Below are 232,915 nucleotides of genomic sequence, written 5' to 3'. Positions count from 1 at the left end.
GTCAATTGAGTGAAATACCAATGAAATTATACTATTCCTCATTTTGCTGGTAGTTATGTTACATTGTGTTATGTTAGTTTTTGAGTTAAATTGATAGTATACATCATAAGCAAGTAGTAATCAAATTGATGTAAGTTATATGAGGATAGGGTATTTTCAAAGAAAAGGTTAAATTAATGCTTTTCTGAAAATATTATTGGTATTTGTTTATGTTGGTGGTTGTTTGCTTGTGACGATCACGGATTGAAGCTCATAGTTTAGTAGCTCACTGCTTATGTTATATTAATATTATAAAGTATGACTGCTCGTCAACCGATTTAAATGTTCAGTTTACTGGCATGAAATTAAAAATGACAAAGTGGATCAGAGAATCATTGATGCCTCTCATCCTATGAATGACACAAGTGTTTGTATAATTAGCTGAAGTTGCCTGGCAACTAAGTCCCCTGACCCCTCTGCCTTGTCTTGTGTACCCTGACTGATTAGCCCTCAAGTGTGTAGAAATCATATGCAACTGTTCACTCAGCCATACAGTGTAGTATGTTCTTTCTAACTATGGCATTTGCATAATACTGCTATACAACTGTTTATCAAAAATCAACCGCACAGACAGAAGGGCAGAGGACGGGCCTATATACTCATGTTGATCTACATGCACAAGGGATTTCACCCTGATTTCATCATTACTGTCTAGTCAGACAGAGGGGAGAGGCTCAGCTGAATTAATAATCTCTCTCTCTCGCTCTCTCTCACACATGCACACACACATACGCATACACACAATGTCAAAACTTGATGTTTTGGTTGCATTTGCATAAGAATAACATTATTCTCTGTTGCCATGATTCTCTCCAGCCCAGTATTGACGCTTTTCCGACTGGGACCATTTTTCATACCACAATTAGGTCACCCAGAGTTATTCGCTCCCCTTGTGTAAATCTATGCGATGTTTTGATATGGTGCCGGTGTTCAGCCAGATGGGCTGCGAGTTCCACTGAGCTCAAGGACAGTTTGGGGAGTGACTCAGTCAGCAGAGTGCCAGAGCCAGCCAACCCACACTGTGAATTCACCAGTAACGGGAATAGTGGGGCCTGTTGGGAGCATGGTTTGTTGGATAGAGTTTCCTCTGCTGTTTAAACACACAGAAATATTCAGATGTGATTGAAACTGTACACTACAATAGACTTTTGGCAATTAAGCAATTTAACCCGATAGAGTCAAAGTATGTTTCCTGTTACAACAACCTCAATATCACATATAGGAACATATTTTTGAATGATCTACAAATCTATGCATCCTGTGAATAAGTCATGGTGAACTTTGTGTTGGAGTGGGGCTCCTGCCAATGGATCGTATGGGGGAGGGGATGGGAAGGGAGGAGATGTGTGTGTGTGTGGTGGTGCTGAGGGTGGTGAGGGTGGGGGGTAGGAGAACACAGGCTGCTGGTGCATGCTCCACATTCCTCAGGTGTTGTCAGCATAGCTTGCTCAGTAATTACCTCTCTGTGAAAACATGCACAAAGACACACTTTACTAGCAAACCGAGAGGCTGCGACCGAGAGAAGCCGTTGTGGGAGATGTCAGACAGATGGGCGTACATACAGCCATTGACATTATCGTCACAATATCACAATATGACTTGGACTAGTTAAATTTCCTGAAAAAAATGAATGCACCACTGTGAAATTTGTTGAAAAAAATACACACAGTGCAAAGGCGCAGTGTGCTGCATACATGCAGTACAGCCACAGATGCAGAGCATGGCTGTGTGAAAGTCATGGGCTTGATTTATGCGGCAATCCATCTTCTCTCAAGGATGTGGGCAGGCTGGGTAATGACGGTAGCCAAGCTGACTACAGCATGTAGTTCTAGTGGCGTGATAGGGATGTACAGTTGCTCAGATGGTGGTCAGCCTTACCACCAACACACCCACACACAATTCTTTCTAACTTTGCATATAGCAGTGCATTCTTGTGATCCTCCCCTCACATACTGCTTTTCCTCATTTCAATATATATATCCTCATTTCAGCTGTCATCACGTTCATCATCGACACCACCGTGAAAGCAACACTGTCTTTGTCACAGGAGAAGCAGGTTCTCCCTGTCTGGGAAAGTAGAGCTTCTGTAAGCCTCCCTTCTCTCTCTCTCTCTCCCTCCACTCCCTCCTCTGCCCTGCTCTGTCTCCTTGGCTGGCTTGCTAAGGCTGGGGGATTGTGTGCAGATGTGCCTGGAGAGAGGCCAGCCCCTCTGCCCTGGGAGAACATGTGGTCTGGGAGTGTTTACACTGGCACTCTTTCAAACTGTCTCCCACACAGCATGCTGGCGTCTGTCTCTCCTAGATGACAATACTCAACCCTCCTCCCACAAAGGGGGCATTCTCAGGTTGAGGTGAGACCAATTATCATGTTGATTTACTGTGTTGACTGACAGCGAAGACACCAATGTTAAGTAAATTCACTGACTTGACAAAATCCTGTTTTCCAGTGAGCCTGCACAAGGGCATTAATGAAATACATCGAGTGATACTTTGGTTGCAAATAAACGTTCATAATACTGCCCCCATTAATTCTCTTTTCCCCTCAAGCTTTGTGTATTTGTGTTTATGTGCAGCTTCAGGCCGAGGCGTGAGGATGTGCTTGGATTCAGGAGATACCCAGACACTTCAGGCATGTTTTTCACAGATTCTCCACATACCTCACATTCTCTTCTATGATTCTGGTCCCGGATAAACATCTGTAGGCTGAAAAACCCTGGAAGGCATGCTTATTCATAACGCCAGTGCCAATGAGGTTACGCTCAATATTTGTAGCGCGAAATACACATCTGTTGTTTTTAGTACCCATGATTAAATGGCATTCAGTGGGGAAAGAAGAAGTGGTACAACTGTGTAGCGCCATAGACTTGTAAAAAGAGTCATCTACGAGCCACTTGGGCTGTCAATAAAAAATGGCTATGCCAGCAGCAAAGATCCTCTGATGTTTTCTTTTCAACCAAGTGACTCTTTGATCACCATGTTGTTTCAGTGCTTTTTCAGAGAGGGAGGAGTCATGTAAGATTTATTAAATGTTGCATCCAACATATTGGTTTTCTTTTTCTGTTAGTGAAATGTTGGTTATGATCTGAATAGTGGCTTTCAGTAAGCCAAGTATTCAGCGCCCCCTGCAGGTTTAGAGGGTTTACAAGAATACCCAACCTTTCAAATATACTATATGTTCACAATTATGAAAAGTGATCTTACTAAGGTTACATACTGTATGTTCACAACTATAAACAGAATCTTGTTAAGGTTACATCTGCCTTTGGAGCCCTTTTTTTCCATAAGGTAACTTAACACAAATCTATCTCTTTTTTTTATTTATAAAAGATGACTACATTTGTTAATAATTTCCGCTGTCCACCTACCCACATTCCTGTTGGTGCCAGTTTCCCTCTTCAACATCTGAGATTATTCACTAGGCAAAACGATTCCTCTTTGATGTCACTTATCTTTTTATATCCAGATGTAGGGATCCCTATGGATAATGTGTTTTTATCCTTGAAATAGCAAACCCACATAGAAAACGGATAAGGTGAACCTTGACATACATAAAACCCCTCTCCATATATTTAGAAACATTTTTGGCTTTATTACTCACTAAAAGCCAGGGTTATTGGGCCAACAGAGTGGGGATATACTGTAGACAGGCTCTTTATCTGAATTCCAGACGGATTAAAGTCTCTTTTGCCCCTAGCCTTGGCAACCAAGCAAAATCATTTCCTATTTTTATGGCAAAGTATTATCTTTGACTGAAGCTTGGAAGATGAATTAAAGCAACTCTTTGGTACGGCCTCACTGAGCCAAACTCATACAGCCATATCCATTTCACAACAATCATATCCATTTCTCATCTTCATGTACCACTAGAGGGCATGATGTAGTGAGGAATGCAGGAGTTGGAGGGCTTCCACGGCATCCACACACACACACATACAGCTCTCATTGAACTGTCTCACTCGGTGCCTTTTCCCTTTGAGTTTGAAGCTGTCAACATCGTGCAGTTAGAGGCAGATATCTGAATGGGCGAGGGTGAGTCAGGCGCTGCTGAAACGGTTGGATTAGCAAAAGTGTCTTAGATTAGGTTATATTTTAGTCTACATGCAACAAAGGCCAGAAGTTACTAGAACATGCTTTATAGGAATTTCTTTCCAAAATGAGGCTATGACCCATTTGAAATAAAGTGAGACATAGTCCAAATGATTGGACAGCAAAAATTAAAACAAATTAGAACACTTTTGACGTATAATAGGCCTATATAATGTCAGTCCTCGATTGACAAAATGATAACATTTTTACCGTTTGGATCCTCTGTATTGTAGAGATACTGAGAGATGAACTGCAGGTAGCTTATTGATTTTTCCACCAACAACAACGCACAGCTGAAGAAGAATTCAAATAACTGTTGTCAGGGAAGGCAGGTAGCCTATACCAGGCCTAATATTCATCAACTGAAAACAGCGTGTTAAAGTTGTAAATCTGTTTGCAAGGTTATCATTACTTGTCATCGCTTAGACCTTCATAGCCAGAAAAACCCAATCCAGTATTGTTAATAAATATTGAGCCAACATGGCTGCTCCAGGGCGCCAGTTGCATCCAAGGAGGTTCTATATTAACTGGAGGCTGAACGGAAAAATGGCCGCCCATTCATTTGAACGTAAGCTGCTCACCCAGCGCATACGCCAAAAAAGTTTTTTTCTTCCTGGTTTACTTCCGTGATGTGCGGCCCACGGAACTTGCGCAGTAGTGTCTGCTTACGTATTCCCGCCAGAAGTAGCGGGCCCACGAGCGAGCCCAGTCGCGCTCTCGTAATCAAGTGAGCAGGTCGGGAGCGAGCAATATAGAACCTCCTTGGAGCGAGCAGGTGCAGGTGGAGCGTGGGAACGGACAGTTTGGTGGGGGAGGGGCGGCTGAGAGAGCAGAGAGAGAAGGAATCTCCTAAAGTTCATATTCGTCTGCCCCTCAATACTTAATGTTCATTCAGCTTCAACATGTAGATCTAATTTAGTTTAAATAACCTATTCAATTTTTGTAAGAGGATTTAGAAAATTATATACAAGATGGAGTTGTTATCTTCGACTCAAACAGGCATCCAATCCAATCGAAAATACATTACATTCTGACATTTAAATGCAGCTTCAGTTCCTTGCTATTTTAGTTACTTAGCAGAACTAGGTAATGAAAATCACGAGTTGGCCCTGTAAGTTATCCTTGTACAAACATTTACAGCACTTTGCCGTGGTAGTTTGACAAGATGTCATCATACAGTTAGTTTATCTGTCAAAACTAAATGTGGACCTGGTTCACAGCAGCCACAAACACTTCTGTTTAGAAACACAGTGTAACTCTGACTGGCAGCTGGACTCACAGTCACTACCATGCAGCAGGTTCACCACACAGCACCATACAATACTGTCATGAAACTGAATTAGAAATCACGTGCAGGGCAAGTTATTTAAAATCGTTTATTTAAAAAAAAATTAAAATAACATAACGTTAATTCACAACGAAATACAAAAGTGATGAATAGCATGTAATGTCAGACTAGCTGGGTTCGTCCGACAGACTGTGGAGTACATGTCAAGTAGGCTAAAAACAAGGCTAACAGTTAGCTTGCTGTCTACATCTCCATGTCATGAACAAGCACAGAAAACACACCTAATCCCAAACCTCAGTTTTCGGTGATCAGTTGTTATCTGTATATATTAAATACCGGTGGGCTACTGATGTAATATACTTAATATCTTAATAAAAGCGAAGCCGGACTGTAGGAACACAGCTGACAGACGGAGCAGCAGAGGAAGCAGGACGCTCGTCCCCGATGCAGAGCTCAGAGGCGCGTGCTTAGCTCGTACCCTGGGGTGACGTCACACACAAAAAACAGCCTTTTAAACGGCTCTGAGTGATTTAAAAAAAAATCGGCCTTCATGATTAAAAAATACATAATTGAAAGAGTGTTTTAAGGTCTTGTGTGGTGTTGTAGGTATCTTCTGAACAGTTTTAGAGGACTGTCTTTTACAATGGCCGTCTATGGGAAAAACGCTTTTTGGGCCGCAGGTGAATTTTAGGCTGCAGTACCACCGTTGGCCACCATGTCAAATTGGCTGCAAGGCTTAGACCTGCCGCCTGGGGGCTGGTTGCATCCCCTGCCTCTCTCCCCACCACCATGATTGAAGGCAGAGCTATGGCCGAAAAGCGCATGAAATACGAGAAAAGGAGGTGTGGTGACGCATGCGCACAGAGCGTTCGCCGCGTAGTTCTCCCGTTTTTGAGGACTCGAGCTGGTGACGTCACGGGCCAGTCCACAGCGCTGGGGCTTCAGAGATTCACCATCCACTCATGTAACCACAAGCAAAGGAGGCATTGGCGCTCCGAGGGAAAACGCTTTTACTTTTTAATTTTTTTTTAGTTTGGCATGGAATAATTTGAACAGCGCCGTTAGTTCCTAGCAGTGGACGGATTCTGGTGGCATGGTGTGGTGAAATCTAAACCTCAGTATAGAGATATAGGGGTTACACTGTGCATCATGTTTGAATGCCGATAATCAATTAGAAATATACATGACTGTGCAGCTGCACTGCCTATAGCCTCGCCAGGCTGTAGCGAGTCTCTTTTTGTTAGAGAAGCCCCATCCAAAGCGTTCAGTGTGCGGGACTGAGGGTGCAACTGAACGGACAATCGCACCGGGCCATTTGAGGGGTTCGGATGAGGTGGTTGATCGGTTTGTTTGGTTTTAGAAATTTAGCCAACTTTTCCTGTATTCCTTTCTAACAGCAGTGCCATCGGGCATTGCTCAGGAGATGGCGATGAGGTTGTTCTACCTGGGATTTATACTCTGCTGGGAGATCGTATCTCCTGCCGGAGCAATCGAAGGTAAGACCCTGTTATGTTATCTTGCATTGTGATAGTAAGGGAGCATGACCACTTTCTGCAAAGCATCTGTGTACAGGCCTACATTCACCAGAGTTGGAGCCAGCACAGCGAATAGGTTGTCTCCATAACACAGTATGCCAGACCAGGCTTCTCTGAGGGAGAGATCGATCGCGAAAAAAGCCTTTAATCTGAGAAAGTGCCGCACAAACAAGCACTGCGCTGATTATTTTAGCCTAAAATGTGTCTGCGTGTCCACAATGCTCATTTTTGACCAGACAGAATAGGCCTGCGAGGATGGCAGGCAGTGGGCTTATTCACACTTGGAATATTCAGCAGGTAAAAAGGCAATCGCAACATTTGAATTAACGGCCCATTTCCACAAAAAGACATCATCTCCAACTGACTGCGACAAAACGGCAATATCCCCGCTCTGTTATCCAAGAAAAACCCAATTCCCCATGTATATTTTGTGTATGGCCACAGTTCGATGCTGAGCACACCATTCAAACGAAATAGCCTCCTGGTTTTGTTCAAAAAATCTGAGCAGCAAGCTTAAGTTTCGGATCAAACCTGTGGAAGCCACTGGTCGGATCAGTTTTCGTGTTTGTTTTGAGTTACTTTGCGCATATGGAAACAACAGTTGTGTTGCTTGTGAAGGTAGTCTTAATGGCGCGGCTTGTCCCGACGTGCAGCGTCGGTAGCTGAAAATCAGAATTTATCAAACGGGCCCCAGTGACAGCCAGGTAGCCTACTGTCTGATAAGGAAATGAATTGATAGTCGTGCAATTACCCTCTTAAGTGTCAGACGCAAATGGGGCTCCTTAATCCCTGATAATAATAATGAGATATTCTAAAGAGCATCCTTCCTCCTCTATGCTGACCTGTTGAGCGAATAGCTTGCTTTTTTCCCTTTTTTTTTGAACACTTGGCGAGAATGACGAAAATACTAAATAACAAATTAATTAGCAATTTTTGTCACAAGCTTGATTTACCATATTCTTTTAAGGTTGTACTTAAATGAACACCATTTTCAATTGGGTTTGCTTATAATGGATAAACTCAACCACCATGCTCTTTTGTAAGCCTACAGTACATTTTGAATTGTACATATTGTCATAGTTCTGGACTAAAAAAAAAATCCAAAAGGTTTGTGATGTGTCACAGACTCATGAAGTCATGCCTTAGTGTGGATGTCCTCTGTCCTCCAGTTGTTGCCTTGGCTCTTTGGATAGATACAGTATTTGGAGCAGAAATCTGACAGTTCCTTCCACACTCACAATCCATGTTTGCTTTTGAGCCAAAGTGAAAAGTAACACATTAATACCGTCATTGAGCCAGCTGACATTATCAGTGCTTTTTTTTTTTTAAAAATCTTTCTTTTTTTTGTTATTTTCCCTGTCTGGTTCGAAAGACTTTGCGGTATCTGAGCTTCCCAGAATTTGATGTAGGCTATTCGGAGTGAAAGGAATAGCTGAGGTTACAGGAGTCAGCAAGCTCCTCCCACCTCCTCCATAAGTATGTAACATCTGGACACAGGAAGACCATTAATCCAACGTGGATGTGACTGCAGGGGGGAGGGACCAGCTGAAGGGGTGGGGGTGGGTGGGTGGGTGAAACTAAATAAACTTCACCAACTGAGAATCAGTTCTGGAGGCTCTCCCTGAGATTGACACATGGGGTTACATCATGGATAACCACTGGTGGAAATGATATGTGTCTTATGTCATGGCTGAGTGTTGATCCGCCAGCTCTCCAATGGCTGCACTGGTCTAAAAGGGTGGAAATGGTCAAGTGAGCGGACTCAAACCCCAAGGTCAGCTGCTTGAGCTGGATTTGTCTGGATCACCGCTGGGCCACAGCATGAACTTGGGATTGAGAAAGGATTGGAGAGAGACCAAGGTCAGAATACCGTACCATGCTCCAGGAAAATCCATAGTAGATAGTTTAGCCCTTTATTTCTACTGATCTTTGGTATTGGTTTATGTTTATTATTTCGGCACTTAAAGATGTGATCCTTTAGACTGACAAAATCCAGTACCATGACCTGATACCCATCAAGTATCCAGTTGTGATGACATTTGACAATCAGTGCATCCAGGATAATATGAGGGAATATGAATAAACATATGAAGAGCTTCATTCCAAATTAGGTAGGCCTATTCACAATTTGAAATCATGCTTGCTTGCTCCTAACGAATGATTGGTGGCATGAAATTAAAGAAGATTATGGGTTACTATTGAAGTTATAAGTCATGTTAAGACCTTTGCTGACAAAATAGCTGTATTTTTTTAGGATAGAATTATCTGTGTTTTTCAAATATTGACTGAATTTCAGACCCCTTAAGTGAAAGCTTTTATATTTAAATACAGCAAAATAAGAAGTTTAATATTAGCACATCCATACTGCATTACCTTATGACCACTGAGCTGACATACAGGACCACAACAGTCTTTAGAAGCAGCAGAATCCTGTCGGTGAAATGCGGAGATGTGGGTCAGAGGCTAAAGAGGTTGAATTCCTGAGGAGCCTTCACTCTGTTTGCCTGACCTTTTAATGGGGACCTGGCTTTACCTTTTCCTCAGAACTGTCACTGGAAACATCTGCTGGAAAAATTCAGCATCCTTCATACAAATTCAACAGATAATAGAACTTGGATTGCTCCCCCCCAGCTTTCCCACTTGGGGGAAAGGTTATTGTAGTACTGCACTGCTGAAGCTGTCTGCTGTCGACTGCACTCCATCAGGTGACACAGATCTTCCCCCTAAAATGGTTCTCTACAATGAGTTTTCTGACATGGAAAAAAAACCTAAGATAAACATGAATAAAATATTTGGAATGAAATATAGCTGAAATGTCCTACTTTTTATGCAGTGGGTTACAGACATGTCTCATTTTTCAGAAGCATTCTTTGGCTTCAGAGTGAAATTTTAGTGCAAGCTTCTGGACCGCTGTTTTGCATTTTGGTCTTAACCTATAGGGAAAAAAAGATGTAAGATGATAATAGCAGGCAGTGGGATTCTTGATCGCAGATGCAGAAGATCCCGTTTTTCACCCTCCCTCTTCCTGCACTGCATTGTAGATTCAAGTCTGACTAGAAGCTAAAACCAGATTAACATAAATGTCTTCTGTGTTGTTCCGCACATATGAAGGCGTAAGACCACAGATGAAAGAGTGTTTGTTGATTGTGAATAGCAGGGGTGTACTGTAATTGGTGTTTTCTGCTAGCTACATCACTATTTACCCTATTTAGCTCCTAAGACCCAAAAAGGAGTGGATTGGCTTATTGAACAAAATAGGGAGTGTGGGTGTGTGTTAATGCAGCGCTGTAAGATGCCTTGGCTTTCTGCAGGTGATAAAATCTGTGGTTCTTTCTCTCTCTCTGGTAGAATGATGGCTGCCTAAATCATTTCCTGCCAGTTATATGATGTTGGCTCGTTCAACTTGAGTTTGTTTGAGCGTGCTACACATGAAAGCATAAACCCCAAACACATCTTCATCTTGGGACATGGAGAATAGATCTGTTTTCCATGCATTTCATAGGAAGAGTAAACAGAGTTGTTCAAATGTTGCAACGGGTTGCAACGTTTGCCTGACACCTGGCACAGCTGTGTGAATACTGGCTTTGTGACTTCTGTTTTACTTCTACATCACTGATGGTGAACTCCTCACCTGATGCCTCAGGCTGACCACCAAGCCTGTCAGGTCTCTAGTGACTTTCAGCTGCTTTTCCTCGTGTGTCAGTCTCGGTTCCACCACCGGCTCACGCTCGCCTGTACCTCAGATGTTGCCAGGCTGGCTTTGTGCTTGACTGGAGAATCGATTGAACACAAGGCCCCTTGGTGGCTTTCACACCTGGCCAGACGAGAGGATCTGATGTATGGAGATAAGATTCCAATTTCATGGACTGCTGCCATGTGTCAAACCTGTCAGCTTTTATCAAATCCACAGTCATTGCCCTCAGTCATTGGAAGGCGGCTTTACATGTAACACACACATTTATTCACTCATGTCAGTAACTGTTTCATGGCAAACATATGGGCAGAATTCAGTGTACAGTATATCCCTCTAAATCTGCTGATGTCACGAAGAGACTGTAGGATTTTTATTAGGTCCTTGTTGAATTGTGCATGTCTGAAATGCCACTGATAGTTATCTAAGTTATCTAGTCCATCTGAGGTCCATTTAGTAAAATGAGTCCGACACAACATTGCGTGACAAACACTGTTCAAAAAGACACACCAATGGATGCAGTCTTGAATAATCATTCAAAATGATCAGTCAACACATAAATCTAACCAACTAAGTTAACTTTATTTTTTAGCTAATTTCAGTTGTCATGTGTAAACTTCAGTAATACTCAAAACCACATTATAACCTGCTACCCTAAACTCATCTTGCATGTTGGTTAACTTTAAAACAACTCAAAACCAACACAAAATAAAACCAATTGAAATGATTGACATACGCTCATGCGATATAGGACATTTTGTGGTCAGCGGAAAAAAGCGTCTAAGTAAATTTAAACAATCCTTGCCAGTGTACAAAACTTATAGTAGGCCTACCTCATCAAATGCAGCATCATGAAATAAGATGGCCCCATCCTGCAAAACTTGGACTACCACCGTAATTACAATCTGCATACAATAAATAACTCCTCACCTAGGTAAATGTTGATACAACAAAATAATACGTACACATACAGTTATTAAAAACGTAATTAGTAAGATTAGTAACTACTAAAGCACACTTTATCGTCACATCTACACACTTTTTATGGAACTTATTTACAATAATTCCATTTTAATAAATGACATTATCATGACATTTTGTTGTTCTCTAGTATGCCCAAAGTATCAGTCTCATCACTCAACAGTCATGATGTTATCCAACATCTTTCTACCCAAAACCCGTTGTTGTCTCAGTAAGTGGTGTTGTGTTGCTGAAAGATTAGAGGTGTTGTCTGTATCCATGACTGTCACAGAAAATCACATACACTTGTTACATTGTTTGTCAAGACGCTTACCGTTGGCAAACATGTAACTAGCTCTAAGCTAGTTGTCACTTGTTAAAAATGAAATATCTCACATTTAGGGCTGGGTATCGTTTACAAAATTAGGATACCAGTACAAATACCAGTACCCTTAAAGTGATACCGATACCAATAGAGTACTTCATTCGATACCTTTTTTTTAACATTTTGGTGGCATCTCGGCATGCTGAACTTCCAACTCCGTCACATACACCGCGCTCGACTTCACCATCACAGACTGTATGGGTTGTAGCTGCTGCGGTAGTGGGCCAATCACATGTCGCATTAAATCGAAGAACGCTTGCGGTGATTGGCTGCGAGCAAAACCATACAAATAATAATCGAATGCAGGTATCGTTTGACTGGAGAAGTTTCAATACTACTTGGTACTGGGTTATTTCGGTCGATACCTTAAAGGTATCGAGTACCGATACCCAGCCCTATCTACTTATATTTGAACATGACATATCTTTAATCTATTTGTAGCCTAAACCCTGAGTGTGAAGTTCCTCCTCCAATTCCTGTAAACCCTGAGTTTGAAGTTCCTCCTTCAGTTACTGTATAAAAAGTCCTTACTGCATGTGACCAGTCACCAGTTGGATGTACTCTGTGCTTCTCTTCAACAATACTATCAAGACTGAAGGGTGTGTGTAGTGTTTGACTTGAACTGTGGTTGCCAAGCTAAGATAAGACTCAAGTAACCTCAGAGAGAGAATTCCCTTTCCATTATGAAATTCTGCTATTTGTGGGGAAATTGTTAAAACATTGTTGAGAAAAGTACTTTATGTATTCTCATTTAATATACAAAACTGCTCATCAGTGTTACTATAAGCAAGCGGTAAATCATCCTGATGAGAATGCACTGCTGGGACTCTAGTGTCCGCTGCCTTATTAGACGGTCTAAAGAACATTCATGTGAAGTAAGACCTTTTGTGTTTCACAAAGTGAAGATCTAGGGCTTCACCACTGAACAAAGAGGTCATCTGTTAAGATGTGAAGTGGATGACAACTCATTTGTGCATTGTTTATGATTCATTCCTGGCAATTATTGAGCCACACACATTCCTCCCTCCTGCCTCTTTTAGAGTGAACCTAATGAGGGATTCATAGAGATCCACTCTCATTAAATCATATAAACATTTCATCCTTCAACTAAAATAAATCGTCTTGTTTAGTGGCATACTGTATTCATACCTTATTCTTACAGTTTTAGTTATTTTCTGTGAGCTTCAGAGGATAGAAGCAAGCCAGAGAGGATTTACAGCCATCTCAGTTTGCAATGAATGCCTCAATTTATGTGGTCCAGCCTTCATTTTGTGGCTCCCATATTCTGTTTTCATAACAGCTGAATCTGGGTTGACTTTTCCTCTATGGGTGCACAGAGCTGTGCTATGCTGAGACTGCAGAGTGGGTGTAGAGGAACTCTCCTTAGTCAGTCCATGAGCGTATTTACATTTATCTTTCTGTCCATCAATCTCACTTGCTCAATCTGCTTCTTTCTGTGTCTTTATTGTGTCCGTGGTTGCGGCCTGTGACGTCCTGCAGAGCCTCATCGGGTTACCTCCGAGGTCAACGCTGCACCCCTTTGTTGTGCCGTGACACAAAAAGGCTTTTGGGGCATGAGGGAGGCTACTAACACAAAGTTCAACTGTTGTTTATGCATGTTCAACCTCTTTGAAAATGACTGTTGAGGATTATAACTTGAATAGCCTATGGATATTGTGTGTGCACAGTAAGCCGGTTAAGTGCGCCAGTACTGGGCAGTGGCTTGGCTTGCACAAAGCTAAGTGGTTGTTTCCATTGGATGGGCACTGCACAGTGCTGCCATTGAAGAAGTTGATTCAACGGCCACAGCAGTGGCCAGGCCAGGACGCAGCATTGGACATTGGCTTATATTGTGCATGTCAAGTGTTTAGCTACTGTTTTTGATGTTTGAGCTTATGACACTCTTTTCCACTCTCGCATATGGGAATACTTTGGGCTTTCTACCCTGTTATACTCTAGAATTCCCCTTTTCACATCTAAAGTGCTCTGACTCTGTGGTTCAAAAAAAGTCCTTCCGTCTGAATAATTAATGCACCACAAAAATCCAGGAATAACAACGAGTTCCTCTGCCCTCATTCTCTTCCCCGTGGTCCTTGTTTGGTTTTAATTGTTACTTACAAAGCACGGATTCTTGCTTTGAAATCTCGCTAAACTGAGCACAGAGAAATCACTTCAAACTTGACCTCAGGGGTCTAATTACATACTGTGGTCGGTTTGCTTTTTTTCAGTGGATGAAACACTCTGGAAGACCCGAGTTCCACAATGGAGGACCGGGCAGGGGAGAAGTGATGGGTGATGAGAAACAGCCCTGGTTTTACTCTCGAGCAATAGTTCTTTCCACCTTCCTGTCACCCTGTCGTACACACCAAGACCCAGAGTCCCATTTATTTATTCAAGTCATTTCAGATTCCCATTTGTACTCTTATCTTTTAACAGCATTTAATAGAATCCATGCTCTATCGCTCGGCCTGGAAATTATTCACGAGGGGATGGGATTGGTTGAACACTACGATGAGCTCAGTGTTAGAGGCATGCTTGTGAAACAAAAGTAGTTTTCACATTTCAATTTGCTTGGCGAACATTTCAGCTGAGTCAATGTTCTATATGGACAGTCATTTTCGTTGTGGCGTGTTATGTTAAACAAAGGCAAACTTGTAACATGGAATAGTTATGACAGCCAAATAGAGATGCTCTTTGTGTAGGTAAAACCCTTTAAATCGGGGGCAGCATGAAGTCGCTGTTCTCGTACACTTTGCGTATATATCAATGCCAGTCCCCCCGGCACAGGGAAACAAACATTTCCAAACCAAAGCCATTACGTTTCTTCAAAATCTAGCTGCTCTTCTTTAAAAGAGTGTCTTTTTGAGGCGAAGCTATACACATGAAATCAATTAGAAGGTGCTGGAATGTGCTGCGTGGGTCTGGAGTTGATTTGTAGAGCAGCGATGGCCATATTGAGAGAGACAGTTTGGGGGGAAAAGTGGGTCAGTGTTGTGTCCCAGCTGGTGATGGTGTCTGGAGGCCTCCATCACTTGGCTGCTGATGAAGAATTGGTGACACAACACCACTCACTCACCATCCCATCCTGTCCCATCCCACAGGGTTTCCGTGGGCCTTGAAGATTCTTGAATGTTTACGGATTGGATAAAAATAAAATAAGGGCATATATGTTTTTTGAAAAAGAACGGATGACTTTGAAAGTACTTTTTCATTAGCTGCTCGGAGGTGCCGCGCTGTGTGTGTGCGTTTGTTCGTTCGTGTGTAATGCTTTTTGTAATGCACAGTGCTTAGGGGAATTACAGTATGCACTGTTTATGCGGCACAGAGTCCCAGAGCCCTGCATGAGGGAAATGCAGTGTGCGCTCGTAAACCAGGCAGTACGGTAGGAGTCTAACAAGAATCAGTGCTGCAGGCTGCTGCACTGTGCATCCACATACCACGAAGTAGCTTTGTGATTTCAACGCATGAATTAAATATTTTGTTCAGTGATACTGTTACAGCAACACTGTGCTACCACAGCAATTTGATGTTAACAAGTGGAGTTTTTAAAGTCAGTGTCGTGTCACTCACTCCAGTCATGCATACCCAAGATAACAAGAACACTTCTTAAAATATAGCAATCAGATTAATCAATATGTGTCAGCTCTCTAGTCCTCTCTCCATCTTGGCATCAACACTTAACACCCCGAGGAATACGCTATGATGGCTGTTTTCGTTGATATAGCAGCAGTGTTCAGTTAGAAAATTAATGATTTCACCTTGATTTCTTGACTTAACAAGATCATGACTAAAAAATGAGGCCTCTGCGATATCTAATTTTGACCAATGTCATGTCTTACCCCAAAACACGGCTTTTTTAAATCCTTGAATTTCACAAAACAAAACCTTGCAAGTCCTTGCATTTGATGTCCAGGTGAGTGTGGGAACCCTGATCCCACGTCTCATGGACAAATATTCTGGACTTTTTTTTATTTTTTTTTTGACAGAGGGCCGGCCTGCAAGCATTCCTCAGGTTCCAGTTGCCTCAGCATTCATATTTAATGCCTTTACACTATCACTCTCCCCTAAAGGTATTTTAAATGAAATACTCTGCCAGTACTACATGCAGCAACTTCATCAAAGAGTGACAGGAACAGGCGTTTTGATGTTGCTGAAAATCCCTGCGGAAGAGAGCCGGCTTAAAAACATCCTCAGTGTTTTCTACAAGTGAAGTAAAGATTCGGGGAGATGGGGTTCGGAAATAAAACCACGGCTTCCTGTGGAGCCTTTATAGGTTTTCATCACTGATTAATGGGGAAAAATTTGAAACTCTTGAGGGTTTGAACTAAGACCATGGAAGTTAGTTTCAGGTTCTGATCTCATCTTCATCACTAATTAGATGTGTTTTTTGCTCTAATAGATACCCAAAGGATGGTTGTTTATCTCAGGATATCTCAAAGTGGAGAAGGCAGTTTTTCACATTCGAGTCCTCCGATAAACCTCACTGATCTTTCTTTTAAAAAGTTGATCATAAGCAACAGAAGGTGACGTTATTCCATTTTAAAAACGCAGTATTCTTGCTGTTTTGTGGATGAAAAGATTTGAAATGTGGAGGGATTCCTGCCGTTTAGTCATAGCAGTGTGATCAAGTTGCTATTCAGCTTCTGCGGGAAGTACTTAAGTTGGAATGGCAGTACCAGGAGGGAACTCTGTTGGAGACGAAGACATTGGGCTCATAGGGGTTGTAAGTAGAATTTGTACCCTGATTTAATGGGATTGGTGTGTGCTGCTGGGCCTATCCCAGGAGACCAAATAAAGGCCTTCTTCATTCCCTTTTGTAGGTGAAAGGACTCAAATGGTTAACATCCCAGCCTGATTTGGACCCTCCAAAAATTGTCAGCATTTTGGCAGTAGCTTTGGAAAAAAAGCAACTTTGCAGACTGAATTAACAATTCACATCTCTGTTTGAGATATTTCAGTGGGCTTTGAAAGGGGACTGCTGAGGGGGGAAGGTTGCCAGTCCTTCCCCCAACCTCCAACCCCTCCTCAGCCACAACCTCCAATTAGGCTCAGAGGTTCTCCCCTCTGCGGTCACTCCATGCTGGTGTGTAAAGCGATGATAAAATTAGAACCCACAATGTTTTATTTCCAGTTTTATGCCCACTCATAGGGAACAACTGGCTCAACGCAGCCGCTTCACACAGGGACCAGAGAGACCAAGGGAATGCCCACACATAGCAGCCTGTTGCAGGTTTCAATACTTTCACTCATTTCAGCTCGTGGGTAGGTCAATGTGTGGCTGTTGGTGTGGCTGTGTTAGTTGTTTAGGCAGATTAAATGGCAACATACAAGCACAAGCAAATCCAGTGTGTTTACCGCCATACAAAATGTACCAGGACATTGGTAAGCTGAAAGGAAGCAAAACTAACAAGTTGGCCTCAGGCCATGGCTAGCCTCCCTCTCATTCCTTCACTCCCAGGGATTGGGTGTGTGCATGTCATCTAAATTGATTCAGTCACTGGCCTCTATCCATTCTTCTGCAGCTCCCTCTCTCTCCCTCATGTCTCTAATTTTACCCCCTGCCAGGGCCTTGCGAAGTTTAATATGGACTCTCCACTTTGGTGTCTCACGCTCTTGTACCAAACTGTGTTCAAACATTACCTTTTTGAATTGGCTGAATTCGCTTTGTAAGGCTCGCCCGTGCCATTGTGTGAAGAGAGGGACTGAGCAGTAGCTCTGCATTTTAAAATCCTGCTCTCTGTCTCTTAATCTCCTCAAATATCAAGGTGTTGTTAGTATAATAGGAATGCTGTGATCTGATCTCGGCAACCCTTCAGCTTCTAATTGTATTTATAAAAACATGACACTCAGGAGTCATAGTGTTTGACTCACCCATACACTTTGACTGTCAGACGAAAAGGCTAGGGTCTAAATCCCTTAGTCTGACACTTTACAGGAACGTGACCGCAATGATACACTAGCCTCATGCTCTCTTGTGATTTCAGTCACATCCCAGCCCCCTTGCGGTGCTCACCCTCCCTTCCCCCAAACACCTCTCTGCCTGCCAAGTACGGAGGGAGGCAAGTCATCCAGGGCAAGAGAGGGCTCAGTCCCTGCAGAGAATCACAATGAGACCTTCGGCGCTGTCCTTTCCAGAACATTGCTGCACACTAGTACAGTAACAACAACCTCCTGGCTGAAAGAGCCCATATGGTCTTTTTCACAAAACGTTTAACCACTGGTTTAAAAGGAAACGGTTCCCTTATATTTATTTGGCAACCCACCTTCATTCTCCCTTATGCTGAGAGAGAGTGTTTTCATACAGTATCTTATGACACAAGAATTTAATAATTGCTTTGCGGTTTGTACTACAATTTTAATTATTTTCAGTTTAATTTTAATTGGGCTATTTTAGAGCAAGATTATGTTATTAACAATCTTGAAATTGTACCCTCCGTTTACCATTGCATACTAATTCTTTTAGTATTTTTCAGCAAATTGTTCACAAACTTAAGACAGTTTTTTCAAGAAGTAACAAACTCACTGTTGGCAGAAGTTGTAGATAGAAGTCCATTTGTCCAGCGTTTCTCTGACTGTGAGTGTGTTTCTCTGAGTTAAAGCATGTCGGCAGTGCCAGACAGCCAATGGGTCATGAGCGTTACTGTGGTGCTGCTTCCCTGTGGTACACCTCAACAATCTCTGCTGACTTACTGCCCAGAACTACCAAGCCCGGCAGTTTCCCATGGGTCAGACAGTGATTGAATGCCCAGTTATGTCTTTGCCCTGACACATGAAAGGGCTTCTGTGGTAAAATTTGAAAAAACACCTTCAGAGTAATAAAAAGCAGAAAGGGTTGAGATGTCTGTAAGAAGAGAGGAAACAACAAACAAACTGAAGTTAAAGAGGCCACTGTTGGTAGTAAACTTGTAGCGGAATTTTTTTTCAGAACAGGCTGCCCCTGGGGCCTTTTGATACAAAAACATCGTTGTGAACTTGGGTTGACCCTTGCATGTTGCTTTGCCCTGCTGGGCTAAAATTTATCCTCCTTTGAGCTGGAAAATTCCAGTCCAGATCCTGGATAGTACAGACTGGTTGCTGAAAAGTCTTTAAAAAAAAAAAAAAAAGTAGTTGTGTAATGTATGAGCTAATAGTCACTTCTGTTCACTGCTGTATTTTAGATGCGGCGTTAAAGAGCTGCTTTCCTTTTGAATGGTATTTGTGCGTCAAAAGCAGTTCCAGTCACAATAGCTTTTCTTGATGACACATCATCTTTCATCTGCTTTTTTCAGCTCCCAAGACCTGCAGCCCTAAGCAGTTTGTATGTAAGGACCAGGTGACCTGTATCTCCAAAGGCTGGCGCTGCGATGGGGAGAAGGACTGTCCAGATGGCTCAGACGAGTCACCAGATATCTGTAAGTATGCCTGAAATAAAACTTGCTCTCAGCAGGCTCATGTCCTCGAGTCGCCTGTTCTTTTCAAGCTGTTGCTTTGGGGCGATGGGGGTTAGAACTGTTTTTACCAAACTTCCTTTCCCTCAGATTGCTGTTTTTGCATTTCAGCTTTCTTTTTAAGACTGAATGTTTTTTTTTCTTGTTTTCTTTTTCGTCTTTATCTCTCTATCTCTTTATTCTTGATATTGATGCGGTATGTGATACCCTCAGACTCACTGTTCAGTTTGGCTTTAAAGAGACAATGGCACAATGTTCAGACAGTTTAATTTGGGCCTGAGTAAGTGGTTAGGTTATGCCCTTTCTCTGAAGGACACAGGCTCACACTGTGTGCCGTGGCTGCTCTGCTGAATTATAGCTCTAATTATGCAGCCATGTTTAGTCTGGATGTTCAGGGATGTGTCTGCTCTTGTCTGAACTCTTGTGGGATCTCTGCAGTCCCTGAGAGGCTTGTCCCAGCCGCTCACATCTGCCAACCTCCTCCATCCTGCCATAGCATCCAAAAACTCTCCCTGGTAAAAGCCTTTTTGCTCCGTTTATGTGGAGGCGCTAATGGCGATTTTAGTGTCTGCATGTGCCACACCTTACATCTGTCATGCCACAAGCATTCTCACAATAGTCTGGCACGCAGAGACAAGCAGCTGACACCCGACATTAAGGGTCTTGTTATTGCGGGTGAAAACACCATTAAGTATTAGCACATGGGACCAGGGATTTGGTATGTGTGAAATAGCTGAGGGTAACACATTTTGTTAGGATGCTGTGTTCATAGACACATAAAACATTAACTGTAGGTGTTGAAATGGAGAAAGTTACATTTATTTGGATTCCTCTCCCACAGACGGGTCAAGCATTCTCCTCTACGCTCACAGTGTTTTGCTGGATCCCTTTTCTCTGTACAGATATCCAATCTTTGAAATGATTTGGTCTGAGGGTGAACTGTCAAACTTTTTCTGGTTCAGAGCTAAAATGTGTTGTTTGAAGATAAACCAAAAAAAGGCAGTTGAATGGCAAAGTTCTCTCCTCTGTTTACTCCCTCACTCTCCTGTGTGTTGACTTCTATTTATGAGTTTACACAAATTTTAAGAGGTTTACTGCTAAATTTACTCTTTATTTGTAAATTGTGCTGTACAAATAACTAAAACAAATTGAGAAATTATCAGTAGAGGAAAAACATTTATCACTTTTTGTTAAGTAAATATTAAATGATAGTAATCACAGATCAGTGGAGAAAATTCACGTAAGTGTGACATACATAATTCAAGCTGTGGCTACTCAATTTCTGCCTTTTTTCTACGAAGCAATTGAACTGAGTGAAATTTCCATAGCACTTATGTAATTTGGCGACACAGACAATGGTGTGATTCATCTTGTCCAAGAAAACTGCATGGAGAGCAGTGTTTCACCAGAACATCAAGATCTGTTCTGCTCAATTACCCGCTTCCCATGGGCTGTACTCTGGCTGTCGCTTTACCTTTAGTTAAGGCGCCGCACCATTCATGTAAGCTTTCGAGGCAATCATAATAAATATCTGTTACTGCAATTTATGCACTTTTACTCTGTATAGCACAATATGTATGCAGTCTAACAAGCTCAGTCAAAGGCGAGGTGCCTTTTAAGTATCACAATGAAAGACAGAGCAGACTGTGATTTTATCCACAGTCCTTTAGTTGATCCGTCCATTAAATGTGAGTAGTGTTTGGAATGGAGGGCTGGAGATAAAGCTACAGACTGAATGGGCCCGAGCCAGAAATGGATGAGAGAGACAGGGGAGTTTGGAGTTTGGAGGAGTATCCGTCTGAAGGTTATTAAAAACCCCGCTCTGACTCGGAGGAATGGAAAACCCTGCGTCTTTTTATCCTTGCTTTTCCATTCAGGGTGTTAAGCAGTTTGCAGGTCATCAGCCGCAGCTTCTCCCCTGCTGGAGAGCAACAGCATGAGAGGCAGTCTGACCAGCGGGCTATAAACAAGGCTGCTTACAACAGGCTTGGTATGGAGATAGCAGATAATAAAGCAGGCCAAACCACTGAAATCTGGATCAGTTGAAGAATTTCTTATAAACCTATACATTTACTGCCCTGTGTTGATGTATTTATTTTTATTTTGAGAGTTCAAGGATGTGTTTGTTTGCCGGTCTGTTTTATCACCTGCGAAGGTTGAAAGTCGGCCACTTAGCCCGCAGTCCTTCTTTCTGTTTCGATTCTGGTGTCTTAAAGTCAGAGGATACAAACAAAATTCCCTGCTCTCTAGAGTTTTGTTTAGACATGCCCCCTGACCACAGTCTAGTTGTGTGTGTTAATGTTGATGGGAATCAGAGTGGTGCATGCTACTATAATTACAACATTATCTCCAGTTCAAGTTAATTACTAACCAGGGGCTTGGGCTCCAAAGTATGCTCAGCCAGATTTCACAAGGCAAAGACATTTTCCTCTTATTTTCTCTTCCTTTCTTCTCCTACATTCTTCCTCTTCCTCCCCTGGCTGTTGGCTGTGACTCTACCTCAGTGCAGGATCGTCCTGCAGTCTGGCCCTCCTGTAAATCAGAGATTGTGACAGTGCAGGCAGCCAACATGGAGCTTAGTTATTTCTTTAAGTAGGTCAATATATCATTTTAAAAGGGCACTTGTTGTGAAGAGTAAAAAATAAAAATAAACAGGAACTCACCCTTCCCACTTGTCTGCACCATGCCACTCATCTTCAACCTCAGGTCTTATGATGAAAGCCACAACCACACAACAACTAGTTAGCAAACGCGGATTTGACTACAATCCTGCTTCATTTAGGTAAATGCCACCTGTTTACTTTATGATTGTCATAAATTCACCTGCTGTCAGAGAGGTGAGTGTCGTAAATGTGTGTGGCTTTGTCTAGTGAGGATCTTTGCTTTGATCCACACCGTTGGTACCTATGCAGGAAGAAAGTGTACTCTTCAGTATCGTGCTGTCTGGAGGTCTAATTGCCTGTCGTTCCCAAACCATTCATCTGGGCTGTAATTATGTGGAGGAGGTAAAGACAGACTTCTGCCACAGTAGTGAGGCTGTAACATGGAATCACATGAGGCTCTGACACACAGTAGTTGCGGTGGCTGTTGATGCCAGGGGTCGTTGTTGCATGTTGTCATTCCCTCAGCCTTGTAAGGCCTGGGGGGTTGTTTATTGGAGGGGTATTGAAGCAGAGCGACGGGGAGGTGCATGCATGTACTGTATGTCTTCTCATGGGTCTGCATGAGTTGTCATCATAAATGATGAGGTGAGGGCCGGGCAGCTTGCCAGCTGTAGGGCCATCGTGCTCCTCAGACCCCCGGTGTGCTCCTCCCTCCCAGAGCCCCTACACACTCAGATAGCCATCAGCAGGCTGTCTGTACAGGCCCCTGTCTGCAGGTGTGACCCTGTCACCCTCTCCCAGGGCCTGCACCGGCTCCCTTCGCTGCATGTCTTCAATTGGTTTCAGACTAGCTATTTCACCTCAATTACACACAGGCTCAGGGCTCAGGAAGTGGCTGACACGTGCCCCCAGGACAGGAGTTTGGGCCCTGTATAGCCCAATTTCCCTCGATGGTGGTGTTCCGTGCAATACTGCCGCTTTTTAATATTCTTGCAGGTAGTTGTGGCATGTTGTTAAAGCATTATCTCCATCTTGCAGAGAGAAAGCAGCGAGGGGGTGGAAGTTTGAGTTGTTCAGGATATCCGAGTGCGGCAGAGGTCTGCTTCTCCCTCAGAAGTTGAGCAGACTTTACATAACAGGAGACCAACAGTGCACAGGAAATAGAGAATCACTCAGCATTCCACATAGGGTTGATGAAGTGTGGGCTAGATGTGTAATTAAAGCTCCTTGGTTGTTGTTTTTGTGTGCTGTGTGCTGTGTTTATGTACCATCCTGTTGGGCTTGTGTTTGTGTGTGCGGCTCCCTATGGAGGGACTTTTTTTTTCCAGAAAAATGAAGGTTTTATCCATAACAGGTTAGTACCAAAAAGCAAAAGTAAATCCACAGAGACATTTGCACTGTAAGCTTGCCTGTCTGTCAGCACTATTTCTGCTGTTTTGCACCAGCACCACATCAGCAAAACCCAGTGTCTTTATTTTCTTTCTTTTCAGCTCTTCGTTTCTCTGCTTATTAGATATGGGAAGATGGAAAGAATGTAATGAAGTCATGACATTTTACAACAATCACGGGGCAAAAGTTTGGCAGATAGTTCTGACAGTAGTTCACTCAAAAGTCTCCCACCTCTTAGGTCTTTTAGGTGTTTTTTATACTTTATAATTTGAGCAACCATAACATCTAATTTTACACCATTCTGATGACTGTTTTGTTTTCGTGATGCTGCTTTTAGAATAAAATGTGCTGTGTCACAATTTTAATTCCATTTCACAGCTCCGTTTGAAGACTTTTTGTAAATCACTGAATCCCTGTATGTATCCCAAGTCTGTATGCAATTATGATTCTTGCATGAGCCATATTCATTGTGGTTGAGCCAGCGAATGGGAACAGATGTTTGAATAAGCCCTAGCATGTAAGCACTTTCTCCGTCATGAGAGGCGCTTACCATGAAGGAATCCCTTTCATGATCCAGAACCTTATGCAACAATTGGCTGTCCCTAATTCTCTGTTAAACTTTTTGCCCCTGATTTAGCATGTAAATGTCCACAGGAGGGCATCCAGGCAGGGGGTGAAATGCATCTGAATCATGTAAATGGTCTGCCTTTCTATTCCCATGCTATGTTAACCACTTCCATTCAGGGGGAGAAAATGAGCCGATAACTCGACACAATTAACACTTGCAAATGACCAGCCACTCCCTGCACTCGTGCTGTCAAGTTATCGTTATTGAAGTTGTCTCCATAAACACTTAGTACACACACAGACACAGGAATCAGTCCTGTTCACTGTTTCCTTTTTCTGTTTTTCAGTTTTAACACACCATTTGCTGGAAAGTAATATTGAGGGGATATACCATGGAATGCTGTCTTGTAATGAAACACAGGGACCCATGCCTGAAGAGGCTAAAAGTTTTTAATGTAACAGTGGCCAAATCTGGACACCCTTGACCAATTCCAGACATACACTCTTTACAAAAAACGTATGATACTTATAATATAATATAACTTATAATATGTATGATTTCACATCACGTCGCACTTTTAGCAGAAAAATCTTGCGCTAAAAGACTGGAAACCGCATCAAAGAGATTGCGTCTGGATTTGTCCGCTGTTAGAGCTGTGTTAGTGGTGTCGTGATACTGTGGTGTTATTACATCCCGACACGCAGCCACACCGTGCCCCTTGGCCCACACACACACACACTGGCCCTTGGCGGTGGATGCTGCGGCCTGGGGCCGGGCTGGGAGGGAGGTCTGACGGGAAGATTGAGTTATCATCTCCGTGCAGCTGCCTGAGGCGGCCATGGGCCACACAACAAGGTTATCTGTCCATCTCCTGCCCTTGAGCCCCCGCTGGAGGCCGGCCAGCCCGGCCCTTTGTCTGGCTCGTCTGACTGTCACGCCTCGGCAGCCTCTCCAAGACGACCAGGAAGAGCAGACTGCAGAGGCGGTGGGATGGAGGGATAGAGGGATGGAGAAGAAGGGATGATCCTAGAGAAAAGGCTTTGTATAGGAGAAAATGAGCAGATTAGCATTTAGGCTGAAGAAGAAAATGGAAATGGCTTTGTAAAGCTCTGATCCTTTTTATAGAAACAGCCTTTTACAGTAAAGTTGGAGGGAGTCCTTTCATAGCCCATAATCTGAGCCATTTAGCTGTACTCATAGGGGCACCAGGCAGGGGCAGGAGGGCCTGCAGGGGCAGTGGTTGACACACTGCTTCCACAGAGGAAGGAGCAAAGCCCTGTAAATCCCTCTGGTCTGCGGCCCTGAGCCCTCCTCAGCCTCACCGGCCTATCAACAGACAGGGAACACAGGGCTTTCTCACGCCACACAGGCACCACTTCCCTCTCTCTACTGTCTCCTCCTCACCCTCCCTCCTTCTCTCCCTCTTTCTTTCTTCTGTCCTTCTGTCTTCCTCTCTATCTCTCAAAGCAGCCAGAGTAGTTAGATATAGCTTGCCACCTCTGTTCCCTCTTCCTCAAATCTCATCTCCAGTCTTTCCTCTTGTGTAATTGCCTCACTGTTGTTTTTTTCTGCCTTGCAGATGGCGACTTTGTTGGTTTTCGCTGGCTGTCTCTTTTTATGGTACTTTGTAAAAACTTTCTCTGCTGCATTTTATACAAAGTGACAGTTTTATTGTATTTGAAGCCGGAGTAAAACTCTCATTGTATTTCTCTGTGGCAATAAATTCAACAGACTGAAATGTTTGTGGCAAGCAGGTACACAGATTTAACAGATTTATATATTAATGTTTTGCTGGAAGAATTCAGCTTACCAGTGTCCTAAAATTGATCTCTATAGTGTGTCCAACTTGTGTCAAGAAACAATGGTTCTTTTAATAGTGTTAGGTTTTCAGAATATTCCACATCTTCAATACATGGTAATATTGATGTTTTTGGACCATGGACAATTATTATTTTTATTCATATCTCGTAAGCCTGTTGGGGAACATTAGTACATCTGGCCTTCTCCCAGTGAGAGTACTATGTACTGTAAGTCCTCTGCCCTGAGTGTCTCAATAGGGTTTAACAGGGCCATGTGTTTGTCCTGTGTGCTGCTGTACAGTGTGTGGAGAGTCAGTCAGTGGGCAGGCCTGCCTGTCACCCTGCACAACATATTCATTCGAGCTGACAGCAGACTGTATGGGAGTCAGTCAGGGGCTGCCATGGAACCCAAAGAGTGGGAATAAAAGCAGGCTTTTATGCCAAGGACAAAAGATCGACAGGGAATCCAAATTTAAGGTCATTACATAACTACGGGAACTGAGGGATCGGGGGTGGAGGTCCAGAGGTTGAAGTGGCAGAGGCAAGCACACAGTGGGGGAGACCCTCTTTGACGTCATGGCTCGGACGCCTAGCACCAGTCAGCAAAGCTTGAGCCATATGCAAGGTATGACTGTCCTCTGCACTCAGGGAATTATTTGAAGGTGACACAGGTAGTGATGCATTACTTAAACCTACACAGCGCTCAGGGGATGTGTTTAAATATTGTCTTTGCACAAAGTCGTATTCCACTCCAGAGACTACATGCTGCAACGAGGGCTTTAATAAAGCTGAACATAACTCCTGTGCTATGACTCATAGTTTATATTGTTTTAATCAAGATGAATCGCCTTTGCTAGCAGTCATTCCTTTGTTAAGATGTGATTCAGGTAGGAGAATAGGGTTGGATATACAAAGAGAATTCACTGAGACAGATCTCAGACACCAGACCGGAGAAAGGTCTTAGCAATTTAGATCCCTGAGGATACGCTCCCCTCCATTTAATATCAGTGTTAGCTGATCACAGTTTATTGCAGTAATGTCATTATCCTCGCTCTGCTCTCTAATAGGTACGAGGGATGTAATTTTCCCCATTTCCATGTGTGATGCGCTCTGCACTGCCAAGCTTCGTACATTGTTCTCACTCGCTGTTCTTTGTCTCAAAGGCTGCCTGACTCACTCATCAAAACTGCTATCCCTAAATGAAGAATATGTGGAACACGATTAATTGTCATAGAATAATTTTCTGTGATATTCATATCCCTCCACTCCTATAGCAAATTATATAGCATGATAATAGCAATGATAATTTATGGCAAGTGATAGCTATTTTCATTCAAGCTGCATTCCAAAGCTATGTTATGCTTGTTGCCAAGATTAAATATCAGAGATTTATTTACTTCACACTTATTTCATTTCTCATCAGTGCCTTAATTATGGTGCAATTGCCTGAATTCAATTGAGAGAGGAAATCGTTTCAGAAAGCCACCTGCAAATCAAATTCAGAACAGTATTTCCTTTACATTTGTTTTGATGCAGTGGTCCACAGCTGTAATATGAATCTTACTTGATAAACTTATAAACTTGTCTATGTTTTATAGCACTTTCAAAATACAATTACAAAGCCTTTTTACAAAGGAGTAAAAAACAAAAAGATAAAATCAACAGCAAAAGCAATGAAAGCAAGGTATGGGGAGATATGATCTTGTCTTTTTGTTCCAGAATCTTAGCTGCTGCATTTTGTGTAAGTTGAGACGAGACAAGAGTTTCTTGTTACTGGCTTTACATTGGCAGACAGAGCACCTAATTCATGGTGAATCAATTTAACGGAGTTGGGTGGGCGGAAAAGGACTATTTCTGATTTGGTCTAATTTAGTTATAGCTTCTGCAACATCCAACACTTAATATCTTCAAAGCTGTTTGAGAGTGGCTCAACCATTAGTGTCAGTTTTATAGGAAGATATATAACTGTGTGTCATCCGCATAACAATGGATATTGTCTTGTTTGCAAATAGTAGGTCCAAATGGAAGCATGTAAATGGAGAATAAAATGAGGCCCACATAGTCTGCTGAGGGTGAGGATGAGTTGCCTGTATTGACTGAAAATGCAGTGAGAGATTTAAAACAATTAAAATGGAACATTTCCTGGAATCTCAGTCTCGATGCTATGAAGTGCACTAAAACCATAATGGAATTTCTCAAAGATATTATTTTGACTCATGAAAGATATCCATTGTGTTGAGACAACTTTTTGTAAAACCTTGGAAACAAAGGGCAGTTTGGAGATGAGCCTGTGCAGACGACAAGGGGTTAAGACTAGGCATCTTAAGAAGAGATTTAACCACTGAATGTTTAAAACTAAAAGGAAAAATGTGGCCAAAGATCATTTCAAGTAATCTATATTCTATCAGTTCTTCTATCTAGAATTTCCCCAAAGTGATATCTTATCTTATTAAATTCCTTCACTGACTTCAGATTCCCCTTTAAGAAACTCTGTCGGAGCAACATCTAGGGACAGGAGGGGGACTTCATGCAAGACATTATATCCTAGTAAATTTGCCCCGATAGCTAGAAAAATGTAAATGAAATGAAAATGTCTGGCCTTATTGCTCATGCTGCCAAAAAAAGGGTGCAGTTGCAGTGCAATTGTCCATATAGCATGATTTAAAAAAAATAAAATAAAAATCCAGCTAAGAGCCATGCTTCAACTACAACAACTTGGAACTTATCCTGGAATGGGCCTAGGAGCAACCACCCCCTACAGCTGAAAATCAAATCTAGATAGAAAACTGATAGAATATAGATTGCTTGAAAAGCTGGTCGATTTCATCATCAACATGTTTACAGATAATGTAGACTTTGAATGTGTCTAGTGTATAGATAGTGGAAGCTCTCCTGTATTCTTTTCTTCCCTTGGCTTGGCACGGTAATACTCTGGTTCCACTGACAGATGAGGAAGGAAATGACTACTGCCAGTATGAGGGGAGCTTATTATAATACACTGCCAACAACTTCCCAAACTGGAACAGGGAGCGCAGGGTCCACCGCCATTGTCCCTGTTGCAAAGTTATTTAATCCTCCATATTGTCCTTTCTATTTAGTTTTCTGCTGCTGTTCCCTATTCAGCCCTTGCCAAGGTATTACTGTGTTGTGGAAGTCATACAATTCTTTCCTTCTATTGTTGGTATTGCTGGCAGTTGTTAGTGTGTTTCCAACGACCTATACTGCTGCTACCTGTCCACTGGAGAGGTAGCAGAAGAGGGTGTTGTGTTTGTGAAGGAGGGTAGAATTTAGGTTGTTGCCCCGCCAATTACCCAGAGGCTGCAGTGAGTGGGCACCCAGCACCCAGGGTAGTGTAACAGGACACACAGCCCTCTGTCTGTCTGTCTGTTTTCCTGTCTGTTTATCTGTCTGTCTGCCCCCCCCCCCCCAACATATGCACACAGGCATGCAGGGGTGATAGATATCACTGAGATGACTTTCACTATGACTGTTATCTCTTTTCTATTGAGAGAAAACTGTTGACAAACACTAAATCCTTTGGCAGGGGTACATTTCCAGCACGCAAGTCGGTTTATTCCTTGTGCTGCAGTTTATGTAGAAATCCCCGGGTCGGCAGTTTATTGAATGTAAAGCAGGGTGGCTTAGAGGCCCGGGCTGTAGGAGGTCTGCTAATATACTAGCATCCCCCGGATGGGAGAACTGCTCTCCTTCTTTCTAAGCCAGATGTATTAGAAAATAATTCTCTATTGGAATGTGGCACATTTTCTACATAGACTGCTGCTGTGGGCATGGAGCGCTCATGATGGAAGCTTTTGTCGCTGCAAGGCACTTGTTTTAGCTGTGTTACATTTTATATTCTGTCTGCGATGGCTAATCTGTTGGATGGATGGAGGGGATTCAGAGGGAATACTTGTAGGTTTTCTTCAGGGAATGTAGAGACATGCAGAGAAATGTACTGCCTCATATGGTTCTTGGTGCATATGCTCTATTTTGATTTTTAAAATGGCGTGTCTTATAAGAATTTTTTTGTCCTGGTCCTGCATTTTTACTTTTATCTAAGACTTACTAACCCTCCACATCTGGCCTCAACTGGCTTTGCATGACAAAAAGCCATAACATAGGCTATATTTCATTTGCTTTTAATGGAATCAAATCCTTGCAAAATATTCCAGCTAATGTTTGAGTCTCTAACTCTAGGAATGAGGAAGAAAGGAGGGTCAAATGAACAGCAGTTTAATTCAGAAACGGTAGGGTAGAAAGACTTTGTGTGTATGTGAGGTTGTGACAGTGGCTTCTCGTTCACGTGCACGTTCAGATACTGTCTTTGCCCTACCTTTGCCAACTTTGTACATAAGCCCCAGAACTCTACAGATCGTTTCCTGTGCAGGAGGTGAACTTTATTTTCTCTCCTTCTAGTGTTTTTCTAAAATGGGTCAGCAGATGTTAGAGAGAGAAAAGGAGAGAGAGGAGGAGGAAGAAGAAAAACAGCCAAAGCAAACTGTTTGCTTTGCAGTGTGGGCTGAGAAGAGAGATAGAGAGAGAAGGAGTGGGAGAAAGTGAGGGAAAGAGACTGCATCTCTGTTCTGTTTTGACATTGGTGAGATATTGGTGAGAAATCTGCTTTTTCTGGACCAGAGGAGACAACATTCTGTCCTTTGTCATCCATGACATCTTTGTTGTCTATGGTTACTTTTGTAATTTTTCTAATCTTTTTCCAACGTTATATGCCAAATGATCATGTTTTCAGACAATATTTCAAAATGTTACTTTGTCATACTACAGATAGTGAAGGCGTAGCGAGCATAAGTATGCATGCTTGTGCATAATATTTGTCTCTGTGTCTCTGACACATGCAGGGAACCTTATAAGTCTGGCCAATGCTGAAAAGCCTTACCTATCCAGAACCCTTTAGCTCCCTGCAGTCCACTACATTTCCCAGCCAGCTGAGAGGCTGAAGGGCTCTCTGGGTCAGTCCCTGGATTGGACAAAGGGAATTGAAACACCAAAAGGCATCTTTATCAACGCTGTCAGCCTGCTGCTGATCCCTTATCACTGGGAAGGGCTGGCTTCTGCCATGGCTGGCTAGATAACACCAAGACAGCACCTCTCCACAGCAGTCTGAGAGACAGAGAGGGGAAGAGAAAGTGAGAAGATTAGATTGAAAGTGTTTAATGCTCCTCTCTGCCCTTAATGATGTTTTCTTCTTTTGATCTTCGCAGAGCTCTTTCCAAATCTACCATTATCTGTGGGATATAGGCACAGCATGAGGCTTGTAGCCTCACCCATAGCCACAGGCTGTCTGTATACGGGAAAGTCTCCCTTCTTAGGCTTTGTTTTGAATGGCTTGATTAAGCCTTAATCAATGCAGATACACTGAATTTGGATGTAGGGGGGCACAACAAGCTTTTAAATTCCCAAAAAGCAACTTAGCTTGCATTGAACAGGTCCATTTCACTCTTGCATACAGGTTATTTGTTTGAAGTTGTCTCTATACAAAGGAGGCTTTATACTGCTGTGTTTAACAGGTCATTTCCTCAAATGTGTTTTACTTGTGTTGCAGGTCTACACAACAGAGTGAACCAGTGTCCCGTCAACGAGCATGGTTGCCTGGACCTGGATGTGTGTATCCCCATGAGCAAGCTGTGTGACGGAGTCCCTGACTGCTCTGATGGCTGGGATGAGGGGCCTCACTGCAGAGGTAATAAACACACATATACACACACACACACACACACACACACATATTTCCTAACTTCCATTTTCTCCACAACACATTCACAACTGATAGCATCGTCATTTTCGCCATCTCTTCGGTCACATGGAGACGGAGGGTTGCCCTTTGTCGTGGGTCAAAAATGACCAGCCAGCCACTATTCTGTAAAAAAACCTGCCATCTCTTTGTTTTCCCATCCAAAACTGTAATCTCTATCCAATAATCTCCTCTATTAGGCCCTTTAATGAGCTGGCCTGCGTTGGCCTGTGCTATCACAATGGCATTCCTCTTTCTGGGGAAAAAGTCATTAATTTATCAATCAGCCTGGCTATGAGGCCATTTCTCCCGTCCCTGTGGGAATGATGAGCATTCAGCCCTGATGCAGCCAAAGAAGAATCCCATCAAATCCTCTACTATTAATTAGAGACGATAGAGGAACGAGAGATGGAGCATATTGGGTCCATAGTGTCTGTCTTTGTTGCAGCAGACAAAAGAGCAAAACCACTGGCTGCCTATAGAGGATCGGCTCAGCATTCAGCAAGACAGTACCCCGATATAGCTGTCCGAAGCTCTGCCTGCTTATAGCTGGACTAACTTGTGTTGGGATTTGCTCATGTCCCACGTGCGTCCCTTTCTGTTCTGTTATACACTGTCTGCTTTGTGTTTGTCTCTCCATTGCGCTAGTTGTCAGAGAAGTGATGTGTTGTCCTATTCAGTATCAATTCTATCCCTTTCCTGGAATATGGTATTTGTTGTATTGCATCAGTTGACCAAATATTAACAATAAACAATAAAGTCTCCAAGGACCAAAGTCCTGGAACATGGTTTGGTCTGCCAAGTTCTCAAACAATGGCTGTAATCTCCTACACAAATTGCCATCATTGAGTTATCAGTTTTAAAAGTTTCAGTGAATCATACTGAACATTTAAAAAGTGGTAAGGATGGTCCAGAAGGGCTGGAGGACAGTTGGGCGGATGAAACGGACAGTTGCACAGAGTGGGTGAGAGTGTTAGTATCCCACACACTGGTCATCGCTGCTAGACATGCCTTTACACAACACAGTGATGATGTCATCCAGTCATAACACGCACTGCCTGTCCCCAAGTACACAAGTCCAGCTGTCCTCAGGAAGTTAAAACTCACACACACACACACACATGCATCCACTCGTGAGCGCACACAAACATACACACCCCCACACTCACACTCTTTGCAAATACACACCCAAACACACCCATACCTACACATACAAACACAGCAGCAGTGTGCCCAGAACGTTCTGCTTCGCTGTTTGTGAGCCCCCCATTTCATGGAAAAGCCTGGCCTTTCACAAGCATCCTAGTGTTTGCTTGTACAAACTGCTGGGTTGTGCAAGTATATCTCTGCGCTGACGTCTGAAAGCACACTTTGTCATTTGGTGTGTCCAAGTAATTCTGCCAAAGTTGTTGACGAGAGGTTCGAAAGGGGAGCGCAGTTTGGTAGTTTAGGCAGGAATTTTATCTCACTATAATATGTTTCCTCAGCATTTTCATGGTGTGCGGCAAGGCTTGGGAGGAGGTGTAGTGGTTTGTGTATAGGAATGATAGCAAGGGACTGACCTGGTGGACACTGTGCTACTGGGATGGGTGGTGAATGAATGGGCTCTCAGCAGGCCCTTGCTTATCACAGCAGAGACACTCACACAGTAAAACGCAGTAAAAGACAGAAAGCTGACTTGAGGCCAAGAATGTTCTCTCAGATATAGCATTTAATCTGGCACCTGATTTATATTTCTGGACTGTTCACGGCATATATGTATCAAAAACATGCAGATATTTCTACAACGTTCAGAACCTTCTTTAATTAACTAGGCACGCTGCCCAAGGACACATGCTTACACAGCACAGGCCTGTGGGAGCGATTGCAAAAGAATGGAGGCTTAAACAAATACTCATGTTCACATCTGGGAGGAACTGGGCCTTAGTGCCTTGCTCAAGAGCAGGTCAAAGGCAGAGTTTTTTCCAAGCTGCTTTGGTTCCAGTGACCCTGCAGTCACTTACTTCAGATCCCTGCTATCCTTTGGTCAAACAGAAAATATAGTTACGGTCTTAGAAAAGGCCTATTTATCTAATTATAGCCTTTATAGACAATCGGCAGTTATGTTGTTTTTCTGTTATATGGGGGAAAGTTGAGTCTATTCATTGATCTCTGGGTCTGCGTTTGTTCTTTCTCTGTCGTTTCGTGGATGAAGGGGCCTCTCTAGGGGGCAAGGCCCTACCTCCTCCCCTCAGAAGTGACTGATTGATAGGGAAGAGAGAAAATGGGGTCATGGCAGCACTCTTGAGAGCTCATCCCTTTTCCTCCCTGCCTCAAAGAGAGCCCTGATTATTGCACTGCCCTGATGCTATTGTTTATGCATGCAGTGGGGCTTTCATTGTCCTTCATGTCTCACTAACTGTAGAATGAGAGTTCTCATAGCCGACAGACACTCCACATTTTCATCTTTTCATACATGGGTCTTAACCTAAATGAGTTTATTGGCTGCAATTAGGTTGTATCGCATGACAAGACCTGTTTTATTGCCAGTCCTCTGGCATCTTTGTCTGTATTCAGAGACAGTACAATGTTGTAAACTATCACATATTACCTGACTCATGATTGGCTGCTGAGTGAGGAAGATCACAGCGTTGAGCCCCTTAGACCCTGTTTACACTTGGTTTTAAAATGCGTCTTGGGCGATAGGATCACAAGTGGACAGCGCTAAATACAAGTGTAAACGACCACCGAGACGCATTGTGATCCAATCACCCAAACCACTTGCCGAGGTGGTCTGGGACGCATTTGATCACATATCTTTTGTAGTGTAAACACTAATGCGTCCTGATGCTTCCCCGATAAGGATGTAACAGGAAAATACGTCATCACCGCAGTAATGTAATGCAGGCAGTAACGAAATCTTAACACAAGTGGTCAGCTGGACACCTTGGAGACGCATGATAAACACAGGTGTAAACGGCGATGTGTCTCGGCTGTTCACTTGTGATCCGATCGCCCAAGACGCATTTTAAAACCAAGCGTAAACAGGGTCGTAGGCAGACTCTGCTGTCACATGTGTTTAAGAATGCTTTGTTCCAGTGTGTGTGCACTTTGTGTGTGTGCTTCTTTTGTGTCTGTATTTGTACATTTGTGTTTGAGTATGTGTGTGTGTGAGTGTAGATCTGGGCTGCTGGGGCAGCATGCTGCCATTGTTTGGGACCATGATAACCCCTGTTTGCTCATTACTCAGGCTGCTGCCCTGCTTGTGTTTGCATACGGTTACTTTGCCCCCTTTGACTACGCAGCCTGCAAACAACTGCCTATGAATACACTGTTGCTTAGCCTCACTGCCTACCTCTCTCCCATATACACACACACACACACACACACACACACAAGCACACCATTATCTCCATAAAGTCTGATTTACCATCCCCAACCATGCTCACTATATCCAATTCATTTAGCAATGCAGCATTTTCCAACAAGTGCTATATATATTTGATGGAGTGTCCCAAGAAACCAAATCATCACACAGCAATTTCACAGAATGGTGCAGCTGAATTGTTTTAGGCACTGCCCAATTTTGTGAGAGTGGTGATATGTTAAACTTGGATGAGAAGAGCATTGTGGGAGTTGTGGTCCGGTGTAGATAATAAGCACAGATGAGGTAATATCATGGAGCCCCATAAGAAAATAGTAGGCTCCGGGTGCAGGTAGAAGACGGGGGCATGTGCAGACTTGTCCCAGACAGTGGGAGCAAAAGGCTAGGAATGTCACAGGAGTTACCTCACTCTAAAGTGACACGCACAGGAACAGTCTGTTTTACCATACAGATCATATTTGGTGCACTTTTGGCTTTGTTTATCACCACTAGAAGTGGTAAATGGAGAGAGGCTTTAATGATTTATTTAATAAGCACGGTGATGGAGTCTTAAACAAGCCAATTGATGGATAGATAAGCTGATGTCTTAGAGAAGTGGTGCTTGTTTGTCGTGACTGTTTTGTTTTGTAACTACAGCCATGACTCCCAACATCAACCTGTCCCTTTCTTGCTCACCCTGCGTCACCCTGTTACACCCTGTGTGTCAGCATTTAGATGACAATGTCAACGTTTCCTATATTTCCTCATGGACTGGCTTTGGAGGGAGTCCAAGAACACTCATTCACTTCTTCTCCTTCTTTTTTCTCTGTCTCAATCGCTCCTTCTCACGTTCTGTGTTTTTCTCATTGTCTCCCATTGTATGCCTTACAGTTCACACTCCTCTCCCCTTTCCCCTCCTTTTTGTGTGTATGTTTAGTCGTGTGTATGTTGGCATCGCCCTCAATCATCTGCCACTCCAGAACACAATGGGCATCTTTCCTCCAGCAGTAGCCTAACAACCTCATCCTCTCACTCCCTGACGTCCTTTGGACAGATGTAGATTAGTGAAATTGAGGGTTGCCATCCATGCAGTAACAGGATCAATGGCTTTAGCATGCTTGTTGAGCACTCAAGGCCTCCTGTGTGTCACTGTGTGATTTGTTTGCTTCGTTCATTAACCCCTCGTTAAAAGTCTGACATGCTGCTGTTGTTGTGCGCTTGGTGCTGCGACTGTCCAAACATGCCATATCCTTAAGCCATTTCTGCACTTGTTACCTCCTCTCCCTCCCCTCTCTTCTCTCCTCTCTCTTCCCCTCTTCTGCTCCTTTTTCTGTTCCTTTGTTCTCATTTTCCATCTCATCTCCTCTCCTCTCCTCTCTCCTCTTCTTTCCCTGGTTTAACTATTAATGCTATCTGATGTTAGAACAAGCAAAAGGATTTACACACACAACTCCCTCCCCTCACCCAAAGTGTTACTTTTTTTTAAAACTCTTACAAAGGAAAAATACAGTATTTTTTAGAATAGGCCGTGAAGTGAATTAAAATAGCCCCCAAGCAGTATTTTCTTTCTGGTACCCTCCTAATGAATTTTGGGAACTGGAGGTAGAAGCTCAAGTATAGCAACAAATTACCCTGGAGCGATAGAGGTACACTTTTGGGGATAGTGTAGCACCCTAGTATGGTTTGGCACAGTGGCTTGGCTTGGTGAATGGATTCGATATGGGCCACAGTGTTTGCCGGGGGCTCTTCCTCTCAGTGGGGCCACAACAAAAGGGCCATTGTGGCCCAGAGTGCCACAGGCTTTATATAACAAGGGCCCTTCACTGGTCCAATCTCCGCTGTGCCATAGCATCACTAGCTCTGTGCAGTGTGTGCCTGTCCATTCACCGTTCGCTGTTGGGCACTGAGGTAAATTTCAGAATGATAATCCAGCGTTTGATCATTCTAGAGGTGTTGCCTCTTTTCTCTGTCAACTAATTTGCAATTTCATTATGTCTGTGTGTTTGCAAAACCCTCGGTTAATGATTGAATGGGGATGCTTCACAACAGGCGCTATTAAGTTTTGAGTAAAGTTCACCTCCTGGTCTATGTGTGTGTGACTCTCTTGGCATCTGTTTATTGGCACGATGCTGGAGATTCCTGCTGTGGCTACTGGGGTCCTTCTGTCCGGGGGTCAGAGGGCAGCCTGGTGGTGGCACACTGTAGGACTGCAGCATGAGAATACATGTCTGTCACTAGAGCCGCAACGATGAATCGATGAATCGATTAGTTGTCAACTATTAAATTAATCGCCAACTATTTTGATAATCCATTAATCGGTTTGAGTAATTTTTTAAGAAAAATTAGTCAAAATTCTCTGATTCCAGCTTCTTAAAGGTGAATATTTTCTGGTTTCTTTACTCCTCTATGACAGTAAACTGAATATCTTTGGGTTGTGGACAAAACAAGACATTTGAGGACGTCATCTTGGGCTTTGGCACTGATCGACATTTTTCACCATTTTCTGACATTTTATAGACCAAACAACTAATCGTTTAATCGAGAAAATAATCAACAGATTAATCGACAATGAAAATAATTGTTAGTTGCAAACCTATCTGTCACCTCGACCTGCATCAATGTGTACTGTGTGCAGAAACCTTAAGTCAGAGATAAGAGTGGGCAGATGTGGTGAGGTGAAATCGGTCTTATGCGTCTGTGTCTGCCTCTCTGTGTGAGAGAGAGAGAGACAGATACAGACAGACAGACAGACAGAGAAAGAATGTTGGAAAGCATTAATGAGAGTGAAAGAGTGCTGATCAGGAAAATAATTGTCCTGCTGCCCTCACGTACCATAAGTTGATCTCTGTTGTTTTCATGCACTGGCTTATTAGACTATGGGTCAGGATCCAATGTGGGTCACAGGCCTGTTCCTGGTGGATGCTCACATGATGTGAGTAGCAAAATATTTCATAAGCCTGGGTTCCAGGGTAGGACAAAATTTCTCATTTGGGCTTTGGAACTGGAAAAACCCCTCTGACATATACTGTATATACGTGTATATATACTGTAGCTGGCTTCCTTGCTGGTTCACTCGGCCCACTTTTTTGCGGTATCTGGTGTAAGCCACTGTCTGCTAACATTCATTCCAAAAGCGCAGGGGGCATCATCGCCTCCATCTGCGACAGACATCTCGCCCCATTTATCTCCTAGCACACACACACACACACACACAGACACACACACACACGTGCATACACACGCACAGCTACGGAGAGCATGATGAGGGGATGCGGGGCAGTGAGAGAGAGAGTGTGGATGCCCCTCTTTCATTCCCTGCCAAAAGGCTGTGTCCTTGACTTCCCTCTGGGGGGGATAGAAGAGGCCCTCTATCCAGCGCCGCATTCAAATCGCCTCATTTGTCACTGGGGGACTGGCGCACCCAAACACACATGCACATATGTACACATGCCTGCGCACACACACAAACACATACTCACAGACATGCACACTCCCAGTGGAGATCAGATAGGATATGACAGTATGGCTCTGTGAAGATAGTGCTGGGATTAAGATAACTATCAGAAAGCTGATCTGCAAACAAACCCGTTCACCAGTGAGTGAAGGAAGCAATTGCTTAAACAGAGCTTCCTTTAGCCTCCGTTATTTTCCAGGGTTTCCTGCCCTCTAAATCAAGGGCTCTGAAGACCTAGGAGCTACCGATAGGGATGTGTGTCCCCGTCTAAGTGTTAGCTTTTATACCCAGACTGTGTTTAATGTTATTCTCTCTATGTCTCTCTTTCTCTGGTGTAGAACTGGCGCCAGGCTGTGCCTCCCATGGCTGCCAGTACAACTGCTCTGTGACACATGACGGGCCTAAGTGCTACTGCAGCAGTGGCTACGAGGTCGCTCCAGATGGAAAGACATGTAAAGGTGAGTGGGTGACTTGGCAATGTTAGTCTAGCTAGGCCGAGGTAAAGCTAAACTGTTACTTCTCATTACACTGAGATACTGACCGGCGGAATGTCGGCCGGCCGGTTGGAATTTAAGAAGGACAGTATGCAGGGAAGATAAGAAATTTTCATCAAGCCTCTGTAGCTTCTAGGTAGCAGATAAATGTGTGTTTGTGTTCCTGTGTTCAGAATGATTGAAAGCACTGCTATTTGTTTACCCAGTGCTGAAGAAGTTCTGCATGAAAGTATACCCATGCAGGATGTTCCCCGCGGATTGCAGATTTAGTCACTGCCTGTTTCTGGTTAGTCACTGTTGCGTCTTCCTGGCAGATTTCAATGAGTGCAGTGTGTACGGGACGTGCAGTCAGACGTGCACCAACACTGACGGCTCCTACACCTGCAGCTGTGTGGAGGGCTACCTGCTGCAGCCAGACAACCGCTCCTGCAAGGCCAAAAATGGTGAGAATGCACACAGACATACATACACACACGTAAACACAAAGCGAGCAATAAAGACCAAGGTTACCTTACCTTGCAGTTCTCTAACAATTGTGTTTAATTTGATTTGTTTCACGGTTTGAGATGGTACCCTGCTGTATTATATTAGAACAATCACGTCTGCATGGTGTGACACCCTGCTAATGGTGTTACAAGCTTGTTTAAGAGATGTGTCACAAGCTATACAGGGAATGTGTGACCTTCATCCCTCCTCTGCCTCCTTACCTCCTTCCTTCCTTTTCCTCTCTTTCTCCTCCCTCTCTCTCTCTCTCTTTCTCTCTCCATCCCATCTTGCACTCATCACCCTCTCCTCCCCTCTCTCTCTTCTTAATGTCCTTATCTCCTTTCTCTCATCCCCTTTCTCTCTCATTTTGTCCTCTTTCTCCCTCGCTTCCTTCCTCCTCTTCCACTCCCCCTTTCCACTCTTTCCTCACCAGACCCGGTGGATCGGCTGCCCATGCTGCTGATCGCGAACCTCCATGACATCCGCTGCACCTCCCTGAGCGGCTCCGCGTCCCGGCTGCCCTCCATCTCCACCAAGCAGACCATGGCGATGGACTTCGTCTACGCCCAGGAGATGGTCTGCTGGATCGATGTGGGCGACACCCCCGCCGCCACCCAGCTGAAGTGCGCCAGCATCCCCGACCTCAAGAGCGTCACTGATGTCCGCACCATCAACATCTCCCTCAGCCTGCACCGTGAGTAGCACATCATGGACTCATTGTGTAGAATGGGGGTAGATTTGACTGAAACAGTAGTGAATAGGCTTTTTGTTTCATACTCTATTTTTGGCTGACACAGTATTCATTCAAAAATGCTTTCAAGCTGACTGGGAGCGTGGCAGGTTTAGCTATAGAAAAGGCCTAATGGAACAGAAATGAATGCCTTGCTCAAGGGCACAGCTACAACACCCAAGTAATCATTTCTAGTTGTCAGCTCACACTGTGCCAAATTTGCAAGATGTGAAGCAATACCGCCTTGTCTCAGAAACCTGCTCATACCAGCATTAAAGTGCCATGTAGAAACGCTGAGTCCAGCTTTATTTTTCAAAAGGTTCTTCTTTAAAGAACACGAGTTCCCTGACACACCACTAAATCATCCCATAGAGGCAGCGTGTGTGTAGCTGACTTACAGTGATATTATACATACAAGGCTGCCAGCGTGGTCACAGGCATTAGTTTGCACATTGCTTGACAGGCAAACAGTAGCCTACTGTGTAGTTTGATTTACGTACTGACTGTGCATGGGGCCATTCACAGGCCTGGAATTGTGTTTTTCCTCTTCTTTTGTTTGATGCATTACAATATCATCTGTTGTGTCCCATCTCCCATCATTGATTTACAATGCGACAACAGTTGGCGATAGATTTTCCGAAAAAGGTCCTCTCTGTCTCCATGTATATTCTGGAATGGTGTTGTAAGAGATGGGGTGTGTGTGTGTGTGTGTGTGTGTGTGTGTGTGTCTGTGTCTGTGTCTGTGTCTGTGTGTGTGTGTGTATAGGGTAGTACAGCATGCACCCCGACTGATAAACAGTGACAAGTGAAATGTCTGGCCTGTGGACTTAATGTCTTCATAGCCATAGGCACTGCAGTAACTCACAGACTCTCATCTCTTGGCCAACACATGCACACACACACACATATACACACACACTCCAACAAACACACACAACTCGTGAACACTTCCCTCAGAGGGACTCATATAATGTAGACATGATTTATCACTGATTACGAGCCTGACAAGGTTTGTTTTTGTTTGTCTGGCTGACAGAGCTATTACTCTGTAAAAAAGGGGGAGGGCAGAAATGTAGACAAAACATAAAAGCATGTGGGGGTGTGTGGGTGTGCGCGTATGCGTGCATGTGCACGTGCGTGTGTGAAGCGTTCCCTTGAGAATTAGCCCCAGGCGTGGAAAGGCAGACGCGAAGAAAACAAGTGGTGAAGCTGGGTGTGTAGACCCAGAATGTGAGAATGCGCGCAAAACCTGCGACATGATTACATGCGTCTCGGCTCACATCCACTTCAAACGAGGCTTGTGTAACGACTGTCACTGCCGACACTTTAGGCAGATCAGAGGCTGGGCGGCTCGGTGAACCCCGGCGTTCGGAAAATGGGGTTTTTCCCAGTCGATTCGCCGCGCTCTCATAAGTGGTCCTTATCCCACCTCGCCCTCATTGTGTTACTTAAGGCGGCTTGCCGGTGCGTCTTTTTGATTCTTGATTGATGCTCTCTGTTAAGTGGTGTGGGGGGTAAATGAGGGAGAGAGGGAAGGAAAAGGGAAGGTGGGGGAGACAGAAAGGGAGAGGGAACAAGAGAGAGAGAATGAAGCAAGCGAGAGGAGGGTATGAGAAAATGAGAGGGAGAGAAGTAAGGTAGTGATTTGCTGTACCTTGGAGGTGTGAGTGTGTGTGTTTCTGTGAGTGGTCATGCAGATGGTATTTACATTCCTCTCTTGGGTTATGTCAGCCTGAACAATCCCTACATTCCTCTGTCCGTCTCAGGTCCTGTCCAGTCAGGTCACTTCAGCATGCTCATAGCTGAGGCCCAGACACACACACACACACACTGACCCACATACCTTTGTGTAATGTACCCATTACTTAGTGACATATTACCTTTTATGAATCCACTGTGAGATTTTTCACCTCCTCGTTTCTGCGAAACTTTAACTGTAAAACATATAAACTTATAACATCTAAACAATGGATATTTGCACTTATGTACATGGTTTTATGTCTATATGGTCTCCCATCTGTACACCAGATAATATGAATAGCTGGCAATGCACTTTTGCACATGTGCTTCAATCTGTAAATCTGCCGTTAAGAGGCTGTATCTTAATTTATTTGCTGTATTATTACGTTCAGTTTTTGTAATTACTTGTTGTATTATCGTCATTAATCTGTACTTGCCTTATTCTACATCCTCTGCTGCTGCGACGACCCCACTTTTTAAAAAATGATTATTAAAGTTTTATCTAATTTAATATAGGTATTCCAAAGTTCAATTGGAATAAGGCCAAAAGATGCCAGGTAATCAGGTGAATGAGTTTGAATATTGAATTTAGTAGATGGCTTGGCACTGATCACAATGTGCCGGGCGTGGACAGCAGCAAGCACAGCATCAAAATGAACTAGGTTTGACACATATCTATAGATCAGTGGTTCTCAATATGGGGTCCGGGGACCAGCAGGGTTCCTTGAGGGGGTTCCAGGGGGTCCCCAGCAAATTGATAAATTTTTAAACTTCACCATTATTTTGTTTACAAGAAGTTAATACAATTAGAGAATGTAGAGATTTGGGTTCGAGAGACAAAATCTCATCGAATGGGGGTCCGTGGCCCTAATGTGTACTACATTAGGGGTCCATGATATGAAAAAGGTTGAGAATCACTGGTGTAGATGGTCCTCTGTGCTGTGACATATGGGCCAGTCAGGGCTGTCGGTGGCTTTAGGCTGTCCCAAGTAACACAGGGGAGCAGCCAGACAGGCAGGAGGCACTCCTCGTACTTTTGGCTGTGACTCAACATCTTTCCATGTTACATCCGTCTTGGCTGTCAGCTGCGATAAAAGAACAAAAGCTCTGCTTTAATTTCGTGGACCTCAGCTGAGTCGGGAGGCCATTCCCTGCATATGTGGTTTCCCATGTGGTCTTGAAAATGTTGCGCTATTAGTTAGGAAGCTCAACCAGTGTGAACTCTGCGTCTGTCTCAATTAACCCATTTGCCATCCCTCTGCTTGAAGGTGTGCACTTTGATAAACTCTTTCATGACAAAAATTCTAATCTTATAATTGGTGTCAACGTCAGCTCTTAGGTCAATCCTTATCAGTGTGTTTCATAGCAGGCGGGGCTCAGGTGCGCTCCTGGAAGTATGGTGGGCAGACCCGGGGATGGCCTTAGGTGGATGTGGATGGGGCTGTGGGGGGCGGGGTGTTTGGGGCAGGGCTCACACACACACAGGGTGATTTATAGCTTCTGGGAGCCTGAGACAGCGGGGCAGATGAGTAGACGAGGGCTCCAGATGTGGCTCGCTCTATGTGTGATTCTCTGACTAGAAAGATAAAAGGGGGAGCAGAGCGACCCGTCCCGTCCTCTCCACCACCCTCCGAGCGGAACTCCACAGCAGGGACCAGCACTCCTCCACACGTCCCTCTGTCCGTCTTTCACCCCTCCTCCCCTTTCTCCCTCTTCACCGTCCCATCCCTTTGTTCCTAAGCCATCTTTTCCTTTTCAGAATAAGTCAATGCATGGGAAGTCTTTGTAAATATACATCAAGATGCAATGAAAAACCCTAGTTCGCAGCAAAAAAAAATCCTTTTTTCTGCTGGGAACTACAGGTTTTTGACTGAATATTGATGTATATTTACAAAGACTGCACATGCACTGACTTATTTGGACTCAGCTGTCACCTATATTCAAAGAGTGCCTGTCCTTTCTACTTATGGACCCAATGCAGTGCTCCTTACCTTCTGTTTTTGTCCATCTTTTCCTTTTACTGTGTTTTGTTTTGTCATGAGTGGGATCGTGTCACGGTGCCCGTGTCGTCAGGATTTCCTATCCAGACAGCCAATCACCTTTCTGAATCCCGTCCTGCATATGAGGCACTGGCAAGTGGATTGTCTGAAGGGATTTATAGCCTTTTAAGTAGGGGTTATATGTTAGGTCCCTATGGAAAGTCATAATCGCTGAGCTCCGAAACTATGCTGTTGAGAGGTCACAGAGGTCTTTGTGCAGATTATTGGGATCTTCTAGGCACTGGGAGGATTATAGCAGGGGCATGATGACGCTTCAGATCTGCTTAGCTCTGAAATATTAGCGCTGACATGCAAATAGAGGAAATAACATTGAAGTGCAGATTCTGTGGTGCTACTCTAGAGTCAAAGAGCTAAATGGGTTGTAGCCCTGTACCTAAATAGCTATGCTCCTTGCACAGGAACAAAGTTTGTTTGTTTGTGTGTGTGTGTGTGTGTGTGCATGCACATGTGTGTTGCCAGTAAGACCCCCTCAGTGTGTGAAATGTTTCCTCAGAGAGAGTAGTGTGTAGTAGGTGGTAGGTGTTAAGGGCAGGAAGTGGCAGGGGTTCTGAGACCAGGAGGGGAAGGGGGGTTGGACGACGGGGGGTTGGACGACGAGAAAGGGGTGGGTTCATTCGGTTTTCCCAGCAAACTTTCCACTTACGAGAAACTGAATGAGTGGGAGAGAGAGTCAACAGACACACAGACTGGCTCTCTGCACAGGGGCTCCACTAGTTGTAGGGTTGCACAACCCAATAGTCACTGGGTTGCACAACTGGCCCTCTGCTCTATATCTGAGGCTAATCAATGCCTTGTGCGGCCTCGCTTCCAGCTGGAAGTCTTTAGAGGAGGGCTACGGTTTAGAAGTGATACCAATGGGAGTATCAGTATTCGTAGCTCCATGACCAACTTTCCCCGTCGTCAGAATCTTGGTTCTGATGTTTGTGAAACAGCTTGGACTCTTGGACTTGCTCTCCTGGGCATGTTTTTTATTAGTTCTTGTATTTACAGTTACCTCCCTCTGAATATGAGATGGCCAAAGCCGCTGCTGATTGTCAATGATTGATTTTGCTGCTTGGAGTCGCACCAGAAGTTTTAACGTTGTGAAATAAATTTGGTTTGTTTTATTTCTTTTTTTCTCTCTGCCTCTCAATTTCTCTGTCAGCTCTATCAGTGTCTCTCCCCCTCTCTCTTTCCTTCCCTCTCACACACTCCACTAGCCCTTCCCCCACAGCTGCCCCCCTCTTTCCTCAGCTCTGCTTGTATTGTAGCAGCAAAGCATCAGTTCCATGTGGGGCAGGCCTTTTGAAGCTCTGTGGATGTTGGGTTTTTTTTTTTTTTGGGGGGGGGGGGGGGGGGGGGGGGGGGGATACATTGGGCCCAGATGTCTGCATGCTCTGTTGGGGAACTTGCTCTGGCTCTGTCTCTGAACAGCATGGTTGCCATTGTTGGGGCCTCCAGCCCAGAGGCTTCCTTTATGAATGGTCAGACCCTGCAATCCAGAGCGCCGGGACAGGCTGACTGCAGCAATCACTGGCTCACTTAGGATGGCGGGTGGGGGCCCGAGGGAGCCGAGCAAGTGCGCATCCCAACATCAAAGTTGTCCCGTGGATTAACTGGAGAGGCAACTGTGGTGATATGAGTGGCTTTGATAATGTAGGTGTGTTTGTGTGTGTGTTGTGTGTGTGTGTGTGTGTGTATACAGTGTCCCGCTTTGAAAGGAAGCGCGGTGGCAGCTGTTAAAACACAAGGCAGTATGGGAGGCAGTGCGTCTTCAGGCTCCCTCCCTGCCCACAGCTGGGTCTCCTGCACCCACTATCAGATAGACCGCAATTGTCGAGGAACACAAGGGCAGTCGGAGTGAATCCTCCACACAGTCTCCAGTGGTAACAGCCTCAGTGATTCAAACCACTAATGCTCGGGGTATATCCGGAATAAAGGTCCTCATTTTCAAGGGTTCCTCTTTCCATCTCCTTCAAGTTGGCTTAGTAAGCAGCAGAGTTGCAAAATTTCAGTGTGGAGTTGCAACAATAGTTTGTGTCCTCATGAGCGATATTCAGATAGATTCCTAAAATGCCGAAGCCTCACATATCCTGTTCTTCTGCTGCCCAGGATTAAAAAAACACAAGCTGAAAGTATCTCAAAGTGTTAATTGTGAAATGAATATGTATTGTATCTCTTCAAATATATTGTGTAAAGTTAAACTCAGAGTCATGCCACATATCCAGAGATTTCATGAAAAGGTTATCTGTATTGAATGTCTCTGAGAATAGCCAATTTGGTGGGTTTATTCAATTATTACCTTATTGCTGTTCTTTCTTGAAGGGCAGTGCAATGGGCCATCCCTGTTTTATAGAAATTGACATTGTATCATCCTAATCTGTTTTGGGCTATTCCATTCAAAGTCGGCACATCTTTGTCCCTTTTGTACAAAGTCTTGATTTAGTATGTCCAGTGAGTGAGTGAAGCATACTTTAGTAGTTTTACAATATACCCTCAGACTTGCCCCTGCTGGGTAGTAAAGTGTTAATGTCGGTGTCTCGCTCCCCAGTGGGAGGCCAATACGCTCTGTTCTCGGTCAACTCCGCTGATGGGAGTTCAGCTCCGAGAGTGCAGGCCAGGCCGTCACCTCTCTCTCTCTATCTGTCACTCTTTCTGTTTCTCTCTCTCCTTCATGCCCTGGTCGTCTTAATCAAAGACTAGTGGGATGCCGGGAATGGACAGCCTGCTAGACCCGCTAGAGCAGCAACAGGACACAAGCTCAATTAATCCAGTGTTATTTTTTTAGCTCGAGAGAGTGGGGACTGGAGTGGACAGTATTCTTTTTTTTCGGGAAAGAAAGTAGATAGAGATATCATACCATAACATGAGAGAAGTATACTGGTATGGGTACATGATATCTGTACTGTAAGTGTACTGTATCCCCACAATGCTTACTTAACTCTCCTCTCCTCTTCTCCTCTCCTCTCCTCGCCTCTCAGATGTGGAACAGATGGCTATCGACTGGCTGACCGGAAACTTCTACTTTGTGGATGACGTGGACGACCGGGTGTTTGTCTGCAACAAGAATGGCCAAACATGTGTGACCCTGCTGGACCAGGAGCTGTACAACCCTAAAGGCATCGCCCTGGACCCAGCCATGGGGTCAGTGTCCTGCCTTCCACCCTTCATGACCCCACACTGCCCTCTATACTGTTATTTGGCAACGTCCTAGAGGAAAATTCCGTCTATGATCAGACAATGTGCTGACTAAGCAGCCGGTCAGCGATCGAAGCACTTCCTCCAGATGGAAAGACAGACAGATACTTGCGTGCTATGTACAGCCGTGCAAACGCATGCAGACACGCACGTAGACACACGTGCACATACGCACACAAAGTATGATCACTCAGTTCCCTGATACTGACAAAACAACAGCTTGCATCTTATAATGTTCCTTTTTCCAAAGGATCACTTCTCCATTTTTCGTTTAATGTTCGGGAAATGTGTGTCCATGTGTCATCCATGAGAGGTGACTATAGTCTGCTCTTAGTGGAATAAAGTTGAGAAATACTGTAATATTTAAGTTGAGTATCAATATGGATGTACAGTCATCCAGTCCCTTGGGTCCTATCTTTTCTTCTTAGCAGATTGCATCACTCCTTCTCTCCTGTCCACCTTAACATCCATCTTGTTTTCTCCGCCTCTCTCGCTACAGCAAAGTGTTCTTCACAGACTACGGCTCCACGCCCAGGGTGGAGCGCTGTGACATGGACGGTCAGAACCGCACCAAGCTGGTGGACAGTAAGATCGTGTTCCCCCACGGTATTACCTTGGACCTGGTCAACCGGCTGGTGTACTGGGCCGACGCCTACCTGGACTACATAGAGGTGGTGGACTACGAGGGCAAGAACCGACACACCATCATCCAGGGCCTGCTGGTGAGGATGGAAGGAGGGATGGATGGATGGCTAGATGGATGAACACAGAAACACCAATGCACACAAACACACACACACATACACCTAATGATACATACTCCTGTTTGTTCAGCTTACTTTAAAGATTTGAGCTCTTGGGCCCCTCCCAAACAGCAATAAACCCAGCGTCCCCTTTGACTTCCCAGTCTTCCCTGCCATAACGCAGAACATCTGTTATTCAAATCTGTCTCATCACTGATTTACTCTCATCATATTTTGAGACTGTACTGTTCTTTTTTTTTTTTTGTTCCAGTTGTCCTCCTGTACATCTAGGCAAAAAGAGTCGGTCCCTCCAGGGGGATAAGTCCTTTTTATTGCCTTGATTGATATTACTTAAAGAGTGTGTGATGTTCCTGGCTAGTGCCTCTCTAAACATATTAGTCTGGCCTTAGCGAAGCTTGGCTCAGGCTTATAGTGGAGTAATGATCTTAATGAAATCAGGACTGCAGTGGTGCGGGGGGTGGGGTGGGTGGGTGTGTGGGGGAGGGGGGGGTTAATATGATCCCAGCCCATACATCTTTCTGACAGTAGAGGAGAGTTCCACAGAACAGACCCTTATAAAACTAAAGCCTCTCTCTGTTTAACAGCAGATGGGAAGTTGAGCCACCATGCCGCCCTGTGCCAAGTTTACACAAACATGCTCTCTCTCTTTCTTTCTCCATCTCTCTCTCTCTCTCTCTCTCTCTCTTTCTCTCTCTCTCTCTCTATCTCTCTCTGTCTGTCTCTCTCTCTCTCTTTCTCTCTCTCTCTCTCTGTGTCTGTCTGTCTTTCTCTCCCTCTCAGTTGTTCAGAGATTTCTTCACATTTTTAGGACCTATCAGAATCTGTTTTATGCTGATTAATGGTTTGGGAGGAAAGGTCCAACGTGCAGATTTTGCCAAGCAGCATGCAAGATAGAAATGTGTACACAAACAATATTATACAAGCCATTAGTCATCCGCTATGAGCTGTTTTATTAATAACGTCAGTTCTCAGAGTATTACTTACTTTGATTAAACTCAACACAACTTTCAAACTTTGCTCCTGTGTTGTTTCTGTGCCCTTCAGATTGAGCATCTATATGGCTTGACTGTATTTGAGAACTACCTGTATGCCACCAACTCCGACGAAGGCAACCTCAACCCCAAGACCAGCGTGATCCGAGTTAACCGCTTCAACAGCTCGGACTTCCAGGTGGTGGCGCGGGTGGACCGGGGCGCCGCCCTGCACGTGTACCACCAGCGCCGCCAACCTCCAGGTACACACCCAGGACGGGCACAGCCTGGCACCAACCAGCACCGACTGGAAAAAGTCCATTTGATATGGGTTATAGCCATACCCGCTGGTTCCAAGCTCAGCAACTCACTCATTTATTCACTCACTTTTAGAGCTGAATCAAGAAAAAAAATTGAAATCGCAATATGAACTTCTGCATTTTCCAAATCGCAGAGGCTGCAATTAATTGCTTAAGAGAGAGAGGTGTCCAAAATGGATTTCTAAATAAGGTATTTTAGGGCTCTGGGTAATTTTTGGTCCATAAATCAAGTACAATATTGGTGAAAACCTTTCATCATACTCAAACTCAGTAAATCCTGCACACTGACATCTATTTTTATTAACAAAATCCCTTTCTTTAAACAATTTATAAGTTCTAAAGAATTTATGACAAGAAAAACGTGTGATGATATGAATCACAGATTAAATCACAATTGAAATAATCTGTCAAATAATTGCAGTTTGATTTTTTTGTCAATATCTTTCAGCCCTACTCACTTTGCACCAATTTCACTGGTTCCTCCCTTGTGTGCTTCGTCTCATCCATGTCCATTGATACCATTCAGGACAATTCTGATTTATCTGCGGTATGCCGTTGTGTAACTGTGTCACATTGTTTTCGTGCCCCTCTCTCCTCACCCAGTGCGCAGCCATGCATGCGCCCTGGACCAGTTTGGGAAGGCTGGAGGCTGCTCTGACATCTGTCTGCTGGGCAACAGCCACAAGACTCGTACCTGCCGCTGCCGCTCTGGATTCAGCCTAGGCAGCGATGGCAAATCCTGCAAGAGTGAGTATGGTAGATGAGGGCTGGACTAGATATGACAAAGACGAGCCCTTACTCTTATTTCAGCAATGTATTGATGATTGTGATGTGATGATGGTGACAGTGATGATAAAAAGTGACACTGATGCAATGAGGATTTCTTTTCCCTCGGCAGAACCGGACCATGAGTTGTTCTTGGTGTATGGTAAGGGTCGTCCTGGAATCATCAGGGGCATGGACATGAACGCCAAGGTGCCTGATGAGTACATGATTCCCATTGAGAACCTGATGAACCCCCGAGCTCTGGATTTCCACGCTGCCAGCGAATTCATCTACTTTGCTGATGCTACCAGCTACATCATTGGCCGACAGAAGATAGACGGCACAGAGAGAGACACTATACTGAAGGAAGGTAAGGATGGAATGATAGGTTTGCATAGGATAGCAGACGCAAGGGTTACTCTATAACCACATCCTGGCTATTTCTGTCTGAAAAGAATTCAGTAAAGTTATTCATCCATCAAGCCATCCATCCTCCAAAACGTTTTTTAATCTCTCCTCTCTTCCTTGTCCCAGGTATCCACACAGTAGAGGGTATAGCGGTGGACTGGATGGGAGGTAATCTGTACTGGACAGACGATGGCCCTAAGAAGACTATCAGTGTGGCCAGGCTGGAGAAGGCCTCTCAGACCCGCAAGACGCTCATCGAGGGCAAGATGACTCACCCCCGTGCCATTGTAGTGGACCCCCAGCATGGGTGAGACACTGGGGGGGACAGGCAGTGCATCAAACCATCATTTGAGAAATGACCAGCATTAGTGGTGTATTTTTCCCAGTCATTCATTCAGTCCTTTAGACAAGTCATTTGGACTACTATATTACAGCCCAGAGATAAACCATTAACACTAATAGCTACTATAGATCAAGATAGGCTTTTGCTTTTAGAAGAGTTTGTGCAAATATTGATATTTTAATCTATGATATTCTCTTAGAAAGTTATTGGTTATTTAGTATTAATATTGATAATGTTTGGGTGCTGCGGAGTGCAGCCTGTATGATGGGAGAAGAGAGTTTGTGTTCAAATGTCACTTTTACTTGTGTACTTGCACTGTAGATTTTTGTTATACTCAGCTATGTTGGTGTGTTGGTATGTCTTTGTGTGTATATCTATAGGAGTTTTCAAAGCATTTTTGGGTATTCCTTCCTCTATTTTGTTGTGAGACGTTCTATCAAACAGCATCAGAAGTCAAAGCCACTTCTTCTCATAAGCCTTTTGAATGTGATGACATCTCTGTCCCTCTCTTCCAGATGGATGTACTGGACAGACTGGGAAGAGGATCCCACGGAGAGCAACAGAGGGAAGATCAAGAAAGCTTGGATGGACGGTTCCCACCACCAAGTGTTCCTGACCAGCAAGACGGTGCTGTGGCCTAACGGCTTGAGTCTGGACATTCCCCAGGGAATCCTCTACTGGGTGGATGCTTACTACGACCGTATAGAGATGGTTTACCTCAACACCACTGCGCGTAAGGTTGGTAGTGAATATATTTAGGGGGAATATATTTAGGGAGTAGTATATTCACAGTTGGTGAAGGATATACCACTCCAAATTATTCTGATTTAAAAAAAAAAAAAAAAAAAAAAGGTCAATCCCAACGTTTGAGCTATAACTTTAGATTTTCATAGTTTCTTGCAATTTAAGTATCTTTGGTTTACTGGGACACAGGTGACACTGAGGTAATGTTTTGAGACCTGACCCCTCTCACTGAGTGTGCTGTTTCCTGATTGGTGGCCAGATGGTGTATGAGGGACCGGAACTTAACCACGCCTTTGGCTTGTGCCATTACAAACAATTTCTGTTCTGGAATGAGTACCGCGGCGGCAGCATCTACAAACTGGACCAGGCCACCAAGACGGTCACCTTGCTCCGCAACGAGAGGCCACCCATCTTTGAGATCAGGGTGTATGATGCACACCAGCAGCAAGGTATGTCTTCTCATTTATTCTCACCTCACGACAAGTATCAGTATATGATAAGTATATTAAATATCCTGTGTTTTGCCCTTCCAAGTGTTTGATCAGCTGTTGAACTACCTGTCTCCTCGGTTTGTCTTTGTTTTCTAGGTTCCAATGCGTGCCGAGTCAACAACGGTGGCTGCAGCAGTCTGTGCCTTGCTATTCCCGACGGCAGGTCCTGTGGCTGCGCTGACGACCAAATCCTGGACGTCGATAATGTCACCTGCAAAGGTACTTAGCAGCGTCACCAGTAGAAGGGTTCACCAAAGATCGATCTGGGAAGTTATGGAAAATTCATTACTCAGCAGGAGCTGAGTCCGTTGAAGAATACTGGACTGCACTTTCCATTTGAATTCTACACTCACCATCTTTGCCAAATCTGGGGAAAACTTTCAAAGAACCTCCACCAATATTGTCGTAACTACAAAAGATACCAAAGCTGACCTACGCACCACAAAGCTTTGTTGTGTTTTGCCGTTCAGCCCGTTTCTCAATAACCCCTCTGTTTCTCCTCCTGCCCCGGCTCTCCTCTCCAGCCAACCCCTCCTACGTGCCCCCGCCTCAGTGCCAGCCTGGGGAGTTTGCCTGTAAGAACAACCGCTGCATCCAAGAGCGCTGGAAGTGCGACGGGGACAACGACTGTCTGGACAACAGTGACGAGGCCCCCGAGCTCTGCCGTGAGTGTGCCACGTCATCACCATGGTTACGCAGCAACACATAGATAAACAAATTCTGTTTAAGAGCGCAAGCTAACAAGAGCCGACAGAGCGCTAACTGTAGTTTCCAAGATTGTCTCTTTCCATGCGGTGTAATGTGGCTATAATTTCACTGGCCAGCTTTCTCTTCATCAGGAGATAGTGAACACCAGGGACTCGTTTTTGTCTTGAATGTTCTTCCCTTTTTTATACTTGATTTGATGTGACATTTTTAGAGGATGCCAGAGTCATTTGGCCGGCTAAATGGTACAATATCAAATACAGAAGAGCATTAGAAAACCAATTATCGTAGTGTTTTGTTAGCTCAGTGGGCTAAGACACATGGCATGTACTCACAATGTGGTACGTTCCAATTCGGCCCATTTGTCGCAGGTTATCCTCTATCTGCCACAGCTTTTCTCTCTCACTGTATTTTCTAATACTTAGAAAACAAGAAACGACATAAACAGGTCTTGGAAAAAGAGGTGATGGTGTTTGCTTGGTGTTTCTCTCCCCAGACCAGCACACCTGCCCTACTGACCGATTCAAATGCCAGAACAACCGCTGCATCCCCCTGCGCTGGCTGTGTGACGGGGACAATGACTGTGGCAATGATGAGGATGAATCCAACACCACCTGCTCTGGTATGAAAAAAGTTTTTTGTCGCTTAGGGCCTAGAGAGTGAGCATTTCAGTCTTCACTGCTGTTTGTTTGTTTGTCTGTCTGTCTGTCTGACAGTAGGATATCTCAAAAACCAATAAACACACTTCTTTGAAATTTTGTGGACAGATAGGCCTTGGGCCAAGGAACAATTGATTTGATTTTGGTCGTGATCCAGATCTGGCATTTCCACTGTTAGATGATAAACATTTTTTAGCCATAACTATGAAACTAGCAGAGATGGAGACTTGATTCCAAATCCTAAGGGTAAGTTTGCAGGGTCAGTCGATTTAACATAAAATTTAAGTAATAGGAATGATGTCATTGGGTGTAACAGCAAGTTGGAGATTTGTTCAGTGTTCAGTGCCTTCTAGTTACTGATAATATGACTTCAGAGAGAGCATGCAGGTTGAGAGAGGAGAGGACCAAGGGTTATGAACACTGAGGATGAACTAAACACTGAGGAACGTCAGACTAATAAACCTGTGAACAGGTGGACAAGTTGGGATCTGTTAGTTATGAGCGAAACCAGTTAAGATCAGTACTGTGGATGTCAACAAGATTTTGCAAACAGTCCAGGAGGATGCATTGATCAACAGTATCAAAGGCTGCAGTTGAATCAGTGAGACTGGGTTGAGAGCACTGGTCCTTGGATAATAGCATTTGTTACTTTTATTAAAGCTGCTGTACTGAGGCCTGAAGCCAAATTGAAGGAGGCTATAGATAATGTTTGAATTAATAGAGATAAAGTGAGTGCACTGCTTTGTGAGCTACAACTATTTTTTTAGCATTAGAGGAAGGAAGATTGTAAATTCATCTGTAATTTGTCAGACCTTTAAGGACGAGGCTGGGCTTCTTTAATAGCAGTGTATTTACTGCTAGTTTGAATGAGTCAGGAGTAAGGCAGGACGTTTTACAACACTAAACCTTCTTAGTCCTGCTCCCCCCATCAGCCCGCACATGCCCGCCCAACCAGTTTCACTGTGCCAGTGGCCGCTGCATCCCCATCTCCTGGACCTGTGACCTAGATGATGACTGCGGTGACCGCTCTGATGAACCAGACTCCTGTGGTGGGTCTTTACTTTACTTTCCATTGTTGCTTTTGTTTGAATGGCACATGGTTTGGTTTTGAAATGACAAATGTTAGTGTGTTCATCTTATTTTAAGCCTCCTCTCTTGCCTCCTTCCCCAGCCTACCCAACCTGCTTCCCTCTGACCCAGTTCACCTGCGCCAATGGCCGCTGCATCAACGTCAACTGGCGCTGTGACAATGGTGAGTGACGCCGTCTGAGGCTTCCTTCTCCTTCCATGAAGCTGTGTTTGAATGCAAAGTAAAACAGCAAAATCACCTGTGTGTGTGTGTGTGTGTCTTCCCATGTTCAGACAACGACTGTGGGGATAACAGTGACGAGGCAGGCTGCAGCCATTCCTGCTCCAGTGTCCAGTTCAAGTGTAACAGTGGCCGCTGCATCCCAGAATACTGGACCTGTGACGGCGACAATGACTGTGGAGACTACAGCGACGAGACCCACGCCAACTGCACCAACCAGGGTGAGGAACAATACTGTGCCAACCAGCCTGAAATGGCACTGTCATAGGCTTTATATTGCTAAGGCGTTGTCTCCCCTCCCCCAATGCTTGTGTAGACAAAGATTGTGTTTGTGCCGTGTCTTAAATTACAGCTCTATAAAAGGAAGACAGTTGACACTAGACAGTATATTTGCCGTTGCTTTATATTTTTGCCAGTTGTACCTGAGTCTCGCTGTCATCACATTATGTGTGTATTGTATTTCACAATGTTTATATGTTGCTGTTTGGAGTTGTCGAGAGGTTGTCAAAACGCAGACTGGCGCTACTTCCTCCCAGCCCTGTTTTCTTCTGCTCTGCATGCCTCTGCCTGCCCTCTAACTTCCAGTTATCATTTAAAACACATCCTCTGTGTTGCTGTGCTACAGGACATGTTTATGCTTTGTGGTTAGATGAGATTTGAGCCTGTTTTAAACACAGCCACACACAACAATGAATTTCTTCCTTAGGCTTGTGCAAATGGGACAGATGTTTTGACACTGCTGCAGTGATATGAATGTTCATGTTGAGAGGTAAAAATAGCTGCTGGCCTATGATGGGCTGCTGTGGGAGGTTCACAGTTGTGTTGGTTAACCGTGACAGAGACAGAGTTTGGCCACAGCTGTGCCAGAGGTCAGGTCAGGATCCTCTTCGACCGCTCTTTCCTGTCTCCCATATGTCACTCTTTCTTCTGCTTTTTTTTTTTTTTTAGCTTTATTTTGGGCATTTCTGCTTCATTAGTCACAGTAGAGAGAGGGACAAGAAAGAGAAGAGGGGATGACATGCAGCAAAGGGCACAGGCCGGATTCAACCCATGTCACTGCAGATTAAGGACTTAGCCTTAATGGTACGCGCTCCACCGGTTGAGCCACTGGGGCGCCCCACTCTTTCTTCTGCTTTTGATTAGGTCTCAAAGAGGTTTGCATTGCTTTGCAGTTGGCCTGTCTTCCTTGAAATGGGAGAAGTGTGTATAAAAATTTAGAAACATATCAACTCGTGTATACTGTGTGTGTTCTGATGGTGTACGTACTGCTTGGTCCAGGCAGATTCTCAGCCCATGCCTGGCGAGTCCCAGCACACAACTCTGGACCCAGCATGACCTGTTGGTCTAATGAGCGATCTGTGCTGTGTGTGTGTGTGTGTGTGTGTGTGTGTGTGTGTGTGTGTGTGTGTGTGTGTGTGTGTTTGTGGGCACACTGGGCTTCCGTCTGGAAGTCATTAGCTGTGGAAAAAAAGCAATACTATTGCCTTACCCTCCCACATATTGTATTGTAAATGTCCCAGGCCCATTTCCTGCTTCAGCCATGCCAAGTGCTGACTTTGCCATGAAGGGATGACAGGTCGTTATACCACATCCTCAGCGGTGCCTTTAATCTGCCTGTGACATTAGTCAATGAGCTGTGTGGACATCAGAACTGGCTGCTTGTCATTGTTGTTTGACTTGGCCCCGTGTCAGGTAGTTAACTCAGTGTCCCAGTGTACCTACACACCAATTAATGACTACAATGATGTCTATTCTTTCGCCTCTCAGTGGCGCTCCTCTTAGATTTTGGCTAACTGTGTGTGGTCCGTCTCATTCCTGTTTGCTAGTTGTGATTCTCTTCCTGTGCAACCAACCAGTCTGTTATTTGTTAGTTGCTGACGGTGCCTTGTGTTTTGTTGCTCCACCGACGCTGGCTAAGCTGCGTTCTCCATCTCTGCTGTTGGCTGACTATCATATTCTCGCTTCCCGTTTTCTCTCCAGCCACTCGTCCTCCAGGCGGATGTCATGTAGATGAGTTCCAGTGTCGGATGGACGGCCTGTGCATTCCCATGCGCTGGCGCTGTGACGGGGACACCGACTGCATGGACCTGAGCGATGAGAACAACTGCGAGGGCGTCACCCACATGTGTGACCCGGCGGTCAAGTTCAGCTGCAGGGACTCTGGTGAGGATGTTTCATCAGGTCAATTTACCAGGGGTCAGGAGTGATGAGCTTTGCTGACAGTGGATGGAAATGGTGTTATGTTGGGACAAATAAATTAAAGAGATAAATAGTTTAAAAATGGATTGTCTATATGACTTTATTGAGATGTAATGCTTAAGGCCTGTATCCTCTGGCCCCCTCAGCCCGCTGCATCAGCAAGGCCTGGGTGTGTGATGGCGACAGCGACTGCGAGGACAACTCAGATGAGGACAACTGTGAGGCGTTGGTGTGTAAGTTGTCTCACCACGTGTGCGCTACCAACGACTCCATCTGTCTGCCCGCTGAGAAGCTGTGTGACGGCACTGACGATTGTCCCGACGGCTCTGACGAGAAACTTTGCGGTAAAGCACTCTTACACACACTCACACACCTGTCACTCTCAATCTCATTTCCTTCACCTGACTCAAACCGCGACACATGAGGATGTCAGTCCTCCTGGTTCTTTCATCATGTACCTTCTATAGTGATATTCAAAACATAACTAGCTGTATCTCCCCTCTGTTTCTTCTCCGCAGACCTGTGCTCGTTGGACAACGGCGGCTGTAGCCACAACTGCAGCATCATTCCCGGAGAAGGCTTCATGTGTTCTTGCCCCCTGGGCATGGAGCTGGGAGCCGACAACAAGACCTGTCAGATCCAGAGCTTCTGCGCCAAACACCTCAAGTGTAGCCAGAAGTGTGAGCAGGAGAAATCCAGCGTCAAGTGCTCCTGCTATGAAGGATGGGAGCTGGAGGCGGACATGGAGAGCTGCAAGAGCGCTGGTGAGGAAAAGGATGGGAGCGGGGTTGAGGTTTGGATTTGGTAAAGAGACCTTTTGCACGTCAGATGGAGAACATAAGTTTTTTTCATTGTACTACAGAAGTAGTAATATATAATATATATACTAATATATATATTTTTAACAAAAAGTGGGCAGTACATGTCTCCCCTCAGTATTTCTTTTCAATTAGATAGTAGGAAAGGGACAGAGAGGGGGAGACAACGCTGAGAAGGTTCTGGCAGGATTTGATCCCAGACCAGCAGGGGTTTGTGTGGATCCAGTGGTGAGAGATTTAACCACTAAAACCACCTCTGGGTACAAATTCTTTGCCCTCAGATCCCTTCAAGCCCTTCATCATCTTCTCTAACCGCCATGAGATCAGGAGGATTGAGCTCCACAAGGGGGAGTTCAGTGTGTTGGTACCGGGCCTGAGGAACACCATCGCCCTGGACTTCCACCTCAACCAGAGCACCCTGTACTGGACTGACGTGGTGGAGGACAAGATCTACCGTGGGAAACTGTCTGAAAATGGAGGTGAGACAGCTAGCTACTGTAGCGTCCTCTAACTACAGGTTATGCAGGATACATGGGGGTGGTAGACTACAGGGCCACTTAAGCCTCTCTCATTTCATATAATAATAGGATGAATTTTCAATATAGTCTTTTTATAAGTAAAATTAAAGCAGTAAAGTGGATTGTTCCCTCTGAGAGAAAAAGGATAATGGTTGGGTTTTTGACTGTGCATGCCCCAGAAAATATGCTCCAGCTAAGCAATTTTTTTAAAAAGCATTTGTGGTCAGCAGCGGTTTGTTTGTGACCCTGACTAAATCTCCCAGGTCATGTCTGGCCTTTCCTGCCTCAAAACCCCAGGTCTCCTTGCCAATCAAGGTTGTGTTCCCAGCACAGCACTTAGGGGGCACACGGAAGGCTTTGTCTCTTCCCATTTGTCTCAGCACTCGCTGTGCGTGACTGCAGCCAAACAGAGATGTAGCGTAGGAGGCACAACACTGCAGTTCCAGTTCCCAGCCCTCCAACTCCACCATAAAAACAGGGCTCCTCAGCAGAGACTTTGTGCCCAACTCATAGATCAGCTCCTGCTGCTTCTTATTGAAGACATTTCAGCATCTTCGGAGCTGTGGGCATACACTGAGTGCTGAGGACTGCCAACAGCTTAACAAAGACTGCCTCCACAGCCCCCCCAATAAAGGCAGCCCCGACTACAGCATTCCAATAAGCAAACTGTGAAGAGTGCCTATCCCTCTCCCTCTAATTACTGCTGGAAGGCCTTGTGAAGAACTTGTCTGATCCTCCTCAGCCAGAGATGATCACACACTTGGGTTTGCACTTAGTTTGCATGGGAGCCAGTTGTTTCTGGGAAATAAGAGAGAGAGAGAGAGAAAAGGGGAGAGAGATATGGTGTTACAGAGGCTTGTTTTCTTAGAAGTGGGGTTGGGAAGATAGTGTTGGTAGAAACCACACTGACATGCACAGCGGTGCGTGCTATGCTCTGACGGATTCCATAAGAGTAAAGAATTCTAAACAATTCAGTGTTTGTCAGGGGTTTGTTGCAGCGAAACATGTGTGCTGGCTGGAGATTTGTTCACGCTGGTCAAAGTGACATGAGGCGAGGCATTCCGCAAGCTGCATTACACCAGCTATTGTTTTTTTGTCACTTATTTTTTATTGGGGAATTGGAATTTTTCTATTTGTTAGTGGTGTTTTTAAGCAAAACACCGCTAACAAAGGGGCTTTAGTGCTGTCGGAATGCTACATAATAGCATCTCATAATAATGTCCCTTTATTTAAAACTGCTGAAGCTGTTCAACTGTCCAATGTGTAAATAAACAATCACTGAAATACTGAGCACACAATCCTAGTTTAAAGTCGCCCCTCTTCCCTGCCCCGCCCTCAGCCCTGACCAGTTTTGAGGTGGTGATCCAGTATGGGTTGGCGACCCCTGAGGGCCTGGCTGTGGACTGGATAGCAGGGAACATCTACTGGGTGGAGAGCAATCTGGACCAGATCGAGGTGGCCAAGCTGGATGGGACCATGAGAACCACCCTGCTGGCTGGGGAGGTGGAGCACCCCCGAGCCATCGCCTTGGACCCCCGTGATGGGTAAGAAACACAGAAGTAGAAAATCTACAACTGTGTTCACCCTTTTAGAAAATTAGAGAGTTGGCAATCTTATAACTAGGGATCAGACAATATATATTGAAATTCAGTAGTACCCCCAGTAATCCCATATTGTGTATCGAATTGTATTGTGAGATTAGCATATCATCCCATCCTTACTTATAACTTATTCCTTTGTCTACTGGCTATGATGTTCTTGATTAGAAAGTAGTCCATCAATTGACTACTGTACACGTCCGTTAAACCCCTATTCACATCCTTTGTTTTCCGTCTGCAGTATTCTCTTCTGGACCGATTGGGACGCCAGTCTGCCCAGGATTGAGGCAGCATCTATGAGCGGGGAAGGCAGGCGCACCATCCACAGGGAGACAGGCAGCGGCGGCTGGCCCAACGGACTCACTGTAGATTACATGGAGAGACGCATTGTCTGGATCGATGCCAGGTAGCATTTGCCACTAGTCACTGAAACAATACACAGAGTGCTCTCATCGCACTGCAACCACCCACTCGCTCACTCATTACCTCACCCACTCGCTCACTCTCCATCTCGCTTTCCCTTTCTTTGCTTACCATTATACACTGTTCATTCTATGTATCTTTTCAAGAAACACAGCAGATGTGAACTGCTTATGTAAAATTTCATACATGATCTGACACACATACCTAAGCCTATGTACACATTGCTGCTGCTATACTTATCTCTACCCTACTGCTTCTCCAGGTCGGATGCTATCTACTCTGCTCTGTACGACGGTACTGGGCTGATTGAAGTTTTGCGGGGTCATGAGTACCTGTCCCACCCGTTTGCTGTCACCATGTACGGCGGGGAGGTCTACTGGACCGACTGGAGAACCAACACCCTGGCCAAAGCCAACAAATGGACAGGGAACAACGTCACCGTAGTCCAGCGCACCAACACACAGCCATTTGACCTGCAGGTTTACCACCCGTCCAGACAGCCCCAGGGTAGGTCACACACATATACAGACGCGTAAATGCTAGCACCCAAGCACCCATATCTCACGTTTACCTCTGGCTGTCAGCATGGCTGGCTGATTCGGGCATAGCGCTTTAACTCAAAGGGCAGCGGTGAAGAGCTCACAGTTCACTGCTGACCGCGTAGATTCACGACTCCAATTCCCCAAAGACAGCTGACCTTTTAGCGCTGGGAGACGTGTTGTCTCTTCACACTGGCAGCAATTTGGACACATCCTGCTGCCTTGTTGATCAAAAGGCCACCTCACTGTTCAGCGTCTCCCAGTAGTTTGGTACGAATAAAACCCTCCTCCTGTGGCTTAAATGTCATGTGTTGATCTCACAGACACGCATGTGATTGACAAGATGGCGATAAGGTTGTCACAACTGTTTCGCAGTATGCTGTCACATTGTACTGTCACCTTGATGTTTGGTAGCCATTGGCTATGGGGTCCCAAGGGTGTGTGGGCAGCAGAGAGGCACTGGGTATTGTGATTGGAGGCAGGAAAAGAGAGATCTCACAGTCTTGTTGATTGACAGCTCCGACCAATTCCCATGACAGTGACGGGGGAATAAGCTGTGTCTGACAAGTCTGGTAGACTGAGTCTTTTCTACACTCTGCCTGGCTCTCACTCTCCATGAGCCCATTGATGGAGAGGTCCAATACATCCAGTGAGAAAATACCCAAGGACTCCATCATTTCAGAATTAGTGTGATAGCCTTGAACTGCTGTCTCACATTAAACTACCGGCTTAGTCTTGTATAAGAATGTATTCTCTGCATGCTTTTTTTAGTCAAGCTCAGGGAAAAGCTTTTTGAAAATATGATATTCAGTGCAGTTTATAAAAAATACTGTGAGCCTTAAAGGAAACACCTCATCTCTCTCTCTCTCTCTCTCTCTCTCTCTCTCTCTCTCTCTCTCTCTCTCTCTCTCTCTCTCTCTCTCTCTCTCTCTCTCTCTCTCTCACTCTCTCTCTCACAGCTCCCAACCCTTGTGCCTCCAGCCCCTGCTCCCACCTGTGTCTCATCAACTTCAACAAGACCTTCTCCTGTGCCTGCCCACACCTCATGAAGCTGCAGCCTGACAAACGCACCTGCAAAGGTAATGACACAACAGATGCTGACACTCATATATATATACACACACACACACACACACACACATTGCTGTCATACATAATCCATGTTTTTGAAGAGCAAAGGACAGGCTCTTTCTTTGCTGGAATCCTCTCTCAGGACTGTCATGACTGGTACGGTGCGCTCCGCTCGCGCGCCTGACATCAGCGTCATTGGCTGTCATCTCTCATGAAAGCAGATCTGATTACATCTCCTCTGTTTGCGCCACGCAGCCTTCTTTAATTTAATTTCCATTTCATTCCATATCAAAGACTGTCATAAGTAATATGTGCTAAAGTCTTCATTTATTGCGGTGTGATTTCATGAGTGGGGTTCATGATAGTTTTAGAGGGGTAGCTTTGGGAATTGGTGTGTGTGTGTGTGTGTACGTGCGAGTGTGTGTGCGCTCTCATCCTCATGTTCCTATCTCGATGTTTAGCAGTCGACAGAACAATCCTCATCTCTGCAGTGTAGATGTGAGGATAATTGGATTAGAGGTCCTCTGATGCATTCCTCATTAACATGGGCATTATCAGGGAGTAGAGTAGAGCTCTAGCCAAACTGGGGCTCTACTCAGAACTGGGTCACATCCGCCACTCAAATAGAGAGTTACAGATATAACTATGGTTCTATGATTTCTGGATTGACTGTTATCACCACCTCCTGATGTGAGGGGAGTCCCAGGAGATTGCCCCCGGTTAAATACTCCCTGCTCCTTTGAGGCCAGAGGGCGAGGAGTCCCTGGCTGGACATTTTGTCCCTCCTGTGCCTGTACCTCCTCGGATCCAAACAGAGGTGCCAATCTTTTGCTTACGGGGCTACTAAAGGAGGAGTCTGCACTTTCTTTACTTTAGTCTTTACTCCTGTAATCATAATTTGCCTGTAAGAAGATAGAAGGGACAAACTTCAGGATAACATAGGTTTATATATACAAGCGAGAGCATTGCTGCCCCATGTCATCCTAGGTCCTACGTGACTTTGTCGGTATAAACACTCGACCTGCATGTGTGCGACATTGGATAATATCCAGTGTTAAGCGCTGCCTCTGGTGGTCGGGAAGAATGAAACGGAGCCGCGCTGTTGGCACCACAGAGCCTTCTCTTCAGCTCTAAGCCTTATCACAAAACCTTTCTTAGAACTAAGAAGTACTCGCAGGTGAGATTAGTGTTAGTCACGAAACTGTATTTGTAGAGCTCTTAGATATTCCTTCCAGCAATGAGAAGTTATTGAAATTCAACAGAAATGATTCAAATCTTTCTCTGTCTGTTTGCCGTCCGCCTCCTTCTCTCTTTTACCTCTCCTCCTTCTCATTCGGAGATTACTTAGATATTCATTCCATTAATAAAAAAGTTATTGAAATTTAACAGAAGTGATTCAAATCTTTCTTACTGTCTGTGTTTGTGTCTGCTATCTTCTCTTCTCCAGAGTCCCGCAAGTTCCTCCTTTACGCTCGTCAGATCGAGATTCGGGGTGTGGACATCGACAACCCCTACTATAACTACATCATCTCCTTCACCGTGCCGGACATAGACAACGTGACGGTGGTGGACTATGATGCTGTGGAGCATCGCATCTACTGGTCAGACGTCCGCACCCAGACCATCAAGAGAGCCTTCATTAATGGCACTGGGGTGGAGACTGTTGTGTCTGCTGGTGAGAACAATCCCAGGAATCTCTGTTGGAAAATGGCGTCTGTTTTTTTTTTTTTTTTTTTTTTTTTTCAATTAAATTTGTATTTATCTCAATAATTTGAGAGCATGTTTCAGCCCAAGAAACTCTTCAAATCCCATAGTATAGTCTCAAAAATACATAATAATCAATCTAAAAATAAGTTGGTTTTTTTGTCCAAAGTCCAGAAAAGTTTACTTTTTGGAGATGGAGGATTTTCATTCAACCCTAATCCTTTCTTTGTGGTTTTGACATTTCCCAGACCTCCCCAACGCCCATGGACTGGCAGTAGACTGGGTGTCCAGGAACCTCTTCTGGACCAGCTATGATGCCAATAAGAAGCAGATCAATGTGGCCAGACTGGATGGCTCTTTCAAGAATGCTGTCATCCAGGGCCTGGACAAGCCCCACTGTCTGGTCATGCACCCTATACTGGGGTGAGTGTTATCTCCAGTTAGTTGGGGCTGCATTGAATTCCAGATGTGAATTCCCCTTCCTGCCTTGTGCTCTTTTGTTATTTTCCTTTACATCTGAAACATGTCTGGGCAAAACTGCGTGTTCACACATTTGGTTGACACTCAGATCACATCAAATGATGTAAAGGTTTCTATGAGGGCAAGTCAGGAGGAACGACAACAAGATAATTACTATATTGTGAGCATATTTCACTGAGGTTGACAAACTGGAAACTCTCTCTACCAACTTTAAGGATTACACAATTTCCTCCTCTTAGCCTATGCTGTTAGGAAAGTCCTCAAATTTCTCTAACCCCTTAGGTTACTGTGTGATTAACAAATACCTTGCTCAACCCACACTTTCTAATAGATTTTATTCAAACTTAAAGCCATAATCATCAAAGGTCATCAAACATAAATTCAAAAGCACCTATTGTTGCTTTCACTTCAGAAGAGTACACTTTAGGTAAGGTTTTCAAGAGATCATTCTCTGGCTTCTTAACACTTCTCTCCTCTGTACTGGCAGTAGCCGCAGATTTCTTCACTCCCTCTTTCCCCAGCTCTGAGGTAAGAAGAGCAGAGAGGAGAGGGCAGAGGGCCCGACTCCTGCCCATGAGGGGAAGGTGTTGTAAGCTCAGTCATGACAGACAGAACTTGCCCAATTGTGGCTGTTGTAGGAGGAACATACTGGGCCCTGAACACTATGCGCTTTATGCTCTGGAAGTGTAGATGCAGCAAATGCAAAGGGGGAAGGGTGGCCTGGCCCAGCTCTGGCTCTCTGCTGTCTCAGGCACAGGTCAGCTGAGAAGCCCATCGTTTCGACAGAACAGCACACAGCGGAGAGATTTTAGCTTTTCATCCACAACCCCTCTCCTTCTATCACTAATCTGTCATACCATGCATATCCCTCCCCAGGAAGCTATACTGGACGGATGGAGATAACATTAGCATGGCTAACATGGATGGTAGCAACCACACCACACTCTTCACCAATCAGAAAGGACCAGTAGGTGAGTGGCTGAACCCCTACCTCTGCAAGCAAATGATTGACTCCAAATAATACTGAATATCTTTTAAAATATAATGCAGAGTCATAGAGTGAGCAAATAGTAAAAAAAAAAAAAGTTTGTTATGCATTAATTATCTATTGATTCTGTCCACCCAGGCCTCTCTATTGACTATAAAAATGAGCAACTGTACTGGATCAGCTCAGGGAACAGCACTATCTGCCGCTGTGACCTGGATGGATCTAAACTGGAGGTCCTGGAGGGGGCTAAGGGCAAACTGACAAAGGCTACTGCACTGGCCATTATGGGTAAGGAGGAAAGCATATTTTCAACACCTTCTCTGATGTGCAAGATGAGAGTTTGTAGTGTCTTTGAGCGAATTTAACACTGTATTACTGTAATCTCAAAATTACATATTAGGTTTCATGCCATGTTAGCAGATAACAGCTGACAACATTTCCCTGCCTTTAGGAGACAAGCTGTGGTGGGCAGACCAGGGAACTGACCAGATAGGAACCTGTGACAAGAAGGACGGGGGGAACTGGAAGGTGCTGCGAAACAACACCTCCCCCATGATGCACATGAGGATATATGATGAGGATGAGCAAAAAGGTAAGAAACAAATGTTAAAACACTGAGAAGAAATGCTATTGAAGTAACAGTGTTTTACTTGTGGTTTCTGTCAGAGGAGGGTCAAATAGCATCTGCATGTACTTTTCATTGCTTGTTTTAGCCTGTAGGTGCTGGATGAGGGAGGTTCCCTGGGTAAGACTCTACAATGAGTGTCCACAAATCTAGACAATAACAGGATAGTATTAGAAGTTTTGGAAAGTCAATTTAGAATACTTTTGTGATTGATCACTTACTTGAATAATGAAATTGCCCTGATGCCAATGTAAAATCAACCTGTTTTGTGCTCCAAGCAGGTTAAAGCAAGCAAAATGAAAAAGAGCTTATTTGCAAATATATCTCAACTCAGGACTGATTTTCTCAGGGTCTAACTGATTTGCCCTCTCTCGTTCTTAGTGGAAGGTATCAACCTGTGCAATAACAACAATGGAGGCTGCTCCCAGCTGTGTCTGCCCACCTCGCCCACCACCTGGTCCTGCATGTGTACCGCTGGATACAGCCTCAAGACTGGACAGCAGTCCTGTGAGGGTAAGACACTACCACTGCTTCACAGCTACGGTCACGCATACAGTAGATGTACTCGGTATATCCTAATACAAAAACCTGTTATTCTGTCTCTGAGCAGGTATGGGATCTTTCCTGCTTTACTCTGTCCATGAGGGAATCAGAGGAATTCCACTGGACCCAGCGGACAAGTCTGATGCCCTGGTGCCGGTGTCTGGCACCTCTCTGGCTGTTGGCATCGACTTCCATGCCGGTGAGCGACACCGAGGGACAGCAGTAACGAGAAGGCCTCTCCTGAGAGGCATTTTATAGCTGTCGTTATTCCAGTGAAGCACTATTTATAGGATGACACTAATGGCCTCTGCCTTTTTCAGAGAACGACACCATCTACTGGGTGGACATGGGCCTAAGCACCATCAGCAGGGCAAAGAGAGATCAGACATGGAGAGAAGACGTGGTTACTAACGGCATCGGCAGGGTGGAGGGCATCACTGTCGACTGGATAGCAGGTCTAGTCAAAGCATACATTAATTCTATCCAGCGTGCACACACTGTACCACTGCTAATGCACTGTATGTATAAATCATAGCCAAAGGACCACATAGTTGATTTACATCCTTCTTCTTTTATAGGGAATATTTACTGGACAGACCAAGGCTTTGATGTGATCGAGGTGGCCAGATTGAATGGCTCCTTCCGCTATGTGGTCATTTCCCAGGGCCTGGACAAGCCCCGCGCCATCACTGTCCACCCAGTGAAAGGGTAAGGCTCGTGGTCAAGGGTTGAATTATGCCTCCTATATCAGTGTTGTCATACGGTACCCAAATTGTGTTGTTGTAGCTTCGGCACTATATATTTTTCTTCTTCCTCCTAAAACGTATTTTTAAATCGCTGCCTCGTGCCTGTCCCTCTGTGTAGGTATCTGTTCTGGACTGAATGGGGTCAGTACCCTCGTATCGAGCGCTCTCGGTTGGACGGCACCCAGAGGTTGGTCTTGGTCAATGTTAGCATCAGCTGGCCCAATGGCATCTCCATCGACTACCAGGTCTGGATCACAACTGACACCATACCACTTCCTTCCCACACACATTTGTCAGTATTTTGTCACCATGTCTAGTTTAAATGAATACACTGAGTTTAAACTTACCTTTCAAGGGTAAGAACATAGATGGCAGACTCATACATGTATCCCCAATAGATTGTTCTGCTCTGGTGCTCCATGCTAACACTTTAGCATAGGCCAACACTGTGTTAAGTGATTGTATGCAATTAACATTAACCAAAGTAAGTAGGCTGACCATATTATAGTACTAAAACGTGTTAGTGTTTTTTATTATACGACCTGTAGATATATACTATATATATATTAGACCACTGAGCCACCAGGACGGCCAATGATTCATAAATTTTAAAAATGAAATATCATTAACTTTATAGCTGATGTAGCCACAGGTTATTTTTGGAAATATTTCAAGTGAGCAACCATGTTATTTGTCCACTATGCAGTTTTGCGCTACAAAGCCTTTAGAGCTGCCACAAGTTCTATTTTTTTGCTAATGCTACTCGCCCACAATTACTCAACATAGTGTATGCTAAAGTGTTAGCTTGGAGTTGTTGACCAATGGGTCAATATCCCAAAACTTAGTTATTTTTTCCTGAAATTGCTTAGCTAGTTTTGCCTAATTTGCATTTTGAAAGTATGACCTTTCTTGAAAGATCTTATCTTGTCTGACGTCTGGATTGTGTCCACAGGAGGGTCTGCTGTACTGGTGCGATGCCAGGACAGACAAGATTGAACGCATCAACCTGGAGACTGGAGAGAACAGGGAGCTGGTACTGGCAAACAACAACATGGACATGTTTGCTGTTTCTGTCTTTGAGGAATACATCTATTGGAGTGATAGGTCAGTTAGCTATTCAGCTGTTCTTTATTCATTACTTCAATCAGCCTTTTTTTCCAGCTATCTAAACTATCCATCCCTAATTTCTAATTGCACAACAGCATGTGAGTCATTTGTAAGATTTCATATTATATCTTGTTGTAAATGGGCTGACAGTGTTGTTCTCTTTTGTTCTCTCTTCCAGGACTCATGCCAATGGCTCCATCAAGAGAGGCAACAAAGACAACGCTACAGACTCTGTCCAGCTCAGGACTGGCATCGGTGTACAGCTGAAAGACATCAAGGTTTTCAACAGAGCCAGGCAGCAAGGTAGGAACACACACACACACACACACACACATACCAATGAAAACTCTCACCATCCAACTTAATCAGCACCCCAGGAATCAACAAAATTCAGTGTTTAACCAGGCTAATTATTTGTTTAACAGCTTACCACATAAACAACTTGTCAAATTCTCCCCAGGCACCAACATCTGCAAAGACAACAACGGTGGTTGTGAACAGCTGTGTCTTTATCGTGGCAACGGGGAACGCACCTGCGCCTGCGCTCACGGCATGCTGGCCGAGGACAACAGCAGTTGCCGTGACTACGACGGCTACCTGCTGTACTCGGAGCGTACCATTCTGAAGAGCATCCACCTATCGGATGAGACGAACCTGAACGCGCCGATCAAGCCCTTCGAAGACCCTGACCACATGAAGAACGTCATCGCCCTCAGCTTTGATTACCATGGGGGCGGAGGGAAGGGATCCAACCGCATCTTCTTCAGCGACATCCACTTTGGCAACATCCAGCAGATCAACGACGATGGCACAGACCGCAAGATTGTGGTGGACAGTGAGTATCAAGTCATCAGTCACATGTCAATCGGTCAATAATTAGCTCAACAAATCCACAGAAGTCCAGTAAGCAAACACAGCTGTGCATCAGTGATCTCTACACCACATCTCTCCACCTAAACTGTCTGTCTTTCTCCACTCTGTCCAGCTATACTTCAGCTGTGTTGACTAGTGGTACCATCTCTTATCTTCTCATTAATAATTGAGTGTTGTCCCCTGCCCCCTCTACGCTGTAAACAGCCATCATCACGCAGGTTGACAACACAAAGACCCCTGAGTGAACCACTGTAATGAACACACAGCTGGAGCCTCTCAACTAGAGGAGAGCGGCATCACTTAGGGCTGTCGCTTGAAGAACACACACAGAGACACACACACACACACTCACAAACACACACACACACACTCACTTGGATTCTCAGTGCTTTTTGCTTGTTGTTTTCATGCTGAAGTGTCTTTTAAATCCCACTCTCTTTAATGATTCAAGAGCAGGTTCTTGAACCCCATCCAGAAAAACATTGGATTTAAAAGCCCTGGACCAGAGTTGTTCTTAGCAAGCAATATTTAAAACATTAAATCTTTGACAGGAAAGACAGGGAAACAAGGAAAGTACGTGGGGTTATTGTGTTTATTGATCTTACATTGAGGTTAGTGTTTAGAACAATTCTCAAAAATGATGCCTAGTTTTTCACACTGGTTCTCTACAGTCAGTTTTCCATCCCCCTAGTACAGCATTTATTCCACTGGAAAAATTAGTTGATGACAGTGGGGTTAGAAGAGTGTTTTAGCTCCAGGAGTAACTGAGGTAGCAGTGTCTCCCCAGTGGCCCTAGTGTCAGTTTTGCCCTCTCTCTGAGGTCGTGTCCAGCTCAAAGGGCTGTACCGTGTCCCTGCCCACCATATGAGGGCAACCAATCAGACAGCTCTTGCACCATGCCCAGCGCTCCCTCCCCAGCTCCAGTAACTCCCGTCTAAACTTCTGGGACATAAAGACATAGAGAACTGGGTTTACTACTGCTGCAGAGGATGCCAATAGCCTGGCCAGGATGGCGATGGAACGGTAACCTGGCGTGCCCTCTATAGTTCCTCCAATGAAGGTGAACATGAGAGCGTAGGAGGGCAGCCAGAGGAGAGTGAAGACCAGGACTAGGAGAGCAGAAGTTTGAGTGACCTGGCTCTGGTAGCGTTCCAGCTGGGGGGCGCTGCCCAGCAGCCGCGCGTGGCGAAGAAAACAGTAGATCTTGGCATACATCAGCACGATGACGCCCAGTGGTAGGGCGAAGGCGAACAAGAAGAGGGCGGTGCTGTAGACCAGCTGGCTGAAGTCGGACAGGAAGGCGAAGCAGTACACAGCACTGGACACACTAACTGTGCGGATGGCAAACTGGGGAGCCGCCAGGGCCGAGGCAGGGAGCCACAGCAGAGCTACAGTCAGCTTTATGCGACGCCGCATTCGAGAACGGTAGGCCCAGGTGGGGTGTACCACTGTCAGGTAGCGTGACACAGCCAAAGCTGCCAGGGTGAAGACTGAGGCGGCCGAACAGGCCACACCCAGGAAGCTGATGGCCTTGCACAGGAAGCTGCCGAAAGGCCAGCAGCCCAGGGCGATGGCAGAGGTGTGGAAAGGCAGGCAGAGCAGCAGCAACAGGTCCGCAGTGCTCAGAGCCAGCAGCAAGGTGTCTGTGCCGTGGGGAGGTTGACCGTCTTTCCTCTTCCTACCGGCCAGAATAGTGATGACCAAGGAGTGGCCCACCAGGCCAGTCACCAGAATTAGCCCATCCAGGATTGGCACCAAAGTCTTCATCAGTGCCTCGTCCGCCCTGTTCATTAGGCCGCGGCCACTGCTGTTTACTTCGTGCCTCTGCAAATTCTCCATCCGTTCACAATAAAGGTGTACTGAGTAATGAATCTAATGGCCTGTTAATGCGGGGCGTCAGAGCAACATATTCACACAGTCTCAAGATGATGCAGCTCTTGCCTCCAGCTCATCTTTCAAACCGTATTACTCACAAGCATGATCACACTCCATTAAGACAGCTAGCACTCTCATAATGATAGCAATTAGATGAGCAGTTAAGATCACCCTGGACAGCTGACTCTCTCATTCACTGACATCTGTAATCTGTATTCTCTGGAAAATAGAGTTGTACATGTATAGTCCACTTTATTTTAGTTGTTTGTGTGTTGATTTGTAAATGTGCCTTGCAAGAATATACCTCATGACGTGACTGAAATTACTTTTCGGGTGCCCAGAGATAGTCCGCTGCCTCTGGAGCCACACATGTGCCCTTGCTGGTGTCTGATTGAATCCCACCAAAACTTTCTCTCTTTCACTTTGTCTCTCTCTTTCTGCTTTCCAACTGTTTGAATAAATAAAAAATACCAAAAAATACCTCTCCTTTTCAGAAAAAAAAAAGTTTTCAAAACATAGTCTCACAAAAACTCCCCTCAAAATGATGTGCAGTTATCCAGCTTTACTCAGAAAAAAAAATGGAAACATGACCTTTAGAGAGCAGTCCTTGAACATTGGATTTGGCTTCGCTGCATCAGCATGTCCACTGTAATCCAAGGAAGAGCAGTTTGGGTCAAAACTGGAGAAATGTCAGTGCAGCAGTTACTCTGTGGTTGTATTGATTTCTTGAAACCAGGCAACAGAGGACAAATTCATCCCAACGGTTGCTAACAGGCATTCCACATTAAAAGCAGTCAATGCTACTTGATGCTAAGTGGTCACAGCGGTAGTAGGCGTCTTGTCCATTTAGAAGCTCTTCAGAGGCTTGTAACCCTTAGATTCCACTGGCAGGAGGAGAAACTGAACAACGGGCTCGACCCTCAAAAGTAGAAGGGGAAAAAAACGAAGAAGGATGGAACATAAAATGAACATTAAACAAAAGCTTAGTGATTATTAGGTTTCAGCTGGATTACCATACTACTCCCGCGATTGTCGGACTATGATGAGTGGCAATGGTCTTCTCAACAGGCTTCCCCCACTGTTTGCACAGCAAGAAGGGCTGAGCTGATGTAGGCAAGGGGAGGGGAGACCAAGGTGTTTCTGATTACCTAATACTGGCTTGAACCCACTTTAACCACCCGCCTTTTAGTGTATCACCTACCATCAGTCTATGCATTTAGCCCTCCATGTACACATTCTTTTATATTTTTGTCATTGCTGTTTTTTACAGCTCAGGAACGGTAACGGCAAATATTGAGTTGTCCCCACTCGCTTTTCTTATGACACTATTCTATTGCTTTGACTTACAAGATGAAAGTCACAATTGTGACTTTCAGTTGTTTTTTAACTAGGTATTCAGCCCCAAAGTGGTCTTTAGGTGCATTAAGGTTGATTGTAGCCCTTCCTCATTCACCTTAAACGTCTATAAAAAGGCAATTATTGACATTCGGCCAAGAGCAAACAGTCGCATGGAGTGTCCTGGCTTTTATTGTTGAGCGATAGTGGTCATAAATATGGTCCCTAGTGTGACAAAGAACAGATGGATGGAAACCTTGGAAGAGCCCATGAGGACTACTGTTCAGTGTCCTTCTCCACGATGCTGTGTGTCATGCAGCCGCCTCAGATAAAAATAGGAGTCAGAGCCCCGAAAAAGGGAAACTGTCAGGGGAGTAGGGGACCTCCAGTTGATTAGTAGTACTGTGAGTGGGGGTCGAAGGAGAAAGGAGAATGGATAGTGGGAGGGGCCGCTTTATCTCTGCCGTTCACGGCTGACTTCTTCACCCTGGCCTGTTTCCCTAAAGTGACTCAAGCTGCTCCAGTGGCGGTTTTCTTCCCAGAACAAGAAGTTGCCATGAATAAGAGCATCCACAGGGAGCTGTATTTGTATGTGCAGGCAGCCAGCCATGAAATGACAGGATGATACCGACTCTTTAAACTCTCTCCAGGAACAGCAGGCATGGCGTGCACCCTGCTCTCAGTGTTGTACCACTTTACCATTTTATTCTTTTCTTTTTCACTTTCCTCTCTTCCCCCCTCGCTCCTCTTTAACCTTGTCCATCCTCACAGTGTTTCACCATTCGTGAACTGATTTGGGAAGACAGCATTTGCTACTGCCTTTTTAAAGTCTCACAGACTTAACCATGCATGCAACTTGTTAATCTTTGATTGATCAATGATTAATGATTTGTGTTGAATTCTCCCCTGAAGGCCCTCATTAAAGGGCTATATATTTTTATAGTGGAATAAAAGGAATTTGTTCTTCCCAAGCGTTGTACTTCTTACAGCTTTTGCCTGACAGCTACCAAAGAAAGAGTCTGTGATAGTCTGTGTTTTGTTATGGATCCCACACGTTTGCTGAGGTTCAACTTCTCTCACCTCTGCTCCACAGATGTAGGATCAGTTGAGGGCCTGGCGTACCACCGTGGCTGGGATACGCTCTACTGGACCAGCTACACAACCTCCACCATCACCCGCCACACTGTGGACCAGAGCCGCTCTGTGGCCTATAACCGCAACACCGTGGTCACCATGTCTGGCAACGACCACCCCAGAGCCTTCGTGCTGGACGAGTGTCAGGAGTGAGTCATTAATATTGCAGCTTGATGTTCTGCACTGCACCTGGGCCCAGTTCCAATAGTTTTCGGGGGGGTTTTTTTGGACAGCAGATTTATTTTGGATCAGTCAACTGTAGCTGTTATTATACCATTTTGGGAGCTGCCAGTCTTCCCACTGCAAATCATTCTTCTTCCTCTGTGTTTGTTCCCACTACAGTCTCATGTTTTGGACCAACTGGAATGAGCAGGCTCCCAGTATCATGAGGGCTTCTCTGAATGGAGCCAACGTGCTTGTGATCATTGGCAATGACATTAAAACTCCCAATGGTCTGGCCATAGACCATCGTGCTGAGAAACTCTACTTTTCTGATGCCACGCTGGACAAGATTGAGCGCTGTGAATATGATGGCAGCAACCGTTATGTGAGTCATCTTCTTTATTTTTCTCTGACTAAAGAGAATGCAGTTGGCATCATCCTTAAGGCGTTGGCTTTAGTTTTGCAGTGTTGTTTGAAATGGTACAGAGCTGACATTTGAATTAGTAAAAACTTAGATTATTCTATATTTTTCTACTTTAGGTGTTGTTGAAGAATGAGCCCGTCCATCCATTTGGCCTGGCTGTGTATGGAGACTACATCTTCTGGACCGACTGGGTGAGGAGGGCCGTCCTCAGGGCCGACAAATACACAGGAGGAGACATGAAGGTGCTGCGTGCCGACATCCCTCAGCAGCCAATGGGCATCATTGCTGTGGCTAATGACACCAACAGCTGTGAGTATCATTCACTGGAGTCATTCTAAATGAGTCAGGTAAAGGATAATACCGGTGTTTTTTTTTTAAAGTTTAGTTAAATTGGAGCTATCAGGGCTTGTTTTCCTACATTTAGCCATTTGCAGCCATTCATTCTTGTAGAGTAAAAGAAACAACTTCCACAGACTTGAAAATTGCCTGAGCTAGATAATCCATCACAGTAAACATGAAGCTTTAATTTGGTTTTGTCAGAGTTTCTGTTCTATCATTATTTCATTGTGCCTGAGTTGAGTGTCTTCATATCAGCGCTGCATTACGTTACACTCTGCTTACCGTCAATCACCTGACACCCGTAGGGAGAAATGGAAGTCTCCGTCAGGAAATAATCCCTCAAAACATGTCGCCTTACAAACTTTAATGTCACATCCTTGTCTTCTTTGGGACGTCTTTGTTAGCCGGGACAGCAGTTAATTACAAGCTATAGGTTTGCCACTGTAAAGTTTGTATTTTAAAAATGATGAAAAAGAAGTATGTTATTCTAATTACATGCGGCATGCCTTGCAGAATGATTGGGGGAAATGTAAACTAGACATAGACAGAAGGGCTATAACACTAAATGACAGCAGTATTCTCCTTTTTAAGTAGAGAAAACAGTTTCAAATGATGCAGGCTTGCTATTGTGATAAAAATGTCTTTATCATTATATAACTGCTCTAACACAGTACATTACACTCACTAACTCTCCTGGGTAATAATACCCTTTCAGGTGAGTTTTCTCCTTGCCGAATAAATAACGGAGGTTGCCAAGACCTGTGTCTGCCCACATCAGATGGACGGGTCAACTGCAGTTGCCGTGGAGACAGACGACTTCTGGAGGACAACACCTGCTCTGGTGAGGGAGAGAGAGAGAGAGTCTGGGGGAGAGACTGTCAGTTAGTCTATACAGTTCTATCAGTATAGGATAATACTTTACAAAATCCTGTTCTTGATCAAAATGTGATAGGGTTGAACGCTTGTCACTAACTTCAAATGTTTCTGCCCTACCAGCTCTGAATGTTTCATGTGGAAATGTGGATGACTTTGAGTGTGGTAACGGCGACTGTATCAACTACAGCCTGACCTGTGACGGCATGGCTCACTGCAAGGACAAATCTGATGAGAAGCAGTCCTACTGCGGTGAGTTTCCCTACTGGACTATTAGATGTCTGTAAATAGAGCTGTCACGGCTCATCATTTACATTTTACAGTTCAGGCATTTAGCTGATGGTCTTATCCAGAGCAGCTTGCAATGAGTGCAACAGAAGAATACATTTTACTTATTAGATCACCATACATGTAACTAATCATAAGGAGTGCAAAAACCAGAGCCGTAGTGCCCTGAAAATATTCATGTGACCAGTCATGTAAGTGATGGGTGCTAGGGAAAGAAATTAAAAAAAATTCTGAGCTAAGGAGAGAGGAAGAGGAGATTTTTATCAGCTTGATTTAGAAAATGCTATAGTGAAGTGGTTGATTAATTCATATGTCAAGTAGGCAACATAGCTCTATGCTCTTCTACTGATCTTCATATCAACTGCTGCTCCTCCACAGCCAATCGCCTCTGTAAGAAAGCCTACAGGCGCTGCATCAATGGCCGCTGTATCGGCCACCAGTTCTGGTGTGACGGCACGGATGACTGCGGTGACCACTCAGATGAGCTGCCCTGCAACAGTAAGAATATGTCTATTTCAGAGCCGCAACTGATTAAAAAAGCATCAGCTAGCCTGACCGGTGTAAAAAAGAGGAACTTCACTGGCTGCCTGTCAGCTATAGAATCAACTTGCACCTCAGTACATTTCTGGACTTTTTTGGCTTTACAACACCCTTACGTATGTCCCTTAGGTCTTCTGATGTCTTGGTCATTCCTTGATCAAGGCTAAAACTATGCAAATGGATTTGCTATTGTGGCCCCGAGAATGTTGAACAACCTTCTTGAAAGTGTTAGATTAGCAGAATCCATTGCCATTTAAAAAAAAAATATATATATTAAAAACCCACAGCTTTTTTCTTGTTCTGTTGTCTTTTTCTTTTAACCTTGTGAAGAGCTTTGTAATGAAGTGTTTAAGGCAGTATAAAAATAAAGTTGACTTGACATGGATTAAGTTATTTGTGTGGGTATGCTTGCGCCCATGCGTGACTTAACAAACATGCTGTGCTTCCTGCAGTGACCCTATGCAAACCAGGGGAGTTCCAGTGCAAAGACGGAAGCTGCATCTCCAATTTTAGCCGCTGTGACCAGGTGGTCAACTGTGAGGACGCTAGTGATGAAATGAACTGCCGTAAGTAATCTACTGTAGCTTCAACCATTCTAAACCTTAAAATTGTAAATGAATGACAGGACATGGTAGAAAATTAGATGTGTTTTGACTAGAGCCTAACCTGGGGGCGTCCTGGTGACTCAGTCTGCTAATATGCATGTCATGTGCTCACAACTGAATGGGTTCACATCTAAGATTGTGCTAGGCTATTACATCTCTTTCTACCCCTTTCCCTGTCTGTGCTTCTCTATTCATGTAGGTGTTGGAAAAAAATCAATGAAGGAAGGTGGACTTTCCACTGTGCTTTAAAATGATTGAGACTGACGTGGGAGAATCAGCTAAATGAATAGGAGATATATGTCTTTATGGTTCTATGTTAAAGGTTTTTATTATTATCCTCTATCCCAGAACCCACTGACTGCTCCCGTTTCTTCCGTCTGGGAGTGAAAGGAGCTTCCTTCCAGAGCTGTGAGAAAACCACCCTGTGTTACCTGCCCTCCTGGGTGTGCGACGGCAACAACGACTGTGGAGACTTCTCAGATGAGAGGAACTGCCCAGGTTGGACACTTTGTTCCCTGTAGCACGCTCTGTCCTCCAGTTTTCCTCGTCTCTTAAATTGGCGAAGCTCTTACATTGTGTTTTTCTATTGCCTTGCAGATAAAAGGAAGCTGAAGTGTCCAGTCAACTTCTTTGCCTGTCCTAGCGGCCGCTGCATCCCTATGAGCTGGACCTGTGATAAGGAGAACGACTGTGAGAACGGAGCTGACGAGACACACTGTGGTCAGTCTGCTGCACAGATGTCCTCCATTACCCACATTGTTTGTTGAGCTATAGTAAACAAGACTGGTGCCTTACATACCAAAATATAGCTGTTTTTCTTCACCAAAATATAGCTGTTTTTATTTTTTCACATTTACCTTCTCATTGTGCATGGAAAGGCATGACTGTTACTGTTGCTGTTGTTAGGGAAAATGAAATCATTCTTTCAAAAAATTTGAGCTGTCTGTTTTCCCACTTGGCAGACAAGTTTTGTACATCCACCCAGTTTGAGTGTGGGAACCACCGCTGCATCTCCAGCCACTGGGTGTGTGACGGCTCTGACGACTGCGGAGACGGCTCTGATGAGGACCAGAAGTGCAGTGAGTCAGACTTATTATTTCCACTCTGTTCCCGTTGCTCACCTTGGCAACTGCCAGCCAGGGTATAACTGGCTTCTCTCACACACAGTGGAAGCATATGAGAATGTCTCCATGAGGTATTGTCATTATGTAACTCTCCCATATGTCGTCACAGAATCCAAGACCTGCAGTCCTGAGGCATTCCAGTGTCCAGGCTCCCATATGTGTGTGCCTCAGCGCTGGAAGTGTGACGGGGACAAGGACTGTCCCGATGGAGCTGATGAGAGCGTCAAGGCTGGCTGCAGTGAGTAGGACAGTCACAAAATAGCCCAACGGAAAATCTGTCTTCTCTTATTTGGAAAAGATTAAAAAGCCAGACGCGGCCCCTCAATGTTTCATGACCATTAACCCAAGTTCACTCTCTTTCTTTCACAGTGTACACCAACAGCACTTGCGATGTCGAGAATGAGTTCATGTGCCAGAACAGACAGTGTATCCCCAAGCACTTTGTGTGCGATCATGACATTGACTGCTCCGATGGCTCAGATGAGTCCCCAGAATGTGGTAAGTGGATGTGTTGGCCGGAAGAGAAACTGAGGACAAATGAGTAGGAGGTTAAAAAGTTGAGCGAGAATGTGATTTGTGATTGTTTAAACCGCCGTCCTAACGATTGAGTATGAGGTGGAGAATGAATGTACTGATGGTATCTCTTCTTCTGGTGTAGAATATCCAACATGCGGTCCGGACGAGTTCCGCTGTGCCAACGGCCGCTGCCTCAACCAGAAGAGCTGGGAATGTGACGGAGAGTTCGACTGTCAAGATCGCTCTGATGAAGCCCCCAAGAACCCCCGCTGCACTGACTCAGGTAGGCGCTACAGTCACTACACTGTACTGTATACATGCACTCACTATCTTACTTTACCTTTTATTGCTCTACTAATAGAATGAACCGTGACTCATATTGGAAACTTCTCATAAAAAGGCAAAATCTGTGCAACTTCCCCATTTTTCTATAATTTCAGAGAGGAAGTGTAATGAATCAGCCTTTATGTGCCGCAATGGGAAGTGTTTGAACGAGACTCTGCTGTGTGACCGCAATGATGACTGTGGTGACGGCTCCGACGAGCTCAACTGCTTCATCAATGAGTGTCTGAACAGCAAGCTGAGTGGCTGCTCACAGCTCTGTGATGACCTCAAGATTGGCTTCAAGGTAAGCTGCCTTTATGGTTGTGGTTAAACTACACTATAACTTCTGCGATTTGTTCACATGTTTTTTAATGGTCATATTAAAGAAATGGTGCACTCAGGCAGTGGGTACAAATCCCCCCTGGAGAGTTGTAAAGGTGTTTAGAAAGGTACCAGGAACTCAGGAACTCTTTTTTAGATTCTGCAATAGAACATCTAAAGAAAATCAATTAATTTATTCCTGAATTTTCTGACTTTAATTGGCCTAAATTACGAGAAATTCTATGTCTAAAAATCACACAGTCAGCATGGCCTCAGGCAGGGAGAATGGGTGATTTTTATCAATGGTGAGTCAAGAAGGTCCCGAAGTAAGAAGGTTAGGAAACGCTGCTCTCAGGCATGTGGTTATATAAGACAAAGTCGTGTTTTGGCTCTCTTCCTTGAAAGTGGGAGGCCGGTCTTAGAACAGCCTGAACTCCCTGTGAACTCTCATGACTGGGCTGTTATGGCTGTGCTCAGGGCTTCATTTTGAAAATTAGAAGGGACAATTTGTAACTCATTGAGGCTCCAGTTGGATCCAGTGGTCCGGAGGTGAGGCTGTTGAAGGAACTAGGAAGCAAGTTTTTGAAACCAGTGTTTTCACAGCTGTCAGTGTGGCAAATATACAGAACTTTCCCCATTACAGACTTGCCATGGTTTGATTTCCTTCAAGCATACATCTAATGTACAGCTTAAATTCCCACATTATAGCATAGGTAGAATTTTGATATACGTGGGGTGTGTGTTGCAGTGTCGGAATGGGAAGTGACAGTTTAAATTGTTGGAGCAGCCAACAGATTAAGACTTGTAATGAATGAGAGCTTTTACAGTGTCCCTTGGTAAGATGAAGTGCCTGCCACTTGGTTTTCTACACTTTGCACTCGCTGCCAATACTGTCATTTGTTGTGCCTAAGCCAACTTCACAAATGAGATTAACAGGTATTTATAAAGCCTACATGACATAAGCAATTCAATTGATTTCATACCAGTGTTGAGATATCTAAAATAAGTTTGAGTCCATTCCACTTTACATAAAATTTGGGGCTTGTGTGGAATTTGGGTGAAAGGAAAAGCACATCTGTCAGATTGGCTGACTGAAAGGTTTTGCGACGAGAGGTGGCAGGCCGTTGTGAATGGGCGTCTAGAATAGAACTCAGAGGTGGCATATCTCGTTCCAGCAAGCGCTGACTCAAATAAGTCCGGGCTGTGTGTTTTGACATGCCTTCTGTGCTTTCGGCCCCTTCAGTGCAGGTGTCATCCTGGCTTCCAACTGAAGCGGGACGGGAAGACATGTGTGGATATAGACGAGTGCACAACTAGCTACCCTTGTACTCAGCGCTGCATCAACACACATGGCAGCTTCCACTGTCTCTGTGTGGACGGCTTTGAACTCAGCCCCAATGACCCCACCATCTGCAAGTCCACATCGGGTAAGGCCTGTGTGTGTGTGTGCATATGTGTATTTTGCATAATTGTTTTCATAGCCAAATCAATCATGATGACCTATACATGTTTTTCTTTTGTGTGTAGAAGAGGAGCCCTACCTGATCTTTGCCAACCGTTACTACCTGAGAAAACTCAACCTGGATGGCTCCAACTACACTCTTATCAAACAGGTAAAAAAAACAATGGTATTTAGTTTAACCAACTGACATATGAACCAGGTTAAGTTTTTGTTGCTAGCTGTCCATAACCCTGCTGCTGCACCTGCCTGTCTTCCAGGGTCTGAATAATGCAGTGGCGCTGGATTTCCACTATGCAGAGCACATGATCTACTGGACAGATGTGACAACTCAGGGAAGCATGATCCGACGCATGCGGATGAACGGCAGCAATGTGGAGGTCAGTGGAGAAATCAAATGTCCTATTATTTTGGATATTTTGGCTCTGTATATACTGGAAACCACTGGACAGTTTAGTACAGCTGACACATTTATGACAATTTGTTGGAATGGCATACTATTCACTCTTCTTTAGGGAAGTTGGTCCAACCATTCTGACACACTGACTGGATAATCAGCCAAAATCAGCCAACTCTCTAACTCTGTAATTTGGCCTATCTGGCAGGTGTTGCACCGCACCTCCCTGAGTAACCCAGATGGATTGGCGGTGGACTGGGTGGGCGGGAACCTGTACTGGTGTGATAAGGGCCGGGACACCATCGAGGTGTCAAAGCTCAATGGGGCCTACCGGACTGTCCTGGTTAACAGCGGTCTGAGGGAGCCGCGTGCCGTGGCTGTGGATGTACGCTATGGGTGAGAGACGCAGGACTCAACTCATTTTAGCTATTCACCTATGTTTGGAGTTCAAGTGTAAGTTTCATAATGATATATACTTTAATATTAACTCTACCTTTCTCTCCTGGTGGTTAGGTACCTGTACTGGTCTGACTGGGGTGACAACCCCCACATAGGCAGGATAGGGATGGACGGCACCAACAGGAGTGTTATCGTCGAGGATAAGATCACCTGGCCCAACGGTCTAACACTCGACTTCATCAATGACCGCATATACTGGGCTGACGCCAGGGAGGACTACATCGAGTTCGCTAGCCTGGATGGCTCCAGCAGACACACAGGTAACAGGCCGACGTGTAAACACACACACACACAATGGCAGAGACGTGGTCCCCACTTTGGCTGAGTTATCGTGGTCACTCAGCTCTATAGGAAATGAAATTGATCGTGTTGCTCGCAGTGTGGAAGCACGTTTACACTCAAACACACATGCACACATACTTGTCAAAGCGCCACCAAGCATAAGCAAGCAGGTCAGATGGTGGCTGGGGAGAGTCCTGCAGCCCCGGCCCAGGGGACAGACAGCCTGAATAGGGGAGATTGTTCTGACCACCGAGGGCTCCAGCATGCATGACGTCTGAATAGCGCTCCCTTGTTTAGCGCGCTCACCACAATAGTTGATATTGTCAGCCAACCAGGCATGCAGAAGAATGCAGGAGTGCAGAGGACGTCTCTATTGAAATTCTTTGCATTCACTAAACTGTTTTAAACACATGAACATGCCTCACACAAAGCATCCCGATTTGTTTTCTGGACAGCTACGGCATCATGTCAGTTCTGAGAAGAGCTGGAATCAAGAATTTATAAAGTGTAAAGTTTGAATGTGGGTCTATGGGATAGTATACAATCTACAAAAATCACTTGTGAGAGAGAATTGTTGTGAGTTTTGGGCATACTGAGTACTTCTCCTGACACAGCAGAAAACTTTGGAACTGTTGGAAGTATGTTGGAATGAAAGCCACACTTTTTACAGCTTGAATCACATCTGAAACTTACTGGGCAAGTAATCGTGGAATATATAATAAAAATACACATCAAACAAAGGCAGTACTTGTTGTTGAGAAACAAAGAAAACTTAGTTGTGATTTTGAGTGAGTTGACAGATCAAACACACGTCACAGACAGTCTTCTGTTAGCTTTGCAGTGTTAGCCCACCTGTCGTGTGTCCCGGAGTTTTTTTCACCCATCCCCCGACACACACAAACACCAATGTGGCCATGTGTGTGTTTGCTGAGCGAGACGTGGGTCTGTTTGAATTCAGATAAGGGTGGATCAAAGGGCGCTTCATGCTAATCCGACTGATATCTCAGTTCAATCTAGCGTTGTAAAACTACTTTGACATGATAAGCTTGAGGATGAACATATATTAATTTAAAACACACCACAGGTTCTAATCAGTGCTGACCCAACATCACCTAATGACATAGATCATGTTTTAAACATGGGTGTCGTGTGTGTGTGTGTGTGTGTGTGTGTGTGTGTGTGTGTGTGTGTGTGTGTGTGTGTGTGTGTGTGTGTGTGTGTGTGTGTGTGTGTGTGTGTGTGTGTGTGTGTGTGTGTGTGTGTGTGTGTGTGTGTGTGTGTGTGTGTGTGTCCACGCATGTGTGATTTACTGGATCACTGTGTTTTACAACAGAGTGAAACTGATGGTGTGTTTCCATAACAGCATGTCCCAGCCCCAAACACTGAGAGCAAACACATGAAATGACAAGTATATGGGAACGGAAACAGCGCAATTAGAGTGTAAACCCTAATGAAGCGTAGCACCTATTACATAACACATAGATATAGTGGAGCCATTGTAGCTGTGCACCCCGCCTCACTTCTGTTTTACATTAACGTTGCAAGATTTTCCAAACAATTTCTCTTGAGGGTTGTAGCAACAGCGTAGCAGCAAGGATGAAAAAAAGTTCAACTACTAAGACTGTTCATGGAATTTCTGGAATATCATGGAAATGTGTATCCTTGATAGGGAAAGTCCGGGAATATGATAATTTCTCTGGAGAAGTCAGGGGATATCAGGGAATTTTACAAATGGGTCACATTTCAGGAATATACCAGCATGTATTTTATAACTTGTTTCACACATTTATTGCGTTAGATGGTGGTTTTCATATGCTCTGTGGCAACTTCACTCCACTGCATGTCCAACTCTAGTGGAAACCAGACTTTTAACCACTTTATAACATTTCTGAGTTGAAAAACTGCTTTAACAAATTGTGAAGGAACCATTGAATTTTACTCAGGGCCACAAAGGGAACCCTGTAGCATGACAGAAGTGCTATAATTGGCCGTTGATTTGATTATCTTCTCACAAATAAGATTATTCCATGTTTGTATGTTTATCCACAGTTCTTAGCCAAGACATCCCCCACATCTTTGCCATGACTCTGTTTGAGGAGTTCATCTACTGGACCGACTGGGAGACCAAGTCCATCAACAGAGCTCATAAGACCCTGGGCACCAACAAGTCCACCCTGATCAGCACCCTGCATCGGCCCATGGACGTCCACATTTACCATCCCTACCGCCAGCCTGAGGGTAAGAGACACACTGGTGTAACAAGCATTTTCATCCACGTGTATACATACATAAGAAAAACTACAAACAAACATGATTGCAAAATCTTTCAATCCAATCCAAAAATGAAGGTCTGCAGTAGAATTGAATTTCGATAAGGTGTAGGAGTCCTGTATATACTGTATATACACAGACATAATAATACATAGATACACACAAACAGTACGTGTCAATCCTGTGCTGTAAACAAATCTATGCAATCAGAAGTTAAAACATTCCCCCTCTTTCCCTCTCTCTCTTCCTCCCAGTGCTAAATCACCCATGCCAGACAAACAATGGGGGTTGCAGTAACCTCTGCCTGCTCTCTCCTGGAGGAGGCTACAAGTGTGCTTGTCCCACCAACTTCTACCTGGCCAACGACCAGCGCACCTGCATGTCCAACTGTACCGCTAGCCAGGTAAGGACGCTGACAGTGACACACGGGGCGAATATGACTGAATAAGTGCAGTTGATAAGTGACTTGTCATGCTCCGCCTCGGTGCCTTTTGTTTGATGAACTGCTTGTGCCTGGTGATTGTCTATTGACAGCTGGCCGGCTGCCCAGTGCTAGCTAGCCTCTGCTTTTGTCAGTGGCGCTGTACTAATGTAGCTCTGGTATTTCGTCCTGTCATCGCTCTGATTTATCTCCCTGTCCTCCCCCAGTTTGTGTGCAAGAATGACAAGTGCATCCCCTTCTGGTGGAAATGTGACACGGAGGACGATTGTGGTGACCGGTCAGATGAGCCAGCAGACTGCCGTAAGTGTTTGAGAAAGACGTCCAGGAGAGGATAGGGGGTCAAATTCCTGCTACATTGTATATGTATATGATTACGTTTGAGTCTAATTCAGCAAGAGAGGGATATTGTGCAGGGAGGAGGTGAAGTGTGTGCGGGGTTAACATACCGTAGTGTAAGTAAGGCATGATCTTGATAGACTGTGACTGTTGCTTCTCCGACAGCGGAGTTCAAGTGCAGGCCAGGTCAGTTCCAGTGCGGTACAGGCATCTGCACCAATCCGGCCTACATCTGTGACGGAGACAACGACTGCCAGGACAACTCCGACGAGGCCAACTGCGGTAAATCTCTCTAACTCAGTTTTCTATTCATACACTGTTTATTCATTCATTTCATTCCTCTTTGCCCCATTTGCCCTTCTGGTTTTCTGTCTTTTTCTTCCTCCTTTCTCGTCTTTATTTCCTCCCTTTTCATTTGATCACGTCTCTCTTTCTCTTTCTCTGTCTGTTCCATTACCTGCATCCTGTAATGTCTTTTTTTTTCTTGTATTCTCCAACCGACACTTTATTGATAAGCTCCATATCTGCTGGTTCTCTGTAATTGTGCTGCAGATATCCATGTTTGCCTGCCCAGCCAGTTCAAATGTTCCCACCCAAGTCGCTGCATCCCAGGCATCTTCCGCTGTAACGGCCAGGACAACTGTGGAGAAGGAGAGGATGAGAAGGACTGTCGTGAGTAGACCACTTTTTCTCTCTTCTTTGCCTCTCTTTTTCTCTCCTTCCAATCCTGGTTTATTTCTGATATGCCATTCTTTTTTGGTATTTCAATGCTAGTAACTCTATTAATTTGCCCTCCCTCACCATAGCTGAGGTCACATGTGCCCCCACCCAGTTCCAGTGTGCCATCACCAAGCGCTGCATCCCTCGCGTCTGGGTGTGTGACCGCGATAATGACTGCGTCGATGGATCTGACGAACCCGCCAACTGCAGTAAGACTCCCATGTTATTTTGGAATTTCCTTTATTCGGTTAAATGCTTGTCTTGATTGGTTCTCTCACTGGTCTCATCCGTCCATCCAACTGTTTTCCCTCTCCAGCCCAGATGACGTGCGGTGTGGATGAGTTCCGCTGTAAAGACTCTGGACGCTGCATCCCGGCTCGCTGGAAGTGTGACGGCGAGGACGACTGCGGCGATTCATCGGACGAGCCCAAAGAGGAGTGTGGTGAGCGTCCTGTCTCCTAAAAAAACAACATAGATGCACAAGAGGTTTTGTAGTCATTGAGATTTCAAATTGTAATGCCCATCATATGAATATACAGTAGATTGTTTTGTTGATCTTTTCAAATGTGTTTTTGTGCTATGGTGTTGTAATTTGTATATTCTCTTATTGAACTAACATTTGCTGTGTTTTGTGCAGCTGAAAGGACATGTGAGCCCTACCAGTTCAGATGTAAGAACAACCGCTGTGTGCCGGGCCGCTGGCAGTGTGACTATGACAACGACTGTGGGGACAACTCAGACGAAGACAAGTGCGGTAAGTGTCACTTTCAGCTTTGGAACGACATCTCCAATGCTGTACACTGTCAACATCTGTTATCTCACCTTGTCCACTGTTACTTGCTGTCATACTCATGTCTTGTCCATTGAAAACACACTTGTCCATTGTGCATACTAAGTCACTTGTCAGTGCTAACTTGCTGCCCTAACTTTCACACTAGATTATTGTGTTTTTCACCAAACACATTTCCATTCACTGACATTTCTGACGCATCTCACCTCATCTGGTATTTGTTTCATTTCATACTGTCCTGTTGGCATGAGCCAGAGGTAGGTCTCTCCACTTTCATATGTAAACCCCTCCCTTATTCTGTGTGTCACCTCTCTGCTGTGCCTCCCACTGCATCCTGTCTCCATCTCAGTCATTACCTGCACATGCTCCTGTCCCGTTATCCCCACCAAACTGAGAGGTTGCAAGCAGAGCTCCAAATAGATTTGTTTTGTGACAGTATTGTAGCGTTCTCCTTTTGCCACTAGATGCCACTGTACGAAACCCATTTTAATTTCCAGCTATTTTTTGATTATTACCACAAATTATACAGATATAAACACATGCATGCTCATTAAAATACCATTGTTAAGTCTGACACTTGTATGGAGCTCCTTTGGACCACTCATTTGACCTCCTGCAGTGTCTGTAATCTACCCCATGCTTGTTCCATCCCGTGTGATGTGTCTTCTGGCAATGTCTAGAATATCCATTATCGCTCCCTTTTGGGAGTGTGTACCAGTATTGTCTTCTTCATGAATGATGTGTTTTTGTTTTTCTCCTGCAGTGCCGCGGCAGTGCTCAGAAAGTGAGTTTGCCTGTACCAACGGCCGCTGTATTGCCGGGAGGTGGAAGTGCGATGGAGACCATGACTGTGCTGACGGGTCTGATGAGGTGCAGAAACACACACTCATCTTTAATAGTTTTGAGTGTTCAAGCGTCATTTAATAAGTGATATTTAATGGGAGATTAGTTCAGTGGTATGATCAGCAGTAACTCAGTGCTGTGAAAGTTCTGTAGTTCTTTAGTAGTATGAATGCTGACCTTTGCTTGACTGCTGGCTGTGTTTTTTTCTTCAGCATGGCTGTGATCTCAAGTGTGACAACGACCAGTTCCAGTGTAAGAACGGACACTGTATCCCCATCCGCTGGCGGTGTGACGCCGACGCTGACTGCATGGACGGCAGTGACGAAGAGAAGTGTGGCAGTGCCGGTGAGTGTGTGTTATCTGTGTCTGCCTGTATGGTACATGCTGTTGTGATTTTTACTGTGTTTTTACTGCGTGTTTTTATTGTTAACCCTGTCTGCAAAGTAAATTTCCCATATGGGACAGAAAGGTCATACAGTGGGCTAGTTAGACTGAATCCCCTGCCATAAAACGAAGATGTATCAGGTTTTATATGAACACACGGTAACAGTAACAATCCCCCCTGTGTTTCTCAGCTGGGCGTCACTGCCCCCTGGATGAGTTCCAGTGTAACAACACCTTGTGTAAACCTCTTGCCTGGAAGTGTGACGGGGAGGACGACTGTGGGGACAACTCCGACGAGAATCCTGACGAGTGCAGTGAGTGCACACATATGAATCTTACACATGTGAAACGCTTTCTGTCTCCACCTTTCGTTGGTCACAAAGCTTCTCCTGACCTATTTTCTGCCTCTTCTACCCTCTTTGCTCCTCTTGTCTTCTTTCTCTCTTCTGCTCTTAGGGAGGTTCCAGTGCCCACCCACCAGGGCTTTCCGCTGCCAAAATGACCGCGTATGTCTTCAAATGTCCAAGAGATGTGACGCCGTCAATAACTGTGGCGACAACTCGGATGAACTGAACTGCCGTAAGTCGTGGAGCTGTTTAGTTATGACATTCCCCATTTTTCTGACTTTCCTTAATGGGATTGCTGACCTGTGTGTGTGTGTGTGTGTGTGTGTCTACAGAGGCCCCTCCAGCTGTGCCCACTTGTGAGAAGGATGAGTTCCTGTGTGCCAGTGGCAAGTGCATCAGCTCCACCTTGCGCTGTAACTTCTTCAACGACTGTGAGGACTACGGCTCAGATGAGATCAACTGCAAGACAGGTGCCTCAACTTTCACATTTAATCAACTACATTACAGATCTGTGGTCTCTACTGAATAGCACAGAAGGCTTGGAATCACTTCGACTTCAACTGCACTGATTCAACTTTTAGCTCATGTCATACTTTCTATTTCAGTCCTGTTAAAATTGATCTTTTTTGTGTATCCATGTCTAGACACCAAGCTCAATGACTGTAGGAGTAACAGGACTCAGTGTGGCGATGGAGACGAGGCTCACTGTGTCACCAATGGCACTGACTCCTTCTGCTCCTGCAAGCCGGGCTTCCAGAAGACTGGACACCACACCTGTGGAGGTACACACCCACAGTTGTTTTTCTCATAGTTTAAACTATCAAGGAACGTTGTCCCCTTAACTCAAGACCTGCTAGAAAGGAGGCCAGCTGTGTAGACATACAAGAAAGAAACATAGAAAAAAGACCTGGAAACCTTCATTAGCATCAGTCGTCTCATATTTTTCTGTCTGATGTGTTTTCCCCCTCTCCTCTCCCTTGCTCAGATAAGAATGAGTGTCAGCAGTTTGGAGTGTGTTCCCATGTCTGCAACAACACCAAAGGCTCCTACAAGTGCAGCTGCCACAAATACTTCACCAGGATCAATGACACCTGCAAGGCTGACAGTAAGGACCATAACTATATCTGTCTTGTATACATTACTTGTTCTTTATTCTATGTGAATTTAAGAGTCTCATTATGAACTTTAAAGGCCTTTCCCCCTCACCCTCTCCATTTCTGTCCTCCATCCAGGCATGAACAGCAGTCGACAGATTCTCTACATAGCCGATGACAACGAGATTCGCAGCCTGGACCCTGGCATGCCCAACTGGCGCTATGAGCAGACCTTCCAGGGCGACGCCAGTGTGCGTATAGATGCGATGGACCTGCACATCAAGACCAACCGCATCTTCTGGACCAACTGGCACACGGGACGCATCTCCTCCTACGAGCTTCCAGGACCGTCCACGTCCTCCTCCTCGGGACCCTCCTCCAACTCCCACCGCAACCGACGGCAGAGCGAGGGCCGGGTCACTAACCTGCAGGTGAGGCTTGTCAAAAGCCAAGAACACAAACAAGGAAAACAGGAAAAAGAGGCCCTTCAGATGGGTGAGAGGATACACACACATAAATATTCACGCAAACACTAACTAAATCCCCCTCTCCGCCTGTGTCCAGATCCAAGAGCTGAAGATGCCTCGTGGGATAGCGGTGGACTGGGTGGCTGGTAACCTGTACTGGACCGATTCTGGCCGAGATGTGATCGAAGTGGCTCAGATGTCAGGCCAGAACTGCAAGACCCTCATCTCTGGCATGATCGACGAGCCTTACGCCATCGTAGTGGATCCACAGAGAGGGTAAGAGAGAGGAATCATCAGTGGCGTGTGTGTGTGTGTGTGCAGCTGCAACAATCATATAAAATGTTTGACTGTGTGCGTCCCACTGATATGTGTTTCCCTTTAGTACCATGTACTGGGCAGACTGGGGGAACCACCCTAAAATTGAGACTGCTGCCATGGATGGCACTCTGAGACAGACTCTGGTGCATGAGAACATCCAGTGGCCCACAGGTCAGTATGGCATTAGCACTGTAGGTATTTGTTTTGGAAGTCAGTTCGCCCTGCTTCACATTCACACATTTACACACATTCACACCCGGGAGCTCATATCTTTAGCTGCAAGCCCTTTTCCATTCTGTCTCGACAGGTTTGGCAGTGGACTACTTCAACGAGCGTCTGTACTGGGCAGATGCTAAACTCTCAGTCATAGGTAGCGTTCGTCTGGACGGCTCCGATCCTGTCATTGCTGTCTCCGGCCTCAAAAACAGTTGAGTTTTCTCCACACTTGTCTCTTGGATCTGTATCGAAGAGGGAAGAAAAAATGTGAAATGTAAATGTTTGAAAACCTGATTTGGGACATGGACGTTAACGCTTTCCCTGTGTTTATTTTCCCTCTTTCAGACCTTCTCCATCCATTCAGCATAGATATCTTTGAGGACTACATATATGGAGTCACGTATATCAATAACTTTGTCTTCCGGGTCAACAAGTTTGGCAAGGGCTCCATGCAGAATCTCACTACAGGCATCAACCACGCGACAGACATCGTGCTCTACCATCGCTACAAGCAGCCGGAGAGTGAGTGTCAAATATCAAACAACATGCTGTTCTTAGACACATTTCTAATGTAGTCTGCTGTTACCTTGTATAGTTTTCACAAAAAAACACAAGAGATGCATAGTTTTAAGATGCTGCAGGTTTTTTGTTTTTACATATACCATGTAGTTTTTCTGACTGGATGTCTTGTCTCTCTCTGCTCCAGTGACCAACCCATGTGACAGGAAGAAGTGTGAGTGGCTGTGTCTGCTCAGCCCCAGTGGTCCGGTGTGTACCTGCCCCAACAACTATGTGGCAGACAACGGAACCTGCGTGGAGAGGCCCGGTCCCACACAGTCACCATTCTGTAAGCACACACACACACACACACACATACACACACACACACACACACAAATACACCCCAGGTGCAGATGGTTCACATGTGTACCTGTGCATTTGTGTGCCTTTGTACCTGTATGTTATACCTGGTTTTTACCACATAAGGTCAATTTTGATGATGTCAGGTAAGTTGCCGATCACAGAAACGTACTAAACTGAGTTTCAAGTGTGAAACACCACCCATGAGTTAGCTTCAATAAACCATATACATAAAAACAGTGTCCAAAATTAACTTTTTGACTCACCTGCCAAGGGCTGGCAAATGTACCTGACAAGAATTTTTTTTGCCAGTCAAAATAATAAACATTTTTCATTGAAGTATGCAATTTTTTATTGAAATATGTCAAAGTTTGCTGAAGTTTAGATGCTACCGCTTTCTTACCGTTTTATCCGAAGCCTGTTTGATACAGAGCCATTGTTTTGCTTTTATTTCATTTCATTTGCTCACAGTCAGAGAGAGTGTACGGTGGCCAGCAGGGACAAGTGTTTTGAGAACAGGCAAAAGCTACACTGTATATAACCAAAACATTCAAATGTTAATGTCATAACAAGTTGCCAGCCAGTGGACTCTTATTGGACCCTTATTGATTTATCCACCAAAGACAAATTTTTACTGGCATTTGGTGCTCGGCAGGTGTTCATTTCAAACCCTGAATACAAATGCTTGTTGTTTGTTCAACTTCAGCATAGTAACCCCCCCTCCCTCCCTGTTATCCCAGCTCCCCCCTCAGGCCCATGTACTATCCAGTGTCAGAATGGCGGGAGCTGCTTCCTCAACTCCCGTCAGATGGCCAAGTGTCGCTGCCAGCCCAGCTACAGCGGAGAGAGGTGTGAGATCAACCACTGCAGGGACTACTGCAAGAACGGAGGCACCTGCACTGCCTCCCGCACAGGTAACACACACAACAAACTGACACATAATAATGATTCATTGATTTAACATAGACTCAATGTGTTGTGAACACCCACCTTTACTTACATTGAAGTAAGACATTATTTACTTTCAAACCATCTGTAGTTTTATATGTATGTCAAGTTTAATTTCCTCTCTTTCCAGAAAAGCACAACTTTACAGTATCTTTGCAATGATTTTTCAAACCATGGGGAAGCCCTCACCTAGTTCAGTGTTATTAAATAGGCAGAATTCCTATTTAATATCTAAAACACTTCAGTTTCTAGATTCTAACATGAAAATGTCAAACTTGATAAATCAAATAATAAGGACTGCTCCAGCAAGGAGTCAGGGCAGCTGATCCCAGCTGAACGAACATGTTTTTATAGTGTTGAGTCCAAATCAATCCAAAATGTGATGGGCTCTCTGGAGGATTCATTAGCAACCACAATCACAGGTCAAAAGGCTGCAGCAGAGAGCTCAGAAACTAGTACAGGATGCAGGTGACTTCCCCATGTTCTGTGTACAACACTGACTCTCTGCTAGCACTTTGTCTACTCTGTTATCTTTAAATCCAATATGAACTGCTGTACATAAAAAATGCATAAATATAATAGGAGGATTTCTTTCTTAATGAACACACCCTTTGTACCAGCTACATATCGAGCATTGACTGTAAGACATAAGGTCTACAGACCTGAGTAATTATCATGAGATGTATAGCTGTAATCTTTATGTAAGCAAGTGCAGTTGTTCTCACAGATACATGTGCTTCATACTTTCACTTTCATGTTTTCCAGAGATTTCTTTGACTCATCTGTCCAACCTGATCTGTCTTGTAGGTACTCCGACCTGTCGCTGCCTGCAGGGTTTCACCGGGCCCAACTGTAACCGCCACACTTGCCAGGACTACTGCCAGAACGGAGGCAACTGCTCAGTCAACACTGGCAACCAGCCAACCTGTAGCTGCCCAGCAGACTACCAGGGAGACCAGTGCCAGTACAGTAAGTGGCTCCATCAATGTCAATGTTACGGCACCACTTAAAGAAGCAATCCAGAATTTATTTGACCACCTAAATTTTGGGTATATTGTCTTAAAGCGTTTGACTTGTGGGTGGGAAAATAAGGTTTATGGGAAATTCATAGCCTGTCATACCTCAAAATGCAAGTCTTTACTTGATGTTCACAAATGTAACAAAATGTAAATAAACATTGTATAGACTCAGAATAGCTCATGTAAATCTGTCACATACTGTCAGTCCTTGTTCCAACTGTTCAGACACACTCAGCAGTGTTTTGACAGGCATCATACTCTGCTGGTGACCTGAGACATAATTCTCACCAATGCAAATTCCTGAATTCACTTTTTCAAAATCATCTACAATAATTTTGAGAAAAAATACCCCGTAACATACAGAATAATCTAACAGGTGGTAGTTGTATGAAACTATCACTGTTCTTTGCAGCTCTTAACCTTTACCTTTCCTTCCGGTCCTCAGGTAAATGCGAAGGGTTCTGTGAGAACGGTGGAACCTGCTTACAGACCACCAATGGTACCAAAGTGTGTCAGTGCCCTAATCAGTTCCACGGACAGCAGTGTGAGCTGGACAAATGTCAGTACTGTGGGACGGGCAAGTGTTTGACGTCAGCCTTAGGAGAGGTTTCATGCAGGTAAATATGCCGTGGAAAACGGACTCTGCACAAAACACACTAGATCTGGATCACATGTTATGTGCAAATATTTCTTAGAATGTGTTTTAACCTGCTGAGCACTACATGGATAGAATCTATGACCTCAGGGCAATTCAGATCAAGTAAGTTTAAATTCACTCTCAAATACTTCAAGATGATCTTTCACGCCCATCTAGCACCTAAATAAAAACAAATGAAAAGTATTTGCAAGTGCCATTTAAGCCAGGTGTGAAACGTACATGCATTCATACAGTACACACAACAATTAGAGAGTGTAATTCATTTTTAATCTTGTTACCTTGTGTGTGTTTGTGTTTGTGTTTATGTAGCTGTCCCAACGGTCAGACCCAGCCCAGCTGCTACTCCTGTTTGGATTTCTGCACCAATGGACAATGTTCTGTTGACACTCGCACGCTGCTGCCTCAGTGCAAGTAAGATATGACCTTAAGACTTACTAAGCACACACACATTCACCTGCTCTCTCTCTCTGTGTGTCTCTCTCTCTCTCTCTCACACACACACACACACACACTCTTTGTAACCCTAACTGTGACTTGCCATATGTTCAGGTGTCCTGTGGGATGGAGTGGATACAGATGTGATGTCACTGCTGCTCCTGTGGACTCTGCTGGCTCCGGTGGAAGTAAGTCACTCCCAGTCCCTAACCTAGTTTCCTTGTTGTGAGCAAAACGTGCCCTTTGGTCTTATTTGTTGGTGTTATTTACTTGCAGGCACTGCCTCCGTAGTCATCCCAGTGCTCCTGCTGCTGTTACTGGCACTGCTGGTGGTCGGCGCCATCTTGTGGTACAAGCGGAGAATGCGTGGGTGAGTAGCGGTTTCAGAGGCCAACTCGAACTCTCTTCTCCATTTCTCGTCTGTTCCTCACACCTGTACTATCTAGCTTCTCTCTTTTTCTCTTACCTTTCATCTCCCGTGGATAACCATCTATTTCCTGTCTCCCAGGTCTCTATGGCCGGGCAAATCTCGTTCTCAACGCTTGCGGTAACTTTATAGGGTTACATAATTCACCTGTTGCCCCTATGACCCCCAGATCCCGCCCCTCCCTTCCCTAATATCCAGTCAGATTGGCCATGCTGTCTGTCAGTCCATGTGTCCATGCTGCTGGTCAGTGTAGAATCTGTCTGTTTGTCCTTGCCTGCCATCTCCTGTTTGCCTCCCTCGGGGTTTCCCACCCAGCAACGCAGGGATCTATTGACTATGGTATATCTTTGCTGGTGATGCAAAGTCAATTGAACTGTTTTGCCCCCTTTCCCTCTCCATACGTTCCCCTGTTTACATTGTGTGCAAGGCCTACTTGATGCTTAACGCCATGTGCTTTCATAGTAGTAGTAAACTGTATAACTGTGCATCTATGCCTATTGTTTATGTGCTTGCAAACAGCCAAATATTTGCAATGTGAAAATCCAGCATTCTCCGTAATAGACATGCTGCAGTATATTCGCTGGGTGTGATCAAATGGCCTTTTGACAGAAAGCTCATTTGACAACCTTTATGTGTTGTCTTGACTGTGTGTAGCTGGTGGTGAGTGATTGTCTGGTTTATGCTGGGTTATGATACATTTCTGTCCTCTGTGAATTGTTTGACTCAAGGTTTCTTCAAATAATAGTTTATGCTCTTTTTTTTTTTGCACCAGTGTCTTCTAAAACAAATCCATAACTTATGCTGTAACTCAGTTTTGCTTGTCTTTGTCTGTTCACAGTGCCAAGGGCTTCCAGCACCACAGGATGACCAATGGAGCTATGAATGTGGAGATCGGGAACCCTGCCTATAAGATCTATGAGGGAGAGCCTGACGATGACGCTGGAGAGCTGCTGGATTCAGACTTTGCTTTGGACCCAGACAAGGTAACACACCCAAAAGCACTTTTGTTTATGTGACAAGGTGCAGAATATTGCCATTTTCCATTTCAGCGAAATCCCTTCATTTGCCCCTTGAGTCACCATATAATTTCCCTCGCTCTGCAGCCTACCAACTTCACCAACCCCGTGTATGCCACCCTGTACATGGGCGCCCACAACAGCCGCAACTCTTTGGCCAGCACAGATGAAAAGAAGGAGCTGCTGTCCCAGGGCGATGAGGACATGAGTGACCCGCTGGCATAGAGCTCGGCACGGATTGAACTCTGCCAACCTTGCCCTGCCCAGCCCAACCCAGTGCTGAGCCAACAAGCTCTCATCTTATGCCTTTACCAATTGAAAAGAAAAGCAACAAAAAAAAAGCGAGAACACTGTATAAAATGTATAAAATGAAGGACTACTTTTTTATGTGATTGCAGTATTATATTTTGTTCTTTGACAAAAAAAAAGAAATCCTCTGGTGACAAAAAGGAACCATTTTATAGACATTTATTCAGTTCTTCATTTTAATTTTGCTCACCTCCTCCTCACGACTCTCCCTCCCCTCTCACCCATATAGCCACTACCTCTGTGCAAATGTAAAAGATAGAGAGATACAAACGGCAGTGGAACAATTTTAATTTTTTATTTTTGTATGAATTGTATAGGGAAAAAAGAACATTGTTCCATACCAGAAAAACGTTGCCAAGTCTTTGTTGTCCGTGAAAGATGTTGGAGAGGAGAAGGCGGCAAGTGTCAGCGCTCACTTACGAATGCTTCCTGGATGCTGGTTCGGTTCAATGTGTCACATTGTGTGTATTATGTACGTTTGCTGCTGGAGGTCTATAGGGAGACCGAGGCTGGGAGGCCTGAGGAGAAGTTGTTTAACTGCACATGTACACATGGAGGACTCGGCATCGCAGACAATGTCCGCTCTGTTGTCTCAAAGACCTACATTCAAGTGATTGTCTATTTCCTCCTTGCACAGACTAAAGTTATATATATATTTGCATATATATAAACCTATTAACAAAGTGTCTTGAAAATATACCCAGGAATACAAACATCAGTAACAAATAGCAGTCTGTACTTTTTAACTGTTTTTTTTTTTTGGTTTGTTTTGTTTTTTTTAGTCAATGTATAATTGACATGCTTTGTGTCAGCAATGAATGAGTAAATGGCAGTGTGTGAGTGTGTCAGATGAAGATGATTGTAATAAAGCCCACATTCCAGGATGAGCAGTCTGGGATGGATATCTGTGGCCTTGGTTTACCGCAGGACACTCTGGACGGAGCGGGTGATTTGCTCTGAAACTGTTCTAGAGAGCTCTTTTTTTGAGATTGATGCAAAGTAAGCCTCTGTGAATTTCCGGTCATCACTGAAACCATCTCTGACGAATAACTTAGCTGAGAGTGGTCGCATCTAGCTTTTGTCTCTCGTCTTTTGATTGTAAATGTATTTTCAGGAAAAGGCCAGGGAGCCCGTTTGATGGTACGTACTTCTGTGGGAAATTGAACTTTGTGAGTTTTGTTTTCTTATTTTTTTTTTTTTATTGTATGTAATTACATGCTCATGTAATTTGGGTTAATGCTCATTGTTAAGTGCATTCCTAGGAGGGGGAGTGATCGGCCTCCTGATAAGCATTCCTTTGTTAATTCCTTTGCCTTGCTGCTAACGCTAGCCATCTGTCTTTCTGTCAGCCTGGTTTTAGTCTTTAAGTCTTGGTCTCTGTGTCACGCACTGCTCACCATGCTGCTTTTAACCGAGGTTATCAGCCATACCTGCCATATCACACTGCATGGTACTCACACACTCTCTCACCCTAGAGGAAACACTCTGGCTTTGCCCCTCACTCGTTAACAGTATTCATCAAATTAGTTTTTTTTTTTTAAATCCTGCTCTGTTACATTTTCATCTGACCCATGTAAATTAGAACAATCATTTTTTTTTTGAGTTGGAGAAATTCTCTGGTGGCAAAACCCACATGGATGTTTGTGGTTCTGTTTGTTTTGTTATGATTTTATTTCTTTTTGATATAAGAAATTAAATGGATTTTTATAGTAGAAATGCATGGTGGCTCTGTCCTTCATTTGGAAAGATGGAGAGGAATGACAATGATTCATTTTTTTTTTTTTTTTGCTGGAGTTAACATCAGAGAGTAACATCCAAGTATCTCATTAAAATTCAGAAATAAAATGTGAACATGTAGAAATTGTTTGTTTGAATGTCATACCTTTTGTTTCATGAAAATATAACCAGGGATTGCTTTCATACTCGTGTGCTATAATGACAGTCTTTGGGGCTTGTAGTCACATAGTTCATTTTGTTTATTAAAGAGGAAATGTAGTCATCTTTCAAACAATAGACAATACCATGGATCGTCACTTTATGCTTTTCTCTAAAAAGTAAATTTCTTCAATTCATTGATTTGAATGTACATTAATATAGAAATGTCCACTAAAAGAATAGTGTCTCATACATTGTTAAGGCAAATTAAGTAGTGTAAATATGGTCGGTCCCTTTAATGGAAATGCCATATTGGAACACAGATTGTAAGTCTCCGAGTGCACAATCACTTTGCTTACTCAATGGCTATTAAGAGGAAATGGATCATCTCTATAAGCAAGAAGCAAAGAAAGCTTAAAACATAGACACTCAACGGAATGGAAATCTCCTTCATCCATCACCACATCTAGAGCAGGTTAACCCAACATCGTCCGACCCTACAACAGCAGTCCATGTGGAATCATCTTCATACTTTTGTCACTTCCCAAGTGTCACCGAAGACAGAAAGTGTTGTCGAGGCTTTTAACATTCAGACACAATGCAGTTTTCAGCAACTACTGCAACAAGGCACAAAGACGTAACGACTCTCAGGTCATTACGTCATTACGTTATCGTTTTGATTGAGCTTCAGGACATTGAGGTACTGGGGGGGGTAAATCTTCATTCTCATCCCCTTTACCTTCTAGCTGCTGTATGCCTTTAAAGCTGGAAATTCAACCTTTGCATATATATATTTTTTACAGTATTTTAAGGATAATGTTATAGTACAAGGAAATAAAAATACAATCTTTGACAAACGAAAAACATAAAACGATACAAATTATGGCTGAGTCACGGGAAATAATACTGTCTACACAAAAGGCACTTCTTAAGCAAAATATGAAAGACAGAGTTTGGTTTGGCTAGCTTGTCCAGAGGACCAGTAGAATCAAGGGTCTTTCTTCCCAGATATACATGATTGAAACTACTTCTAAAAAAGCAATTGTCAATGTTAAGTCCCCGAATGTCTCATTATACTGAGCCTCCTATGTTATTTGGGGGAAGGTTTTGTGAGTGCAAACCACAGTGTCTTCGAGGCAGACGTCCCAGCAGCGGAGTTGGCATCTGCTGTGGGCTGCCTCCCAGTCTTAAGTCCTGCCAGGCCAGCGCAATCTGAGGAAATGAATGGTCTCGGGAATAAGATCCACGTTGGCAGGCACTTGTTAGTCAAAGCACCGTTCTTCCTGCTTGTGGTCCACCAGTCCTCGACTCACCTCACCTGCGTGTAGTCCTTCCTCCGGCTGGTCTGCCTCCCAGTGCCAACAGACCAGGAAAGTCTACGTTTACGCAGTGAGAGAGGGAGCAGCCCCTTTGTGCTTCTGTAACGATGCCCGCTCACTTGAGAGTGGCTGTAACGGATCTCCATAAATAAATAAATTACCCAGCTAAAACAAGGGCCACTGGCTCTGTCCTGTCCCCCTTTTTCAGTCTTTGTGATCTGCAGCCTCAGGGTTGAGTAGAACCATCAGGACACAGGGAAGAGGGTTATAACGGGGAAGGGGGGTATAAGTGACGAATAAGTGGTTTAGGGTCTCTTCCAACCGCTCCGGATCAGCGCGTCGGCTCGCAGGAAAGGCTGGTTTCGGAGATCTGTGAGTAGGCAGTGGAGAGAGGGGTGAGAGACAGGGGGGACACACATGTTAGACGACTATGAGGTCAAACTGCAAACTCAAACTCGCTGCATCCTGCTCAGGTTTGGGCCAAATGAAGGCTCTAGTATCTTTCTGCTCATTTGTACTGCTAGGAGTATACTTAAGCCATAAAAGTATAGGCCTATTAAAGTTAAGAGTATACTTAAGTCGTAAAATTCTAAAAATGTTAGAAAGTCCGCAATGATGTATTCATATTAAACTGTGTTAACTGTGTATTAGAAATTGTCAAATAAGGGCTTACACAGTACAGACTAAACAGAGAATGACACATTCCCATAACCTTGCATTTCCAACTGACTGATGATACACAAAACAATGAAATCCAAGGCTTTGGGAATTCAGTTGTGGCAACCCTCTTACACCGATAATGTAGAAATGTAAAATAATAGCCAACATTATAACAGTTACAGTGAAATGGTCAACAAGCTCTTTAGTTTGCGTGGCAACAATGTGTGACAACTAAACAGCCTGTGCCACTGTGGTAAGAGAAAGGCTTTCAGCAGTCTGTAATTATGGACACAGACTGTATTTATGTATATTTGACCTATGCCTTGTTTATTTCTCTGGGTGGGAGCTAGAGCTTGTTGACCAAAAAGCTATTCAGCACACCGCGGTTGACAGTTAGCAAAGACAAAACATGGCGGACACTGTTGACAGGTGAGAGGTAAATGAACACTGGACAACATGCAACACATAGGGGGGGGGGGGTGGAGATGATGATGATGATGATGATGATGGTGACAATAATGCATTACAAACCAATGACTGTCCTGTAATACCACAAAGCCTTCTTCCCTAAAGTGAAGAGTTGGTGGAAAATCAAGTAACTGAATTCAATTTCTGATGGATTTTAAAGATGGGGCAAGTAATGTTGAATTTCTCTAAAACCATAAAAAACATGCTGCAACTGACTTCTTCATTACTGTAGTGGCAGCATTCAATAATCTAGCTTTCTGATTGTTGTGTAGTAAAGCAAATCTCAGTGCTTTAAAGCATCTTTTTTGTTTTTGTTTTTTTGCATCCAAAGCACTAGCTGAAGCAGCTGACATCACTGTAGCAGCACACAGGAGCCGGAGGGCCAAGCGGGCCGGGTTTCAGCCAGGCTACCTTCCTTACCCTCTCTGAGGAGTGGCATATACTGTCATTAATCTTCTGTTCAGCTGGAGGGGGGTAGAACAAACAGTGGTGGTTGAGGAAAGAAGAGTAACATGTTAGCCGGAAACCAACACCAAACAAGTTAGTCTCATGGAACAAGGCACTGTTGATAAAACCAATAGAGTAGCCAAACCTCTTTACGCTAGAAACGTTCAATTCAGCTTCATGAAAAGAATGAGTGCAAAGGAATATGCCGCATTAAACCTTTTTACATCTGCCATGCATGATGCTCACGCTTGATAAATTGATTGCACCGTCATGTTTGATTGCACTGTGAAGTGTGTTACCATATTTTTCTTACACAAAATATGTGATCACACTTTCTACACATTTTTTTTTTCCATGAAGATTTGTGCCAGTCAAAGAGGTTTGGCTGACTCCTATCCCCAGACGCTGGATAGGAGTCATTTGAGGTAGAACACAAACATGGCAACCAATGACGGCCTAGGTTAGTTCACAGTAGTTGTGGGGGTGGGGTGGGTGACGGGGATCATGCTGCATGCACAGTGGGTCAGGAGGCGTACAAGAGACACCTGGACAACCTTGGCATTAGGGGGGAAGGGCTAGCAGTTGGCGTCGTCACAGAGGTTGGCTTCACAGAAGAACCGTGAGCCGCGTTTAGCAGTGCGGGCTGTGAAGGGCACGCTCTTCAGCACTGGGGGAGGAGGGGGAGGGAGAGAAAACACGTCACACCTAAGACACTGCCTGTCCGGGGGAAGGCTCACACTGTGTACCGCCTTCATAATTCATCCAGGGACTGTAATGAACCTGAGGGAAACTGGAGCTGTGTTTATGTAGCGTGGCTCTATGACAGAGAACCGTGTAAAGCCCTCAGAGCTAAAGGGTTTCCATCATACAGGATAAGGAGCCACTGAGCATGTGTTGGAGTGGTATCATAGGTGATCATGTCATTAACTGTTATAGGAGAGGCAGAGAAGCATTATCAACATTATTAAAAAAAGACATTAAAACAACATTTACATTATTTCCATTTTAAGTGTTGATTAATGACCGAGACAAACATCAATTAGTTGAGGCTGAAGCACTGTCCTGAGGCTGTAGATGCTGCTCTTTCCAATGGAACAAGGACTCAATAGATATGGGTCCCATACACTGTATTTCATGACATACTTGAGATCCAACTGTTTGATACTATACAATAACTATCTACATATTTAGATTTAGATTTGAGGCTCATTAGCTTTAGCTGCACATTTCATAACTAGACAGCGGGCCATTGGAATGACTTCTGACTACTGATATGCTGATGTGTTGCTGTGCTGCTATGTGCCGTGCTCCAGGTGTGGCGGCGTCTGGACCACGTAGCACAAGGTGCACTTTAAGGGAGCTGAGCAGTGAATGACCACAGTCATCTTAGGCCTGGGGCGGCAGGGACTGCGGGCACCCACACGGGGGCTGCTTAGGGTGTTGTCTGGCCCACCTGTGATGATGTCCTCAATAGTGCCATCCTTGCCCTCATACACGGGCCGGTGGTCTTTGGCTTGCCGCTTGCGCAGCTCTGCGATCAGCTCCTGCTGCTGCAGCCTCTTCTTTTGGGCCTGGACCTGAACCAGAAGACATTGTTACAATTCGTTGCGCTTTGTGGCACACCACAAACCCTTATATAGCACTGAGCAAACATCTGATATGCAGCAAGTTGTGTTTCATTCAACCCAGTTGCAGATGCTTGGACTGTACCTTGGGGTCATGCTGTTTAGCCTCCTGGGCCAGTAACTTCTCTCTCATTGCTTGCTCTTGCTTTTTCCTCAGCTCATTTTCCTCCACGGCATCCTGTGGAGCAGAGAAAATGGTGAGCAGTCAGCGACAAGAGACTGCCGCTCAAATAAATCCAACTCAACACACTTGCCAAGCCAAGTAAAGGAAACAAAGTGGCCCTTTTAGAATAGAGGAAACAGATCAGGAGATGAACACAGACAGGGAACACACACTTTGATTAACACAACCAGTCATTATACATTTATCCTCTCTCTCTCTCTCTCTCTCTCTCTCTCTCTCCCTCTCTCTCTCTGTCCCTCCCTCCTTCACCGTCTTACACACACACATATACCTACATTATACATACACAAAATATGCTTTTACACACACAAACACACAGTACACACACACACACACACACAGACGCACACTGAAATCCTTGTGCTGCACATTTCCTCGAGCAGATCCCATAAATCCAGGCGGAGAACAATCTCAGGAAGTATGTTGTGTGGTGGGGCAGGGTGAGGCTGTCCGGGGGTCAAAGGGGGGGGGGCAGGGGGGGCAGGGACCAGTCTAAACACCACAGCTGCTGCTCTAAAGCCAGGCCCAGCTGGCCCTTCCTGTTATTTGGCCTCTGACTACACGCCACGTCCTGTGGCACACAGACAGCCCGAGCTCTACCCCGCTCCGCTCTGAGGTAGAGGGACAACATCCAGGCCAACTCTTGAGAATTTCCCAAGGGACCAGAAGAGAAAGCACCTAATAAGTATGGAAGTGATGAGAGATAGACGTTGGCTCTGCTCGGTATCCTCACCTTGTAGGCCTTGATAAAGCGCACAAACACAGGGAAGAACACAGAGGGTGGAGTCGTCTTGGCACTCTCACCAAAGTAGTTCACCACATTGTTGAAGGCTTCCTACAATTGGGAAAGAGAGTGGAAAGCAGTGTTTGTAAACATTGTCAAGCTAGGAGTCAAGCTTCATTCTGTATTAGGATTCAATGAGCTGCATCTAGGGAAGGGTGTTGCTTTATGTCTATTTTTATTTTGTCCGGTTGATACTTTGAGGTTAGAAGGGGAGGACAGTGCTGAATGATACCTCTGCTGTCTTGGCGTCCTTCTGCAGCTTGTCCAGCTGTGTGTCACTGGCCTGCAGGAAGCCCTTGAGGACTGAATGGTCATGCAGGCTGCACTCTCTCCTGATCAGGTCCATGCCCTTCCCCAGCTCTCGCACATCCAGCAGCACATTTTCCAGAGATACTTTACACACAGTCGTGAGAGAATATATTTTATTTACAGCCTCATCTATGACAATATATAAACATATCTTATATAAATGTATATGTAAACATATCTGACATTTCTACGAACATGTCTTCACATGGTAAGTAAGTGATTTACTATTCAATGTTTTTCTCCAAACCCACCTGCCGCAGCTTTATCCACAAAGTTCAGTTCATTGTAGAAGTTGGCCAGCTCAGGATACTTCTCTTTCACAATGAGCGCTATGTAGTGGAGCAAAGTCATCTTCCTGTCTGTAGACTTAGTGTCCAGCAGCTGTGAAAGGAGAGGAATGCCTAGCAATATCAGCCAAAGCACTTCAAATATAAACTGTGTAGCTGTTTAAGCATTATGGTGATAAACTGAGCTCTTGAAAAATCTCTCCAAAATGTGCTACTTAATACTCACCAGATCGAGACTTTGTAATTTGAAACCATAAACAGAGCCTCTTTTGCTACTGTTCATGTAGTTTCCCAAGGCTAAGATGATCTACAAGTGAGAGAGAAGAATGAATGAATATGCATGCACAATACAAACACCGCTGATATGAAAGGCCACAAACTATCCAGTTGAATAAACACTTCTTACCTCGAGCATCCTTTTCAACTTCGGTGCGGATTTCACTGAGCCAGAAGCTGCAATGATGGCATTGAGTTGCGGTGTGAGCATGTTGACGTTGTCAGCAAAGTTCCCAACAAAGGTGATGATGTTCATCCTCTGGGTGAGCCGCTCAATCTTGCTGAAAAAGAGCATGAAGCGATCTTCCTCAGCTAGCTGGTCCAGTGGGCGCCGCTCACGCTCATACTGACGCAGCACCTTGCTCTCCGCCTCCGTGGGAAGAAAACGCATCAGACACTCCACAAAGTCTACAGGTAAGGCCTTCAGGTCAAACCTGAGGAGACAAATAACAAATATTAGAGACATGTTGACTGGACATGATCAAGTGCATGAAAAAAGGCTTTTATGTCTAAGAAAAGTGCGTACTTCTCTATTGCTTTGCAGATCTCTTCAGTGGACTTGTTGGCCTTCCGCAGTGTGATGGCGAGGTTCTTGGAGCGATTGGCGTCCAGCAGGGTGACTTTGTTTACAGCCTTCTGGGCCACCTTGCTCTTAGTGCAGGCAACATCCACAATCGGACCCTGGGCTCTGGTCTTAAACAGCTCTTCAAACCTCTCCAGATCCAGCTCCTACACATAACAACATAAGCAATTGTTCACCAACTTGTTCTAAACTTTGCATTAAGAGTTAAAAGCTAACCATAATGTGAATTTTTATCTGCTTGAGTTACCTCTAGCACACGTTCATCATCAATCTCATTGAAGACAGTGCCATTGATCTGATTGGGTTTCAGAGCAGTCCAGTTGAACACAGGCAAGCGGAACTTAGTCTTGATGGGCTTCTTGATTCTGATAGCTATAGTCATAAATAAAATAAAATCATCTGTTAAAATGGGAGTCCACTACTCACTACTCTTTTGCTTTATTGTCTGCAATGGAATTCCTTCTACAAAATAAAGATGCCCAAGTATATCTGCCCATAACAAAGTGGTGTTGACTAGAGCTGCAACGATTAATCGATTAATCGATTAGTTGTCAACTATTAAATTAATCGCCAACTATTTTACAACAATCTATTTTTTAAATGTGAATATTTTCTGGTTTCTTTACTCCTCTATGACACTAAACTGAATATCTTTGGGTTGTGGACAAAACAAGACATTGAGGACATCATCTTGGGCTTTGGGAAACACTGATCGACATTTTTCACCATTTTCTGACATTTTATAGACCAAACAACTAATCGATTAATCGAGAAAATCAACAGATTAATTGACAACAAAAAGAATAGTTAGTTGCAGCCCTAGTGTTGACTCTCACCTGATAGACCCACACTAAGGATAACTGAGGGAGAGGCGCCTGGCAAAGGTGGAGCAAGAGGTGGTGGTGGTGGTGGGATTGGTGCACTCAGCCCTGTAATGCAGAAGAAATGTAATGTAGATGTTACAATACTTTTACTGGAGCGCAGGAACAATAGCACTGAAAACTGTTGTCATAATCAGTACTCTGTCTCCTGTACTGTGGTCTCTGCCAGCACTCTCACACAAAGGAAACCCCTTGTATTTCCCTTTCCTGTCTGGGCCAGAAGAACACAGCTATGACCCATCACCTGGCTGGGCACAAACTAACAAAGAAGGGGAACTGAAAATAGACCTCCTCCGGGTCGCTACAGTCAAATGGACTCAACTTCCACATACATATGTCCCCAGACGTGATTATCACTGTGCGTCATGGTCTATTACCTGAGGCAGAAGGAAGTGGAGGAGGGGGTGGCGGTGGAGGGGGAGGGGGTGGAGGAGCTTCACTGGCTGGGGGCAAACTGGTGTCTGGTCCCCCTGGTCCTCCTGGTCCTGTTAGCCCAGCTACAGGCCCTATGGACAGCCCTAAGTCACCCAGAGGGATCCCAAGGCCACTGCCTCCACTTACACCACCTACACCCAGGGGCTCAATGACGATGTCTCCATCAGGCTTCTTGTGCAGACGGATGGTGCCTTGCTGCTCCAGCTCCAGCAGCCGCTTCTCTATGTTGAAGTGCCTCTGGAAGGCGGCGTCCTTCTCCTTGATCACCCGCCTCAGGGTGGTGACCTGGGTGTTGGTCGACTCGTACGTCTCCTGGACGGTCACCAGGGGGTGATAGAGAGCACAAAACAATGACTCCACAAGCCAAAGATACATCCTGTTTCCTGCTGACCTGATTTGCTATCACAGCAATTTAGCGACATGCATCAGAAATGGATATTCACTGACTAAAAGAATAACTGAAGCCTTGTTGATACAGGCAGACGAGCAATATAAAATCATTACAACTGCCAGCTTACCCGTATTGCTTGTAGATCCTTATCCTTCTGAAGCAGCAGTTTCTCCAGGTCAGCTACTTTCATCATTGTCTCATTCTCAACATCCAGCAGCTTCTCCGTCACCTAAGAAAGCAGATGGAGAGAGAGAGACAGAGGAGCGGCAAACATGGTCAGTGAGCGGAAAGAATACAAGAGGATGGAGAGATGGGAGGAGGTGAATTCAAGAATCGATCCAGTGGAGAAAAAAAAAGAAAAAGCAATATGGGCATCTTTCCCAGTTCCATTCCCCGTCTCCCCTATACACTCTGCAGCATCAGTAAGAAATATGATATGCCCAGCAGCATGACACAGCAAGAGGCAGACGCGGCTTTCACTTTTGCATTTGAACTGATTACACATGTTGCACAGGAATTCACCGAGAATTTTCACCCTCTTCCTCCCCCATCATTCCTGACCCCTGAGAGCAGAGTTTGTTTTGAAATTCCTAGAATGATGTCAGGACTGCCTACGACCTTTCCATGTGAAGAAGGTCTTTGCAAAGCAGCGTGGGATACTAAGGCAACTGCCCAAGAAAGAATGAGGCAACATACGAACAATATTAGGATTGTTCTCCGCACAAGATGAATATTTTCCAACAATTTCCACCCCGTTATTACCCTGCACGACTTGTGAAATTCAGACGCAGAGTAGAATTCTAACTACCACAGAGAAACAGCCACGCACAGTAGGCCTACATAGCTGGCAAACTACAACAACCTCGTAAACGGGCTCAGTGAGCAGTGTTGGTGGTCCGGAGTGGGCGGTGCTCTTACATGGGACAGGTGCTCCTCCAGTTCCTCCACCTTCTCCAGCGCTGCATTCTTGGTCTCTGCATCTTCCAGCAGACCACCCACGTCAAACACGTTATCCAGGTAGGCCTGGATCTGCACCGACAGCTTGTCACTCTCTGTGTGCTTGCATTTCTAACATGGAGGAGAGCGGGTCAGCATTAGGACACATACGAATAGTCTCCAGTTCAGGATATTTCTGGGTTTCGTGCTATTTGAGTATCGCCACCTCACCTCCAAGTAGTCATCCAGTCCCAGCTTGGTGAACTCAAACTGCAGATGGACTCTGAAGTTCATGTCCTCAACTGAGTGGACCACGATGTTGATGAACTGCATGCAAGCAACCTGGGCCACACACACAGACAAGTTTGAATCTAACACATATGTTCAGATGGATGGATCGACAGATACACACACACACACACAAGAGAGGACACCTTATCTGTGATATAACACTTGTCTTACCATGAAGTCAATGTTTCCTTCCTCACAGCGGAAGTAATCCATCAGCCTCTCAAAGCGATGCTTCTCCTTGCACACCTAAAATGTAAAGAATGCATCAATACAGGAACCGTCGTCTTGTGATTTACAAGATGCTGAAAGAGGGTATTACTCTCTTAAATCTATTATATCCCAACACAACCATCATAAATCCTCCTATTAATGCTGTGAACTACCTTAGGTTCTGATTTATTAGGAACCTACTGTACTACAGTAATTCATGTGAGCTGTTATGTTAGGATTATGATTTGAATGAGACTCAGGTTAGAGTGTAATCCATGCCAAGAGCTTAACTGTACGTAAATAGAGATCGGCACACTCCATTTGCAACTACAATCCCTCCTAATTATAGGAATTCATGGGAAGCAAAGATAGCAAAAAATAAAGGAAAGCGACAGATTTAGTCAAACTCCCACACAGAAACACACTGGCAAGAAAGAGGGAAAGAAAACAAACACTGTTTTCCCAACCCGAAAACGTTTTTTTAATAATGTGAAAATAAATAAATCCATGTCTAATTCTCATAATCCCACCTAGAGCAATTACTCTGCATTTGTGGTTGAACACCATTGGTGGCCATCTCGTAAAATTTCAGAAAGCTGTCACCGTACATTACTGAATCATTTTAGAAATACCACTACAGAGTTGTCGCTCTCATCCATGTTGTTTTGACTAGTGGGCTGATTAGCTTTTGGGTCTCTCTGGGGCTTAGATTGCATGGTAATTGGCTTGTTCCGGTGTTTAGATGACTATATAGGCACAAACTGAGGGGCTAAGCAAATCTTTGTGGTCTGCTGGTTTCCATCAGGGAGTTGATCCTTATCATTGTTCAAGGTTGGCTCACATCTGGTGACTTAATAAGACTAATAGCCTCAGACAGGCCACTGTAGGGCTTTGCTTACACCCTCAGTAGACTAGAAAACTCCCAGAACTCCTCAATTTTCATCCCTCTACACTGATCCTTTATGTCTTCATGCACCCCTTTGCTGCTGTGCGAAATTACCACGCTGTTAGATTTTTCTTGGTATATTCAGACCTCATAGGGATAACCATGTATTGCCATGGGACAATAAATAGCACAATTATATATGTTCATAGTTCAAATTTCATAGAGAACGTTGCCTTAGGCAATACTGCACCTCTTTGAAGTTGTCAAAAGCTGAGAGGATAATCTCATGACCTCCTCGGACTAGACAGACCGCAGCCAGCAGCTCAAGGACCAAGGCTTTTGTCCTGGAAGCACAGCACACACTCATCAGTACAATACACTATGGACAGAGTTCAACTCCCAACACTAACTCTGTCTGACCAATCAATGACGTGAACATCAAACAGAAGAGGTATATTCTTATACTAGCTATGCTTTGTGGAAATATGGCTATGCATACAAGTCTCAAAACAAAAGTGCAAACATATCAACATACAGTGATTCAGAGTTGTAATCTATAATCCATATTGAAGTCTGAGACAGGCAGGAGCAAGACTTCATGGCTTTTTAAGTGTTTGCACTCATAGCCTTCATTATGGGGTGATCAGCCCCGATGGTTTACCACTAATCTCCCTTTAGTAAACATTCCTTTAACAGCCTGTATATACGCCTCTGATCCCCAACTTCAGAGAGAAGCCGAGCCCCATGGAGAATGAGAGGCATATCATATGAACAGGCTGCAGGGTTTCCCCTATTGTTTGACCCGCCCCTAATACCCTAAAGCCATGGAGACGGGGCCTCAGTTCTTACCGTGAGTTCTTATTGTTCAAGCTGAGAGCAATTTCATTGACTGCGTGTGCGTGGGACATGACCATATTGAAGCCATACTGCATGAAGAAGGCAGAGAGAACAGGATGTGGTCAGAGAAAACTGGAGCTTGCTGTGTATGTATTCAACCCTTTCACTGCACAGGAAATGCATAATCCTCACATTTACAACACAAATCTCCTGTCAGATTGTACATTATGCCTTTCAACTACTCCAGTGGAGTGTTAGGGCGTTATGACAGTATAATACTGTTTGTATCACTCTTTGGTACCTGGTAGTTCATGATTGCTCTCAAGCACATGATGCACACATGCACATCATCTTTTTGGCTCACAAGACGGGAGTTCTTGATGGTTTTGCTGTTCGTAACTGAGCCATAGCTGCAATAGACGGCAGAGGTTAATATTTCAGAGAGATTCAGTTGTTGTATTGGATGTCTTCCTTTTACTTTGTGATTTATTTCAAAGGCATGTCATATCTTTTGGTGACATTAGATAGGCTTTAGTGATGTATCTGGTATCCATATGAGTCTCGGTTTAAGTATGTCAGCGAGAGAGAGAGAGAAAGAGAGAGAGAAGACGAGAGAGAGAGATCTGACAGAAACTCCTGAGATAGCTTTTGAGGTTACAGATGCATGATGGGAGGTTGCTGGTTTCCTTAGTGTTGTCACCAGACTGAGGTCTGTGCACACAGACTGCTGTTACATAACTCTGTATTGCTTCTCTCTTCTTATCATGCGCTGTCACTATGTGTATATCTTGTGCAGCTTGTAAATGTTGCAGGGTCTTATGATCCACTATTTTTTCCATGATGAATCAAATACAACATTTCTCAAGACAGTACTACTTCTTACTAATACAGGTACAATGGTTATCTTTTACTAACTGCTATGCAGCCTGCATGTCATTCATGTTGACTATTTTATCTGTACATCTTTATATTGTTTTATTTACTCCTATCATCCTTTAAGCCCGGTGCCTCCTCATCTCCTGCCTGTGTGTGGCATGGTGATGAAGAGGAGAATCACAACTGTCCAACATGTGCTGCTGAGCTGTAAGCAAAGCTGGCTGTCATCTAGCGAGGACAGTACAGACGCACATCTGGACAGAGGAGGGAGGACCATGAACCAAGAGAGACACATAGAGCAAAGAGTAGGAACCTCTTTCTGTTTCTGATACAGCTAGCCATCAAGTTGAGTCCGTACAGAGCAAAGCCATGAGGTCAGGAGAGAAGTCACCATCCCCATAACTTATCCACAGTCAGGCGCTTTCCTGGGCATCACAGCATCAAGACCACTGGCTTGCATGCTAGTACACATTTGTAGCATTTGAGGTTAGCAGAGCAAGGCAACAACAGGAGTAGGTAATAGCGGGAAGGCTAGCATAGCAATACGTACCGGAGGACAGACTGGCGGGCAGAGCGCACCAGTGTGTTGCAGAATGGCTGGGTGCCCGTATGGTGCAGATCCTCTATGGACCTGCTCCAGGACTTAGCCTTCTCCAAGAAGCCATCCTCCCCATTCTCCAACCCCTCAAAATCCAACCTGGGCGACGGACAAGCCAACACAGAGGCACAGGGGTACAGACGAGAGGCAAGGGGGAAGGTTAAGTTAGGAAGGCAGCTTGGCAGAGAGCCAAGGGTTATCACTGGAGCTGCACCATCAAGCTGCATGGTAAAGCTCAGCACAACACAGAGCATGGAGATTCAGTCTCATTCAGGCATGGTATAGATCAGCACTATACCACACAGGATCTGTCTAGCAACACATTCAGTTTGCCAAGTATGCAGCAAGGCATACAAGCACATCCAAGAAATGCAATGTATAAATGCTAAGAGACACGCAAGCAGTTCATTAGGTTCAGCAGCTGGATCCACTGCCCACCTTTGTCCAGTTCCTGAAGAAAAGTTTTAGCTACAATCTAAAATGTGTTGGGTAGTATGAGAAGGTGTGTGTGTGTGTGTGTGTGTGTGTGTGTGTGTGTGTGTGTGTGTGTGTGTGTGTGTGTGTGTGTGCACAGGTGTGTGTGTACTCACATGACAGCACACTGGGCAAAGGAGAGGTACTCCACCAGGATGTCAAGACCTCTGTTCTCATCATTGAGGAACTCTCTGACCCACCTGTGACGTGGGAAACAGGGAGGGGTTAGGGTTAGCAGGGCATCGCATCAACAACACACCCATATCCTTTAGACCTGGATTTCACCAGTTAAAGGAGGGGAGGAGGGAGAGAGAGAGAGAGAGAGAGAGAGAGAGAGAGAGAGAGAGAGAGAGAGAGAGAGAGGAGGGAGGAAGAACCAACATTAATTAAAGACCGAGGAAAATGGAAATCGTTGTAATTCCTAAGAACCATAGAAGCCGCCTTATAGGACTCTACATCTTCATACTAAAAGCAGCTCAGAAGGGGGTCCACCCCCCCCTCCCTCCCTCTCTCCCCTGACAGGGAGAACTTGGCAAGAATGCAATGGAAAGTAAACTAGAGCAAGGCTTCAGATTTCCTCGCCATTTAACTCTAGTTTTCTGGAGGGGAGGAACAACTCCAAACAAAGGAATTCCCATTGCGGTGAGAGGAAGAATGTGGAGGGCATATGGCTGGGAGAGCTGGGCTCAGGTCGAACCCCTGACAGTCACAGTATTTAGTCTGCCTCCCCCGCAGACCCCCCCCCCCCCCCCCTCCTCCTCCCCACAACCCCCTTCAGAAACCCCAGGGGGACAGGATTGGGGTAAAAGGTTCTTAAAATAGTCCAGAAGTGCCGGTTATGAGAGACTGGCTGTTTGGTTAACACAGGCTGCTGGTCAGCCAACAGTGAGTCAGGCAGGAAAGCAAAGGCCCCAAAGTAACGGAGGGAAGGAGGCAGGAGAAAAGGGAAGAGAGGTGAGCGGAGGAACAGAGGAAAGCGGACAAAGCAGTGAGGTTGGGTGGAGGGGTAAAGGGGAGGAGGGGTGGACAGAGAGGCGGGCTTGATCATCAGTTTCCTGTCTACCAGCCCCACCACCCACCCCACCCCCCCCTTTCCTCTGACCCCTCACTCCTCACTCTCTCTCTCTCACTCCTTCTCCCTCCCTCTATTCCTGCCCAACCAGTTGCTATTTCAGATTTCCTTGGCAATCTGAGGAATAACACATCAGAAAGGGCCCAGGATTCAGACGCACACACAGTAAACCGGCATCTGTTACACTTAATCCCGCCCACCAAACTCTTCTGAAAATAGCCCTCCTTTCCTTTCGCCTGTGGATTTTTCTGGGAAATGCATTGAAACAGACCTTTATTGATGAGGCAAAACAGAATATGAGTTATTCTTGGCACGTCATGAATGCTATGGAAAATCAAAGCCTTTGCAGACTTCTTTTTAGTGGGGATTTAAGTGGCATGCCACTGCAGCACATTTTTCATGTGGAAGTATCTTTGTGACATCTGATTATGAAGGCAAGGATTACGTAAAGGATTATGATGACAAAGGTTGAGGCTGAAAGTAGCATCCATATGTAGGTGTACCACAAACAGTGTAAATATCTTGTGAAAATGAAGTTTGCTTTAGTATGCGAGAGATGTGCATACGTAAAAGTATCCTTATGTGCGTGTGTGTGCTTTTCACTGGGTTCAGCACTGGTCAGCCAAGCTTCCCGTCCCTCTGGCATACACAACAAAGCTTCCTGCTCAACACTATGGGGGAGTGGACGAGGCAGCACAATGGCTACCATCTGGGCATTATGAGGACCAGCTCTATGAAGTGGAGCTGCAGAGCTTGGCAAGTTAGAACAATGGGAGAGATCTGGGCACCAGAAAAGGCTCCGGGTCCCTGCAGCAGCAGCAAGAACAGAGGGAGGACGATTCTTCATAGGGGGGAAAATAACACTGAATTTGTTTTAGTCTCTGTAAACCCTCATCATATGCACTGAGAAATAGGTTTGGAGGGTGAAGCTATACTCTAGTGTGAAAGTGATGTTACTGATCCTGTTATTTTCTCATAATTCACCAGGGAGAGATGAGAATAGTAGATTACCCAATGTGGTTCGTCCTTAGCGATATCTCCAGCTCCCTCAAGACTTTTGTGGATTCCTGGACCCGCCTGCGGAACTTCTGTAACACACAATCAAAGCAGAGAGCCTTGCTGCAGATTTGTCATGATATAAATATTACTTTATAGGCAGTCAGATCTTGCACGTTTTAAGAGGAGGCTATGCCTGAGGGGTAATTTGTGCTGTGAAGGCAGTATCTATGCAGTGTAACTCCTACCTTTCGTGTGACTCCAGGGTCTAAGTAACCTCGTAGTTTCTGGATGTAGGTGTGGGGCGGGTTCTTCACTTGAAACCTCTCCTGCAGCCCAGAGAGGAGACACAACAGATTAAGCACTGTAATTTCACTTCAAACAATGGTGGATAAGAAAATAATCTTTTTTTTTTTGTCTCTCAAGTTGTTGTTGTGTTGCTTCAGACTAAACAAAGTGGGGAGGGGAAAAGTGTGTGCATTTTCAGAGCTGGTTTAGCAATTTATGAATCAGAATTGATGAATGCACCTGGTCACAGATCAGATCCCACTTTTTCTCATTGTCATACTGTCTGAGGAGCCTGGCTTTGTCCGGAGGCAGGTTCATGGAATTCTGAAAACACAAAATAGAATAATTAGCTTCATTTAGTCACATATTTCTTTATTTCTGTTTATCTATTTATAGGAGCAGTGATTGACTGCGTCACTAAACACTGCTTTTTAGGCCTTTGGCTCTAATGGCACACCACAACCCAAATTTTGAGAAGTGACACTATGACCTCACTTCCTGTGTTGACTTTGTGCATCCTGTTGCATGAGATCATCCACATCTCCTCTGCACGCTCAAGCCTCTGTATCATTCAGGCATTCAGGCTGAACTTCACTTTTAACCACAATAACCGCTATCACAGGAAAGGCCTATTACCAGACCTGTCATCTGTCCAGCCGTAAAAACATTTGAACGCCACACGAAACGTCCCGAGGCAGCCAGTTTACTACGGTTCAAATTAAACCCTAAATACTCTAATTTGTGTTTAGAGACCAACCCACTTAAGCATTTTATGTCTTCACGACCACTGTAAAAATAAACACAAACTACATGACACAAGTTTACTTCTCTGACCGAGCCAACAGCTTGTAAACAGGGGTCAACTTGGAAATCTTAAAATTGAGGAAGTGCAACAATATGAGGGAGTTCGCCGCCCCCCTGAAACCGATCGCCTCAGCGTTTCTCTTTGAAGAGACATGAGGGATTGTTTGCACTGTGAACCCCCATTTACACCCGTATCAACAGTGCCCCCAAGCCCGGCCACAAACTGCCTGTCAGCTTGACTTTTAACCCGCAGCTATAACTCAGCCCCGCGTCTAAAACGTAACGCACTGCCCCTCTAACCCATCCCAGCCAACACATGCTGTTCTCATGGGCATTTTACCATCACTGGTGCCAGCGTGTGTTTGATGGATGGAACAGCACATATACTTTTTCCTATGGCGCTCACTCAGTGACTCATAGAGGTGGAATATCACATGTGAGTTTTTTTAAAATTCGTTTTCCACATTGGGAACATTAGCTCCCTCCATCAGCACATAGTGAATCATGTTGTCTAGAGGACTGAGGATAGCGATGAAGGCACAAAGCTTCTGTGCAGCAACAACTGTGGTTCCACTGACTCATGTGTCTGTCTGAAGATTGTGTTGTGATTCTGCTACACACAACGTCCAAAGCAGACTAAAGATTTTACATCACAAAACAATTTTTTTTCTGTGCAGCAGCAACTGTGGTTCCACTGACTCATGTGTCTGCCTGAAGATGGTGTTGTGTTTCTCAGCGTCCAAAGCAGACTAAAGATTTTACATCACATAACATTTTTGTAAAATCAGATCAAATTAGAGACAACTTTCACAAACACATGCAGCAACCTTAAAGTGCTTTGGAAGTCAGTGAAAAGCCCTTTAATGTGCTGCAAATAAGCAACAATAAAAGCCTGAGAATGAGGCTGTGACTGTAGTGGAAAGCAGTAACAAGCTGCTACATTTGGGCTCTTTGACATAACCCGCGTTCCAAAACCCACACAGCAGAAAATAGAGAGGCGCCATGCATTCCAGATGTCCAGAATTACAGGAGGAATGCGTCCTGTTTATAATGGTTACAAATTTGCAATAAATTTTCTCTCTCTTATGACCCGCAAGCCTGACTCTCCTCCCCTCTCTTCTCTCCTGGGGGAGATTTTACCTACAACACAGTCTCGTTCGACTTAGGAAGGTCACACTAGGAGGGGCGTTGAAGACCAGCATCCCTCATCTGTCTCTGTCTCCGATAGTCTGTCTGTCTCTCTTAAAGTTTTTCATGAGAGCAGGGAACTATCTTTACCCACAGTCACAACTGTGTTTTCAAATATTGGACTTCTCAGACACTGACAAATAGAGCATATGGAAAATCATTGATTAGCGGTAGTGCAACTTTGTTAATTAGTGTTGGGCACTGATTAAAAAATGATTAAAAGTTAGGTAAACAATGACCTCCAGACGGTGATAAACATAATGAAAAACAACCAGCAATATAAACAAAAATCACCTATTTACTAAAAAAAAGCATTAATAGTTTAATTTCATTAAAAGATCCTACATTCAACTTTGTAATTAATTTGTTACAACTTAAAATTAGGTATTCTATTAAGATTTATGTAGGTGTTATTTAAAAAGGTGGATAAACTCTACTCCTGAGTTTAGGTGGATTAACTTCCTCTAGATCCCCAATGTTGTTCCCAAGAGAGAAACAGATTCACATTTAGATTGATTGCTCAACTGATGGATCCAGAGCATCCAGACAACATGCAGTGGGAATATTCATAGTGTGGTAATTAATGAGAACTACCAATTCTACTAAGTGGACATCTTTTTTTAGTGCTGTCCAAGTTGATTCTGATATGAACACCCTAATGATGAATGGGATGATAAGCCCTGATATCTGCTCCAGCATCTGCCCAGGCCCAAAGCCCCGTTCCCTTTGTTTTCCTGGCCAGCCATGCATATTAAGGCAGAACCGTGGGGCAAAGAGGCGAAGAGCAGCGTTCCCTTTGTCAGTAATTCAATTCTGAGGCAAACACTGCCACAGTCCAGGCAGAGACACAGACGCTCCTTCTCCAGTTAGTAAAGCCATAAGAAAAAAGATCCTCTCCAATAAAATCAAAGCCTTTCAACTCTTATTTGATTTCACTACATCATGTAAAATTATTTCAGCTGTGAAAGCATTCATTAGAGATGAAAATAAAATGATATCCAGAATTTCAATGACGATCAAGAAAATAGATGACTCCTCCGGCTCCATAGAAGAAAAAGGGTCCATTACAAGACATGAAAACATTTATTATTCGTCTGATCTTTGACAGTTAGAGCCTCAGGTACTGTAAGCAAATACAGGTGTGACTGTGTGCAGATGCATGTAGCGCTAAAACTGTAAAAAAAAAAAAAAAAACAGGGATAAAATGGATTGCCGACATGAACCTGAGGGGACAGAGAAGAGGTTTCTCCTGCAACAAGGCAACAAGAAGAGAGAATGTTTCCTTTCTGGTTAGATTTTAGTAATTTGAGCCAAGTAACCCAATTTAGCTAATTTAATTTCACTTTCTCCCTGAATGATACAATCTTGAACTTCCTGTGTTTATAAGAAGTCAAAAAAAAAAGTTGCAGTATTATGAGGGAGTGAGTAAAAACAGTGGCTCGCTCTTCAGAGTTTAGGAGCTACCTGCCCATTTTGGAAGGAGTCAAATACTACAGCACTGACAAACATGTTTGGTGCTTGTTATGTTGCCTCACTGCCCACATGCTCTCTCCTCTGCAAGGCGTTTTCGTGTTTGACCTGAGATCGGCTCGACAAAGGATTCAATGTGCCGCTTTGTTTTGATTTGGTACCATGCCATTCCCATCCTTTGACATTTGAGCTATTTTTTTCCCCATAGAAAATAGCTAACAATGGCTGGTGGGCAGGGTCAATATGTGCCCCCTGGTGCTGTGTGGTGTGCAATCCGGCTACAACACAACCCCAGAGCAAACCCGACCAACTGGTTCTATTATCACCACTATCTCCCCAATCATTAGGTCCCCATTGTTAGCCAAGACAGAGAGTGAGCTTCAAAACAAGAGCCAAGGAGAAGACAGAACAGAATAGGCCTGCATAATAAACTCTAATATGATTTTTGGACTGGTTAAAGGTTGCCGTGATACTATCTTTTGGCTTTTATGTAGATCTGAGGATCACTGGACAGGAGACACACATCCACGTTCCCCTGCTTTCCCTCGCTTGCATGCAAATCAAAGAGTCACAAAAAAAGAGGATGGAAAGAGTAAACAAATGGCGTGACAAAGTGTAATGGAAGAAATAGCGAGCGAATAACCAGGGAGAAAAAGAGAAAAAAAGAATAGAAACACATGAAGGGGAAAAAGCGTTTGGAGACAAAGGGATCTTTTGGAGAAAAACTGAGCGCAGGAGGCATGCCGGCCAATGGATATAAACTCTAAAACAGAGAGACATTTGAGCCATTGAGAACGGAGGAGTGAGGTTTTAAAGACTCAACAGTTAAAGTGGTTGAAGGGGGTCGGGTTGCCGCTTGAGGAGGCATGGAGAGTCCAGGAGAGCCATCAGAGACTGAGGAGAGCTCTCAAGTCACGCACAGTCCTCCACAACCAGGGGGAGAGAGCCCATGGTCACTTCAGACATCAGAGTCAACAGGGCAACTCAATCTGGAGAGCCTTGCTAGTCCAACCTTGCTGATTTCCAATTAGGCTTGAGGTGAGTTTATGACTTGCAGCTCCAGCCAGAAGCTCCCAACTAAATCACTGAGAGACAAATGGAAAAGAGTGACAGGATGTTTCCCCCCTGTGCTTTCCCACGGCTTCACACCTACAGCAGGATAAGACACCACACCACCATACACCAAAATAAATTGGCGCGTTACTGACTCAACTTGGGGGCCCTATCTACAGAGTTTCCTCTGTTTGGGACAAAAATAAGACTAGGAAAAACAGCCTGTTTGTATTTCTGGAAGACTGTGTTGTCCAAGTTGCTCCCTGGGTTGCTTCCAGGCATGCGACAGCAGTTTATTTCCGTGAGATTTCTGCAGCAGAGATGCAAATAGAGCCAGTAAACTGCCGTGCTTTGTCTAAATCCATATAAATCTATGAGTCAGAGTGAGCTACCCCAAAAGCAGCTTACTAAGCAAACACATTGCGGGGGGATTCACTCCCGTGTGCTTTATCAGCGGGTTGAGAGTTGCTGTGCGAACAAAAGACAACGCCTTTAGGAGTCGTTCTTCTTCTGCGTAACAGACATGTGAGCGACTAGTGAATGAATCTAAAAGGAGTCTCTGCACTTCATCGACTTCCTACTAGTTGATAATATTTACAGAGGCCAGGCGTAGTTGTCATCAGCTCAAATAAAGATGGGAGAGGGGAAGGAGTGGGTGGCTAAAGAGCTCGCCATGCCGTAGATGGACAAAGCCTGTGGCAGTCCAGACATGGAGCCCCAGACAGCCCACCTCACCCCCCACAACTTCTGACTGTCTGCTCATCAGGGTGGGGTCCAGGAAGAGGCACGACTCCACTGGAGGCACTCCCGCCAACATAATCAACACACAACAATGCGCTGAGCTTAATACACACATACAAAGTAAATACACAAAATCTAACTATGGGGTCTCCATTCCAACGTCAAGCTTCTGTTTCAAAGCAGCCAGGATATATATATGAAATACCAGCACACTTCACAAAACGCTTCAGTGATCCAGTCACAAAGGAAAACACTGGGCCAGGCAATGGAGGGGGAGATAAGACCTGTAGCTCTTTAATGAAGGGTACTGCCTGAAGACGGTGGAAAAAGTCAGACCGTTGATCCCCGTCAGAAAGAAGGATCCAAGAAGGAGGCAAAGAAAACAACATGAATATGGGACCTGGGCTGGCTATGTTTTCTTTAAGCATATTTACTGAGCACATTTTAGGCCCTCACGATGAGAAAAGAAAACCTGTATCTATTGAGCTTGGGTTGTGTACCAGTCCCTGTGTGCCAGAGGTGGCTGGATATGGTTCAAGATAAATGTCTGAAAAAGAAGGAAAAGGCAAGGGGAAGTAAATGAGTATCTCTGCCCTCCCCAGGGTTGAGACAGACAGGACGGGTAAATACACATACACCAACTTCTGAACTTCTGTCTGACGAACAGTATGTGCACATCACTTACACTTTCACCATGAGTTCATGTGGTGGGGTTCATCAGGTCAGATGACCATCAGGAATGACATCATTTACAGTAACCACGGGTGGGCCAATGGGAGTGACTCTCTGACAGCATCGGAAGACACACGGTCACACGGGCCGATGTTGATAGTCATCTTCCTATCAAGTGACTGTAATGTGTCACTAAAAGTAGGCTGAGGTTCAAGTGATACTCATAAGTGTGTGAAAAGTAGTCTAAGTCTGGGTAATCTTAGAGTTGGGTTTAGGTTTAAAAATGATGTCAGGGTTAGGTTAGGGGTTAGGCTAAGGTCAGGATTAGGATTACATAGTCTGTAGAGATGCAGCAAATAGGCAAGTGACACTTTGTTGAACATCCACTTTTTGTCACCTAATAGTAAGGTGAGTATGAATGATCTAAGTGAGTATGAACATTGGACTATCCAAATAAAGTGTTACCAGATTACACTTACCAGGTTACACTTATTACACTAGCCTTTTATCAACTAATATTACTGCCAGTGCTGTTGTTTGGCTTTCTCCTCTTCCTTGGCAGTGAAAGACAATGAGGGGAGACAGGACAAGACGCTCAGCTGTTGTCGTAATGGGACTGTAGGGACTTCCTTAGCTCTTCAGGAAATCAAAAACTGCCCCCAGTAATGTCTTTTTTGTTCTGAAGCTGTTACGTGTGATATGAGACTGTGTGTGTGTGTGTGCGTGTGTTTTTGCACATCCACTCAAACATTGTGTTTGTGTATGAGTGGGTTTTAGGTGTTTTTCCAGCTCCCAGGTAAAACCCCTTGAATTGAGAGTGGCAGAGCGAGAGTGTGAGAAAACACTGTCCCCCTTTCTCTGGCCGGACATCTGATCACTCCACCGCTCTTTTGCGAGGTAACCCGAACCAGGCAATCACAACAAAGCATGAGTCCCTCCACAAAGATGCTGGAGGACCGGGGAGGCCTACGGTGCGGGTCCTGCCACCTCTCCTGAAGTAGGAGGTGGGGGGAGGGAGGAAGGGAGAGCAGAGGAAGAGATGTTTTTCTAACAGAGGGAGAAGTAAGGGTTTCAGGGGACTCAAACCCCCCCCCCCTCTCTCCCCCGCCCCCTGATGCTTGTCCCTGTTTACAGAGCAAATATAAACAGGCTCTGTTGCCACATTAAGGTATTAACATAACAGGCACAAGAGTTAGGGCATGTGCTTCATTTACATGCAAAGCTAACGCCAAAGGCCAAACCACATTATTGGCTTGTGAAACCTAAAGCACATAGGTAAAAACATTGTAATACAAGCAATCCAAACATAATGAACATAGTCTTCTGTCTCATTTTACAATGGACAAAAATGAATGTGGAAAATATATTCTACACTATTTAAATTCCTTACAACAACAATAACTGACTTTTATAGTAGGCTATAGATAAAATTATGTAAGGTCCTTCAACAGACAATCATTCAGCGCTCAGTGCCATTCTAATGGCTGAAACGTTCCCTGAGTAGCGTTACAACACAAATCAGGGAGTGTTAAATCCCCATGACACCGTCTTGATGCGGCAGTTAACAGCAACATAGTTTACAGCTGTGGTGTGAAGCTTTCGGCCTCCTACAGCCATCGCTGCTCTGGTAGCCCACCACAAAACCCACCACCAGCACCTTCCCTTCTCCAGCCTGATCTGGTTCTGAAACCTCCTCATCACTCTCATGAACCCACTACTTCTGCTCTATCGCCTCTGAGTCACTAACTTTCCCTTCAGTCCCTGCCTTACAAAACTCAACCAAATGGGTATTCCACAGCCAGTCAAAGCAATAGGAAGTTGGTGAGAAGCCATTTTAGGTTGATAAATCATGTACCACCTCCTTGAGCCCATTTGGTAATCCATTTATTTACCCGGGGACATGGGAGTGATCGACAGAAGTGATAGTCACGCTGGGTTCAAGCGAGAGACCATTATCATCACAGGGCTCTTTGAAGCCCTCAGAGTTGTTATGGCCCCGGCCGGAGATAAAGAGGCAAATGTCAAGAGCTCAAGGTCCTTCTGAAGGAGCCAGATGTTCCTCAACGCTTCAGAAGTGAGTGAAACTTCAAGTTTACAGTTTCACTTGTTTACTCTAGCTTGTCTAGGAAGTCCTTTTTGACAGATGTTTGATACAAGCATCCAAAACAACAGTGACGTAAAACTATTGTAGAAATCCCACCTGGAAAAATCCTGCTACCAACCATACTGTCCCATTCATTTGTTTTTAAACAGGAAATTTGGGACGCATGAACTGCAACAAAGGTATAAATAAGGTTATGAGTGAGTCCTAAACAAACGGCCACTACAATTGGTCATGAATCAGAGGTATTCATTCATTCCTGTGTGGCGAACATCCTGTTTGTTCTCCTCTGTGCGTCCATGCAGCGCCCAGGGAAGCCCTGGCCAACAGACGGTATACACAGGGAATGTCAGGAATGCAGGTACATGACTGCCTCAATAACTCAGGCCGGCCAGGCCGTTTGACACACTGCCCAGTTAGAGCGCTCAAGGTCGAGAGAAAAGACAACCAGCCTGAGCTGTGTTTGAGCATACAAAAAAATACAGGGCCTCTCTAAGGATTTATTTCCTAGGAGCCAGTCAGCGTTTGAGGGGAAAACGCTGAAACTATAAGAAAGGGGAAGAAAAACCGAAACCAAAAGTCAAGATGGGTAGAATGTACACAACAATCACAGAATCACATTAGTTATACGTCACTAGTCATACTAGTCATACAAGTTTCCCCTAAATTTCCCAACATTATTTCTTCACCCATTTTAGATGTCACTGTCAAGGCAAGTGTTAACACTCCCAAAATGTATGAAAAAGCAGAAGTACAAGTTGTGTGAGAAACGGGGAAATACAGTAATAGAGGCACTATGTCATTTTTAGAAAGGTCTGGGAAATAATTACATTATATCATCAGTGTGTGTTGCAGGACGGTATTGGCATTAACGTGGTAGCGTTAAGCCGTAATCCATTAGCTCTTTAAATGGGCTTACAGCAGTTCCTCGGAGCGTCCACGTAAAAAGAGTGCAGCAGCACAAAAGGCACCAGGGGATGAGGCCCCCTTTCTAAAACAACACTGACTGACAGAGTCCCCATTGTATTGAGGAGGAAACCACTTCTCCAACCTAGAGCCTTGGTGCAGCTGCATTAGAGCAGCATGCAAACCCCCACTGACACGCACGAATGCACGCACACCCACACACACACACACACAGCCGCACACACACACACAAACATACACACAAATGACAAACACATGCAGTTTCTTCACATATATGAATAAATCAACACCGCCACACATTCAATGATGTGAATAAACAACTTATGTCATGCAAAATAGCTGTTTATGAGACTGGAGACCTTACAAAAAAAATGATGTCAACTCTCTCCATAAAAAGAATCCAGAGAGTAGAGTTTAATCAAACAACAGCAAAGATTACATGCATGTCTTGCACGGTTAGTGTCTACTTGACTAATCTGATGTTACTGAGGAGATCTGTTGACGGTCTGGCTTAATAGAATCAGCCGCTCAGGTGGATCTCATGAAGAAACCTCACACACAGTCTATGGTCTGTGTGCGCACGTTATATATCTGTTCAGTCATGGTCTTTAACTTGACCTGTGCTTTCCAAAAAAACTGTGAGGGAGAGAAGCACTAAAACTCCCCATAAAGCCTAGGCCAGATTGGGAATTATAGCCCGAGGGCAGAGAGAGCCAGGTGGACAGCCTGGTGCTGAACCCCCCGCCTGCACTGCAGCTCTAAAACCAAGTTAGCTGTGAGCACTCAACTCCCATAATCCCCCTCTTCCTGGGACCTGGTGGTGGGTGGCTGAGCCAGATGTACACTCTCCCCACTTGAGTGACATAACAAACATACAAAGGCTTGCTCCCCCCTCCCTCACACTTGCCGCCTCTTTAGAAAAGTGGAATGGTAGTGATGTGTGTGTGTGTGTGTGTGTGTGTGTGTGAGGGGGGGGCAGACATGGCAGGCAGATAAATAAAATGCAGCCACCCCTAAACAAATGAAAATGGTTTAGGTTTTATGTCCCATAAACGCACATCGCACAGCTTGACTCCATTAGTTCCACTTGAGTGGCATCTAACACTGAAACTCTCAAGGTTCTTTAAACTTCAGCTTTCAGGGACTGATGGTGATGTCAGACAGGGAGCCTGAGTCACTCTGTCAGCACTTTCTGTCTGATTTCGCTACCATTAACTTACTGCTTCCCTCTCTGTCTTTAATTTGCCCGACAAGTATTGGTGGGACTTCCCTTCTGAACAACCCAACCTCAACTGAGAAGCTGTAAGGGCACGTCAATGCATGATGCAACTCCATGTCAGAGCATAATGGATGTGGGGAGTTGAGTAGAGTCAGACAAATCGGTTAGGATGGTTTCCAAGGCAATCAAGCAGTGAAAATAATCACATGTTGCTCTCCAAGCAGCTCTTAAATATGTGCGCGCTGTTTAAAAACGTTGGTAAAGCCATTACAACGCAGAACAGTGGCAGACAGCCAGTTCAAAGGGAATTTTCCCTCTCTGAGTTCTCCTGTGGCCTCAGCCTAGACTAGACCGCAGGAATCCAGTGGTGGATTGGTGCAGGGCCACTTTGAAAGAGGATCCCAGGCAGCCGAGGCCTCCGCAACCAGACGTGCACCTTTGAAAGTGGCGTTAGCATCTCACATCGTTTTCATAAGGAGAGAGTCATATGGAGAAGGTTAGCTTATAGGCCGGGCAGACCCACAGTGAGACAGGCTTCCGCGAATGAAAAGGTGGGGAACACGGACTGGAAGAGTGAACGAAAAGTTCCACTTCCATTTAGAAACCCACAAAGCCCAACGGTCCAGGGATAAGTAAGGGTTCCCAGGGACAAAAACAAGTTTATGGAAAAAGAGACAAATACCCTGTGAGGGCTATCAGTGCTGTTTGATGCTGACACTGGATATCAGCGTCTAGATACGGCCTCTGTGTTGTGTATCTGGATCTGTCTGTCTATCTGTGAGGTCTAGGTAGGCCTGCGCTAAGCACTAGCTGAACTAATGGCATGTTATGTGCTACTAGCAGCCTCCAGGAACACATTTCTTATTGTAACGGGAACCAACCACAGCGGACCACTGGCTACAATGCAATTTCCTCTGTAAAACGAAGGGAGAAAAATGCCAGGCAGCTGTTTCCAGCCACAGAAGACAGAGCTGAAGCTGTTTCTGAGGATGCCGGACAAAAGGAGACGAGGGGAGATGCCTTTAGCACATGCTGCCGGTTAGATGTGACCCAGGCATTTTATTAGCAGACCGCATGAAGTAGTCCAAGCTAACCCAGGGGTCTCGTCCCCCCTCCTCCACCGCCCTCACCCATCTACAGTAGAGAGCGCTCCTGCTAAAGTCGTTAGCTCAGGAATATTACTACACTGGCAGAGGCTGCACCCATGACATCATTATGGGCCGCTGTCATTCCAGTGGGACGTCTGTGAGCCGCGTCTGAGAGGAGAAGGTAGTCGCACCAAGAAGACGCAGACACATACGCACATCCATTTACACATGCATGCCATCATGCAGCTGGAAACACAGCGCTGCAGAGGAGGGGAAATTACCCATTTCTAAATATCCATTTATGGAAAGTGCTCTATTTGTTTAGGCTACTACCATATGAACTATGTCTCTGATAACAAATATCGAGGTAAGAAATCAGCTCAGTTCAACAGAATGAAACAGCAATCTGAAATCTCTCAGATCATTTTAGGCATGTATGATACTTTGGAAGAGGCACAGTGACCTATAGCCACAGCCAGACTGCAAAGCCACGGCCCTCTCTTCCTGACAACCTCCAACCTCAAAGGCAGAGGCTTTGATGTACCTTTATCTCACAACACACACAAGCGTGTTGTTCTTTCCCACAAAGTAAAGGAAATCTGGAGCTACCAGGGTGAGGGAGGGGGAGGAGGAGGAGGGGTGAGGGAACTGGGGAAAATCTTTCCCAGTCAAAAGCACGACTGAAATGTTGAGTCTACTGCATCTTGCACTGAAATCATTTGGCCTGCATGGCTGGACATAATGACAGGGATTGAGTTTAGTTTAGGTCTGTGTTACAAAGCGCTCACACAACTGCAGCCCGCTCCAGCCTGAATGGGATGTATGTTGATCAAAAACGATATCCAGTCTTTCTTTACGGAAAATGTGATGGGTAAAAATATTTTTTTAACATGGCTTACCCATCAGTCACATGGAAAAAGTTAATAATCATCTAAAAATGGCGTTTTATGACCACCCACTGACACATGCGATGAGTCCTGTGTGTGGAAGAGATGTGAAAAGCTGTCATAACAACTCAGGCTGACAGTGTAGGACAATATATAATTGTCATAATAGCTGAGACTCAGTATAGCAGTCAACAAGTAGGCCTTGAATGGCTTCTTGCTGTGCTAGTGTCTTGATATGATGGCATTACTCCACAGCCGCTGATAGCTCTGGCAAAGCAAACCATGGCTTTATTCCAGAGAGCAAACAGAAACATAGAAGGTCCACAAAGTATTCAAGAATCTGAATCACGCTAGGAAGATCCCAGCTCTTTGTATGTATGCTACTGTAATTAAGGTCTTAAAGGGCTAAATATCAAGACTGGGTGTGGTTATGTTGAATTCTGGATTGAGGAGCACAAAATAAATGCTTGTGAGAAAGCCTCATGTGGCTGTTTAACAAGAAATCCATGGTCAGGAAGTCTATTCTTAGTACAAGACTCAGAAATATATATTTTTGTACGTGGAGGCCTTTATGTAATTGATGCTGCTGTGACACTGGGGGTGTTAGCGGCTTCATTAATCACAGTGTAGGCCTCATAGACCAATATGTTGACGAAAGCAGGTTTGACTTTATTAGACTCAAAGGTTTTCTCTGAATTGCACAGACTATGAGGCTGAGAAATAAACCAAATGTAGGAAGCAGTTACTTCTTCTGAACATTGCGGTGTTGTCATGACTAATAACAGCCTGAGACAGGAAAAGGAAATCTAATAACTGTTTAGGTTATCCAAGCTAATCCAAACCCACTAGGCTGTTCATTACAAAAATAACAAGGAGCTCTGACTTCTGCTCAGTCACAACATCTTATGATGCCTTGAAAAGTGATTAGTTGTCTGTCCCGTTTGAGGATGACAGACTCTCTTGACACCTCAAGTGCTGATAAACGGTAAAAGTGGGTGTTGACTGTGTGCTCACTATTGCAAAGCGCCCAGACAACTCAACTCCAGAGAGAGAGAGAGAGAGAGAGAGAGGAGAAGGGGGGCTTTCACCATCTCTCGGCGGGTGTGGGAGTTTTGGGGGAATTCAGAAAATGTTGTTTTCAGATGGTGTTAGCCTGCAGTGAGAAGCCTTTTCAATAAACACAGGCGAGGAATGCCATGATGTGTCAAGGATAGTGTCATGTCTGAGAAAACCTTCACTTCTTCTTCTTACCACGCTGTGCTTAGGCTTTGCATTTTTTTTTTATTTTTTTTTTTTACCAAACGCTGACTTTAGGGGAGACAAAAGAACCGCAGGAGAGGGGGAACAGCAGGCAGAGAATAAGGGGCGGGACAGCACAGGTCGGTTCATTTACAATATCAGCAACTCATCATGGACGATAAAGAGAGAGTACTTAGGTAGCATTATCCATACAGTTTTCTCCATAGACCTTAACATGAAAACTATTTACACACCAGACCAAAGATAAACGCCTTTGTCACATGAACAACTGCCAGTAAATATGCTGATGAGTAAATTAAGTAGATCACTATCTTGAACTTTGATAGTTTAAATGTGATTACTTTTATAAGACAATTTAAAGTGAATTTGTTGCAGCCTGTGGAATCAAAACAACATCAATCATAAAAAAACACAAAGGGGAGAATGTAAAATTAAACAAAATATTTTCTAGTTGTTTGATGTCACCCTGGGACAGGACGTAGATGTTCAAACCCACACCATGACAGTCTTGACATTATTATAACTCACCAAAACAATGGCAAATTTTTCCTCCAGCTCGGTCGGGTCAGGCATGGGCACTTTCAGAGGCATGATGTGATGCTTCATCTCCGACTGGCCGTCCACACTTTCAATATTCCCCATTTTTCCCCCCAATAGGACTAAATCCTCCAGTCACTTGAAATACAATTCTTCAGCTTCTTTCAGTGGTATTCCGAAAGAAAAAAAAACCAACACAAAAATCTCCAAAGTATTCCAGTAAATTCAACAATATTCCAAATCATCCACTTCTGCAAAACGAGATAAAAAGCTGACAACGCAATAGTCTCGCATTACTGTCCCAAACTTCCATTTACACATCTGTACGCGTTTAGGTTTACACTCACTGTATCCAACTGTACTTTACCTTAAAACTTACTCTCAAAAGTAACAATTAGAGTACAATTGTATTCTATTCCAAAGAATCGTTTCTGACTTGCCTGGCCAATCCATTACTTACTACAAATTTCCTCTCGCAACAGATAACTTTCTAATCCCGACCAACAGTTGCTTAGTTGCTGCTGAACTTTCTTGGCTACGATGTGTTTCCATTCATTATTGTTGTGTGATACTGATTAGGGGCTTCGCTGCTGCCTCCACTCAGAAGGCAGGTTTTCTGCTCTTGTCCCACCCCTGGGTTAAAGGCACAGCTCTCCTATTGGTCGAATGACCTGCCGATCACTCCATCCCCGTTGTCCCGCCCCCCCGCCCCTCACATCTGCTGGCAGGGAGCCCAGATACAGCTGGATGGGGCGGCGGAGGCTTTGTCAGCACTTTATCGCAACCTGGTGGCAAGCAATGACATTTCATTTATCAAAAACACTGTTTGGGCAAAAAAAAAATGGCTGCAGTATTTTAGAGAAAGGTTCACAACTCTCTTTAGGGTTGATCCTCTCAGGGAAAGGACTCCACAAAATAAAGGAAACCGGTTTGGTTCTTAAGAGTGCAAACTTTAATCAACAACTTCAAAGCAGACATGATGATATGTTCAAATTATGTCAAAGCACAGCAGTTTCTTTAGTATTGACACTAACACTATTTCTTCCCTAACCACAAATCAGTTTCCAAGCCTTTGCGGTGAGGTGACAGTGGTGGGACAGGAAGGCTGCCTTGCTTCTCTTAAGGTCGTAGCTAAGAGAAATGTTTTGCTTGAAAACAAACCATAAACACGGCCGGCTGGCATACAGCATCATCCTGTTGCATTTGGCACTACAAACACATACAAACACAAGGCAGTATGGGAACTAGAACACTACTGATATGTTTTTCCACATCGACAAAGTTTTCTCTTCATAAAAGCACAGTGATTTAGACTCTGCTTACAGTATTGTAGTTCTTTTTTCAGTGGCAAATGTGAGGGTCTAGGTTTGTAATACTTATCTTGATTTATAAAAGCAAGATACATCTGGTTAAAACATATAAAACTTCTTCATTTGGAACATAATGCATAAACACTCTGAAAAATTGTGCACAGTTTTGTAATACATAAGGCAATCATATAAACATATATAAACAAAGTAATATAGGGAATTGTTTCAAGCTTGTAAAAAATAAAATTTAAAAGAATCACTTGAGTTTTCACTTGAGTTGGATGCTGTAAATCCATAATAAGACATTGTCATACCTTAGGATATTCAGTAATACATTGTGTGATCACATCATAAGCCCTTTGGTGAATGAAATTTGAAGAGGACTTTTAAGTGCTTTTGCACATATATAACCTTGGTAGATTCTGCAACATAGTCGCATTATTATCAAATATCTATTCAGCCAAAAGATTCTACTGAAGAATTTATTCTAGATAGCATGGATTCTACACAGTTAACACTTTATGATTGATAAGCTACGTGACAAATTTGTCTTCATAAATACTGATGGACTGTGTTATTGTGGAGATGACATGTCATCATTTTTTTCTTCAGCGATGGTTCGATTGCACATAAGCCGAATAAACTACTAAACACACAAAGACAGATCACAGAAGCAACAATCAATGTTACGTTGTACTGAAGTTTACTTCGTCTAGTTGGTCTCTGGTACCAAATCGTACCTGGAAAAACACAAGAGAGACGTCATTTGAAGTTTCCATTATCCTGTGTAAAATACTATTTTCACATATAAGAATTGTTACGACTCTAAGAAATTCTACAGTATTGGTCAGAAGCTTTTTAAATGAATACCATTGTGTGACACCAGTCTTGAGGTCAATTTGGTCCAGATCCAGCTGCAACTGAGGACAACAAGGAAAAGCAAACGATGATCTCACACCTTCCTATGTCTGCTTTGGTGGAGTCTGGTGAAAATCACTGCTACATCACCACTGACAATGAACCCTGTATTGTAGACGACAATTTTCATATATCAGTTTACCTTGCCAATGAGTTCCCTCTCTCTGCTCATGAAGGAGACGCTGTTTTTCACCGACAGGTCCAGTCGTCTCTGTGTGGACTCCTCCAGAGAGAAGTCAAAGTCAAACCTACCGAAAAGAGAAAGAAGGATGAGAAATTACACATGGCATCAGTTCATAAACACCTGACACTTGTGATATTATCCGGCAAAGCCCCACTTCCTTTCTCACCTCTCGTTGAATTCTGGGTTGAGGTCTCTCTTCTTGGTGGCGGTCTTCCTCTTTGTGGTGCCCTTCTTGTCAGGCAGCAGGACGAAGGTAATATACGGGTCCGCACCGTCCTTGGAACAAGCTGCCAGGGCTCTGTGGGCACACACAGGTTTCATACACAACATAAGATGACACCAACTACTCCAAGTCTAACATTCAGTGGTAAAGGGATAAATATGACAATGTAAAATATATATAAGATATGATATAAGGACCTGCAGGAGTAGACAGTGATGAAAAGCCTGCTCTCCTCTATGGAATAGCCGATGGAAAGCTTCACCTGGCCAGCTGTACTTCCATGATCAGCAACTCTAAAGACACAGTGTAAAAAATAATTAGTTTATGTGTATTATGACAATATACCTTAAAATACATCATCAGAAAAGACACAAACTAGCAATTGACATTCAGAATTCACATTTTTATAGGATGAAGCACACTAGAAAATATGCTAATAAGGAAAGCTTGCCAGCTACTGTCTTTACAGTAGAGGCAGCGAGCAGACAATGGGGCATTGATGGCCAGTGTGTGTGACTCACACGGAGAAGCCACTCCTGTGTCGGAGGTCGAGGTGGGAAGGGTCCCATCTGGGCATGGAGTGGACGCCGTCCTCTCCGCTGACATCATCAGACGCGTCTCCCTTACGGCAGACCGCCAGCTGCGTGTCCAAGATCTGCAAGACACAAAAGCGAATTGATGCTTCGTATGAAAGGAAAAATCCACCCTGGGACACTCGTACACTGTTATATAGCATCAATTTGTGTGATGGTCAATGTATTCCAGGAGTTATTTTGTGATAAAGTGTTGTAATTCACTTTTTTGGTGTACCCACTTTGCCTCAACCTGCCTCGTCTACTTCTACTTCAGTTAGTGATTTTCTACATTTCCCAGAATGCCTATCAACAACCCCCAGAGAATGGGCGTAAACTTGTTGTATTGTGGGTTATATGTGTAGGTGGGAGACAGCGATAGTGATAGCATAGTAAGAGCAAGAGAGCGACAGTGATTTCCAGTCGATAAAAAGTGAGAGTCACGCCCGTAACTCAAAATGCAGCATATCTTATGGCTGCATTGCATTCTGGTCTATTGAGGCTACTGTTGATTGAGAAATTGCTATCTCTGCCCCTTCAGTGATGGATTTCTCCCTGTATGATTGTTGAACATCAGTGCAAATTTTCTGCTATTTGCTGCACTGCAAAGTCACATCGTCTGCGTTTGGCCAGTTATCCACATGAATAAGACAAATACACCACCAAACAACAAAATGTGCCTGAAGGTCCCAGAAATGCTGAAACACCACAAATGATACAGCACAGAACAAATCACAATCAGGACATTGCTCACACAGGCACAGTACATTGGTAACAGAGAAAATAAGCATGTGATGTTGTCAGTACCTTGAGTGTGGCCCTCAGCAGTATCTGGCTCTCTGGCAGCGCTCCATCCAGACTGAGCCAGCGGTCCAGCACCAAGCCCTGCTCCCCCAGCACTTCTCTGAGAGGAAGCACCACCGAGCCAAGGGCCTGGCCCCAGCTGTGGGAAAGCTAAATACAAACACACACACATACACATTTCTCAGCTGACTGTGTCTCAGACTGCCTAGTGTCATCTCCAGCCTTATTGTACCTCATGCAATGCTGGCTTTGATACAAAACAGCTTTAACAACACAAGTCATCTTCTTCTCAACCACCCAGCCCATACAGTGCAAAGTCAACGGTCGACATCGTCTCTCACCTTGACAGTAAGCATTTCATCTCTGGGGTCACGAACCAAGAAATGAAAGGCTTCATCCCATCGTGGGGATGTGGAACGCTCACAAATCTTTGGAAAGAAACAACAGGAGAAATGTCTTATTTTTTAAGTTTTCTTTTCTTACATACAAAAGCTCAGCTGAGACATTATGATGTGCTACCTTAGTTCGGTGTGATGTGCTTTTGAGGATAATCTCAGCCCCAACTTTTGGCTCCTTTCCGCTCTTCTTCAACTGAGATCACATAAAAAGAGTGATGTACACCAGCATTAAATAAAACTTAAACAGATTACATCACAGTGATGTAATGTATCAATGAACACGCAGCTACAATTTCACACTACAGTGCTCTAAGCCACACAGCGTCACTAGAAGCACTCCATTCCTTGGGGCATGGAAATACCCATCACCATAAACAATAAATAGAGCCCAAAGGAGTCATAACTGTGATCTCACCGGCAGGCCATGGGCGCGCTCCACATACACAAACAGCACAGCTGCTGATGGCACAACCTTGTTCTGGTAGGACTGCTGGGACTGGTACTGCAGGATCTGGAGGAACAGGAAGAGAGAGGGAGGGAGTAGAGAGAGAGAGAGAGAGAGAGAGAGAGAGAGAGAGAGAGAGAGAGAGGGAGACAGATGGCACACCAAAATAAAACCTCTAGTGACCCAAAACAATGAAGTAATGCTGAAAAACAGTACAGAAAACATTGATAAACAGTAGCGAGTGTTTTGAGTTTTAGCAAGCCTTTATTTTGCAATTTAAAAGGAGTGGTTACAATTTTCAGTTGGTCCATATTGACAGTTTTGCATCACTATCCACAAAGCGAACATACTAACATCAATAAATATCAAAATTAAATTGACCAACATAAAAAAAATAAATAAGAGAACCTCTCAAACCGTTTAAGTCCCTCATTGGCAAATAATATTAAAAGTCCAGTTTGAGTCTTGCTCTTATCAGTTGCTTAAGGTTTGTACCTGCCCCGCCTAAATTGCCATTTTTGTCTCTCCCAATATAAAATTTTACAATTTTACACAGTATGGTGCACCAAAAATAAAGCCTGATCAGTGAAAGTTTCCTCTAGTGACCCAAACAATGAAGTGATGATGAAAAACAAAGGTACCAGCCTTTTACAGTTCAGAAAACAATGATAAATAGTAGAGAAAGAGAGAGAAAGAAAGAGAGAAAGCAAGAAAGATTGAGAAAGAAAGAAAGAAAGAAAGAAAGAAAGAAAGAAAGACTAAAGTTTGAAGATATATCTAACCTGCTCCAGTCTAGGCAGGTCAGAGACTCTGGGCAGCCACTCCAGCACCAGGTGAACTCGGCCTGACTTCACATCATTCAGAGTGTACCACTGTAACAAGAGTGCCACAGAAATATTTGTGTTATGATATAAAAATGAACGTGATTCATGAAAATAGTGACATCTTTCTGTGTTTACAATATTTCACCCATGTGTCACACACCGTATCTATGAACTGCGCACTGATGATGTCTCGTAGGTTTAGCTTGAACCTGCAAAGACAGAACTCAAGTCAATCTAGCATCATGTTGCCAGTTATGCTGCGTTGTCTGTAATTTTTATTGGTAATGTCATGACGCACCTCCCGAGGAAGTCATCCTGATCAATGTCCTTGTCGAACAACTCAAACTGGACCTCCTGACCAGGCAGCTGAGTCAAAATCACCTGGGGGATCACAGTAAAAAACAGGCACAAAATCAAATCTAAACTGTAATAATTCTATTGGATGTGAGGAAGGGACCTACATCTCAGCTGTTTAAAGTGGTGATACCTCATAGAGTTCATTCCAGATGGGGTTGAGGTTCTCTTTGATGGTGTGGCTGCGGTAGGTGACACCAGCCACCCGGATCTTGACGTACGGGTCGCTCTTCCCCTTCACCATGCCCCCCATGAAGTTGTCCTTGGCTATCAGGTTTTGGGCCTCCACCAGATGGATACGCAGCACTCCCTGTGGGGCACCAAGGACATGGACTGTTACTGTAATGTGTGTGTGTGTGAGTGCATGACAGAGCGGTATCTGTTACTGTTGGGCTCTACGAAACTGTTTCTCACCTCAGTTGCAAACTCCGGGTCGGGGGTAGTCTGCTGTGGTCGGGTGGGTTGGGGTTTAGCTGCCCCGCCGAGCCCTGCAGGGTTCAGCTCCGATGTGATTCCCCCGTGACCCAGCCCCGACCCAGAGGCTGAGGGGCGGGGAGACGGGGTAGTGGGAGTGGCATCCTCATTTAGCCATAACACCTAGGAAACAGGAGACGAGTTTATGGTCATCGAATTTCAGACACTTACTAGTACAAACAGTACCGAACAGTTATTTTGGTGTCTTGCACTGGCTCCTTCATATTTTGTGGTAAACAGTCCTACGAGGTTTTCTCACATCTTTCAGAGGGGAGCAGAAGCCAGGAACACCACATCAGAACACAGAGAGAAGAGAAATTGCATGTTTGTGTATGTGTGTGTGTGTGTGTGTGTGTGTGTGTGTGCTCTTGCATTTCTGTACTTATGAAGACCACATGTCCCCACAAGGATAGAGAGATCAGGAAAGCCCTCCAGAGGACATTTTTCCAGTCCTCACTTCTTTAACGGGCTATTTTATGGTTAGGGCTTTAGGTTAGAGTTAAGATTAGAATTAGGATTAGGTTTAGGTTAGGGTTAGTTAAGGTTAGGGTTAGGGAATTAATGTAGTGTCAGTGAAGATCCTCACAAGTGTAGTAGTATAAATGTGTGTGTATGTGTGTGTGTGTGTGTGTTTCAGAACTTCATGACCCCGCCAAATCACCCACAACCTCTGAGTGTTATGTTCAACAGGATATCACACAAACAAAACCGCTGCTAGTTGAAACCTTTGTTTTGGAGGAAAGCTTGTGGGTGTGGTACTGCAACACATGCCAGATGGTTTCCTAGAAATTAAGTCAATGACCAAAAATGACCAAAACGTTTGATTGTGGTTTTGGTTGTGAGGCTCAGCATGTGTATGAAGGACACTCTACCTATTCACTACCCCACCCTGCATGCAGAGTGTAAGTGCCTTTGTATGCAACACCCACCCTAAGAACAGTTTTGACGTAGATGCGGCTGGCAGGACCAGAGTTTTCCAGCTGGAACCACTGGTCCATGGTGAGTTCAGGACTCGTCAGAAGACGAGTCAGAGGGATGGTCAGGTTGCCCAGGGACAGAGCGCGGTCATCGTCCTTCACCTAAAGCAACACATAGAGATAGGGTGAAAAAAATGCAGCAGGGAAAGGCAAAGATCATTACATTAAAGGGTTGTAAATGGGGTAAGAAAAGGGTAATTTTATAGAGCTGTAGGAGCATTCAGTTTATACAGTGATTTATACAGTATGGATAATCAGAGGGCACATTGATTAAATCCGGAGGGGAAATCAATAAGCTATTTAGTGTTGTAATCACCTCGACATCTGGGGAGCGATTGTATGTGAATGTTTTATAGCTAGATAAACTGGGCTATAGAGTTCTTACTAGTCCGGTGACTTGCCTGAACGTCAATGTCCTGTTTGCGAGGATCCTGAATGAAGAAGGTGAAGGCGTCCTCCCACACAGGGCTGTTGGTTCCATAGCAAGTCTGGGGAAGACAGGTGAAAACATTTACATAACGTTTATACATAAGCGCTTGGTTAGATGTACTAATATGTAGTTAATAGGGATGGGACGATATATTGAAGTTCAATATATCACAATACAAATATGTGACAATATGTATCGTGGGGCAGGAACTCCCAATCCAAATTATATTATTTTCACTTTGTAATGACAAATTGTTGTTTACATTCTAGCAAGCCAATTCCATTGCTAGAAAGATTTGTAGAAATAAACATAATCCTGCAATCATACTTGTCATTGAACTTTTATTTATTACATCGTATCATGGTTGTATCAAATCGTGAACCCCACATCGCGTATCGACTCGTATAGTGAGATAAGCATATCGTCCCATCCCTAGTAGTTAAAGTTGGATTCTTACCCTGCTCTCTTTAGTTGTATCCTGAATGGAAAGCTGAACCATAGGGCTGGGGTCCTTATTGCCTTTCTTCATCTGAAACACATCAAATACGCTGACGTGGATAAGAGACGGAAATTCAACACAAACCCGCACAACAAAGCCTTGCACGGTGCCACTCTTACCGGCAGGTCTTGGGCTTGATCAAGATAGATGGCTAGGATGGCAGCGGAGGGAGGATCGGCTGTCTTACTGGTCAGGTTCTGGTTCCTCTGGATCACCTGGTAGAGGAAAGAGAGACAGAGGAGAAGGTATGTGAAGAAAATGAGCAAGGAGCCATGATCCAGGGATAAAAAAAAAAAAAGCACCATTATGTATCATTATGCTGTGCTGCAGAATCACCTCGCTCAGTCTGGCAGCAGAGGGCAGCAGAGAGAGCCACTCCAGCCTGAGGTGAACACTGCCAGATGGGACGTCCTTCAGATTGAACCACTGTTAGCAGAAACAGAGGGGTCGTTAAATGCACATTGTTCTCATCTGGCTGATTTCTGAGAGCCTGGATGGGACGGCAGTATTGAAGATGGTGAGTATCAGAGCGGATCACGAGGAGGCACATGGGGTCATGCTAACAGGATTACTGCAGTCTTGGGAGCTGTTCAGTTTGCTTGATATCACTATTTAGATGCTCTCCAACGCAGGACAGACAATACAGTAATTGTATTCTTGTGTTTTCTGTTTAAGTACCAGAAATGTTTAATCTTCCCAGTGAGACGGAAATGTGTTCATATGAAATATCACGTCCGAAACCTACAAAAATGAGAATTAATACTCACATCATCCACAATTCGGGCCTTCTTCACGATGTCAAGATCCACCTTGACCCTGAGAGAGAGAGAGAAGGGACAGAGAGAGAGAGAGAGAGAGAGAGAGAGAGAGAGAGAGAGAGAGAGAGAGAGAGAGAGAGAGAGAGAGAGAGAGAGAGACAGAGAGAGAGAATGAATGGGGACCACGAGACAGAGAGAAGAGGGCATTCAAAATTCGACAGCGTCATGGCGCAACTATGGCAATTCCAGAGATGGAGATGACATGAGAAGCACATAGAGACAGAGAGTAAATGAGTGAGAATGAATGAGCTACCTCCCCAGGAAGTCATCCTGGTCTGGGTCTTTGTCAAACACTTCCACTTCCAACTCCTGACCAGGCACTTCATGGACAATCACCTGACACACACACATATAAACGGACAAACACACAACACGCACAACAAATACACAAATATAGATACAACCACAAATGACACAATAACACAAGGACATGCAAACATCAGGCAGTCACAATGGCAGAAAGGTCTGACTGTTATGCTAGCTCTACATTAATAATAATTAAATATCTATTCACTGTTTGGCTCAAGTTTTACATGACACAAATTTGTGTTTCAACCAGAGGAAAAAGAGATGCTCCGTTGAGCCCACAGTTTTCGCAAGTCCTGTTTATCTCTGAAACCACGGCTTCCTGTTATTGCAGCAGCAGATAAAATCTCCCCCAAACTGCTTAACACCAATGTGCCAGTGACATATTTACTACCAAAGATTTAGTGCAATCCCTATGAAGCAAGGACACATACACATCAACACCAAGCTATAACTATCAGCAGCACACAACTTAGCGGGACGTACAGCGCTTGAATTTCAAGGCCAAGTCGCATAACCAGCGATAGATTTTTTTTTGTCAGCTCAGTTACAGGTGTATTTTACTCCCTTCCCGGCCCCTCTCACCTCATACATCTCCCTCCACTGGGGGTTCAGGTTGCTGTCCACGTGATGAGAGGTGAAGGTCTGGGTTCCCACGCGCAGCACAGCGTACGGGTCTGACTTCCCATCGATTAAACCCTTGATAACTGTATCCTTGGCGGTCAGGTCCTCAGCCTCCAGCAGGTGGATACGCACAACTCCCTAGCATGCACATACATATATACATGCAGGCAAACACGTGCAGAGAAAACCAAAATCTTAGTCAACACATGGGTCCATTGGTCCACATTTGGATTTGCTATGTGGCTTTGAGGCTATGTGTGTGCTTGTGGCTCAAAATTATACATCTGCTTCAGCCTGTGTGGGTCCGTGTCCCCCAGGCCATTCATTACTGAGACAGTTACCCTTGGGAGAGGGGAGCGGAGCTGCGCAACGTGCAGGTCGGCCACCAGGGGGACAGTGAGACGGTTGGGGAGCACCAGGTAGGAGGCTATTGCATCCATTATCATAGTGTCCGATATGGCACTGCAAATGAATGCAAGGGTGGTGTTGGAGACACACGGGGGTTGGGACAGACAGACAGACAGACAGATACAGGCTGTATACTACTGCTGACCGCGTGAACATGCGTATAAAACATGATATCCAGGTTCTCAACAACGCCGTCAATAGGCAGCACCCATTGGCTAAAGATGAGGACATTTTTCTGTGAAATCATGTTGGCTAATGTCATCTACAGGAGGAATACAATTAAAAAGGAATGACAAACTGTCATCAAAAGTATTGCCAGGGGGCCTTTGATATGTCAACAACAAAACACGCCTCTGACAATGCTTTAATTGTATTTTCTTAAAACTAGCTGAGTATAAATGCATGGAGTCTAAATACTACATGCTGAATAAATACGAATAGAGAACACCAACAATGTATAAAGTTCTGCCAAATTCAGAGAGCTATTCAGAGCTCGACCCTATGAACTCACTTCAGCCCTGGGATATCCAGCAGGTTGGTCAGGCCAGTCCAGTTGATGTCCAGTTTCTGTGATAGTGGATTAAAGTAAAGACATATGTAGACATGCCGTCTTCAGATAACCATAATAATGCAGTGCATGAATGTAATCAGAGGCTGGTCTGCTGGCAGCACACTCACAGGCCTGCGGATGAAGAACATTGTGATGGCTCCGACCAGAGGCACGTCTCCAATAAGAGGCTCCAGGATCACACGCAGCTTCCCATGCAGCTATGGAGAGCAAAGTGTTACACCAAGGGGATTTTTTGAGATCACTAAAATAACTACAACTAACTAAATAATGTATGAATCTCTTAGTATTTCTTCACTTCCTATACCTGGATTCCTTTCACTCCTGCTTTGCAGAAGTACTTTTTGATTTCCACATTGATCTCGACATCACCGGCATAGCTGCAAGAGAAGAGTGGGGACAGATCTGACAATGTACACATGCATAACTGTAAGGCAAGGCAAGGCAAGGCAGCTTTATTTGTAGGCCTACAGCACATTTCATACACTGGGGCAATTCAAAGTGCTTGTAAGAAGTGTAAGACTGTAAGAAGTAGCTGTTGTCTATAGTTATGGCAGAGCTGCTTTCTTTTTTGTGTTAAGCAAACAATAGTGCAGTGTTATGGACTAAGCTGAGTCCTGGACTGATATTTCTCCTCTGGGAAGAACTTTTCAGTCTGTGACAAGATTGATTGGTTGCTTACACAATATCCACAATGTGAAATGACAGAAAAAGTCTAATGTAGTACCTCACATACAAATCCAACAGAACTTGTCTCTTATCGTGTTCTGTGTGAGCCTTTACCCCCACCACCTTCATAGCCTGTGAACACAACAGCTGCTATTAAACAAAGCAAATACAACTGATACAGATGCAAGCTTAATGTTTGTGTAACATATTATGAAATCATGTCAGCAGACGCTCAGCAGCATTATCATTCACTGTAATGGAATCATCAATCTTTATGCCTGCAATGAAAAAGGCTGGCGAGACAAGCCTTGCATTACCAGACTTCTGGAGAAAAAAGTCCAGACAGATTGAAGTAGATTTGGTAGGGACAAGATTAAATTTCCCAAGACCACAGTAATACCCTTGGTCCTAGTGTATTTTCTTGGTAAGGGCATATTTACAAGAGAAATTGCTGCTATTATGGCAAGCCATACAGATACCTTGTCTCCCAGGTTGACCTTGGTGAAGCTGAGTGTCTGCAGATGGATGCTGGAGGCGCGGATGGCAGGAGCGATGGTTTCCACCAGCAACTTCTCCAGATACTGGCCGACAAACGGCCAAGCCTGCTGCAGGATCTACAGGACAGAAAAAAAAATCAGTTTTTCTTGGCAAAATTTGACAAAAGGCAGAACCATGAGCAAATGTTTTATTATATAGAAGATGCGTAGAGTACTAAAAAATTGTGTGATTCATGTGATCATATACAGGTTATGTTTTCATTCATTTAAATGTAATTCTGTGTCTACTAATGTATTAGCATTTGCGAAAATACTGAGTCACTGAAAAGCACTTCCCTTTTTTGCAAAACAAGCACAATAACTTGGACATAATGGTGAACAATAAACACTCTAACAAGTAATCAGACACACCCCACAAAGCCACAGCTACAGGCTATTTGCTTTGAGATTGAGAGGCTACTCAAAACAAGTAAAAAAAAAAAAACCCCAAAAAAAACCCTCTGACAAAGGGCAATATCTAAAATGTGAAGAATACCTCAACCTGAGCCATCAATAATTCACTGTTGGATGGTTATCTATTCAATTAATCATATACAGTGCAATCCAGTATCAGTCATTTTGGAGGGTGCTGTAAGAACATATAGAAACCTCATTAATAACATCGAACTATTCAACCATAATTTTCATTTGATAAGTGGATTTCTTTTAGCTCTACATGACAGATTGAGAAGAACATTTACATTCAGTACCGATGCCATCGCTCACATTGCTGTTGGCTTCTGCATCTCAGTGTGAGATGTGAGAGAGAGGTGCCAGGTCTTATCGTCTGTATGTCATTCCTCTGACCTCCACTTCTAACTCCCCATGAGACTGGTGATGCTAATGCTTTACTCTAACAAGCTACAGCAGGGTCAGCGTCCCATACATTATTAATGAGCCAGTTATGGACACACAGTTAAGAATGATGCGGTCTATAAAAGGCAAATCCTGGCAGGCGTTCTGGTCTGCCTTACTCACAGACTCCATATCAGTTCTCTCTATTAGCGTGGAGTCATTTCCGTACGTTGTCAATATAATCAAATGCGAGGAAATGTTGGGGCTGGGGTATGTTTGTTTACGGCTCAGTGGGATGAGTGTGTGCAGCCTGATCACATGTCAGGAAGCCTGGAGGAGCGGGGGCGGAGGGGAGGTGGGGCGGTGAAAGATGAGTCCAGCAGATTACTCTCCGACAATCTGGGCTTTTGTCACGGACTTCATTACATTTTTTCCCTCCAGAAGGGCGCTTTGTTTATTAGTATTCACAACCTCACTTGCCCTGCGACGCTCGGTTACTGTACAGACAGAGACGGAGTGGCCGGGATATGATCTGAGCCACTCTCCCTGCCTCTTAATTACAACAGTAGATAATCTGCTCTGATGGAGAGAATGCAAAAGGATCCGGGGCACTCAAAGTCAGTGCAGGCGTTCTTTATGTTTATATTAAAAGTGAGGCCTTGCTAATACTGTTCCAGTTATCACCACACCATCAACACCTTATCTGGGTATCTGAACATTAGTTGCTTCATTTCCTCTCCTATCAGTCAAATGGTATTATCAGTGCTCCATCATATAGAATGCTGCATGTTAAAATGGATGATGCATGCTCCTCGCAGCTTGCAAAGAAGACACACACATGTACATACAGACAGAGACAATACAAAAGAAGAAAACATACCTTGTTCAGCCATTCTACTTTTTCCACATCTGGGAAGTTGACCTGTGGACAAGCAATAACAGGCAGACATGAACTCTCTTACACTTCAAATGTGGCAGGGTAGTGCAACGTGACCTTTTGCATGAGTGGAGATGGAAAGTACATGAGAAGATTCTTTTAGTGATGTTTTTCTGAGCATTTTTGATAGTCTGCACTTTATTTTTACACATAAAAATGGTTTTGTTTCTTAAAAGCTAAAACCTATCCACAAAATATGGGATGTTTACTTGCTTGCATACATACAACAAAATACTTGAGAAAGGTTCTAGTAAGACAATCTTTATTTTAATTGAGCAATTTTCGATACTGTAGTCTAACTTGAGTAGAATTTAGCTGGAATAGCAGTACTTGAGTAAAATATTTCATCAATATTTCTACTTCTGCCTATACATGTTGCCACTGACAAACTGTGAGCACACAGGCTTGACAAATGAAACTAAGTCTTAATTTTTGGTCACTGCCTAAATTTCAGGAAACCATCTGCAGTATGCTGCTTTATCACAGCATTTCCTCCAAAACAGAGTCATGAAAGCTCAAGATTAAACCAATCTGTCCCAAACACACACACACACACACACACACACACACACACACACACACACACACACACAGACACAGACACACACACAAGCACACACACTTTTCATTCTACATCCAGATATGGTGGTCTTGGTCTCTGCTCCCCTCTGAAAGATGTTTATGAGTCATGAGGTTTTTGGAGCCGGATAAGGTCAACAGTAACGAAACAGGAAGTGGACACACACACACAAACAGAATCTAACATGTCCTTTTTGCTACATAAATTCTGTTGATGTTCAGCTTTAGTAGACATACATTTCACCGTCAACTTAATGTAAGCTCTCCCTAAACATCTGTGTCATTGTTTCCACCAGTCCATTATATGAAAAACCTCATCTGGCATCATGTTAATTCACATTCCTCAGTGTAGCAGTGGTTCAGACTAATTCCCCAGCAGGCACTGCACATTAGGAATGTCCAAATATAGTCCTGCATGGGGGGACAGATTACATTTTGGCGGTGGCGAGAAAAAACACAATGAACAAAAAGGACAGTCATGCAGATATTTGTGCAGGTTGCCATGAATAAAGGTCCCTCTCTCTCTTTCTCTCTCTCTCTCTCTCTCTCTCTCTCTCTGCGTGTGTGTGTGTATGTGTGTGTGCGTGCGTGCGTGTGCTCTCACTCAGCTCAACCATACAAACACGAGCTGATTAATGGATAATATACATGTAATATCATCAGTGACGCAAAGTAGCTGTCAAGTAATAGAGGGAGATGCAGCACCGGTGTGACTGACCATCATTTATTTAAGTCTATATGTCATCGTTCACATTATTTTTCACGTGATTGGGTGTAACCTGACAGGTGTGACATGTGATAGAAACTGCAGAGAATGACCACGACGGACGACCACCCAGCTAAGAGTGGGGATTTAGACATTTAAACCTATTCCTTACCCACGGAGGTAAATCCCTCTTGGTTCTGAAGACCTTCTCGGTGGTGAATTCCCTCTCGTTCTCCAGGAGGTACATGGCAGACTTGAGCCTCATCACTTTCTCCAGCCGACTGTGTTTCCATCCCATGTAGATCATCAGAGCGAACAGCACCAGGCTGATGCTGAACCCAAAGTACCCGGCCAGGTACACCGGTAAAAGCGCACCTAGGCATTTTCCGAAGGACCACAACACGCTCACCGCGCGCTCACCAGGTGGATGGGAAGCCGAGGCCGAGTCCGCAGCGCCCGTCTTCCCCCTGCCCGTACTCGCCTCTGCATCCGCGGGTGGCATCGCAAAAAAAATCTTTTTCTCCGAGACTTCACTGTTTGGCCTTGAAGCTTTCCTCTCTCTGCGTCTGCGTCTATTTGCCGAGCGCCAGAGAAAACTTACCCGTGTGCGTTGCTATTCTGGAAATCATCGACAAATCATTGGCTTCCGATTGGTTAAATCATGATCACGGTTTGGTTCCACAGCGCTCCCCCACACACACACACACACACACACAGCGCTGCAGGGCACTGGTATATTCCGTGTTTCACACCGACGAGGGCAGGCAGAAACCAAGAAAGACCTGTAAGGGCGGGCTCAGCTTCAAGCCCTCCTTCGCATGAAATCCAGTAGAAACCTAAACCCTAGAATTAACTTGTAGCGTCAATGCCACGTACGGGCGGAGCGTATTAAGCCTTCTGTACGACTGTAGCATGGGGATTTTTTTTTTTTTTACCAAGCTAGAAAGGTTACACAAATACCACTTCATTCAAAGCAGCATGACCTGCAAATTATGTAAACCAGTAAACCTAATAGCCTATACAGTTGATGTAACTGGTCATCCCGTTATTTTTTTTTTTTACATAACCGGAGTAAAGCCGGTGCCTAATTACGCGCAAGCGCTCAGCTCCACTGCAGCAGCTTTTACAACCGAGCCTGACAGCAGGCTACTAGTAGTCATTGATAGAAATTTCTACCTATTAGCTCTGCCCCCGTTCACTGAGTAACACGGAAATGTTAATTCTCTATGAAACCAAAGTGGTATAGGCTATAACCAGCTACCACGTCACCACATCCACAAGTAGGCTATATTCACTAATGTGATGGTAACGCGCCAGTGGATGCAGGTAAACAGGGTAATACCTCGGCCCAAACTAACCGTAACTGGTTAATGACCATGTAAAATGGTCATTCCTGATCATTTGATCTTGCAGGTTTCCACGTAATCTATAAATGTTCCTTCGTGGAGAAATGGCCGTTTTGCCTGGCAACTAAAAGGTTTAAACCGTTCTCTAGTTGCTTGGATACAGCTGGGACAGTTGCTCATTCGCTGAGTGTAAACACTGTAAAGTTAGACACGTGGATTAATCTGATGAGCAAAACCACAGTAGCCAGATGTGGTGGAGATGTCACATGCCTGCTCTGTTGTTCAGAAGGACCTCAGGCTTTGGCTCTCTGGTTTCTAGCCTTGGAGGAGAGTGACACGTCTTCATAAATAACTGAAGTGTGGGTTTTTTTAATGAGTGGCATCCCCCTTTAAGTCTCTGGAGCAGCAAAAAAAGTGGCCTGTCAGGACAAATTGGTGTACAGTTTGGCCTTCTCACCACATTTCACAAACTACCATCATCAACACTTTTTTTTTTAAAACAATTGCAAGCAAATGAAATCCACTGAAGAGCTGTTTCCTTCCAAATTGGACTGCAGTAGCCTATTGTTGACTCTTGAGCTGTACTCTATTCTGTGCTACACTGGGCCAAGGAGCTTTACACAGAGGATGTCAGCCAATTTATAAGTAATCAACTCTTCATATTAGACAAAATCAATACATCTGTTCGTCATGAATAAGCTGCTATTCACAAATAAACCGGTTGACTCTAATGTGTTTACAGATAATTTGTGTCCATTCTCCACAGGAAAGGTTGTTTGTCAGCATGAACACTTTGGCTGCATCATGCTGTGTGACAGAAATTACTGTGTACCTGCCACCAAACTAAACTGGATCAGCTGGATCAGAGCCCAGACTACACAGCCACGACCCACCTTTGCTCCCACTTTTACCATGCCTGCCAAGAACGAGGAGTGGGCGCTTATCAATACACACGACCAGGCATTACACCTCAGTAAGGAAACCTACTGACAACTGTGTTCGCCTTCTCCCCCAGTTATCCAGAAAGAAGAAGCAGAAGTGTCAGTCATGAGGGGATGATGAGAGGGTTTATCTGTGGTGTGTTGGAACAATACAGGGCAAGGAATGTAAGAAAGGTCAAAGGTCAGACTCAGGGTAAGTGGCCTCATCCCAGTCCAGGTTCAATTCTGCTTTGTCAGTATGTGCTGATGCTAATTTATAGCAGATCAAACAATACAAATGTATTTAGGGCTGCAAAAGCTATTCATTGGAAAGTATAATGAATGTCATTGATGTTATTGTTAGTGATGAATTTGTATATATTGCTCATCATTCTTATCATCATTATTTTTCTGCTTTAACATAAAATTTCCTAATGACTATACTGTAAACAGGCATTTTTAACTAGATGTTGTTGTCTTTGCTGACTTGCTGAAATAAGGCAACAGCATTAATATGATCATTTGCTCAAATTTAATAAGGAGGATTAAAATTGTTTTCCCTAACTTTCACTAACTAATGGGATTTAATTAATGCTCAGGACAGATAGTGGACCATTTTATAGAAGTTATTACTTATTAATGAGGGCACACTACAATGTCTCTGTGTTCTGCTTATTTCTAGCTTGAGTCATCTATTTGAAAGTGTATCTGTACCTGCAACTGCAAAATGAGCAGAGCCTGAGGTTAAGTTTATTTGGATCCCCATTAGCTGCCATTGAGGTGCCAATACAAAAGAGAGATTTGAACTTAGCAAAGACAACGGTCAACTGGGTGAGACATGCTACTGTAAGGCTTGGGACCTTTGTGACCTTTGATGACTTGTTAGGCTGTTTAGTGGGCCAATGAGCTGTGGGCCTGCTTACCCTCAGCCAATAAGCTCCTGCTCTGTTAAATCTTTTTGATTAGATCAAGTGCAGAAGAGCCACCGGTCTCACTGCTCGCTATTGTGAGCAGAGTCTGTCTGTCTGTTTAACCTCCTAAAATACCGAATGTCTCTGCCCTTCAACATTTATCTGCTTTCAGTGATCAGGGCAGTTAGGCAGTGTCTGGCTGCTGCCCATTACGTTACATCATCTATTTGTCCTGGACTGCGTCCTCTAGTTAGTTGGGGGCAGTGCTAAGGGGAGGGATGCTGACATTTTGCGAGTGCCAACCCAAGTCTCCACCATGATACTTAAAAAGAACACAATTGAAGTTATATATACCCATAAAAGTATGTGTTAATTTAACTCTGAAAGTATTAAAGAGTCCATTTTAACACACTGAGTTAAATTCGCATTCACAATTTTTCTCTGCATGCACACCACAATCACCTGTTTCTACAACCAGAGTTTCCTCCACTGCAGTGGTAAAGGAACAGAGACAGGGAGGGTATATCATCCTAATGTGAAATCATCCACATTAGGAAGATATACCCTCCCTAATGTGAAATCATCCACATCAAGTTCCTCTAAGCTTTCTTGCAAAGTGTCCACAGGCAGGCACTCATGAGTCAGTTTTGCCTTCTGTTCAGAAAATATATTGTATGGTAGTTTACAATATACTGTACCTTATAGTATAATAATTAAGATCTGCTGCCTTGTACAGGCAAGTACATATACCTTACTCAGAGGGCCATCTTGGTTCGATGGGGTGTTGTAATGCATTTATATAGGGTAATACTGAGGCAGAATGCTCTTTACAGCTTCATCCTGGTGCATAAGTGCAACTAGAAAAGACATTGAAGTTGTAAAAGCGAAGGATACAGACACTGCGCCCTGTAATAAACTATCCTCAAGCTACAGCCTGCTTGTAAATCACCTTAGTTGAGAATAGAATGGAGAGTTGGACCACCTTCAAGGGTAAAACAAGATGTATTAGTGAGTTGTGTTTCTCTTGAGATTGAGCTCCTGTACTAAAGTGCCTGCGTGTCCCCCCCACACACAGCAGATGTGGAACGAATCTAAATTAGTTTTTAGAGAAATTTGCCCATGGCGTCCCGTCGTGGATGTGAACGCCAATCAGGTCTGAGGCTGAAGTGTTTTTCAGGGATCTTGCCAAGGTCTTTGAACAGACTTGTCAATAAAACCTCAGGCTGTACGGCCAGCCTGTACTTGTCAATATGCAAACTGTGCCTTGGGAAAGTTGAAAATCTGACTCATGATTCAATGTCACTTGTCTCCAATCTTTTTCTCACAAACTCTTAAGTGTTGGGATGTAGCCTTTTTTGCAAAGATGACATCACTAAAGAGATTTAGTTTTGTTTCACCTGACTGGATTTACTGTGAATACATTTGGAGTCACAATCCAGTATTGTATTGACTTTTTCCTAGATTTGACTAGTTTCATGTCCACTGCAGGTCACCATAACCTTAGTTGGCCCTAATAAGTGGCGTTCACTTGTTTTGATAAGAGCGGCACATAAGGGCATAACCCTCGTATGTCTGGCTTAAGGAGCTGAAATTAGCATGTTGTTTGAAGGTTATCATGGAATCCTTATTGCAGCATGATACCATGTTTATGCTGAAGATAATTACCGCTCAGATTTCAAACTGCATTTTGTGTTTCTGGTATTCAATTTTAGCATCAAAATGAGACAAGTCAAACCTGTTCCCTTCACAAAACACCCATGTATTAAACTAGAGACACATAATAGAGACACCTGGGATAGGACATACATTTCCTTTTGAAAGCATGCCAAGTTGTAGGTCTTGAGCAGGTGCAGTGCACTGAATAAACAACCTCAAGTTCAATTTTTTTTTTTAAACCAAAACCTTTAATCAAAAGTATAAACAAAAACAAAATGATAAAGTTAAGGAGTTAGGAACAGAGTCCAGAATGTCCCAGAGGAAAAGCCTTTCATCCAACTGGTCTTGAATCAGCTCTCCAACATCAATCAGCAGCCCCACTGCCACTCCTTGCCTCTGGTTGATATGGATGCCACAGGCCTCAGACTTGACACGGGGAAAGTCGCTGGACTCCAGCTGCGGTCACCGATCTGCTGCTGTCGACAGCTTGTGATGTCACAGCCACGGCGGAGAGGGCAGCTTACTTGGACCTCTGCCTCATCTTTCTCCTTTTGCGCTTCAGCCTGCAGGTCATCAATCACAGGACCCAAATAGACAAAATCCTTCCCAAAACAGTATTCCCACAATGTCACATGCCTTTTCTACTAATATGGTACTTTACCAGATACACAGCTCACTAGATGGCAGTCATTTGATTGTAATCAGCTGTTATTTTCCAACCAACATGACCATGTGATAACAGAATACTAGAGTAACGTCACTGCATGCCATTTTACTGCAAAACATATCGAATACAATCTTACCTGCGCATGCGCTTCTTTCTCCACTGCGAAAGTGAAGAAAAAGACAACGTTAGCCACACTGAGGTAGTGACATTTCATGGAAACATTTAAAAAATACTCTCACGATACCAAAGAAGCTAACTCAAATGTAAACATACAGACACAGAAAAGCAAGTACTACACATTTAAATGCTAAAGGGTGCGCAGTGCGACTGTCGTCCTCAACATGGCTAGCTAGCTAGCACCACTTCAAAAACAGATTTACTTTGTCATACGAGCAAAAAACACGAACCTTTGCTCTCATGTCGAAGAGGGCTGTGTGAAAAGAGAATGGGAAAGGTAATTGATTAGTTCGATGGCTTTAAAAAGATGCCGATTTACTTGGATTCAAACACCAACATTTTAGCGATAGTTGCTCCTACATACCGCTGCGGAACCGTCCTCAGGAAGAACGTCATATTCCAGCGACTTGGTATTTATGGGCGGCGCAACGTCATTCTGATTGGACCACGGCAAAACATGGGAAAGTTTTCTAATATGGGTTTACAGAAAAATGCTGTCGTTAACGTATAAACCAGCAACCAAATGCCATCAGATTAATAAAATCGTATCATTCTCATTTATAGCTTAATCTCCAATGTTCCAAAGTCGTCAACATATCTATATTATTGCGAATAGATTCGTTTTTGTACTATGCCCACATGCAGCATATCTCTAGTCCTCCACTAAAATCTATGTGAATTAGAGTTGTGAATCTTATTACCACCAATATTATATACTACATATATTGTAATATGTACATTTTTTATCTCTTAGTACATAGTTGTGTCTGTACCTGGCAATTACACTGACGAATATGCCATATCTTCAACCATCCATTGAACATGAATGACTTTTGAGCTGATTTACAGACATGCACCCCATGGGTTAAATTACATAAACTACATACCTAACTAGTGCTGAAAGGATTAGTTGATTAATGGATTAGTCGACTGACAAAAAATTAATAGATTATAATCATGATAATCAATTAGTTGTTTGTCATTTGTCATTTATCAAGGAAAAATACTAAACATTTGCTGGTTACAGCTTCACAAATGCTAAGATTTGCTTGCTTTTCTCTGTTTCATATCATTATAAAATTAATACTTTTGGGGGGGCGGGGGGGTTGGCTCACTTTGAGCTCTGGTAACTTGATGGCCATTTGTCATTATTTTGGACATTTTATAGGCTAAATGATTAATCGATTAATTGAAAGAATAATAAATAAATGAATCAACACAGAAACTAATAGTTGCAGTCTGTCTAACATTCAATTGTAATTGCAAATTGTAACATTCACCAAAAATTATAATTAAAAGCTAATATTCTAACAGTCCCTCCCATAGCTTTAGATAAGGGCCTGTGTGTGTGAAATGTATTCAGAGGAAAATAACCTTGGGAAGGGAAATTCATAATCCTTTTCAGAATCATGCACATTTACTCAGTTGGCTAAACACAATCCAACAAAACAAGCACTCAACTGATGTCAGGTGGCTTTTTAATGTTTCCAAAAATAGTCTCTGAAACTGGGATTTGTTTTACAAAAGCATCCATATATTTAACAGCTATGGAATTCTTATGTAAACACAGACTGTGAAACTCCTTGACAGCAGTGGTGGCACCAGAAGACCGAATGCAGAACCCTAAGCAAGAGTTTCGCCATCCACAACTGAGCAAAGGAAGAAAAAAATAATAAATCACTACATTTTCAGATGTTACATTTCTCAACCAGTGGAAGAAGTCTTCAAAAACCCATGTTATAAATTGTTAGTTGAGTAATCTAGATGACTAGATGCCTAGAAGTATACATACTGTACTAGTATACAGACCCAAGCAAGAGCAGTGTGAATATGTAGTAATTTTGCTGAATTCAACAGTAATGATGACTGATGATTTCATGCTTATAGCTCTTATGAATGTCACATGACGTCAGGGATCAAGATAGGTGTTACACATTTTCCCCCCACAAAAGGTAAACATTCATTTCAAAAAGGCATGGCGTCAAGTTTGTGACCTCAAGCAAGTTATCAATATGCCACTCAATTACATTGGCACAATGCTGTGCAGTCATCCTCCTTGGTTGCAATGTCAAACTCATTTTATTTACCATGACTTTCACTACAGATTTTTTTTTTTTTGGGGGGGGTAGAAGAGGGGGGGAGGCTGAAGGTCAGTCAAACGGTTAAATCTTCCATTGAGAAAACCTAGAATATGCCCTTGCACAAAATATCCCCTCTTGGAGTGGAATCGTGCTTACTATTCAGGGGAAATGCCCATCTCAAGGACAGTGAGATTTAAGAGGAACAAGTGTGTGAGGGTTGACAGTTAGAATTTAGGAGCAGCAGCGTCCCAGTCTGACATCAGTTAGATTTGGAGGTATTCACAACGGCTAAGCCCGCAAGCGCCTCAAGACAGCTGGGACAGAAGGATTCTTGACGTCTGTTCTTTGGGTCTTCAGATGTCTGTCTGTATTTCTTGGAGACAAAAAGCTGAGATGGAGGGATCTACTCTGCCGCTTCGGTCTCCGCTGGCTGTCCTGTTGCAGTCTCAACGGTCTTTGAGGCCTTTAAAAAATAAAAATGGAAGTTAGAGGGAACGTTGGGAGCATGTATCTTTGTTTATTTCATAAGCCAGTATCACACTGCCCGGTATCTCACCTTCTTTTTCTTTTTCTTCTGTGTCTTGCGGCTGGCTGAGCTTTGAAGCAAAGCCTTTATTAAAAAAAAACAGGGACAAAAATGGACATTCATAAGCTCATGAAGTAACGACACAATACATCAACCCATAATGCCTTTGAAAATGTCAAGTCAGCCAGCAGCACACCATAGCAGTCCCATTAGTCTAATCCCTCTCGCTAAGGCGGAGGAAGCAATGGCCCATCCATCAGGGGTGTTTTACCTTCAGCTCTGGGTCATCCACTTCGTGCTCAGACTTATACAGTTCTGGCTCAAACAGGCTGTTTGTGATTCGCAGTGGTCCGTTGGCCATGAGCAGCACGGTGAACTTGAACTGGGCCACAACCTCGCCTACAAGAAAACAGGATTGAACAATGCATCAGACCAGGGTCCATACAATTACTCACACATCAAATTCCAGGTTTTTTTTTTAATACCCCCATAGCTCAGGGCTTGAAACTGACTAGTTAGAGCCCGACATTCTAGTGCCATTAATGTCGATTGTCAACAATTTAAAGTTGAATCACACATTCAAGACGTATTTTAAAGTCTTCCCTAGAATTACTTATTTTTGAACAGGCATAAGTTGATTCAGAATTCTTTACTCTTTTTTTCTGGACAGAAAATCATCTTGGCTATGGGCTCAGTAAAAAACAACACTATTAAAGGGAGAAAATAAATGCAAGATGGGACTCCTATTGCTGAAGAATTTCTATAAAGTCAGGCACATTTGAAGTCCTCCTCCCGCTGTGGATTTACAAACTTTAAAGAATTTTCATGGTCACTGGAGCGCTTAATTACGTTGCTTATTGTTCCACTCACCCTCCTTCTCATGCAGCACGTTGAAGGGCTGCAGCAGCTCATGTTTGGCACACTCCACCACACCCAGCCTGGCCTTGCCCTCATCCTCAAATGCTCTGAGGAGACAAACAAAGGAGAAATGAGGAATCAACTCAGGAGACGGTATTAGAAAGATAAAGGAAGAAAGCGGCCAAGGAAAAAATGCAAAATTGGATCTGAGGCAGAAAATAAATATGGGCACTGTCCTCAGTTCATCCTATTACCCTAGTCAAATTTGTATATGTTTAATGTGTTTGCCTTAAATAGAGAGAACAGGGGTGACACTGTTTCAATATCAAAAATAGTTAGTTAAAGCTATTTGCATTCATAGTCAAGTGCACTATGTTTAAACACCTACCTCAGAGTGAAAGGCATGGCATCAAAGCGTCTCTCCACCTCACTGAAGAACATCCGAGATGTCTTCATCTTCAAGCCGTACACCTTGTTGGGGTCTCGTTTGTAAATGGTGGTCCTCTGTCCTCCATCCTTTGCCTAAGGTGTACAACACAACAGGTATTTAAAAAACCCTTCCTTTTATGGGAGCCTCAAAACTCAGTGGAAATTCAAATCAAAACAGATTTTCGCCTTACCTTTCCCTCTCCAGTGCTGATCAGCACATCCACTGCATACACCTCATGCACCTCAAACTCAGCCTTCTCATGGTCCTTTCTATAACAACAAAGAGGCAGGGTCAGCCACCGGTCAAACAGCATACTGATCAGGTCAGTCGACACTAGCTGACTGAACTCACCTCTGCTGGTCCGTTGGGTTCTGGATGATAGTTTTCTCGCCATCAATCACATGTTGTTTTAGCTGATGGGAGAGCATGCCTGCACACATTAAAGTGGAAGATAGAGGGAAAGCATGTCAAATAACATGCAATGAATCTATTGTGGTATGATCACCAGGAAGTGGAGTAGACTAGAAGGTGCTGAGTACATTGGCTGATTTGAAGTTCACATGCAGGGTTGGACTCAATTTATGAATGAACTCAATTCCAATTCAACTGAGGAATTGGAATTTGAAAAAACCTACAGGAAACAAAAACTGGAATTTCAGGAAATTGAATTTAATTCAATGAAAATCCATGTTTTTTTTGTTTTTTCTAACCACATACCTGAGATTACATGTAGTGCTGTATATTATCAATACTGAAGATCATAAAATGTTCAAGGTACCTTTCAGGTGGTACTAGATGCATAACATGTAATCATACGACATACATTATGATTGAATGCATTTGATTTAACTATCTTTGATTCATGAAGTTTAATTTACAAAGTCAAGGCAACCTCTATTAGAAGTGGAATTTCATGGAATTCAATTCGGTTTTGTGTCATTCCAATTATGTTTCCTTAGAGCTGGGTGCAATTTCAATTCCAGGAATTGGATTGGAATTTACTGTGCATTCTCAATTCAATTCATGAATGACCAACCATTGTCAAATGTTCAGAAAAACACTCACCCTCTATGGGGGAGCACTTGAATGACTTGGCGATCTTGTTCCAGGCTTCTGTGACCTGTGAGTTCTGATGGAGAGACATGGTGAAAATGTATTAGTCAAGGTGAATAGTGATGGCTTGTGTCAAATCAGTGGTCAGGGTGGGAGAAAGTTCTTCTACCTGGTTTCCTGGCTTGACAAGACGCAGAGCAGCCTCAGCACAGAGGTGAGCTGCTTTGAGAACATCTGCCTTCCGCCCTGTCAGCGGGGCTTCCTGAAGCCACACAGGACACAAAAGAATTAAGAGAGATGGAGTAATGAAGTACTGTTGCTGATGTAACTAACTGTGGTAATAGAGAAAATTACATGCTCAACTCATGGCTTCTGTGAATGAATCAATGGGTGCTTACAGCCTAGACGCAATGTATTCCAACAGTGACGGCATACCTTGGTCACTCCAACAACAAAGCTGTGAGCCACGTTTGAGATGAAGCCGTCAACATGCACACCCAGATCACTGCACACAGAGAGAACGGACAAACATGAGGCAAAGAAACAAGGTACGACCCAAAAATAAAGTATTAAGTATAGTGTATCGAGTGCAGCGGAGGGACAGGTGTACGTTTTGTGGCTTACATTTTGACAAGGTCCCCATCCTTTAGTACGACATCAGAGTCACTCTTCAGAGGGGAGTGGTGGCAAACACAGTTGTTAACAGACACACTAGTCGGAAAGGCAATACCTGAGGAAGACAGATAAAAGCATTAAATTGAGTGAAGTGAATACAATCAGTGATATCCAAGCTAATAAAAGCACCCATTCATTCCCTACTGCCAGTGTGATATCCAACCACTTACCTTTCTTCATGTCTTTCTCCTTCTTGAAGACTTTCCCAGTTTCTGTCATGATGAAGGCATCTCCCTTCTGACAGAGGCTGAGCACGGAGACTCCTGCTGTAGCTGCCTCCACTACAGTCTTCAGGGCCTCTGAAGCACAAGAGAAGAGCCATGCTGTGGTTAAAGTGGTTAGGGCTAACCCTAACACGGAGGGTGGTACTTTTTAATGACTAAATTAACAGGTGCCAGGCTGCCACCACCCTGGATGGATAAGGCGAACCGCGAACGCATGTACAGTTATGTAACTCATTCCAGTAACTGTTCATTCTCACTACACAGAGATCATTCAATGACTTCTAATGTAGGGTGTTTGACAGTGAATGACACGCGCCTCTGAACAACCGTTTGATTTTGACTAAGTAAACGTTACTCTGGCTAGAAGGACCTGAAAATTGACAGACTGGCTGACAGCTGTGCAGCAGCAGCCGCCGGCAAGAAATTGTGTTACTATCGATCAATATAAACAGCACACTGGTAAGCTGGCACTTTGAGAAGAAACCTTGCCGTTTAATGACGGCTGGATGACTAAGCTAGCGTTAGCTGGGAGCTTAGCGTACTGCTAGTAGTAAATTAGCTAGCTTAACTAGCCAGCCATTGTTACGTTAGCAGTTAGCTAACGCTAGCTAGAAATATAGCTTAGCTTCATAGCTAGCTCACAAGGCAATCTGACAGCAACGTGACGTTTAGTATATGCCCGCTATTTTAAAGCACCACTTGGCTAAATATTTAGCTAGCGCCATATTTAATCCATAATTGACTCAGGCTCGCTTTCTAATAATGACCCATCATTGCTACGCTGCGGCACATGGCACAGCGGTAGCCTAGATATGAATAGCTGGCACTGCTAGCTAGACGAATCCTGATACTTCTTAAGTGTTCTCTTCAAATCAAAACGGTCTAGCTTCATTTCACTTACGATTTGCAATCTCTGCCCCCATCTTGTATTTTGTGACCACCAAGTCATCGGCGATGGTCTGCTCTTGTGGATCGTCATCTCCAGACATGTTAGCAATGTCTCCTCGAACTCAAAGTAACTTTTCCCCGGCGGGTGTCAGTCAGTCAGAGGTTTGACCACGCTGCTCTGTTCTGCAGCTCTACTCTCACCGGCCCGCCCGACTCCGCTCGCCTACGACCACAAGATCCCTCCCACCATCAAAGATGTTATACACTATCAGTGAAGATAGTTCACACCCTCTCTCAGCCCGTGGAAACCCTCGTTCGCTACACCGGAACAGTGTAGGGGCAGGGAAATCATCGCGCGCCTAAAATTAGAACATTGCTGAACAGTCTGGAAGCAGGATAATTATCTTATGCACACTGCAGCTAATTTACATAACAATCTTGATGGATATGCATTACTGACGTCATACATTACACACCACGCATGCGCGAAAGAGGAGCACCTGCAAAACTTTTTTTTTTTTCCATTTCTAGACACTATCAGCAGCTTCATAAGACATACGGTCTCGCTGCTTGGCGAAATCACATAAACCTCTCGCGATTACGATAATGGATTAAATGATGCACTCTCACTGAGTCCCAACCAAAAAGAATCTGTCTAGTATGATTAACGGGATCTGAACGAAGACGGAAGTAAGCAGAAGCTAAGCCTCACAGTTTGCCATGATATCTCCGATCTGGCTCCGTCCGCCGAACGATAAATTGCGCGCGAGTGCGTCACTGGTCAGCATTCACATGCCTCCATCTCAATTTTCTCCGCTGTGCCATCTTCATAATGCCAGCCAGCGTTACTGAACACACATGGTGGACATTTGCAAAAGAAGTCTGTGTTTTATTGTTTCATGTCATAATTCACATTATAGTAAAATGTACAAAAAGACTGCTCTGCACAAATGAAACTTGAATACTTCACATTACACAATCATTGTGACAAGGACATATACGTGGTGAGGTTGGCTATGTATGCCTATGGTAAACATCGTATAACCAGGAACTGTTCATACAGTCATTTTAATTCAAGTGCAAATACAGAATGATCACATGATTGTTCTGTGGATAAAACCTACAATGTATTTTGGTCCTATATGCCAACACATAAAATTGGTATCATAAACATTTATTTACACCATTATAACCAGTGAAATGAGATTCAAATTTATTTGATCTTTCAGTGTTTCTTTGATGTTGGATGTTGCAATTCTGTTTAGAAAACAGCACCAACGACCCGAACTAAAACAACTGACAAAGCTTTACAGTAATTGTTGTGTTTTTGTCCCAGTCCACATTATTAGGTGCGCACAGCATCTGGCTTGAGGAACAGTCTGCTGTGCCAGTAATCTGGGTTGTCAAATGATGTGCTGCTGCTGGGCTCTCTGACGCCTGCACACACCTTGATGTATCCCCCGAGCCCTGCACACCTGCTACTGCCCATCTCCTCCGAATCAGCCTTCCCCTTCGCTGGGAGGTTCTGGTACTCTGCCCGCTCCCACCCGCGGGATGCCCCTCCAAAGCCGGCCATCTCCTCGTACTCCTCCACCTCGTCCGCCCCAGCTGTGAGCACATCTGGCCCGGGCCCGGCCGTGCTGCTCAGAGTCTCCTGAAGTCTGGGTTGTTTATTTGTGTTGGGGTACTTCTCCTCTTCCTCTTCTTCCTCTGGTTCCTTTTTCACCCCCTCCACTATCTGGCTCTCCTCTGTCCGGTCCATTTCCTCCGTCTCTGTTGTTTTCTGCACAGATGTTTGACTCGCCCGTCTCTCCCATATTGGATTCTCTCTCTCCTCAGAATGGGAGCTCCGGATGTCCATGTACTCGTACTCCCCAGCACCCTGGGGTGCTTCTCCTTGGTCAGCCACAGCCCTGATCCCACTCTCAGGCTGCTGATGTTTTTCTGCAGAGTCCCTTCGCTGTGCCACACTCCCCTCGCAATCCTCATTTGGCTTCTCACTCTTAACAGCAGAGCTTGGAAGTGTCTGCGTCTCCCTGTGTATTGTCTCCACTACTGGTAAGGGTGACTTGTAGATTGGAGAGGGTAATGGTGAGGTTTTATCATCTAACTCCTTGGAGGCACCTCTGGGTGAGCGAGGAGAAGGGCCAGACTGTTTGCTCATGACTTCATATTCTTGGGAAAGATCTGAGGCTACTGACAAGGAAGACGATTGGTTCCTGGCAGATCTTGAGTTCCTTCCCCTGGTATGAGTGATTCTGGAAACTAGGTGAGCCGATCAGGGAAGAAGTCTTAGATTAGTATGTGTGGTTTATGACATTGCTATAGTTTGTCAGTCATTTTCAATATGATAATGAAAGTCAGCATGCTCTTATAATAGATCCATGTGTTAGGAGTCAGATAATTACCTCTCTCTGGAGTGCCAGATGACCCAGGCAGAACATAGCCGAACTTGTCCACCTCCTCCTCTTCCTCCTCAACCTGCACCTTCTGTGAGGATAGATTTGAGGCTGTAGAGAGTTTCCTGTGCCGCCTCATGGATGTGCGGGAGCTGGCCCGCTCTGTGCCGCCCCTGGCCCTGCGAAGACTGCCAGTCAGCAAAACTGCGTCAGGCAGCTCTACCTCCTGGCCGCTCCCCCTGCCCTCTGACCCCTCAGACAGCGTCCTCGCTGAGCTCCGACGGGACCTCTGAGACCACAGCTGAAACAGAAAAGTACAGACTTTGAGTGATGCAGCAGCCCGTAGAAATGAATCCTATTATTTTCAAATGGGACCAGTGGGACGGGGATAACACATTTTTATGTGCCTCACTTCCTGAGGTAATGATTTGTTGGTAGTTTTGAGTCATAATATTGATTTAAGTGCTGCTATTTGGCAACGTGGAGTAATATTGCTGATTAAAGAGAGCCGTTCAGTGTTTTAAGAGTGTCACAGCTAAATATATCTGCCTCCATTATCACCTGTGCCGTGCAAACATTAACTGTCAATGGTCTTACTAGCTACATTTCAGTGTATGTGTATGTGTGTGTGTGTGTGTGTGTGTGTGTGTGTGTGTGTGAATGTGTGTGCGTCACACCTGGCGGATGTTGTCTACTGGTCCGGGGGTCATTGGCAGGTACCCTACTGGTCCGGCCTGAGAGCTGCCACTCTGTAGATCAGGGAGGAAAATAAATATTATGTGTTAGTTCCCCTGGCTCCAGTCCACTGGCAATAGTCCTTATAGAATCTATAAGACTAGATATATTACCCTGTAAGAATTAATCCTCAAACGAGACAGACTCCTGGATGGAGAGTGGTGAAGAGGAGGTGTAGCCAATCCACCTTCCAACCCCTCCTCATCTTGGTCTTCCAAAGCTGCCTCCAAAAGCCCTCGTTCTGAATCTCTCTGGTGGATCTCCTCTGAGCTCACTTCTCCTCCTTCCAACTAAATGACAGCATGGAAGTTCAGGGTTTAAGGCCTCAGTCAACAGGCCAATGGACTCAAAGTTGCACAATAATTGACCATTATGGCCTCACCTTGATGACAAGGTATCTATGGGGGTCTCTTGCCATTCGAGTAAAGTCACTGGCCAGCTCTTTGAAGGTCGGTCGTATATTTTCATCAATCATCCAGCCTGCAAAGAAAAAGTGATGGAGGGTGTGCTTTCACATACCATGCAGATCAGGTGTATATGTATGTGTGTGCATGTGTAAGAGTGTGTGTATGTGCATGTGTGTGTGTCCATATGTGTGTATGTGTTTAAGGCCCTACACACTGAGATGCTGTACGGCATGTGTGACTCACACTTGACCATGACCATGTAGACGTCTATAGTACAGATGTGGGGCTGGGACAGACGCTCGCCCTTCTCCAACAGACTGGGCACATCATAAGGCAACACAGACGCATAGGGCTCCGCCCCAAATGACATCATCTCCCACATTGTCACCCCTGTTTGGGAAAGGAGATGCCACATGTGTGGATGATCACCAAAAGACAGACAGCGGTGTTCAGGAGGTGGCCAGGTTAATTTATTGGAACATATAGCACAAGATACACACAGAAACAAAATACACACACGCACAAACACACAGCCTCTTACCGTAACTCCAAACATCACTTTGATGAGTGTATCTTCGAAACAAGATGCTTTCCAGTGCCATCCATTTTATGGGTGTCTGGAGGGAAAGATAAATTGCAGAGGGGCCATTAAATGGTTTTGATTCCATTACCAGAACACACTCTTATCTGTGACTTGATTAACAATTCAAGGTGTATCTTGAATGGAATGAGTCATAATAACCTTGGCGTCACTGTAGACATATTTCTTGTCGTCGGGATAGAGGAGGTCTGCTACAGCATAGTCAGAGATCTGGACCTGGTAGTCATTCTTCAGCAGGACATTGCGAGCAGCCAGGTTCCTATGGACCATACAGTGTTCCTCTAGGTAGTACATACCCTGAGACACACAGGTGTCACCATGACTCACTTATGAATTGTATACTTGGACAGCGTAGTCATGATGCATGGTCTCTAAAAAAAAGACCATAAGTAGCATGTAAACATCAATCTCTATTACCACCACAGCTGTACTCACCTTAGCAATCTGCACACACCAGTTAAGCAGGCGCTGGGGGTCCAGGCTGTCCTTGTGGTGCCTGATGTGCTCCAGTAAGGACCCCTGGGAACTGAGCTGGGTGACCAGCTGTAGACTGGCACCTGGACAGATGCCTAAGAGCCGAACGATATAGGGGTGGTCCAGGCTGCCCATGGCCAGCATGTGCTGCACAAGAAGCAAGACGGAAAAATACAAAATATTTTTCCCATGGTGACTATTGAGAGTAATAGGCATCCTTGTTCCTTCTCATTATATTTTAGATCACATTTAACACAGCATGTTATTTCAGAGGGGTTTGAACTTTAGTGAAATTTGACAGTGTATGTAAGAGAGTTTGGCTCTCACATCAGTGATCTCTGTGAAGGTCTGGCGGCCTGAGCTGTCCTGGATGGTCTTAATGGCCACAGGGATCTTCACTGTCTCTCCCTCTGGAGTCCAAAAGCCCTAAAACACAATTTTAACTGCCATCACATCAGTTCTGATGGGTCTGTACTATTTATATAATAGTGGGATATTAGGAATCTTATGGAGTAACAGTTATTATACATAAATCAGTGGATAATTATACAGAGACTGGAGATTTATTAATAGTACTACCTTGTGCACTGTGCCAAAAACTCCAGAGCCAAGGGCTTTGATCTTTTTCAGCTCTTGGGCCCTCAGGATACGGGCATGGGCCTTAGTCCCTTTCTCCCCAGGACCCAGAGGCTCAAAACTCTGCCAAAACACAAGCATATTACTCAGATGATTATAATTTCCAACATTCCCCTCAACCCATTTGGCTCTCAGTGAAAACAAATGGAGGTAGCTGGCAAGGCATATGTGCTCATGGCAACAGCCCATGGGACGGTCCCAAGAGTCTCACCTCTCCGCTCTCCAGGTACCTCCTCATGGCTCTCTTGCGGCGGATGGCCAGGCCTCGGTGGTACAGCAAGCCCAGGAGGAACAACACCAGGCAGACTATCAGGGCAACTGGGACGCCTAAAGCTATTCCTGTAATCTGGCCACTGCAGGGAGAAGAGCAAGATGATAGTTATGCATGGAAATGAGTCATGTCTGATCCTATGAATCATGGTGAATCGTGGATGGATCCATGCATTGCGGTGTAGTGTTTTATATTCACCAGCAGGGGGAAACACTTACCTGCTAATTGCCAATCTGGCTGTCCCTAAACAGTCACTCAGTCCTGGGCCAGAGCATCTGTAACAGATGAGACAACATCATTATCTTCAACATTTCATTGATTTATTGTGATATATCCATGCATGGCCACATATGAAAGCACATAAGTACGCACACACACACACACATTCAGTATAGTCTCACCCCTGCGTGCAGTTGAAGTGGCATGGTTCACAGTGACCCTCGTTGTTGGAGTATTTGAAGATCAGTCCCGTCTGTCCATCATTCACACCACTGGGACAAGAGGACACACAGTAAGGACCGTCCCTCAGTTTGGCACACTCCACACACTCATCTGCCCCCTGACAGAGAGTGGAAGAGAGGTGGATAAAGAATGAGAAACATGAGAGACAGATGGACACAGAGGGAGAGAGATTATTCATCAGAAAGAGATTACATCCTAATGACAGAAAAGTTGGCATTTCCAGCAGCAATGAACAGTGAAATAGTGCAAGAAATCACCTTTGTGTATTACTTATACTTTGATTCCAAGCCAGGATGAATGATTAAGAGCTGTTAGCTTTGTAATTTGTAATCTAATGGGCAATAAGTGACAGAAATTCAATATTACTTAATGGAAGAAAGCAGCAACTTGTCCAGGCTTTTGCTGAGGTCTTGTAATTTTTTTCATCAGATAGAAGGTACAAAATGTTGCAAGTTTTTTCAAAAGATTCTGTGAGTTAAAAGTACTGGAGCAAACAAAGGCAATCCACATCCATGCGGTGCTCACATTACAATAAAAAGGTAACAAAAAAGAAACAATAAGGCTAAAAACTGTGTGGGAGGACATATTTGAGGGTGAGTCATGCCCCAAACAGTGTTCTGAGTGGGTAAAATGCCAGGAAGAAAGAGCTCAGAAAAATGCCGTGGGCCACACTGTTACTGTATTTTCAAATTAAGTGATTACCGGTCCAGTGCAGCTGGTCCTCTGATCCTGAGGCTGACACTCTGGATGACAGACGACACACTCGCCCTCGGACCCTGCAAATTCCCTTGGAGTTCTGGGGACACGATATTCAACAGACCTCTAGTCACATAAAAGGAATCAATTCAACAGAACCCTATACAAGTAACATCAGTCATAACCATACGAACACGTATAGAAACTGACCCGCTGTAGAAATTACAGTTGCCCACACAGGTGCCATCTCGGTAGTAGTTCCTGCAGGAGAGACACTGGTCCGGCCCCGGGCCCCAGCAGCCTGAGTCTGAACACAGCGGGTCGCACACATGGCCTTCCTCCACTGGAGACATGACAACGGAAGAACAACATGAATGAAACAAAACTGTGACTATTTATTCAAACTAAATTCAAACAAAAATGTCAGATACATGAAGATGGTGAGGAATTAATTCAGTTATAGACAGTGCTATGAGTAAGTGCCATCGTAAGACATTTTGGACTCAAGCCAAAACAGCAAATGACAAAGCAGTTTTATTATCACGATTCTTGATATATTACATCTCCACTAGATGTTCCTGATTCTCTAATTAGCTAGCTTACTCATCTCTATTGTGAAATATTGTGACTTTATTTAAGTTAAATACAGGCCATGGTAAGCTGTGCCAGAAACCCATCATGGTTGTTGCAGTTCCTTGGTAAACGATGGAGGTCAATAAAAGTAATAAATTGCTTCATGCCCCTTTCAGTAATAATAGACGGTCATAGGTATATACAGTAGTTGGTTCACTTTTAACAATAGCAACAGGTACTCAATGCAGCAGTTCATCATAGACCCCCATCACCCACCCCCTCCTTCTGCCAGATCCCCAGCCCGGCTCACCACACTCTGCCAGCGGCCTGTTGTACTTGATGTCGTTGGGTTGGGTTCTGCGGCCTCTGAACAGCTGGGTCCAGTTGACAGTGTGGTGGTAACAGAGGTTGGCGTTCTGACTGAGGTAAACACTGCCATCGCTGATCTCTCGGAGAGAACGCAGACCCAGAGAGGTAAGGGTGGGGATACGCATCACCATCAGAGAAAAACGTCTGAGCGGGAGGAATTTGGGGACAGAGGAGGGAGTGGAAACGGACAATGGAAAACAGAGAAAACAAATTAAAATGATTAAGAAAGTTGGGGAAAGAAGATTTGAAACAGAATTTATGTCCAAGATTTCACGAAGATGGCAGTACATCTGGTTTGTATCTGCACATTATATTGTGGTTTTAGTGCCATGCTGCAGTTTGGGGTGTCAGCGTTACGGGATCACACACAGTTCATACCTCCTTACACTGGTGAAGGACGTCAGTACAAGGAGCGCAGGCGGGTGAGACACAAAGAGAAAGAGAGGTTACATGCACAGGGGGCTTGCCGTAAGCTGTTTACACAAAAAAGCAGCTTTGGGTATTAAGCATGCACAAAAGAAGGTGTATGATGACATATCTGGTTATTATGCAACACTTAACATGTAATGGAGATGGACTTCAGTTAGGCAAACGTACAGTACATTCCCGTATGGCATGTACACAGGCACACACATGCACACAGGCCTTACTTGTAGAGGGACCGCCCCTGTATGGTAGTGAGGCCCGAAAAAACTGAGAGATCGCTTAGTTCTTTGGGCCACGACTGGATGTTTAGGATATCTGGCAATTAAACATCATCAACAGTGTTAATCTTAAATCTTAAACAGTATTAATGCATTGCTATTCGTTATTAACAACAACACACATTATATACAAACCTGTTATTTCTGTGACAGTGCGGAACACCTCCAGCTTTTTGGCATCTAGGGGTGGGATCTTTTTAAACTCATCTCTGAGAAACAGACAAAAGCACACTATGAAACAGCTGACTGCAACGCACTCTGTTCCGAGACTCCTTGGGCCGTGTGGACAATTACCCAAGAATCCCTGTGACCAGGAAGTGAAGGCTGCCCTGGATCTTGGTGCAATTGATGAAGCTGTCAATGTTGCTGGAGTCCACCGTCTGTCTGTGCTCAGCGCCAGTGCCTTCACAGGCTAGAGAGTGACGAAACACCATTGTTAGCAGATAATCAACACATAAAATAAGTATAACATGCGGAAAGTATTTACTAGTGCCAACCTTTTGGGCAGAGTCCACTACAGAGCTCACACTGCTTCTGGCCTCCTCTCTCCACCTCCGTCTTGTCCGGCGGGCAGCCGCTCACACAGGAGCTGCCGTCCACCACAAAATGGGCTAGAGGAAGAAGAAAGAGGGGAAGGAAAGAGGGAAGCAGAAGAGGAAACATCAAGGAGGGGGAGAGAGATTCAGAAGAGACAGAAGCAACATTGGCACTCATTTAGAACCTTATTAGCAAAATTTTGTAATGCAGAATAGTTGCAGAAACAACATGTAAATAGCTATATTATTTCACTTGACACAAAAAGAAACAACAATATTTGTTTAGTATACACACAAATACACAAAGGCCACTCACTGGGGCACTGGGAGACACAGATGGATCCATACTGATATTTGGCATTGGGGTTGGTCTCCATCTGAAAGGTCTGCTTGTTATAGATCAAAGTCTGGGGACACTGCGGCACACAGGCTCCTGAGTCATTGAAGTGACGGCATGCCTAGGCACACAGACACACACACACACACACACACACACACACCCACCCACACACACACAAATACATATAACTCCTTACGAGGAATCATAAACCTATGTCCTCTGTATGACTGTAAATAAGGGCGTATAAGGAGCGATCTTCCTCTTGGGTTTATTAGCAGATTCCCATAGAGAGACACAGGCGGTGCACTCACAAAGCAGTCCACGTCCAGAGGGCCTTTGCATCCCGCTGCACACTCTATGTGACAGCAGTCCCTGGGGCTGGTCCCAAAACAGCGGCCATTACACTGCGGAGCGCACACGGTCTTAGTCACTGAGACACACAGGAGGAGAGAGACAGGGGGTTGGACAGAGGTCACCAACGTGTGTGTGTGTGTGTGTCTTTGTGTCTCTCTCTGTTTTCCTGTGTGTGTGAAGAAAGACATTCTGTAGAGAGAGAGAGAGAAGGAGGAAAAGAGAGAGAACACAGAGAAAAACACAGAGAGATAGGGAAACTGAAAGACACGGCACTCACAGGTCTGACATTGGTTTTCTTTTGGCCCCCAGCAGTAATCACCGCAAGATGGGTGGCATGAGCCTGAGAGAGAGAGAGAGAGAGAGCATATATATGAGAAAGAGACAGCTAGAGATACATTTGGGATCTGTAAAATACGACTGTCCCGACACTGACCTCTCTCTCCGTTGTATTGGACGTCAATAGGAGCGCTACTGTCTCTCACTATGTCCTGCCAGAAGACCCAGGGGCCGTAGCTCAGGTACTTGTTGTTGATAATCTGCACTCCTCCCTCCAGAATCTCTGCGAACAAGGGAGTGGGAGAGAATGAAATTAGGGCAGAGGAGGGAGACGTGATGCAAGTGATGGAGACAAAGTGGAAAAAGTTCATAGTTTAGCAGACACTGCAGTTAAACAATAGCCCCAACAAGCTGCAGCACGTTGGGAAAACCTGCTCCTCTCCCATAGCCTGAAACACATCTGAATACATGTAACTATGCATGGATACACTTACACTTCATGGGAATACTGGAAAACTGTTTTCATTGCTGAGTCATTAGTCAGGCTTTAACTATCAATCTTCTTTAACTCCCATGGCAAAATATGCACCTGCCAGCCTTTGGCTGAATGAGGCACAGTAGTTTGGTACAGGTGGTTTTGGATTAGATGGAGTTTAATGGACTCTGTAATACGCCATTTTTGTTGTTGTTGTTTTTATGTTTTTAAAAAAGCATGCCATATCTCATTTCTCTTTGTCTCTTTTCTCCTTGTAAATGACCTTCTCTGGTGTTCATACCACTTGAGATCACATGAAGGTGGTGCAGTGGCTTAGTGGTTAGGCAAGAAGGTCCTGGGTTCCAGTCTCCGCCCTGCTCCTTTCTGTGTGGAGTTTGCACGTTCTCTCTGTGTATGTGTAGGTTTCCTCCCACAGTCTAAAGACATGCAGGTTTGGTGAATTGGGACTCTAAATTGCCCATAGATGTGAATGTGAGTTTTTGATATAGTATAGTATAATGATGTAGTATGGTATGAGACATGTATATGACATGCTTGTGATAAAGGGGTATATAAATAAACTTGCCGTGACTTGAAATACCTGAATATGGGCATCATTTGAGACTTTGGTTTTGTCATGCTAGGCATTCCAAGCATGTAGAACTGCTTGCTATCAGATGTCAACATCCATCTTCTTATACCCATATATCCAGACATTTTAGGGTTGTTTAGTTGTAGTTGGTACAATTACGCAACCGCACCGCAGTTCGCTTGAAAGAGGACCAAGACCTTCATTTTCAGGCGATCTGCAGTTATTTGATGCCATTCGAGTTCGAATGCCATTGTTCTCACCTGCCCAAACACACCAAACTAAAGTAGTAAACAGCTCCAGAGTTTAAAGAACCCACTCCAACCAAGCTTGGTGTAAATCTCTGAATCTCACCAAAACCCCTTTACCCCTCACCAACTGTACATCTACCTTCGTTCATCCTTCTCTCGGTTTTTTCCCTTCTCTGATGTCTCCTCTCCCTCCAACCCATCCTCACCTGTCAGGTTTGTGAGCCCCAGGTGCCGCAGGCCCTTGGAGCCGTACTTGGGGTAGTTGAAGAAGACAGACAGGGCGAAGCGTCTTTCATACAGGTTGTTCCCTCTGATGACCCGCAGCTGCCCCAGAGGAAGCTGCTGAAACAGGTTCATGGCGATGAGGACGTAGCCAGTCACCTCGCGGATTGTCTGTAGGGAAAGACGAAAAACAACAGACAGGTTCCCAGATTAGAAGGATTCCGGTGGTGATTGATTTAGTAGGGAAAGTGTTTAATCTACTCTCCTCCCACCATGTCTTCTATCAACAGGAAAACTAACAGAATAGGTGGGACGACGGTCTTGAAAATCAATTACATTAACAGTCCCTGCCAAGGAGATGCCTGGCAAGCAGTGTGGTACACGACTTCTGCACCTTGTAATACAAAGCAGCTGAAAGACAAGGGAAGAAAGGAAACGTTTTACCCCGAGGAAGGAGAAGTCCCAGTTGCTCTCGATCTGAGTGATCTCCAGGTTGCCCATGATGATCTCACAGCCGTCATACCGGTCCTTAATCATTTTGTACTGATTCTCCTGAGAGCCTGTGGAGCTCAGACCGTTCTGGGTACCAGGACACACCACTGAGACACACAGGGAAGAAAGACACATATTCCACTGAGTTTGGCAACAACTAAGGACTGGATGTTTTGCTGATGAACGGATGGGAAAGCATTCTCGTTTTAGATTTCAGATTTTAAGGGAATTGTAAGTCAAAATATCACTTTTACTTGCCTACTGACAATATGCTTATCTCACAATACGATTCAATCCACGATATGAGATTCATGATTCGATACAACCACGATACAATGTAATAAATAAAAGTTAAATGACAACAATATGACTGTGCAATATGACTGTGCAGAATTATGTTTATTTCAGAGACACAAATCTAGAATGTAAACAACAATTTTAAATTGTTATTATAAAGTGCAAATAATATAATTTGGATGGAGAGCTTGTGAAATTGTGATGGGCATGCCATCTCATTTGTATTTACTACAGCAGAATGAAATGGAGCTAATATCACGATTCATTTTTCTGACCCACGATACGTATTGTCACATTTTTGCACTGCGTTATACTGAATTTCGATATATCGGCGCATCACTATTGCCTAGCATCCTAATTACTAAAGCTGAACAAATCATGCACTGTTGAGTGATAGGACTGGATTGCTGCTGCAGTGTTATGGGGTTTGATGTGTCTTTCTGATGCTGTTTTTGATTTTGTGTCTTTCTGGTGCTGTGTCTGTTGCTGTGTTGGCTGGAGTGTTTGAAGTGGAGCAGGGAAAGACAGGCAGGCCATAACCCCTCTACATGGAGCAGACCAGGCCCGGGGCTGATGGAGTGGAGGGTGCGGGAACAGGGCTTTCCCAGACAAAGTACTGCATTGTGATGAAGCTATAAATGTGGACAGTGTTTCCCAGTGAGTGAAGAGTGATGCAGTGACAGACAGTGCTTCAGTGTATGTGTGTGTGTGTGTGTGTGTGTGTGTGTGTGTGTGTGTGTGTGTGTGTGTGTGTGTGTGCGTGTGTGTGTGAGTGTGTCTGAGGGGTCTGCGTTGCTGAGATCATACCAAAAGACAATGGGCCATGTGTAAGAACTACATTCTGGCGGAGGGAAAGGAAATATCGTGAACGGACGAGACATACACACCATCTCTTATTGACCCAACAAAACAGTGGCACTGCCCCCCATCACATTAGGCACCTGCAGCAGTTAACACAAGTGTTCTTCCTCTTCATAGTGAAACGTGGCAAGGTATCACTCGTGATGTCCCAGTTTCCCGAATGAATCATAAATTGGAACTCCTTATCTTGATATTTGAACCTTAGCTGCTTGCCATATGAATGTTATCAGTGCAAGTGTTGGAGAGTTGGATGACTGTAAAAAGAGCAGCATGTACAGGACCCCCACAACACACACACACACACACAATCACACACATAGGTAAGCCATATCTTAACACACTCATTCATTTACGCATGGTCCTCTTACTCGAGTAAATATTGGCATTGAAGAGGAGTGGAAGTTGTAAAGGAAACTCAAAACGGCTTATCTGGGAGAGAGCACAGTGATTCAGGCTCAAAGGCCACTTTAACCCTCTGTAAACACACAGATGGGTGGGGACTGCCAAGCAGTTGGACAGAAAAAAAAAAGTCCACGGGCAATTAAAAAACAGACATGCATGCAGCAAACACATGCATACATAATGGCTTCCATGGGCTTTAAACTGTCAGGTCAAAACTCAGTAGGGCTACAGCCAATTCCAATGCACACAATCCAAACAACTTCAAGTGTTTGTGATCCATAGCAAACCCTAAATTACATTAAGATCAGTAATTGACTGATTGTCATTATTTACCAAAACAATAAGGATCACCAAAAGAAAGGACTGAACTACACTTATCAACACAAAACGGACCAATTGTCCTCAGCAGCCTTTTACAACTGGGAGGACTGCCATCCAATTTAGTCCCCACCAGGATATTAGTGTTGTTTCCACTCATCGCCGGCGGCAGCTAAATTGGTGACATATTACCACAGTCTGGGACTTGATTACAGCCCAGTAATGAGTGCAGCAAAGATGAGAGTAGCTCCCTATAGGAGGAGAACAGAGCAAGTACTATCTGATCTGAGAGAGAGGTAGAGAAACATGTGGGTTAATCATTTAGAAATTACAGTCACCTGAGCTCACTATAAGGAAAAGGCAAAGGGAGCAAAACATTCCTATCCCTCACTCTCCCCGAGAAAGAGTATTCTGTTCTGTTCTATTCTATTCTATTCTATTCTATAAAACAAAAACTTGATTATTGTATCCATGTCATGTTGGTACTGGTGAGCTTTCAGGGCTGCAGGTAATGATGGATTAAGTGTGACTCAGAACCAACAGGTGACTGACTCCCATACAGTGACTGGGGCAGAGACGCACCCATAGGTGTTACAGGAAAAGAGCAATAAAAAATGGGGCCAACGCATGGCCAAGCACTGTGAAAGGTGTATGTGGGTGTGTGCGTGTGTGTGTGTGTGTGACTAACATGGAAGATATGACTACTACATTATTATACTTCACATATTTGCCTTCCTTGAACAAACTTTCATATCTCTTACTTATATTGTTCCTCGGCTTACTATTATAAAAAGGCGAGGCAATATATCTGATATAGAATCATGATTAGAAAATGTCCTACCTTCATGGGTTTGGGATGATGCTGTGTGTAGACTCGATATTAATATCACACACAGTGAAATAACCCTCCAACGATCCATGTTGCTGTCGAATCTGTTCAGAAAGATATTACCATGTCCTACAAGTCTGAATAGTCCTCAAGAAAGCTAAAAAAAAATCAGTTCAGGAAAGTTATGTATAAAAAGCAAAGGAATAATATCAAGTATCCAGTCAAAGATTATTCCAGGCTCCACGCTCTGTCTCGGGAAGATGACGGGAATAATCACAAACAAAACTCCGAGTCAAAGTGAAGGTGGAATGCAACTCCTTCTTCAAAATCTTCCAATAAAACATGTAGTGAGAGTAGATAAGGCGCGCCAATTGAGAAATTGGAAGCGGCGAACAAGTGGCAGCCTATTCTGACGCTGAGGACTCCCTCCCAGACAGACACTTGTGATTGGCCAGGAGCCCGAATTATTCACCAATCAGGGGTTGTTCCGTCTTTTTGCCCAGTAGATTTAGCGGTTTAATTGTTGCACGCACTCGAAACAAGCAAAATCAGGCAAAGAACAGTTAGTAAAAACGAAGTAAACAAAACGATTAGTAGGCTAAAAAGATTCAATACAGTGATATGAAATATTCTACAAAAATATGAGTAGATGATTGAGATTGTTTTCCCACAAATACCAAATACAAATATCACAGTAAACAAACTAAATACTAATAGATAAAACTAAATAATACATGAAAATGAAAGTGTTACTTGACACTTTTACCTTCAATAGGCCAACCCTACCCATAATAGTGCCAATAATCAAATATACCTGTAAAAGACTTGAATATTTATACTGTTTTTGAAATATACCAAATATGGCAGATGAATTAGTTTGTGATCTAAACATTTTGCTTTAGAAAATATCAATCTGCCTCCTCAACAACATACTGTACTGTAGGTCAGTGTGCTGAACATGCAACGTCCTCCTTAATGTGCAGTTATTTTGGTTCCATGTTGTCAGCTGCTGCATGTGGCAGCAGTGCTGCTGGCTCCCAGTCAGTGCCAGTGCTGAGTGGCTGCACTGTTCCCCTGTAAAGAGCAGTATTGTCCCCCAGCCCTGTCAACTGGTTAATCACGTCTTTGATGCGTATGGAGCGGCCTGTCACAATGGGCACATTGTCAGTTGGTCAAGTGACTTCTGATCCCAAAACAAGAACATGCTTAATTTGAGAAAATGGCTTCAGAGCGGTCAACATTCCTAGGCATGTAGCTGCCAGTGAAAAGGCAGCAACTCACTAATGGATGGATATATGTGGCTGTTTCTGACAGCTGCAGTGTTGTTAATTTAATGTAGGAGAGAGAGATAGCTGCACTACTGTGGCCACATTGTCATAAAAATAAAAATCATTTTTTCCTGATTTTTTTTAAATTAGGGCCTGTGCAGCAATACATTCCCTCTGAGTAACTGCTTAGAGGCATTTAACATAATTGCTAATTATGAGACTATGCTATCATCCTTATCATAAGTTTTCAGTGCAAATCTGCTTACATTTGTTGATAAGCTCCTAAAGAAGTAGATATTTGAGTATATTATAATGTTCACCACTAAAAGCAGACACCAAGTATATGTGATCAAAGTGTAAAAGAAATCCATCCTTTTCAGTGAACATGGTTATTCAGCCCATTCATGAGTGTCGTCTCTGTGCATCAGCCTTGACTGCCAAGCTGATTTCATACCTATCAGTTCTCCATCCAGCAGGAGGAGACATAGCCTGAGGATTGGTGCTCTTACAACAGGGCCTCTGGGCCTGGGAACTGAACTTCAAGCCCATGTTAACATCTTAATGGCTGTTTCTGAGAATAGAAATCTTTGACCCATATATTTATATTCAGTCTCTGATCGGTATGAACAAAACAAAAAGCTGCCATTTGTTTACTTGCCTATCAAATGGTGAAAAACATTAAAAAAAAATATTAGTGAGGAAAAGTGTGTATCTGTATACATTTTCATGACTTACTTAAATCATTTGTGTAGATACATAAACAGAATTCAATGTGAATGTTTTTGCTCTTGCTTGTTAAAACAAGAGAAAGTGAAAAGAACATAATGTTACGTGACACTAAGCAGTGATACTAAGCTAATCTACCTTTGATAATGACAGTGTTATCTTTCATATTCTGAGTTTGTGATCTGAGGGTTTCTCTGTTGTCAGTTCACAGTGACTGGTTTCCATATAAAGGCCACAGAAGACTCCATGGTTTCCTTGAGTTTGGCTGTGCCTGGTGTCAGCCTGAGTGTCGGCCCTGGTGGCCCTGTCCTGTCCAAGGCGAGCAGTGGGGGTGAGCGCTGTGGCCTTTTGCAGTTGCCACTCCCTTCAGAGATTGATGAATTGATTGTGGGGCTGCTGCCAGTGTGTCTGTGCCCTGGGCGAAGGCGTCCCGGTTACGGGTGGGAATCCCAGCTATGGCATCCGCCCTGGGGCCGCTATTGTAGCCGTCCTGCAGGGGGCCCTGGGGGCCGGTGGCCCCGGGAGCAGCTCTGACCCACATACTGCTGTCACACCCCTGGAGACACAGCGGCACTCTCCCCTGCATGGACCTCTGATTGGCTCAGACAAACCCTGGCCAAGATGACTCTCTCTGGAGCAAAGCAATTCCACAGGGAAACTACCTGATTGTGCCAAACTTCTCTTGATGACAGCAGTTAGTAAAGGCCAAAAGAGAAAGGTTATATCCATGTCCTATCATATACTGCTAGACTATAAAACGGCTGGAATCCATTTGACCTGTCCTCATCCTGCCCATGTCCATCATTACATTTTAATAATCAAGCTGACAATATGTGCCATTAATCTGGCTTAGTGTTAGCTGGCAACTCTACAGCTGGGATGACAAACAATTAGCAGAGTTGTAATCAATCTCTAGTTAGAATCTCAGCCGAGTTTAAATAGTTTTGAGCAAATCTAGGGGCAAAAGATTGAAATAAAAATCTGAAAAAAAAAAAGAAAAAAGAAATCTTACAAGCAGGACAAAACACAACTGTTCATAACCTGCTACACACAGTATGATGACAAGAAGGGAAATATAATGTACAAGGCAAAGCAAAATTCTGTTTTGGTCTTTTTATTGATTGATCAGTGTAGTGCCAGGAATAATTGAATCATTCAACACTTTTGCACCAGTTTGTGTTGTTTTCATTTTCTCCTCTTGATAATATTCTGCTAAATTAATCAATTCAGCTTCTGTTGCTTTCTTTTTGAATACAGATTATCACTTGGAATGTTAAGTAGTCTTGCTTTTCTTCATCTTCCACATTAGTTCAGTCAATAGTCGTTAAAAGAAGGATATTTAGCCACAACACTACTGTGAGTGCATCAGTGTTACAGATCATAAGTGAGATATTTGAATGTTAGACATTCCTACATACAAACTGTTATCAAAGAGAAATTAACCACTGGCGATATAAGGCCACAAAAACAATTTTCACACCAAACTGAACTGAATAGAGGGCACATCACACACACAAGCTGTTGTCAATTATACATATCCGCCAACACACTGACCCCAATATCTACAGGTATATCAACAACAATTTCATTTTGACCGCAAATACTATTGTATACTTTTCTTGTTACATAAACATATATACAGTTGCGTTGACATAGAAAAGCATGCTCTTGCATATTAGAAGGTTGTTAGGTAAACTTTACACTAAATCCATAACATTTATCAGTACAACATTGTCCCAACCAGCAGCAGTAACTTAGACTAACAAATATAGTCTGAGGAAACGGGCTATTATAATTCACTTTTATTACAGATCTTTTACAGTATTAACATGCCTTATGATGCAATATTACTATCATCCTCTCTCTTGTTTTTTTTTTCTTCAAATTACGTGATTTGTGAACTCTCAAGAAGACATCGTCTGACCCAATTAGCAAATTAATAGAACCAACACTGAACTCAACACTTGCCTTTTGGTCCAAAATAAATAAATACTCCATTCAGAATACGAGAAAAACAGACATTGCATATTGCACAACAACAATGCACCTAAAAAGTTAATTGTGCAACATGGTAAACAGAGATACAGTTAACACAAGAAACACACAATGTCAAGCCAATTAAGGATGAATAAATCAGGATGACAAGCAATGTGCGTTATTTTGACAGATACAGTGCAGCTACCAGCAAAAAAAAACCCCAAAACAAAACACATTGGAAACCGTATACGCTGTCTAATTTTGCCCATCACATGCTCCGCTGCATCACTCTCCACAGGCCAATAGCAGCATTTTTTCTAAGCCACAGCACTGGTACAGTTTGCCTGTTCTATCATCTGTATCAGTTCAGCTACCACACCTCACTGACTCAGTGTTTTAACCCTTATTTAACCAGGCAAGTCACCTAAAAACACTTTCATTTTATTTATTTACAGCAATGGCCTGCAGCAGTTCAACGCTCCTACAAGCCCATGAGCCAGTATTGGGATATCTCCATGCAGACTGGGTAGTAGTAATATACAGTGGTACTAGGGTTTCTTTTTTCACTGACTGCCTTGGTAGTGAATATACATTGCAATAAAGGGAGAGAAAGCACATGATACTTTTAGAAAAAAAAACAAAAAAAACAATAAATAAACATATGAATAAATAAATAACTAAATAAATAAATGGTGACAAAAATACAATTTGTTCAAGACAATCCAGTATGTCAGCATGTATTGTTGAGTTTCATCTTTTTTTTTTTTTATATAAAATCAAAATGAACTAAGATTTTTAATAATAAAATGAAAGTTGAGCTCTGAAGTGCATAATTTGGTGTTGGTAAAACATTGGTGTGGACATGAAATGGCAAGTTTAAATCGATCTGAGCCATTATACTGTTTTCACACAATTTGATAGTATACTGTGCTAGTAGTAGTACTACTACTAGTACAGTCATAACATTCTTTGTAATTTACATTAAGTGTCTGAGGGAAAGTTCAGTTACACAGGATTGCTTTGCCATCATGTCTAGATTTATCATTTCTTCTGAACAAATCTAAAAGACAGAGAGACTGCAAATAGGGGAAAATATTTATGCCTTTACAATAACTTCATATTATTACATCCCAATATTTATGCATTCAGCTTATAGAATGTAACTCATTTAGGTCAACTTCTACACCATTGGTTTCTAAATAATTAAAAACAGTCACTGCAGATCCAACCAAATTAAAGTCATTAAAATAAGTAAAGAAAGTAGGAGTTGGGGGGGGGGGGAAGCCATTGAGAGTCGCCCCCTGGGAGCTGCTCAGCGCTGCCTCTCCATGTAAACACAATGGATCAACTATAACCACTACCTGGAGCTGGCACCCAGGCTCTTCCCCACTCTCTCCTCATTGGACCCTTCACTTTTTGTTCTTCAGCTGATTGGCCAGCCAGTCCAGGCCCTCGTAGAGGCCGTCGCCGCTGGTGGCGCAGGTGGCCTGGATGTACCAGTTGCGGTGGCGTAGGGAGTGCAGGCCCAGCTTGTCTGTGATCTCCGCAGCGTTCATGGCGTTGGGCAGGTCCTGCACGAAACCACACGGCAGGTAAGGAAAGAGGTTGCAAGAAAGTAGGGAATACAGAAGAGGAGGACAGAAAGAAGCTTACTTGTTTGTTGGCAAAGACGAGAAGAACGGCATCCCGCAGCTCGTCCTCCGCCAGCATCCTCATGAGCTCCTCCCGCGCTTCATTTACCCGCTCGCGGTCGTTACTGTCCACCACAAAGATCAGGCCTGCAGGAAGAGAGATAAACACTCTCAAAAAAAAAAAAGGTTTACAGCAGTGACTGTCGTTAGGGGTTAACCAAAACACAGCCATCAGCTCTGCTGCCTGCGCCAGAATCAGAGCGGCTGTAATCAGTTTCATCCCACTTTTAACAATATGCTGACATCACATTGCTATGAACAACATATTAAAACCAAGATTATTCATTGTCAAGGCTTTCAACATCACCAAGATAATAATATAATAATTTGAAACAGTCTGACGCTGTATGCAAATGACCTCATCTAAAGTATTAGTCAGGTGCTCGGGGTCAGTCTGTGCTGCGGGATCTGTCACACCACTGTCCTGTTAACTCCAACATGGCCGACTACTGTATCGGCTCGGAGGATTTTTTCGTTCGCCTCACCCTGGGTGTTTTGGAAGTAGTGCCTCCAGAGGGGCCGGATCTTGTCCTGGCCACCCACGTCCCACACTGTGAAGCTGATGTTCTTGTACTCCACCGTCTCCACATTGAAACCTGAATGAAGGCGAATCAATGAGGGTTACTTTATGGCTTATTTCACTGACTTACGAACAATCATAATCGTGTTTTTGACTTGGCTTTGGGAAACAGGACAAACTCAATGCTATCAATAATGAATTCTTTCCCCACGCACCGATTGTTGGGATGGTGGTGACGATCTCCCCCAGCTTCAGTTTGTAGAGGATGGTGGTTTTCCCCGCAGCATCCAGGCCCACCATGAGAATCCTCATCTCCTTCTTCCCTATCAGGCTCTTCAACAGGTTGCCAAAGATGTTTCCCATGATGACTGGCTGCTCTCACCTCACCACAATGGGACTGTTGCAGAGGGGAATCGAAAGGACAGTTGCTATAAATGGCAACCGGGCAGCCAAAACAAACAGCGAACCACACTTACAGAGCCCAAGCCACAAAAACAGCGAGACGCAGTAGCTCTTCAAACGCGACTCTCAACATTAACACCTCATTACGGCTCGAAGCCACCTCAGAGGAAAGCCAATAAAAGCATACTTCACACCTCGGCAGGCAGCTGACCTGACTGGAAGGCTGTTGCTTTACACTTTGACAGCTAGCAGGGGAAACCGGCTGCCATATTGGATCTCTGTTATGTGGATCAGCTTTCATGTGGTGCAGAGTAACTACCTTTTATGATGGTAAGCGCTGTTTGCTGGCTATTATCTTGAAAGTCAGTGCAGCAATCAATGCATATTATGTGGTATGAGACATAGCCTTGGCCTGTTGGTATTCATAGTTCACACAGCATACAGCACTGAGGTGACACTTTGAATTTCACTTTTCTGTAGTCTTTTTTTGGTGCTGCCCCTGTAACAGGCCAAGTCTATTTTGATGTGAACTTAACTCTTGCAGCGCTGTGTTCTTCTATATTCTATTTAAGGTGCATTTGGTGTTACATGGGACCAATCCAAAATAAATTCATCAGCAAAATCACCACGAATAGCCTATTGTGCGGCAGATGGAGCATCCTTGTTTTCTCTGGGAAGCCTTCACTCGTTATGATTGAATATCTCAGCGCATGTTACTAAATGCTGGTTATTGATACGCATCCATACAGCGAAAAAAAAAACCCCAAATGCATATGCTACAGCTGCTAGCTAGCCTGTACAGCTGCAGTGGCCACACATCCATGTACATCTGTCATAATGCAAGAGGAGATGGCTGATGCTGCAGGAAACAGCCTTTAGATGTCAACACGAGAATACACGCGCCGCAAAACGGGATAAATCAATTATTTTTTCGAATGTTGCAACAATCTTAACGTCTTCAGAATCCAAATGAATTTCTCCGGGTCAATTTGTGTGCTGTAATCCTCTCGTGCAGTCACGACAAGCACACCAGTCGGCCTGATGTCGTCGATTAACACCCGTTCATTTACCGAGAAGTGTCCTTTATGTAAGACAGCGACGATACGACGCAGAAAGCTTTTCATACCTGTATACATCTTTCGGCATTTTCACAATTTGCATCTCATTCACACTTACCCGTCAACGGTATCAGCTGGATTCAGGCAAAGGGCTGGATGATAGTCTCGCGATGAGCTACGGCTGTAACACTGTACATTCTCGCGGTAGTAAGATTGTCAAGAACACCTCTCACATTTGTTATCCCTCATGACTCATTAAAAGCCAACAGCAGTGCTAGAGGTCTGCTGGAATTTAATTTGGCGTTTCTTAACAGTGTAACATCAGTATCAAACACTGGTAGACTCAACCTGCTTCTGTTAGGTCCGATATTGTGTTCATATGTTAATTACATGCAGGTACATACTTAACACAAATATGTCTTTCTGACAAACTAGGCGTTTTAATATTATTGTAAATGTTTTGCAGTTTGTGTGCCATTACACAGCACCAGAATCCAAACCAATATGAAATGTAACAGAGAGTCTAGAGGCAAACATGCTTGAATAATTAACATAGGAATCATGTTAATGAATAAGTAACTGGCTGACTGTAATAGGATGCCAAGTGATACTTCCTGGCAGCAGCCCTCTGTGTGCCACGGATAATGAGCTGAAAGGAGGAAACAAAACTGAAACTGAATCAATGTTACACCAGGTTGCTAACCTTTTGGTACTGATTCGTTTTGTTGATTTATCAGAGTTTTCAGGTGTGGTTTTACAGTGACTAGGCCTATAGGATATAGGACAGAATAATTCTCTGAGCTGAGCCAGTTGAGTAAAATATGTTCATTCACATCTTCCCCTCCCTCCTCGAGAAATGTAGGTGTAGGTTTCTCATCCTGCAACCATTTGAAAAACAACCCGATGTCACTGAACGACACGTGGCCCGACACAAGCCCCTCAGCCATAGGTAACGAGTTAGTGAGTCCAACATTTGTCTCCCTCTCTGTTGCGTGTCAGTCAGTGGTCCTGTGATAGATGTGTTTATCAATTCAGTGGTGAAGGCAGAGGAATAAAGAGGGGAGCAGATGTTTGCAGCTGCAGACCAGATTACGGGGTGGAGTGGATGGTGGGGGAGCCGGCCGTGTTTGTGTGCGCTGGGAGTTTGGAGAGGGTTACAGGGGGGTTACAGCGGGTAGGGGTGGCGGTAGGAGAGGTGGGGTGGGGAGTTATGACTTAAAGGAGACTTTCCTCTGAAGTGTCTGCCAGCGTGCACCCCAGCAAACAAAATCACAAGTCTCGTTGGTTCTGCTAGCTGAACTAATGAGGGCCTGCGCGTTGAGGGCAGGGGCTTTGATGTTCTGGGTAGCTGGCTCCTTGTGTTTTCTCTCCCGCTCTCCTTCTCTCCCTGTCCCACATCAAAAATGAAAGGGGAGTTGAGAAGCAGATGTTTTGAGGCATGTATTTATACAGAGTACACTTTATTCACCCCCTTCTCCATCCCCCATTTGTCCTTTACATCTGCATCCCCACTGTACGAACGGTAAGGATCTATCTCCCTATCTTTATATCCAACTAAACACACTAAATCGCCTTACTTTATACATATAATCATCCTGTCAATCAAAGCGGGGAACTTTTATCTCTCCTAACTTCCTCTCTCTGCCTCTCTCTCTTTAATTTCAGCCCAGTCTGGTTGTCATTACTCGGGGGGCAGTCAATGTGTTGCTATGCATGTGTCTGTGTCTGCAACGATGGAGGGGAGAGCGGGAAAGAAAGAGAGAGAGAGAGAGAGAAAGAGAGGGGGAGAAAGCAATCCCGGGCTGTCCACCAACCTCTCTGTCTCACACATGGGAGAAACAGTGACAGGAAATTCCCTTTCGCAGCAGCTCCAGGGTGAAATGATAAAGGAATGAAGAAATGCAAACCAGAAATCCAGTCCCTTATCATTCCATAGCAGTCTCTTTCCCGCTCTCTTTTATTCCCTCACTAAATACCAAAGAGAGAGCAGTGGATTCAGCCACTGGCACAGCCATTCCTCAGGAGTCAAGGGATATTTACCTAAGTCCATACAAACAAGATTTAATTGGCATTAAAGCCCGTGGCAGAAGAAGCTTTCTCAACAGACTGAGCATGGAGACAGTTTGGATCATCTAAGACGTATGTATCTAGGAATGCTGCTATTGTAAATCCAGGCAGGCGTTGACATTAGCATTTTGCTAAATCTGCAGTGTACCTGGGAGGAGAGTGCAAATCCCTAGGAGTTCATGTGTGTATGCATGTGTGTGTTTTTGATTGTGTGGATGCGTCTATGTCTGTGTATGTCAGTGTCTTTGTATGTGAATGCGAGCATGTGTGTTTATGTGCCTGTGTTTGTGTTTGTGTATGTCTGTCTCCCAGGTAACAGGGACACGCCGTCCCAGCGGCACGTGGTTCAGTGAGTCCCTTCCTTGGCTGTGAACACTGGACAGATGATCCCCTCAGCGGCTCACACAGCAAAGACTGCTATAATCACCCCCACTCTCTGCTCTCTTGATGCTTCCCTCCAGTAATAAAAGTCATACTTTGAGGAAACAATATCCTGCTGCCATAAAAAGTCCTCCTCTCAGCATGAAGTGGCCATAAAAAGACTCCCACCTCCCAAATCTGTAGTGCGGAGAGTATACCCCCCATATGCACTCAACACACATACACAAAACTACACACACACGCAATTCAGCATCAGCTCAAGAGTAAAGCAGGCCCATCTCTCACTTTGACGTATACTACATGTGGGAAGAATCTTAAGAGTGCTCTTACTGATCAAATGTACTGAAGCTACAAGTACAGGTATGATGAGAGCAAAGCCAAACTCTCACAGGAAAGTGACACACATCTGTAAAGTAGAAGAATGTTTTTATCACAATATGAATTCATTAAAATCACGACCACCAGTGACTAATCTGATGAAGTATGTAAAGTACATTCCTGGTTGATTGTTAAAATGCTATGAATAAATCAAAATGAATGGACGATTGAAGGATCCCACTGAATTTGTCTCCAAAAATTGACCCTGTATCAACTTTCCGATCTTTAGTTATTTATTGTTAAGTATAGGATTTAGGTAATTTTATACAATCCTGCATGTAGCCCCTGTTGCCCATGAGAAAGCATTCTAATATGCCCAAATGTGTTTGTCCTTCAATAACTAAAAAATCTTGTCTTTTATCTTGTCTTTTCCAGTCGGTAAGACCATTTGGCTAGACATACTGATTTTGAGATTGACTCAGAGAAAGATTTTTCTCGTACTCCCTGCTGAGGCACAGGTGCAGAATATCCAAACGGTGTAAATGTCTTGGAGATCATTAGAAAAGCCCAATCAGATGTCATGGCAACATGTGTTGAGTCTTTGTTGACTCATGGCATCAGTTCACCGTCCCGAGCCTCAAATGTTCCTCTCATAAACTAGACCCAACAGGCAGGCTCCAAGGCAATAATAATATTAATAATAATACATTTACAAAAATATATATACACATTAACATACACAAGTACTGTACAATGAGATGAGTCGGTACGTAGAAGTTTAAATAGAAATGCATCCCCATGTTGTTCTTTGTTTTGCAGGATAGAGAAGATGGGGCATAGGGCATTTTCATGGCTGAGAGGGCAACGTCTAAACAGGCTGAGGCAAGACAAATGACATGAGTCACCTCTTCAATCTCTGACTTGGCATTTTGAGAATAACAACGGCTACAAAGAGAAAATAGATCCCAGATGACGGACCAAAAAAAAAAAAGCAGAGGGGGGATAAACAGATTCTCTGGGAGAGTTACACAAGGAGCAAAACAAACACCCAAACTACGGGAGTGTGCATGTGTGGGAGAGTAACAGGACTGGCTCGCCATCTTGAGTCCTGGACAGGCAAAAGCAACAGGGACTGGGAGGGCTGGGATCTACTTGCACACGTTGACCCACTCTGTGACACGACACTCCTCACACAGCACGTAGCAGCACCAGTGGAAGCGGCAATGGCAGCGCTCGCTGCGTGTCTGTTTCAGGATGTTGTGTCCGCGGCCGCAGCACAGCGAGCTGCAGCTGTCCATGCTGTGGCTGGTTTTGTTGCAGATGCGTCCCTGTGTGCCCAGAGAGTCTAGGGACGAGTCGCGCTCACAGAAGTCCGGGGACTTCTCGAAGTACACCAGCTCTCGGGACATGCTTCGGCGGCGACCTCCGTTGAGTCCCCCTGTTCCCCCACTAGCTCCGTTCCCTGTTCGGGGGTTGAAAACCCCATTGTTCTTGTTCTGGGAGTTGACGAAGACAGCTGACAGGAACTTTTCCTTGAGCAGAGAGCCCACAAGTCTGAACTCTGGGGACACATGCCAACAGGTCTTAAACTGACAGCTGCCCGAGGTGCCATGGCATTTGCACTTCCTCTTCATGTTGTCAGTCACTATCTGTGTAGAGAAGGTAAATGATGTAAGCAAATTAGATGATGACACTGATGATGTATGCCCATGAAAAGCTGGATTGCACTCTTAAGAATACTAAGAACACAGTGGAGCAGACTGTAAGGCGAGAGGGTTACTGACCTGTCGTCCCACCCGGTTGTTATGTATCCTCATGCGAGCGTGGATATCTCTTGGGGACCCCCGGGAGTCTAGCCAGTCCCTGGAGAAACGCTCCCCGAATCGGGCGTCATGACTGCAGCCCCCCCACTCCCAGGTCTCCTGCATGGAGCTCAGCTCGTCTGGTAAGGGCTTGAGCAGGGTGGAGGGGTGGCTGGAGCGCAGGTTGGCGGGCAGGTCGCCATGGTGAGCGCTTAACTCAGAGGGTAATGACCGTGTCATGCCCATGCCTACCCCGCCCTTCTGGAGGGTCTGCAGCTGCAGCTGTGTGAGTTTCAGCCGGATCTTGTCATCGTCCAGGCGACGCTTGGCCTCACAGCCACACCCCCGCAGCTTGCCCATGCTGCAGGCTGAGGCCACAGAGTGAGCCACACCCGCTGCCAACAGGGACAGGGAGAAGGCACTCTCCCGAAAACCTGGGAGCAGGAGATAAACAGTCAGAGACTTTAGCTTGGTCGGTTACAGAGATGAAAATGATAATTACAGTGTAAGCAAAATGCGGAAAGATTTTTTTTTAGGTGTTATAAATATCAACCTAAGTATGCTTAAAAGTCTCTGCCCTCATGCCTAAACCTTCTCCTCATAACCCCCGAGTCACATTTGCCCATCCTTGCCCCTCATTGCCTCAGTGTCTCACCCCTGTTGAGGATGGCGCTGTGGTGGGGCAGTTTGCCATGGCCCTCCAGGGAGGAGCAGTTCCAGCGCTGGTCCCGGAGCTGGTGCTGGCACTCGTGGATGGCCACCTGGATGCCCTGCAGAGCGGAGGCCGTCACATCGGGGCTGCGCACACACATCCGCATCTGACGCTTACTGAGGCCTGCCAGCCTCAGGCATACCGAGTTAGGGGTCAGCACTGGATCTCCTGCCACCTTCAGGCCAAGGATATCATTACACAGCACCCTGCAGAGAGAGAGTGGAGGGGGGGTCATTAGAGCTGGTCAGCAGCTCATTAGTCAATTCAACAGGAGTATGTGGCAGTGGGGAGATGTTTGAGATGAGTCAAGGAAATCTGCAAAGTGTAAAAAAAAAATTCTTGATTTGAAAAGGACATACCATTAAAATATAATCCTCAACTCTGAGGGGATTTTCTAAAATGGTGTTTAGCAATAAAATGGTGTTTATCAAGTGCACATGTATTAACTACTGTGTGTCCACTGGTGTTGCCAAAACCAGGGAAAAATATAATTCCAAACTGTATGATCACCCAGCTGAGAAATCCCAAATAAAAGCTAGGACATGGATAAATGCATATGGCCAAATGCAGCTTATATACACAGAGAGATAATTACTATGGGATTCATATTGTAATCTTCATGGCATGTTTCAGGCTCATCACATGATGCCAATGTTTCAATATTAACCCAATTTACCCTGGAAAATGAAAGGCAGACATGTCTAGGACTTTTTGCATTGTTTTTAATGTAAAGCAGATGGTTGTTTTACTTCTTTAAACTGACTCTGCGCAAGATTCTTGAAAATCCTCTACCCACTAGCCTCCCTCAACTCTGACTTGTCGAATCCGATGAAGCCAGCACCCGCATGTAACATCAACCCTCCTGGCGCTCTCAAGTGCACTTACGTTAATGCAGGTGACATAAGTGCTGCTGCCAAAATCAGGAATTGGTCCCAACGGAGTTTGTGTGATAGCTCCATTTTGATAAGAATCTTTCCCGACGTGACATTAAAACACTGGTGTTAAAATCCTGTATCCACGAAGAATTGAAGAAGAGTGGAGTATTATCGATGCGCAGCCAAACGACCGAAGAGTGAAGACAGGGAACAGAAGAGCTCGGGGGCGAGAGTAAACGGGAGGGGGAGAGAGAGAGGGGAGGGGAGATGCCTCTACAGGCGGTTGTTTGCAAAATATTGGCCAATATGAAAAAAGAATCAACAGTTGATCATTATATTATTAGGGAATATGGCTCTTTCTCCAAGCGTAAAATGACGTCTCCAAACTTTTACGCGCAGGCACCACTTTCCCCAACCGTGCGCGTAACAGTTATGTCCCTGAAATACTGGACACTATGAACATATTTAATATGGAAATATGAATATAATTATCCTTGCCTTCTGCTGGTGGGCAGCTAGATTATATAGCATGTAACTTCATTTTCGTAGAGGGAAAATAAAGAAACGTTTTTTGTAAGATGAACTGTGGAAAGTCAAAGAAGATTTTGTTCATAAAGGGGTGAGTTAGTTTAAAGGATAGATGGGGGGAGGGGAGAGTTGCTGGTTCCACTGTACGACAGGGAGGCAGCAGCAGGCAGGCGGCTCAGCCCGCAGACCCTCCAACAATACTGTTGTAGTCATCTGGTCCCCCTTCCTCCCACCTCAATCAGAGCGGCTGTTCTTTATTGTTGTGTTTGAAACAACTTCACTCTGTCTCTGGCGAGCCTTTCATTTACAGAAAATTATCTATAGGGAAAAAGGCAACTTTTTGATTATTTACCAAATTATGACATCTTCACACGCTTAAACGAAATTCAAAAGGCAAATACATTGTATAGGGATGTGATGCGTTATTTCATTACTCTGGGTCTAAATCTCAATAGTTGATTTGAGTGTTAAGACGTTTAAATCCACCTCATTATGAATGTAAACACTCCATTGATGACTACCAAACATTATCTTAATTTTCTATTCAACTTCGTCCTTTGGTGAAATTACTTCGCACCAGATGCTCAGGCCTCAAAATATTTCTCAGCCAATTGAGGGTGATATGGCTGAAACAGATCGGCTCAGGACCAATGAGAACATCGATCTTATCCAAATTCAGTATCAACAAAAAATGTTCTTAGCCTACTGAATCAACAGGTCCATCTAGATAATTATCCCACAAATTCAAAATTTATTCTCGACACGCCTTATAACAAGAATAGACAATGTTGGAAGAGAAAAGGTGCATGTGGGCTACTTTCATAAAATTAAGTTAAAACCCCCCTCAAACAGGGTTCACATAGTGACACCAATTCTTTATCTAATCTCCTTCCATTCCCTAAGCTGCAGCAATGAAAAGTGCATTAGCATTCTGCCTTGGCGTGTATATCTAAGTGGCTTAAAAAGTGATTTGAAGTTGATTTGTATATAAAAGGCCCCCCTTTATCCGGATTGAAGCTCTAATCTGCTCGGTGTCGCATGACTGCTCCAGGAAACCCGTTTGAGCACCTTTATAAGGCGGGAGTATAAACGTAGGATGGCTGTCATTAAAGCCCTTTTTACAAAAGCCACTTCCTTTTACTGTCATCTGAGGAAAAAGAAAAAAAGAAGAGAGAGAGAGGGAGAGAGAGAGAGAGAGAGAGAGATTATTTAACCTACAACCGCTCAATGACGTGACTAATGTGGGATATGCAAATTAGCAGATAAATGTCACATAATGAAACATTCACCCTGAGCCAATATGAAGAACTTTGGGGACATTTACTCGTAGTCTGGGGTTAGATGGAGATGCCGCAAAGTGGCTCAAGCTGTGATTACACTACATGTGCGTCGAGGGAGGTCTGCAGGCCAGATGTTGGGAATGTTTTTTATTCTTATTCGTTCCCCTCCTTTCGTGGTTCATCATTCATCAAACTTCTGATTGGAGACCGTATTTCATCTCTCCAGCTTTCGAAAAAAAAAAAATTTGACTAGCCAAGCAAGCAGTGCAGGCTATATGATAACTCTAGACCTGGGCTCCATCAGTTTCGTTGTGCGTGTGCGCGCGCGTCTCGGACTATAAAGACTGCTGGTGATAATATCATGTAGGCCTAACCAAAATCGCGACCATATCTTTAGAGAGACCGTCACTAAATATATAGCTATAAATAGCCTATCAAAATGCTATTAATGATTAAACTGTTGTAATAAAGAAAATATGAGAATACTGAAAGGAATTCTGGTACATGGAAAAATGCTCGAAAATGTCCTTAGTCACTGCAAACATTTTGAGTGTGTTGGAGAAAGGAGGAGGAGACGCGGTTAGGGAGTAATCCAACCACCGGGTAAAAAGGGCAGTTTTAGATGGCTCATATTCCGCTGTAACTGTACTGCACCGTGACACCAGCTCTGAAGCACCAAACCGGGCGCACCCACAGCATCTCCAGCAGCACATCTGCTCCAGGGGGACTTTTTCTCTGCAGGACTGGCTGTGGAAGCGCGCGCGGCCAGTGGGAAAATACTCTTAACCGCACACATTTACAAGGGAATCGATTCTTTGATTACCGTGAGATTCCACAAGTAATATGCGCAACACTGTGGATTGCCCTGGGGTTTTTTTTTTTTCTCTCTCTCTCTCTCTCTCCCTCTCTCTCTTCCTTTCTCCTTTCTGTCCGGTTGTGTTTTCTTTATTCGTTGTGCGCCCTATGAAGAGCATTAACTATCCCTCCTTCCAATCCTATTGAAAAGGGTCCGAAAAAAACAGAGGGAGATGAGAGCAGCAAATCCCTTTTTTATTCCCCTCGTAGCGCTCAATAAGAGAAGAATGTGTTGCCTATCAGTCACCGAGGGGATCAAGTCTTCGGGACTGTCCCACGCGTTCAATGCGCTGTGCAGAGCATCACTGAGAGAGGCAGAGTGAAGAGGACTACAGCAGCAGTAGCATCCTGCCTGGACACTTCACATCATTTAGCAACCTGTCTCCCCTCAAGATTCATTTTAGTCAATTAGGGCTGCTCGGCTCGGCTGCTTCTCTCACCTTTCAAGTCCTCTCACTGGAATGTGGTGTGGTGAGTATCTACACCTTGCAGCGTGGTAATTTGATGATAATTCATCAGATCATAAGGATAAAATATATTTTCACAAACTACCTGCTGTAGAACATTGTGATTTAGAATAACACACAGTGCCATAATTTGACTATTCTCTTGTTTTTTGGGGGGTCCTTTATTTATTTTGTGGTTAGGTTTATTTTTATTTGTTGTAACTTACAAGTGTGTATTGGGATATTGAGTAGAATGGCCGTCAAAGACATTTGGCTTGTATTACAGCAGCATCCAGTACAAAATAATCAAATTTGAAGTTTGACTTTTTTTCTCTTCATGTTTTAATTGAAGACACAATGAGGAGCCTGGCGCTACTTTTAGGGGTGAAAGCCGCGTGCATCCTGCTGGTCTCCTCGCTCTCAGGCACCGGGGCCGTCAACAACAGCGGCCGGTGGTGGTGAGTTCACTTAATATGTCACGTATTCATTCAATTATCAGCCTCCTGCACGTTTCAAAACTCCAATTTAACACTGGTTTGCTGTTAAATGGGCTGAACGATCCTGTGCTACCATATGAACAATATTATTGGGCTACCACACTCCATGTTCCATGCTCGAAATAATGTGTTATTTTTGGCACCATTCACAATTTCTGCTCAGAAAAAAAACAAACAGCGACCGCAGGCCATTAAGGCATGTGGGATTGTAGACGTCGTTTCCAAATTACTGCGTGTGAGCTCAGCTATGGGCTATTTAGCATTTTCGATTTAATTAATTGTATTTTCTCTGAAATTACTGAATATTAAATATATATATATTTTTTGCAGTAGGCAATGATAACAATTTTACTTTTTTTGAATTCGCGGTAGAGCCCAAATTTACTCTCTCTCTCTCTCTCTCTCTCTCTCTCTCTCTCTCTCTCTCTCTGCCTCCCTGTCATTTGGACAGTGTGGTTTGAACACGAGACAACATTTTTCAGTCCAATGTGGGATAAATTAAATATGGATTTATTTTATGGCTGAGAGGAATCCCATACCAGGTCGTATCCAGGGTCGAATTCATCTAATATACTGAACATTCCACTGTCTATAGAATAAGCTCTATTTTAAAACTGCCTTCACGTGCCAATATTTTGTTATAAACTATAAAACCAAAAACACTAAAATGATGTGCGCAGGATTTTCTTACTTTTGCATTAGTGGGCATATAGCCTGGCAGGACTAAAAACCTATAAAGTGCAGGTTAGTTACTTAGGCCTATTGACACAATGACTCGATTCCATAACGAAAGTTTTTGTCATTAGTTGCGATGTGAATTGATGAATCGATTTTGCACAGAATGTCACTGCGATTTTCGGTGTTCAAAACGTCAGCTGAAGTGAGGCTATGCCAAGAAAACAATGGGAAAAAGACACCGCAGAAGAGAGAACTGGAATGAAGAAAACATCCAAAAACGAGATTATTATTAATGTTCCCAAAGCCTCCACCACACAACTGTCTGGGTCTCTCACAGGCCAAGACTCGCCCGTTTCTCCGGCTAATGGTTAGCAGGAGACACACGACCATTTAACTAGCCTACATGTGAATCAAAACACTTTTGACACGGAAATCTCACAGAGATTGTCCGCAGATAAAGTGGATCTATCTATCTAGTATTTGCAAACATAGTGTTCTCTTGGTGGGTGATGTGAGACAAATACATGGTGCATTGAAGCACTCAACCTAAAATGTTTTGAAGCATGACCACCTAATAAATTGAATGTTTTGAAAACCTTTTCAGGGATTTAAAATTTATCTATAAAATTGGAGAACCACAAGTGTCACTCTCTGCTCACATTAATATCCCATGGATACTGTTACAAACCCTTATACCAGAATAATTTTATGATGATGAGTGCCAAGCCATAACCTAACTGGGGATTACACCCACAAACTCTCTAGTCTGACACTCAAACTGCAATGCTGAGTTTGTTGAATTATTGATATTGGAAGAATTAATCAACATGTTTATTCATTCATTTAATTATTTGCTACTTATGGTTTGAAGCTTTTTTGATAGGAAGCATTTTACATCCATGGCATGTAGCTGATGCTCTGTCTTGCTCAGGGAAACTTTGACAGGATGGACACACATGTAGGCTGTTGCTGAGATCAAACCTGTGATGTTCTGGTTATGTCATGGTCTCTCTAACCACTAAGCCACTCTGCCGCCCCAGGATGGTGGTCAGCCCATCCTTTTTAACATTTGGTTTGTCACGTGGCACAGCAAATATGAACATGAAAGTGAGGGGAGTGATGTTAACAACATGGCCAGAGAGAGACGCAAACACATGAAGATGCAGTGTAGGTTTTCCAGGTTTCCTAAAAAAGTGTTCTAGTGCACTCAACCTCTATGGCACTTCATTTTCATATTTTCATATTTTTATCTTGATGCGAGGGCATGACAGATACTGCATATTTTGCAAAAGAAGATGTTTGCATATTCTAATAATGAAATGTGACAGGAATCAATTAAAAATGAGAAGGGTAATTTATGGGGGGCAAGTAGTTTTCAAAGTAATTCACTCTTTGCAACAGTACCCATAGGTGTAAGTAAACCAGTTTTATGTTACATCTGCTAAGCCTGAAACTTGAATTGTGACTTAGCGCCTCACTGTCTCCTCATGTTCTTGGAACAGCCTATGTCACTGTTTATTATTATAGTACCCAATGAAAACTGTAATTTTAAATGCTCAACACTTATGACATGCCAAGACACATCAGTTTTAAAGAGGGTCACAGAAAGAGCTACATGTATAAACTGCCAGCTCCCTGACTCTGATTTCCCCTGTCCTTGTGTTGTGCCAGGGGCATTGTCAATGTGGCCTCCTCTTCCAACCTCCTCACCAATTCCAAGAACGTGCAGTTGGTCCTGGACCCGAGCCTGGCCCTACTGAGTCGTCGCCAGCGCCGGCTGATTCGGCAGAATCCTGGCATCTTACATGCCATCGCCGCTGGGCTGCACACTGCCATAAAGGAGTGCAAGTGGCAGTTCCGCAACCGCCGCTGGAACTGCCCGACCACCCACAGCCCAGCAGTATTTGGCAAAATTGTCAACCGTGGTGAGCTTCTCTTGTATTCTCACCAGGCAACGATTGGACAATTTTGGGCAGGATGTCATGGAATCTCTTGTATGCATTTGAAAGGCCTTGTCTTTAAATATTTTAAAATTTTGAATAGGTTATGGTCATTCAGGGCAAAAAAAAAAGTGGCATATCCAGCTCCACAAAGCTGGATCAGGTTCTAAAGGGAATTTTTTATGTTGTTTCTTCAGGTTGCCGAGAGACAGCGTTTGTATTTGCCATTACGAGTGCAGGGGTGACCCATGCAGTGGCTCGTTCCTGTTCAGAGGGGGCCATAGAGTCCTGCACCTGTGACTACCGCCGGCGGGGACCTGGAGGGCCAGACTGGCACTGGGGGGGCTGCAGTGACAATGTGGACTTTGGCCGGATGTTCAGCCGCGAGTTTGTGGACTCCAGCGAGAGGGGCCGAGATCTGCGCTACCTCACCAACCTGCACAACAACGAGGCAGGGAGAATGGTAAGGAATTGTACCTAAAAAGGCATCATGATTCTCTGCCGTAGTTTGAGATTTTGTCTCAGAGATTCCTCTATGCTTCACACTTATTCATGATTATTCATATTTCACCTTGTGTCAGTCAGCATTTCATCAGTAGCCCTTGGTCCTCCTCTCTCCAGACAGTGTCATCAGAGATGCGTCAGGAGTGTAAGTGCCATGGCATGTCAGGCTCCTGCACCGTGCGCACCTGTTGGATGCGCCTGCCCAGCTTCCGTGCAGTGGGGGACTTCCTGAAGGACCGCTTTGACGGGGCATCCAGAGTCGTTTATGCTAACAAGGGCAGCAACCGTGCCTCTCACCGGGCCGACCCCCGCCATCTGGAACCTGAAAACCCAGCTCACAAACCCCCCTCCGCCAGGGACCTGGTCTACTTTGAGAAATCACCAAACTTCTGCTCCTACAATGGCAAAACTGGCACTTTGGGAACGTCTGGAAGAACCTGCAACAGCTCTTCTCCAGCCCTGGACGGATGTGAGCTGCTGTGCTGTGGGCGTGGGTTCAAGACCCGGACTGAGAGGGTGACTGAACGGTGCCACTGCACATTCCACTGGTGCTGTCATGTCAGCTGCCTGAACTGCACCAGTACACAAACGTTACACCAGTGTCTATGATCACAGGTGGACAACTAGGTTTATATGAGGAGAGAAGATGAACTTCTTAGCAAAGCAGGTAGTTGGCTGAGAATGACACTAGCACATAGTGGTTTGAGATGGTAGGCAGAGGCTATCAATGAAAAGTTTCAAGGCGGGTAAATTGATACAGGGAACTTTCCGGCACAAAAATCCAATCAGTGTTTTTGAGAGGGGGAGAGGGGGAAAAGCACAAATATATGAACAGGGTATAGAGGGAGTATGTGTGCTTGCTCCTTGCTCTTTAGTAAGGAGAGTTTCAGTGCTTAACGGTATTAAAAGGGTATTCAAATACTACAACCAGCCATGTAGAATGGACACCATCCTCAATCCTCAACAGTTTATCCCACTGAGGGAAAATATAGAAGTAAATGGACAAAATTAGGAGGCTGAGAAATGATTGCTGTAACCTTTCCAGGTACTACTAGACTCCTTTTCCCCCACTGAGGGTAGGAACTGGACACAATGTTTGACAGATGTTTCTGTGGCCAGAGAGCCACAAACATGTTCTCTCATAAACTGGTGAAGAACTCGAGGGCAGTTATTTTAAACATCAGTGCTTTGTTTTCTTTTCCTGAAGTTTGGCTTCTCTCACATGAAATTGTGTGAAGTTTATCTCCTGGGATAGGCTGTCCGCTCCCAACTGGTGTGTACTTAGGCCCTGGATGCAGCCCAACCTCTTATGATTTCCTCGCCACATTTGCCCTCTTTGTTTAGATTTTTCTCTGGAGTTGAATACACCTCAACCATGATTTACCACTCTGTGACTTAACCACAGGATGGTCCTGATGTTACATGACTGGGACCAGCAGTGTCCAAGTATAACATAAATTTAGACACAACCTGGAATTCACTGAGGAAATCTTACAGAGGCAAAGTAATTTGAATGTAGTATCAATACACTGAATATTATGGCATGACTAGATGTAGTTTGGCAAATCTGAGGCATCAATCTTAAATGTATAAACAAAATGAGACCTGCAGAATGACAACCCTCCCTTCAAATTGAACACCTACTCTGAGAGGTACAATGATGTAAGAAAAAGACCTGAATTCCTGTTGCTAAATGTAACCAGTGTGTATCATTAAATTGTGGGTTAAATTGCTCCAGGTTTACAGTGGAGTGTAAGACAAAACATTGTGTTGTAAAAAATTATAGCTTCTGCAAAGGAAATCATACTGTATATCAGCTAAGAGAACCAAAATATTGTAAATAATAAATATATGAATATATTTATAATGATGTTACTTGCAATTTCACTGAATGATTTATGCACCTGTCAATGGATGGAGGATATGCTATCATTAGTGTCAAGTCAGGAGATGTTTTCATTTTATGCCTATTCTATTTTGGTGTAATGTAGTTTACACAAAACTGTTAAGAGCAGAACCGACTCTTACTAGAAACAGAACGTTCTTACTTCTTTGCTTGTTTCCTGTAAAAATACTTGTGTTTGGTCATGCACTGAATATTACCTTTTTTTTTTCATTAGTGTAAATACAAAATATTTATTTCTGAGGATTTTTATACTGTTATAGAGAGAAGTAAGAGAACACATTTTTAGATTTCATCGAAAAGTTTAGCTTTGAGTTTGTTTTGTATTGTACAATAGAACAATAAAGTCTATATTTTCAATTAAGTTGCCCTTCTGAATCAAAAGAAGCTATTATGTTGGTCATAGCCTGTGTTTGAGATAGTTTTGACAACCAACCAAGTGAGCATATAAGCCTATCCCTGGGTGTCCTTTGCTTAATCCTATTACCACCGCCAAAGTAGTCTCTTTCTCCAGCTCAGCCTGGCTCACAAAGCATCTCTGCATCCCCGCTCCCCGCTCCCAACCACAGAGACGGCTCCTGCTTATGCAGCCACATAGCTTATTTTATACAGTGTAGGATTTTACTGCATTGAATGTCTTGCTTCATTTACTTAATGTCGGAAAGAAACAAAGAAATAATACGAGAAATAATGAAAGCCTAGGGTCTCCCCCGCCCCCCTGGCAACCTGGCCTGACCACAGGAGTTTGGACTTTCTCCCCAGCCCACCGCAGCACAGCACAGGGGCAGCTGGGGTCAGCCAGATAGAGCGCAGTATAGGCACACTCAGGCCGCCAACACACACCCGACAGCCCAAAGGTCCCAACACCAGAGCAATGAAGGTGTAGCTGGAGGGACAGGCGGGGTGACATAGGACAGAAGACAGTGGAATAGAGGTTTTCCGAATTATAATCTTCATGTTACAGGGGAAGAGCGCAGGGTCACAAGGGGCCGCTTTGCCTGTGGGATGAACTGAGGGCAAGGGGTAGGCAAAAGAACTGGACCGGGATTGGTCAGCATATTATAGAAATGAGAGAGTGTAAATCTCTTGAAGGAATAAGTATAGACTTAGGGAACAAAGATCAAATTGAATTAAAATACTGCAAATTAGGGTCATGTGAGGGAGGGTGGCCTAACAAAACAGAAAGATGAGAGCTGGAAAATTGACATTAATGATAGTGTAACTCATCTGATTGTTCAAAAACACCAATACTACGTGTCTTGTACCACTGGTTAAAGCGGGTGAACAGATGCTAATTTAACTTACAGTATAACATGACTAATGAAGAAATAAGATAGGAGTTAGGAAACGAAGCAAAGCTTGAGCAATTTGCAAATGGTGCCAACCTGCCCCAGGAGGGAAGTGATAGGCGATCTTGGAAAGACAGAGAGAAACAGAGAGAAAAAGAGAAACAAAGAGAGAAAGAAAGTGGCAGACAGATAAAAAAAAAAAAAAGAAAGAAGAGAAAGAGGGAAGGCAGAGTTCAAATCCCAGGCGTGAGAGTGAGGTGGGAGAGTTGGTAGCGAGAGTGAGTGGAGGGGGTGCTGTCTTTGTGGGAGTGCTGAGGAGTCAGTGATAATTAGCTCAATTAGTGACAAAGGCAGTGTAATAAATACCGACTTAGTGTCTGGGTCCCTGCTGGCCTCTCCCCGCGCGGCCTGCGATGTGGCCCTGGCCTGACGGACAATTCATTAAACTGACAAAATACCCCACCGTCCAGGCGTGACGCAGCGAGTTAGCCCCCTACAGGCCCGGCTCATTGTTCTAATTGTCTGGGCTGGAGTCACTTTGTGGCTCCCTCCTCCTTCACCCACCCTGCCTTCACACTCTGCCTTCAGAAAACCCATGGAGTTAATGCCCCTACCTTACTCTGTAAGTAGGTGATCGGCAGGTTGGAAAAAAAAGCAGAAAGAGTTCCTTGAGGGTGGGGTGGCTGTGTGTGTGTGTGTGTGTGTGTGTGTATGGGGGGGGGGGATAGCGGGATTAGCGAATGGAGGTTGCCCGGGAGTGCTGGGAGCAGCGGCGATCGGAATGTAGGAGAGATGAGTCCAGGAGCTCGGATGCGGGACAAAGCGAGAGTTAATAAGGAAAGATTGAAGGGGCTGGCGACAATGGGCCGCCACCCGAGTCGAGATGAAATTGCTTCCGCGGATTATTGGGAGAGGGTGTGAGCGTTGTAGGCTTTTTGTGTGAGTGTGTGTTTGGTTGAGCATTTGTGTGTTTGTGCCTCAGTGTGTGTGTGTGTGTGTGTGTGTGTGTGTGTGTGTGTGTGTGTGTGCGCGCAGGGGCAGGGGGAGTGCTGGATTGATGGCTGCCCCTCTGGTTGGGGAGCAGGGGACCAGGGGAGGCCAACCGGCTGTTCCCACAGTCTGTTCTGCCGCAGCCACCTTTGACACACGGGGCTGCCAGGCGGCGAGCAGGCAGCCATGGTGAGAAAGGCACAAACAAAAACAACAGCTCTCTTCCACAAAATCACTATCTCTCTGAGGCCAGTGGAGGAGGGCAGGCAGGAGGTGAGGTAGGGTGTGGAGAGGGAGCAAGAGAGGAGAGCAGGAAAGTGTGAGAGGGAGAGAGGAATAGAGAGAGGGTATGAAATGAGTGTCAGGCCAAGATTGAGCCTCACTTTTGGTTTGAATCCTATGAGTTACTACATCACCAATATCTCAAGATAATAACACATTGACAAAGAAACATCCTGTCCTGGCTCAAACATGACCACAGTATATTTCATATTGCTAGTAGAACATCTATAGAGCAGTATTTATGCTGTCATTTAATTTAACGTCTAAATGAAAGTGACTGCTCTTCCTCTTTTTACTGTCATTCCAATTCATGCTGAGTCCCGAGGCTTACTAATTGTTACACAGTCAGTTTCCTTACATAGTTAATCTATTTCCCATTTTATCAACAAAAAAGCTTAATTGAGGCACTATGTGGTGCTGTCTTTATAGGACCCTTAACTTTGGGAGCAACGTAACCAACAACACTGGGGCAAAGGGTCATATAAAGTTAAGTGAATCATTTTGCCAATTAAGTAACTTGATAATAAGAAACAAAACCGCACTGCCTGCTTTGGGCCAGAGTGACCAAATGCCACTATTTAGAAGAGGGTGTTCACGGTTTAAGCTTGAGCAAGGAAACAGTTTTCACTCGCCCCAAATTGTGCTCCTTACAATATTGCAGCAATCAGGTCAATGACCAGAGGTTTTTTTTTACATGCAGAGAAGATGATATACCATAATGAAGGCACAGCAGCTTCCTATTAAAATTCCTGCTAAATTGTGGAAAAATGTTTGCCCGTTGGGTGGAGTTGGCCTAATTTGAAGGGCGTATGATAAAGAATTTAGAATTGGGTTTGGGTCACCGCACTGAATGATAGGCTGCTCAGTGGTTGTGATGGACAATGTGGGGTGGCTTGGATCTAGTGCACAATACTGCGATGATTGCTGTGCTGTACCAACATTACATTGTAATCCTAGTATTCATTTGTGGGCCAAGTTACAATTAATTAGGGCATTGTTATGACAGGAACACCCTTACACTCCTCCTGTAATAATCGAAAGCATTTGTGTGGTGCCATTACAGCATTACAGTAACCACAGGGCTATTATGTAATAAGGTAGATATTTACAGATTCATCACACACATATTACATGCAAAATCATAATCAACTAAAGTTAAACTAAAGTCATGGGAAACCTGATAAATTGGTAAGAGTTAATCCAGTTGGTCGGATTTACTCAAAATCAATTCAGATTACTTGGAAACAATGAAAAGAGTGAGTGTGTATATGTGCATGTGTGCACGTGAGTGTGTTTGTGTGCATATTCAAGCCTGTGTGTGTGTGTGTGGGTGTGAGGATGGCAGCTGGGAGGCAGACACGGTCCAGGAGAATCGTCCCCTAGCAACTGACCTTTTCGGCAGATGGCAGTTCCAGAGTAACAGCCACCCAGCATCACAATGGCCATGGCCTCCTAACATCTCCATCACTTCATCATCTACCGGCCTGCCACAGCATGTCACACAGGAAGAGAGGGAAGGTTACATTCATCCTAGCGAACACACACTTTCTCTCCCTCCTGCTCCCCTCTTTTCCTTTATCTTCAAGTCTTAAACATTCCACACATATAGGTTTGAGTCTGAATTCGACCGTTCCCATGTCGGGAGAGACCGGGGTATGCAGGGCAGTGAGAGGATGATAGGAGGATAGATTTAGGAGAGACACAGCGGACGCTCACTGCTGTCCGCAAACCTCCAGACACTCTGAAACCACTGTTTCCCGTTGTTGGGTTTGCTGCGCATAGTGAATCAGGGTGGGAATGTGGACAGACCGCTCGACCACTGTGAGCAATCAGTATGATGTCTGTGGTCAGGCTCTGTGCCCCTGTGGAGCGAGATGGAGCGCAAGCACTGCAGTTAAGGTGGGAGGGATAAAACTTTGTGGTGTTTGTGCGTGCGTGTGTGTGTGTGTCTGTGATTTGTCAGTACTCTTCCCATGTATACAAAGATGCTGTGAATAGCAGTGGGACTGAATTTGCACGTGTGCCTGTCCGCATGTACACGGAACATGGTGCATGTTGCAATAATTTATGCTGTGTTGTTATCGACCCCCCGCACATTGACACCGTGACCTCTTGATTATGTCTTTGGCTTGAGGGCTTGTTCCCAGTTGGCCTGCTTTTTATTCATACTCCTCAAAATCACATGCTGTGGAGATAAAGTCCTCATCTCCACTCACACTCCAGCCTATAAGTGGTCTTCAGTCCATTGGAAACAGTGGGTGGGCAGCTTCAAGTAGCATGTGACAGAAGGACTGGAATGTCCAGACCATTATCCAACGCAAAACAGTAAAATACCTCGATCAAAAATGAATGGTTTATCTGATGAGAACATACAAACAAATGTGACGCGGACAAAGTGACATATCAAAATCGGTTCCATTGGGATTAAGCACTGTAGGTGGAAAACTGAGTCAGACTGTGACTGTAAACCGCTGTATATTCTAGAAGAGATGATCTGATAGCAAACAGTCAGTCCTCCTGTAAACAGAGCTGTAATGACAGGGAGAGACTCGGGGGAAAGCAGAACCAACAGCAGAATGTGTTTACAGACATCTGACAATGTATGGGTACGGCACAGCAACGTTTCAACCCTTGAGTCCCACATGAAATATGAACACATACTGTGGTGGAATCCGTGTGACACAACATAAGCCTGTGCATCATTTCACTTGTCAGCGGGGATGAAGCCTGCATTTATCTAATCATCGCGAATGAAGAAACAGTCTAGTCGATGATAAATTACAGCGGAATTTGTCTAGCCACGTCGAATTTTAACACGTTTGGATCTCCTCATCCAAACTGTATCTGTGTGAAACTGCCTAATATTGACTGTAAATGTATTATATATTACTTTTTTAACATATTTACTGCACAAGAACTGTGAAACATGGACCAACCACAGCAAGTCAAATTGACTGTACCTGTAATGCACTGAACAATAAAGATTAATCTGATTCTAATTTTTATTTGCTGTGGGCCTACCTTGACTTCACCAGGACCAGAACATGCTTGAGTCAATAAACAGCAATGAGAAATTTCTGAAGGAGCAGGGCCATTATCTCTAATCTAGTGAATACTGTTGCTGGAGACAAAGGGAGAAAGTGCTCCGTTTTTTGGTTTTAATTACAAGCTGTGCTTTTACAGCGACAGTGGGCGAGGGCTCAGCACTGACACAGCAGCAGAGGAATGTTTATTTGCTGCAGTTTAGGAGCTGAGTGGCTTGCAGGAACTATGACACATTCCTGTGTCACTCGCTCTCCCGCTCGCAGACACACTCCGCTACCCACGTTCACACTCACACGCTGGCGCCCCGTGCGTTGGTCCACAACTGCATACACACACACACACACACACACACACACACACACCTATTCCCCCCTCACACATCCTGCACACTCTTAAACACCCTCTAAATGTGGCACCTCTGGAATTTGTAAGCATTCCCAAACCTTACATTACTAACATTATGACCATTCATTGCGACTTAGCGTGACATGAGTTACTGGGCCTAATACTTCCCTAAAGTGTGTGTCACAGTGTGTGTGTGGCAGTTGTACAGCAGTGACTTGGAGATGAATTATTTATGCCTTACTTCAGCATTGGGGATCCCTGCCCACAAAGTGTGTGAGCGTGCGTGTGTGTGTGTGTGTGTGTGTGGCTGACTGCATGCACCTCTCCATCTTTCAGCCCTTCTCCAGTCCCATCCATTATCCCCAGCATCTGGCAGCCAAAGCCTGTAAAGAAGACATTTCTGTTGGCAACTGTTTTTTAAAGGCAGTGACACAGGGGACAGCCAACCACAGGAGCCACACATCTTCCAATCTGCATGCATACTGAGAACTGCTTGCATAACAGAACCGCCCCAATCTCTCTCTCTCTTTTTCTTTCTGTCTCTCACATACATACACACACACACACACACACACACGACACTGCTCCCACCCACCCTTGTCTCTCTGCAATATACTCACCCAACCTTTGAAGGCTAATCGCTTCCAGAACCAGACCTATCCTGCAAACTGTGCCAGCAGTCTTTCAATACGTTTTGCACCCTAAAAAGCTCCTTATGGCCCCTAAATGAATATTGTGTGAGAGTGATACACTGGAGGAGCGGGCTAGTGGAGCTACACTGCAACAGCAGTAAGTGCTGTGATTTTATGTGCGAATGTGTCTAATTTAGGGACATTAAAAGCTGCATGTTGTTGACATGGGCAGCATCCAAAGTGCCAAAGTTAAACCATCAAAGACGCTCTGTAAATTTCATCATTTTGGGATGCTACAAGTCATACTGCACTTTCAACAAATGCTCAAAGGGTGTTCAGCCCTCAACTCTGTCTTACAGACGAACAACCGAGACACGGAAAGACGGGTGCACCCAAACGTGTCCTTGCCTAACACTTGGCTGCTGAAGAAATTCAGTCATTGTATAATTGCAAAGGCTCTGACATTAACTTTGCTCAGTAAATGCATTAGCCTATATTAATTCCACATGCATATAGTGTACAGCTGCAGTGAGCGACCTCTCTGGAAGACAAGCATAATGTTAGGAGACATTTGTTTTTACTTGGCTGCTAGTTATAGAGTTTTCTGGCAGGAGTTTTAAGTAACTCATCTGAAAGCCAAACGGGTGTGTTAAGAGTTAGCTTGATAGAGTAATCTGTCTGATAGGCTGCTAGCTAAACATTTGTCTTGTAGGGATTTTCCTGGGTAACTCCTCTGGGACGTAAACAAGTTTGCACTTGATTTGCACTTTTTGGAAGACGGATGGGGTGGTGTGGTGGCTTAGTAGTTAGTGCTGTTGCCTCACAGCAAGCAGGACCTGTGGTCAATCCCTGGCCCCGGCCCGCTCTGTGTGGTGTTAGCAGTTGTTCGCCCACACACATTCATACCTATGGGCAAGTCCAGTCTCCAGTCCACCTGACTTGTATGTTGTTGGAATGTGGGAGGAAACTGGAGTACCTGGAGGAAACCCACATGAACACGGGGCGAACAACATGCTAACTCCACACAGAGCGGGTCAACCCCTGCAGACTGGATTGCCCATAGGTATGAATGTGTGTGTGTGTGTGTGTGTGTGTGAGTGTCTACCTGTGTTATCCCTGCAATGACTGGTGACCCGCCCAGGGTGTCTCCTGCCCAATGCATGCTGGGATAGGCTCCAGGCCCCTGTGACCTTGAAAAGGATTAAGCAGGCAGAGAAAAGGAATGAAAGAATATAGGTTAAGATGCATTTTGTTTTTGCCTGGGTAGAGCTTTGTAATAGCAGCCGAGTGTGTGCTAAGGACACATGGGCACACAGGTTAAGGTTACCTCTTTAATGTTCGTGCACCCCCAGTGTAAATAACGGTGCACAAATTTGGCTCCATGTGCTAGTTCAACATCGTTGTTGGGCTACAGCCGCCTTAAGACAGAACTGAGGGCTCAAAGCCCCTTTTGAACTCAACAAAGCAAGTCAGTGTCGAGGCACAATGCTGACATCGAAATAGTAAAAGGCTGCCATCTTGTGGATCAGCGGCCATATTACAAACTTTAATTATTCAAACAAACAAATGTATAACTATCCCACTCTCTCACCGACAAAATAGGTACAATAAATCAATAAAAACCTGTGAATTACCCAGAATGACAGCCGTGCAGGGCGTGTACGTGGTTGAAGTTCTTCCACAATGAAGCGATGATGTTTTTTTTTTTTGTTTTTTTTGCAGTTTGAGTATACCATAAAAACCGGAATAGTGCCGTAAAGTCCTTGAGGAGAGGTTTGCGTCGTGAATTTTTAAATTCAATGCCAACACTTAACTGCTTTCTTCACGGGAAAAGCTGCAAGGTTGAGATGAGTACGAGCCTAACTTCTGGAGTATCATTGCTTGAACATACTCGATAAAGTCGGTAAATGGGTTTTTTTCTCAGCTATCCAGTCACAGACTAGTCTAACCAGCATCGAGATGTCTCAAGCGTTGATATTGTACCTGCCATATCGCAAATCAGTGTAAAGGTAAAGGTAAATTGAGATGTGAGCGAGTGTAAGGTTCAGTAGCTAGGTGGCGGTATGCACCTCGCAGTTGGTTTGCGACCCGACAAAAAACACAGACGAAGAAGAAGCAGCAAGTCCTCAGTCTCGCTTCCTGTTCGTCCTCTTTTCAGCCTTCCTCTCCACGATGGTGAGTGTCTCTGTCGCTCAGAAATTGATTTAGATCTGTAATGGAGCGGTTGGACGAGATTGTACCGTTGTTTTAGCGTACATACACATGATATGATATGCTTGTCTTAATTATTGTTTATATGTATAGTTGCAAAGTGTCGGATACGTGTTATGTTTGAGGATTCAACCGAAGTCTTCCCGGTCTAGTTAGCTTAGCTGGTTTCCGTCAAACCGGCCGTTAAACACCGAGCAAGAGCCGCAGCAGTGTAGCGAGCTCAGACAGTGGCGTCTACTGTCAGTTATAATAGAGGCGAAGTGGTTTTCTCGGTTTCTGCCACCTCAGCTGTCGTGTTTACTGGTGTTTTTTTTTTCCTCACACCGAAACCTCCATGTAACTCCTAGACCAAGAAGAGAAGGAACAACGGCCGTGCCAAGAAGGGACGCGGGCACGTCCAGCCCATCCGCTGCACCAACTGTGCCCGCTGCGTGCCCAAAGACAAGGCCATCAAGAAGTTTGTCATCAGGAACATCGTGGAGGCTGCTGCCGTGAGGGACATCACCGAGGCCAGCGTGTTTGACTGTGAGTTGCTGCTGTCAGCCCATAGAGGATCCCGCTGACTTCACACACATCAGTTGGCGATGGATTTTTATTTGTGTTAACTCGCATCTCTTCCTCAGCTTATGTGCTTCCCAAGCTGTATGTGAAGCTGCACTACTGTGTGAGCTGCGCCATCCACAGCAAGGTGGTCAGGAATCGCTCCACAGAGGCCAGGAAGGACCGGACCCCACCGCCCCGCTTCAGACCCAGTGTGAGTTACACTAAACGCACCCAGTCCTGTGCTGGTTGTCACACAAGGGGCATCTAAAATGAGTGATGGGGCACTTTCTGCCACACAGTTGAGAGTCATCTTAAAAGGATGAAAAACTGAAGGGGGAGACACACACACACACACACTGTAGAGTTAGGTCCAGTTGTGTTGCATTTCTCCTTTAGTCATGGTGGTCTATATTAAATGTCTGATCAGCAATTAAGATAAATACCCAACTTCTCAGCAGTTTGAAATTTATTTTAAAGATTATTGGGCAAAAATACATTTATTTATCTGCAGTCAGAAGATAATATGCCCTCTGAAAGTATCCCAAAAGATTTTGATAGCTGTGTGAAATGTCTGATGCAAAGGTAAATCTGTCCACTTGTGAAGACGGGCAGTTTTTAATATGAGACTTACCAACTGCGTAAATTCACAACTAAAAATCAGGATACACACATAGGCTCTGCAAACAGATTATTTCCCTCAGAATTATAAAAGCTGCACACACCACAAGTATGCGTGTTTCCCAAGTTGTGGCTTGCCAGACATCAAATCCCACAATTAGCCATAAATGGTTGAAATGCCGCATTTTTATCTGTCCTGCATTGTTCAGACTACTTTGTGTTAAAATAATGGAAAAATGGTGTACCCAAACAAAGCAATTTTGCTGACTGAAGTGGATAATTTTTGCGTGGGCTTGACTCTGTATCTTTGCGAGCCGTGAAAGGTTTGCCATGTAAGTCAAAAGGTCAGTGAACATGAAACATCCTAAAATGTAGGTTAACCCCTGCTATGTTGAAGATTTTACCATTTCAAATCTGGTGCTCAAAAGAAATAAACAGCCTGTGTGTCTGTCAAGGACTTCATATGCAAGATGGTACCATACAAAAAAATGAAATATCTTAGATTTGTTAGTGACTTGTTAGTCCTTTTTAACTAACCTATAACTCTGTGCATGACCTCTCCTCAGTATTCCATGTTACTTCATAATAATTCTTACTATCCCAACATCAATATACAATATTAAAGACATAATTAATTCAGACTGCACATTCTTGCATAATTTGTTTTGCATGAATGTCAAATTATATATGGGAAGTGGTTGATAAATTATTATTGTATATGATATTATTATTATTGACTAGATCTTTAAATATGCATACTATGTGCAGCAGATAATCCCAGCACAGAATCATTGCACCATTTGTTTTAATCGCATTAAGTAACAGTTATTATGTTATTATTATTAAGTTATTATGGGGGTTCTAGAGGCAGTGTCCCAGATTCTGAATAAGTCGGTTCTGTAGTGTCCCGAAATGTGATTGATTGGTCGTGAGGACATAACCGTACAAATCAACAAATCTCAGTGATTGGTATTTTCAGTACTTCTACAGAAATGTAATTCTTTAAAGTGAAGTTTTCATAGTGTGTTGATAGTGGTGAACGTAGATAAAGGAATAGTTTCTGACGAGTTCATCTTTTTCTCCATTTATAGGGTGGCGCCCCCCGAGCTCCTCCAAAGCCTATGTGATGTGGACGTTTTAAATTATGTCGTTATTGTGAAATAAAAGTGGTGAGAAAAATCAAGTCTGCATTGCCTTTGTACTTTGACCAAGTTAGTTTACTGTTGTTGATCATAGAGGACTATGAGGAAACAAAGTTTCTACAACTAAAGTATTTTCCACTGAATCTAATATAAGCAAAGAGGGGACAAATGAATATCTCAACTTGAGTCTGTGTATTTCTTTGCACTGTCACACTGGAGAAAATCATAGACTTCTGACTGCTAATGCATTTTGAGTGCGAGATGAGCACAGAAGTTAAGTCACAAAGATTTGATGTCATCACGGTTAAACTAAGGAAAATCAGTTTTACAATAAACTCGACTTTATTGACAGTAAAAAGTTTCTAGAATATCGAGGGGCACGCATTTGTAACTGCAATTACATCTTGGAAAGCAACATGACTTTTTGAAATAATGAGGCAGTTGTACATCTTTAACTTTGAGGTAAAGTGTTTTGTCATGTTATATCATTCACAAAATATTGTAGAACATTAAAAGTCCACACAAGGAAACGAAAACCCATGCCTCATTTTCACTTCTTAAAATTACTTCACATTTCAAAAATAATTCACAATTCAGATAAAAGCAGAAAATGACAAGCACACATGCTATATTCCATTCACACACATTTCTCTACTTATCAAACCAAGTGCATTTTTAGATTTTTTTCTCAAAAGGTTTCAAGTACATTTTTTTTGCCAGCAATTAAAGGAAATAAAGTTAAACTATGAAGCAGCAAACCCACAATAACAAGTTAAAATACTGAATTTGGTCTCATTCATGTTCCCAACATTAACATTATCAGCTAACTCACCATACTGTAGCAATAAGGTATTTGGGTGCTATAAAGAAGCAGGAGGTAACATTTTATGGACTTGAGGAATATGCTGGATAAGATTTGGGATATAGCTGACTAAATACACCAAGGCTGTAACAAACAACACTAAATAGATAATCACAAGTGATATTAAATAACTTAATAGACTTCAAATGATTTTGTTAATTATTAACTTCCCATTATGCAAACTCTCAGCCTCAACCACTGAGTGCAAAACCACAAAAAGACTGAACTTACTAAATTAATATTTAATCAGCCTGTGACACACCCAGTCACACACCGCAGCAAACTTGAGTGTAGACCACAGGTCCAGTCCGACACAGTGGGATTGTGTAGAAGGCCGGCCCCATTAAATAAAAAAAAAACACGGGTGTTGCAAATTAGATGCTCAATTATTGTTTAAGTATTATGCAATTTCTCAGTGCAGTAGAACAATCACAGAAAAAAAAAAAAAGTAAAGCCATCAAGTGCTTCGGGCGAAGATGCTCATATATAAGCAGATAACCTAAAAGTGCAAACCTCTAAAGCGGTAGCACCCTGGCCCATCTCAGTCAGGCTCTTACTGTACACTACATGGGTCATGGTCTGATCTGCACCAGTACTCTAAGGCTCACTTTAAAATCCAGAAACCTATTCTACGTCTGAGCCCTGAAAGCCGATTTCCACCCAAGGTGAATATGTTCAAGTTCATTTCCTCCATGGTTTTGCTATGTACTGATAGTCTTCTCATTGATCTCAAGTGCAGCTGCAAATACTCTCCCTTCTGAGGTGACTTCACACACTGTTGAACCATGCTGTAAACAATATGTATTCCTAAAACAGGGTACTGCTGTAGGAGTTAAGGCAATCCATTTCTGTGCTTCGTCTGTGACAAAAGCTCCTCCCTAACCCAGAGGCACAACGCTCTCAGTGCATATTAATCTTACATGACATACCACCCAAAATCCCCTCCTCAACCACACAAACACAAAGCTGTCTTAGTGCATACTAAGCTTACCAAACAATTTTTAAAATGTATGTGCCATGTTTCTCTTAATTTAATTTTACAAGCATCTATGAACTTTAGATTTAGTGCATCACCTGCGCACCTGACCTTTCAAAGTGCTAACTACACCACTTAGGAAAAGATGGCTAGTGAAGATATTTGAGCACCAGGTTTCCCTCCAGTTTGTCAGTGAGAGGAAATCCCCCAAGAAGGCACTTTTAAAGCAAAACCAATAGTTTTGCCAGATGATTTGATTTGGGAGTGCAATCAATCAGAGAATGTAATTTGCCTCCCCTAATCTTTGAATGATGCGGTGAAAAGATTCCTCACTCACACCTGCTGTAGCTTGATTAATATTCTGAAATTAAAACCACAAGTCATTTTGCTAACACTAGAGATTCAAAGCAACTGATCTGGTGCAGAACAAACGTGAGCCCACAACTTCAGAGAGCAGCAGTCCCCCCCACCTCACCCAACCTCTCCCCACCTCTATCCCCTCTCCTCTCCCCGAGCGAGCGTCCCCCTCTCCTCAGCCCACCTGGTGCTCTCCGCGGCTGATATGAGATGAGAACTCGTAGCGGTCCTGGCTGCGGTGGCCACAGATGTTGCACTCAAACGGCTGGCGGAAGCCATGACAACCCATGTGGATGGTGAACATGACATAGTCCAGGAAGATGATGCGACAGTGCGGGCAGGGGAAGGAGCGCACAGGCCGGTCCTGCCTGTCTACCACTTGCACAGTCTCCCTGGAAGACAGGGGCGACCCAGCGCTCCTCTTCACTACGGCAGGGGGAACAGGACACGCCCTCTCCCACTCTGGGTCCGAGTCTTTGGCCTGGCTGGGGCTGGAAGTGGGATGGCTGCGGGGCAGTGCCGGGCTCGGGTAGTGGCGGTGGTGGAGGTGGTGGTGGTTGGAGGTACTAGTTGGGGCTGCTGCCCCTGTGCTCTGCTCTTCTGCTGTGCTCTCTGTGTCTGTGGAGTCGGGGCAGCCGTTGGGCGAGGTGGTGTGGCTGTGGGCTGAAGCTGGGTCATCGCGGCCTTCGCCCGCCTCCCGCCCGGCCAGGCCGAGAGCCATGGCTGCCAGCCCACCTCCACCGTGGGCACGGGGGCCCTGAGGTGCCACATGGCTGTTAACGGAGCCCATAACTGAGCGGAACTCCGACAGGAAGGCAGGATGGAGCTGAGATAGTTTGGGTGGCTCGTGGTTCTCACCTTTACCCCTGGCTCCCTGGAGGTGCTTACCACCCAGCCCCACCAGCGCAGCAGAGTCCCCCACAGGCTGAGAGCTCATGAGGTCCCCCTCCTTCTCAGAGCCAGAGGACAGTTCATAAGGTGCTTCAGGTAAGTTGAGACGCATGTGCTTTTCACCTATGAAAAGAACGAATCAACAATGGACATGGTTTAAGATGGGAACTCCTGGACTGACTTCATTTGCTCGCCCTCGCCCGTTCCACAGTACAACATGAACCCAGTGTCAACAAACTGGCGAGAGGATATTGACATTTGGATGCTTTGCACTGTCGGATAGCGGATGATATCAGACCAAGAGGTTGCTATGATTCCAGTAGATTTTCAAGCTGAGGATATATCATAATGATTGTATAATGCAATAGAAATACTATCTCTAAATAAATCAACAAGACACTTCAATTTGGATTATATAAATATATATTTTAAAATGCTGAATAAATATGGAAAACGGATTGTTTTCGTAAACAAAAACACTCATTAAAATTGTCCTCCGCACATTCTTTCTTAGTTTCTCAGTTTTGTGCTTTATTTATCCCACCAAATGTTTTCGCTACATGGCCTTCGTCAGGCTGATCATCACCGCGATGAAAAGAGTGTGTGACTTGAATTTTCTTTACAAGTGGAAGTATTATACAAGCCTCATATCTGCATCTCGCTGAGTGTGCGTTCTTTCTACTGAAATTTAAACAAAAAAACTCACCCAAAAACTTCTGTGGTGTTGACCTCTTGCGTTTGGTGATGCTATTAGCCAGTCTGTCCACAAATGGGAGTTTTTCGGTGGCTGGCTGGAGCATTGGCTTAGTCATTGGCTCCAGTCTTGCTGACTCTTCTCCTGCAAAAAGGAAACACATAATTATCAATATATTGACAGCAGACTACGTACAATCAAACATATTAACTTGCTTCAGTCCATATATTGGTATTTATCATCAATCATAAACGTTTCGAGCTAACATTTCTGATAAAAAATAAGTGTTACGTGTGTGTATTGTGTTACCCTGTGCTGACTGAGTGCTGATTGCTGTCTGGTGGTCCAGACTCTTCAGGTAACTATGGCAGCGCTCAAGATGTTCCTCTAGTGTGTTTTGTTGCTTGTAGCTGCGACTACAGTAGCTGCACTTGAAAGGTTTACCTACTGTCGGAGAGGACGCTGCAATGCAGAGACAGAATATTCAACTGATCTCTCAAATAAAAAAACGGCCACCATAAAATTTTACCTTAAATGATAGCTAACGAAAGCTCAGTACAGGTGCTCTTTAGTCAAGGTAAGCTTTTGTATTTTAATGTAAATTGTTTGCTGAAAATCGGTATGCAAACTATTATAAACTATGCATTTATGGGAGGAGATTTTTTTCTGAACAGCTTCTTATTGGCTGGGTTTGATAAAATGGATTTACCCATCTTTGGCAATTCCCGAAATCATTCTTTGTTACTTGCCAGTGACGACAGAAAAACGCCTAACCCTTCACCGCAACGTTCCACTCAGCAAACAGTCGGAAAGACTGACGTCAATTTCGCTGAAATCCAGTTTGCAAGAATCTTTTCTTCGAAAATGAACCTTTGAGAACTGCGGAGACCCACCAAGACCTATTTACTGTATGTCCTATCAACACCTGTTGAATGTGTTCACAAATTCAAAACACCAACCAACCATTTCCTGTTTTCAGAAACTAAATGTCATATTTTGTCATGTGCCGTACAGTACATTCGAGTAAAGAATAGATATTTCCTCTGAGCTTCGCAGAAGAGGGAAATGGACCAGTCTCATGAATCCGCATGTGTAGCGTTGTTTCATAAAATTCAACCTGATCAAAATAAGAAGTAATATTGTTATGGACCGACTGTATCCATCAAGTTGAATAAGTAAATAGTGCATGCATGAAAAATCTCTTCATGGAATATGTTCAGTGTGTTAGACACTGTTTATTGCATTCACAGCTTACAGATTTACCTGTGTGTGTGCGTAGATGTCCAGCGAGGGCATCTCTCCGGCGGCAGGCATAGTTGCAAATGGGACATTTGAAAGGCTTCTCTCCTGAGTGCAACTTGATGTGGCGCAGCAGGTTCCCCTTCTGGGTGAAGGAAGCTCCACACTGGTTACACTGGAATGGCCTCTCACCTGACAACAGAGACAGAGGCTTTCTGAGTCGACTATTTTTTTGTCCATAAAACGTGTTTGTGTTGTGTTTGGTGTGTGATAACCACCACCACCACTTCTTCTCACCTGTGTGGCTACGCTTGTGCACCATCAGCACGTTGGGTCCGATGCAGATCATCCCACACACGTCACACTGGAGCTTCCCGTTGGGCAGCCGGATCGGAGAAGCAGGCTTTGAACTGGCCAGCTCATTGTAAATGCTTCCCCTCTCTCCTCCAGCCCCACCATGCTCTGCACTCCCATCATCCTTGGTGTCCCCTCTGTCTTCCCTCCTGCTATCCTCCCTCACAGCCTCTCTCTTCTCAGGCTGCGGAGCGCCCGGTGACTCATCATCACTACACAACTCAACCTTGATGGAGTTTGCTGTGGTGAGAGTAGACAGAGGAAAGACACTTTTAGTTATAACGTAGAATTCTGCGCATTACCTGTAGCCATAATGCAAACGAAGGGGATGCTGACTGACCACTGAGGGAGCGGTGTGGAGAGGACTGCTGACTGTTTGGAGATCTCACTGAAGGGCCCCGCAACCCGCCATAAAAATCCTGCTCCGTTGATGACTCTCCTCCACTGCCTGAAACACACACACCCAAGTTATTAAAGTAAATGTTAATGTCCGGGGACTGTGCACACAAACGTATATTGGTTTTTGCTTCAGATGTAACCTTACCTGGTGCATATGAGCGTCCATTGCAGTCATCAGCATTCATTCTCTCACCAGATGCCTACAGAAAGGTGATAAAAGTAAGTTGTAGAATTTTTCCCTATTTATAATGACCATGTAATCTAATATTTTTTATAAAACCTATTTTTTTCCTAATCTTGATTAGTCACATTAACATTGCACCACACAAAAAGTTTGATGCTAACCTTATAGAATCTATACTAGAAGCTGTAGCTGTTTGTTGGTATAAGAATAACCCAGATAGCTTTACACTTGCACTTCCTAGAAATAAATTGACTGCAGCAGACTAATCTGCTAAACTGTCTAGATTATGAGTTCTCCCTGCTACTGTGTTATCATGTAGACTCTCTTCTCCCCTGTAGCCAGTAAATGAATATGAGAGCTTCCACATTTATACTCAGCTAATGGCTATGTTGAAGGAGGAGTTTAACTAGCCTACATGCACCCAGTAACTTATAATGGGGGAAATTACTATGCTTGAGGTCACATGAAAAACAATTATTATTCATTAGATGACGACAAATTGGGGATAGTATACAAAGAAATCAGAATGTTATTTTCAACATTCGCCGTGTTGAGTCATTTGCAGAGATATTAGGTTATTATTAGGTGCAAATGTACTTTGTATTGTTTATTTTGATGTGTTTGTGTAGAGGTGAGGCAATGCTCTGTTTCACTCCATGTTGAAGATAAAGAAGACATAGCCCCAGATCCACAATGCTGCACCTTTTTTTGCTCAAATGGATGACAACAGTGGACAGAGGAGACGGTGGAGCACGCAGGGGGCGGAGACAGCACATCGCAGGGAAATATCCTGGCATTGGCCGCGCATGGGGAGCAACAGGCGCTGATGCAGCCGGGAGACGCGCCAGTCACACTAGGGCACAGCGATTAAGGGACGCGCGCTGCCGCCGACCCTTGCCAGACAATTTATTCTGTCTGATACGGACGACAGAGCAGTATAACATATACATCTCCAATTAACTACCACGTTTCTCCACATTTTCATGGCTACTTGTTTTAGCTGCGCGATACATTTCTGTGTGTTGTGTCGCCAATCAGCTTATGGTCGATGGCGACAGAGCGCGACACGATGGCAATTTGTTGCAAGAGTTGCGACTCTCCTAATTGTCTGCATAAACGCAGCTGTCACCTAACGTTGAGCATGTCAAACTGGCCTGGGCTGTACAATGTTTCTCATGAGCCGTTGCTATGGCACCCGACCACACGACAAATGGCATTCACCCCACCAACTACTCAAAAACATACAGTACTTCCAAATGAATGCCAGTGAATGGTCTTACCGAGCGCCGAGGTAAAGTCCACTACCCTCTTCCTTACCTGGCGACCGACTGGTGTTTTCCTTTTTAATTGTCTGGATAGCTGTTTGTTTTCCCAGGCGACGACAGCATCTCCGGGATTTTTTTTACCTGGGAATCCCAAACAACTTCCGGGCCCATGCTGGGATACAGACCGAATAATTGTACAACAGAGCTCTTGATCCAGTGATTGTCGAATGCATCGATGCATGTAAGTTGTATGGATACAAGTGACAGAAATGTAGCGAAAACGATGCCATCAACAGAACTAACGAGTCACCAGTGTGTACTGCGCATTGATATCTTTTTAGACAAATGCGGGCTGCGTGTTGGCCAGACAGTTGTGGCATCTCGTAAAATTAATCTTTGACCATTCAACCAGGGCTAACGATCAAGACATTTTGGAGAAGGTGGGCAATTTATTTTTTGCAATATCATGTTGTTATCACAGTCTGTCAATATTATACTTTATTCACATAGATTATGTCTTTATTGGGATTGAATGACAGAAGGCATTTTATACTTTTATTATCTATGGTAGATAATCAAGAAGGATGTGTGCATTGCAGTTGTTCAATAGTTTGTAACAAGGAGACACCCAAACAGGGACTATGAGTGTTGTGATGAAATAGTTTATGATGATAATCCATCTGCACAGAGCCACAAGGTGGCAGCAAACTGCTGTTTTCTATCCTGTGAGAGCAAGTCCTACTGCATGGTGGTGGTAACCAGTCAAACGCTGTGTGATGTTGTGGGCGGTGTTACCGGTGGCATGGTCTTGGAGTCCACGCCGGTGTTATTAGCCCCACGCCGTTATTTTGTATTTTGTAAATTAAAAGCACATATTCAGAGCTTCCATGTCCATGTTCAAGTTCAAGGCTACTAAATGATAAATTGACATACTAACAACATACTGATCACCAATATCTTATCACTAATATGACAGATTAGGATGAATAGGATTAATTATGTGTCCTTACCTAGTAACAGTAATGTGTCCAGTACAATCCAATGGTAGCCTAAAGAAGGGCAATACGCCAGAATCTGTACTGTACTCACACTGAAAAGTGTTAACTTTTACGAATACCGTTAACACGTGGGTTTGGAGAGGAATTTTAAGTTTCACTTTCATTGTAGTGACTCTGACTTTGATAGCGCTTAGACCCCCCCTCTAGTGGCGATAAGCGCTATAACCGGTATGGCCGGTGTCAAAATGGCACCACCGTGACGGCTTTAGTCTATCATAATGTTTATTATCATAAGTATATATGCTATTCTCAGGTGATAATGTCAAGACAGTGCAACTTTCTGTGCAGCCTCTTGATTTATATTCCCTGAAAATGCTGTCAATCAATCATGGCTGAAAAGGGAAAGCTGTCAACAGTGTCACATCCCCACACTCTTGAACCATTCAGGCCAGTCGATAAGGAGCAGAGGACAACTATTTGAATCGATTGGGCTTATGCCGCCGGAGAAGAAGCTCATAAGCCTCATGGATCTTTATGAACATCGTCTCAGCGTCTTTGCTGGGGTTGTGGTCTGGATGCCATGTCTTGGCCAGTTCCCTGTAGCTACGGGTGATCTCTTCAATAGAGGCCTCTGCATTCAAGGACAACACCTGGAACAAAAACATATTGAGATGCACAATAGGCACAGTTTGGAAATGTTTACTTTGCAAGAGTATTGACTTTACTGACTGAAAATACATACTGTAGACTCACAGAGACACATTTAACTAAACAATTTTGACTCATCACTTCATGTCGTCTTTCCGGAGTTATGACTCACCTGCAATGCCTTTTTTTCTCTCTCGGTGTACTCTTTGAGCAGTATCTCCAGCACCTTCCTCCAGGCCTCTTCAGCGTACCCCCCTCCAGTCAGGGCACACAAGATCCGATATGGCATCAAAAGGATGTACTCCACCACCCCTCTGAGCCAGGGCAGGAACCAGAACATATCCAGCAATGCTGCTACGCAGTCAGACAGGTAGTACAGAGTGGCTGTAGTGTTATGGAAAATACAGTAACCCAGTGGAGCAGAGAAGGCCAGCCAGGCCAGACCGAGCCTGTAAAGCCGTGGACCTGGACAAGAGACATGTATCGTTAGCAGTTAAAATGATTCAAACAAATAATAGCAGAGTGTTTTAATGTGAAAGAAAATCAGATAATGCTATATTATAAGTAAGTAGCCTAAGTATAACTTTATTTATATAGCAGCTTTAGAGAATAATAAGAAAGAAAAGACATGAAAGACATAAAAGGACACATGGCAACAAAAGAACTTTAAGAAGAGACAAACTCTTCAAAAAAAACATCTTAAAACAACAGTCATACACAAATACAAAGTAAAAGACATGCAACATTGAACATTTTCAACATTGTCATGAAAAGGCCAGCCTATAGAAGTGGGTTTTTAGGAGCTGCTTGAAAGACTCAACAGACTTGGCTGATCTAAACGACTGGGGAGACGATTCCAAAGAGTTGGGACCATAACTGCGAAGACACGGTCTCTCTTAGTTTTGAGTCTGGAACTAGGGATGACTAGCAGACCTTGACCGGATGACCTAAGTGATCTTGCAGGCCTATATAGGGTCAGCAGCTCACAAATATAACCGGGGGGCAGGCCGTTCAAGGCCTTGTAGGTGATTAAAAGAATGTGACAGAAATATACTTCTCCTACTGGCTATAGAAAGTGAGATCATCTCACCTAGTTCTTGTGTGCTCCCAGGAGGCTGTGGAGGTTTGAACCTGCGGTGCTGTGCAGCAGTGACACTGGCAGCCAGGCTAATGGGCAGAGGTGATAGGGTGCTGCCATAGAATATAGGTGAGGTAATGAGACAGGCAGTCAGAGTCTTGTGGAGATCGGAGGTCTGCTGGCCAACACTGGACACCAGATGCACCCCTGCACCCACACATAAAGGCAGAACGATCAAGTAGAATAAACTGAGGGAGTTCAATCCTATCAGAGCCACAGTGCCAAAGTAAATCCCCACACACACCTGCCCAGCAAATCTGACCGGGCCTACAGGGGGAGGGACGGTGGCGGGGGGTCTTTTCCTCACTCCCTCTGCCTCTCGATTGGCCTCACCAACATATGCAGGGATACGTAAGACCTCTCTGGCCCAGCCGAACCCAAATCCTCCTAGGGTTAGCATCCATAACAGAGCATGGCTGTCTCTTCCTAAATATAAATGGTGGAGGCCAAAAGGCCCACCTGCTGCCCAGAGGGCATAGGCTACCGTTACTCTCTTCACCATGCTTTGACCTCAGTGGATCAGTCCATGAACAGTCGAGGAAACCTTATTCATCCTTGATGGGGACCTGCAATTCACATCCCAAGAGAAATATTAATAAAGAGGAATAACTTATGAGTGTAGCTTTACCTCCAAGTCTTAACTACATGGATTTAATTCCTTGAAAGACAGTTTTAATGAGGATTCACACCAGTCATAACATAGAAGGCTTTATCTTAGCCCATGATGGGCAGTAATTGTCAAATCAGACAACTATTTAATTCATAACATGTACCAAAAACATAATAGGCTAAAATATTCTTAACATGTTATTACATGTGTTTTTAACTTTTTATCAGAGATAAAACATCACTACATCATTACACATAAGTCAGGACTTCAACTTATCTGTAGGCCTATACTCTTCATTTGACAACTTATCCACAGGCTGTATCAGGATTTTCTCAGCAGGCATGCAATTTATTGATTGATTTATTGATACGGTAACTGGTATTTTCTAATGCAGGCTATGTTACACAATGAGCGCATAATTTTATTCGTAAATCCTTACCCCGACAAATCCTTTCCAGTATTTTCCGTACCTAGTTAAAGCTAGAGCATGCTGTTGCAACAGTTGTATGGACTTTGGATCAGGACAATGAAATGGCCTGAATATAGACGACGTTACGTATCAACATGACTGCCCCTTGATCATCTACAATGATAAAGTGTAAAGGGGTGTGAACTAAAGACGAGGTTAGGGAGTTGGGACTGAGTAAACTGATGAAACATTATTTGGTTCAAACGATGCCTCAATTTGCTGTTCAAACTCTTTGGGGAATGACATTGCAAACACAATGCTATTCACAAATTAAGAGCCTAAACCCATGAATACACATCAGTGACAATGACTTAAAATGTCAGAGTAGCCTAACATGTAACAAGAAAAGCAGATTTCTTGTAGAAAAGGAGTGGGCTAACAGAAAGAAGCTGGAAGTGTGTTTGCTTGCATGAAAGGTGAAGCAAAGTTGAAATAGAATGAGTCTTAAAAATCTTTTAAAAGTGTTTACAATTTGACCAACAGATGTCACTATCCATTCTCCGTCATTCATATCTACATGTGAAAAAGTAAACACAAAAGTTAGTAGCCTATGGAATACTTACGCACATCCCCCAAAGTAGGCTACCAGAAATCTTTAGTGACCCTGAGAAAAGTTGGGAGGGGCGGAAACTGTAGTATGTAGAAGTAAGTAAGTTACACGTCTTTGGAGATGATGATGATAAAAAAATGATGATGGTGACGTTGATGATAACAAAGATACCACTATTACTACTACTACCAATAATAACAATATATAGCACCGCTACCTGCAGAGCTCCCACGACCCCCATCCCATTTCTCTGGCCCCGCCCCTCTCGTGACCCCTCCTTGTTTGGCTTTTATCAACGGCTACATTTACAGAGTTGCCGTGTAGCAGCCAGGCTAGCTCAGCGGTTTAAAATGCAGCCAGGCAAACCAGCTGCGCATCCCCGGCGTTTCTGAGGAGATGATCTACCATTTAACGTTATATTTCCCCCAGTGCTTTTAAAGCCGGAGGATAGTGGTATGGTTTCGGAGAATGGAAACAGACGACGTGTCGGTTAGAGAGCAACTTTTCCACAACCGGGTCCGGGAGACTATAGTAAGTAACGCCGGGCTAACGGCAACGTCGGTTGTACGAGGATAGTCAGTAGCAATAAATCGGCCACATAATCACTTAGCGAGCCAATTCAATTTATGTCTGTTTTGCATGTCTTAACGGTTGTGAAACTCTGGCAGTGACAAGTTACTCAGTTTCACACGTCAGCCTTGGTATTGCAGTAACTACAGTGAGTGTAACCTAACTTTAAGGTTAGCTTAATGGTTGGAATAAGCATGTCCTGAAGGTTAACTAAACTTCTTTACAGACTAATTATTGCATGGATGCAGCTGGTCATTAGGCAGTGGTATGGTACAGACACAAAGGGACAACCCACAGAGCCTCTCCAGCACCTGGGTCCCCTCTTATAACGACCCCTTTTAAAAACCCTCCTTCATCTATCTGCCATGGTTTGATTCACCATACTTCACATTTCTGTTCTACTCTACTGTAAGTAATGCATTTAGCTCTGCTGTTGCCACTCTCTCCCAGTGATGACTGTGTTCCTCCTTAACACAGTTCCAGCTGAACTTCAGACTTAACTTGAAGATTAGTTCAGTTACAACAAGGCACATGGAGTGACCTTTAACCCTGAAAAGTACAACCAGATCTCATGTGCAGCAGTATTCATGATCTGGGACAAGACGTATTGGTGATACTGGTGCACTGTAAATGGCAAATTCCTACAATACAGCAAGTTTATATCTTCCTTTCCATTGCATATTTTGGGACCATTGGCAGGCTTGTCTATTTCAATTGGTTTGTTCATTGATATGTCTATCTATAAATAAATAATGAAAAAATTATGTCTGATTATACCAAATTAGACTGTGTAGGAGTGGATGGGCACAAGCTGCAGAAGATATTAGGCTAGCAAATGAGTGCACCATGGGCACAGTCTTCCTCTGTGCTCCGGGGAGAAATCCTTGAATTAAATTAAATGAAACTTTAATGATCCCCATAGGAAATTGGGTCATCAAAGAATGGGATATAGGAAAGAATAGAAATTATAGAAAGTATTGAAGATTTGAGGATGTAAGCTATTGGTTGGTTTTGTCATTTTGACTTGGCTCCATATCTTCATTTTCCTTTCCATATCGTGTTTAAGTGAGAGTGTGAATTATCCATAACCCGAAGATATTTCTACATTCAAATTGCCAGTAAGCAAATGAAGCGTATAGACCTACATGAGGCATCACAGACAGAACCAATGAAGTCTTTAGTCAGCTTAGTCAGCTTTGCAATAGTCAAGAGGACAGAGTCAGGTTAAATAGCCCTTTCATTAGCGTGCATTTTAAGTAGTGTAGTTGCTCATGGAGGTAGCTTTACAATGAGGAGCATTACAATGAAGTGTCCAAGGTGACTCCAATACCCTTGTTTTGACATTGTTTCCTTCACCTAAAGACCTAATGCTCTTAGCTTGCGCTCCCTTCTTAAGCCACTGACCAGCGTCAGGTCTTGAGCTTACCGCGTCTTCACGGTACTCGTCATGGTGGTCAGCTGACCCTGGCGTCTCTGGTCACTAAATGGCTTTAGGCCAAGCTGATGACTGATCAGCTACTTTTGAAATGATGGCTATCTAGCACTAGTAGAAGTAGATTTGTGTAGCATCTTGCTAGCCGTACCAACACAAAGTGCTTCACATATTAAAACAAACATAGAACAGATGAATACCAAAAAAAAAAAAATACAACCAGAACATAAGACAAACACACCCCACAATGCCAGAGTGAGAGAATGCCTGAAATGACTGATGTGTGCCTTCAGTAATTTCCTAAAACCAGTTGGCCAGTCTTAACATTTATGGTGAGGCTGCTCCAGAGTCTTGGGGCTAACACTGTGAAGGCATGATTACCTTTTGTTTTGCGGTTGGACCAGCCAGGTCCTGAGTGATGTCACAGCGCTCTGGGGACACACAACAGTATTATAGTAGTAGTACTCAGTCGGAGCCTCAGCATGCAGTACCTTGTAGGTGATCACACAAATGTTAAAATCAATTCTATGCTTGACTGGCTGCCAAAGAACAGAGGGCATTATTGGTGTAATGTGGGACCTATGACTTTATTTTTTGTCAAAAGCCTCACAGCCGCATTCTGCACCAGCTGCAGCCAGGCTACTGCTTAGACAAGAGAACAAGGCATTACAATAGTACATACACAATAACATGAAAGCAGGAATAATTATTTCCAAATCATGAATAGACAAAACTGACTTTATTTTAGAGGTGTTTAATGATTTGAAGAAGCAAGACTGAGTCAACGTGTTAACATGTTCCTCAAAATTCAAACATGGATTGAAAATGACCCCGCAACTTTTAGAGGGGTGGTTGGTATTGGAGTGGACACACCTTTCGTGACCCTGAGAAAAGCTTCAGTTTCAGTACCGTGTGATTTATGAAAACATGATTGAAATTGATCTAAAGGTTTTCCACTGCATCCAAGAATTGACTAGGAACCACTTCCTGCAGGACTCTGAATAGAAAGGGGAGCTTGGACATGGGTTTGTAATTTTATGGGAACATTGGATCAATTTTTTTTAAAAGAGAGGCTGAATAATGGTTTGGGGAAAAAAACGATCAGGCAAAGCACATGGTTGTGGTTATCATTCTGTTATCTGCTATTCTCTTTTCTCCCAAGGACTTGAATACGTAATTTGGGTTACACAATAAGGCTTGGAATTTGAACTTGTGCATTTCTGGCATCTTGTGTCATTTCAACAATCAAATATACAAACACAACATAGTTGCACACCTTCTTTTGGATAAGGATCGCTATGCTTTGCGATATTTGGAGTTGTTTTTGGCAAAATCTTTTCTAATCTATCCTCTTACTTGTAAACAAATGCCTTCATACTTTGCCTGACCACGTCAAGAGGCTCGGCCCTCTAGCAGTGGGAGTCTGAACAGATTCTTAAGTGGTCCATTGACATTTTGCAAGGACGCTCTGTACCACATATTGCCTACTTCTTTAGCATTTTTATAGTGAGTACAAGGTTGGGTAGGCTGTGAAAAGTTTTGAACTTAACTGTTTTTTTCTTCCATCAGCACAAAGGTGTTTAGGCTGCTTGGTGCATTTTAAAATGGGTTGAGCAAACTCAGAGCCCTGGACCTGTGTGTTCAACACAAAGCTGTGCCTTTGGATGCTGAACTCCCCTAAACTCCTTTCTCAATGGCCTGCTAAGTACTGCCAGCTCTAGACATTTGCCAATCAAACACGTGTTCCTACCTACAAAACTTGGACTAAAAGGGTGTTATTCCCCCTCCCCTCACTTTTTTTTCACCCAATACCCATCCTTTGTTGCCTGCTTTCCCTTTGTTGGATTAACTATAGCAGGCTCCTTGCCAAATTAGACTACACTATTGAACAATTTCACAGGCTGATCTGATTAGTTGTTATGCACAGTGCATTGTTGTTTGCAAGTTGCAGCCATTTCTAAGTGTATTTCAAATGACCAGTCCCATCTACACAGTCGTAAACCATGCATTTCTCAACAGATAAAATTATATGTTTAGTCTGGAATAAAATAATCTAGGGTTTGTGCCTACATGACACCAAAAGCCACGTCATGTTAAGAAGGTTAGAAAAAACTCTGACGGCACGATACATGTTTGACTGGCTTAATTTGTCACTGTAAAAGCATTGGGAATGAAGCAGGCAGTCACTCACTCAGCAATCAGTATTTGAGAAACTTTATAAAACAGGGCAGGTTTCTGATTTCAGCAGTTTTAGGGAACCCATCTTTTATTCCTTGTTTATGTTGATCTGCACAGATGAGAACTGAGAACAACCACTTGTTTTTCTAAAAAAAAAATATATATATTGTTGCCATTCTAAAGTGGGTCAGCTTCTTCCACCTCTTCCAACCATGGATTTAAGATGAGGGGTGCACGCCCATCCCCCATGTGTTACTGTACCATATGTCCCAGTGATCCATTGTAAAATGTTCTTTGTTCATAATTTGGAATAATAGAAGCATTGACGTAAAAGGCCATTGTCTCATCATGTTCATTTTGATCTCGTCTTCTACTCTCATGGCACTTTTTGCACTTTTTTTTTCACAATGCATTGTACTATACTTTTGTGAAATAAATTGCTCAGAAACCTGATGCTTAATGACACGGATGATATTCTAATCCTAGAATTCATTCTATTTCATGAGTTAGGTTATGGGCTTGCTCTGTCAAAAGCCTTTTTATTCTTCACAGGCAGTCATTATCCTTGAGTTTGCATCCTATTAAGAAACCAGTTTTACAGACAACCATATACATGTTGTAACATTTCTGCCATTCTCCAGAGCTCCTCTCACACCTATTGTTTTCTCCTGTTATTGCCACCTCCGACAAACTTTTACATCCTGCCAGCTTTGTTGGTCTTCCTCTGTGCTCCGGGGAGAAAATGTGTGTTTTTGTACAGTTTTTTTTTTTGTAAGGAGAGTGGGCAGCACCGCACACTCACCTTTTGGCATTTTATTCAGACAGAGTAGGAAGAGACAGAAGAGGAGATTCGTTCCTTGGCCAGCACTTATGTGAGTCAAGAGGCGGCAGACTTAACCACTCAATCTGGCTGCATGTGTTGAGAGTTTTAATGTTCCAGTTTGCCTCGGATCTTCTCCAACCTAATATGCTGTGGCAGAGAAGAGTGCGTTCTGCCTCACTCACGCAGTTATTCAGTGTATTCTTATCCTCCACTGATTGAAACACAAGTCTAGCATCGTGCATAGACTTAACATGCTTATTGACTTAATGTCCAGATTGAATTTGTGAACAGGTCAGCCAGAGAGGGCTGTTTTTTCAGCAGGTCCACATAGTTGACACATTATTCAGTATCCATTTGAGAGTGATTGGTGAAATGGAATATGAAAGCTGGGGATTTGGTTAGAAATGTTTTACATTGCACTAACTTATAAGTATGCTTTTTTCCTAGGGCTAGGTGTTTCCTGACTGTCCACTCTGCTGTACGGACCGGACTAGACTAGGAGTTTATCTGTAAGATGTGGAGATGTGTGTAAAATGTCACAAAGATGTGGCTCTTGCTGTTGAAATGTGGCTGTTCTCTCCAGAATTTTATGACCAGCTTGAGGGTAGGATCATGACTGACACATCATGTGTTACCACTGTTTTTGCCTATAGTTGTTCAGTAGATTTACATTATTTTTTGGGGGGGTGAAATGTTGAGTACTTCACCAGACAACAGATTGCTGATTGGATATAGGCTTAGCCGAAATATGTTGGTCACACAGTTTGTCTGGCAAAAGATGATCTCTCTGGGCAGTATGGAGGCTATCCATCACTGGGGTTAACCCTCTTCTCTTCTCTCCCCCTAAGCCATCCTAGTTTGTGACTCTCACCCATTTCCCTCTCTCTTTGGTGGGATAAAGTGGTAATCTTCAGCCTCCATCTGTCTATCCTGGCATCGTCAAAATGGTGGATGTTCTCCTTTTGAAGTGATACATAGGCTAGGCTTAGCCAGCAACTGTTGATATCTCAACATTGACCAAGTATTGTCTGTGTCCCTGACTATGCCACTCTTCTGTTAAATATGATCTAAGCTGTTTTTCTTGCTGTTTACCAGTCCGAAACAAAACAGAAATGTGAAACAAGTCTCTGAGGAACAAATCTATTGTAACCGCCTGTGACAAATCTGTGAATCTGCCCTGTTCTCCATTATCTTTTTGCAGGTGCCACTTCCCACTCCCTATCATATATCTAATCCCTGTTCTGTGTCCTGATGTTCTCGGTATCTGTGCCACATATTCACCCCACCTCCTTCAGACCTCTGGGATATATTGCGTCAGAGATATGAGCCTACTTCAGCTTCTGTGTTGTTGCTAATCAACCATGACAAAACAAGACATTCTTTATGTGAATAACTGCTCACCCAAGTCAAAGAAATGCCACTAACTCCTTTTTATCCATGTTCTCGAGCTTGGATTGCAAAGGCAAAAAATTACAAAAATAAAATGCATTTTTTCCCTTCTGTCTCCTCTACAGATCTGTGTCCTCCTGTTTACATGTCTCTACATAGTGTCCTACCTCATACTCACGCACTTCAAGAAGACAGCTGAGTTTGTCACTGGTGAGTTTTAAAGCCACTCTCTGCCTTCTGAATCTTAATATACACAACGCATACAAACTGTTCTGTGAGAGAGCTTTCCATCAAAGGCTGATGCCAGGAGGTGAATTCATGGTGTTGACAAGCATACTGATTACACTGGTGTTTTGGAATTTTTCTTCCACAGAGTAACAGAGTATGTAGGCAACTCTCTTCACTGCAAGCAAAGCTGGCATATAGCTGCTCTACAGAAACCCCCTATTCTATTTAGAGTAAATAGTCCCCTATTTATGGTGGGGGGGGGGGGGGGTTAGGTAAAACTCAGAATAGTCTGTCTGACAAGCAGTATGTTGAACAGAATTGACAAACCTAATTCATTGTAAGCGTATGTTCTGAACGATACTTTTATTTAATTGTCTACGGGTCTACGGTACAACTAAAATGCTAAATCCTATGCATCTGCATATATATGTGTGTGATTTTTTTTTTTTTTTGAGGTTTGATCAATGGGCGTTCTCTTTCCCATGTTTACATATGTGTTACTGTATATGTGCCAGGGGTTAAAGTCCCCACCCAAGCCTCTGGACGTTGGCCAGAGCACCCCAAAGGTGCAGAAGGAGAGTTATATAACACTAACAGTAACCTCCTCAGGCACTCTCACTGTGGATCAGGATGGCGGAGGGGTGGTGAAGAATGTTGCTACAAGATAAACACACACTGTCATACCTAGCCCAAGGCCCCTCTGCTTGGACAAAAACATCTCAAAGAATGTCTTTCCTCAACGAGCACATACAACCAACATGGGCTTGTTTAATTTCTCATGACTCTGCGTTATGGTATTTTGTTTTTGACAGTATGAATGGCACAAGACTGTTTGTAAAATCTGTTTTTGGTTGCAGCACGCTTGAGGATTAATGGCTCGTTAGCCATCAAAGTACAGTCTACACACAACCATTTGCTCTTGCATTAATGTAATGCAAGGATCTCTCACTGGAACCAAACAAGCCAACCTAACATACTTGGACCTATATTCGCCATTATAAAAAAAATACATGTTTAAAGTTCTGCTATGTGACTGTGTTGAAAGTTATGTAATGCATCCACTAACTTGCCCCTATTGGAAACAGATGTCACACCTCCAACTAGCCTGGTCTCTATTACTCCTCTGAGGCTGGAGCCTGGGCGATGGCCAGCTCTTTTATTGGGTTTTGGAGCAGGCGATCTGTGGAAGGCTACTATAGATTAGTTCACTGTTGTTGATGTTGCCTGTGCATCACCAACAGCAGAACAGTTGTGCCTTGCAGCTACATGACAGTTGTGCAATACAGAACTACAGAACTTGTTTCTGACAATCAATAGCAATGCCAAGAACTGGTTTCTGTTCCTTGGGCTTTGCCTTATTTATCAAGCAACTATACACTTTGTAACATTTGCATGGGAAGAAGTTTCAGTATCATGTGCAATGATAAACATGCCGTTTATAAAGTACATCTTAAACGTTTGGCATGTTGCATGTTTACTAAACAAGTTTTGCCCAGTATTTTAGTATCATTCGGTGTTTTAGGCAAACAGTAACATTTACAGATGACATTTACAGATGTATTTTGACACTCCTTTCTTTGCTGATCCTCCCTACATACATACAGTTTCTGCCTGAGTATTGCTTGAACAAAGTGTTCCAAACATGTACTCCCCTCTCTCCCCCTACTCTGAGGCCAGCAAACCTTTTTCTTTTTTCAGCCTCATATGTTGGGTTGCTTCCCACACACACACACACACACACACACACACCCCACCACCACCATTCCCCCAGACCCTGACTGAGGCAAAACAGGAATGAACCTATCTATTAACATTCCTACATTTTCAGCTCTTATCTGATTAGAATCAGAATGATGTTTTCAAGCTTTCCTCAGTTACCAAGGTTAGAAAGTTGGCTTTGTTTCTATGGCAACTTGTCCTTGTTAAAACATACAAGACTTAGCATAATTGTAAAACGGTAAAGATCAATTAATCAATAAGTCATATCTCATATCTCACTTGTTTTCCTCCTTCAGATGACATTGAAGATGCCACCGTCAACAAAATTGCGTAAGTGAAAAGCTCTAATGATTAACTGACCCAATCGGCAATCAAAATTTGGCTGTAATTTTATTGTCCTATCCTTTGCTGTCCTCTCTCTCTCTGTGTGTGTGTGTGTGTGTGTGTGTTGGAGAGGGTAGGGTAGGGTAGGAGCGGGTGGGAGGGGTAGCATGCCGGTTCCTCTCTGCCCTTTGTCCCTACACGTTGGCACTGTACTATTTTATCCCCAGCCACCCTCACAGGCCTCTTACCTAGGCAGTGCTGTAAGCTTGATGCTAAACACAAACACGTCCACGGCATCAGGCAGATAAATACTCACTCACAGCCTCTCTTTCTCCCTCTCCCAGGCTGTGGCTGTGCACGTTCACCCTCTCTGTCGCAGTGTGTGCTGTGCTCCTTCTCCCCATCTCCATTCTGTCCAATGAGGTGCTGCTCACCTTCCCACAGAGTTACTACATGCAGTGGCTCAACGGATCTCTTATACATGGTATATCTTATTCTTTATTAGTTGACAACACCAACATGACAGTTGATACCCATAGAAAGAGAGTATTGTTTGAAAACTGGATCAGAGTCAATGAGGAACATTGCTAATAGGCACCAAATCAATACTACACATGCTTGTGTACAAACGGATAATTATTATTGATTGAGTGTGCTGTGACTTTACTGTGTTCTTTGTTTGGTGTGTGGAAAAATTTTGTTTAACTGCCTTTCTGCTGCTGTTTAACTTAAAGCAACTTTCCAACTTGATTTTTCAAGCTTGTTTTTGAAGCCTGTTCCATATGAGAAACATTCGGATAGTGAACTGTCCGGTTTTCCCTTCTTGTTTTTTTACTGTTGTACATTCTCACTTATTACCATAGATGTTACTTGGTAGCCTAACATTAGTTTCATGCTACACTGCTTAGCTGGACTATGCCTCACAGTGGCTGACAGTGGTACTGAACAAATTCTTCACTCAATGTGCAATGTTTAACTGGGATGAATGCTTGGAATGAAAACTAATGTTTGGAAAATCTCTCTTCCTCCCTATCAGGCTTGTGGAACCTAGTCTTTCTCTTCTCCAATTTGTCCTTGGTCTTCCTCATGCCCTTTGCCTACTTCTTCACTGAGTCTGAGGGATTTGCAGGGTCCAAAAAGGTACTGGGTTTTGCCTAGAAAAGTTATGAAAAATGATAAAAGGGAGAAAAGTTTTGGAAAGTCAAAACAGTCTAGACCTCTCAGTTGGTGGAAAACATTGGTTGCTGCATTTTCTTTATTGACAGAGTTAAATTATTATTATAATCCTTGATTTTAAAGTGAAAAACAAACTAATGCTTAGGGGGGGGTCATGTAGAAAGTTTTAGAATTTCATCAGTGAAAAGGTGTGGGATCCCTGTGATAATGATACTATTATCTTATATTGCTATTGATATTACTAGTTGTCTGCCTCTGTCATTGTCCCTGTTGATTACTGAATATCTGATTTGTGTTTAGGGGGTGATGGCACGGGTTTATGAAGCAGTTGTGCTGCTGTTGCTGCTGGCTCTGCTAGTGCTGGGTATCGTGTGGGTGGCATCAGCCCTCCTCCACGACAACATGGCCAGAGAGAGCCTCTATGGTGAGTCACCTGCAATACCAAAAGACCCTTCAGTGAGGATATTCAACTGAGGAATTAAATTGGTTTTCTAGATTTTTATGGGTTTAATAGTTTTGTAGTTACTTATTATCCTCTCCTCTGATTTCCAGACCTATGGGAGTACTACCTTCCCTACCTGTACTCTGGGATCTCTCTCTTTGGAGTGCTGCTTCTTCTGTGTAAGTACATATGAACCTGAAGTAGTTGAGAGAAGCTTAAAGCAGTATAACACTTCTATATCACCATCTGTGTCTTTTGTTCTTCAGTGTGCACCCCCTTTGGACTGTCCCGAATGTTCAGTGTAACTGGCAGCCTATTGGTCAAGCCACGGGTGAGTGACAAACCTGATGTGTCGAACTCAAAAATGCCTATTCCACATAGCCATTATGTCAGCTTTTGTCGTGTGGCTATAAAATCTAGTTTGCTAATTCTCACTGTTGTCTGTTTTCCCCCTCAGCTGTTGGAAAATGTAGAAGAGACTCTGAGCTGCACCACATTTGAGGAGGCCTCACTCTCCAGGAAACTGAACTGTGAGTGGGCCGCTATGGACACACCGATTTGTCATTCTTTTGTGACTCACTTTAAAGCTGTCTGTTGTTTTTGTATCTTAATTGTGTGTTGTCTGCTTGAAGGTGGCAGTACATCTTGCTGGGTCAAGCTGAATATGGAGGCGATGAAAAGGGAGTACCAAACAGTCCGGAGCCAGCGCGTCGCCCTGGGTAAGACTGACTGGACAGACCGCTCACTGCTGGGCTGCTCTCACAGCGATTACAATGTATAGCTATAAAGTGACACTCATCTCTCTTGTGTTTTCTTTTTTTTTTCCCCTTTGTTTTTTCTCGCTCTCCCCTACAGAGATGCGTAGGAAAGCGTCCCCATGGCAACGAAACCTGGGCTACCCACTGGCCATGCTTCTGCTCCTAGCTCTGACGGTACAGCTGGGCTTCTTTCATAACCACAGTCTATTCTGACTCTCGTTTTAATTACACAGCTATTTGTGTATTCATTGTATAACGAGGACATTATTTGTGTCTCCCCAGGTGATGTGTGTCCTGATGGTCTGTTTCAATGTGCTGGAGCTGCTCTTTGATGAGACAGCTATGCCTAGAGGAATGGAGGTGAGGGTCCCACTAAAAAGAAAATGTTAACGTTGCATGTAACAGTGATCTGTCAGAAAACAGACAGAATTTTTAACTGATAGATTTGTGTTCATTGGGTCTCTGTTTTGGACCATCACTGTGGTGAGCATGGCAGAAGTACAGTAAGGAGAAAACATGGGTTTGCTCATAGCGGTGCTACTTCATAGAAAAAACAAAGGAACAGAATATATTGTATCGATTCAATAAAAAACTGACCTGGAAAACCTACAGTCATCCCAACCTCATACCAGGCTTTCTCAGTTTTATCTTTGTTTTTGTAATCCTTTGATGAGTCGTATGATGGGATGGTGTACACTACATTGTCTCAGCGTTCGTTGCCATTTTTCCCAAAACAAACATAGGAACGTCTCTAATTGGCTAAACAGATGGTGAATCCATCCGTCCAGATGTCCGTCAAATTTCCATCCATTTTGGCAGAGACGGACGCATCATCAGCACTGTCCTCATTGAAAACAAATTGAAACGAACGGACAGAACGGATCAGTGTGGCTGTCTCTTTAGTCAGCTGTCCACGCTGACGCTGATTGTTGGATGATTTTTGTTTGTGTTTCAGGACCCTCGCCTGGGGAAGACCTCCTTCTCCATGTTCGGCTCGCTGGGAGCTGCAGTGCAAGTAGTCCTCATCCTGTATCCTTTTATCATCAATCCACTATGCGTCCGCACACACAGAGTTAACTAGTCGTGTCCAGGTGGCTCTGATTCAGCCACATACAGACTGTCTTTGATAAATATACAGTGTGTGTGATGTTGACTCATCCCATCACATTGATAAAAAATATGGTGCTGGTATGCTTTTTGAAATGCCATTCTGGATGTATTCCTCTGTATCCCTCTTAATCCCAGTGTTGTCCTTAATTGAATACCAGCTATCTGATGGTGTCTTCAGTGGTTGGCTTCTACAGCTCTCCTCTCTTCACTGGCCTGCTGCCTCGTGCCCAGGACACCAACCTCACACAGGTATCTCACAGCTAGCCTTCATCTGTATCTCTATCTATTAAACCTCAGTCTGAGATCTGAGCAGAATGAGCTGAATGAAGCACCGTCAGTTGAAGTAACCAATAACTTTCTGTTCCTCTCAGATAATTGGGAACTGCGTTTCACTGCTTGTTCTGAGCTCAGCACTGCCAGTCTTTTCACGCACACTTGGTAAGGACATGGAAAACATGACTAATGCATTGTTCACCACAAAAAGACCACATGTAATGTCAGCTGGTGCTGAATGAGCATTGTTATTACATGTCGTTTTAATAATGCCCACAAGAGGGCGTGTGTATGCAGTTAATGTTCTGCAGGTGAGGCCTGGCTCGAGTGGAACATTTTTCTGTACCGATTTTCATTCCTCCTCCTCTTTGTGTTTTCTTAGGGATCACCCGGTTTGATCTCCTGGGAGACTTTGGTCGGTACAACTGGCTTGGGAACTTCTACATTGTGTTCTTGTACAACATGGTGTTTGCTGGGCTCACCTCTGCCTCCCTCATCAAGACGGTCACCTGGGCAGTACAGAGAGAGCTGATCCGTGCCTTTGGTCAGTATATAGTGGGGTGAATGTATGCTTGTATTTTTGTGCCGGTGGGATTGTGTTCTGCTGCAAATCGTTGTACTTGGATAGATTATGTCACGAGTGTTCCCACCTTTTGGCCACGTTTCCCTATGGGCTGGTCTCTTTTCCTCAGATAGAAAGTGTACAATTCTTTCAGGAAAGTGTAAAGGGACAAGAGGAGAGTAGGGTCCCCTTGGGGACCTTCAGGCCCCACCGCCCTAGTCCCCTCGCAGCACACACACCCTCTACCCCTCCGCCCAACACAAACAAGGGCTCGGAGCATGGACACGCCACACACACACACACAAACACACACTCCCCTTCCTCACGGCACAGATAGCATCTCTGCTCCACTGCAGCTCTCCTGCTCTTTCCCCTTGCCTCCCTACTTGCTTTTGTTCTGTGATTGATAGACTTTCATTTCACCCAAATCACTCTTTTTCTTAGCTTAGCAAGTTTTGTGCTCCGCCTTGTGATTGTGAGTAATGTTGTTGTTGTTTTCTCTGCAGGTCTCCACAGACTGCCCCTGACTGTGTCACGCTCCACCATCCCCTTCAGACTCCTCCTGGCAAGCGGACTGTCTAAGATCCAGTGACTTTCTCTTCCTCACCACTGCCTTTCCTAACCTTTGGAACCTGAGCCTCCTCAGATGTGTACCTGTTGGATCAAAGGCATTTTCAGTTCAGTCCTCTAGCCAATCGGTGTGTGGGTCACCCCGAGTGAAGAAGTTGGAGTGGAGGAGTCTGTCTGCACTTTGTCCAATGGGAGCTCTGCTTTGAGCTGTGTTTAATGGCCGGTGCAAGTTGATGTGCGGAACCAACTTTGTCAGGTTATATGACTACAAGGAGTTTCCTGAGTCATGGTAATGACTGGAACAGGGGAGAAAAAGGGATCAAGGCCATATTGGGAGTCCTGCCATAGAGCAAGCACCCCACAAAACCTGATGCCTTATGAATAACCGATCCATCAGATAGCCTTTACTCTGTGGACACATGTAAAAGTCAGCAGAGTTATTTTGAAACATTACGCTGTAGCTGTGACATCATTTCCTCTTCCTGCTCTAGGTTGAGCAAGTGCTCTTTTCTCTGTAGCTTCCCCACGCTTTCCCTTCTCTTATGTTGCACCGCACCACTATTTTAAGATTGGGAATCGTACTTCCATGTTTTTGTCGGTCTGGTCTGCACTGGTGTTATGTTAGTTAATGAGAGGAAATTCTCTATGGGAGCAAAGGGGGCACAGAGTACCATTGATCCACAGATTACGCAGGGAATATGAGAATAAGTTAATCATCTCAATTTGGCGCTCTCTGGCCCAGACTTGAGTTTATTCATAGAATAAAGAGCATTAACTATGGTGGTTTCTCATTGAGCAGGCTTTTATTTTTCTAGTTGACAGTGGGCTTACTGAGTCTGGGGACCTCTCTATAATTTAGAATAGTACATGACAAAAAAAGAGAGCTTTACACTTTGTCTTATGCAAGACTTATGCAAGAGGTTTCCTAATGCCAAGTGACACTCACTAGGAGGAGCTTCCGCCTTAGACCAATCAAACTGTGAATTATTTTTTAAGAATTTGTGGGGGGAAGTGCAATATTTTTTCTTAAAAGCCCACTTTTTAACTTCACCAAAAGTAATTGCTTAATTCATACAATGGATACAGGAAAGTATTTTTTCCTCTTATCTCAGTTCTCTTTTGTTTCAGCTGAAGCTTTTTTGTGGACATTAGGTGAATGCTTAGGATAATCTCATATTTATTTCTCAAGGAGCAAATGTGATCTTTCCATGCAGTCCATTCCATTGTAATTTTTTCTGTATTGATACCATGCAGTCTAAAATTTTCTCAACTGTATCTCATGATTCTCAATGTATTGGTGATCCTGTGTCACCGTTTGTCTTTGCTGTATCAGCAGGTTATTAGCTGTTAGCTTGACCAGCAGGGGACAGTGTCTCCCAAACCCCTCGTCAACCTCTGTGTGTGTGAGATTTTACGAGGTACTTCTCTCCCTGGTCAGTCATTATATGGAGCACTCTGATGAGGTTTACTCATTTCACTTTGTCTGGGAATTTCTTTTGGTTTTGGGAGCACAAAGTTTCAAAAGTACTGTTTTTGTCATTATTTAAGGGCATTTTGGGATAGAACCATCTTTGCTTTACACATTAGCCATGGGATTTTAACAGTTGTTAAAAAATAGTTTAAAAATGTGACGATACAGTTGACACATAAAGGAAGATCTTTAGAGTTGTTCTCAAAGACGACAATAGTGTTTTTAAGGTTTACTTTTAAAGTGCTCTGATATTTCAGATTTTCCTAAAACTGAATTTTCAGCCATAATATTGTTTTATGAGCAAAAAAGCAATAAAAATGTCTGTTTTTCTATTTAAGTTCTCTGGGTTTTTTTTGGATACACATCAGGGTGACTTTTACACTAAAATGTTTCTTCAATGCTGTTACATGTTAGTTACATTATATGGATATAACTAAATGCACTATAACCAGTCTGACTTGGTCTGTGGTGTGTGTGTGTATGTGTGTGTGTGTGTGTGTGTGACTGGTGAGCGTGTGTGTGTCTGTCCTCTGTGTCCCTCCACCCTTTTGTTGCACTTCTTTAATCAGCAGCAGAAGAAAGCCATATTTTGGCCTGTCTGTCAGCAGTGGCCAGCCGCGACGCCGCTACAGCCAAGGCCCACGCTTTCCCCACTCGGATGCCACTGCTAGATAAAACCCCCGCAAATCAGAAGGAGAAGCGACGTTCGCTCGCATTCACTCCTTCACGTCCCCGCCGCCCACCCACCTCCTTTCTTCCATCCGTTTTCCTTGCCTATTGTTCATTTCCTCTCCTCATTTTTCTGAAGTCAGTTCAAGAAAATCCTGGGCTCTGATTGATTTCTCCCTCCTGATTTTTGTTTGCATTTCTTTTCTTGTTTTCTTTTGTTGGATGTTTTAATTAAGCTTATTTGCTTTGGGCTTTGTTTTGCATTGCTTTTCCTCTGCTAAAAGGAAATGGACTGAAATGTCGCCGTAACATTACTTGTACATCTGGAGACTCGTTACCCAGTGAGATGTGACACATAAGGCAGACATGAGGTGTGTGTGGGAGAGATTAGAGACATTCGGTGTGTCTTGAAAGAAAGACGGGTTCATTTGTAAAGGGCTTCTCTGCCACTGGTTGTATGTCAGGGGAGATGATGCCATCCATTGCATTGCATGATGGTTTGAACAAACCCCGTAGACACAAGGCATTTGGATGCTTTTCTACATGTCCATGACACGCAGGGGAAATGACCAAAAGAATAATGCTATTTGCAGTCTTCATATGCCTTACTTAACTCAGTAACACGGCTTGAGAAGCATAATCCAGGACAGTACTTAAAGCATTGCTGAATGATGTTAAGTGAGCAAAAACAATTCCTCTAGAAAAATATAAAACAGTTTCTTCTATGAATTACCTTTGCGTTTCCAGCACACTGAGCCCTGTGTCCCTCTCAATGACTTTCACTGAACTGAACTTTCCTTAAATGTAAACAAATACTGCCAGACCTGTGCTATTCAAAGTCTGTCTGGACAATTCTTTGTTAAAATGCTTAGAATGTAATATTCTGCTAATATAATAATATTTAAGCTATATTTTTTGGAGTTATGAGAGAACTATTATAGAATACAGGATTTGATTATGGTGTCTTTCAACACACGTTACACACACACACACACACACACACACACACACACACACACACACACACACACACACACACACACACACACACCATGAAACAAGCCAGCATATCTGTCTTAAGCTTGGATTTAGATGGGGAAACATTAGAATAGCACCTCCCTACAGCAAAATATAAGGTTTGATAGCTGTGCAATCAAAGTGTCACAGGAGTCCCATTGGGTAACATGCTCTATTGGCCTGGTTGTTCAGCATATCGGGGACAAGGCGGGAGACAGGCAGCTTGTAATGGGATGAGATAGGCTATCTTTATTGTCAAAACATGAGAATGAAGGGGGGAAAAAGACACAGATTGGCTTTCCTGACAGTCGGCTGTTTGAAGTGCATGCCAAAGTGCATTAGGGGCTATTATTCCCTCGTTTGTGCGCTTGCAAATACAGAACCACACACAGGAAAAGGCGAGACTTGCTTGCTAATCAACTGATAATGGGTCGCACTGTCCGTTTGCCATAGCTGCCCCCCACCCTGCGTGCACACTCACGGCACACTTACTTCACACAGTGGACTGGCACAGGCCTCTGGTTCAAAGGCAAACAGGCAGCCATCAAGCACGACTGTATCACATGTTACGTTGGGTCTCTTCGGGTGGACGGCATCACCTTCATTTTGTGGGGGTAACGTCTTTGTGAGAGAGCGGAGTACAGTGTTCTCTGTGAGCGTATGTGATGTATACAATGTGAAATACCTATTTTCTGCGTTGGGTACATGAAACAAGGTATAGCCTCATATCTGACCTCTGACCTGCTTGTCTGGGGGCAGGAAGTTCCACCCTGCTCAGTCTATTGTCCACCCCACTGCAGCATCGCCTCAGCCACTGCTCACTGCTGCTCTTTTTCAAAGGCCATAATCTCAGCTGAGCAACGGCAACTGAAACCTGGACTTAAAGTGTTTGTGTACACATTGCACATCACTGTGTGTGTGTGACACCTGAACTCATCGCATTACACCAGTAGTGATAAGCGTGTTCTTTAAGGTGAAGCACAGCGAGTAACTCCCAAACACAGAGCTACAGTTCATAAGCCAGGAATCATTCAGTGTGTGTGTGTAGCCACATCAGAGCGCACCACCCAGCCTCTTCCTGCACTGATAACAGGGTGAGAGACAGTGGAACGGGTGGTGCTGTGGGCAGAGAGAAAGGACAGGGGAGGGGGAGGGGGGGGGTGCGGGGGGGTAGGTGTCAGTTCCTTGACTTTTCCTTTTCCCCCAACCCTTCCAGCGGCCTCCATCTGAGGAAGTGGATCCTGTAGAGTGTCTATTCAGCTCCGAGAGACGAGACAAAACATTTAAGATGTCAAAGCCAGCATTGTTTAAAAACGTAGCTGCTGTTTTATAGTAACCACATTTATTGAAAAAAATATATATTGCAATTCTAATTTAATCCTTGGACACGCCACACTATTAGATGTCCTGTATTTGCCAGTTGTGGACCAATTTCTAGTGTTCCTGTGAGTTTTCACTGACACGTCCACAGAGAGAGGGAAGCTTGGGTATGGCAGGCAGGTATTTGACCGGGAGCCCAGGTGCAAGAACAGGCATCCAGTTGGAAGGAACAAAGCAGGGTAGGCTAACCCGGGCAGGAAAGATCTCGTTTTCTGTGCTGTGGCTTTGCAGGAAACTCAACCATTCACATAGCTATATACTCCCATCCTGAAATGGGGGAGTAAGGGCTGTTAAGAGCCAGGAGGAGGCATGGGGGGTGG

General features: G+C 44.1%; 13 protein-coding genes across 17 annotated transcripts; 4 read left to right on the top strand and 9 right to left on the bottom strand.

Annotated features, from left to right (window-relative positions):
* The first annotated feature begins 6,777 nt into the window (after positions 1 to 6,777).
* LOC139642038 (low-density lipoprotein receptor-related protein 1-like) lies at positions 6,778 to 94,994 on the top strand. The gene is made up of 89 exons (XM_071516734.1): positions 6,778 to 6,908; positions 19,252 to 19,374; positions 31,330 to 31,467; positions 38,654 to 38,773; positions 39,124 to 39,252; positions 39,729 to 39,989; positions 46,786 to 46,948; positions 47,502 to 47,724; positions 48,811 to 49,000; positions 49,661 to 49,804; positions 49,956 to 50,192; positions 50,357 to 50,537; positions 51,089 to 51,311; positions 51,577 to 51,766; positions 51,905 to 52,027; positions 52,333 to 52,473; positions 53,010 to 53,135; positions 54,105 to 54,221; positions 54,344 to 54,424; positions 54,535 to 54,702; positions 56,462 to 56,644; positions 56,827 to 57,024; positions 57,199 to 57,444; positions 57,780 to 57,977; positions 59,356 to 59,560; positions 59,856 to 60,020; positions 60,300 to 60,544; positions 61,536 to 61,655; positions 63,095 to 63,322; positions 63,600 to 63,774; positions 64,708 to 64,802; positions 64,958 to 65,107; positions 65,271 to 65,411; positions 65,832 to 65,957; positions 66,055 to 66,186; positions 66,308 to 66,442; positions 66,566 to 66,695; positions 66,852 to 66,978; positions 67,686 to 67,837; positions 68,019 to 68,143; positions 68,301 to 68,675; positions 73,017 to 73,206; positions 73,400 to 73,604; positions 73,760 to 73,952; positions 74,698 to 74,823; positions 74,979 to 75,107; positions 75,522 to 75,641; positions 76,136 to 76,249; positions 76,637 to 76,786; positions 76,886 to 77,008; positions 77,251 to 77,367; positions 77,522 to 77,650; positions 77,782 to 77,910; positions 78,071 to 78,211; positions 78,369 to 78,556; positions 79,817 to 80,000; positions 80,101 to 80,186; positions 80,293 to 80,412; positions 80,638 to 80,825; positions 80,943 to 81,148; positions 83,220 to 83,408; positions 83,696 to 83,844; positions 84,090 to 84,183; positions 84,385 to 84,501; positions 84,772 to 84,891; positions 85,026 to 85,148; positions 85,256 to 85,381; positions 85,577 to 85,693; positions 86,493 to 86,599; positions 86,785 to 86,911; positions 87,148 to 87,270; positions 87,413 to 87,535; positions 87,636 to 87,773; positions 87,948 to 88,085; positions 88,289 to 88,408; positions 88,536 to 88,828; positions 88,962 to 89,140; positions 89,247 to 89,353; positions 89,490 to 89,609; positions 89,744 to 89,920; positions 90,105 to 90,245; positions 91,000 to 91,173; positions 92,015 to 92,176; positions 92,672 to 92,843; positions 93,194 to 93,295; positions 93,434 to 93,507; positions 93,596 to 93,689; positions 94,585 to 94,729; positions 94,850 to 94,994. The coding sequence occupies exons 1-89, from the start codon at positions 6,836 to 6,838 to the stop codon at positions 94,985 to 94,987; spliced, it is 13,629 nt and encodes a 4,542-aa protein (XP_071372835.1). The 5' UTR covers positions 6,778 to 6,835; the 3' UTR covers positions 94,988 to 94,994.
* On the bottom strand, positions 69,512 to 70,552 carry LOC139642040 (galanin receptor type 1). The gene has a single exon (XM_071516740.1). It carries the CDS (start codon positions 70,550 to 70,552, stop codon positions 69,512 to 69,514), a length of 1,041 nt encoding a protein of 346 aa, XP_071372841.1.
* A 3,516-nt stretch (positions 94,995 to 98,510) lies between the features above and the next one.
* Positions 98,511 to 127,555, bottom strand: fmnl3 (formin-like 3). Of its 4 annotated transcripts, none has more exons than XM_071516735.1 (26): positions 126,998 to 127,555; positions 113,300 to 113,383; positions 113,020 to 113,100; positions 112,787 to 112,863; positions 110,820 to 110,903; positions 110,182 to 110,328; positions 109,057 to 109,165; positions 108,768 to 108,844; positions 108,169 to 108,262; positions 106,994 to 107,068; positions 106,763 to 106,873; positions 106,514 to 106,663; positions 105,723 to 105,824; positions 105,147 to 105,516; positions 104,725 to 104,817; positions 104,136 to 104,260; positions 103,832 to 104,034; positions 103,436 to 103,739; positions 103,256 to 103,336; positions 102,994 to 103,123; positions 102,666 to 102,826; positions 102,383 to 102,484; positions 101,551 to 101,643; positions 101,294 to 101,417; positions 100,395 to 100,507; positions 98,511 to 98,635 (listed from the first exon to the last, which is right to left on the bottom strand). In XM_071516735.1, the coding sequence occupies exons 1-25, from the start codon at positions 127,109 to 127,111 to the stop codon at positions 100,416 to 100,418; spliced, it is 3,183 nt and encodes a 1,060-aa protein (XP_071372836.1). In that variant the 5' UTR covers positions 127,112 to 127,555; the 3' UTR covers positions 98,511 to 98,635; positions 100,395 to 100,415. The 4 variants fall into 4 exon arrangements, with proteins under 4 accessions (XP_071372836.1, XP_071372838.1, XP_071372839.1 ...); XM_071516737.1 differs by lacking the exon at positions 100,395 to 100,507 and adding an exon at positions 99,814 to 99,857 and having other exon boundaries at positions 98,514 to 98,635; XM_071516736.1 differs by lacking the exon at positions 100,395 to 100,507 and adding an exon at positions 99,805 to 99,857 and having other exon boundaries at positions 98,538 to 98,635.
* A 387-nt stretch (positions 127,556 to 127,942) lies between these two features.
* Positions 127,943 to 143,070, bottom strand: esyt1a (extended synaptotagmin-like protein 1a). Its single transcript, XM_071516696.1, has 31 exons — positions 142,537 to 143,070; positions 141,023 to 141,064; positions 139,291 to 139,425; positions 138,870 to 138,943; positions 138,450 to 138,522; positions 138,253 to 138,342; positions 138,086 to 138,141; positions 137,508 to 137,628; positions 137,128 to 137,304; positions 136,490 to 136,572; positions 136,186 to 136,234; positions 135,755 to 135,844; positions 135,538 to 135,633; positions 135,377 to 135,448; positions 134,891 to 134,977; positions 134,442 to 134,591; positions 133,453 to 133,635; positions 133,172 to 133,348; positions 132,983 to 133,065; positions 132,845 to 132,893; positions 132,643 to 132,732; positions 131,831 to 131,926; positions 131,537 to 131,608; positions 131,359 to 131,445; positions 131,021 to 131,167; positions 130,163 to 130,296; positions 129,839 to 129,934; positions 129,585 to 129,716; positions 129,377 to 129,482; positions 129,187 to 129,236; positions 127,943 to 129,056 (listed from the first exon to the last, which is right to left on the bottom strand). Exons 1-31 carry the CDS (start codon positions 142,864 to 142,866, stop codon positions 129,029 to 129,031), a joined length of 3,255 nt encoding a protein of 1,084 aa, XP_071372797.1. The 5' UTR covers positions 142,867 to 143,070; the 3' UTR covers positions 127,943 to 129,028.
* Positions 143,071 to 149,502: 6,432 nt separating this feature from the next.
* On the bottom strand, positions 149,503 to 154,972 carry LOC139642019 (proliferation-associated protein 2G4-like). The gene is made up of 13 exons (XM_071516709.1): positions 154,790 to 154,972; positions 153,835 to 153,963; positions 153,614 to 153,719; positions 153,425 to 153,494; positions 153,159 to 153,251; positions 153,002 to 153,065; positions 152,288 to 152,366; positions 152,127 to 152,205; positions 151,895 to 152,028; positions 151,519 to 151,613; positions 150,920 to 151,047; positions 150,679 to 150,732; positions 149,503 to 150,585 (listed from the first exon to the last, which is right to left on the bottom strand). The coding sequence occupies exons 1-13, from the start codon at positions 154,875 to 154,877 to the stop codon at positions 150,526 to 150,528; spliced, it is 1,179 nt and encodes a 392-aa protein (XP_071372810.1). The 5' UTR covers positions 154,878 to 154,972; the 3' UTR covers positions 149,503 to 150,525.
* A 694-nt stretch (positions 154,973 to 155,666) lies between these two features.
* Positions 155,667 to 169,589, bottom strand: erbb3b (erb-b2 receptor tyrosine kinase 3b). Its single transcript, XM_071516730.1, has 28 exons — positions 169,358 to 169,589; positions 166,591 to 166,745; positions 166,131 to 166,317; positions 164,767 to 164,892; positions 164,611 to 164,673; positions 164,291 to 164,409; positions 163,956 to 164,097; positions 163,601 to 163,714; positions 163,398 to 163,515; positions 163,239 to 163,312; positions 163,050 to 163,140; positions 162,341 to 162,543; positions 161,668 to 161,800; positions 161,464 to 161,557; positions 160,701 to 160,858; positions 160,518 to 160,574; positions 160,240 to 160,381; positions 159,972 to 160,091; positions 159,720 to 159,818; positions 159,354 to 159,539; positions 159,060 to 159,215; positions 158,859 to 158,934; positions 158,561 to 158,707; positions 158,293 to 158,390; positions 158,024 to 158,200; positions 157,853 to 157,924; positions 157,186 to 157,476; positions 155,667 to 156,787 (listed from the first exon to the last, which is right to left on the bottom strand). The coding sequence occupies exons 1-28, from the start codon at positions 169,434 to 169,436 to the stop codon at positions 156,122 to 156,124; spliced, it is 4,143 nt and encodes a 1,380-aa protein (XP_071372831.1). The 5' UTR covers positions 169,437 to 169,589; the 3' UTR covers positions 155,667 to 156,121.
* A 5,136-nt stretch (positions 169,590 to 174,725) lies between these two features.
* On the bottom strand, positions 174,726 to 177,130 carry arf3a (ADP-ribosylation factor 3a). The gene is made up of 5 exons (XM_071516697.1): positions 177,106 to 177,130; positions 175,743 to 175,924; positions 175,493 to 175,603; positions 174,970 to 175,094; positions 174,726 to 174,887 (listed from the first exon to the last, which is right to left on the bottom strand). Exons 2-5 carry the CDS (start codon positions 175,888 to 175,890, stop codon positions 174,726 to 174,728), a joined length of 546 nt encoding a protein of 181 aa, XP_071372798.1. The 5' UTR covers positions 175,891 to 175,924; positions 177,106 to 177,130.
* Positions 177,131 to 179,938: 2,808 nt separating this feature from the next.
* On the bottom strand, positions 179,939 to 183,247 carry wnt10b (wingless-type MMTV integration site family, member 10b). The gene is made up of 4 exons (XM_071516702.1): positions 183,153 to 183,247; positions 182,211 to 182,473; positions 181,538 to 181,989; positions 179,939 to 181,402 (listed from the first exon to the last, which is right to left on the bottom strand). The coding sequence occupies exons 1-4, from the start codon at positions 183,224 to 183,226 to the stop codon at positions 180,902 to 180,904; spliced, it is 1,290 nt and encodes a 429-aa protein (XP_071372803.1). The 5' UTR covers positions 183,227 to 183,247; the 3' UTR covers positions 179,939 to 180,901.
* A 3,019-nt stretch (positions 183,248 to 186,266) lies between these two features.
* wnt1 (wingless-type MMTV integration site family, member 1) lies at positions 186,267 to 190,479 on the top strand. Its single transcript, XM_071516703.1, has 5 exons — positions 186,267 to 186,276; positions 186,604 to 186,709; positions 189,098 to 189,351; positions 189,564 to 189,829; positions 189,988 to 190,479. Exons 1-5 carry the CDS (start codon positions 186,267 to 186,269, stop codon positions 190,477 to 190,479), a joined length of 1,128 nt encoding a protein of 375 aa, XP_071372804.1.
* A 10,023-nt stretch (positions 190,480 to 200,502) lies between these two features.
* Positions 200,503 to 202,907, top strand: rps26 (ribosomal protein S26). Its single transcript, XM_071516710.1, has 4 exons — positions 200,503 to 200,531; positions 200,915 to 201,092; positions 201,191 to 201,321; positions 202,820 to 202,907. The coding sequence occupies exons 1-4, from the start codon at positions 200,529 to 200,531 to the stop codon at positions 202,853 to 202,855; spliced, it is 348 nt and encodes a 115-aa protein (XP_071372811.1). The 5' UTR covers positions 200,503 to 200,528; the 3' UTR covers positions 202,856 to 202,907.
* Positions 202,908 to 205,240: 2,333 nt separating this feature from the next.
* On the bottom strand, positions 205,241 to 210,262 carry ikzf4 (IKAROS family zinc finger 4). Its single transcript, XM_071516727.1, is given in 9 exon segments — positions 205,241 to 206,079; positions 206,663 to 206,794; positions 206,960 to 207,112; positions 207,914 to 208,081; positions 208,187 to 208,483; positions 208,584 to 208,691; positions 208,788 to 208,842; positions 210,144 to 210,232; positions 210,235 to 210,262. Coding segments are annotated over 9 exon segments (1,869 nt in total).
* Positions 210,263 to 211,562: 1,300 nt separating this feature from the next.
* On the bottom strand, positions 211,563 to 213,377 carry dnajc22 (DnaJ (Hsp40) homolog, subfamily C, member 22). The gene is made up of 3 exons (XM_071516742.1): positions 212,828 to 213,377; positions 211,910 to 212,202; positions 211,563 to 211,739 (listed from the first exon to the last, which is right to left on the bottom strand). Exons 1-3 carry the CDS (start codon positions 213,375 to 213,377, stop codon positions 211,563 to 211,565), a joined length of 1,020 nt encoding a protein of 339 aa, XP_071372843.1.
* A 1,485-nt stretch (positions 213,378 to 214,862) lies between these two features.
* lmbr1l (limb development membrane protein 1-like) lies at positions 214,863 to 229,736 on the top strand. 2 transcript variants are annotated; one of them, XM_071516707.1, is made up of 17 exons: positions 214,863 to 215,035; positions 221,022 to 221,106; positions 223,140 to 223,173; positions 223,512 to 223,651; positions 224,204 to 224,307; positions 224,644 to 224,767; positions 224,896 to 224,964; positions 225,052 to 225,116; positions 225,243 to 225,315; positions 225,418 to 225,504; positions 225,641 to 225,717; positions 225,826 to 225,903; positions 226,499 to 226,572; positions 226,812 to 226,902; positions 227,025 to 227,091; positions 227,309 to 227,470; positions 227,995 to 229,736. In XM_071516707.1, the coding sequence occupies exons 1-17, from the start codon at positions 214,973 to 214,975 to the stop codon at positions 228,078 to 228,080; spliced, it is 1,479 nt and encodes a 492-aa protein (XP_071372808.1). In that variant the 5' UTR covers positions 214,863 to 214,972; the 3' UTR covers positions 228,081 to 229,736. The 2 variants fall into 2 exon arrangements, with proteins under 2 accessions (XP_071372808.1, XP_071372809.1); XM_071516708.1 differs by lacking the exons at positions 214,863 to 215,035; positions 223,512 to 223,651 and having other exon boundaries at positions 221,096 to 221,106.
* Positions 229,737 to 232,915: the final 3,179 nt, after the last annotated feature.

The sequence above is a fragment of the Centroberyx affinis genome, unplaced genomic scaffold (assembly GCF_046629955.1).
Source record: "Centroberyx affinis isolate AG114_WGS23_722 - 3 ecotype Tasmania unplaced genomic scaffold, CSIRO-AGI_Caff_v1 ptg000428l_1, whole genome shotgun sequence".
Lineage (NCBI taxonomy): Eukaryota > Metazoa > Chordata > Actinopteri > Beryciformes > Berycidae > Centroberyx > Centroberyx affinis.
This window is presented reverse-complemented; position numbering and strand designations above follow the sequence as displayed.

Excerpts from the sequence above, each read along its gene's own strand:
- LOC139642038 (XM_071516734.1), top strand. The coding sequence starts at position 6,836 with ATGGCGATGAGGTTGTTCTACCTGGGATTTATACTCTGCTGGGAGATC. Across the intron at positions 59,561-59,855 it reads GCCTTGGACCCCCGTGATGG|TATTCTCTTCTGGACCGATT; the intron begins GTAAGAAACACA and ends TTCCGTCTGCAG. Across the intron at positions 80,413-80,637 it reads TGAACGGCAGCAATGTGGAG|GTGTTGCACCGCACCTCCCT; the intron begins GTCAGTGGAGAA and ends CCTATCTGGCAG.
- LOC139642040 (XM_071516740.1), bottom strand. The coding sequence starts at position 70,552 with ATGGAGAATTTGCAGAGGCACGAAGTAAACAGCAGTGGCCGCGGCCTA.
- fmnl3 (XM_071516735.1), bottom strand. The coding sequence starts at position 127,111 with ATGGGGAATATTGAAAGTGTGGACGGCCAGTCGGAGATGAAGCATCAC. Across the intron at positions 107,069-108,168 it reads CTTTTGACAACTTCAAAGAG|GTGTGCAAGGAGAAGCATCG; the intron begins GTGCAGTATTGC and ends TTTACATTTTAG. Across the intron at positions 103,337-103,435 it reads AGTTGAAAAGGATGCTCGAG|ATCATCTTAGCCTTGGGAAA; the intron begins GTAAGAAGTGTT and ends TCTCACTTGTAG.
- esyt1a (XM_071516696.1), bottom strand. The coding sequence starts at position 142,866 with ATGCCACCCGCGGATGCAGAGGCGAGTACGGGCAGGGGGAAGACGGGC. Across the intron at positions 136,573-137,127 it reads AGTGGAGGGAGATGTATGAG|GTGATTGTCCATGAAGTGCC; the intron begins GTGAGAGGGGCC and ends TGTGTGTGTCAG. Across the intron at positions 131,609-131,830 it reads AGCGCGCCCATGGCCTGCCG|TTGAAGAAGAGCGGAAAGGA; the intron begins GTGAGATCACAG and ends ATGTGATCTCAG.
- LOC139642019 (XM_071516709.1), bottom strand. The coding sequence starts at position 154,877 with ATGTCTGGAGATGACGATCCACAAGAGCAGACCATCGCCGATGACTTG. Across the intron at positions 153,495-153,613 it reads GATGGGGACCTTGTCAAAAT|TGATCTGGGTGTGCATGTTG; the intron begins GTAAGCCACAAA and ends CTCTGTGTGCAG. Across the intron at positions 153,066-153,158 it reads TTGTCAAGCCAGGAAACCAG|AACTCACAGGTCACAGAAGC; the intron begins GTAGAAGAACTT and ends TCTCTCCATCAG.
- erbb3b (XM_071516730.1), bottom strand. The coding sequence starts at position 169,436 with ATGGATCGTTGGAGGGTTATTTCACTGTGTGTGATATTAATATCGAGT. Across the intron at positions 163,141-163,238 it reads CACTGTCACAGAAATAACAG|ATATCCTAAACATCCAGTCG; the intron begins GTTTGTATATAA and ends TTTAATTGCCAG. Across the intron at positions 157,925-158,023 it reads TGAGGATTAATTCTTACAGG|AGTGGCAGCTCTCAGGCCGG; the intron begins GTAATATATCTA and ends CCTGATCTACAG.
- arf3a (XM_071516697.1), bottom strand. The coding sequence starts at position 175,890 with ATGGGAAACATCTTTGGCAACCTGTTGAAGAGCCTGATAGGGAAGAAG. Across the intron at positions 175,604-175,742 it reads CACCACCATCCCAACAATCG|GTTTCAATGTGGAGACGGTG; the intron begins GTGCGTGGGGAA and ends GCCTTCATTCAG. Across the intron at positions 174,888-174,969 it reads TCGTCTTTGCCAACAAACAA|GACCTGCCCAACGCCATGAA; the intron begins GTAAGCTTCTTT and ends GGTTTCGTGCAG.
- wnt10b (XM_071516702.1), bottom strand. The coding sequence starts at position 183,226 with ATGGAGCTATCACACAAACTCCGTTGGGACCAATTCCTGATTTTGGCA. Across the intron at positions 181,990-182,210 it reads CAGCGCCATCCTCAACAGGG|GTTTTCGGGAGAGTGCCTTC; the intron begins GTGAGACACTGA and ends TCCTGCTCCCAG. Across the intron at positions 181,403-181,537 it reads ACAACCGGGTGGGACGACAG|ATAGTGACTGACAACATGAA; the intron begins GTCAGTAACCCT and ends TTCTCTACACAG.
- wnt1 (XM_071516703.1), top strand. Across the intron at positions 186,710-189,097 it reads AACAACAGCGGCCGGTGGTG|GGGCATTGTCAATGTGGCCT; the intron begins GTGAGTTCACTT and ends GTGTTGTGCCAG. Across the intron at positions 189,830-189,987 it reads ACAACGAGGCAGGGAGAATG|ACAGTGTCATCAGAGATGCG; the intron begins GTAAGGAATTGT and ends TCCTCTCTCCAG.
- rps26 (XM_071516710.1), top strand. Across the intron at positions 201,093-201,190 it reads CGAGGCCAGCGTGTTTGACT|CTTATGTGCTTCCCAAGCTG; the intron begins GTGAGTTGCTGC and ends TCTCTTCCTCAG. Across the intron at positions 201,322-202,819 it reads CGCCCCGCTTCAGACCCAGT|GGTGGCGCCCCCCGAGCTCC; the intron begins GTGAGTTACACT and ends CTCCATTTATAG.
- dnajc22 (XM_071516742.1), bottom strand. The coding sequence starts at position 213,377 with ATGGTGAAGAGAGTAACGGTAGCCTATGCCCTCTGGGCAGCAGGTGGG. Across the intron at positions 212,203-212,827 it reads TGGGAGCACACAAGAACTAG|GTCCACGGCTTTACAGGCTC; the intron begins GTGAGATGATCT and ends TCTCTTGTCCAG. Across the intron at positions 211,740-211,909 it reads GAGAAAAAAAGGCATTGCAG|GTGTTGTCCTTGAATGCAGA; the intron begins GTGAGTCATAAC and ends TTTTTGTTCCAG.
- lmbr1l (XM_071516707.1), top strand. The coding sequence starts at position 214,973 with ATGGAAACAGACGACGTGTCGGTTAGAGAGCAACTTTTCCACAACCGG. Across the intron at positions 225,505-225,640 it reads GAGCCAGCGCGTCGCCCTGG|AGATGCGTAGGAAAGCGTCC; the intron begins GTAAGACTGACT and ends TCTCCCCTACAG. Across the intron at positions 225,904-226,498 it reads CTATGCCTAGAGGAATGGAG|GACCCTCGCCTGGGGAAGAC; the intron begins GTGAGGGTCCCA and ends TTTGTGTTTCAG.